Source organism: Notechis scutatus, chromosome 3 (assembly GCF_049901735.1).
Source record: "Notechis scutatus isolate UNSWTSFEM ecotype Mainland chromosome 3, rNotScu1.2, whole genome shotgun sequence".
In the NCBI taxonomy this organism is placed as follows: domain Eukaryota; kingdom Metazoa; phylum Chordata; class Lepidosauria; order Squamata; family Elapidae; genus Notechis; species Notechis scutatus.
This window is the reverse complement of record NC_142011.1, coordinates 108,009,446-108,297,803: the sequence shown is the minus strand read 5'-3', so window position 1 is coordinate 108,297,803 and position 288,358 is coordinate 108,009,446. Positions and strand designations below refer to the sequence as shown.

General features: G+C 37.3%; 12 protein-coding genes and 7 non-coding genes across 28 annotated transcripts; 5 read left to right on the top strand and 14 right to left on the bottom strand.

The window, feature by feature from the left end:
- Positions 1-22,797: 22,797 nt before the first annotated feature.
- Positions 22,798-43,805, bottom strand: LOC113413123 (regulator of G protein signaling 5). Its single transcript, XM_026669159.2, has 5 exons — positions 43,659-43,805; positions 37,769-37,870; positions 30,846-30,907; positions 26,592-26,758; positions 22,798-25,711 (listed from the first exon to the last, which is right to left on the bottom strand). Exons 1-5 carry the CDS (start codon positions 43,700-43,702, stop codon positions 25,550-25,552), a joined length of 537 nt encoding a protein of 178 aa, XP_026524944.2. The 5' UTR covers positions 43,703-43,805; the 3' UTR covers positions 22,798-25,549.
- A 1,968-nt stretch (positions 43,806-45,773) lies between these two features.
- TADA1 (transcriptional adaptor 1) lies at positions 45,774-68,488 on the bottom strand. Its single transcript, XM_026669161.2, has 9 exons — positions 67,886-68,488; positions 67,551-67,793; positions 63,155-63,246; positions 62,864-62,929; positions 54,748-54,845; positions 50,297-50,506; positions 48,896-49,047; positions 47,507-47,669; positions 45,774-46,447 (listed from the first exon to the last, which is right to left on the bottom strand). Exons 2-9 carry the CDS (start codon positions 67,622-67,624, stop codon positions 46,295-46,297), a joined length of 1,008 nt encoding a protein of 335 aa, XP_026524946.2. The 5' UTR covers positions 67,625-67,793; positions 67,886-68,488; the 3' UTR covers positions 45,774-46,294.
- Positions 68,489-68,606: 118 nt separating this feature from the next.
- PRDX6 (peroxiredoxin 6) lies at positions 68,607-83,176 on the top strand. The gene is made up of 5 exons (XM_026669166.2): positions 68,607-68,773; positions 73,806-73,962; positions 80,205-80,351; positions 81,119-81,265; positions 82,483-83,176. Exons 1-5 carry the CDS (start codon positions 68,682-68,684, stop codon positions 82,606-82,608), a joined length of 669 nt encoding a protein of 222 aa, XP_026524951.1. The 5' UTR covers positions 68,607-68,681; the 3' UTR covers positions 82,609-83,176.
- ANKRD45 (ankyrin repeat domain 45) lies at positions 74,895-99,410 on the bottom strand. Of its 2 annotated transcripts, none has more exons than XM_026669162.2 (7): positions 99,295-99,410; positions 98,691-99,002; positions 93,426-93,593; positions 87,334-87,428; positions 86,206-86,344; positions 77,315-77,358; positions 74,895-75,062 (listed from the first exon to the last, which is right to left on the bottom strand). In XM_026669162.2, exons 1-6 carry the CDS (start codon positions 99,404-99,406, stop codon positions 77,324-77,326), a joined length of 861 nt encoding a protein of 286 aa, XP_026524947.2. In that variant the 5' UTR covers positions 99,407-99,410; the 3' UTR covers positions 74,895-75,062; positions 77,315-77,323. The 2 variants fall into 2 exon arrangements, with proteins under 2 accessions (XP_026524947.2, XP_026524948.2); XM_026669163.2 differs by having other exon boundaries at positions 99,301-99,410.
- Positions 89,391-92,015, top strand: TEX50 (testis expressed 50). Its single transcript, XM_087958988.1, has 2 exons — positions 89,391-89,711; positions 91,601-92,015. Exons 1-2 carry the CDS (start codon positions 89,391-89,393, stop codon positions 91,859-91,861), a joined length of 582 nt encoding a protein of 193 aa, XP_087815114.1. The 3' UTR covers positions 91,862-92,015.
- Positions 99,411-99,506: 96 nt separating the features above from the next.
- On the top strand, positions 99,507-120,471 carry KLHL20 (kelch like family member 20). 4 transcript variants are annotated; one of them, XM_026669167.2, is made up of 13 exons: positions 99,507-99,724; positions 100,572-100,678; positions 101,041-101,099; positions 103,038-103,611; positions 106,408-106,566; positions 106,856-106,950; positions 107,365-107,480; positions 111,687-111,870; positions 113,571-113,714; positions 113,782-113,942; positions 114,500-114,708; positions 116,068-116,174; positions 118,714-120,471. In XM_026669167.2, exons 3-13 carry the CDS (start codon positions 101,077-101,079, stop codon positions 118,796-118,798), a joined length of 1,857 nt encoding a protein of 618 aa, XP_026524952.1. In that variant the 5' UTR covers positions 99,507-99,724; positions 100,572-100,678; positions 101,041-101,076; the 3' UTR covers positions 118,799-120,471. The 4 variants fall into 4 exon arrangements, with proteins under 4 accessions (XP_026524952.1, XP_026524953.1, XP_087817042.1 ...); XM_026669168.2 differs by having other exon boundaries at positions 99,517-99,724; positions 113,809-113,942; XM_087960916.1 differs by lacking the exon at positions 100,572-100,678 and having other exon boundaries at positions 99,529-99,724; positions 113,809-113,942.
- Positions 120,472-125,186: 4,715 nt separating this feature from the next.
- On the bottom strand, positions 125,187-134,906 carry CENPL (centromere protein L). Its single transcript, XM_026669170.2, has 5 exons — positions 134,757-134,906; positions 133,701-133,883; positions 130,870-131,118; positions 129,261-129,812; positions 125,187-126,255 (listed from the first exon to the last, which is right to left on the bottom strand). Exons 1-5 carry the CDS (start codon positions 134,796-134,798, stop codon positions 126,184-126,186), a joined length of 1,098 nt encoding a protein of 365 aa, XP_026524955.1. The 5' UTR covers positions 134,799-134,906; the 3' UTR covers positions 125,187-126,183.
- Positions 134,907-134,911: 5 nt separating this feature from the next.
- DARS2 (aspartyl-tRNA synthetase 2, mitochondrial) lies at positions 134,912-159,561 on the top strand. 3 transcript variants are annotated; one of them, XR_015748730.1, is made up of 18 exons: positions 134,978-135,312; positions 136,808-136,907; positions 138,852-138,918; positions 140,989-141,090; positions 142,038-142,133; positions 143,539-143,662; positions 143,752-143,798; positions 145,188-145,294; positions 146,771-146,840; positions 147,848-148,027; positions 149,693-149,800; positions 151,611-151,670; positions 152,650-152,802; positions 153,179-153,397; positions 153,750-153,860; positions 155,565-155,640; positions 157,475-157,817; positions 159,254-159,561. XR_015748730.1 is itself a non-coding variant. In XM_087960913.1 (17 exons), the coding sequence occupies exons 1-17, from the start codon at positions 135,189-135,191 to the stop codon at positions 157,660-157,662; spliced, it is 1,932 nt and encodes a 643-aa protein (XP_087817039.1). In that variant the 5' UTR covers positions 134,912-135,188; the 3' UTR covers positions 157,663-159,561. The 3 variants fall into 3 exon arrangements, 2 of the variants coding, with proteins under 2 accessions (XP_087817039.1, XP_087817040.1); XM_087960913.1 differs by having other exon boundaries at positions 134,912-135,312; positions 157,475-159,561; XM_087960914.1 differs by having other exon boundaries at positions 135,000-135,312; positions 143,539-143,650; positions 157,475-159,561.
- A 2,185-nt stretch (positions 159,562-161,746) lies between these two features.
- On the bottom strand, positions 161,747-171,804 carry LOC113413134 (uncharacterized). The gene is made up of 14 exons (XM_087960033.1): positions 171,702-171,804; positions 171,034-171,164; positions 169,355-169,387; positions 169,093-169,131; positions 168,631-168,719; positions 167,745-167,783; positions 167,265-167,355; positions 166,509-166,553; positions 165,305-165,350; positions 164,468-164,493; positions 163,961-163,993; positions 163,236-163,294; positions 162,160-162,190; positions 161,747-161,971 (listed from the first exon to the last, which is right to left on the bottom strand). The coding sequence occupies exons 1-5, from the start codon at positions 171,802-171,804 to the stop codon at positions 168,639-168,641; spliced, it is 387 nt and encodes a 128-aa protein (XP_087816159.1). The 3' UTR covers positions 161,747-161,971; positions 162,160-162,190; positions 163,236-163,294; positions 163,961-163,993; positions 164,468-164,493; positions 165,305-165,350; positions 166,509-166,553; positions 167,265-167,355; positions 167,745-167,783; positions 168,631-168,638.
- Positions 163,051-163,131, bottom strand: LOC113413213 (small nucleolar RNA SNORD79). The gene has a single exon (XR_003371033.1). It is a non-coding gene; the product is annotated as a small nucleolar RNA SNORD79 (small nucleolar RNA).
- Positions 163,429-163,490, bottom strand: LOC113413211 (small nucleolar RNA SNORD75). The gene has a single exon (XR_003371031.1). It is a non-coding gene; the product is annotated as a small nucleolar RNA SNORD75 (small nucleolar RNA).
- On the bottom strand, positions 164,326-164,403 carry LOC113413214 (small nucleolar RNA SNORD47). The gene has a single exon (XR_003371034.1). It is a non-coding gene; the product is annotated as a small nucleolar RNA SNORD47 (small nucleolar RNA).
- LOC113413208 (small nucleolar RNA SNORD44) lies at positions 165,424-165,490 on the bottom strand. Its single transcript, XR_003371028.1, has one exon. It is a non-coding gene; the product is annotated as a small nucleolar RNA SNORD44 (small nucleolar RNA).
- LOC113413209 (small nucleolar RNA snR60/Z15/Z230/Z193/J17) lies at positions 167,618-167,697 on the bottom strand. The gene has a single exon (XR_003371029.1). It is a non-coding gene; the product is annotated as a small nucleolar RNA snR60/Z15/Z230/Z193/J17 (small nucleolar RNA).
- On the bottom strand, positions 168,966-169,045 carry LOC113413210 (small nucleolar RNA snR60/Z15/Z230/Z193/J17). The gene has a single exon (XR_003371030.1). It is a non-coding gene; the product is annotated as a small nucleolar RNA snR60/Z15/Z230/Z193/J17 (small nucleolar RNA).
- LOC113413215 (small nucleolar RNA SNORD74) lies at positions 170,338-170,418 on the bottom strand. The gene has a single exon (XR_003371035.1). It is a non-coding gene; the product is annotated as a small nucleolar RNA SNORD74 (small nucleolar RNA).
- Positions 171,209-180,341, top strand: ZBTB37 (zinc finger and BTB domain containing 37). The gene is made up of 4 exons (XM_026669178.2): positions 171,209-171,455; positions 174,624-175,574; positions 178,088-178,187; positions 179,431-180,341. The coding sequence occupies exons 2-4, from the start codon at positions 174,652-174,654 to the stop codon at positions 179,917-179,919; spliced, it is 1,512 nt and encodes a 503-aa protein (XP_026524963.1). The 5' UTR covers positions 171,209-171,455; positions 174,624-174,651; the 3' UTR covers positions 179,920-180,341.
- Positions 180,342-198,209: 17,868 nt separating this feature from the next.
- On the bottom strand, positions 198,210-210,611 carry SERPINC1 (serpin family C member 1). 2 transcript variants are annotated; one of them, XM_026669177.2, is made up of 7 exons: positions 210,569-210,611; positions 208,636-209,002; positions 207,642-207,857; positions 204,347-204,484; positions 201,715-202,108; positions 200,520-200,584; positions 198,210-198,497 (listed from the first exon to the last, which is right to left on the bottom strand). In XM_026669177.2, the coding sequence occupies exons 2-7, from the start codon at positions 208,996-208,998 to the stop codon at positions 198,315-198,317; spliced, it is 1,359 nt and encodes a 452-aa protein (XP_026524962.1). In that variant the 5' UTR covers positions 208,999-209,002; positions 210,569-210,611; the 3' UTR covers positions 198,210-198,314. The 2 variants fall into 2 exon arrangements, with proteins under 2 accessions (XP_026524962.1, XP_026524961.1); XM_026669176.2 differs by having other exon boundaries at positions 210,443-210,591.
- Positions 210,612-215,438: 4,827 nt separating this feature from the next.
- On the bottom strand, positions 215,439-284,312 carry RC3H1 (ring finger and CCCH-type domains 1). 3 transcript variants are annotated; one of them, XM_026669174.2, is made up of 20 exons: positions 284,094-284,312; positions 263,198-263,562; positions 262,516-262,636; positions 261,804-262,043; positions 260,080-260,255; positions 259,669-259,869; positions 257,640-257,772; positions 256,446-256,564; positions 255,656-255,768; positions 251,036-251,317; positions 248,484-248,677; positions 247,510-247,904; positions 243,324-243,482; positions 241,842-241,994; positions 240,757-240,970; positions 238,035-238,125; positions 237,789-237,918; positions 226,745-226,915; positions 226,098-226,204; positions 215,439-222,811 (listed from the first exon to the last, which is right to left on the bottom strand). In XM_026669174.2, the coding sequence occupies exons 2-20, from the start codon at positions 263,426-263,428 to the stop codon at positions 222,661-222,663; spliced, it is 3,381 nt and encodes a 1,126-aa protein (XP_026524959.1). In that variant the 5' UTR covers positions 263,429-263,562; positions 284,094-284,312; the 3' UTR covers positions 215,439-222,660. The 3 variants fall into 3 exon arrangements, with proteins under 3 accessions (XP_026524959.1, XP_087817038.1, XP_087817037.1); XM_087960912.1 differs by having other exon boundaries at positions 257,640-257,766; positions 284,094-284,301; XM_087960911.1 differs by lacking the exon at positions 284,094-284,312 and adding an exon at positions 276,703-276,790.
- Positions 284,313-288,358: the final 4,046 nt, after the last annotated feature.

Below are 288,358 nucleotides of genomic sequence, written 5' to 3'. Positions count from 1 at the left end.
GAGAAAATAAATCTGCTACTCATACAAGAGTATGTCAGGAATCACTGCTATCTTATCACCTTAAACTTTTCATTTCCTACTCTATTTTTTAGGAGTAATAATGGTAGCAAAGCTACTGATTGTTGGGAAAGTATATTTGATACTGTTGTGAATCAATAAAAGTTGATATTCTAAATGCAAATCAGGGGTTGAAAACCTGCAGACTTGATTGGTCCTTGTACAACAACTTGGGATTGGGCCAGAACTAGACCCTGATTGGCCACTTTGGGAACACTTCTTATTGGTTAGTAGTTTGAACCTGTTGCAAGTTCATTGGTTAATAAGGTAGCAGCTAACCCTATAAAAGGGTTACTGCTGCCCATAGCTTTACTCTGTTCCATTCTGATTCCTGTTATTATTAAAGAGTTGAAGTCACTGGTCAGATGTCTGGTCTCCTTATTCTCCAAACTTAACACTGGCGACGAGGGTGGGATACGGAGACCGAAGAGCTGACTAAACCTACAGAGCAACCTACAGAGCATGTGGTCGAACACGCACCATCAACGGCAACATGGCCAGCGGTGCCGTACCACCCGCTCCATTCAACCCAGAAACTGAAGACTGGGAGGCCTACATGGATCGGTTCCAGATGTTTCTGGAGACCAACAATTTGAAAGATGCAACAACCGGCAAAAAAAGAGCTATCTTTCTAACTCACTGCGGGCCAACCGTGTTTAAGATGGCAAAATCACTTGCCAAGCCAGCAGAGGTAAAAGAAATGGACTGGGACGTCCTCGAGCCGCTACTAAGGGCTCACTACGCGCCTTCCGTGCCAACCCTAGTAAGAAGACACGAATATTACCAGAGGGACCAACGGAAGGGCGAAAGCCTTGCCAATTACATCGCGGACCTCCGGTACCTAGGAGGCCTCTGCGGATTTGCAGACCTAGAAGAAGCCCTCCGGGACCGCCTGGTTCTGGGCCTAGAAGACAGCACGATCCAGAGTAAAATTATGGCCAAGGGGGACATCAGCCTCACCGACGCCCTTAAGGAAGCCTCGGCAGCGGAGGCAACCAAGAAGTCGGCAGCCCAAATGCGCCGCACCAACGCTCCGCTACATAAACTCGCAAAGGATACCTCGCCTCGCTCGGAGAGACACCCGGTATCAACTCACCACGAAGACCTAGAGTCCCCGTCCGACAGCGATGAGGAAGAGGTCAACCGACTTCGAACAGAGAGAGACCAGTCCACACAACACTCATTTCGACCGTGCGCCGGCTGTGGAGCCAATCACCCATGAGCCGGCTGCAAATTCCTTGACGCACTCTGCCGCCATTGCGGGAGACGAGGTCACATCGCAAAGGTTTGCAGAAGCAAACAGAATTCCAAACCCCGACAGGCCGAATGCCAGTCTTCAGGATTCTTCGGCACACACCGAGAAAAAGTGAACCACTCCTACAGAAACAAACCGTCCACCACTTCCACCAGGCGCGAAGAAAACCGGCGGGAAGAGACCCACCAAACAATCACCATAGGCCACGCTACATCCCTTGATGCCGGGAAAATCCGAGTGAAGGTCGCCATCGAAAACAAACCTTGCGTGATGGAGGTAGACTCGGGATCTTCCCTCTCGATGGTGTCGTGGAAAACCCTTCAACAGCTCATTCCCGCGATCCGCCGCCAAGACCTTAACCCTCAAAGGGTTATAATCAAAGATTATCAGGGAAACAGAATTCCCGTTGTCGGGTCCCGCAGATTCCAGGTCTCATTCAAGGACCGCACCGTCGCACTACCACTGACTGTTGTGGATCGAGACATGCCTAGTCTTCTAGGCCTTCAATGGTTCGGGCCGCTCCGAATCACTGTAGCCGGAGTCCACAAGGCCGAAAGCGTCGATTGGGAGGAAGACCTCGTGCAAGAATTCCAAGACGTTTTCGCGAATGGACTAGGCAAGTATAAGGGGACCCCAATCTCGTTTAACTTGAACCCTGAGATAGCACCCATTCGCCTTAAACCGTGTCGGGTGCCGTTCGCCTTGAAGCCTAAAACCGACGAACAACTCGATAAGCTAATAGCGCAGGGCGTACTGGAACCCACCGACCACGCCCGTTGGGAAACCCCAATAGTGACGCCTATCAAGCCTGATGGGTCCTTAAGAATTTGCGGAGACTACCGGGCTACATTAAACCACGCACTACAGCAAAGTGCTTATCCAGTACCGGTAGTACAACATTTGCTCCATTCCCTGGGCGGCGGGAAAGTTTTCGCCAAACTAGATCTAGCCCAGGCGTATCAACAATTGACGGTAGACCCAACCACAGCTGAGGCACAAACGATCGTAACACATAGGGGCGCATTTAAATGCAACCGGCTCCAATTCGGGGTAAGCGTCGCCCCTGGAATCTTCCAGAGTTTAATAGAAAGGTTGTTACAGGGGATAAAAGGCGTTGTCCCATATTTCGACGATGTACTCATCACCGCCCCTAACAGAGACATTCTAGAAAAAAGACTCAGAGAGGTTTTACGAAGATTCCAGAATGCAGGCCTCAGAGTAAAAAAGGATAAATGCCAGTTATGTACCGAAAGAGTAGAATTTTGGGGATATCTCCTGGACAGCCAAGGAATTCATCCCACCGAAGACAAATTACGAGCAATTAAAAAGGCACCCACTCCAAGGAACAAGGCAGACCTACAGGCGTTCCTTGGACTTATCAATTTCTATAATGTTTTTTTACCCCACAAAGCAACAGTAGCTGAACCATTGCATAGACTATTAGACAAAAAAGCAACGTGGGTTTGGGGGCAACGGGAGCAACATGCTTTCCAACAAGTAAAGAAATTGCTAACTTCGGATTCAGTACTTATGCAGTACAACGAGACTCTGCCGCTCACTATCACGTGTGACGCGTCGCCTTTTGGGGTTGGGGCAATCCTGGCCCACGTGTTACCAAACGGAGTGGAAGCCCCCATCGCGTTTTTTTCACGAACCTTAGCTAAAGCTGAACGAAATTATAGTCAGCTGGACAAAGAAGCTTTAGCTATTGTTGCTGCAGTTAAAAGATTTCATGAATATGTTTATGGCCGTGCATTTACAATAATCACTGATCATAAACCACTACTGGGGATCATTGCGGGTAATAAACCAACCCCGTATATATTGTCCCCCAGAATGACCCGATGGTCCGAATTTTTGGCGGCCTACAACTACACCTTGCAACACCGCCCGGGGAAATCGATTCTCCACGCTGATGCATTGAGCAGAACACCGCTTCCAGACTCTGTTGTGGATCCAGCCCCAACCATCTCAACGCTCCAGATCGAAGCTCTACAGGCACCACCCTTGACGGCTAGAGACATTGCTTTTGAAACGAAACGCGACCCAGTTCTGTGACACATACTCCGCTGGGTTGAACGGGGGTGGCCGATGGACCAAATAGCACCTGAATGGGTGCCTTTCAAAGCCCGCCAAACCGAGCTGTTTTCCCAAAAAGGCTGTATCTTGTGGGGCGATCGAGTTGTAATCCCTGACAAATTGCAACATACTGTTTTGGCGGTATTGCATGAGGGACATCCGGGTATTGTGCGGATGAAATCACTCACACGCAGCTACGCTTGGTGGCCGGGAATCGACAAAAGAATTGAGGCTTGGGTTGCTACTTGCCAGCGTTGCCAGGACGTCAGCAACGCCCCACCTAAAGCAAGCCCAACCGAATGGGAAACGCCGAGGGGACCCTGGTCCCGTATTCATATTGACTTTGCGGGGCCTACCAAAGGGCACACTTTCCTGATTACTGTCGGCGCCTATTCTAACTGGCTCGAGATTCATCGAATGCACACAACTACAACAGACTCAGTTATTAATAAATTAAACAGACTATTTGCCACACACGGGTTTCCGGACGTGTTAGTCTCGGACAACGGCCCTCAGTTCACTACATTGCCCTTTGAGCAATATCTTGCCGATCGGGGCATCCGCCATGCGTTAACCTCGCCCGCGCACCCTGCAGCGAATGGACGTGCAGAACGCATGGTACAATTCGTAAAAAAGACCCTTCACAAAATGGAATTTGGCAACATCGACGAGAAAATCAATCGAATTCTCTTGTTGCAACACATCACGCCTCACAGCGTGACCAACAAAACGCCCGCTGAACTTCTTATGGGGAGGAAACTCCGATCGCACCTTGACCGGCTCCACCCCGCTTTCGCACCAGAAAAGCCTTTCGGTTCCAGCAGCAAATGCCGGGAATTTAAGGTAGGCGATTTAATCTTTGCCAAAAACTTTTCCAGTGACCCGCTATGGATACCCGCAACCGTTACCCACCTCACCGGGCCTAGATCGTACCGCCTGCTTACAGACGATGGGAGGGTGTGGAAACGCCACATAGACCAGCTCCGGTCGAGATTACCACCCAGCGGTCATGGGCCCCCCGGTTTCTCCAACTCAAGGGGAGGAAGCATCGAGGAGGGTGACTTTGATACAATTAATAGCGGGCCAACGGAGGCCCTACAGCCCAGCGAAACACCGGAGCGTGAAGCGGGAAGGGAGTTGACTTTTCCAGGGAACGTTAATACGGGGGAAACTGAACTGCTAAACCCCGAAGAAACACGGAGTAGCAGAGACAACCACAGCGAATGCAGCACGGAATCGCCGTGCAGCGAAATAGAAGTTAATAAAGGTCATCCAAACGCTCCACCGGAACCGGACATTAGACAAAACCCGGTGGAGCCTCGGAAATCATCCAGGCAGACCAAACGGCCTGCCTATCTTGAGGATTTTATTACAGCTCCCCTCAAACGGAACCCAAGGGGGAGGGGTGTTGTGAATCAATAAAAGTTGATATTCTAAATGCAAATCAGGGGTTGAAAACCTGCAGACTTGATTGGTCCTTGTACAACAACTTGGGATTGGGCCAGAACTAGACCCTGATTGGCCACTTTGGGAACACTTCTTATTGGTTAGTAGTTTGAACCTGTTGCAAGTTCATTGGTTAATAAGGTAGCAGCTAACCCTATAAAAGGGTTACTGCTGCCCATAGCTTTGCTCTGTTCCATTCTGATTCCTGTTATTATTAAAGAGTTGAAGTCACTGGTCAGATGTCTGGTCTCCTTATTCTCCAAACTTAACAGATACCGTGTATGTGGCACGAGATATTCCAGATAAAAGTACACCATTTTTCAGATACAGGTGTTCAGCAATCTTTAAGGAGGCTCTAATCCATGAGGAACTTCTTCTCAGTGAAAAAAGTAAAATATCTTTGTGAAGACTCTGGAGAACATCATGGACAGCCAAGAAACAGGCCAAGAGATCATCAAAGAAATCAGTCCAGAGTTCTCACTTGAGGCACAAATGATCAGGCTCAAATTGTCCTACTTTGGATACATTATGTGAAGATCCGTCTCTCTGCCAAAGACTCTACAGGGAAGGTGTAGGGAAAAAGAGGAAGAGGACAATCAGCAGCAAGGTGGACTGACTCAGCTGCAGTGGCAATGAGTACCTCACTGGGACACTTGAAAGAATAGGTTAGGGATAAATCATCATGAAGAAAACGTGGTCTATGTGGTCACCAGGAGTCCAAACTGACTTGATGGTACATAACCAATCAGGTTACTCTGAATCAGGACATCAGCAAGAGTTAATGTAAGGTTTTTTAAAGAGATTAGCTTTTTATTTTAGGGCAAGAGCTGCACTTGCCTTGACAGTATACCGAGGAATGCATACAGAAATAAAAATGGTTTTATTTAAATTGGCACTTAATTACATTGCATAAATAGTTCGCATGATTATTCTTCTTCTGCCACATTAAACAAAATTAACCAGCAACTTTTGAAAGGTTTAGGAAACCATACCCAAAATTTTGATGGACCATATACAGCCTTGCAGCTGTACCTTGTGTACTTAGAACATAAGGCAATATCTGCATATAATCTGTTGCAATTAAAAAAGAATGGTAATTGTTTAGGATATGAATGTGGCATATCAATCTGGGGTGTAGTTATTCCAGAACTGTATCTTGATGTAGAGGCACTCTGGGAAATTCAAAATAGAGAAAAAAAAGTGATCAGAAAAAAAAATACCAGTACATTTCACATGCACTAACAGTGTTAAATTCTAGGACCTAGAATCCCCCTAGGATTCTACGGGGGGAGGGGGAGGTGAAACAGCAAAAATGTCAGTGAGGTAGTATTTCTAAAGAATAATTTGGGGGGGAAAAGATGCTTAATGTTCTACTGTTTAGTCAGTTTCATTTTTCTTTTGGAAGCTCTTCCCAGTCCCTTTCTCTAGCTCTTTCAGGAAATATTTGCTGTCTATTTCTTTGAGTTGACAGACAGTAAAGGATTGATCTTTCTCGGAACTCCCCATGGAATTTCCCATATATATGTGCTATCTGTGCTCTTCCATTGAATCTCTTCTTTGCGTGACCTTGCAATGATCTCCCACGGAACCTCCTATATGTATCTTCATTCTTTTTAGATTGTTGATACATTTAGATAGCTTTGCTGATGCAAAATTTACATATGTAGCTTGTAGAATTCATATGTGGTTGATATGCAGTAAGCCATGCACAACACAATGTATGTCACATTGTACTTTGCAAATAAACCTGTGAATTATAAGAAATCAGGTCTGAGTTATCTATGAGATTGGACTTGAACACTCTTTTATAGCACTCTTCCTGAAGTGCAATATCAAAAAAATATTCTGAGGGGCATCTTGTTCCATTCTCTATTACAAGCCTATAGCGTCCTTCATGCTGTCTAATAGATACACATAATTGCTGGGATGGTTGATGCCCAAATCTTGTTTCCTTCCATCAAAATCAGAATTCAGGAAAGCCATACAAATTTTAAATCACTGTCTCATATTGGATGTGGATGAGTTGTGAAAGGCAAACAAAAGAATCCAGATAAGTCCAAGATGTTCCTGGTTCAACAAAGACACACACAATAGGGTTGCATCAATGATACGAAGCATGTTAAACACTTTTTGAAGATTCAGATTTGTGATCTGCTAAACTCAGCAATGTTTTCTGCTTCTCCTAGTTGATGATGGCCAAGTATGAAATTGCACAGCCGAAGGTAATGCGCCTCTCTTATTTAGTCTTATTTAAAGAAAGAAACAAATAAACAAACATACAAATCCTTATTTAGTTGATATATTTGCCCAGACTAGATTAGTTTCATCCTATTAATATTTATCAATTCCTAAAAGGGATGGGATCTGGATACTTGAGAGTCTGTCTATAGTGCCCTATGTTTTCTGAAAAAGTTATTTGGAGGGAACAAAACGTAATATTTTTAATAGCTGCTCTCTGGCTCTGAAAATTCCCAGCAATGCAAGTTAAGCAGATTCTTATCACATTTTTTTCAACTTTATGGGTTAGTTTTTTTGAGAACATGCTGGTCTAGCTATTCAACTGAATGAGACTGTATTTGTGTTTAATTTTTATATACAATTGTCCTTTTACTATTTTTTATATTTTATTCTTATAAGTAGGTGCATTTTGCACCATTATTTGGTTTTAAAAGCCAGGCAGACAATGAGGTGGGATGAAAATAGACAGGAAAAAATACAGGAAATTACATCAGCAAAGTGGGAATTAATTGCTTCTCATTTATGCTTACCATTAGATAGCAAAAAAACAAAATTCAACTGACTGGTTTTATGGATGTCCATTTTGTTATTTGTTTTGTTTTGTATTTGTGAGGTTTTTGATTGTCAAGAAGAGGCTGGTAAGGCAAACTTGGTTTACTCTTCTTTTATTACATTAACTGCTTTTTCTCTGAAGAACTAAATCAAAAGAGCCTAGCAAATGAGAGGTAATCTTATTAACAATGGTGTCTGCATTAATCTGACAAGCAGCAGGATTATGTGGGTAAATAAGCCAATGCATGAGTTGCTAATTTTATTTTACTTTATCTGAACTCCAGTGCCTAAGGAGACGTTCTGACTGAAATGCTTCTTTCAATATTCTAGAAGAGATTCATTATATTTTGCAGATGTAACTCTATGTAATTCACAAGTAATCCCAGTTGATCCATAAAAAAGATTTTTGTCACATGTAACATAACATTTTTAAATGCCATCGACTAAAGTACTATATATAGAGTACAGACTCCCTCTGTGAGGGAGATGGGCAGTTTTAAATTTTGATAAACAAATTTAAAAAATTAACTTGAAGCCATACATTCATCAGAACTTGCCAACATTCCAGAAAAGTCAGAGAAAAAGAGCAAGGTGGGAAAACTCCAGCTTCTGCTGCTCTTTTCCAGGAAGGTTATAGGCAGGAGGCAGGAGTTTTGGCCCAGGACAAGTAAGAAGGTAGAATAGGGATAGTTAATTTGGCTTTGTCCTATCATTTCCCTGTTTCTTACTGCCCATTTATGAGGCTGGATCTGACCAAAGGTGGAGGACAGAGTTTGATGGACCAAATCTAGTGGTTCTAGTTAAATATTTTTCCCAACAGGCTTAGCTCCTTTAACACTAGAGTTGGCTTCCTGGAAGCCATCACTATCAACATTATCACATTTTCTTCCTATCTAGGAGTAGGAAGATGAGTAGATCTCTTTAAAAACAGCAAATAAAGGATGTAGAGCATGAAAATGTTGTAAGAAGGCTTTCAGTTCACCTTTTACCAATTGGCAAAGGAACATAGCCCCTCAGCTTATGTTGGGCAGCTAGAAATTCCCCAGCATGAGCCTTCATCTTAGCATAGTAGAATGCTCTTGCTCCCTGATGGAAACCATTGAAGCATTGGGAGATTTCTCATCTTCCCAATACCCAGCAGCATGATGTCTTGGTAGTTGGGCCTCTGACTGTAATCACAGTGTAACCTAACATGTTGCTACATTTTGCAAAGCAGCTTGTAAATTTTGGCAGAAATTGACTGCTATTAAGAATGAAACAGATTCAGCATAACTCTCACGTATTGTATTATGTTTCTATTACGGTAAACCTTCTAGTCATCTTCTTTATTATTATAGATTACTAGTACAGAATAATACTCTATCATTTTAATATGCAGAGAACCAAAGCATCTGACTATTTTGCCTAGTAAATAAATGAACAATTCAATTTATCCGTTAAAGTCTATTGGACCTAAACCTAGATGGCTTTTTTATTCTCTCTCCCTCCCTCTCTCCCTCCCTCTTTCTCTCTCTCTCTCTCTCACACACACACACAGACACACACATAGATAGCATAGTTCTCCTTCTCAGTACAGTCCCCAGATACCTTCCAAATGGTTTCAAAATGAAAAAGAGAACAAAGGCATAAATAACAAGCAAAAATTTAAATTATAGGGGAAAAGAAGATGAGAAGGAGGGAAGACATTGGCAAGGAAGGAAAACACCGGTGTCTTGGAAATAATGGATAACACAACTTTCCTTCCATAAAATACATTTGAGATAAAGGTAGTCCTTGACTTATGATCACAATTGAGCCCAAATTTTTGGTTGTTAAGCAGTACAGTTGTTAAGTGAGTTTTGCCACATTTTATGAACCTTCTTGCCACAGTTAAGTGAATCACTTCATTGTTAAGAATCTGGCTGCAAAGTGAATCTGGTTTCCTGATTGGCTTTGCTTGTCAGAAGACCATTAAAGGTGATCACAAGAACACAGGACACTCCAGGCGTCATAAATATGAGTCAGTTGTCAAGTGTCTGAATGTGGATCATGTGACCAATGGGATGCTGCAATGATTATAAATGTGAAAAATGGTCATAAGTTTTCAGTGTCATCGTAACTTCGAATGGTCACTAAAGAAATGGCTGTAAGTTGAGGACTATCTCTAAAAATAATTTCCTTTGTCATTCATGCATTAAATTCCAGTGTCTTCATTATGAAGAAATCTAAAGAAAGCTTCTTATATTTGTCTTTAACAAAGATAAACTTTTCTCTGCTTTTTTGACAATGTGTCTGTTCAACATTCTTAGTACCAGAATCAGTATAGAGACAGGATTACCAGCCATGATATAGAGAAGATGATACAGTGGAAAAATCAAAGCTGTTGGCACTGAAAGAAAATGAATGATTTAGCAGGGTGGCTTTCAAGGATGAAACTGTAACAAACTCAAATGAAACAATGATGTTGAAAGGAATTCAATTAATAATGATCTGATGATGAAACCTTTGCCACTTTGAATAAGTCTGGAAATAGTGTACAGGATGCTAAGGACAAACATTAAACTGACAGAACATTCTCTAGAATATTAGAAGATTGCTCAGCTTAATTTTAAACCATTTTCTTGGAATACACAATAAATACAAGAATGTGAGAACATCGTGGTTCATCTCATAAGAGCTAAGCCTCATAGTCTTGAATGCTGCATTGGTGCATTGGTCATATTGAAATCCATAACTAAAAAAGAATTTCAACTGAATCAGAAAAAACAATACAGTATCATAGTGTCTCACTCAACAGTTTCCTAGATATCAGTATTCTTGGCATGACAAAATAAGACCATAGAACCAAGGATGCTGTAGAAACAAGAGTGCCAATAAGGTTTCAAAGAATTTAGTGAGTCTTCCAAGCTCCCAACCAGTTTCAAATGGAGATACACCAACCATCTTGAAACAAAAGAAAAACAGACATGTTCAATATAACATTAGAAGAAGCATGGCAATGGTACTATAGTAGGTTTCTTTAACTTTACACTATATAGCTGTAGAATAGTAACGACTTATTTATACACAATTCAAGCATCAGTGCATTTAACCAGTTAAGTAATTGGATACCAAAATACTGCTAACTCAAAAGAATAAAAAATCATATGTTATGCAATAATGAAATAATATAATATGATTGGTAGGAAAAAAATACTAATTTTCTATGGTTTTTCTTTTTTGTTTTTCTGTGAAATTCCGATTGCATATTTTTTCCAACAATGAAAAAAGCAGCCAACTGCATGTTAGAATAAACTCTACTTTCTTCTGAACGTCCTTTGTAATCCAGAGTCAGACATTTGTCTCCTTCACTTTTTCTATTTTGTGATGAAGAAATTAGACTGTGATCATCAAGGATCTGCCTAGTTCTCATCCCTTAATTGGAATGTTGAAAGGCTTTTGTCTTGAGGAAAGAAAATGAAATTAATTCTATAATAAAACAATATATGAATAAAGCAAATGTAAAACAAATGTTTCCTCATTAGGTTAGACTATTATCAGTGCATAGCAAAGTAAATGCTAGTTTTTATGGAATAAGACACGATTTAAAATCAAAGTGCTTCCCAGCAAAGGCCATGATATCATTAAATTTCAACAGAGCTACTGTACGTGAGGAAAGTCATAGAACAGTAACCATTATGCATAGCTCAAAAGAATTTGAAATCTCATCACTAATTATTTATCCTTTTTGCAAAGCCCAATTTTAATTGGCTATGCATAGTTTCATAACTAGAACAGCTGAGCTACACAGTTTAATCCAGCAGCTTTTTCAGTACTGTGTTATGTTTAGGTAAACAACCATTAAGCTAGTGTGATGGGGCATTGAATGGTAATGAGAATTGGGTCATTGTTTGTTTGTTTGTTTGTTTATTCATTCATTTTATTTTATTTCTTTTCCCTATTTCTAAACCACCCATCTCCCTCAGATACATTAGGAAGTTCTAGGTTTAGGTTTTTGGGTTTTTTAAATTGTTAAACAGATTAACAGGGAAAGTATAAATTCATGCAAAAATTTAACAATAAAACTCCAGAATTAATAACAATGATGATAAAAAGTGGGGAAAGGAAAATAAATTGTAGCAATTTTATGCTATTTTTTAAAAAACGTATTATATATGTTGCCAAACAACAGATATCAAAACTCTATTACTATAAATCAGGAGTAATTTTTTTCAGAGTAGTTTCATAGTCTCTAAATTTTAAAAATCCACAACTCTTTCTTTTTAAAAAATTATTAAACAGATTTATATAGCTTCCCAACTCACACACAGTGACTCCACAGGTAGTGCACACAACATTAAAACTCCACAGTTAAACATCTACAGTTTATCCCCACTCTAGCCACCTCTATTTCTATAGCCTGATAGGCTCCTATTCCTGGGGACTTTTAGTGTACAGCAATCAGTCAGAATCATAATGACAATTCTGTTGATGTCAAGCCAAAGGACAACAATAATTGTGGAGTCCTTGGTGTACTCTCATCTTGGTTTTTTTCTTGCAGACAAACAAGCTAACCATAAACAATAGTTTGATCAAGAAACCACCAAGAACATTCCCCCAACATTGACAGGGGAAGCCACTGGTATATACTAATTAGTATATATACTCCCTTCTAGCACTGATATTACCTAATTGGATAATGAAACATCTCCAAGAAAATAGCCAAGCTCAGAGAGCACCAAGAACCACACAGTTCAACCTAAGCTGAAAATATTCTCTTCTAGTACTAATAATAATTAAACAAGATACATAAATTAATATTCCAACTTATAAATCATGTCTCACACTGTATGATTGCAACCCACCCCAACTGTGGTTGTTGTGTTAATCTCATTTTAAGAACATAGGAAATTAATTCTGCCTTAATCAAAGGACATTCAATCCAATTAATCAAAAGATTGTGTTAATAACTAATATCAGCTTTATTTATTTCCTTTTTTAAAAAAAATGTTACTATTAGGAGCCACAGCAAGTCTTCAAAACTTCCACCCACTTTGGAAGAAGGCGGAGCCTCCTCGCCGACAGATGGTAGATCGCAACTCTCTGCAGCTATCGTCCGTGCTCTTTCATCGGAGAGCCCCAATCATTTTGATTAGGGGCTGAAACTGCCTTGGAGGGGCAGCGGAGTAAGAGGAAGCAGCAAGCCTGATTGTGGGGAGCCGCATCTCCCCCCCCGGGCTTGGTATTTTTTCCTCCTGAAGACGACTGCAGCGGTGGTCTAAAATGGCCACCCCAAAGAGGACGACTCAGCTGGACTAAGACTTGTGCAGGAGGGAAGAAAGAGGTGGATAACATCTGAACCGGGACAACTGGGCAATTTAACTAAACAAAAGTACCCCGGGACTAAGGTAACATAGAATTTTTAAGAAAAGAAAAGTGAGCGGCGAAATTACAAAGGGACAGAGAGAAAAAAAGAAAATATTTTTGACAGCTAAATAGGGCTTCGAATCGGGAAAGGAAGAAGCTGGAATCAAAGATTTAATAAAATTGGACTAAAATATTTTGGGAATAAACAAGTATAAAACTAAACCTGGACTTAAGATTGTCAAAGAATAATAATAACAAAGTTTACAAATTGGAGACTGGACTGTGCTGGAATATTGAGGTTCGAAAAACCTTAAATAAAAAAATAGGGGAAAAAGGTGAAGACTTTGTATAATGGAGAGTGTCACCTTTTGATAAAAATTTGGCTCAAATAAAAGGAAAAGCATCCTGTTTTTGAATGAACTGGTGTGGATATAACATTACAGAAATATTGAAACAAAGTAAGAATTTTAGAAAGTGAAAGCAGAACCAGAATAAAGGAAAAAGCAAGGAAAGACTGTTTGTGGGACTGATTGACGTTTTTGGTATAAACCCTGGACTGGAATAACTGAGAACCTTAAAAAACTGAAAGAGGAAAGAAGGAAAGTAAAAGTGGTTTCTTTTTGTGGACTTTAACGATCATGAAATATAAGAATAATGATATCTCTTCGGGAATTAAAAATGGAACTTAAAAATATGAGAGAATTACTATAGGAAAGTGGCGAATCACTTTGCTCTGTGCTAGAAAAAATGGAAATGGCGATTGAAGAACAAGAAGAAAGATTTTCAGAGGAGGAAGAATCGACTCAAGGAGAAGACATTTTAAATAGACAATCAACACAAAGAATGCTACAAAGAAGTGGGGAAAGAAGGAAGGTTAAAAAGTTGAGATTTAAGAAGGCAATTAAAAGAGGGAATACCTGTGAAGTCAGGAAAGGCAGGAAGACCCAGCAGAAAAGGGGAAAGGAAGATATTAAGAAAGAGAGGGATATAAACTGGAATGAGAAAAGATATGGGGAAAAGAGGGGAGGAGAAGCAGTAAGAAACAGGCATGTGAAAGAAAGAAAGTAGTAAAATGCTGAAAAGAAATTGTTTTTTCAGAGATAATGGTTGATGAATTAAAAAGGGGATTCTGCAGGGTGACAAGGGGTAATAAGAATATTTCTGCAATTAAAAATATTTAGAAAATAGGGTAATATAGATACTGATAACTCTTATTAAAGAGGGGGGGGGAAATATGCTGTGGAATCCAATTGAAAAGATGTAATGATTAATGGTTTATTGGGAATTAAGATGAGGGAATAAAGGTATATTCTAATCATTAAGGTGTCACACTCAAAATTGTAAAAGGGGGGAAACCTATATTTGTTCTTTTTTCTTTGTGTGTGTGTGTGTTAAAATTTGTATTAATTTAGAATTCATAAAAAATGTGTAATGGAAAGGGAATATGACAGACTAAAGAACAAGCTAAATTAATAAGTTTAATATAGACTATTAAAAGCAAGGAGAGACTTTGGTAACTTCATTATTACTATTATTAGGTAAATATATATTGTTTATTTTTATTTTTAAAATAAATATTAAAGGATTATATTTGAAATAATTGAAATGAAATAAAAAGATGTTTAGATTGAGATTAATGAAAGAATTTAGAATTAAACTTTATTATTATTATTATTAGGCAAACATATTGTTTATATTTATTTTCAAAAAATAAATATTAAAGGATTATATTTGAAATAATTGAAATGAAACAAAAAGATGTTTCGATTGAGATTAATAAAAGAGGCTAGAATTAATGTGTTTGTTTCTCTCCTTACTGAAAATTTGGAATGGAAAAGGTAATAATAGAATTAAGTATGCATATGTCAATGTATAATTGCTGTCATATTTGTATGTAAAGGTGATGACCCGGAAATATGTTGTCCACTAAAAAGAGATTTTTGTTTTTAATGTGAAAATCTGAATAAAGTTTGTTTAAAAAAAACAACAACTTCCACCCACTTTTAGACTCCAAAAATAGAAATAACGTCTGGAGCAGATATAAGCCAAGTCTTGTAAACGGACAGAATGCACTCTGTAATTAATCAAACCCATACTTCAATTCTGCGACAAATGTTTTTAAAATGGCTCCCTCATAACACAGCTGATCCAAAGTAATAATATTCTGAGAGGCTCAGCTTGTGCCCTCAGAACATCCATTTTAAAATAATGTTTTCTATAAAATTTGGTTTTCATGGATAAGTGGGTCAAAATTACATTGGTAACCCAATATTTTCAATATATTCCTTGTAATATTAAGTCCACATGTTGAAACAAATATGTGCAATCAACTTTTTGAACAAATATTTGCACCTCATATAATGAAAATCTTTGGAAAATAAATTTAATCAATGCCATAAAAAATTACTTAAAACAATTTGATGGAATATACATAGGGAAACCTCTTAGAATACAATAAATTTTGAAGCAAAAATCACTTTAATCATATTGATTTTACCCCAAATTCAAAGGGATTCTAAGTCATATATATATGTGTTGTGGCTCTGAGGTTTGAGCCTGCTTTATTAGAGGACGAAGTCTCGGACAGTGGGGAAGAGGAGGTTTTGGAAATGCCTTCCTCCCCAGGACCTTCCTCTTTGGCAATGCCTTCCTCCCTGATTGTGCCTCAGGTGTCGGCAGATAACCGGGAGGGAAGACCTGAGGCTAATCAAGAAAAGGAGGAGGGCGTATCAGAGTCTCTGACTGAGAATCCAGCAGAGGAATGCTGGCTTGATGCGAGGCAGCAGCGTAGGCAAAAGTGCAAGCTGCAATGCAGAAAGAAGGGACGAATCAGAGACTGAGATGAGGGACTGACACGCCCCACAGGGAATAAAAGTGGGTGTGTTCGCTCTGGGAACTTGTTCGGGACAACGTGTTACTTATGGAGAGAAGCTTCGGAGTATCCTGTGTGTGGTGACAGCTTGTATGATTTGTATTCCTCTTATCTGGTCAGACTTGGCAGACAGTGTGTGTGAGACTGCCAAGAACTTTATCGGCTCAAAGGAGTTAACTCCATAATTACTGGACTTGCTTGCTTGTTTGTATTTAGTTGGAAATTTGGACTTCTCACCTCGTTTGTACAGGTGAGACATAACATATATGTATGTGTTGTGGCTCCGAGTCCTGAGCCTGCATTCTTAGAGGAAGAGGATTCGGAAGATGAGGAGGAATTGGGAATGCCTTCCTCCCCAGGACCTTCCTCTTCGGCAATGCCTTCCTCCCTGATTGTGCCTCAGGTGTCGGCAGATAACCGAGAGGAACAGCCTGAGGCTAATCAGGAGAAGGAGGAGGGCATGTTGGAGCAGCCTTTGACAGGGGATCAAGCAGACGAATGCTGGCTTGATGCGAGGCAGCGTCGCAGGCAAAAGTGTGGGCTGCAGCGCAGGAGGCGTGGACGAATGAGAGAGTGAGCTGAATTAGTGACACGCCCCACAGGGAATAAAAGTGGGTGTGTTTGCTCTGGAATCTTCGTACGGGACAACGTGTGACTTATTCAGAGGAGCTTCGGAGTATTCTGTGTTGTGACAGCTTGTGTGATTTATATTCCTGTTTTCTTGTCGGACTTGGCAGACAGCGTGTGTGAGACTGCCAAGAACTTTATCGGCTCAAGGAATTAACTCTATAATTACTGGATTTGCTTGCCTGTTTGTATTCAGTTGGAGTTTGGACTTCTCACCTCCTTTGTAAAGGTGAGACTTAACATGTATGTATGTATGTATGAATGTATGTATATGTATGTGTATATATATATTCAGGAATCAAGCATTTCATATTTAGTCTGCCAGAGTACATTTTGAAGAGCTTTGCTCTAAAATTTTATTGATAAATTCAATTTTTCCCTTCAGAAATAACTAGTGTGTAATGTAAAGATTATTATTATTTTCAGACACACACAAATACAGCATACTCAAGGCCCTGTTGTCCTAAACCCCCTTTGAGACATTTTGCTCATTAAGCAGAATTTTTCTTTGTTTTCCCCCTCAAAATTATTCTCTAAATATCCTTTAATGGATTCCTGGAGAGAACTGTTTGCAAAGTTCGGAAACCACTCTGTTTTTTATTTGATGGATGAGCCAATAGAGCTGAATACAGGACAGGAGATATGTGGTCGGTTCTTTCATGAGATGTCATAGTTAATACATGTATGAGCATAAGTATGAAAACAATCGCTTATAAAACAACTTTAATCAGAAAAAAGTTAACTGCAACTGTCTACACAGATTTGGCTTCTAATATCAGGAATGGCTAAACCTAGGCCAGTGCATTCCAGATTCAGAATCTGTCCTCTTTTACACTGATGACTCTTCTACACTCTCTTTCTCTCTCCCCCTCTTTCCCTCCTCCCGCTCTCTCTCACACACACACAAAAGTGGTGGGATTCAACTTTTTTTACTACTGGCTCTGTGGGCGTGGCTTGGTGGGCGTGGCAAGGGAAGGATACTGTAAAATCTCCAGTCAGAGGTGGGATTTGCCGGTTTTCTGAACTACTCAAAATTTCCACTACTGGTTCTCCAGAACTGGTCAGAACCTGCTGAATACCACCTCTCTCTCTCTCTCTCTCTCTCTCTCTCTCTCTCTCTCTCTCTCTCTCTCTCACACACACACACACACACACACACACATATGAAGAAAAAAGGAACAATTCTTTTTCTCCCCCACCCCTCGCCAGATCACCATCTAGGCCACCATGAACAGTAGCATTTTGCAGCACTACTGCATAAGCGCACCAATGTGCCTACCGTCCCTGTCCTATTGTTTCTTTTATATATATATTTTATTTTTCTTATACGTATCCATGTATTCATAACTATGTTTTTACTTATACCTATTATCTTGTAAGCAATTGACAAATAAAATAAAATAAAATAAATAAATAAATAAATAAATAAATAAATAAATAAATAAATAAATAATACTAATTGATGGCCAAATATGGCTCCAGGTTTGTGCCTCAGTTTGCTGGACCTCAGTTTGCGGGATAGAAAGACCATTTAATTTACGATTTATGTGAAATGTTCCAAGATAAAAACAATTCCTTTATACAAGAGAGAGAACGCAAAAAAGAAAACACATCTTCCTCTTTATATTTAGCATAATTTAAAAAGTTTATTTTTTATTTATTTATAAAAGAACAGCATGATTGTCCCTGCAGCCCAGGATTTGCTGTGCATCACTTACCTTCAGGTGGTGCTTTCTCTCTCCATTGAGAGACTTCTGCAGCCTACCTGGGGCTGCTCTATGTTGCATGAAGCCTTTGCTTTTTTAACAGTTTTAGAGAATGCTCTTTGTGGCCTCTGCAACCTCTGAAAAACACCTAAAAGCACACCTTGTTTTTTGTCTGATTTTCATAGGCTCCACAGGCCATACAAAAGCACTTGTGTCTTGTGTGACCTACTGAGGGTTTCTCATGCAGCCTCTGCAGTTTCCAAAAACTTCATTAAGAACATTATTTTGAGAATAATTGTTGTTGGGTGTTGGAAAACAAGGCACGTTACCTAAGTGTGTTATAAGTTCACCATCACTGCTCCAGTTGGTTTTGCAGAAGCTTTATTTTTCAAGTTTCAAAAATTGAAATATGTGTCATTATCATTAGCAGCTTGGAGACACATTGAGCTTCTATGGGTGTGTTTCATAATAGAAGAGACACTACTGCTTTCAACGTTCTGCATGAACTAATTTGAACTCTCTATGAACCAGTCTTGACATACGAGAAGTTAAGGAGATTGTGGAACTATCAAGGTGGCATTAAAGGCCCTGTATTTGCTTTCCTCCAAGCCTTGCTTTCAATCTGTTTCCGCTTACCAAACTACCTGGCCTTACCTCTTAAGTCTACAGCTTCTTTGCCCTGATCAAAATAAAATGATAGAATATAGAGTAACCATCCAGAGGTTGACAGAGGATGAATGATAGACTGCTGTGGAAGAAGGAGGGTAAGGAGTGGAGGGACAAAGCTCTGATATACAGAACAGAGGCTTGTTTTTGTATTCATATGCCTTTGTTACGTTTCCTAAAGACAACATACTGCCTAACAGTATTGCACAAAACAACAAGCACCTTATGAAATGGTAAGATATGCTTTATTTAAGACTGAATGAAAAGCTAGTTAAATATTTTTAATCTGACATCCATCTGTGACTTGCACTTTTCAAATCACAAATTACTACATTCTAGCAAAAGTTATCATACAAATGTAGAAAAAAAGTTATTACATAGTTAAATCTACTGGAAAAGTTTTCTGCTCAGCCTGAATGCAATGAATAGAAGTGTCAGAAGAATACAGCTTGCTTACATTCTATTCATTCATGCAGTTTGTGCAGGAGAAGAATTTAGAAATCTTTGCCAATATTTATTACATATAAGCTTACAAACAATAATAAAAAGTAAGATGAATATAAATATATAATTGTGTTATTTAATAATCAAAATAGGATAAATATCAGTTATGACAAGACCACCCTCTTACTAGTAGGATGTAAAATAATTATAATAAAAATCTGCAATGCTCTCTTCTTCTCCCCACCCACCCCCCCGTCCCTCACACACAGTCTAACATGCATGGCCTTCAAAATTAAATATAATACAAACATGTTTTACAATTCTACTTTTATGGGAAAGATTGGAAGGTTATGTCCAGCAGAACATCTCTATTACCAAAAAGTAAACAGTAGTTTGGAACTACTGATATTGTTAAAATATGTCTCAAAGATCAGGAAATATTTCACATTTGTATTTGCTGTGGCAAACCAAAGAATGACACAATTTTGAATGGGATCTTTAAGTAAAACCCTTGCAAGAATAATGTGTAATTAATAATGTGTGTTAAAGTTGCAATTCTGATTTACCTGATTTTTCCCTGTTCACAATAAAGTTCTTATACCATGTGATGAATATTTTCCTTTCACTGCCTCCAGAATGGTGGGCACCACTAGATGAACTAAACCCTGCCACGTTTTAAGCATTGCACATATTGCATGCATGTACAAAGGTATGGGGTTTCACTTGCCCAGATGCACCTGCCAAGCTAAAGCCAGTGACCATTGCTATGGATACTTCTATCTGATAGACCAAATCAACATAATGGATGTCTGCTAATATGATAAGCAACATGTTCAAAAAAAAAATGAAGAAGGAAATGGGGTAGATTTTTTTTCCTGTCTCTATCTCCTTTCCATTCAGAAAATAGTCTCAATTAAAGAAAATCAGGGAATATCAAGAGAACTTATTATTAATGACATTTGGAGATTACTGGAGCCGTGGTGGCACAGTGGTTAGAATGCAGTACTTCAGGGTACTTCTGTTGACTGTCAGCTGCCTGCAGTTTGGCAGTTTGTGTCTCACTGGCTCAATACTGACTCAGCCTTCCATCTTTCCAAGGTCAGTAAAAGAGGACCCAGATTGTTGGGGGCAATATGCTGACTTTGTAAACCGCTTAGAGAGGGCTGTAAAGCACTGTGAAGTGGTATATAAGTCTAAGTACTATTGCTACTGAGAATCCATTGTTGCAGAACACAGCATCCTAAATTTCTTTGAAACTAATATCTTTCTTGGTATTTGACATCTTTTGGTCTTGGATAGCAATTCCAAATACCCTATAAATAATGTTTGAGAGTATTCCATTAGATTTATTAAGTGCTGCTCAGCTTTTAGTTGTTACAGTGGCTTTAAAGTGAGGAGCAGATTGTCCCTTGGAGTATTGCACTTTGGATGTTGAAATTTAGCCAGGGAATTTGTTGGACAGCCTTCAACACCTTCCTTTCGTTCAGCCTGATCTATCTCATAGGGTTGTTGTTATGAGAATAAAATATGAGGACCTCATACGTGCCATGCACCCAGGACTTAAACAAGAGGCAGGGTGAGCAAGAGAAAAGTATATTGAACTATCTGAACTTACATCCCATGCCGTATAAATTTACCTTGAGGAACACTAGGTAGTTCCAAACTACTAGGCCTGAAATGTGCTTCTATCAAGCTCACTGATGTCTCTAGTGCAGTTTCTAGCAACTGGTGCTCTAGGCCAGGGATCGCCAACCTTTTGGACCTCAGGGACCACCAAACTCATAATTTTAAATCCCACGGACTAGAGACCTTGGGAAAATCCCCAAAAAAGTCTGCAGGAAAATTCCCCACCCCGTTTTTCTACCGATTGATCATTCTTTATTTGGGATCACAGGATACCGTCTCCAGCTCCATTCTCAGGAGGGGGAAGAGAGGGAGAGAGGGAGGGTGGGAGGGAGGGAGGAAGGGAGAAAGAGAGAGAGAGACTTTTGGCTTCATGCAAGGAAAGCAGCAGAAGCAGCAGAAGACTTTCTTTCTCTCCCCCAAACTCCACCAGAAATGAGTCTTTGCCAGCACAGCCTCTTGGAGCAGGATGCCTTACAGGGCCCCAAAGACTCATTTCTGGTGGAGTTTGTTCGCAATGCAAGCGACGCAAGCCTTGTATTCCTGCAGGCCATGTGGGCAGCGCAACCTTGTGTTCCCCTGCAGCCTGGATTAATTGCTTTGGGGGGGGTGCTTTTGGGGTGACATTTCTCTGCAGACCACCAAAATTTTCTCACAGACCACCAGTGGTCTTTAGGCAGACCATGCAGTTGGTTCCCCACTCTCAAACCCTAAGGATAGATTTGATTTTTTTTCCCCCATGAAATTGAGCTCTCTATTTTACTTCACACTATATGGTGTATTGTCTCCATAGCCTGGATGGATGCGCCAACCCTGTGTACATTGTATCTTCTAGGAAATGACTGACAGACCCTGGACCTGATTGTCCATGATCCCATTCTACTGATATTATCACTGTTTTCTATTCGGATTGAAAAGACACAGACTTTATTTTGAAATTATTTGTTACAGCCAACATTTCTCGTCTTGCCTTCAATCAAAAGTCTGCTTTAAAACTGTGGTCTATAAATATACATATAGAGAATTAAAACAGGACAACTCCTAAAGGTAAACCTTTTGTACAGAATTCTCATAGCCACAACTAATTCAAATCTTGTACAATTATGATCACATGGCTTTCTATTCAGAATGAGACCGAACACACCACAGCCACTGAGAATAATATAATAATGAACTAGAGAAGTTTGTATAATTATCATGTTTTGACATAAATTGGAATCCCAACCCCATACCCACTTTAAGAGACAAAACATGCCTAAATATTTCCATTTTTAGATGCACGGGGAGAATTTAGCTCAATATATTCTGTGCAGTGAAGTTAGGAAAAATGATACATAACTTTTTAATTCTCATGATGTTGCTGAGATTTAACCCTAATCTTTAGCCGTGCATAATATATTTATCCTGTTAATGTGGAAGCTACATTGATAAGTTACGTTTTTACCACAGTTCTAACAAACGTATTGAACCTTCATTTCATTTCAAGTCAACAGGGATATCATAGAGCAGGGGTGTCCAACCTTGGTAACGTTAAGCCTGGAGGACTTCAAAGTTGAAGTCCTCCAGGCTTAACGTTACCAAGGTTGGACACCCCTGTCATAGAGCCATGTAAGGAGGCTGCTGGGTTAAACTTACTGACAAGCTCCTTCAGACTTCAGGATAGAGTAGCCTATGAAAAATCTCCCCTCCCCCAGATCTTAATGATTTGTTAGTAGGATGGATGAGCTCTCCAAAATGGACCCTGAAAATAATCACATCATCACCTCAGAATTTCACAAGGTTCAATCTCTCGTTTTGCAATCTTTTTTTTCCAGAGAAGAAGATAACTAAAGCATTGTAGAGTAGTTATTCTGTGGTATTTCCTTTCAACTTGACTTTTCTTAAAAGGCCAGACAGTTTGCTAATCCTTCTAGCTTAGGGGAACAGATGTTGTTTGTTGAGCAGTTCAAGAGAACTGGAAATGATGATCTGGCTTGTGAAATGTTCTGGCACATCTTTTTTGAACTTATTTAACAGGCCAAATCTACATTTGTTAAATTATTAAATCCTCATTCAATTGAGAGGATTCTAAGAAGAGAGATGCAAGATCCAGCGCTATTAAGATCTGGGTCACTATTGGTAGCTGGATTGGCTGCCTAAGTGTTAAAGGCTGGCACTTAGCCATTGGAAAATGGAATATTATGGGGAAGGAATGAGGCAATTGAGGCCTAATGAAATAAGAAGAGGATGCTGATGGTGTAGAAGGATAGAGTAAAAAAATAAATAAATAAGGGAAGCAAAGCACTTGGATCCCCTTCCTCCCTATTTTTCTTTTCTTTTGCTGCTCTGGATGCAGAGAAAAACTAAACCACATAAACAGTATTTGGGCCCAATTCTGTTTGACCATCTTTTGCATGAGCTCCACTACATTATATGAGGGGCATGGTAGTAATTATGGCCTGTCACCTCTTTTGATAAAAATAAAATATTACAACCATTTGCGTCTCTGAGGGGGAAAAACTCAGAAAAAAAATTACGTTAGACAGAAATTTAAATCAGCCTCTAGTTGGATGATGTTAGACAACTTGTCAACTTGAAGCTGACTTCTGTGCACATCCTGCCATGACATGAAATCGCCATGGCCATCAGGCACAACCACCACAGCCAATGGCAATGAGCAAACAGCATTGAAAGATTTAGTTACTCTCTCACTCAGAGGTGGGATTCAATTTTTTTAACAACCGGTTCTGTGGGCGTGGCTTAGTTGGTGGGCATGGCTTGGTGGTCATGTGACTGGCTGGGCGTGGCCAACTCAACATCACTCACATCAAGGCACGCATCTCCTTGCCTGGCCTCTCATGACTGTGGGGATGCTGCAACAGTCGTAAGTGTGAAAAATGGTCATAAATCACTTTTTTTAGTGCCATTGTAACTTTGAATGGTCACTCCACACAAGCAAAGTACCAGCAAAGGAAGGGAAAAAAAACTCCAGAGACATTCCTGAGACAGGAAGTCTAGTCCTGCCAAGAATGTAATAAGGGTTAACGGAGAGGCAGTTTCTGTAAGCAACACCAGAATGTTTCCTTCCTGCCTTCCTTACAGGATTAGGCCAGTAATTTCTTCTAACAACCGGTTCTCCAAACTGCTTAGAATGTTAACAACTGGTTCTAGCGAATAGGTGCAAACCGGTAGAATCCCATCCCTGCTCTCACCTATATTGAATGGTTGACTGGTATTTTTCAAAGTAGAGGTTTTGGCTGTAAACTGATTTTTAGACTAATACAATTGGTCTATTTTTTTTTTTAAATGCATTTTTTCAACTCTATCTGGATGCCTTTCCTATTCATGTCACTGCAGACTAAATACCTTGGCCTTATTAGTACATACATTACAAGAAGATTTAAATCTTGTGGTTAAAGTGTATGGTAAAATAATACTTTGGGAAGTGTGCTATACCGACAAAGGTTCTGCTTAAGGTTCAGCTTAAATATTTTAATCTTCATAAGAAGATTTCAGGGAGGTTATTTAAAGCTGTGCATGGGCACTGTGATTTGTGCAGGGCCATTATAAAAATATAACACTTATAAATTTAATACAGAAAAGAAATAGATAAGAGAGGTAACAAAAAGTCTGTGTTGTTAAACAAGCCATACTGTTTGGGCAGGTCCGCTGATTTATTCTCAGTCTTACTTACTTCCCTAAATATTTCAGTAACAGCCATTTAGCACAGGATCTGAATTTATGTTACATCCTTAGCACTGCAGAATGGATCCAAGAATGATTCTCTATTCTGTATATAATGATAGATAGAACTTTCACAACCTGAAATCCCCTAAACTGTGTATATTCCACAGGAAGCTTAAAATGTGATTTTACTGACTTATTAAATCTGCAAAAATAGAAGATTTAATCAAGCAATGGACAAATTTTAGTGGAATGCATTTAGTTTGATGGGTGTCAAATTGTCCAGATCTACATTTTTCAGCTTCTATGAAGAGACTTTTTATTTAAAAATGGATATTGTAACTGTTTCATTATTGTAGGATATCAATTGTCTGCTAGCTACACATAGAGGCTTGATTTTTCCTTCACTAATACATGTCGCATCCTCCTTTATTTTGTCGATGATACTGTGAAGTTACTGGTTAACTTGTGATTGCTAATCCATAGCAATAACATACATTTGTCACATGGATTGGAAACTATGTGCACATTGTGTATCTGATTACTAACTCGCCAACTGAACAATGTTTTTAGGCTACCCAGGTCTGAATTCTTGTTTTTAGGATAGGTGGTAAGATTCCTAAGATCTCAATATCTGAGTGATCCTTAACTCTACAAACTTGACATCAAAGGCAGACAGAAGGTCTTACAAACAATTTGGTCTTTTCCATAGAAATAGTTGGTGTCATACTCTTGGTTAGGGTATTATCTAAGCCAATTTCATGCCAGCCACATTGAGTAGTAGAGATAAAAAGAAAGATAAGGAAATAAAATAAAGACCAAAACAATACAGCATGGTTGCTATGTTTAACAACACAGACTTTGAGTTTTCAAAGCCTGGAATAAATACAAAGCAAAGCAACTATCCATATAAATAACACATATTGATAACTAGTATTTGGAGGAAGCAATGACCCTACGCTGGTGTACCAATGCCTTGCACAGCTCGCCACATTGCTATTTTACTAACTCTTCATATAAGTCAGATCGCACAAATCTGGGCAGGGAATCCTTCTCCATCAGCATGAAAATTCTCTTCTGGGCCAGGTCAAAAGTGCTTACAGATGGTTCCACCATGTTCTTCATGGTCACTGACTTGGTAAAATGGTCAATATTCACCTGACAAGAGGGAGAAAGAGTAGATAGCTATAGGAATCACATAGGACACATTATCTCACATAAATATAGCCAACAATATACTTTACATGGGGTATTTGCCAAAATGCCTCCCTGATGGGAAAAAAATGAAGCTAATAGCAATTCCATATGTGAAGCTAATAGCTAATAAATATCCCTAAATAAAGTACAGTTGAAATAAATATACATTTGATATTTATAACAAGAAGTCAAAAAAAGAAACATTTGATTCACATAAATAGATTTTTTATTAGAAATGTTAGAAATATGAAGCTAACTGTCATCAAATCAAGCTATAGGGATTATGATACACCCAACAGTGGTGCAAAATAATACCCTTCCTCCACTAATGCATAATGTCAGCACCAGTGCTTTGTGATAATAATCTATCAATTGTGTTTTAATCTTAAATTAGGAGATGCCACTTTAAAAATAGCACTCTACTGCCATTTTGTGTTTCAGTTCAGAGGACAATGTATAACCTCACTAATGAAGTTCTTGCCTTCCAGCACATGGACTCTCTTTGTAGAATGTGTTGGTGTGCCTTATATGAGGACTGGGTCACTTTTCAGTGCATTTGTCTATCTTCTAATTTTTAATGACCAATCTTCCATTGCACAACTTCCTTGTGTTTGTCTCTGATGTCTGTTTAGTAACATTCACAAATACAGTCTTTGTTCAGTATAGTGTAGAGCTGAGAGAAACCAGCAATTTCTTCTCTGATAAGGGAAGGGATATGTGTTTAGGTGTGCACCCAATGGAACCTAATCATGAGGTGTGTCCTGGCTTTAAGAAATTAATTTCCTAATTCTTAACAAAAGCCAGGATTTTATCTCCATTCAGCTAATGGCAAACAGCTAACCTCTTTAGGAGCCTCGCTTTGGATAAACTCTTCATAGATCTTTTTGGCCTTTTCAGCCATTTTGGTAGGCAGTTTGGTCTTCTTATAATCTTCACATGCAATCCAGAATTCAATGTTCTCTTCACTGAATTCAGATTGGAGGAAAGTCCGGAAACTGGCAAGGCCATCTGCACAGAGGGAAAAATGATTTTTTAAAATGTCAACTACAATTGTGGAATAGCACATTTTTTTGTCAAACTATACAGTAGTTTCCTAACTAATCCTTTATTGCGCCACAGTCCTTGGTAGCTTTTTCTTTGATCAAATACTTACAAGATTGTTTGTGGTACTGGAACAGTATCATTCCACCCTACTGATGTGACTGTCCCATCAGTTTTGTTAAACAAACTTTGGAAGAAGTATGGTTGGCAAATCATGTTAACTATGTCAACCTGCAAAACAACTTCAGCTGAAGCCATACTTACTTCTGCTTCATTTCTTGGTTGCCGTTCAAAGGAGAGAGGGGAGAACATGGGGGGTGGACTCAGGAATGTGGTGCCTCAGCCAGCAGCCCTAACATCTACCCGCTGGCGTGAGAACCAAATCAACATACACCTGTTGAAGTTAATGTGGACCGATTGGCCCATGTGAGAGACAAAGAGGGGTGGAGGGGTCTTATTCATTAAACTATCCCTTAGCACAGGAATAATTTAGAGCTAACATCATCTTTCTAAGTGCCGATATGATGTACTCAATAAAATATCTCTTGAACCTGAACAAAGTGTCAGAGTCTCTGACTTTCCTGAGTTCATTACTCGGAATGATGACAAACTGATTATAAGAATAGGGAAGGAAAGAATCCAAACATCCATAACTTCAACCATCTTTCTTTCATGTCATTTTTCTTCAAATTCTTGGCAAACTGTAGCTGTGAGACAAGGAATATAGTGAGGAATCAGCCTTGCCCCAACAATAACAGTCAAGAAAATGAAGGCCAAGTCATAATCCCACAAATATGCATTTCTAAAGAAGCTGAGGCAACTGGAGCAGAAAAGAACAATTTTTGCTTGCAAAAGCTCCTGAGCTGCCACTATTTCCCTATTTCCAGTTCCCAAGTACTGATGCAGTTGGTATTCTTGGAGCACCAAAAGCATGCCTTGCATTAGAGACACAGTGAAACTCAATAGCACTGTCTCTTTATTAACTCCAAATGAAAATTATAAAGATATTGAATGCATAGTTGTAAGGTGATTAAAAAGGTAGATAGTGCGCAGAAGAAGAAAAAGTGTGGGGGGGATATGTAATTGATATTTATAATGCAAGGTAATTCTAAACTGGAGATGCAAAGAACTCTTTCAGGACAATTAACATAAAATTCAATTCAATTCAAAAGATTGCTTGAAGATTATGAAAATGATGCTTTGGAAGATGTTGGATAGTCCTTTCTTTCAGTGTACTTAATTACAATCATTAACATTAAATTTAAACATTGAAATGAAATTTAATGTGGAGAAAAGCAAGGTTTTACACCTGGGCAGGAACAACCAAATACACATTGGGCAAAACCTAGCTCATAAACAGTAACTGTGAGAGGGACCTTGGAGTCCTAATGGATGATCACTTAAACATGAGCCAGCAGTGTGCGGCAGTATTCAAAGAAGCTAATACGATCCATGGTTGAATAAACAGAGGCATAGAATCAAAATCACATGAAGTATCAGTACCGCTTTATAAAGCCTTAGTATGGCCTGGAACCCCTCACACCTGAAACCCCTCACACCTGGAACCCCTCACACATGCACTCCCCCCATGCATGCACCCCACTCCCCATGCATGCGCCCAACCTGTGCATGTGCCCCACCCCTGTGCATGTGTGGCAGAGACCCAAAGGCCAGCTAGCTGGCGGGAGGCATGCGCGCATGCATGGTGGAGCTGAGCTAAAATGATGGCACATGTGCCCACAGAAAGGGCTCTGCATGCCACAGGTTCACCACCACTAAACTAGGGGGACATGATTGCAATGTTCCAGTATTTGAGAAACTGCCACAAAGAGGAGGTTATAGGTGCTTCATCACTGGAGGTTTTTTAGAATAGGCTTGTCTGAAATGGTGTAGGGTCTCCTGCCTGAGCAAGGGGTTGGACTAGAAGACCTCCAAGGTCCCTTCCAGCTCTATTCTGATTCTGGTTGTAATTCCTCCCTGTCAGTTATCTTATGAATTATGTTATCTTACAAAAGGGCTTAGTATCCTCTTTTCTCTGTAATCTTCAAAGCAGCCACATCACAAAACTGTTACTTAGCAAAGAGGAAAAAAAATACAAATTCAGAATAACAGAGTTGGAAGGGACCTTGGAGGTCTTCTAGTCGAATCCTCTTCTCAAGCAGGAAATCAAGGAAAATCCTAGCCATGATTTACCTGATGACCTTCTGAGTTCTATTGTTTTGACATTCTGGGTCTTGTGCTGTAATCTCCTGGGTCATTGGCTGTGTTGTAACATCCTGAGGTTTTGTGGTGTAACCTCCTGAGTTCCGTGATGTGATATCCTGAGCGGGTGGCTGTGATGTGGTGTTCCAGGTTTTGGTTTGGCTCCGAGTTTGAGGCCTGGCTATGTGTTCATGGTGTGTGTCAGTTTGCTTGGTTTGGGGGTTGGGGTATGTGGCAGCTGGTGATGCAGCCGTGGTTTGGTTTCTGAATAGTGGTTGCCTTTTGTCTATGGGGTGGGTTTGGGTTTGAGTCATCACACAGCCCATTACCCAGGTCATTACAACACAGGAGGCTGATAGACACACAGCCAATACCTCAGCCACAGATGTTCTTAAGAAAAAGCCAGCCAATCTGCAAACACCAACTCCATCAACCAATCAAGAAATGACAACACAGCCAACCTCCCCACCAGTATATATAGGGAGACGGCGGCTCCGATCACACTTTGCTCGCAGAAGCACGAAGCCAAAAGCACCAGCCTGAAGATGGTGAGTGGGACCTCATCAAAACATTGCCAAGATGCTCTCAATCTTACACAGGAAAAGACCTGAACACTCCAAGACCTGCATACCTGTACCCATGAAAATCTAAGAATATATATATATGGATCTTTGCTTATTTGGGTTTTCTCCCGCATAAAATTGGAAGTATTTTGGCGATGTTTCAATGAAATCTCATTCGTCATCTTCAGGCTTGTGTCTTCGGCTTTGTGCTTCTTGGAGTAATGTGAGCTTGCAGCTGTTTTTTCTTTTAACTGCCTGAAGATGATGAATGAGATTTCGTCGAAACGTCGCCAAAATACTTCCAATTTTACGCGGGAGAAAACCGAATAACCAAAGATCCACATACAAATACCCTCGAGAACCTCAGAAAACATATATATATATATATATATATATATATATATATATATATATATATATATATATATATATATATATATATATGCATTCCAACAATTCTTGGAATTGTTCTTTAATAAAACACTAATAAATTATACTGTATATCATAGAAAAAGCATTAGAGAAAGAATAATGTGATGTCACATGACCGGCTCCTTCATTAGTCAGCTGCCTTGAGGTATAGGGGAGGACATATCTTCAGGGTTGAAGAAAAATTGAACTGAACTCCTCCTGCATTTTGAACATGGAATGTGGAGGGTGGGAGGAGGAGGAAATGTGATTTTGTGGTCAATGTCAGAATATTGTCTTGGCCTGTCTCTTATCTGGGGAGACAGACTTTCTCAGTTCCTGCATTCACCCACATTCTCCCTACAGCCTTCAATGGAAACTGAATTTGCTTTATACTCATGGGACAAATTCATGTATGTGTAGCTACTTGAAACATAAATGGTTTCATTTTTTATTGTAGCCTTTTTTATATACAATTTGGTTCACACGATACACTTAGCATGCTTTTCTGGATACAATACATTAAACCAAATAGTCTAGATTAGCAAAACATTGTTAAGACACAAAAAAGAATAAACCAACAAAGGTTAACATATTGTATACATGCAGGTAATGAAACTGAGTTGGTTAGATATGTTGCACAAAGACATCCCAGGTGTACTCTGATCCTTCTGCTTCTGATCTGAGATATAATTTTATACTGGATATAAGACTCATGCAAATATATGAAGTGACAAAGATGACAATAAATTTGTATTGCAGTTGCAATCTTAGCACTCCTCCATAAATGACATAGCAATGCTTTACTCTAGTTTCTAATGGCCTACAAATATCTTATCATTCTTAGAATCAATAGGTTGAGATGTTTACAAAAATCTTACAAGGGTTTTGTAGGAGCTTTTCCAAGGAATTGCGCCACTGCCAAGCTTCTTCTGGGGAAGGCCTGAAAATATTAAAATGAAAATATATAAAATATATAAAAGCATATTCAACAAGATCAACAAGTCAGAAAAGGATTGGTACTGCCTGAACAGTCTTTTATTGAACAATTGCTCTATCTTATTTGTTATTTTACAACCACTTTATAATCTCTTTCACCAGTTCTGTAACTTTTCTTTGCTTTCTCTTATTTCAAACTAACTGTGGTAAAAATATGACCCAGCAACCTCCTTCCTATGTTATACAGTTATAATGTCTTTACAGCCTTAAAGTTGTCCTTAGGTGTTCTGCTTTTAAAATAGTATTCTTCCTTTGACGATAATATGATTTTGCTATACAAATTATTTTGCACACTACATTCCTAGAGGTCATATTAAGCTAGTGCAGAGATACTCCTTTCCCTCCAGTACCTACGCAGTGAACTTCAAAACTTTCGGTGGTATAAAAATCCTTTTTTTTCAAGCCATGTCCACCCTCTGTAGACACCAAGTCTCTGAGTCAATACTCAATTCAGAGACCTGAATAGCAATGGCAGTGGAAGAAGAGTCATGGGATGAAGTAGGAGTGAGTAAATAAGACATTTGTTATTTCACACTGCAACCCCCTTTTGTTTTATGGAAGGACATTAAACCATGACCAAAAGGAGCCCAATTATCAGCTAATATTAGTGAATAATCAGGTTTCCATCAAGTCTTTGAAAAATGGTTGTTAAAGTAGAATGAGTTTTGACAGAGTCGACTCTAAACCTTCGGTCCAGCTATCTATCAAGGTTTACTTTATCTTCTGTATAACCCTATTAAGGTTTTCCCACTTGCTGGTTGAGTTTGATGGAGAATTAGGATTCTCCATCAATTAGAAAGAATTATGGGAATTAGCCAGGGACTTCTCTAATCTCTACTATTTAAGTGCACTGTATTCTGTAAATAAGGACATGATGGTGACATGATGACGAGGGATGGATGAAGGTACCAAATTTTATGGTCATGTAGTTTTCTGATGGCTCAAGGACTGATGAACAACACCTTAACTTGATGATGAGGAAAAGCCTTATTTGGAAGGACTAAACATATATGCAGTTTACATCAGTGGTGGGATTCAATTTTTTTTACTACCGGTTCTGTGGGCGTGACTTGGTTGGGCCTGGCAGGGGAAGGATACTGTAAAATCTCCAGTCAGAGGTGGTATTTGCCAGTTCTCCGAACCACTCAAAATTTCTGCTACTGGTTCTCCAGAACTGGGTCAGAACCTGCTGAATACCACTCTGGTTTACACGGAACGGACGCCAATGACTTGCTAAATCCATCTAATAATGAATGTAAGTCTCATATATCTTTCCAGCTGTAAAAAGCAGTTAGATGATAGACTTTGGATTAGGACTAGACAAAACTAAGAACATATAGATTGCCTCAGGCAGAAGGTTCATGGTCCTATGGCCATTTCAGCAAAATGTACTTTCCTCTGCTGATCAATATGATCAGACATGTCTATTGATTTATTAATGAACAGAAAAACAGCCGGAGAATTGGTATGGCCGAGAAAATTGGTAAGGCCAAATATTAGTCTGCAAAATCTGACTATCTCTTTGAGGTAGTGGAACTTGAAGAAAAGATACAAGGAAATCAGACAGAATAACAAAGTTGGAAGGATCTTGAAAGTCTTCTAGTGCTCAAACAGGAGACCCTTATGGGACGTCTTATGGGGCAAGAGAGAAAGCAGTTTATAGAGGGCTAGAGTGATAGCACTATTTTCGGTTATTCTCCGATACTGAAAGATTTCATATACATTTAAAGTATCATTTGTCATATTCTCCCTTTAACATTTCAGCTTTTGTCAATCCTTTCATCTTTTTTATTTTCAACTCTGTGTTGTCCTACATAAAGCAGAATGGGGCTGAATGGAGGATAATTGCTCTCCACACAGAGAGTATTCTCTCCCCTGAGTATTCATTCTTTCATTTCATTTTTCAAAAACTGAAGTTTGACTTTTTTCCCTGCTTTGGCTGTGACTTTGGTATCTGGTTTTGTCTCTCCCACAGATTTATCATCAGTTCCCACGCTGCTCAAGAAAATGATTGCTTTTGTCTCAAGTGAGTATGCTATGGACTCCCATGACAAAATGGATACTAATTATCCGATATTACTCAGGCTGTAAGGATTAGAAATTAAAGTATTAAATTAAAAACAAAATAGCAACTACTATATAAGTCCATACAGACACCAACAAGCCTAGAAGAAAAAAGAGATAACTAGTAAGACATTGACTACTATGGTCCAAAAGACATAGAACTGGGTGTAGATCTGGGACATTCTAGAATCAGGAAACAGAAGTTTGAAGCTGTCATTTCTCTCACCGTAAATTCCATCAGAGTACTTTTATGAAGCACTTTTCATAAGGGATGCATATAAAAAGTAGAATGGGGGTGTGTACAGGGGTAGGATTCTACAGGTTCGCACCTATTTGCTAGAACCGGTTGATAACATTCTAAGCAGTTCGGAGAACCGGTTGTTAGAAGAAATTACTGGCCTAATCCTGTAAGGAAGGCAAGAAGGAAACATTCTGGTGTTGCTTACAGAAACTGCCTCTCCGTTAACCCTTATTACATTCTTGGCAGGACTAGACTTCCTATCTCAGGAATGTCTCTGGAGTTTTTTCCCCTTCCTTTGCTGGTATTTTGCTTGTGTGGAGTGACCATTCAAAGTTACAATGGCACTGAAAAAAGTGACTTATGACCATTTTTCACACTTATGACTGTTGCAGCATCCCCACAGTCATGAGAGGCTAGGCGAGGAGATGCGTGCCTCGATGATATTGAGTTGGCCACGCCCAGACAATAACATGACCATCAAGCCACGCCCACCAACTAAGCCACACCCACAGAACCGGTTGTTAAAAAAATTGAATCCCACCCCTGGATGTGTATAAATGAATAAAATTACAGGTCAATTGCTATAGAACTGCAGTCTCACTGGACTGACTGCATACACAAATTTTTCTGCATGATAATGAATAGAAGGTTGCTATTTAAAATCATCTATTCCAGGGGCGTCAAACTGGCAGCCCACGGACTGGATGCATTACGCACAAGCCACCCCCACTCCTGCTCTGCAAAGGGAAAAAATGTCACGATACATCACCTGATGGCAACCCATGATCTATTCTGTTAAAAAGAGGATAGAATGGGGAAAGTGGCATGCTATGACCTCAGAAGTTAGTGAATGGTTTGGAACATTGTTTTCGTATCACTTAATGAATGGGCTCATTCTCATGTCTCCTATCTACAGGACATAGATGTCCCACTAACCGTTTTTAGAGAGCATAATGTTATAACATCTCCTTCAGTCAGTGGCTTGGCTTGCCCTAATGTTATGGAGCAGATTAAATTCATATGTAGCTCTTCCAGTTTCAAAGTAGTGTTTTGCCTCTTCTCCTGACACACGTTTTTGCCATGTGAGCCATGTGCAATGCCTCGGTGATTATGTTGGTGATCATGAAGTCACAAACTGCCATCTGCCCAGCTCTTCTCTGCCTCATTAGATTGCAGCTGCCGTGCTCTTCCCCTCACATTGCTAGGCCTTGCCCTCCATGGCTTAGGTTGCCAGAGAGATCTCACACCTGGCTCCCACAATAGTATCTGCTCATATAATTACACCTAACTGCCATTTGGTAAGAGTGGTGAGGCATTACATATGCTTCTTTTTTATACCCTGGTTTAACAAGTCTTTGAAAGAACTATAGACCTGTTCACATTTGTTTACTGATTTTATTGTTTATCTCAGATAAATGCATTCCACATTTTTGTTGCTTCTTCTCACAAGGATTTTGAGGTGATGTTACTTTCTACTGTTTTATTTCTTACTTAACAGGAGCAGCACCATTTTTGCCTATTCCAATCCATGCTCTGCATCTAGGTGCTGCTAATATTGTCGCTCTCTTGCAGCAATTTTCTCTTTCCTACTTCACTTTATACTTGACTGACAAGTAGGGTATAATTGGCATAGGAGTGCAGAATAAATGAGGGAAGAACCCCCAGGAAATGCCTATAGGTTTCTGCGTATAGCACTTCACTGCACATTGTGAACTGTCAGTCAGACCATGGTTTTTGACCCAGATTTAGTGTTTTTCCCAAAACAGTGTTAGACCTGTGTTAGAAAGACCCTAAAGGGCTGGTCAATAATGGCAGGGAACTTCTCTCCCAGAAACCTCTAGTTGGGCAACTTTAAAAGTGCCCTTAGCCAAGCAAATCTCCTCACCTCATGATACTGAGTGATTAATTAATGTTTTTCTTACCAGCAACATATCCTTTTTTTAATAAACGTAATTGTTTGTTTAACCTCTTCCCTGTTTAATCAACCAGTTTATACTGGGATGAACTACTCTAAAGAAATCATTTCCATTTTACTGGATTAAGCTGGGGGGGGGGGGTTATCTTGTCAACAGACAAGATCATTTTTCCTGGCCTTAATCCAGAACTCGTAGGCCTCCCTCAGTTCTGTATAAGTGCAGGAAGTGGTCTGGGGCATGACATTTAAGTTCATGAGAATCAGCTTTCATCAAGTAAAAGTTTCTATCCACGTGGATAAGATCTGCTTAATAGTTCGAGGCAAAGGGCTCTTCAGGCCAAAGAAGGGGCAGAAAATGATCAGGGGAAGAAACCTCACTCTGTATCTTTTCACTCTGAGCAAAATCAGACCAGACCAAATTATGAAACATTTCTATTTTAAAAAAATAATTAGGCAAAAAAGGCTTATTTCTCAGATTGATGGACTAGAGCAGTCCTGGTCTTCCTTTTCCTGCCCAATGAGAAACCAAACACTTTCCTTCCTGAAGACCCATGGAGAACCCACCTCACCACATCTGTTTCCATTGCCATGACAAGGAAATTATGATGTTCAAAACAGCCCATAAACCAACAGCCTAATTTGTTCCAAATGGCTCTGAAAAGAGTGCACGATCTACCTAATTTGTCTGTAGTAGAGGTTAAAATAAAGCTGCTATCAACTGTGTCAGTCATCATACAATCTTTAGATCAGCCTGACTGCTGAGTTTTTTTTCTTTTTTTACAGCCTAATTGGAAACAGATTCAGTGACAATCAGCCATGAGAGGTTCCCCCTTGTGCATTAAGGCCACTTTTTCCCTTAATAGCATCAATGCTACTGGTGTTCATTTTGTTCCAGTTCCTGGAACTACTTTGTCTTTGGTACAAATGGGAGACTGCTTTCTCACAGATTAAAATGACAGTGATTAATGTTGGCAATTAGCCTTTGGCAGCGGCAGCAGCAACGGCAAGTTTCTTGAAGTCCACAGATAAACACAAATGGAGCCATTTTTTTCTAATGGTCTCATATCAATGTATCACTACCATTTAACACTGTTTTCATCCATATACCTCTTCCTAAATTTGCCTGCTTCCAATCTGGTCGAACAATAATGATATAAAACCTTCTAAAGGGACTAATTGTATCAGTTTGTTGTAGCAAAGAAAATAAATATATAAAAAAGACAAACAATCTGAGGGTCTTAACAGCACCTTAAATATTAACACATTAATTAACACACAGCAGGGATGGAAGATTTTAAAGCTTTCAACATCTGACAAGGAAACCCTCAGGAAAAAAAAAACCTTAGTATTTTCTATAATTAACTTACAAAGCAATTTTGCCTTTTTGTATGCCTTTCTCCTTTCTTCCCTTTATCTTTTCTGCACTCCCTACAAAGTAACTGTGATTGTATTCCAACTACTGATGAAACGAATGGATTTGGATCATAAGGAATCACAAGTTTCTTCATTAGTAAAGCCAATCTTCTTGATACCATTAGTTTCAAACATACTAGAATTATGAGACAAGCACAGAAATATTTTAAAGGCTGATCTGATTTCGCCTTTTCCAAAAGGAAAAATGTATCTTGTCCCATGTATCGTGGAAATAAATTCATTATCAAATGCTTGTTTAAAATCTCTGCTGAGTTTTGTCTAATTTATCCACCAGTGGAAGCAGTGAAATGTGATTTCCTTTTCTAAGGCATGGTGAATGTTGTAAGAATCAGTGGAATATAACAATTCCAGGTAGTCTTCCACTTACGGCCACAACTGAGCCCAAAACTTCTGTTGCTAAATGAATCAGCTGTTAAGTGAGTTGTGCCCCATTTTACAACCTGCCTTGCCACAGTTGTTAAGTGAATCACCACAGTTGTGAAGTTAGTAACACCGTTGTGAAGCAAATCCGGCTCCCCACGGACTTCGCTTGTCGCAAGGTCGCAAAAGGTAATCACAACCTCAGGATACTACAACTGTCATAAATATGAGTCGGTTGTCAAGTGCCCAAATTTTGATCATATGACCACAGAGATATTGCAACAGTTGTGTGAAAAATAGCCATATGTCACCTTTTTCAGTGTCATCGTAACTTTGAACGGTCACTGAATGAATTGTTGTAAGTCGAGGACTACCTATGCTTTGCATTTAAACAGTAGTCTTATAGAATTGGACATGTCAACACTTTTCCCATCTAGCTGCATGTCAGGAAACGTTCCACATGTTACATTTATGTCAGACTGCTGTGATGAGCGAAGCCAACAACAAGTGGGGCATTTGCACCCATTTCCTGTGAGAATCATCTGAGAATGTTGTGAATAAATATCCACAGTAAGGATATCTTACTTCCTTAACACCAGATCTCATACTGTAAGTTTGAAGAATCTAAGCCACCTTTGCCTTATCATATGTATTTTGCGATGGTAGTAAAATGTTGATTCTTCCACCAAGTTATAACTCTGAATGTACTGTAGTGAAAGGTGATTGGCTGACCTTCATAATCCAGAACCACAATAGACTGGTAAATAGACTAATGATAATTATATACCTACTTCTGAACCTTTGCCGGCTTCTCTGGGTAAGGGATAATCAGGTCAATAGATGAGTCTGGCTTCTGGAGGAGCGTGCCCAATTTTGTCTTGATTTCTTTGGCTCTGGAGAGAAAAATTATGAAAGGATACATAAGCATACAGTAGTTTCCACTAAATGCAAGATTGAAAAAGATGCTCCATTTGAACATCAGGGCATTCTACTGGAAAGCTATGAGATCCAAATATGTTATATTCTTTCTACATACTGAAAATAGCACAGGATGTTCAATTAAGACATCCTGATTAAACTTCAGATAACCTGGTATCTCTAGATGGTTTGACCACAGCCTCCTGTCATTCCCAGTCAGTAGAGTTACTGTCATCCTATTTCACTTAATTTCAGCTAGTCATTAATTATTAAAATAATATTTTTCCTACTTATCTCTCACTCATTTGGAATGAATGGCAGAAGAGTTAGAATACATTGTGCAATAATTCTCCGCCACAGAGGCTCTTATATTTTTTAAGGGGATGGCAGTTGGGTATTTGCTATTATAACTGTATGCTGGTTTTAATATTTATTTGCTTAATAAACAAATTTATATGGTTGCCCAACTCCACATGGTTACTCTGAGAGGCTTACAACAGCCACAGTACAACAACCCATACTATAAACCTGTTACCCACCCACTCTCAAGCAACCAACACAATAAAACCAATTACTTGACTGGCTCTGTATCAACTTGATATCCCCTAGACCACGACAAATCAAACTACCAAAGCCCAGGACTGCCTGAGCAGAGCTTGCAGGGCAAGAGACAGAACTGAGGAAGGCTTAGCCATCCCATCCTTGTTTGCCATCTTCAATTGCCCTATGAAGCTTGGAGGAATGGACAGGCCAGGAAATATAAAGAAACAGCAATCTTATAGGAGTCTCTTATGGTGGGCGATCTGTTAAGATTTTGCTTTTCTACTGTAGCAACAAGAAAAGAGGATTAATCTTCAACTATATCTCTTCCATGTTTGCAAAATATGATTAATAACTTGCAAAAGATATTATTTAGGCCAGAACAACCCCAGGAGAGTTTGAGGCTAGCTCTCTCTACCACTCCCTCCTATTGGTTTTTGGTGTTCACATGCCTTTTTTTTTACTTAAAAGTAAGTCAAAGCACTGAACACACAAAATAGTCCTTCCTCTTGTTATTTTCTTCACAACCATCAGCTCTACCTATTGTATCAACTAATGATTCAGTTAGTGTTAATGAAGCCTATTGATTATCAGGACAAAGCTTGATTGGTGACACATGAAATTAAATATATTTATCTGTTTGTACAATGTTCATGGAATACATAAAGTTATGATTTGCTTAACCATAGTTTGTAGACTAGGCCATAATTCTTTGACTTCATACAAAATGCTAAGTTGTAAGATTTGGATTGCCACTTGGAATCACAACCTTATATTAATATTAAGTAGAAAAAAATTAAGGTTATATTACAGCCTGAATTCAGTGCTGGCTTTAATGGAACCCAGCTTTACAATACGTCCAGAGAGACAATTACATCTATGTATTCTCTGGATTCTTTTTCCTCTACGATGGATCATCTCTGAGAAAAAAAAACTTATGGAAAATGTGATGGCGGAGAAGGCACAAGTACTGTAGGCATTTAAGGAAGCGTAAATCATTGTACATGGGTGCAAGATAATTCATGTCATTTGTGTGATGGCAACAGCTTACACCTGATGATGCCTGGCTAGGAGATCTCTAAAGTCTACTAACTCTATGCTTCTATGCCATTGTAACTTGTACCAGATATCTAGAATCTGAAACTCATAATATAGTATGAATAAGGTAGATACTAATCTTGCCAGGTATCTGTTATAAAATTGTCTTATAAATAGTCCTTATAAACCCCAAATCTGCCAGGGATCTGTTCTGCTCTTGTATGCCATGAACCAAATTAAGAGCCCTCCCTTTAAACAGCAGGTGTTTAAATTAAAAGCAAGCACAAAAATTATTCCCGTAAAATGCCTTGGTTGAGCTCTTTATTTCATCTCAAGTGTCATCCTCATTCACACCCTTTCATTATTTTGCATCCAAGGGCTGACAAAAGTGTCAGCTGTGCTGCTGAAAGGAGGCACAGCACCTCTGAACAAGGAAGCTCCTTAGAATCTTCTGGCAAGTTAGCAGCAGCGGAACCCAAAGCTTTGGTACTCAGTATGCAGTCTCAGGGAAATTTGTTCTCACGCCTAAAAAAAATTATTTTCATGCTAATTTAGTTGTTAGAACTCTTGCAAAGAAATTCTGAATCATTTGTTAGTTTACCCCTCATATTTCATAATGCTTTCAATTTTAAAGCTTAGTTGTAAAATACACAGTGGCTTTAAATGTAAAGAATAGTCCATCCAATAACATAAGTGAATCAATCAATCATACAGGCAACATGTTTTTTTTCTTCCTCAGGCATTTCAAAGATAAATCATCAAAGGATGTAACGTCTAATGGAGTCTTTGAAAGTCTCTTGACGTCATTAATTATCAGTCTTTTAAGTTGCTTTAATTTCTATTTCCATAGGCAGGAAATCTCAGAGCTTTTGAGATGTTATCCTTTTGACTGTTCTTCAGATCTTGAAATGAAAGCTTTACTCATCTATCTCTTTGGAGGATGTCAGCGCATACTAAGGCCATTTTCCTAATCAGTTGTTCCAAGAAATCTAAGAGCCTTCTTCATAGGCCAAAGGGTGGCTAAATCCCTATGCTCCTTGTTGACCGAAGGGTCTTTGTGAGTAATGACACTCTTCTTAAAACAGCACAGAGTGTATTCAATAGTAATTATACCTTATGTCTTGCACATACACATACCTGAAAATAATTAAGTTTACATGCTTTAGATATTCACAGATTTAAAAAAAAAAAAACAATTTTGTGCCCATTTTGGTTAGATGTTTTGGTAATACTGGGTCTCACCCCAGTTGGAGGTTCTAAAGATAATACAATTTTTAAAAAAATCTAATTTTATATATTAAAGAGGGTTAAAATAAGGCAATTACCTTTTTAGGTGCTAATTTCCCATTTATTCCTTATGGATAAAAGAATATAAACTCATATACATACAGATCAGGGCTGTCATTAGACATACTGAAATGATAACCTGAAAAGGCAAATATTGAGAGGATGGGGATGAATGGAACAGACTGGAGGAGGCTAGGAGTGGGGGGCATTCTGTGCCCAATAATTAGCCTTTTTAATCCTTATTCTGACTTCTGTAGAATTTTGTTATCCCTCTTAGCTTTGTGCCCTCAGCAAAGACATTGAAAAGTTCTCTCTCTCTCCCTCTCTCTCTGCCTCCCTCTCTCCCTCCATCTCTCCCTCTCCCTCTCTTCATCCTAAGTGCTTCCACTTGGGGTGGGGGGCTCTCCAGATTGATACAGATCCTTTAATGTATAACTGTTGAGTAGGCTGCTTAAACACTGAAGCATCTAGCAGGTTAGGGTTATTCTGTAAGGGAAGGACGTCATCAAATGCATTGCTGAAATCATTGTACACTTCACTATAAACTCTGGCAATGTGAGAACTAGTCTCCATATAGATTTATTTCTCATTTTGGATTTAAAAGCAATAGCAGTTTAACATTTAATGTTAAAAGTTTAACATTTTAATATAGTTGTCCCGTGTCAAAAGCATATGGATGGGAGAATTAGATTTCCTATCCCAATGGTACCAGTGTTCATTTCAAAAAAAGAAGTTCAGGTAATGTTAATAATGAAGCATTAATCGTATTCCTTATTACCGTCCTGAAATTGGTTTTAAGAAACCTACCCATGGGTGATCACCAAAGTCAAGATTCAAATAATGCAGATCCAAGTTCAGAAGGACAATACCACATATGCATTAATGGATATGAACATTGCATGTTCTATTTCTTTCTTCCTGGAACAGCAGATAGGGCAAACTTTTCATTGCAAAGCAACATTGCCCTGAGATTACCAAAGATGTGACAAAACATGTCATCAGACATTAAAAACTAAAAGATAAATAAAATAAAGCAACTGGCAAAAAATATAAGAGAACAATTAAATGACTTTGCTTTTCCACTATCAATCAATGGAATCTCGTTTTGTATCAGAATCCACTCAGAGAAGAATGTCTGCAAAAATTAACTGGCCATCACACAAACACTCACACTCAGAAATAAAAAGCTACTCTTAATCTAGGGAAGTTTGACATGTATATTTGCACCCTTTTGATTCCCAGATATACTTTCAGGAACCCTATATGGAATAATGCAAAAATAATTAGGATGGCTAAAAAAACTGCCTTCCTCCACATAACCTTCTATGAAAAAAAAAATTCCTGAATCCAAATTGCTCATAGACAGTAGTAACATCTTAGAAAGAGAAACACATACAGGAAGAAGATCCAGAATCTATAGATTCTAACAGCCTTAAAACAAAGTTATTCAAGTGCTTCCTTTACTCCCGCCTTATGCTGGGTCATTGGGATAAGTAACAGGCTACTGTCAAGTATTTATACCAGTTTTTGGTTCCTTTCAGGCTAATTAAAAGTGCTGGTAAAAAGTTTTTGAGGAGGGTGGACTCTTCATCATATATAATGTTTTATTCTTAAGATCCTGTTCTTTTTTATTTTATTCCATAATTTTATCATAGTGTTTATTTATCAGGTTCTAAGCTACCAATTTCTTTTCCTTTCTTATCTAATCACTAGAAATACAAAGAGATTGCACTTAAACCTGCTTTTCTTTTCTTTTAGTTTTAGTTCTTTAAGTGCATTAATGCAAAACAAGTTATGAAACTTAAAATTAGTAAACTCATTAACATTGGATGTGGGTTATATATTATTTCAAATTATAAACTGATTGTGATTTGCTGGAATATTTCCACAAATAAATAGATTAATCCCAATACCATGATAGAATTCTGCTATTTTATGATAGTTAGAAAATAAGTAGCGGCACTTGAAGACAATGTCCTTACCTGCATTTTAAATTTAAGTATAATTTTATCCTTCTTTATAATAGGTATAAGGGTTATAGACTGTTTAAATGAATGAGTTAAATGAGTGGGTCTGTGGGCGAGTGAATGAAAGCTCAAAAAATGATCTTGTTTTTTTCATTGTATTCAATAATGGATGGAAACATAAATCAGTGACTTATGATCCCTGAAAAACTTTTTGAACAATGGTAGAATGATGATGATTCAATTGTCATAAGACATTTATCTCGGTAGCCTTCTGCTTACATCTTGGGTTTTAACATGAAGCTGGGAAGAAAGTAATTAAAAGAATGAGAAAAAGCCAAACAAAAGATGACTAGAATTGTTCATGTAAGACTATCTGTCATCATATTCTTGTGAAATAGTGTCTCTGTGTGTGAGATAAAGAGTTTAAAAGTGCATCATATCTTTAACTGAGAATCAATCTTTCCCTTGTTCACAATTTTCTTTTCGAAAGCGTTTTTACATTTTCACTGAAGAAAAAAAGCCTTTTAATTATGCTAGTTTGGATGAGAAATTCATATTACTTAAACCATGCTCTGCAACACATCGTTCCACCACCCACAGTAGATTTAACAATATTTTGAGCGAAGTTGGCTCCTCATTCTTTAACTGTGTCTTAACATACCTAATCTTTTTTTAGGGCTATGTCCCCAAATGTAATTTACCTTTCTGATTTCAAGCCTAATGAGGAATCAAGGCCATCAGCTTGATCAGTCCACTTGCTTAATTCCTCCAAAACCAAATGAGAACAAAACTTCCCAACATTTCTTTTAAGCAGGCATATCTTCTGCAGGGATGGGCTAAGCTTTTATTCTGCCAGATTGCTGCAGTGCCTTTGCTCTCTCCATCACCCAAATCATTTTCCTCTTTGATAGGCATAAACTCTTTCTCTCACCTCTCCAGACATGTGTGGGGTAAGGCTGCTAATCCTTTGCACATCTTGCCGTGTGGTTATTGTGTCCTTGAAGACAACCAGTTGGTGTGGGAGCAGAAGAACTCGGCTGTCTGTAACACAGCCTGCCTTTTTTCAGAAAGATATAAAGCGGCTGCCTTGAATCCCAGCCAGCCCCTTTGGCCAATCACATTCAGTCTAGTGTTTCTGAGCGGAGGAGCAGAGATGAGAAAGTCACAGATCAATCACCAGGCAGAGAGATGGGACTTTTCCCTTCCCTCATTTAGTGTTCCGCAAATTCATTACTGCTCACTCAAAATCACTTAAAGCGGGCTTGCCCCCTCTTTCATCCTGTCAAGATTGTTTTCTTCTATTTGCGGAACAAAATTAATGGAATAAATGGAATTTGCCCCAAGGGGCTAATTGTGATCATAGTCATGGATATTGTAAATGCACATTTCTAACTGTGAAACGGTGGTGCTAGTGTAACTAGCTCAGGGCAATGTGCTATCTGCTTGGGGGCACCGAGAGAAGAAACAAACTCAAGTCATTTTCATATATAGCTATCTATATTAGGTGCCTAATAAAGTAACTATCAGGTTTTAGGACTAGAAAAAGTGCAAATGAAAAGTACTGCAAAAAGGACATTGCTGCAGATAAGTAAAGAATAGCTTCAGAAGTGCCTGCAGAATATAGTAAAAAAAAAAAAATGAGATGTCTTTTACACACATTATAAAAGTGGAGCTTTGATTGCAGTCATTCCCACCATCTTGACTATTAAACCAAATCTTATGGACATCTTATTTTATTGATGGTATCAGGTCAAAGGGGGTTAGCAGAATTACATCTGTGTAGAAATATAGCCATTTTGATATGATTGACAACTGAAGCCTCCCTAAGTGGTTGTAATGATTTAAAAGTTAACCGTTATTTATTTCCATGTAGCATATGGAAGATCAAGGACTTAAAACCACTGTGATATTTAATAGCTAAGATGGGATTTGAACTGGGCACTTCCACATTTTATTAGCCATGGATTTTATCAGGGTAAATGGACTTAGGCAAGACACAAACTTCCCACTTCAAATCCTTTTGCAATTGTAAATGTATACTTTGAATTAAGACATGCTGAGAAATATGAAACTTTATTTCTAAGTAAACATGCACAGGACTGGGCAGTAAGGCCTCAGGACGCATTTCCACTGACATCAACAGCAATTGTTTGGAAATGAACTTGTTTACCACAGTTCTGAAAGACGTATTTTTATGAGCAGTCTGATCTTTTGCTCCTGAAAGGGAATACTTCTGTTTCACTGATTGAAGAGAGGTTTGATGAACAATCTGTGCCGGGAGTTTCTTTTTAGCATCTGAGTAAGGAAGAATCATGCTTACAGGAATGAACCAACCATTAGGTTCATTTATTAGATATGTTTACACTCTCTTCCTTTAGAATGGACAACAAATCCCCTTCCTGGTATCTGTTCTAAGTCTCTTTTTAACATGGAACACATTCAAATTATTCTGTATGGCAGTAATTCCACCCTGAGTTAAAAAAAAATCAATAAATCCTATTCTCACTTTCACTGAAGAAAATGAGCAACAGATTGAAAATGAACGTTCTCCTGCTGTAATCTTCAGAGCTTTATAAAATCAAATAGCTTTTTTGATTTATTTCTATAATTTATTTGTTAGAAATAAGTGGGATTTTTTCTTTCCACTGGAGGCATCCTCTATAGAAAGATTTGCAGAACAAAAAATGTGCTTCCTATGGGTTTTGTGGAGTTATCATTTACAGCTAAGAAACTTTTCACCATTCTATTTGGCAAACTTTACTTAATTTAGATATATTGCAAAATACTGCTAAATCACAAATTAAAATATATATATATATTCTTTATTTCTGCTGTAAAACATGTAGGGAGGGTGAAGGAGATTCACTTTTAAAGAGTCATGAATCTACTGAAGGATAACTAAGCAAACAACTTGGTTATTTTTTACTTTCAAAGAGGCAAAATATACTTAAAAAGATAATCAGAGTGATAATTATATATTTGAAGATCTTTTCACAGATTTAAATATTGCTGTTTTAGTAAAGAAAAATAATTTTATAATAAAAACTGTCTTTCAATAAAGTTTATTTTAATGAACTAGGACTTCTCCAATGTGTAATAAACCCAAATTATACAAAAGAAATACCAACAAAACAAAGTTTTGTGTAGTATATTTACAATGTATATGTTTATAAAAACACTTCAAAGCAGTAGCTTAGATGGCCCAGATATCTGGTGACTGTAGGAACTCTATCTTTGTACTGCAGATATTGTCAGAGCATCAACAACATATTAAGGATGGAATGAAAACAAAAATGTGGTTTTTGCTGCAACAGAAAGATTTTCAGAATTAATGCTGTTCAGTTTGTTGAAAGTTATCAGCAAAGTAGTCGATATTCTAAGCAATCAGGGCTTCGTTTTACGCATATATGCTCTTCAGTTTGAGTCACATTTCCATGGGAAACATGTTCACACTTCTACTTGGAAGTGCTCTTAAAATAATGCAAATGTTGAGATTCTAAAGTCAAAATGCCAACTGGCACATTGAAGATATATTAGTCCAGCCTAAAGTCAGCACTGGAAACAGTCTTAGCACATTAGGAGGCCTTCCTTCGCAGCCAACCTCTGCCGATGGATTTTGTCTTGCTGAAGCTCCTCATGGTTTGGATGCCAGAGTTTCAGGATGATCCTTTCAATGTTGAGGGCATAGACAGTATGGGCAGGGACCACTTCCCGGTGGATCTGCAAGTACACAAGTGAAAATCTTACTGACCACAAATTATTATCTTAAATGTCCACATTCACAAATTGAAACTAGTGAAACACATGTTCACAGATATATATAATCTTGCAATAAACAGATGGGGGGGGGGGGAGAGAGAGACGAGCATTTTGGATATCTAACATTAACACAGAAACATTTCAAGCAAATCAATGATCCTTTCTCACATGCTTCCTCAGGCTCACCTGTTCTGAATGACATATTGGTTAACTGCCCAGAGGAACAAGAGGGAAATTATTTAAAGCACACAAAACAAGCATCAGAGGCTGCAGTGGAATAATTGTACAATTGATAGGCAATGATACAGGGGGAGATCAGTGCTAGAATTTTCCACCAGGACATACTAGCCTCAAATAATCATTTACTTTATTGGGCCAAACAATATACAGTATTAAACCAGTCTTTCAAGAAAGTTTTTTATTTGTACCTCTGGATACAAATGGAGTTCACTGGTACAGATATATATTTTACACCATTTTGAGGAGCAGAGTGTGGTGGATGCTCTCCACAGCATGACTTAATTTTGCAAGAAATGCATCCACATTTCTTTACAGTTCATAATTTGGATTTAACTGTAATACATTACTTATAGCATGCAGACATTATACAATATGAATATCAGTATAACTAGGTTTGAAAATTTCTCTTTCAATAAAACCTGAAATTAATAAAATAAAATAAAAAACTAGCTAAGTGAAGATATCAGAAGTATCTGGAGTATCAATTAGTTATAACTGTTTTTAAAGTGTGATTTACAAATTTTGAATTGAATTATGTTATTATTCAAATGGTTATGTTAATATTCAGACAATTCACTGTGTTATGTGCTTGTAAGGCACTATGAATCTAAAAGGCGTGGCAGCATACACATTTAAGAACAAATAGAAAACAAGCTATTTATTTTCTTTCTGGGTATTCTTTCCTTTCCGCCCATTACGTGGTAGTAAGTTCTTTGTGAAACAACATCTCCATTAGGAGAACAGCAACTGAAATTAAAATACGTGATCTGGGAACGTTACCTGCAGTGCCTCAAAGAGATCGTACATGTTCACTGGGGGCAGGGTTGCTGGTGAGGTGTCCCCGGAACAGGCCAAAAGGAGGGCTGCTTGTTGCTCTGCATCGTCAGGTGGTAGATGGCAAGCAAGGTTTTGACCAGGTGGGGGGGCCAAGCAGGTAGGAGGGCTAGGAAAAAGAACAAATTGGAGAAAAATGGGTTTGGCATCCTATTAGAGCAGGGGTCTCCAACCTTGGCAACTTTAAGCCTGGCGGACTTCAACTCCCAGAATTCCCCAGCCAGCAAAGCTGGCTGGGGAATTCTGGGAGTTGAAGTCCGCCAGGCTTAAAATTGCCAAGGTTGGAGACCCCTGTATTAGAGGAAAAGGAAGAGGAATTATAGTCAATGAATCTGCTGGCTCAGATTCTGTCCTGAATAACAAAAGTGTCAATTGACACAATAGCCCCCACCAGGCCACTTGAAGATCATGTGCAACCTCTGATATGAATAATGTTGTATAACATTAGGCTGCGTTTGGATAAAAATGAAACTGGCATTTAGTAGTAGCTTTTTTCAACAAAACTTAAAGCAAATATTATGCATACTATGAAAATATTTATTGATTTATTTGTTTGCTATCATTTATAGTTCATCCAGCTCCAGAGATTTCTGAGAGATACTAATACAATTATCAAAATGGTACAAAGATTATGAGATAATCCATGCTGTGGTTCTTTATCCATGCACAAAACCAAATCATCTAAAATAAACAATACAAAAATTAAAAGGTAGGAAATATAATACTGAACTCAGGAGGGAAACTTTTCTTCAAGATTATATAATTCAAAGGCAATAGCACCTAGACTTATGTACCATTTCACAGTGCTCTTACAGCTGTCTCTAAGTGGTTTACAGAGTCAGCATATTGCCCCCAACAATCTGGTTTCTCATTTTACCGACGTCGGAAGGATGGAAGGCTGAGTCAACCTTGAGCCTGATGAAATTCGAACTCCAGGCTGTAGGCAGAGTTATCCTGAAATACTATATTCTAACCACTGCGCCACCATGGCTCTTTATGATATGTAAAGTGTTATAATAGTTGGTCCAAGAGCACAGATGTGTGTGTGTGTGTGTGTGTGTGTGTGTGTGTGTGTGTGTGTGTAGTATATAAAAATACTGCAGCAGAATCAGATTTAAATTTATGGTTCATCTTTCATATTACTTGCATGACCATTTGTTTCTCAATAAATACAGTCCCAGAAATTTTGTTGTTTAGTAATGCCTAGATTGGCCAATTTCTCATTAAAAAAAAAAATCCTCTAAATATTAGGACATGTAGGCATTTCTGTTAACAAGTAAGTTTCATATTCTCAAATTCTCTCTTATGCTGCATTAGTATTAAGCAAATCCTTACCACTCAGTTAAGTTATTGTAAGCAATGACACTATTCTTCAGATACGGCTGTGGATTGACATTGCTTCCAAAGGCATATTTGAAGTGACCGTCCCTCACACGGTAAGCCTTTCTTCTTGATATTACAGAGGTAAGGATATCCTTAAGATGCTTCTACAGAGAAAGAAATGCCTGTTTATCGCTTGCAATAAAACCACACCCTGAAGTATCCAATGCTTGTACTATGAAGATTGCAATATAAAGACTACTGCCTGGATTCCCCCTTGCTTCTGGCCATCAGTCTATTCTGGAATCCTTGCCTATCCCCAGGTATACCTCCACTGTCAAACCCCTTCATTTGGCTGATGGCTTGCTTTCATTTAACTTCTGGCCACCCATCTTGTTCCCGTGGATCTATAAAGCCTAATTATAGTCAATGAAGTACTCAAGTTCACTCAAAAAGTTGATTCTAATTTCTGCATGCGAGGAGCTAATGGAAAAATGTTGCAAAGCACTAAATATACAAACAATATTTATGGATTAAATTTATCTGAATCCTGCAAACAAACAGACAAAAATCTGTGTTTTTGCAGATTTTACTCATCTGTGGGAAGCCTATATTGGCAAGGTAAATAATTTAGCAAGAGTATGTTATCAGAAATTCTAAGAGTCAGAATTACTAACTCCTGCAACCAGAAACAAGTGAGAATTGAGAATGGCCACATCTCTTTATTCCTATTTGTATGTTTCAAGAATAAAGGAAGAGGGATGACATCAAAAGGTGCTAAACCAGCAACACAGTCTGTCATCTCCTTAGCCTCCAGGCTCATTTCCAAAAATCCTTCAAGAATTTTTCTAGAATTATTTATGTTGATGAAAACATTAGATGGGCCCCTTCAAACTGTTCATTTCACATATATGAATATTCACAAAAGACATTTGTGAGCAACACAAATGATGGCATCATCACTAAAAATTTTCTGGATTCTGCAGAGACTTGTTATAAGAGGAAACAGAAAAGAAAGGAGCCATTGGGGACAAGAAGTTGTCCAATATTGATCTCAGTTAAACTTCAGATAAAGCATGAAGTATTAAAAAACAAAAGCTTTCTTTAAAAGCAAAAATAAAATTTCCCAAGAAAACAGACAGGCAAATCAAACTTATGTTAGTCCATACTTTTGTTCCTTAAATAGCACAATCTACATATTCTTACAACAAGAAAGTATTCAATCTTGGCCATATATGGAAAAACAATTCCCCAAATTAATATTAATAAGCAGACAAAATAGTTTTCATAGGTCTGTTTTCTTGTAATATGGATATCCTTTTTGCTCCTGTTTTCAGATAATCAATGCCGACCTTGACATCATACACAAGGTATCTGAGTATTCATGACTAAACTTGCCATTCTGTGTAACCTCACCTCCACGGCATAGACAACAACTGTAACTGCTTCTTCGGTGACATTATCCAAGCCATGCTCATAAGCAGTGACAATCATCCTTCCCTCGAGCTGGCCCCAAGTGGGAAGCATCATTGTGTGTGAACAAAGCTTCAGGTCATCATCTTCTTGGGGATCTTTCGCCACAAACTGCTGAGCTCCAGACAAGGGGTTCTGGGGTTGGAACCGATGCTATAAAAAAACAAAACAAAGGATGTTTATATTTTGTGGTTTGTTTTTTTTTTTTTTTTTTTTTGTTTGCAATTGTTTACAAGAAATAAGTATAAGGTATACTAGTGTGATACATGAAATGGGTACTTATAAGAAAAATAAAAGAATAAGAGAAACAATAGGACAGGGACGGTAGGCACGTTGGTTTAGACAACATTTAGAGCAGTAGTGGGATTCAAAAAATTTTTATTACCGGTTCTGTGGGTGTGGCTTGGTGGGCATGGCAGGGCAAGGATACTGTAAAATCTCTATTCCTATCCCACTCCAGGGGCAAGGTTACTGCAAAATCCCCATTCCCTCCCCACCTAATCTGCTTTCCAGCTCCGTTCTGTGCAGGTCAACAAAAGAAGAGCCAGCCAATCAGCTGGGACTCAGGAGGCAGAAAATAGTGGGCGGGGACAGTCAGAGGTAGTATTTGCCTGTTCTCTGAACTACTCAAAATTTCTGCTACCAGTTCTCCAGAACTGGTTAGAACCTGCTGAATACCACATCTGATTTAGAGTCAAAATGTTGTGACTTCCAGTGAAGATGGCCAACTGACAATACACACAGGGCGGGCTCTCTGGGGCTCCCTCTGGACTGTCACTTTTTCAACCTACTAACAGAAGGAACCAGCTTTCCTTTAGTTTGTATGCCTGTCCTGGGTTATGGAGAGTTGCAGAATCACCCCACAAGATCCTCCATACAGCAATGGTCTGAAAATAGCTTCAGGAGCTAAGCTTTGGAATGAGCCTGTGAGCATCTGGGGAGTGGGGCTGCAATCAATTTGTTGTTGAAAAAGCAGCCATTTTGGAATTTACTTTTCAAACAGACAATAAGTTGTGCCTTTCATTTCTTAATCACTTTTAGGAATTATTATCTTTCTTAAGCCAAAAGAGGGTCTCTTCAGTCACAGCTTGTTATTTCTTTTTGAAGATCTGAGCTATTTTGGGGACTTTTTGTTAAACGACAAGAAAGAGGGCTACTGAAGGCAAGCTAAAATAAGGAAGTATGGAGTATCTTTTTTAAAAACTTTGATGGAAAAAGTTGTGGCTTTTATTTTACTATTTTTAAGGAGTTTGTAGCTTGGCCTGCTTTGCTATGGGTGGCTAAAACTTGATTTTTATGAATTCTGATTGGCCAGCAATTCTTTTTGTGACAAAAAAAAATCTACTTTGACCACAAGAGGGAGCTAAGAAGATAGAGCATGGACTTGAGCAAGATATCAGAGGTGTATTTGAAAAAAATCTTAAATAAAACATCAGTTTATAGATCAACTATGTTCTAAGGATGTTATAAAAACTACTCAAACTGCTTCAGAGATGCAATTATGTGTAGAAAATTACCAAACCATTGAGCAATTACACAAGCAGCAGACAATGCAAAGCACTCAGTTGCAATTTTGGAATATAAACCTGACATCAATCTTTACTATGATGATTTAAATATAAACCTTCCAACACAACTGATAAAAGAATTCCAAGAAAATCTGCAACTTTTAAGAAGCCAAATTTGGGATTTTTTCTTCATGCACACTAATAAGGTTGAGAAATCCTGAAGAAAAAGAGAAGCTTATAATTACTTGATAGACATACCAGACAAGAAAAAGATTTTATTCTATGAAGATAAGCTGGAAGGAGTGACTTAAACTTAATGAGTTAATTGGAATTAGGAGGGATTTTTATCAGTCCAATATATGTAATTTGAAAGAAAAATTTAATGTGAAGTGGGTTTGAAAATGTGTTTTTCTTTATATATAATGCTTAAGTAATTCCTAAAGCTTTTAAAATATTATTGAAAGTGTATTTGAAATAATTTATGTTAACAGAAAGTTTAAAAAGGTATATTAGAATTTATTGATTTTATAAATATTCTTAAAGAAAAGTTTAGAGTTGGGAGTGACTTAAACTTAGTGAGTTAATTGGAATTAGTTAGATTTTTATTGGTTGGATCTATGTAATCAGAAGAAATCGTTAATGTACTTTTGTGTTTTGTTATAAAGAGGACTTGAAAATGGTTTCTTTCATATATAATTGTTTATTTTTAAAGCTTGTAAAATATTACCGAAAGTGAATTTTAAAGTACGTATAATAAAAGAAAGTTTTAAAATGACATACTGGAACTTATTGATTGTAAAATGTTTGAAAGAAAAGTTTAGTGTTTTAAAGTAGATGTAAAAAAGGTGTTCTTTCCTTTAAGGTTAAAGATTCTGAAAGAATATAGTAAATTTTGTTAGTATAAATGATGATAGTTTATAAAGATTAATCGGTTCAATCAGATAGATAGATATATTATTTCCACAGCAAGGAAGAAAAAGCAGAGATGGTTCAATTGATTGCTTTATTTGAAAAAGAAAATATAACTAATTATATTTCTATTTGGAAATCATTTCTGGATTTTGTGCTTGTGATGGAAAAAAGTAAAATGTTGGTTTTGGTTTTGACGATTGGAAAGATTAGTTGCTGTAGAAATGGCTACTATATACTAATATGTAAAAGTAAAAAGCTGGGGCTGTAATGTTGCTATTTTTTACTGTGCTAAAGAGAGTCGGAAGTCAACACCTTTTCTTTCTTTTTCGCCTTCTACCTCACATTTTCTCTTCCCTTTACTTTTTTTTCTTCCCCTATTTTTCCATTATGTTTATTTTCCTAATTATATTTTATATTTTGATAAACTAATAATAAACAGGAAAATGTTATGTCATTTTTATGTACTGATTATCACTCAGCTATGGCTTAAGGTTAAAAAAATAACAGTTTTTATATTAGATTTCATTTAGTAGTCTTCTAAAGACAATATCCCCCATGATGCTAATCTATTTGATTGACAGTTGTCAATCAAAAAAATAAAAAGGTCTGGATAGTGGATGTTGCAGTATTTGGAGGCAGCAGAATAGAAGAGGAAGGATGGAGAAAATCACAGACTACAAAGATGTGCAACCAAGAGTAGAACGACTGTGGTAAAAGAAAGCAAAGATAGCATCAACAATAGTAGGCACCTTGGGTGCAATCCCAAAATATCTGGAGCACCACTGCTGAATACTGTTGGCATTGACAAAATCACCAACAGTCCATTGCAAAGGCAGCTTTACTTGGAACAGCTTACATCCAGTAATGTGCTTGTGCTGCTCTCACCAAAATGAAAGGTCACTGTGCTTTTTTAATAACATAAGGTTATTGTCTAAGTTAGACAATAAGCAGTTCTCAAGTGGATCAACGTGATTAGACAACGTCTCTAGCCCTAAACAACAAACAAACAAAAAAGGAGGGCAGGAAAGGAATAAAAGTTTCCTGTCCACTATGCTCTGTGATGGCAGAATCCAACAAACCTAGTCTGCCCTGAGAAGGCAAAGGCAAGCCACATCCATATTATTGCCACTGCCCAATGGACAAGTCTACGCAGTCAACTAAGCTTGACTCGAGAGAGCCATTTTTTTCTTACTTGCCCACTTAGAGACAGAAGGTCTCCCCTGCTGCAGACCTCAGCAGCCCCAAAGTTAAAATCACAATGTCTTAATTTCTATCTATCAATCCTAGCCTAGATCTGAAAAAATTAAGGGAGTTCATTCAAGTCTACTCTAAATTCTGGAAGATATCATTCATAGACTAATCAATATAAATCGTGATGGGGGAAAACTGGAGTAAGAATGTTCTGGAATTCCCTTCCCAAAATTACCATCTAGTTCTCATCAAATTTAAAAACATTTTCAAGTTTTACTTAGAATTCACTTTATTCTTTGCAAATGTTAGTGATTGTTAGATTACTCTATTTGTTTCCATTATAGTTACAAATTTTGTTAATTTTATTGCTATCCATTTAATTTATATGCTGTCATGAGCATTTGCATGGGATAAAACAAGCCTTAGTTTTAATACCATCTTCCTTTCTTAGCTTTTTTCATTACCATTCAGATCCTTGTAAAAGCCTTTCACATTTCTTGGAAAGTCTTCTTTCAGTGATTTACATTAAAAAAAGAGAAATAGAGGCAGGAAAATATTTTGGTTGTGTTACAATCTAGGACCACACTGTATATGTGGCTGTTGCCCAAATTAGAAACAGTGTACTGAATTACCCATGCTTTCCCATACTTTACTCTGTACTGGCAAAGGGGGAAAATTGCAAAGTGTAATGAATGCTTCTGGTACACCAGGTATTCTGGTGGGGTAACAAGGACTTTGAAATGGAACTCCTGTGTGTTTCCAATTCTCATAAGAGAAACTTACATCAAACTTCTGCCGAACCGAAGAAAACTTTTTCTTCCCTTTAGGCTTGCCAGGTTTTGGTGCAGAACCTCCTGTCCAAGGCAGAGAGCCAGCACCTTCTGAAAATAGGAAACAAACAAAAAATTTTTATAATTAGTACATTAGCAAATTGTGCCGTCCCCAATTTAAGTATATCTTAGCTGTTTTTCCATTTCACAAGCCATCTCTCTTAATCATCATCTACCTATTTCTTTTCTTATCTTACTTACTGTAAGTTAGATATTCCCATTTTCATTCCAGACTCAACAATGACATTTTAAACTATATTTAACATGATGTTTTCTGCCAAACAGAATTAATGACCAAGTACAATTAAAAACTTAGCAGCATAGGTTTCTCTCTGAACTACAGTCATTTTAGATTGCATGTATTTTAGACTGGATTCTTCAGTTAAGCTTTTAAAATATATCGTATTGCTTATATTAGGGGGACTAGTAACTGATTATAATGCCTGTAATCAAAATAGCAATTGTAAAACAGCTTTTCTTTATTTGATCCACTGGGGAGGGCCAAGTTCTAGTTCATCCTCAGTCACTGAAGCTCACTGGGTGACTTTGGGCCAGTCACTCTCTCTGCCCAGCCTGCTTACAGGGATGTTGATGGCTGCCTTGAGCTATATATGTCACTTTGATCTGCTGAACAAAAAAGCAGGCTATAAAACAATTTAGCTAACTAACAATTAATTAAATGCAGTAAGGGAATGTACAGATATGTAACATTACAAAGAAGAGCAGATTCAGATTATCTAATGGAAAACTTGAAAATAATCACCGTAATTAAAAACCATCCTCCTTCCTCTTTCAATGTAATTCTGCTGATAATGTACATTAAGCAATTACTCTGCACTATGGTTAAGGCACTAGAAACTAGGGGACTGTGAGTTTTAGTCCCAGTCTAGTCTAGCCCTGAAAGCCAACTGGATGATGTCAGGCCAGTCCCATTCACTGCACCCAACTCAACGCATTTATTCTACAGGGTGTACTCAATTACTTTTATGTTTTCATTTATCCTTGTCTAATCATCTTCAATGTTAAGGGCTTTCCACACAATTTATGCAACCTGTCCATCATTTTTATACTCATATTAAACAGAGATGAATAAGCAAATGATTAAAATGTAATGGTGGGTAAAGGGAACATCGGTCAATGGGGATATTTAAGGATTAAATAAAAAGAAGGAAGAAAAGGGACAATGCAGACTGTGAATTATATCTGAAGTATTATTGATACTTCACTTTTTCTAAGTATAAGGTTTTGAGATGGGTCTCTAAAAGACGTATGGCTTTATGTTAATAACTGGTATGCCACAGAATTCACATAGAGAAGAATTTGGCCTGGTTAGAACTTCTACAGGAATTCCTGCATGTCAGAAATTTAAACTAGTCTGGAAAGATGAGAAACATCTCAGATGAAGGCACTGGCAAATCTTCATACTGTTGCCATGCAAAATAGATTGATATGTCATGATATAATCTTGGAGTTGAGCTAGACTTGAGATCTTATTAATTCATTAGAGTTATATCCTGTCTCAAAAGCTCACAAGAAGCCATACATCTTGGTGAATCTGCCATGATAGTAGCCCACACAACCAAACTCTTTGTTCTACTAAGCCCATCAGAAGATTTTCCCATAGGAGAGAGAAAGAGGGGATGCCAAGCTATCAAAGGGAAAGCAGCATTTTGGAAAACAAATCTCTGGGAAGAAAGAATACTTCTATAGAAACAGCCAGCAACCTGTGATCTAGATAGCATTAGCCTTTGAAGACATTGCTGTTATAAGTACTGAACAATGTTGGTTGGTGTACTTCGGATTGGCTGGCTTCAGGTTTGAGGATAGACCAGGATCATTCTTGAAGTGATCATTAGTAGGAGGAGCTGAAGACCTCCTGAGCAAATGGAGACCAGCATGAGACTATTTGGAGGAGGGGAGCCAGAAAACAGAGGAAAACTGTTCTACCTGCCCCCCCAAAAAAATACTACCATAAGCCTCAAAAAGAAAGGAAACAAGCATATCTATCTTATTTTTCAATACATAGTAGGTAGAGGATTCTGAAGTAGAACAGTAGGGTGCAACATTACATGCATATATACAGAGAAAATGCATTAAGAAATATTCTGCTATGTTTTTCAAGAAAACACAGAATGAGAACACACAGAATGTACATGGCATTCAGGAATTCAAAGTAGTGTAAATAAATCTCCCTCCCCCTATTTTCCCCAATTACACTCTTGTGAGGCGGGATGGTCTAATACCAGTCTTCCAGCAACCTCCTACTCTTATCTGATTGGGACCTTTAGAGATCATTATGCCTTACTATATGTTACTATTTATTTATCACATTGATACATTACTTAGTTTTTGTCTGATGGCTCAAGATCCCATATATTGGTGTATCACCCCTTTTCATCCCCAGAAAAATGCTAAGAATTAAGTTGATAAGACAGGTTGCCCAGAGTCACCCAATAAACTCTGTAGGCAAGTGAAAACTGGAACATCAAGTCCCCTGATCTAAATCTGAATTATGATTATTTTGTTTAACTTGGCACAATGATTCAGTGAAATCTTTTGTGTTATGTATGTTAAAGTTTATTTCCAATTCTTGCACAAATGAAAAATGAAATAGATGTTCTAGAATTCTAATCAGTACCTGGGTCAAGATAATTACAGTTAAAATAAATTTAATGTAATATGATTAATATTTTAAAAGGCCTTCTTTTTTTAATTTCTTCACAGTTAAGTGGATCAACATGTTTTTTAGCAATTTCTTTGGCCAGGTTATCTTTTGATATTTTCATTGCTACATTGTAATTGCCTGTTGGGAAAGGACATTTTAATGTTCTACACTTTTCAAGTTATCAAAGGAAATTTAGTTTGGCTTCAATTATATGTTGTTATAAGGACTTACAGAATGCAGCTCTTAGGCTTTTATTTCACCTCAATGAAATCTTGGCAGATACGTGGTTTCTTGTTTATTCAATATTTGTCCTCATAGATATATCATCATCATCATCATCAGAGTTGGAAGAGACCTTGGAGATCTTCTAGTCCTTTTCAAGCAGGAAACTCTATACCATTTCAGACAAATGGATATCCACTCTTTTCTTAAAATCCTCCAGTGATGGAGTACCCACAACCCTTGAAGGCAAGCCATTCCACTGGTTGATTGTTCTCACTGTCAGGAAATTTCTCCTTAGTCTAGGTTGCTTCTGTACTTGATTAGTTTCCATCCATCACTTTTTGTTTTATTTCTGGTGCTTTGGAAAATAAGTTGACTCCCCTCTTCTTTGTAGCAGCCCCTCAAATATTGGAACACTTCTATCATGTGACCCTAATTCTTCTTTTCACTAGACTAGACATACCTAATTCTTGCAATCGTTCTTCATATATTTTAGCCCCTAGTCCCCTATTTGTCTTAATTGCTCTTCTTGGCACTATTCCAGAGTGCCAATATCTTTATATCATGCTGAGCAAACTTGGATGCAGTATTCCCAGTGTGGTCTTACCAAAATATTATAAAGTGGTACTAAGACTTCATGTGATCTTGATTCTCTGTTGATGCAGCCTAGGATTGCATTGGGTTTTTTGGCGACTGCGGCACACTGCTGGCTCATATTTAAGTAACTGTCTGCTAGAACTCCAAGATCCCTCTTGTAGTTACTGCTATTGAGCCATGTTTCATCTAATCTGTATCCGTATATTTGGTTTTTCTTCCCTAAATGTAAAATCTTGCTTTTCTCTACATTTAATTTTATTTTGTTAGATGGGGCCCATTGTTCAAGTCTGTCAAGATCCATCTGGATTTTGAGCCTATCTTCTGGGATGTTGGCAATTCCTGCCAACTTGGTGTCGTCTGCGAATTTGATCAATTCTCCTTCTATTCCCTCATCTAAATCATTTATGAAGATATTGAAAAGTATATCTGTATACAATTCAATCATAGAGATAATTGTATAGTTTTGACTCTTTTACCCACTAAGGTTTGTATTGTGAAACTTAGTATCTCATAATGTTATAGTATCTACAATTAGAATAAATCTACTGATTCAGCTTTAGAATTTATTAGCATTTCTTTGCTACTGTTACCACCAATATTCTGTATTCATTAGCCTTGGGAAAATTAAGTGCCCTTCCATCAGCATGTTAGTCTCTAGAAATATCATAATGAAGTTAATTTAGAACCAGAAGGCTAAGAAAAGAAAGCACAGCCATGAGATTTGTTTCCAAATTGAGCAATTACGAAATCAGCAATCATTATTTTACGTAACAATATACTCCCTATTTGCTAATTCAGTTAGTCAGTGAGTCCACAAATATCTAAATAGTCTTTATCATTTTTCCTTGGGAAAGGCAACAATCTGTACAGAGACAGTTTTGGAACAGATATTTAAAATAAACTAAGTATCTTCGAAGGTCCAGAAGTACTCATCTATTGTTTGCTTAACTAAATTTTATAGTCCATGATTGCAGTAATAAATTTGAAAAGATAGCAGCAACATCACTGAAAGTCTCAGTAAGATGCTGTGAACTGCAATGACCTCATACTAAATAGCCTTCAAATATTTACACTGTAGGTTGCCATTTTTATTGATGGTGGCAGAAGGTCTCAAGATGCCTGAGTTTCCAGGGGTGGGGGTGGGATGGTAGCAATGGGGAAGTTCCACATGCAAAGCAGGTATTAAACCACAACACTGCTTTCTCTTCCAGTATCTAATGAAAAAATATTACAATTTGGCTGCATAAAAACATCATTTATTCCAGATGAATACAACTGAGCCATAATTAAAGGGTTCATCTGTATTTCTAGGGCAAAATAGTGCTATTCATACTCCAAAACCATATTCACACTCTCAGATCCAATAACTTTTCATTTTTGAAAAATAATGCATCAATTTCTTTGTGGGTCGTTCCCCCACACACACACACACATTTAAGGCTGAAGTATACTATCTGTTCGTATTTAAGTCTATTCCTTATAAATTGTATCAAGTTTTCATACTGGATTTCTAATGAACTGTCCATTGAGAACTATATTGGTACAAAAACTCCACACTGCCAAGGGGTAACTGGAAAATTAAGTTTTGTTCTGTGAGACTGTATTGCAAATTTTCTTGCCAAACATTTCTTCAAAACAGCTTCTCCTGCTCCTAAATGCTGTGAGGTTCCTATGGATCTCCTGCATAGTATTTGTTCACCTTACACAGACATTAAGATGAATACATTGGCAATTATATGAACATTATCTGTATTAAATCATTAGCACCACACTGAAAATCTTTCTATGGGAATCATATCATCTCAAAGATCTACACGGAAATTTTTGACCCTGGGTTACACATGCTTGTGATAAGAGAGGTACAATATCCTAATACAGAAACCTCTTTGTGTACTAAAGAAGGTGTAGCATGGTTTGGGCAATATCAATTTGGTATAGTACGTCCACGGTTATCTTCCACCTAGAACTATATTGGGTGTGTCAGTTGCACAAGTAGCTAGCTGACAAAGCAATTTCAAGGGACTAGCTGATAGTGCTATTATGCGGAAACTATGCAAGTACGGCTTCCTTTTTTCTACACATTCTCATATGAGAGTCTTGTGCTTTTTTTAAAAAAATACTTTTGGTTTCATGCTAGAGGCCTCAAGACCACCTACGCTTAAGTGGGAGCTTATACTGTATAGAGTCATGTGAACAAGTACGTTCAACCCATTAAAGTTTGTTTCTTTTTCACTTATGTGGCCTTATAAGTATTTTATCTTTATTTAAGCAGCATATAACTAACTGATCAGAAAGTATGAAAATTGACTTTCAATTATTTATTGAACAAAAATGATCAGATATTCTATTTTCCTCTGTAGAAAAAAGAAGTACACCCTTGGCTCTAATAACCGGTTTTGTCCCCTTTGGCAAGAGCAACCTCAAGACCTTTCTTTATAATGATCTACCAGTCTCTGACATTGACTGGAATTTTTTCCCTCTACTTCATGCAGAATTTTTTTCAATTCTGTGATATCTCAGGAGTCTCTTTTATGCACAACAACTTAATGGGATTTAGATCCAGACTTCAACTTAACCATTCCAGAACCCTTTGTTTCTTTCCCCCCCAGTCATTCCTTGATGGATTTAACAGAATGTTAAATGAGGTCAACATCATGTTGCAAGGACCACTTTCCATTGAGCTTCAACCTTCTATCAGAAAGTGTTACATTATCTTCAAACACCCTTTGGTACAATGAAAAATTCGTAACAGATTCTTTGATAGCGAACTGCCAAGACCATGATGTAGCAAAGCAGCCTCAAACCATAACATTTCCACCACCATGTTGTTAACAGGTTTTTCTGGTCTTTGGTTTTTGTCAAACATGTCTTCAGAAATTACTGGTAAATAACTCTAATTTTGCCTCATCATTGTTCAGAAGTCAAGTCTTTGTCTGGATCTACAGCAAACTTTATACTTGCCCTGATATTCTTTCTGGACAGCAAAGGTTTCTTCCTGGTACACCCCACTATGTAGATCTAATTTACACTTCTTTCCAATGGTAAACTCATGTTCTTTGACATCAATAGTAAAGAGAGCTACCTATAGATGTTGCAATGAAATTCTGGAGTTCTTAGATATTTCTTTTTGCCCGAGCAAGTTGGCAGTTGTTTGAAATCTTTCACACCTGGAGTTGATCTTTTGGACAGTGGAATGATTGGTGACTAATTTTTGGCAATCTTTTTAAACCCCTTCCCAGATTCTGGGGGCTTCAGAGAGCTCTTTTCAATTTAGGCATGGTGATACCACACTCTCCAAAAACAAAGAGCAAATCAAACTAAATGTCTGGGGTTTCAATAAAACAGGTTCCTCCCAGATCTTCTTCAACCATGTTCTAATCATTTGCCCTGACCTGATTCTAATTTCTGGTATTTGAGGTAATGATAAACGTAGGGGTATAAATACTCTTTTTCCACATGCAAAATTTGCATTTATGTTTATTCAAATTACATAACAGAGTACAAAAATGTAGTCCATTGAAATTTCACATTTCCAAACAATCTATCTCCCTCAAAGAGGGAAATAAAGTTCAACAACTCTATATTCAAAAAGCGGTATGTTGAAATGTATTGAAAAAGTCAAAAATTTCAATGGGATGTACTTTTTCACATGATTGTAACTTTAGATATGATGCTATTATGTTTCTATATGTTTATTCAGCTTTTCACTTTGTTTTTGAGAGATCAAAGGAAACAAGACCGTTATAATCACCTTGTCAAACTTACTAATCAGCTTGTTCACCGCATCAAGCAGGACACATGAATAACCTCTATGGTTACAATAGTAGAGGGGGTGTGCATAAGTGCACTAACATGCCTATTGTCCCTGTCATTGTATTTTTATTGTTTTATTCTTGTTCTCATTTTTGTTTGACAAAGTCTAATAAATAAATAAGTAAATCTCCTTGTTCAAGTTCAGTTATTTTGTTTTAACATCAGTTCAAGCCACTAATTTGAAGATAGTAATTGCAGCGGATGTGTCATATGTAGCGCTAAGTGATTGTGCTCACAAGATCTATACTCTTACTGTAGAAATAATCAAACTGGAAAAAGTAGGGGGCTGCAACTCAGTTTCTTCATAAGCCAGGGGGCCAACAAAAGGCTTTCCAATGACATGCTCATGTTACTAGAAGAGACAACCAGATTTGTATGGCCCATCTTTATACTTTGGGGGGACTGAGATTGGAAATCAAATCTCCCGATATCTAGAATGGAAACTGCTTCAATTCTCACCCTGAGCCGAGTCCAAACCTGAAAAAAATATCCTGAAATTTCTGTTTTAAAATAATGATGGGTACGTGGGTAGAATTTAACAATGAGAGCATTGTTTCCATCTTAAAATCCAAAATGTGGAAAAACAACACTGACACTGGCCAGTTTCTGAAAAGTGAAAAAGCAGTATAAAGCTAAATATCATAAAATGATACAGATGAATTTCTTAAAATGTGGCCCCATACAGCATGAAATGAACATTAGAATTCCCCAAAATTAAACACACTACAGGTCTCTCAATCTATATGCAAAAGAGACTTTTTCAGTGACTTACCTGGTGCAGAAACCAAGATTTGACATCGCGTAAGAATAGCTAGCAAGAAGTCATTGTGAAAATGGACTGCCAAAAATAAAAGACATGGTTTGCATTACAATATTAAATATTATCAGGCATGATAAACTCTTCAAGGCTAAAAAAAATATCTCATTGTTCCCACAACGCACTTTTTAGTAACTAAATATAATTGAGATGCTATATATTTCAAAGCATTATAATTAATCCCTAGACATTTGAAACTGAAGAATTCAGAAAACTAGGTGAGCAATTCAGAGTTTATTTTTATACCATTGTCTTGAGTGAGGAGCCTCCGAGCTTCCAGATCAAACTCTTCTTTGCTGATCTTTTGCTTAAACCATAGTTTCAAATTAGCCCAATACCTGTGTAAGAGATCAATAATTATCAATAATGGATTTATCCTTTTAAGAGTTACCTTTTTCCTCTTTAGTTGCTTTATGAGACAGTATCATAGTTTCACAGAATTCTTATAATTGCAAGAAAATATTCAATGATCAGAATCTCAATGTCAACCAATCGATTTCAGGTTGTGTGTGGCTCTAAGACAGGGATGGGTAACCTTTTGATGGCCAAGAGTGTAGGGAGGCCTAAGTAACAATATGTGTGGGGCCACATTAAATATTGTAAAGTTATGTTTAGAGCTATTGGGATTTTTTTATAGTGATACATCTATGTTAGGGCCCACACTATACTTTTTACCTGTTTCCCACCTTCAGTTAGCCAGAGAGGACTATAAAAACTTAGCCAGAGAAGACAGTATAAAGGTAATTTGTAGAGTGCAGTTTGCCCCACCTATCTTAAGTAAACAAAGTACTATCACACAACTTATTCCAGTTATAGTACTTAAAAATTATTAGAGTTTACTTCACAAAAAGGCTTTTTTCACTGGGACAAAATGCAGATTATGTTCTTTTACCCTTGGCAGTAAATATCTTGTTGTCTATTTCAAACATGGAAAAAAGTCAGGTATTAACTGAGCATGCACAACTTGGAATTTTTCAGAATCTTAGCTCTACATTTCTAGAGCTTGTAGAGAAAGGTATTGTGTGCATATTCATTGTAAAATAAATGAGAGCAAGCCTGATTCAGAATGTGGAAGATCATATTTGTATTTGTTTTCCTTATCATTGGCCCTAAAAGCAACAGGTTGCTTTTAACTGTCACTGAACATTAATTCAGGATAAGGATGAGTTTATTGGACAAGACAAACAGGTGAGGAAAATCATAAAGGTTTTCAAGCAACTGTAGAACTAGTAAGAAAAAATAGGAAGAAGATGGACGATGTTTTATGATTACAAATCCTCTGTACTGTTAGCAGGATTTAAAAAGCAGAGGTGAAAAGGAAAGTTAAAAGGAAGGTCATCCAATGTGAAGACATTCATGGGCTGGGAATTTTGAGGATCAGAATTCCTTATTCTGTATTAGGGAGCTTCTTTTTCCCCTATCTTAATTTTTGCTCCAAACATTAAACTGTTCTCCAGTGACAGTCCAATTTTTCATTGAAGAAGGTAGGGGTTATGATAATTAAGCCAGTTAAGATTTGTAATGCACTAAATGCAGACCAGTCTTTCAAACAATGGTTAAAAGACTATCTAGTTGCCCAGCAAGTATTTCCATGCCTGCTGGCAGTAACTATCTAATACTCCTTCTCCTACATAGTTTTCTTCACTCCCGTTTTTATAATAGTTAAAGGTCAGGAATCTGACATCAATTGTTCCAACTCTTTCATCACTAGAGACTAACACAGCTTTACTCTTATAAAATTTAAAAATTATATATTTAAAATAATAGTTAATTGTATTGTGATATATCACTACAATACTGAATAGCAAAACACAGCAAAATAATACAGTGGAACTAGTAATTAAGTTACCAAGACAGTCACTACAAAGCAGCGATAGGAAACAACAAATAAATATCCCAAAAAGAAAGATTCCATAGTGTCTCTGGGCAGCGTACAGCGAATGGTTGTAACATAAGTAGAACTATAATTTAAAAATTATCTTCTATGATTCAGTCTAAAATTTAATTTACCTTTTTTGCAGCTATATTACAACTTTCATCAGTTTTCAATCAAATTCTATTGCAAGATTTTTTCCCCAAAAGTATTATTAAAACAGGGATTGTATATTCTATACTACATAGAATGTTACTTCTGAAATGAAGGAGTTTCACTGTTTTTGTTGAATGTTACTCTTTTACCCATTTCTCTAACTTGTCAGGATTGTTCAAAATTATTCCTTCTTCAAGGATATTCAAATATTTAATTCCATTTTATGTTAATTGCAAATCTAATAAGCATTCCACCCATCTATCAGCCCCCTCACTATCCACCACCAAATCATTAAAAAAATGTTGAAGTCTATGGAATTTAGGACTGAATGTACAGCAAGATACCTGATACCTCAGATCAATGTGATGAGAATGCATAGTGTATGATTTCTGAGCCAGTTATATAGCCATTGTATTGTCATGTTATGCAGCCTACATTAAACTAGCATTCTCATTTTTTTATTAAATGCTGTGTTAAAATTCAGCGTATAACAATTGGGACCAGATTTTCTGTTGCTAAGCAGGGAAGTCGTAAAATATATCATGTGACTCCATCTCTTAGCAACAGCAATCCTGGAGTCCCAGTTTCTTTTGTAATCTGAGTACCATTCGGGTCATTAAGCAGGAAAAGGCAGGAGTCACAGGCAAGCAGACCAGCAGCTGCATGGGTGTGCCATGGACAGGGGCTCTGGAGCATGAGCAGATGCACAGATGCCATAGACGGTTCCATGGTCCAGTGCCATGGGTCCAGCATAGGCAGGTGAAAAAGAAGCAGGAGCCGTTGATTTTGCTTGTGAGAGGCAATGATTGCAGCTCGCTGTGATGTAATAATACAAGTCAAGCACTGAATATCTGGATTGCAGGGATGCTGCGACAAGCACAACTCTGTGGACTGGTCTTAAATCCCCCACTTTCAGTGTTATTGTTACTTTGAATAGTCATAACTTTAGGACTACCCCTACACATTGCACACATGGTATTCCCACAATCTACCAAGGAAATCACTGAATTAAAATATGAGATAACCTTTTAAAATGTGTTTTGATAAATCTACACTGCTACAGTTTTCAAGTTTACATCTCAATTGCTTTAGAATCCACATTAGAATCGTCCCAGGTATCTATGATTGCTATGTAGCTTTTAGATCCTTTTCTCCTTTTCTGAATCTAGGAATTCTTTCATTTCTCAAGGTTGACATACAAAAGCCCAGACTTTCTATCTACTTATCCCATATTGGTTTTCCCAGGTGCCCATTTCCCTAGTACTGGTTGTGGGCAAATAAAGATGATGGCTAAGAGTGGTATTCCCATTGTGGCCTTTGATAAATATAAATTTAAAAAAATTAATATATATTATTTTTGTCTGAATTGTACCTCTGGTACAATTTTTACACAATTATAATGGTGAAAAAAGGATATTATATTATGTGGGACTTTATAAATAAACAGAAATTCATTAAGTGAATTAATATTGCTAAACAGTGATAGATGAAATTAAACCAATATTTTAATTCCTGTATATTATTTCTAGAGTTATTTTGGTGTAGTGGTTAAGCCCCAGGGTAGAAATTGTGAATTCTAATTTTACCTTAGTCATAAAGTAAGCTGAGTGACCTTAGGCCAGTCACTTGCTCTCAGCCCTAGGAAGGAGGCAATGACAAAACATTTCTGAAATCTTGCCCAGAAAATCTCAGGGACAAGTCTAGGCAGTCGTAGGAGTTAACACTACCTCAAAGGCACACATACAAAACACAAATCTTTGTTTCTGTAGAGTTCTCCAGGTATTTCCAATATTTAATTTAAATTACACATTAAAAACCAATGTTTTAAAAAGTGGAGGATTAATATTTTCTTACTACAAATAGCTGGCTTGGTTATTTTTGTATATGCACTTAGCCATAGTGCTTTATTTGGGTCTGGCCTCTAAAAATCAAGTTGCATTAATTTATTAGAGACTTGTGTTATTTTAAAGAGACCTACATATGTCTACTCAGAAATAAGCTGCTGAATTACTTCTACAGTATATAGAATTGCTGCTTAACAAAATTAGGTAGATATTTTGGTGAATACGGGGGCAGTAATTTTTAGGCAGTGATTCTACATACATTTGATATAAAACTTTTAAATTAATGTGCACATGATTGTATATCAGTCTCCAAGGTGCACAAAATCACCTTTGAGAATTTGTGAAGCCCTTGAGAGCGTCTACAAAAATCCTACTTAAAATTATGATTGTGATGTCTTGAATAACTGAAAGCCTAAAGAGTTGGATGCTGCTCCTTAATTTCTACCACCTATGAGCAGCAGGATCTTTCATCCTCCCTAATCAACATTTCATGGAGGGGGGAGCGATATTTGTATTGCTAAGCGGTTGAAATAAGGTTCTGCCTATTAGGTTCTGAAGAAAAATGCAAATATTAATTATTATGAAAATATTATTCAGAAAGGTCAATGGGATTGGGCATCCACTTAAGCTCGACCTTATAAAACACCCGGTGCAGGAGAAAATCGAGATGGATGCCAACTAGGCCTCTGTTGCAAAATACGGCCAACGGCTTAACGAAGTAATGACCGGGGAATGGGAGGGGGGAGAAAGCCTCTTGATGATCACTTACTGCTTCACATTTTCGCCCAAAGCTTCGCTCAGGTTTTTCTTGGCCACCTCCAGCTCACTCACGTAAGTCGCCATGACAAGCTCTTGGCAGCATCCGCCCGTCCGCTCTCATTTTACTGCCCCGCGAGGCCGCGTCAACCTCAACAGCAATTCTCACCGCTTAATTTGATTCTTTGTTTCGCAACTCCTGGCCGTATGGCAGCGTAACTGGAAGGAGACTTTTGTCTCTGATTTCAAAGTGACTCTAAAACGAGTTAAAATTAGATCATGCACTAGATCCTATTAGATGCTAACTTGAAAAAAGCATTTCATTCGGGAAGCCATTCAGTATCTTACCAATCGGGTTGCATTGCAGCCATAAACTTGCTTTTCAAGAGCAGAGAACCAGCAGGCCAATGGGACTAAATCCAGGGAAAGTGTTCGCGAGTAAGACTTTCTAACAAGCGGCTTCACGTTGCTCGTCCATCTTAACGCTTGCAATTCATTCAAGAGTTCCTTTTAACAAAGGGGGAAGCCATGCCATCCCACCTCCCCCTTCTCTGGCGTGACGCGACGGCGCTAGTCCCTTTCAGGGTTCATTTATTTGTGGACCGAAAGGAAGTTTAGTTCAAAACCATTCGAATTAACAGCGATTTTAATTGCAGTCCTAAACACTCGATTCAAGTTCTTTGGTCAGACCTCCGACTGAACATATACTCGATTAGGCTGCTTTATAAACTCAATGTTTACTTGCGCTCTCGCCAGTCTTTAACATTTCCCAGGCGTCGATTGTTTCTGCACCCTCGCCCCATTACTTGACTTTTTAGCCTTTCTGCCCAATTATGCCTGCAATTATATGAATGTTACGAAGAAGCCCCGTCGTGGAACATAGAAAATCTAGATTCAAACACAGCCGTAAATTTCCCTTCATCTGCACCTTCTCTAAAAGGGGCGTTCTGCAGCTAGACTCAGAGTAACCCTACACAGCGGAAGGTTTACGGCGGCCCCGTCCTCTGGGTCCGCCCCTTAAAAGCCGCGCCTCCTCGCTAGGCTCTGTGGGTCCCACTGTTCCTTCCCTCCTTCCACTTTGCCTTTCGGATCTTCGGACGCAGCTGAGCTTCCCTGCCGCTCTTCCAGCAAACGTTAGAGGACCATGCCGGGCCTGCTGCTAGGAGACGAGGCGCCTAATTTCCAGGCTGACACCACGCACGGTCCCATCCGCTTCCACGAATTTCTGGGAGACTCGTGAGTACGAGTACGCGGTCGCTGGCTGAGGGCTGCACGTAGTAGGGTTCCTCTAATCCAGGGCTCTTCAAACTTGGTAAGTTTAAGACTTGTAGACTTCAACTCCCAGACTTCTTGAGCTAACATGACTGGAGGAGGAATTCTGGGAGTTGAAGTCCACAAGTCTTAAAGCTGTCAAGTTTGAAGACCCCTGTCGGTGGTCCTCCCTTGGTAGAACTGCTTTACCCTAGAGTGCCATAGACACTTTGCTCCTTTCATTGGTGGGAGAATTGGCTAGAGCGGCTACCACAGGTGGAAAAAGAGCCTACCAAGGTAATCAATGGCACTAGAGCAATTAAAAGGGCTGCAGCATCTTCGTGGAAACAGTCTTGGGTGGAGGAAGGAGTTATCTCTCCTTAACTAATTAACTCCAAGGAGAGGAAAAGGAGAGAAAATTTTGATTCTGTTCCTCCTTCCTTCTGCCAAAAAGAATTGTTGTGCCTTTAACCATCTATCTTCTGTATGGCTTATAACCTACTATGAAAGGTGGAATATAAATAGTTCTAACAATGAAAGAATAAATTGGTTATTGAAATATGTACAATGTGAAAGAAGTGGATATTCTTTCTTCCTAAGGTTGGAATACAGAGTCCCATTTAAACTGGTGGGCAGAAAGTTCAAAGAGAAAATCATTCATGCATTGCACAGTTTGTTTATTGTACAGTATTTATTGTCACAAAATGTGGCTTTCAAAAGAATTAATATATCAACTAGCTATAAATTCTCAGAAACCTTTAAGTAAATTACTGAGAATATATGCTCAGAAATTATATTGTTCACATCCTTTTGAATTTTCTAAAACGCTTTGTCCACAAAAATGAACTGAATGGTGGATCAGATAGTCCTTGGCAAAGTTTTCCTGTGCTACGCTTTTGGTAAGCGGGTACAGTGGTCTTAATTTGGGATCTTCAGAGTTTCTTAATTTAACCTTTATTCTTCAATCCTTCTAATTAAATGTATTCCATAGCATGAAGTGCAGCTACTGTACATGCTGTGCTTAGTCACATTTAGGGTGTAACTGTTGACTCAAAGTAGCCAATCTCTTTGAATTATTAGAGACACATTTGGAATTTTGAGAATGTTGAAATACCTCTTACATAATGGTTGCTGTACTGAGGAAATGCCTCTTCAATAAGTAGTTACTATGGTAAATGTGTTCAGTTGCAGAACAGCCGTTTATTAGAATGCAAACTAGTAAGATTATTCCCAGCCACTTCCTTGTCTACAAAATGTTCTCTATTGCCCTATCTTAATTTTTTTTCTTGTTCTTTTTTCTTGAGTGAATTGATAGATTTCCAGGAAAGCACTGGGCAAACATGTTCCTTATTTTTATTTTCTAACAAAAGTCTCAGAGCCCTATTCTTGTAAATAACAATGATACTTGGAAAAAGAGGCTTTGTCAGCTTCCCTCTTTTTAACTTAAAAGAGTTTAAAAAAAAACACCATGGGACAAGGAAGGATTGAGGTATTATCTATTTTTGTGGTTAGAGATGGGCAGTTTTTCTTTGGAATCTGGGGAAAAATCTTAGAATACTGTACTAGGTATATTGATTTTGTAGGTCCCAATTAGGTCTCAATTGGTTTCTTTTATTGTATGAGCTTAATGAATGTATTAAGTTTTGGATCATAATCTTTCATTAGATGCACACATTATCCACTTGAGAAGGTAGTGTTACATATACATTAGGCAGTGCTTCAGATTCAGTTTCAAAAGAGGGGAAGGAGAACATAACTATTACTATAACTTTTTAAAAGTAGAGTATCTTTTCTTTGGATTTATCCATGCATCCCAGGAAAAGGTGTAGATACTTTAAAAAATGCTGCCATTTTGCTCCTCACTTCCTAGTCAAAGTAATGAATGTTATAAGTTTACTGTATAATCTGATGGCCATTTGGGATTTATTTTAAAAAATCACAATTTAATCTGTGACAAGCTTTGATTATAGAGCACACACAGTCCTATCAAGCCTTGTAATCATCATTTTTTGGTTTGCCTGGCCCAGAAACCTGGTTATAATTTTTGATGAATTGGTTTTTTCAAAGCTGCTAACCACAGTTTGAGCAAAATGATGACTTTTAATTTGATTGCTTAGAACAGGGCTATCAAACTTTCTGGCCACGGGCCGGATGTGTCACGTGCTGGCCACACCCATGCCCAATTTAGCGAAGGGGAAAAGTCAGGATACGTGCCATGACGACATGAGTTCGACACCCCTGGCTTAGAAGATAGACTAGAGGCTTAAAAGAAATGCTGGTACATATATCTGGTAATAAGCGAAATTCAAATTGATCAGTTTCCCTATATTAAAGGCATACCACAATGAATTCATTGAAATTACTCAATTTGTGCCAATAGCAAGCCTGTAAGGATTAGGAGCTGGAACTGTCTTTTTTTACACTAGTGTTAGAACATTCTAACTTAGACCCATACATTTCTATGGGTATATTCTTTTGATTATTGAAAACTGAAGTCATTTTCAAGGTTGTATTAATCATTAGACTAAGAAATATATAATGATAGATTTTGGAATAGTTAGTTTTATAACTAGATTTATAAAAAATATATGCTTCATTATAATAAGGTAATTACTCTGGAAATACATAAAATACAACATTTGTTCATTATAGTGGTAATGCAAAACTCTTTAAATCAGTGATATAATCACTTAGGTTAACTATTATATTGCAACTCTGAGACAAGTCATTTCATTCTCAGAAGTACAGACAAAAGAGCAAAGGGTAGATTCCTGTTGCTCAATTTTGTTTTCCTTTGCAGCAGCTGCTTGACTAGAGTCCAATTTGGCAACTTCAAGACTACTAGGTATTCAGCAGTTCTTAGCCAATGTGAGAAGGGTATGGTGGATGAGAGTTTCAGAACTTGAAGTTTGATATATATGGACAATGCCAAATTGGAAAAAACTAAAATAAAAATGGACCTTTGCAATAGGCCAAGGCTATACGATAGAATATTATATATTAAATTCAGGAATATTGAAAGATGAATATGGATATTCACCTGCTAGGCAAGTTCGCATGGAAATCCATGTTATACAGAAAAGAGCAACAAAGATGATTAGGGGACTAAATCTAGAAGCTAAAACATGAACAATTGCAGGAATTGGATATGTGTAGTTTAATGAAAAGAAGGACTAGTGGTGACATAATAGCAGTGTTCCAATATCTAAGGGGCTGCCACAAAGAGAACTAAGTCAAGCTATTCTCCAAAGCACCTGAAGGCAGAACAAGAAGCAATGGATGGAAACTTGTCAAGGAGAGAAGCAACCTAGAACCAAGCAGAAATTTCCTGACAGTGGGAACAATTGAAGCAATTTGCCTCCAGAAATTGTGGGTGCTCCAACACTGGAGGTTTTAAAGAAAAGATTGGACAACCATTTGTCTGAAATGGTATAAGATTTCCTGCTTGAGCATGGGGTTGAACCTGAAGACCTCCAAGGTCCCTTCAACTCTGTTGTTCTGTTGTGATTGCAAGAGGCTTCCTATATTTGCTGGCATAAATTCTGTATGTGAATGTAATTTACATCTTCATCTGACTATCATGTTTGATGATAGTATTAAAGCAACTATTAGCAGTTGCTTTACGGTGTTGTAGTATGCATCCAGAAACAAACAATGATCTATTAAGAGTTTCCAAATTTGTCCTAACATTGCTACTTTTCTGCTTGAGCCTCCAAATTGCATTAGTACTATCTGCAACATTTATGGTATTACAGCAGCTTTTGTCGCCCACGCAGCCATAGATATTTGTAACAAACCAAAGTAATCTCAAAATGATGACAAATGTACAGAATGGAAATTATATTATATTAGCTTTTTCAACAGTTACTCTTTAGTTTAACAAAATCCTTGATAACGTGTGTGACCTCTGTGTAACTTTAAATTGAGTTCATGTACTGAATAAGTCATAATCAGATGATCTTCATTTGAATTACTATTTGCTAAACCATTTGCTAATTCATATAATTTTATAAATCATATTTTTCACTTGAGATTGTTTCACACATCAGAGTAAGCCGAAATACATTTTTTCTCATATGGATTATATAACAATGTGTAGAATTTTCAACATTTTGTTTCAAATGACCCCACAGCTCTTAGAAGAGAAGATTATTTCATGAACATTTTTGATTCCATTATGCTTAATTTCTAAAAAATCACAAAAGCAGGACAGTTAGTTTGCAACTATAGCATATATATAACTGTGCAATCTCCACTTTTATTGAAACTGACTGCTCTATTCAAATTTGACTTAACCATTGTTCATACATTGCCAAACAAAAGCTGGATCTTGCACAAAGGATTTTGGGAATATTGTTCTATTGTGACAAATGTCTGGGTATGTTGTACATGTGTATTTCCACCAAGAGAGCTTGAAATGCAGGCAGACCAGATTAGAGAGGTGGGGTGTAGCATTAGCTATTAACAAAAGTATGAAGGCCTGCCAAGGTTATAATCTCTTTGGCTTTGGGCAATGCTTCAATTGAGAAGGTATTGAAATGCTGGGAGTTGCATAATGGGGCTGGTTAGTACAACGTAAGTGGAAAGAACAAAGATAACTCTGAGAAAAAAAGATATGCTAAAATTATTAAAGTAACCTAAGCTTTCTAGCTCTCCAGAATTCTGCTGTGGGATGGCCTAGCCTTCTCCAATCAGGTGTCCTCTAGATAAATTTGATTTTAGATCTCATAAACCCTAGCAAACAAAGGATTGGGTTTATTCAGGATATGGGGTTTAAACCCCTTCTTATCTGGTGCATTGAACTATAGAGCTCAAAAATCAGAAAAAGGAAAAAAGGAGTAAAATTAAGAAGAATCATTTAAATATTTCAAGCTATATACTTTCTAGATGCTATTCAGTGTCGATTCCTCTCAGCCTTCCAGATCACAGTTGTAAACAAACTTTGAAAGAACATTTTAAATCTGTTCTGACTTAGTAGGCTTCAATGCTATCTGCCATGTGATTCTTTTTCTTTCAGATGGGGTATCCTCTTCTCTCATCCAAGGGACTTTACTCCAGTGTGTACCACAGAACTTGGTCGAGCAGCAAAATTAGCACCAGAATTTGCCAAGCGAAAAGTTAAATTAATAGCCCTCTCTATTGATGATGTCAGTGACCATCTCGCTTGGTGCAAGGTATTGTGGAAGAAAAAAACAATGACAAGAAGAAAGAGGCAGGATAAAAATTGGAATGTTATTTTCAACCAGACATGGAAAACATTTTGATAGTCTGCATTTAATGTTTTGAGGGATTGCTGATATGGGCAGAATTAATCATGTATGCAGGTTGGGAAGTGATTTTCAGATTTTCTTTTTAAAAGAAAAGGTGAGGCTATTTTAGAGTACTGTTTTCTATCTCAATGTGGTAAGAATGTACACTAGTAAATTTGACAACCTCATGCCAAGTTATGACAGTGCATTTAGAGAAGGCTTTTAAGGGCACAAAAAAGGGATTGAGGACCACAGATTGATAATCCTTACATTTGGCCTTAAGTCTCTTCTGATGCTCTTCTGTAGTTCTATTATGAAAACATTGAAAACTTCAACATTAGTTTTACATTCTTCATAATCTTTACAAATAAAAAATTAACTGAGTAAATTGTGGGTAATTGAAGTAAGCTAATTCCAGAAACCATGATTTCAAAGATTATTTAATATATATGCTGCAATAGGAATCATAATGAATGCCAGATAATTGTCTGTAGACAGACCAATGTTCATAGGTATCCCTATAGAATTATTTCACTGTTCTGTCCCATGTACAAATGGGGGTGGGAGTGGGAGAACAAAACTGTTTTTGAGGTTTCAGGCCCCAAAATTTAGGATTATATTTCCTTTAAATATAATGGACTATAATTCCTACCATCCTTGTATTATAATTCAGGTGTGAAAACATTAATTGGCTTAACAGGTTTAAGCATGTTTATCAATAAAGCAATTTTTTTAAAAGTGTAAGAAGAGAAAATATAAAACAAAACAAAAACAGTAACTACGGTAATTTGTGCATATCAAATATATTTTGGATTTTTAAAAAAATAAAAAGCATTAAGACTGTTTTGATAGCTATGCTCTTTTCAAAATAGTGGGTTTATTTCATGCTGATATATTCATATTTGACATCAGTTTTCACAACTGGTACAACAATAAATCTCAGTTATCCTGACTTTGAAGCCAGTGTTCAGAAACTAGATTACAGGAGGAGTTTGCAGGCACAATATCCTTGATGAGTTGATTTCCTGCAGACAAGATAAAAGCCATTAAAAAAAATCTGCCTACTGCAGAATAGAGAGAGATTGAACACTGCAGAAAAGTTGGTATTAGGGTTTAAATTCCAGGGCTTTTGAGTGAACAAAAATTTGATCATTCTCTTCTCACTTCAAAGATTGGGAGACACCTACTTAATATTTATATAACAGGGTTGTTGTATCCAACCTGAAAATGTGGCTTCCTGCCTCACCATTCAGTCATACTGACATCTATTTTGCAGGCAGTAATATAGGTTTATTATAAGAAAAGTGTCAAAATAAATGAACTTCATGAGGAAGTTCATGAAGTTTCCTTTCCTGTGATTAAAAAAAGTTAGCTTGGATATGACTATACTAGCAAATGAAAAAAAAGCATAGCAAAACTGTCACATGTGCTATTTAAACATGGTGCTAAATAATTTGTAGTACCACCATGATAGGACAGTTGTTGCATTAAAAACACATAGAAAGTACAGGCTCTTTAGAATATAAACACATAGCTTACTTATCATGAAGTTGTATTTTTGTCAGTGTTAGTACCTGCTAAACATTTCATGCAGAGGTGCACTTTTTAATACTTTCAAAACTCTTTAAACTTGAAGCGCAGACCAAATTCAACCTAAGAATGCATTTTGTTATGCATATTTAATTACTCCATTATTCTTTATTTATAACAAGTTATATAATCTTGTACATACTGTTATCTTTCTTTAAAAATGCAAATAAGTGCTTCTACAGAAACAATAACTAAATTTGTATATACGAAATAATAACCGAAGAGCAGCAGTGTAAAACTTTTAGTAGATCTATTGAAAATATTATTTAGTAACATCAGATTATACTACTGTTATGCTGCTGCTGTTTACAGATTTTTTAAAATTATTGTTCAGCTGTTTTTCCAGATAGTTGAAAAACAATTCCCTTTTAGAGAGCACATTGCCTATGCACTGCTTGAAACAATTCATGAAACTTACTAAAATAAAAAGTCCACTCTGATTTCTAAGAAAGGAAAATAAAAATTGCTTGTCTTTTTTTAATACGTAGTGGGTAAGTGAGTAGGTTGACTGTTCAAAGGAATCTCACAATGTTCCCTGTGTTGGGTGGAGTAACTTAATTATTTGTATATAGGATTTTTTTAAAGAGATGCTAAAATTTAGAAATCATTGTTTCATATGCACAAAATACTAGCATGCAAATTTGACTTTATAAAGCTGTAGCTGCAGATCAATAAATTATACATGTAAATTGGACTTTCAGTTAAAATCATGCATAAAAAGCCACATTCAAAAAGCTGATGTTATTTAATTAAAATCTTAGAATTTATAAAGTTTAGACAAATTATTAAATGAGAAAACACAACAATGTTCAGTAGCACCATCCATGATAACTGGTTTTGTTTGTTTCCCTTCCCCAAAACACATAAAAGTATACTTATTTTGTCATATCTGCTACTGCCTACTGTACCTTTTTTATTTGAATTACTTTGTGCACATCTGCTTAGTACATTTAGAAGGTAATTAAAATAATATCTGATTCTTCATATTGTGCTCCAGCCATTGGATTCAACCTTGCACTCTAGATAATGGGACATTTGAGAAGAATTCATGGAAGTATGTAAAGTAACTTCTTGGATTGAGTTTGGTTCCTGCTGATTATAGGGAGCCCATGTACTCATACTCCTTTGATTTGAAATCATTTAGCTACTTTTCAAAGTTACAATGGACCTCCTAAAAGATACTTATGACCAAGTTTTGATGGCCAGCCCCTCCTCATATGATCACATGATCACATTTTGGACACTTGGCAGTCTGCCCACATTCATGGTCATTTCCAGGACCCCTTAGTCATGTAACCATAATTTACAACTTTGCTGAAAACCCATGTTTGCATCCAGTTTTCAGCAAAATGCCCCATAGAGAACTATTGTTTCACTTCATGACATATGCTTAACAACTGTAGATTCACGTAACCATTGTGATTTGTTTAATGACCATTGCAAAAAAATGGTCATAAAATTGGGCCAGTTAGTTGACAATCCACTATATGGTCATTACAACTTCTGATTGTAATAAGAAACCTCTGTTAAATTTGTAAGTTGAGGACTACCTATAACAATATAGAAATTTGACATTACCTTTTCCCGGGAAGTATTTCTGCCCAGAGGTTTCCTGATTGTCTCATCCTTTTTTTTAATTTGGCCAGATGTACTTTATAACCTACATATAGATCAAAATTTCACTTACCAAAATCATTCAGGTTTTTTTGCTGACAACAGGGTCTTGTCCACCTGTATTAATCATAAATTATATATAGATTAATTATAAAATACGCCAGCATTGTCTCCAGACTGATGGAAAATATTTCTAATTTATTTTTGTCTCTGGCTCTTAATCTTCCTTCTGCTGGCAGTATGTTACCACTACCTAGTTGCCTAACTAAAACTGTGGCCCTAGGGCCCTAAATTTTCCACTTCTCTGCTTTACATCTTGTGCAAAAAAAAACTAGGCATGCCATTGCAGTAAGGAAGCTAACGGTTGACTTCTTGTATGAGCAAGTTACTTCTGTGGTGAGCCAGTACTTCACAGAAGAAATTGCTAGTTTCAAATGGATGTACAGTTGCAAATCTTAGTTTCCCTGTTTTGAGTGTGACTTTTCATATTTTTTCCATCAGTACCAAAATCTATATAAATAGAATATGTTTCAAACAGTAGGCTGCCTCTTTGCAGCATTTTGCTTTTTAAAAAATTAAACTGTTTTGTTTATTTGGATTACTCTGGCTGAAACAGTTTTGAGTGTTTTGATCATTTTTTAAATCATAATGGAAGGTTTCTAATATCAAAGGTTTTTTTTTAACAAATTTTATTCAGTTTTTCACATTAAAAACAAAAATCTCTTTTTAGTGGACAACATATTTCCGGGTCATCACCTTTACATACAAATATGACAGCAATTATACATTCATATATGCATACTTAATTCTATTATTACCTTTTCCATTCCAAATTTTCAGTAAGGAGAGAAACAAACACATTAATTCTAGCCTCTTTCATTAATCTCAATCAAAACATCTTTTTGTTTCATTTCAATTATTTCAAATATAATCCTTTAATATTTATTTTAAAAATAAAGATAAACAATATGTATTTGCCTAATAATAATGATAATAATAAAAAGGTTACCAATGTCTCTCCTTGCTTTTAATAGTCTATATTAATTTATTAATTTAGTTGGTTCTTTAGTCTGTCATATTCCCTTTCCATTACACATTCTTTTTATAAATTCTACATTAATACAAATTTTAACACTAAAGAAAAAAAAACAAGTATAGGTTTCCCCTTTTACTGCTTTGAGTATGATACCTCAATGATTAAAATATACCTTTATTCCCTCATCTTGATTCCCAATAAACCATTATTTTTAAGAAGTTACAATAATAATCATTACATCTTTTCATTTGGATTCCACAGCATATTTTTCCCCCTTAATTTTTAATAAAACTTATCAGTATCTATATTACCCTATTTTCTAAATATTTGAATTGCAGAAATATTCTTATTACCCCTTGTCACCCTGCAGAATCCCCTTTTTAATTCATCAACCATTATCTCTGAAAAAACAATTTCTTTTCAACGTTTTATTATTTCTGTATTTCTTTATTTCATGCACCTGTTTCTTACTGCTTCTCCTCCCCCTCTTTTCCCCATCTTTTCGCATTCCAGTTTATATCCCTCTCTTAATATCTTCCTTTCCCCTTTTCTGCTGGTCTTTCTGCCTTTCCCGACTTCACAGGTATTCCCCCTTTTGATTGCCTTCTTAAATCTCAACTTTTTAACCTTCCTTTTTCCCCACTTCTTTGTAGTGTTCTTTGTGTTAGTTGTCTATTTAAAATGTCTTCTCCTTGAATCGACTCCTCCTCCTCTGAAGCTCTTTCTTCTTCTTAAATCACCATTTCCATTTTTTCTAACACAGAGCAAAGTGATTCGCCTCTTTCCTGTCATAATTCTCTCATATTTTTAAGTTCCATTTTTAATTCCTGAAGAGGAATTACACACTCTTGTATTTTATGATCGTTAAAGTCCACACAAAAAAAAAAAACACTTTTCCTTTCCTTCTTTCTTCTTTCAATTTTCTAAAGTTCTCAATTATTCCAGCCCAGGGTCTATACCAAAAACATCAATCAATCCCACAGTCAGTCTTTCCTTGCTTTTTTCTTTAGTCTGGTTCTGCTTTCACTTTCTAAGATTCTTACTTTGTTTCAGTATTTCTTTAATGTTATATCAACACAAGTTCATTCAGAAACAGGATGCTTTCCCTTTTATTTGAGCTCAAATTTTTGTCAAAAGGTGGCACTCTCCATTATACAAAGTCTTCACCTTTTCCCCCTATATTTGTTTAGGGTTTTTCGAACCTCAATATTCCAGCACAGTCCAGTCTCCAATTTGTAAATTTTATTATTATTATTTTTTGATAATCTAAAATCCAGCTTTATTTTATCCCTGTTTATTGACAAAATATTTTAGTCCAATTTAGTTAAATCTTTAGTTCCGGCTTCTTCCTTTCCCGGTTCAAAGCCCCGCTTAGCTGTCAAAAATATTTTCTTAATTTTTTTCCTGTCCCTTTGTAATTTCGCCGCTCACTTTTCTTTTCTTAAAAATTCCATGTTACCTTAATCCCGGGGTACTTTTGTTTAGTTGTATTGCCCAGTTGTCCCAGTTCAGATGTTATCCACCTCTTTCTTCCCTCCTGCACAAAGCTTAATCCAGCTGAGTCCTCCTCTTCGGGGTGGCCATTTTAAACTACCACTGCAGTCGTCTTTGGGGGGAAAAAGACCAAGCCCGGGGGGGGGGAGATGCGGCTCCCCTCAACCTGGCTTGCGGCTTCCCCTTACTCCGCCACCCCTCCAAGGCAGCTTCAGACCCTAATCGTAATGATTGGGGCTCTCCAACGAAAGAGCACGGACCATAGCTGCAGAGAGTCGCGATCTACGGTCCGTCAGTGAGGAGGCTCTGCCTTCTTAATAACAAAGTTTTTTTAACGAAATGAAACAGCACTATGTTTTTGTTCAGAGTTGACTTCATACTAATTGTAATTGAACAAATTTGCAATACAACATTAAATGTTCCCCTTTTGCAGGACATCAACGCCTACAACAGTGACAAGCCTATTGATAAACTCCCTTTTCCAATAATTGCTGATTTAAAACGGGAACTTTCAGTCCAACTTGGCATGCTGGATCCAGATGAGATAGGCAAAGATGGAATGCCTTTGACTGCTCGTGTGGTAAATATCTATACATTGCCCTTTTAACATTGCTTTTTTGCAGGCTGCAACTTTCTCAGTTGCTTATGTACTATTTATTGCCTTATTTCTGTTTAATCTGTTATTATTTAACCAAATGAGAAGCCTGTGGTCCGTCAGGTCTCTCCATGTGGCCAATAAGCATGTCTGCAAGAAAGAAAATTGCTGACATATCTAATCAGAATGGAATGGGTTATGAAATAATAAAATTAGACTAACACGTAATATTATTTAGTAACTCAATTCTATAAAATAGATTCCAGGAACTGAGAAGAGTAATAAATCATAGTTGTCGACCTCCATTTGTGACTAACTCAAAATATGTTGACAGGTAGATTCTCCTCTAATCTTTCAATTGTTATGATATTTAGTTGCACAGAAAAGTTCTCAAATTTCTTTTGTACACAACAGTTGTAATCTCATATAAATATTTCCCATTTTAATGATAAAACTTATTACAATTGTGCCAGTTTCAGGATTACAAATACTCAATAAATGATTTTGGATAAGAACTTAGCCTTAAAGGCTATGTGGGAAATTCCTATCCAAGAATTACATTTTATTAAATACATTGCCCCACCCCCCCCATGCACTGGCTATTTGTCATAGGACAAATGTAACACTAAATAGTTGGAGAATTATATAATTCCACAAAAGATTGGCAAGAAATGGATGATTTATAGAACAGTGATGTGATAATATGTGATAATTTGTTTTATTTACAACTTTGTTGTAACTTTGCCCTATAGGTATTCATTTTTGGCCCAGATAAGAAACTGAAACTCTCTATCCTCTACCCAGCAACCACTGGCAGAAACTTTGATGAGATTTTAAGAGTTGTTGACTCCTTGCAATTAACAGCAGTTAAGAAAGTTGCTACACCTGTTGACTGGAAGGTAGATGTTTACTTATATAAATCCATTTTATCTAAAGTTTTATTCAGATACAGTGAAAATTATTGAAGAAACAGATTTTCCTATATATTGCTAAATACAACAATATTCAAATAGATTGCATAATGACCTTCATGAAGTTATCAGAGAAATATCTCTTGAAAGTACAATTTAGTGTTGTACTAAATTTAGTGTTGTAAATTGTTACGCTCCTTCCTAAATGGAAGGGTTCCTGGTCCTGAAGGTATTTTTAAAAATTACAGATATATTTATGACAGCCCTATAATCAATTGTTTGGGCTCTCCAGTCATAATCTCTTATAAACTATCTTCAATTTCTTACAAGTATATTCCAGTATAGGTTCAGAATTTTTTATCAGCATTTACATTAATATTTTCTATTGCACATTAAAACATTTGGGGTAGATTTATGAATTAGGGAAAGCTGAATTTGCCGCATTGATAAATTTATTTTTTTCAAACCTACTTAAAAGCTGAAATATGGATTTCATAATGCAGGTTCTATAATGCCCATAAGTTCATCAGCTGAAAATGCCTTTTTCAGAGGGGAAGGAGAAAAAATGTTCAAGAAAGCTTGTGAAATCTTGATACATTTTATTTCTGTTTGGAAAATTCCATGAAAAGTGTTTTGAATATTTGTGGAAGAATATTCCAGTTTGGCAATATGGTTCATGGGGGGTGGGAATGTTCCCTATGTTGTCTGTTTCTTTGTACATGCAGAGCACTTACTTTGTAAATTATTTTAAATATCATAAAGTAATATGAGACAAAATAAGTAGCCTTTATTTAGCTAGAGATTGTTTTTATAGAAGATCGTAGCAACAGCTCTTTGGCAGGCACTTTTTAACTTTGTATTTCCAGTACAGATAGTTTTAACACAATGCTTGAAATGTTTCTCTTGCTTTGAATTGAGGTGATATGAAGAGGTACAAAACTAAATTCTAGTCTTAGATGTATGCATAATCACTATTTTGTCAACATGAAGGATATTAGATATTTCAGCTGTAGAAATGTTTATCATAATTTGAAATGCAGAACATACAAGTAACATATACAATCCAGCTTCAGTAATATATGTCTAGGAAGATGGTAGTATGTGTTTCATATATGCAGTCTGATTCATTGATTGGAGATTCTAGGCTATTCAAATAAGAGTAATTAGTAAAATTATTACTAATTTTCTTTTCCTTTCCTTGTGAGTCTGGAGACCAGGTCATGGTTGTTCCAAGCGTATCAGATGAAGAAGCCAAAAAGCTGTTTCCAGGAGGGATTTGCACTAAGCAACTTCCATCGGGCAAGAATTACCTTCGTTATACCTCTCCATAGCAATTGTGAAGAGAAATCATATGAACAGAATGCTATCACTGGGACTTTGCAGGACTGGTTGATTTAAATGTGTGGAAATGTACCTTGAGAGGCTGTTGCAAAAGGGAAGCAAAGTATTAATTTCTTTTAATCCAGTGACTGGTGTGGTTTACAGCTTCAGCTAATCAGTTTAGGCTTGGTTTGTTCAAATGTAATCAGTTTTCCTCTTAACCTTCTTCTTGGAATTGAATCTATCATTTTTAAAACAGTAGATTTTTCTTTAATGTATTTTCTATTCTCCAGCCACATAAAGACGTAATTCATGAACAGATTAATATTTTTTCATTAATGGGAATCAATTTCTGTCATGTAAAAAAAATTCACCTTGCCTTATCAGAAATGAAGGTTCTTGGATTCATTTTACAAAATAAATTGAATAAACTATTACTTGTATTTAGGACTTTCATTTTAATCCATTGTATTAATTAAAAGCTTAATTTGTTTTGTGAATGATTAAGGTGGAGGTACGGAATAGGTTTAACAAAGATGACTTATTTAGCTGGTTCAGAAAATAAATCAAGTTAAAATATTTGTGTTACTCATTCTTAAATATGTCAACACTGTAATTTATGCAGGATATCATTCAAATTCTTTCTAAAAAAGGTTTTGCCTTCCACATCTAGAAAAAGCATAGAGTATTCTACCTCAATGCTAATGACTTGGTTATTTTAATCCTTATGGGAAAATGTTTAGTTCATTTGGGCCCTGGTGATACTTCATTTTTGTAGGGAAGCAGAATTTCAGATTTAAATTGCTGAGGGCCCTCACTTCTGTTCTTGATGTTCATGGGATTTGACAGCATTATCTCAAAATTAAGCAGTGTGTCATTTTTGATTTATAGAGATATAACAGTAAAGTTTCTCGCATGATAATGAAACCTTTGTAGTAGACCCTTCAGATTAAGTAGACTCTTAGCTGTGAAAGCCAGCTGGGTGACTTTGGGCCAATCACTCTCTCTCTCTCTTAGCCCAATTCACCTCACAGTATTGTTTTTGTGGGGACAGAAGGAGGAGGAAGGTGTGTTGGATATGTTTGTTGCCTTGAGTTATTTAAAAATAATAAAGATGGGATACAAATAAATAGCCTCCCTATTTTAATATTCATTCCATCTCATATCACTTGCTAGACAATGTTCTGCCATTGGGTGGTTGAATATATTCCATCCCAAAATTGCCCATGTTTCTGTTGAGATGGATGAGACAGCATTGTACTATTGTATCCTCTGTTTTGTTCCAAAATTGCCAGCAGGCATGGAGTGCATGTGGGTTGAAAGAGACTGCAGCTGTATGACCAACTCAAAATAATGCAATGATGAACTCTTGGTGGATATTGCTGATGAGGCAAGCAGTCTATAGTGGCAGTGACTGGATTAATGTTTCAGGAGCATTAGTGATGAAGATTTGTGCTTGCTGGCTTGGAGGAGATTGTGGGCAGTAAAAGCTAAGTATGGCTTGGTGACAAGTAGTGGAACATTGAACTGAGACCAATGCCTGGTGGGGTTGTTTATTGCATTGCTGTATTTCTTACCAAGTGGAGAAGAGGGTATAGTATTTTGTAATTTTAAGAATTCCACATAAATAAAACAAATTTCTGACACATGAGGGAAAATGCACACATTTACCACAACCAGCTGTGCAATATACACATGTATATTTAAAAGATGCATTTATTACAATCCTGATTCTTGGGGGGAATTTGAAAATAGTGGAATATATAGAGTTGGAAACTGCTTGTAAATCTATGTAATTATGCTGAAACAAAACCTAGAGGGACAGAAATAATTTTGCCTTACTTCGAAGTACAGAACTCTTTTTATGAGTAGAAATCTAATGCATGACATTTCAATTAGTGATCAAAGATATTTTGTGTAGAATAAGTGAAATAACTTTGATTCACAGAAATCAATTTGAACTCCCCTATTTAGATTGAAAATTTCCCCTTAAGAAATACAACAAAGTTCTCCATATTCAAACCTTCAAGTGCTAAAGAGCCATAGTGGCACAATGGTTAGAATGCAGTACTGCAGGCTAATTCACTGCTCACTCCAGGAATTTGATTCTGACCAACTCAAAGTTGACTCAGCTTTCTATTCTTCTGAGGTTGATAAAATGAGAACCCAGATTGTTGGGGGCAATATGCTAATTCTTAGCGCTGTAAAGCTCTATGAAGCGGTATATAAGTCTTAAGTGCTATTGCTATTGAAACCTCAAACATGTTTTGCTCTTTGTTGTTGAAAGGGTATGGTATCACCATACCTAAACTGAAAAGAGCTCTCTGAGACCTTCCAAATCTGGGAAGGGATTTAAAAGATTGCCAAACAATTAATAATCATTCCACTGTTTAGAAAATCAACTGCCAAGTGTGAAAGATTTCAAACAACTGCCAACTTGGCCAGGCTAAAAGAAGTCTGTAAGAACTCCAGAATTTCATCGCAAGATCTGCAGGTGGATCTCGTTACTATTGATGTCAAAGTCCATGAGTCTACCATTGGAAAGAAGTGGTGTAAATTGGATCTACATGGCGGGGGGGTGTACCAGGAAGAAACCATTGCTGTCCAGAAATAATATCAGGACAAGTATAAAGTTTGCTGTAGATCTAGACAAAGACCAGACTTCTAAACAATGATGAGGTAAAATTAGAGTTATTTGCCAATAATTTCTGAAGACATGTTTGTCAAAAACCAAAGACCAGAAAAACCTGTTAACAGGCCTGTTTAGCAACTGTTTGAAGTACTTTGGCACTGGCAAAATAACTTTATGGCCATTCCTTGCACTTATGACAACTGTACCATCTCAGCTATCATGTGATCGAAATTTGGATGCTTTCCAACAAGCAAATGGAAAGTGAAATGACAAGATATGGTCACATTATGTCTCGTTTAATGACCTGCAGTAATCAGTGGGAGAAACAAGTCCAACAGTCCAACATGGTCACATAATGTTTTGCTTAGTGACAGAGTGACTGGATCCAGTTGTGGTTGGTACGCAAGGACCACCATAGATTTGTTATTTGATGGGGCATTGGAAAACCTAGAACAGTGTTGGCGAACCTTTTCGGCACTGAGTGCCAAAATGGAAGGGCATGCGTGTGTACGGGGAATGCCGGAAACCGGAAGAGCAGCTCCCGGCATGCATGTGCGCACTGTGAAGCTGAGCTTCCGGTTTCTGGCAGGCATGCACGCGCACAGATCAACTAGCCAGCTTGCATGCACACACCGGAAACTGGAAGCTCAGCTTCCTGGCATGCATGCTAGCCAGCACACATATGCGCACCAGAACCCGGAAGAGCAACAGGCGATGGCTGGCATGCCCAGAGAGATGGCTCTGCTTGCCACTTCCCCCATCATGGACCTAGAATGAATTGGAAGGAGTGAAGTTTTCAGTAAACTTAATTAACTTAGAAGATACAGTAGAAGTAAATCTCTTAAAAAAATTTATTCTGGATTATGCAAAGATTCAACACCTAGCATAGGACAGCAGAAAACACCTCCTGAAAAATGAAATAGTAACTAAAAATGTGAGAATTCTTTTATCCAAAAATAAGCTTTAAAATACTCACGTGGTGTAGCCAATTTAGTGAAGATAGGAAGCATTATGTCCTCCAACTGCTGCTTCTGATCAATAAAGTCTTGTGTATTAGGCTCTTTTGTATTTTCAAGCCAGTCCAACTTGGCCTGACAGGCCTTGATGGAGGTTGTCTACACAAAGAATAAACAAGAGTATAGGCAAAAAACAGCATTTTAGCAACCAGCACTAGAGGTAATCTAGCCAAAATGTAGACATGTAAGGTATAGTAACTTTTGAATGATTTCAGAGAATGGAAATTATTTTACATCTTAAAATATTTATTTATACATATTAGGCTTCATGAGAAATTTCAAACAAAAACAGTGTAATAAAAGTGTGACATTGTTAGCATATTTGTTCTGCCACTCTTTTGGCAGACAAGTAGCAAGTAAGTAGGATATATGATGTATTTGAAAGAAACATTTGGGAAATAGTTAATAGTTACAAAATTGTATTAAATATGTTTCTAAATTTCCATGCATAAATTCAGATACAAAACTTGGTACAAAAACTTGGTAGTCAAATACTGAACTTCCTAGAGATATTCCAATATAAAGAAGTATTTGTTCATATATTCACTTTTAAATATCTATGAAATTAATATATGAAACTATAATCAATTAGTTCCAGGCTATTTATTTGTGTGAAACAATGTGGATAATATTTTTACTACAATTTGTTCTTTTTTATTGTATCTTAAAAGCCATGTGTGGTTTACGAAAATGCTATATATAACAATTAATTGTTCAGAATATATGTTACCTATAGTCACCAATAAATCTTGATTTAAAAAGATTTGGAAATGGCAATGTTAGCTAAAGGTCCCCTATATCATGTGACATTTCTTCTTACTTAGTCCTTGCAAAAGACTGAAGAAGTAGTTTGACATTTGAAATAAAACTTCTGATGACCCTATAATACTTTTATAGGGTCATCAATAGGATCATCAGAAGTTATCAGTAGCCATGAGTCAGTAACTATCAAATATGTTTTGGCATTAAACATGTATTTTTAATTATACCAAACATACCACTCATTTGGATCAGCCTTAGATTATACTAGCCAAATTGAAACCATAACATAAAGAAAACCTATAATTAAGTATTATTAAATAATATACCTTATCTTCTTTATTTAGTTTTCCCTGAACTTTCTCAGGATCAGTGATTGTTGCCTGAATTTGGGAAATTAAATTGCGTAAATTCTGCTTGGCCTCTGAAAAGAAAGAGAATAAAGAAACATAAGAATATCCAAGAAATGCTGCCATACTGTATGACAGCAAGTCTATCACAGCTGAAGCTGAACTAGATTTTGTGCATCATCTTGATTTTTCATTTTTTCCCGTTGTTCCTAGTGAGCAATCCATTTTAGAGTAAATTATATGAGATGTTTCTAGGAAAAAAGCAATTGTTGGAGGGTATATTTTGATTGGGAACACAGCCAAAAGTGAAAGATTAAACTGCCTTCACTCTGCAGTAATCTTGATGAAAACTGTCTCTACCATTTAATATTGATTTTTTTAAAAAGGAGCTGACAAGAATGCACATGCATCTATTGCTGCTTGCCTGCCTTTCTCCTGTTGAATTGTCTCTAATTGTATTTGCAATGTCAACCAATGTCTTTCCTGCTGTTTTTTTTTTTTACTTCTGCATAACTTCAAAATGGTAAATTTCCTTTTGCTGTAATCTCATTATCTATGTTTCCTTGTAGACATTATAACATAGGCAATCAATCAGAATGTGTAAATAATCTACTTCCCTTAAGGTCTCAGGACGGAGAGTTACAAATGTTATATTATGTCATGACCCCATTTATGGATTTTTCTTTTATGCTTCCATACATCCTTCCCTTCCTTTATAAGTCCAAATGTCCATGACTTCAATGAATGCATGAATCCCATCAAATGTCTGGTTATTTATACCTGATATATACCAAGTAGAAGGAAATTGGTCATGTAAACTGGCCACTTCCTGGTAGTTAGTATAATGAGCAAGAAGTATAGGATAGCAAAGATACTATAGAATTTAATTTCTATTCTTCACCCCCTCTCTTTCCTTTATATATACCCCAAGGTATGTATAAATCATGGGAGGTGTGTCTTCTCCCTTCACCATCTAACCAATATAATGCAAGGGTATCATCTGAGCAGCAAAATTAATAAAACCTCAAGTGATGTTTATACTGCTTTGGGGAAGATAATTAGCATAATCATTTAAAGAATTTCTATAACATCTTTCTATATTAAAATTTTATCGAATTTAATTTTTTCTATTACAATTAAAGTAGCTTACACTCAAAACAATTTATTACACTCAGAAAATAACAACTTATTATTAATAAAATGACATTTATCAATGATTTTTAGTAAATATTCACTCTAGGATATGATTTTTAGAAATGCCTTATTCAGAATTAGGAAATGCATTGTGTATGTTTAAACATGGGAATTTTTAGTACAAAATATAGTAAGGTTTTCAAATATCTCTATATTACTATTAATTTTCTCATTATTTCAGATGCAGGCTGAGGTTTTTTTCATAGCATCTGGATGCATTTTCATTAAATAACACACCTTACCTTCTTCCCTCGGGAATGGCATTGATTAGCCAGATTTTTCAAGTTGACAGTGCTATTTATCTGATATCAACTGTAAAAATGGCATTTTTAAATGAACAAGTATGACAGGTCTATTCCCAACATGGATAAGGAAATGCAAGAATCAACAGGAAAAAGGATATATAAATAATTATATGATATGCATTTTGTGTTGATAATGGTACTGGAACGAGGGACAAGACATGTCTACAGCTAATAATTTGATAAATGTACATTTAAGAGTAGGAAGATATTTCCAATTTTAGACATTTTGTATTCTTTGCCTTACATTTCTTTACTATGAAACAATTTCCTTCAGTTCTTATTGACTTCATAGACACTTTCCTATAAGATCTGGAGCTCCTTTATGACATCACAGAATCTTCTTACACCTGATGGGCTAATATTACCACATTCAAATCTCTCTAATGCCCAGGCAGGAAGCTTGGTTATCATGGAAGGATTTATTTGACTAAGATTCTTTTGTGGCAGTCCATAATGAATCTCAAAGGCCAGTTGCTGCAACTCCTACACAAGGAACATCCATTACATAGAGACATTTTTGCCTGAAAATAGCATAAAATGTTTCTGCGTCATTCTTGCCAGATTTTCCTTTTGTGGACTATCTTCTTGATGCAAGATGTTCTTGGTTTTTGTGAACGACCAGCCTGGACAAGGGTTGCTTGGGAAATGACTCCACAGGATCTGGAATTGGTGACTAAAGAGCAATCTATCCTTTTTCATAACTCAATATGTCGCATATACCAGTGTTTTACTGGCATAGGACTATCTAAAGGGTGCCTAGAAGTATTATATGCTAGTTACAAAGTGGCACTTGTCATAGCTATAGCTTTAGCTGTACACTTCCTTTTACCCAAACTGAAACTGACAAAAAGCATAAAGGTAAGATTTGGATACCAGTTGTGCAATGAAGAGGATGCTTCATCCTTTCCCAATTATACCATTGCCCGACCTCTAACTTTCATTCCCTATCCCTAACTCAGAATCCTATCAAATAAAAATAATGCAGTCTGCTGATGATGTAATTATTTCATCTGGTTCACATCCCCAATATCTGTCCTCCAATTATCTGAAGCAGATTTAGTGGGAATGCTATTGGGATTGGTCTTCGCATATCTGGTTCTCCACAATATATGTACAGTGTATGTATATGTGTGTGTATATATATATATATATATATATATATGTGTGTGTGTGTGTGTGTGTGTGTGTGTGTGTGTGTGTATGTATGTATGTGTATATATATATATATATATATATATATATATATATATATATATTCATTCTGCATAATATATAATTGTCAATTCATTGCAGCTCACAGAATTCTCTGCTTCTACATGGACTTCTAAGAGTTAAAATCCTAATTCATCTGGAGGGAACTTAAACTTGAAGTCTTAGCCTTCAAAGAATTGTAATTTCAATAGTTGTTTGAATAGTTAAAATCTAATATAATCTAGTCCATATATGATTTATATTGTTGAACATTTAATTTTTTTTATCAATATCCGCAATCCGCAAGAGACTCTAAGGCATGGCTCTGCCAGTTAGCCAAAAGATGAAATGAGGGAGTTCCACACTGGAGGTGACTCCTAGAGTGATGGCAGACACCTGTTCCTCTTTACACACTTTTTAATTTTTCTTCCTTTTTATTATTGTAAGCCACCTAAAATAACCCCATGGCTAGACAAGTGGCAAATAAAATTTAAAAATAATAATAATGCGATGAACCATAATAATATCATAATAACAATACCAACTGTTATTCTAAGTTCAATACAGTGCCCAATCTGAGGTAAGAAGCTCCAAGACAGATGGTGTACATTTTCAATAAAAGTTTTAATTCACAGTACGTAAGTAAAAATATCTAACTCTGTTGGAAAGTTCAGCTAAAAACTAAAAAAAGTTCAGTTTATAAAAGCTAAGACAAATGGGACTAAAGACAAGGAACAGATATTTTTATGTCAGAAAATCAAAACAATTCAAGACAATGAGAAGCATATTGGAGAGGGGGAACCTTGGTGATTAGGCAAAAATCCAAAGCAAAGATAATATCTAAGGAAGGAGTAACAAGCAAAATATACCAATAGTAATGAAAGTCTGCCACCAGAATGTAATATTATATAGAGAGATTACAGTACAGCTTTATGCGAAATAATTTTAAATAACAGTATTTTTCATGCAGAGAAGAAATGTAATAAATTACATAAATTTCTCCATGGCTGAAGCAAGGCTAAAAGTATTTAACTGTCTGAATATAGGAATGTTGGATATAATCGGTGTCTACTTATCTAGCTCCAAGGTAAACAGTGATTTCCAAAGTTTAAAATATGGAGATCTCTGTATAAGGTTAATAGTCTTATTACTAGCCTTGATCATATACATTTAATAACAATTTGAATTTCAATACTTACAAAATTGAATGAGGAAACCTTTCTTGGCACTTTTATTTTTATGATGAGAAAAGCATCCATTACTTCTTATTTACATATCAATCTCTTGTTCAAAGCCATCTGCTATTTAACTTTTTAAAAAACAAAAAACAAAACCCTGTATTTTCAAAACAGAGATCTGATAAATAGACAGGTAATTACTGAACTTATAAAATTAATGCTCAGTATAGCAATAAAAGATACCAGAATACACTGAACTACTTTCCTGATATAAAAATGAAGCTTTTTTTTTACTTTAATGCTAATATCTCCACTATATTATCATGTGTAAGTTTAAAACAACATTAACATGCTTGGAATTTTTTTTTTACTTGACAGCCAGAGAACCCGACAACAGCAGTATCGGTTGTCACAGAAGTGAATGACGACTACAGCCACGACACGAACAAAATGCTCTACAAGTTAGTGACTAACACTTCCAAGATGATGAAATACATGAAGCGTGTCACCCATCATCACAAAAAAGAAATCAAGTACCGTAAATTAAACAAAAAGAGAAGAAATGATGAATATGATGAAGATGAACAGCTTTTCCCAGTTTGTCTGCACAACCATAGCTCCAGTGCAGACAGCATATAATATATACGCCCAAAAATTCTTCCTTCCTATATTCAGCCCTTACTGAATATTTGGCGTGTTGCACCTAATCCAATAAGATGGCAAAAGAGTTAGATTCTGTGCAGAATACTATGGATTGCACTAAAGAAGACACAAAGGGGCTATTAAATGTTGTTTTAAAGTCAAACCAAAGTAATTTGCATCTACAGTATGAATAATTAAAGACTGTATTTGGTAGATAATGCAGTGAGTCTTCAATATGATCTTACCTTTGTTATATAAAACTGGGACGGAACTTTAATAAAAGGCTCCCTTTTCACAGGAAGCAAAGTGCTGTTTCAGCAGATCAGCATTCTTTATGCTGGCTGGATTTCAGATATAGTTAATTCTATGTGACAGAAAAAAAAGATGGAAAAAAATCCTTTCTTCCCAACTTTCTCTTGACATGATTTCTGCTCAGGGAAAACAGGCAAGCAAAGAACAGACAAAAGGCAAGTGATCCTAAAAGAATTAGAAGATGGCTGAGTGGTTCAGTAGCTAAAAGTCAAGCTTATGTAAGTTGCCCAAATATCAAAAGAAAAGATGCCTTTGTTTTACTCTTTAGCCTCTGAACCCGTTCCTCTGATCATCCTCAAGACAGTTTTACCTGCTTTGTTTTAATGCTCTTATATGGTCATCAGTTACATTTCTGGCTCTGAAGACCACTTGATAAGAAATGATCCTTTCTTTGAGTTCTGAACAGGTACAGACACTTCTCACAAAATGACAAAATCATCAAGAATTAGAAAAGAATCACTACAGGAAGTCCTTGACTTGACTTACAACCGGTCACTTAGTGATGTTTAAAGTTCTGAGTGATGTCTAAAGTTCACCCTAAAAGATCCCCAAATATGACCCATATGGTCACATGTTCATCTTTTGGTTGATCAAAGCCAGAATTATGGTTCTGCTGTGACCAGAGATGGCGCAATGGTTGTAAGTGAAAAAACTGGTTATGTCATTTTTTTTCAGTGCTGTTGTAACTTTGAACGGTCACTAAACAAAGGGTTGTAAGTCCAGGACTGCCCGTAGTGAAAGACAGTATAGGGATTCCTTTTGCTAAGAGCTTTTACTTTCCTTCCTTGACTTTATTTTGCATGTATTGTAAAGGATGTTTCGGTTCCTGCTTTTTCCTTTCTGTCTCTCTCCTATGAAATTTGAATAGATGGCTCTATGTGGTCTAGCAAACTATTGGTATATGAGTTTTCATTTGTAGAATACAGCTATTTAGCCTTTCTACCTACAGTAAATGCAATGTCCTAATACACTTTTTCTGATTTTTAAAACAGCCTCATGTGAATTGACCTATCATTAATGTCTTGCAGCACAAATTAACTATTTGGGGAAATTGTCTTAAAAACAACAACAACAACAATATACTAGATAGAAAACAGCTTCTCCATAAATTGCTCCATGAAAATAACTGTTATTATATAATTGATATACTACAAATATTTGATATTTGTACTTGTTCAGAATTCAGTTGATCTGAGTACTGTAAAGCTAAATCCATATCTCAAAGAAGCTTAACAGTTATTAATATTACCTGCCCAATCCAAGAATTCAGCACACTCTGTTTGTTTATATCGATTTGCAATGTCTCTAGCATTTTCACCCCGGAATGTAGTTGCATAAATATCAGCTTCCAGCTCTACCAGAGTTTTCAGTGTGTTTAACTGACCCCAGGCTGCAGCACAATGAAGAAGTGTATAACCTGAGAGAACAAACCAAATCAATATACATGACTGTGCACAGAATATCTGTATGCAATACTTTTTACATAATGTATTCCTTTATATACAAGAAAATTCAACTGCCCATTAGCAAACAATCAGATTAATGCTAGATGGTCAATCAATTTTCAGAATGCCATTCTGATTCAATGCTTAAATAATGTAGAACATACATGCAAAGCACAGAAAAGGAATAAGAAATAATATGCTAAATGAGGTATAAAGGTACCTTCATATGTATAGTGTCAAACAAACATATATTGAGTATCTTCACAAGCATTCCTTATACATTTACCATTAACATATTAAATAAAGCTGCCTTCATAATCTTATTCTCTGTTCCCTGTTAAACCATTTAATAAGCATTTATTTTATTCTCATGCATGTTTAACTGTCATATTACTGAATTTTGTAATGAACCTTCAACTCAGTATTTTTAAATATTCTCTAATCCAAGATTATCATAAACTTTCACCTAATCATATGTATCTCAACAATATATATCCACAGAATTGCCAACTATTTTCTGTAAAAACTCCGATGCCTGTGAATTCAGTCTTTAGAATCAAAAGATTAATACATTACCTCTTTAAGCTAATGTTTCTCAATCTTGACATCCTCCATCATGCTGGCTGGAAAATTCTGGGAGTTGAAATTCAAGCATATTAAAGTTGTCAAGATGGAGAAACATTGCTTTAAACCAGGGGTCTTCCAACGTCACAGTTTTAAGACTTGTGGACTTCAACTCCCATAATTCCTCCTCCAGTCATGTTAGCTCAGGAATTCTGGGAGTTGAAGTCCACAAGTCTTAAACTTGCCAAGTTTGAAGACCCCTGCTTTAAACTATCAGCTTATTTTTAACTATCTATTCTTGTTCATATGTTTTTACAAAAATGCATATATGCATTTGATTGATAGAGAAATAAAATTTTCAGAATGGTACATAGACTTTAATAAAGTGAAGAAACGTGGTTTGAAGGGCTTCAGCGACAGACAGGAATCCGCGATCGTGTGCGGTTTCTGCCTGGGCTCGCCGCTGGAGTGCCCCGAGCCGGCTGGTTTCGGGGCTAAGCCACCCCGTAGAGGTGGTGAAGAGGGGGGAGACCACCAGCAGGGTCGAGGAGAGCCGCATCTCTCCTCCTCAGCTGGCCATTACTCCCTTTCCTGAAGGTGGTAGGAGCGGTGGTCAGAAATAGCCACCTCAAAGAAGAACTCAACCGGAAAAGAACATGCAGGAGGAAGATAAGAAATGAAAGTTTTGGCTGACCGGGCTAAGTTGAAAAAGCAATAACTAAGGTACCCTGGAATTTAAATTTTATAAGAAATAACATCGCTCCCAAAGAAGAGTCGGAAGCAGCGAAAGAAAGTGAAAAGGGAAAGGTTTGGCTTTTTTTTTTCTTCTCTCTCCTTCCTTATATTGACAACTAAGAGACCTAAATAAGAAATTGGAAAAATCCGCTTTGGCATCAATAGGCAATTAAGCTGAAAATATAACTAAATGCCAAAGGGACAATAAAGATTTCTGGACATTAAAAACTTTTTCTTCTATAAGCAGGAAGGGAGAGAAAAAGAATAAGGGCAGGATCTGGAAGAGGGAGGAGACTGTCTGGACTTTAAAAGAATCCAAAGTAAAATTTCAATAAGACTTCTAAAAGATACATTTTAACTGAAACTTTACAACTAAATAGTAACCCCAGGAAGAGAAAGTGGGAAAAAAAAGAAAGAGCAAAAAAGAAACAGCTTGCGTGTATTTGGATTACTTGGTGACTTTTGGATTTTTGGTTATTATATTTGAATGACTAAAATCAATCGGGTGGTTGTCTAAAAATTTCTACAATGGCATCACTTTTGGATGAATTGAAAATGGAACTTAAAAAGTACAAAGAAGATGCAGAAGAAGGGAAGGGTTCTTTTGGCTTCGTTTTTCAATTCTTAGAAATGGAGATCTGGAACTATGAGAAACAACAAGAAAAGACTGCAAAACAAGACTGGGACAAAGAAGAAGCCATCTTTAATGAACAAGTAACTCTATGTGGGGAAGAAAAAGGAAAGGGGGGAAAGAGGATGGAGAATTTAAGACTTAAAAAAACAACCAAAGAAAAGAAAAATAATTCAAAAAATAAGTATAATACATAAGTATAAAAATAATACATAAGTATAAAAGCAACAGAAAAGGGGAATACAGAAGAGGGAAATAGAGGTAGAGAGACAAAGGGGTAAAAAGGGGAGAGAGAAGAAGAGAGGGAAGAAGGAAAGGAAAAGAAGTTACAAAGGTCTGGAGCAAGATATAAAGAAACAGGACCTATTTAGAGATAATGGGTGAAAATCTAACTGAAAAAGGGATTCTGTAAAGGTACATAAGATTGTATTGTTATATTTGTAATAGAAATAATTTTAGAAAATTGGAAACAACATATGATTAGAATGAGGGATAAAAGTTAGTGTAATTTAGTGAAATGTTTGTGAATAAAGTAAATGAAATAAAATAAATGAGAAAATTGAATTAGGAAGGAACGGGAACATTTTAATTAGTCAATGTTTTATAAAATATAAGTGAAGACGGGGGGGGGGGATTTAACTATGGAAAGTTTATAATTGTTTCCATAGAAGTATGATATTTAATTGAAAAGTAATGTGAAAAATGTTAAGACTTTAATGAATATTAATATTAATGATAGAATTGAATTGGAATGGAATGTTGTTCTAATTATATACATTTATAAAAAAAAAAATCAAGAATACTGTGTATAGTTTAAGAATGTACCAGGCAGAATCCGAATAGAAGTTATGTATTATATTGAGTGTTATAACTTTAGGGGAAAGATATAAAGGCGTCATACTCCAATCAGTAACTACAGGAGAAATTTTGTTTAATGAGAAAAGATAATAGACAATTGAAACAGGACAGACAAAAAATATAAATATAATGATTTGAATTGAGATGAAATAAATAAAATAAAATTGAGAAAATTAAAAGAGGGGAGAAGCCATGTAGAAAATGTAAAATAGTAATAAGATATGGAATAGAATATAAAAATGAGCATGAACCTGAATTTGCGTCTGTACAAAGAAATGTAACCCGGGATTATGCTGCTTTCAAAAAAGATGTTTTATTTGTATTTCTTTCTTTTTGTGAAAACTCAAATAAAATTTATAAAAAAATAATAATAAAGTGAAGAAACAAGTATTTTAGACAGAAAAATTAGGTTGAAGAAGTTGCTCAGTGGAAACATTATAGGGGAGCTAATGAATTAATGGACTGTGGAGAGAAAGAAGCCAAGCAAATGCTGGCTGGGAATTCTGGCAGTTTCTAGGAGGATCATGGAGCTACAGAAATGGTATATTCAGACTTCCAGTGAAGACTCACCAGTCTGGAATGCTCCTTCTGGACTGAAGCTTTTTCAATTTACAGACAAGGGCACCAAGTTCCCTAACTTTATATGACTCTTCTGAGTTAGAGAAAGTCCCAGAATCACCCCATACATCCTTCATGCATCAGCAGTTCGAAAAGAAACTGGAGCAGCACACCCAGGTAGCCAGGTGAGAAGTCCATAAGCTAAAAGGTGGGTCAAAATCACTTTGTTGATGAAAAAGCTGCCATTTTGGTATTTGTTTTACAGACAAGGAGTCATGCTTTTCATTTCTTAAACACTTTTTTATTATTATTAAAAGTAAAAGCAGGCTCTTTTCAGAAACAGCTTGTTACTCCTTTTTGAAGAGCTAACCATTTGGGGGATATCATTATTGTTGATGTTGAATGGCAAGGAGGGTTGCCAGAGGTGAGCTAAAATAAGGAAGTACTTTTTTCTTGGAGAAACATAAAAAATTTAAACTTTAAACTTTAAAAAATTATGGTCTTATGTCATCATTTTTATGAATTTGCCACTTTATTTGACATTGAAATTTATAATTTACATTTTTGGACTGCTTGTTGGGGAGGCTGAAATCTTCCAGTCTTAATGAATTGGCCAAGAGATACCAGTTGACCTACAAAAAGCTTCTTTTTAAAAAAAATATTCTTTGATCACAAAAGAAAGGTAAAGAACAGAAGGAAGCAACATAGGAGGTAATTATGCCAGACAGAGACTACAAACCATCTCCTCTCCACAAAACTACATAAAATTGATTTTAGTTATAAATATAAATATATCTCATAACTACTGTAAATATTGATATTTATATCTAAATATAAGATATTTAAAGAAACGTTTATAGTCTTAAAATGAATAAAATGATTTTTCCTTTAAGGTTAAAGACTTCCATTATATTTTATACTGTAATAAACCTTAATAAAACTTTATATATACAAAAAAAAAAAAAAGAAATGGTAGAGTCAAAGCCAAGGAAAGAAAAAGAGAGTTAGCATTTCCCAAACCAGGAATTAAAGATGACTACATGCAAATTCTGTGGTGAAGGTTTGAGAATCTATGTGGGAGAAAAAAGTACAACACAAGTGAAAATTGTGGTTAAGCTGGAATTACCAGTAGATAAAAATAGAGAATGAAAGAGAGCCAATCTGGTTAAAGCATAAGGTTAGAAACTGGGAAACTGTAAGTTCTAGTCCCACCTTAGGCACAAAGCCAATTGGGTGAATTGTGCTATAAATAGTCCTTGACTTACAACCATAATTGTTACTAGAATGTACAAAATCATAAATACGTGTCGGTTGCCAAGAACCTGAATTTTGAACACACGACCATGGGGATGTCAAAAGTCACTTTTGTCAGCACCATCCTAATTTTTAAGGGTTGTCAAGAACTACCTGTAGTCCGTTTCTCTCAGTCCTAGGAAGAAGGCAATGGCAAAACAATTTTTAAAAAAGCGTTGCCAACAAAACTGCAGGGACTGATCCAGGCAGTCTCCCAGAATTAGACATGAGTGAATAAAAGGGGGGAAAAAGGAGGAGGAAAGAAGAATGAGTTGAATAAAGGCTTAGTTCAGAAAGCTCTAACTGAAAAGATAACTATAAGCACTAAGTCAGTTTTCAAATTCAAAATATAAACTGACATAATTCTTAAAAGGATCTTTTCCTAGAATCTTAGTGATGCTTAATTCAAAATATCTAGACCATTATGTACCTCTGACTGTCTTATCCTTCAGGTCAACTCCATATTTTGCCAGGGATTGGATAATGTCATTCTGACCAACCATACAAGTTGCAAATAGTAAGTTTCTCCCTAGAAGATCCTTTTCCATTAAAAACTTATTTGCTTTTTCATGATCAGGATCCTCCAAGTCCTCAAAAATCTGTTGTACTTCTTCCATATCACCCCTTAAAGCAGCCCTCAGGAGAGGATTTGCTGGTTCTTCTTGCGGTCCCAAATCCCCATTCTCATTTGTTGTTGTTGAAGCCACTATTTCTTCCAAGGGTTCCATCTTCACAAGATTAGCTTAATTTTTTTTTTAAAAAAAGAAAGAAATATTTTAAAGAACAGAATGGAGTGTGGTTTGTACAGATTCAAAGTATCATTTCCATCTACAAAAAAACGTCATCTTTTTATCCAAAACATTTCCAGAACAGTTAGATCAGTATACTCTTCACCGGATTGTTTTGTTTTTTTCTAGTCAACATTATTTTCAACCGTATTTTTGAAATTATAGAGTACAGAATCATTATATATACAGTACACTCATCAGTGAAACAAAAACTGGATCAAAAACGATGGCGTGAATGGACATGACCTTTACCAACATTAGAATCTGAACCTCGCTGAGGTTCCCGAGTCCCCCGATACTTCCGGGCTGCTGAACAGGGCACCAAAAAAAAAAAAAAAAGCAATAACCCCGTTGCCATAGAAACCCCTCAGCGTGATTGTGGCCGGAACGCTTAAACCGACACTTGAAGTACTTACACGGAACACTAAGGCTGTAGGATTACTTCCGGCGGGTGAAATCTGGTGGGGTGGAGTGCTGCCTAGAGACAGTTTCCGGCACCAGTGAGAACTGTGGGAATGATTGCGGCTGTGGTGGTCGGGAAGGTCCTGCGTTCCTCCCACCCACTACAAAAGATACTGTGCGGAGTCCCTGCCGATACATGGCATTTCCTTGCAACGGCTTCTGGGCTTGCTGGCGCTGGAATTCAGAATAAGCTCCATTATCTTCCACCCGGGAGGTCAGTTTCCAGGGTTGGCCGTGCTTGTGCTTTGGGGAGGCTGTAAAAGAATCATTGGGGAGAAAAGATGGGGCGAGACCCTGGGCTGAAGGGCATGCTGAAATTTAACATTAGAAACACCCAGCAAAAATAAATCAGATCCACGTCATGTACAGTTGTTTTCCCCCGGATAGCTGCCTTTTTTCAAGGTACCTCAAGCAGGATCAGGAGATCTCCGGGATAGTGGTGTTTAAATTTATTAAATAAATCGTGTAGTAGTTGATCACTTTCCGGGGAAACAGTATTGGTTGCATACCACTTTGAAAAGGAAATCTCTGCTTCGCTCCTGTAATTTATTAGCTATCATCAGTAGAGCTCCATACTTACGCCTTCGCCAACCATGTGAAGATAATGGCCACGCCCCATATCTTTTTAAAGGTCTTGTTGAGGGGATGGAAAAAGTTAAGTGAATGAACTTCCAATGAAATACAAGAAGGAATACTGGACAAGTGCCTAACTTGCTGGGGAAGGATTGTGGGGGAGGGAATGAATGTAATTGCATGAACAATATCTGGCAGAGAGACTCCCAACTGTCAAAACAGATCTTTTGGATCAAAAGCAGGCTTTAAGAAGCATTCATTTTGAGTTGGTAAATACATCTGCCTTTTTTATCCAGTGTCCAGTCTGTTATATTCACTGATTTAGATAGCCCTTGTATGTGCTTTGCTCTCTGAAACTAATCTTTTGGAAGTGTTATGTGGTATCTAAACTATTCCAGGTGAACAAATATTTATTTCAATGCGGATGACAAGAACAATGATGGGTTTTTTAGAGGAACCATTTCACATTCTTTGCAATTTATTTATAGGCATCTGGATGATAAAGTCATCAAACTTGCTGTTTTCAGTGGATAAAATGAGTTGAAGGCAAGGATTATTTATTATTAGGCTTCTGTTGTACCTGTTTTATCACAGGGTGAGTGATTAATCTTGCTTTTTAATTTCAGATTTATCCATATAATGACAACTGAACAAATATTTGTTTTATATGTTGGAATAAGTATACATTTTTATTTTAGAATACAGTGCTAAAGCCCAGTTGTTTATGCACAGTCCAGTGTCTGTTCATCAGATTAAATTATGCTTATATAAGATAAAGCTAGAATTAAATAGATTTAGTATGGTTGCAGTAGTGGCAGAATCAGTTGCGAAAAAATACGAATAGGTGGAAATTGTTAATACTTATTTTAGAATTTAAATCTGATCAGTTCTTAAATACATAACAAACTATTTTAGTTGTCTTTTTGTTACATAGTTTTGTTTTTATTCTTTGCCCAGGGTCAGCAATAATTTAAAGACTTCTCTTTGCAGTGCATGGACACAAAACCAATGCGCAGGTAATTAAAATAGATTGAATTGTGACATCATACTAAATTATGTTTTATAATCAATGTACAGAATCTAGATCAGGGTTGGACTAGATGACCTACAATGTACCTTCCAATTCTGTTAATCTGTATCTATTAGACAACAGTACTTTAAAGCTTTTCATTTGTCCTCTTTTCCTCTGAGAACAGTGGTCTACTACAGTTGCCACTGCATTTTGGAAAGACAGAATGATGCAGAAATGAGTGATCTACAACTAACTTCTCATGGCTTTTGAATCACAGCTGTCAGTATCTTTCACAGTTGGTCATGACTTTTGAGACTGCAGAAGCATTATTAAGTTGCCTATCCCCATTTAAATGCTTCTGTGCATCCTCTAAATTTAAATTTTGCATCTGTGTCATTTAATAATTGGCAGCATTTGGTCAATCTTGTTTGGTCTTGGAACCTATTAAGTTAGGCCTGGTTAGTACTCGGATGGGAGATCATCTGGGAATTCCTGGACTGTAAACTAGATTGGGAACTAAAATGCTGGAAGAATACAATGAGAAATTATACTGGGAAATATCCATGAGGTTTGCTTTAAAGGTTGGTCTTTACTAATTCTTACCTATGTATCTGCATAATAATTGGTTTAACTTAACAGCTATTTACATGCCTTCATGTACAATAATCACCATCATTTAATTAGTAATCTGATCTAAGTTACTGAGATTAAAACTTGAATATGCAACAGCTATCTAAAATAGGATAATGGATAAGATATAGTAAACATTTAAATAAAGCTCACCTGATTTACCTTCTGGGTGGCTGATTCAACAATATTTGACTTAAAAGAACTTTGACTTCTGGTATCAGAAATACCAAGTGTCAGGGTCACACATTGAACAAAGCTGCAATATATTTGGCTTTCGGATGCCTGTAAACATTGCCACTATGTATTGTTAAATAAACCATGGATACATCTTGACTTCTTTTCCCTTACCCATGTCTTTTTGTACTGTGATTTATATAGGGCGTTCAGGAAAAATTTACTTCTCTTTTTACAGAAAATTTAGAGAGCCCATTAAAACTGTGTCACTTTCCTTTTTGAGGAAGGATGCTCATTGTACTAGTTTCTTTTTTTGACCATTTTATAAATTGCAAACATCCCATGGATCCACTTTGGTTTTATATTGTTTCTTATTCTTTTTCTAACTTGAGATGTTATGAATAGATTTTTTAAAATCAAATTCTATTTTTTCAAATTATAAACAAACAAGTCAGAAAACAAATATTTTAATTGAAATCTAAGCATCCATCAAACAGCAGTTTATCGTCTGCTCAATTTGATGATGACAACTCAAGCACTTTCTGACATGTTAAGATATAGTACATAAAGTTGAACAATATTATATCCTATTAATATCAGTGTATCGTATTTTCAAGTAATTCTACAAGTATTGGAAATAATGTGAAGTAACTATAAAACAGTCCCCAGATTCCCTCCCATTGCATTGGATTCTATGTTAAAAATCAAGGAAATTGGATAATTAAAATATACATCTCATCCTAATTATAAATATATTTTTTGAAGTTTGAATGTCTTGAAAAAAACTAGAAGCTTTTTTAAAAAGAAAGAACTCTGATAGCCCAAATTGTTCATAGTTTCTGTTTGGCTTTTTAATGTTTTCACATAGCTTTGGCTCTTTGGATTCTACAAGAAAATCTGGTATTACATCCATTTTGTTTCCAGCTACAATAGGTCCACTTTCCCTTTTAATAAAGAGGTCTATAAATAGCTACATTACTGTTTTTTCATTGTTGAATTACTTCTATCAAAAACATGTCAGGATGAAGTTTCTTATGACACTTTCCTTTCCTTTATAATTTAATAAATTCTTGTCCACTTCATGTTTTTGGTGTAATGTTTTCTATCCAGTGGTCTCACTGCTTTGTTACTTTATTAGGTGTACAAGTAATCGAGCAGGTGAAACCGGAATGGATGTAACAAGCCGTTGCACTCTTGGAGATCCCAACAAACTACCAGAAGGAGTGCCACAACCTGCTCGCATGCCTTACATCTCAGACAAGCACCCTCGCCAAACATTGGAGGTTATCAATTTGTTGCGTAAGCACCGGGAGCTGTGTGATGTGGTGCTGGTTGTGGGGGCCAAAAAAATCTATGCCCATCGAGTCATCCTATCAGCCTGCAGCCCCTACTTCCGAGCAATGTTCACAGGAGAACTTGCAGAAAGCCGGCAGACTGAGGTGGTGATCAGAGACATTGATGAAAGGGCCATGGAACTACTTATTGACTTTGCATATACTTCCCAAATTACAGTAGAAGAGGGCAATGTTCAGACCTTACTGCCAGCTGCTTGCCTTCTCCAACTAGCTGAGATCCAAGAAGCCTGCTGTGAGTTTCTGAAAAGACAGTTGGATCCTTCCAATTGCCTTGGCATTCGAGCATTTGCTGATACTCATTCTTGCCGTGAACTTCTTAGAATTGCTGATAAATTCACTCAGCATAATTTTCAAGAGGTGAGTAACCCTATAGTTAAAATCTGTTCAATATATGCATTGAAAGTAAGTGGCAACATGAACTGTACCGAAGTAGGTGAAGGTTCATTGTTTTTTGAACAGTCTTCAGCATTAGAAGAAAACAAAGCAAAACCAACTTCTCTTCAATTACAAGTTTCATCTAGCAAAAATAGACATGAGCTAAAAAAATCTTTATTCCGCATACTGTTAGCAAAGGTTTTTCATGTAGGGATTCTGTGGATTCCTTTATTTTTTCCTTATGTTCTTTATTTTTAGCTACTTAATCTGTAATACAGTTGTATTATTTTATTATGGGTGAACACTGAAATTTGTTTTCCTCATTTATTTCAAAACATTTCGCTGTATTTTATTTGTTGAATCTAATGTTTGAACTTTTTTTACTTTAATTGAAAGAAAATGTGATAATTACTCAAAATGAGTGTGACATAATAGGGGTAGATGACTTTGTATCGTAATTTTTTCTTAATTTAAATTGTATATACTATTTTGCATAGACCAATCCTTAAAACTACATGCATCTTGCAAGTCTAAAAATTTTAAACATTCTCATATTATGGTAACCTGTTTTTCTTTTTGATATTGCTCACTATAAATATCATAAATATTTTGGAGCAGAACAAATGTATCTTGACTGAGAACAATTATAGATTTTTCATTTGGGGGACTTCCTCAATTTTTATTAACTTGAGAAAGAGAGTTATGTAGAATTGGTTGATAGAGTGCTACACTGAGTACAGAAAAAACACTTGCTATAATATTGTATTTTGATGGAAATTAATACTACTACTACTAAGTGAAAATAATATTCTTTGAACAATAATTTTACAACCATAAAGGAAACAACCCAGAACATTGGTCTGGGGCCATATGTAGCTGAATTTCAGCATTGGTAATTGTTATTTTATGATTTTTTTAATAAAAAATTTTATTTTATACTATTTTATAATTCTAAAAGAATTTATGTTAATTATTAATAATCATTTGTTATTAATAAATAAATTAATTGAGCATGGATTACTTTTCACAGTGCATTTCCTATACATAGTTAAATGCAGCTTGATATGTGGTGATCTATGAAGTGAATAATGGAAATATCCATAATCTTTATAAAATAATTTATCTTCTTGTTTAGATTAGCTCATTGGGAAAAGATTATATCCATGTATAAAATACAGGTATAACTGGGACCCCGTCAGCCAAATGTAATTGTGACCCTGCAAGTACTGATGAATGGGCAGGGACACTACTTTTACAAGTCATATGGTGTTCAAATAAAAAATTATTTTTGTTTCAACTCTGATGTATTTATTATATGAGAAAAAGAGATACTTGAAAAAAATGTTAACAAAAGTCTTAAACTGATTTGAAATCTATAATATGCTTAGTAAACAATAGAACTTTATAAAAGGAATTGAATCATAGAATGTAAAGGAAGGGATATTGGAAATAATCTTGTCCAGAAGTTGCGATCCTGGCATTCCCAACAATTGATTGTCCAGCCTCTATTAAAACAACTCCAATGAATGATACTTTGCAGCCACAGTTGCAGAAAAAGCTATCTACTCGAATGTTTTATTATTTATTTAGGTTGTTTACATATTACCCTTCACCAAGAAATCCTAAAATGTTCACAATTACAATTAGAACATAATTAGAATACAATGTATTATTTGGTTTTAAAAAACCCTATGGAATTTCTGTGTTATAAGGTCAGCTGGATCTTTTAAAAAGATAAAGTAAGGACTTCCCCATTTGCTAAATGCATTCAGCTTATGGAAGAGAGCAAGGCAATCTCGATCTTCTCCTCAGTAAAACTCTAGAGATGGTTTTATTTTTAAAACTATTATAGTTCTTATGTTAAGTGATTTTATCCTACCTGCCTGGGGGCCTGGGGATTAGAGGGTGTAAAGTTTTGTACAATTGTTATATTTTGTACTGCTCTTTCTGAAAAGCAGACCAAAAAAGAGATTTCAGAAAGTTCCTTCAATTGACCTGATTCCAGTGGGGCAAAATAATATATTTTTCTTCGTTCTGTATATAATAGAAATGTTATGGATTCTCTTCTATCTTTGGAAAAAGTTGTTTTCCACTGAGGGCCTAGAGAGGGAATGCATTTGTACATGTTTGCAGTTTGTCAGAAGCTTGTATTTTGCACCACTTTAGTGCTTGGCAGCTTTTGCAGTCTGAATCCCTCTGAGGTACACAGCTCCTGTGTGTATATTTAGAGAAAGCAAATGAAAAGGAGGTGGGATAAAGTGAGTCTGTCTTGTAACCCTGAGGCACTCTGACAGAAGCTTTTTTTTACACCTTCCTACAGTACATTGGGTAATTTAATTTTGTTTTAGGCTCTCTGTACTTTTTTTGTCCATATTACAAATATAACTGCTTTATTGAAATGATTTATTCTCTCAATAGCATTTTGGGTTGCCATTATTTCCTGATTACAAATGGAGAAATCAAGACCTATAAGGACAACTCTGCAAAGGCCACTCTTAACACATAGTTGGCAAACATCTTAATTAATGCTTCTGGAATCAAAGCAAATGATTCTGCTTAATGACCCATACTGATTTTGAACTTAGATAATTTATATTGATGGCTTAATTAATGTAAATAATATTTGTTATATAAAATTTATTGTATGTAAAATGGTGCTTTAGATATATTATGAAATGCTTAAGATGAAATATGCAAAAGCAAAAGGTGTCGAAATATTTTTTCAACAGAACTTCTCCATTTTGAAATGGCTCTGCTTATTTTAAAATCTTATTATAGGTGATGGAAAGTGAAGAATTCATGCTGCTTCCAGCCAATCAGCTTATTGACATCATTTCCAGTGATGAACTCAATGTCCGGAGCGAAGAACAAGTCTTCAACGCAGTCATGGCTTGGGTCAAATACAGCATTCAAGAAAGGCGCCCGCAGCTTCCTCAAGTACATCCCAAATACATTTCTTACATGATTGCACATATGCAAATGTGCTATTTTGCAGGATATACATTTCTTTATTACTTATTTACAGTGTTGTTTGTTAATATGAACAAAAAAAAGAGTAGTTTGTTTGATAATGTAGCAGAATGTGAAATAGCAATTCATTCAGCCTTATTCTCTATGAGGCGATACCCAAAGCTCTGAGTCCACACTTAATTTGATCATTGGAGCTTGCTAAGTCTGCCCGAGTAGGAGAGCATCAAATTTTTAATCCATTGTTGTTGATTGACAGGTTTTGCAACATGTCCGCTTGCCACTGCTTAGTCCAAAGTTTTTGGTGGGCACAGTTGGTTCTGATCCCCTCATTAAAAGTGATGAAGAATGTAGGTAAGTCTTTACTAACAAATATCCTAATATAAAATTGTGAAGTTGTTCTGTTAAAAATTACTATGAGTCTATAGCACTTTTTAATGTTTTCTTTCTTAAGACTTGCTTATTAGAAAAACATCTTTGACATCTTTTCTATCAACAAATACTGTACATATGTAGACCAAAGTATGCATTTCTTGTACACTGAGAAGATCAGTAAAAACTGGCATGGTGTTTCTTCAAGAAAACTAACATTTTCAGACAGTAAATGTAAAAAGGAAAACTTTTCAGAATGTAAAGCTTGAAAAATACTCAGCTGGCAAAGTGCTGTGCTCCATCTTTCAATATAAAGCAATACCATCAATATTAATAATTATATTTCAGATTAGCTGTACTAATTTTTCCTTGGGTTGTGTTTTAATTTATTTGTAGGGATTTAGTAGATGAAGCTAAGAACTACCTGCTGTTGCCCCAAGAACGACCACTGATGCAGGGTCCTAGAACTCGACCACGCAAACCCATCCGTTGTGGAGAGGTGCTCTTTGCAGGTATGCATACATGTCTTTAGTTCTCAGCATTTTTGTCAGTTGTGAAGAGCCTTTGCTTTCTTCCTAAATCCCAAGAAATCCCTTGTGTTTTTCTTACTTGAGAAAAAATATAAGACTATGGTGTGTTGCAAAATTCACAATGTGTCTTACAAAATGCAGGTTCCTCAATCAGAAATTTGAAAGTAGGATAAAAAAGAGGAAAAGCTTAGCCAAAAGAGTTATAGTAACAAAAGTAAAAGTGATCTGGCTGTGTTACCTTGAAATCCTGCAATAAAAGAAAATATAAAAGGCAGAATAGTAGATAGAACTAATACATTTTGGAGTACACATTATTTGCTGCATGTGGTTTCCTGCACTGTGGTTGATGTGCCTTTTTAATTTTCTCACTTAAACTCGTGCATATAACTTCTTATAGCCCTACAGAGACGAGAATCTTTTTTTTGTGTTTCATAATGCAGAGGTCACAGGGGAATCCCTCTAGTTCCATAAGTGAGGGTGGATGGAAGGGAGAACCACCTGGTCCTGGTATACAGGCAGGAATTTATCAGTGGACAGAAACATACCAGTCAATGCAGTTAGGACAGTAGATAAAAACTGCTACCCTTTTGTCCCCCTGGTCACTGCTACACTTATATCTAAAATATAGTAGAACCTCTGGTCATGAATGCTTCTGATCATGATCAAATTGGGTTCCAACCAAAAAAATCACTTTCTTTTTTCACGGCTGATTTCCCCTTTTGCACCATTTTTTTTTTTTGTAAGCGCCAAATTTCCAAAATTGGGTTCAGGTCACAACCAAATCGGGTTGCGACCAAAGTTATGGAACGAATTATGGTCATGATCAGAGGTTCTACTGTATGTTGGCTCACTCACGAGTCCTCACTGCCCTTTACGTGTTCCTTTTTTTTTTTTTTTTGAACAAATTTTATTAATTTTTAAAGACATACAAAACATGAAACATAAGAACATAAAACCTCTTTTCTGAAAGTTATTTGTAAATTTTAACAAAACAAATAAAACATTTTATACACCATTGGCACATCTCCTTATAAACACATACATATCCTTTCAAGTTTCTCATTATTTCTCCCTTTACTTTTATTCAATTATATTTCTTTTCTATATTTATCTATTTTATATGTTTTTATTCACTATACCTATTTTTCCTTCTGACTTGCTTTATTCTCTTCTATCTTTTATTCTCAGTTGTCCTCTTCTAACATTCCTCCAAGGTTTTATTAGCTCAATCAAACATAAACACACAAAAACACAAAACATAAAAACATAAAAAACATCTTTTCTGAAAGTTGCTTAGTCCCGGGTTACAATTCTTCGTACAGACACAAATTCAAATTCATATTCATTTTGTATACCATTCCATATCTTATTACCATTTTCAATTTTCTATATAGCTTCTCATCTCTTTTAAATTTTCTTAGTTTTATTTTATTTATCTCATCTCAATTCAAATCATAATATTTATTATTCTTTGTCTGTTCTGTTTTATCCATTTATCTTTCTTCTTTAAACAAAACTTCTCCTGTACACTAATTGGAGTATGACGCCTTTGTCTCTTTCCCCTACATTTATAATACTTAATATAAAATACATAACTTACATTGGGATTCTGTTTGGTACATTCTAAAATTATACAATATTACAATGCCAATACAAATCTATTCATTAGTATTAATATTCATTTATATCTTAAACACTTAACACATTACTTTTCAATTGAATATCATACTTTTATGAGGACCAATTTTCCATAGTTATTTCCCCCCCACATCACATATTTTAAATCATTATTTCATTAGAATGTTCCCCCTTCTCCTACTTCAAATCTCTCATTTCACAAAAAATTTCACTGGGATAACACCATCTAATCATTAATCTTCTTAAACATTTTACCCATTTCAATTAAATATAATGCCTTTATGGGAACACTCATGCTTTCCATAGTTATTTCCCCCCACATCACATATTTTATATCATTGTTTCGTTAAAATGTTCCCCCTTCTCCTAGTACAATTCTCCCATTTATTTACTAAACATTTTATCAGATTTTAAATTACTTATTATTTCCAATTTTCTAAGATTATTTCTAAGTACAGATATAAAAATACAATCTTATGTACCTTTCCAGAATCCCTTTTTCAATAAAGTTTACCCATTATCTCTAAAAGACTTTTGTTTCTTTGCATCTTGCTCCCCACCATTGAGGCTTCTCGTTCTCCCTTGCTTATTCTTCTCCTTGCCCTCTTTACCCTTGTGTTTCTCCACCTCCCTTTTGTTCTGCTTTCCTCCTTTCTGTTATTTTCTAACATAGTATCCACTTTTCACCTTATTCTTCTCTTTTTTGGTTGTTTTTCCAAATCTTAAAGTCCTCTTTTCCTTTTTTCTCTTTCTCCTTTTCTTCCCCAACTAAAGTCACTTGTTCATCAAAAATGGCTTCTTCTTTATCCCAGTCATCCTGTTGCGCAGTCAGCTTTTCATAAGTACAAACCGTCATTTCTAGAAATTGAAAAAGAGTGCCAAGAGAATCCTTCCCTTCTTGCTCTTCCTTTTTATATTTTTGGTATTCAAGTTTCAATCCATCCACAAGTGATGCCATTATAGAGAGAAAAGGTTTTTCCAAACAACCACCCAAGTGCTTTTAATCAAAGATAGTTCAGAAGCTCCAAAATCACCAAGCAATCCAAATAAGCTGTTTCTTTTAAGTACTTTCTCCTTCTTCACTTTCTCTTTCTGGGGTTAATGTTTAGTCACAAAGTTTCATTTAAAATGTATCTTTTAGAAGTCTTATTGATGTTTAATAACTCTTTAAAATACTAGGCAATCTTCTCCTTATTTTCAAACTTTGCTCCAATTTTTTTTCCTCTCCCTTCCCACTCACAGCAAAAAGATTTTTTTTAAAAGAAACGTTCAGAAATCCTTATCCCTTCAGCATTTAATTACCTCCAATGCAGGTTTTCTGATTTCTCTTATAGTTCCATCCGCTGTCACGTTAGGAAGGAGAATGAAAAGAAAGAAAAGAAAAAAACTTTCCCTTTTAGAATTCCATTCGCCGCTTGTAACTCTCTCTGGAAACAATTTATCTTTGGCAGCTTTCAAATTCCAGGGTACTTTCTTTTACTTTATCCCGGTCAAAAACCACTTTCACAGCTCTTCCGACTTTCTTCCTCCTGCACAATCTTGTCCGGCTGCAGGTTTCTTCGTGGCGGCCATTACTGACCGCCACTCCTCCGCCTTGGGAAAAGGGGGTTTTGCCGGCTGGGGAGGGGGTCTGCGACACCCCCAAACCCCTATCCGGATCCCCCCTGTCTTCAGCTGCCCCTATGGGGCAGCTATATCCCCCAAATCCAAGCGGATCGGGGGAACCTTGGCAGCGAGTGCAGCAGGGATCGTGCAGTATCGCGAATCCCTGCCGCTGCCGAAGGCTTGCAAACCGGAAGTCCCCCTTTACGTGTTCCTGTATAGTCAGAATGAGGAGATCCACAACCACCATTCAGAATCATAACTTAGATTCTTACCTACAGAATCCTGGACTTGCTTCTGTTGAGTCCTCAAGAGGATAAAGGGCAAAGGCAGAGACATGTCAGGGGTATGCCAAATGCAGATTCTCTACTTTCCTGACCTTCCGATCCTGTCGACTATGCCAGGCTGTTGTGGGAAACATGCCCACTTAAGTAAGGAATCAAAGCTTTTGCAGCTAGGTGCAACTAAATATCTATATCCACCTTTATTTTTACAAATAAGCTATGGACATATCTGACACACGTTACCCCCTTTTCCCACAATTCTGAGGTGGGTTGGGCTGAGTGACTGGCCCAAAGTCACCTAGGTGGCTTTCATGGCTAAGGCAGAACTTGAACTCGTGGTCTCCTACTTTCTCTGTATTTTGTTTTTTCTAAGGAGCCTTCAGGCCTGCCTTTTCATCTGATACTTTACTAGCTCCCTCTAAATTGTATCCCTATTTTGCTCATCAAGGGAAAGATAACAATCTTGTTTCCGTTACCTGTTTTTCTCTCCTCTAGGGTCATCAGACGTTGCCTTCTGGGTATAATATGCACTTTAGAGGCATGTGTGTATGCATTTGTGTGTTTATGCATGTGTATATATATGTATACAAAATATCTTACTCCCACACTCCATATGTCTAATTATAGTCTGCCATTTTACTCTCTCCCAATTTGATTTTCTCAGTGGGTGGCTGGTGTAGTGGAGATGCAATTTCCAGTGTTGAGCGCTATGATCCTCAAACAAATGAGTGGCGGATGGTGGCTTCCATGAGCAAAAGACGATGTGGTGTTGGAGTTAGTGTCTTGGATGATCTTCTTTATGCAGTAGGAGGACATGATGGTTCTTCCTATCTAAATAGTGTAGAAAGGTAAGTTCTAGGTTTATCACACAAAGCATAAGCTCTTCAGTGTGTGCTTGCTAACGTTATAGCAATGATTGATTGATTTAAGGGATAAATAAATAATGTATTTAATGGAAAAGCAAGATATATATCATAAGTCATAGTATCTGAGACTTGGGAACAGTGACAGTGTGTTGTGGTTTTATTCCTTTACCCAGAAGAAGTTTCAGTTAGTGGTGGAAGGGAGATAAACTCCAAGCTCCTGTTTTGTGGGGGTCCTCGAGACTCAACTCTCTCATCTTTTCTATTTAACATCTATATGAAGCCATTGGGTGAGTTTATGTAGTGGCATGGGATTGGCTATCACCATTATGTGGATAATACCAGTTGTATATCACAACCCCAGGCCAAACAAGTGAAGTCTATGTCGTGGCATCTGGAGACTGTTAAAGTCTGGATAAAAGGTTCAGTCTCAGCCATTAGGAACACTTTTTAAGATCATCATGCTAATTACTAATTATATTCCAATATACTACTTAATAGATATGATGTAGAAATTATCTTCACATGGCTTTTGTATTATTAAAATGACTCAGGATTTTTCTTTCCTTTCAAAAAATAAAAAAATTAAAATACAGGTAGTCAACGCATGACCACAATTGAGCCCAAAATTTCTATTGCTAAGTGAGACAGTTGTTCAGTCAATTTTGCCCCATTTTAGTACTTTCTTTTGCCACAATCGTTAAGTGAATCATTGCAGTTAAGTTAGTAACATGGTTGTTAAGTGAATCCGGCTTCCCCTTTAACTTGGCTTGGCAGAAGGTCGCAAATGATGATCACCTGACTCTGCAACCATCATAAACAAGAAACAATTGCTAACTATCTAAATGGTGATCATGTGACCATGGGGATGCTGCAATGGTCATAAGCATGAAAAATGGTCATAAATCACTTTTTTCGGTGCCATTGTAACTTTGAACGGTCACTAAATGAACGAGGGGTATCTGTATAGGGATTTTAGATTGCTTTGAAAATAGTAATAGGGAGTCTATGCCCTGTTTTCAGACTAAAAACAAGCTGTGCATTTTCGTCTCACCGTACAAAACCCTTAATGTAATCCCAGAAGTTTGCTTTGTAAAACAGTAGAGAAACAAGCCAAAGAAACAAATCCAGATCTTGCCACACTAGCCTGAAAAAGTAAAATCAGAAAATGGTAACTTGGATCATGTGGGTGACAAGAGCCTGCCAATTTGGCAACATCTTTCCTCCATCCCCGCCCCCACATATAAATACAGCTCTTAGTTAACAGATTTCTCCACTCTATGGCTTACATTGATACAATATTCAGTTTAAAAATATAAGCAATCTTAGGATCAATGACAAATTAGCATTAAAAGCAACAGTTTAAATTCAACTCATAAGCAGGACCATATATTAAAAATCATGAATAATCCAGCGAGAATTATATATGTATCAGGGAATGAAGGTTTTCAAAAGAAAGAAAAAGAATTTCACCTCTGTCCTCTCTTCTCCCTCTTCTGGACTGAATCAGAAATACTACTCTGAACAAAGTTTTGCTTTTAGTCCAGTATTCTCAGCCCAGGTGAACTCTTAACAATATGGATGAAAAACACAAGTTTCAAGTGAAGAAAATACAGAACTCATAAGAAAAGGAGAACTTACAAGATGATTACCATGAAGACCTGAAATATATCTTTCTTTTCCAGATATGATCCAAAAACCAATCAGTGGAGCAGCGATGTGGCACCTACCAGCACCTGCAGAACCAGTGTTGGAGTGGCAGTACTTGGTGGATATCTGTATGCTGTAGGTGGTCAGGATGGTGTTTCCTGTCTTAACATCGTTGAAAGGTATTTTAAAAATCAACTTGGAAACAGAGTTCCTTAAGGAAGATAGCAGAATTACTTTTACTGGCAGTGAGATGTTTCCTTCTTTTTGTTTCAGATATGATCCAAAAGAAAACAAATGGACTCGTGTAGCTTCCATGAGTACTAGGCGACTTGGGGTGGCTGTGGCTGTATTAGGGGGTTTCCTGTATGCTGTTGGAGGCTCTGATGGGACATCACCTCTGAACACAGGTATTTCCCATAGAAGCTCAATTTACTTACATACCTTTGTTGTTCAGGGTCATTGAACAATGAAACAATTGTTATCAGTGTTATTGAGAAAAAATGAACCTATAACACAGCAGGAAAGATTAATTTTTTTACCAAGTTGTTATACCTCATTTATTCTTTAGTAAGTAGATTGGTTGTCTCTATCTGATAGACAGATTTTCCAGATAATTCAGTTGAGAGTTTTGAATAAGAGTGATTAAGTTCCTCAGGATTAAAAAGCTTGTGTAGGATAGGATAATTAAATAGAACTAATTTTTAGTTAGTATATATCCAGATTTGAGAAATATGTACAAGCTACTTTTTTAACACTCTTCTGTGTTGCTTGAAACATCTGATGGGCTACCAATATAAACTGAATATTGAATTAGATTATAGTTTGATAATTATCAATATCTCATCTGTTCTTCTGATTATTCTTTTGCTACAATTTGTTGATATGGGGGAGGTGGATTTAGATTGTGTTTTGCTATTGTCAGATGTCTTTATTGTTTGACCAGTATCATAAAAACCATCCACAGTGGAACGCTACAATCCCCAGGAGAATCGCTGGCATACAATTGCACCTATGGGAACTCGACGTAAGCACCTAGGGTGTGCCGTGTATCAAGATATGATCTATGCTGTGGGAGGCAGAGATGATACTACTGAACTTAGCAGTGCTGAGCGATATAATCCCAGAACTAACCAGTGGTCTCCTGTGGTAGCGATGACATCACGCCGTAGTGGGGTAAGGCCTTTGGTTGGTTGACTGCGATTTCTCCATATCATGATTAGACTGCCCAGTATTGAGACCCAGTAGTAAGAGGAGTGCAAAAGTTGCAATTAAAAAGTTAGAATTTGGAAAAGGAAAAGGTAGCACAGTATTGAACTTAGAACCCTGCTCCATGTTGATATGCACTATAATAATTATTTATAAAGTATCAGATTACACAGTATAAGATCATTTTTAATGGGAGATCTTTGGATACTGTATGTTACAGTATAAATGAAACTTAAGCAATAACATGAACTGTGCAAAGTTACTATTCCAACTGTTTTAAGTGTGCATGAAAATAATTACAGCTAGTCCTTGACCTATGACCATTGGGTCAGCGACCATTCAAGGTTATAATAGCACTGGATGAATGGTGGTTATAACCACTTCATTGAGATCTGGCCATCCCAGCATCCCTGCGGTCATGTGAATGCAGTGTAGGCACTTGACACCTTTTGTACTTTTGAATGGTTGCCAGGTGCCCTACAATCAGGCATCACTGTTTGCAATCTTCCCTGCCATCCTCTCCAGAAAGTAAATGAGAAAGCCAGCAGGGAAGGTTACAAGTCATTGGGGTAAGTCTCCCCAACCTGTCTTTCTGCATCTGTGCCATGTCAACCATTTGAGCATCTTTGTGGATCCTCCACAACTCTTGCTGCACCTCCTTCACACCATTGCACACCCAACCTGCACCTATTTTCTGATTGTTCCTTGCACACTTCCCCAATCTGTGCTGTCTCATGTAGTCTTGCACCTTCTTCAACCATGCCTCTTACGCATCCCTTTGCACTTTAACCAATCAGTGTTCATTGTGCTCCTCCTTGAGCTGCACACCTCTTGCACATCCCCTTATGTAGACTGCTTGACCTGCACCACGCCCCTCATGCATCCTAGTACCCTCTCATTTCCTCTTGCACACAGCAACGACTGATCTACTAACCTGCCAACCTGGAACTTGCAACTTCCTGTCTGCTTTTCCATTGACTTTGGTTGTGGGAAGCCAGCAAGTTGCCTTGTCTAATGACCGTAGGATTCAGTTAATAATGGCAATGGGACTGCAGGAACTGCCATCACTACACTTGCAATTTAGAACACTGAACATCAAAAATTTGTACTGTAGCATTCTTGCTTATGTAATTAACAGAAATATTTTTATTTATCTACATCCTACCTTTATTATTTTGATAAATAATTCAAGGCACCAAATGTTACTAATATTTCTTCCTCCTCCCATTTCCCCCACTACAACTCATGAGGTGAGTTGGACTGAGAGTGATTAACCTAACCATTACATCAAACTTAACCACTAGACCAGACTTAATTATCTCTTAGGTTGGACTTGCTGTAGTGAATGGACAACTAATGGCCGTGGGAGGCTTTGATGGCACAACATATTTGAAGACTATTGAGGTGTTTGATCCCGATGCCAACACATGGAGGTAAACCAGATTTTGAACAGTGATAAGCAGGGCATAAGTCACACTGTATTTATTTCACCTTGTTATCTCTCTGATATATAATCAGCCCCTGAAAATAATGGGTTAGTTCACAAACAAACTATAATCTATGGCAGGGACCTCCAACTGTTCCAGCTTTGTAGACCGATGGGGTGGGGGGGAGGGGAGAGAGATGGTTCCGCAGAAGCAGTTGGCGTGCGTAAGCTCCATTTACACAAGTACATGCACCCACTGCTCAGAGAAATGGAGTTTCACACGTGAGTGCCCACCAGTCATGCAAATGTAGATTCCTGTACAAGCACACTTGCCCACCACTTGTGCAGTTCAGAACCGGGCCATGGCCCAGGGGTTGAGAACTCCTGATCTAGAGAGTACAAGATACTCTGATTGATTTCACACATTATACTAAACCAGTGGTGGCTAACCTTTTTCGGCTCCTGTGCCAAAAATTGCGTGCCATAGGTTCGCCATCACAGTACTAAACTACAGATGACCAATTCTAAACATGATGGTGCCAAAATATAAAACATATTGTAACATCACAACACAAGCCCTGCCATTTTATACTTGCATACAAGTAATTAAGAGTCAAAATTTGCATCATGATCACATTTGCATCATCTACATACACACACACACACACACACACACACACCCAACTCCTTATGCATTTAACCAAAGCCAAGTAAAACAAATTTCTGGTGTGGCATAATGTCTGTACAAAGCACCCACTGTGGGTTTATGGGCAGGAGCAATACACTCTCAGAATTCATGATCTATGATTTCTGAAATGGAAGTGTGTTTGATTAAAGTAGTGCCAATGTATACAGTTAATACCAGAGGAACTCCACAAAGGTAACACGTATTATCTTCCAAAGTCATTTATTCTTACATGAAATAAATTATTATAAGAGAATTATATCGGTTGTGAAATCCAGCTTTTCTTAATGCCCAAACTGAGCTATTCTGGAATTCTAATTTCTTTGAAGGCATAATTGGGTTAAATAGATCCCTTTGGGGGGAAAAATTCCAAATAGAACATGCAGGACATTTAAGAAGAGATGTTTGATTGACTTGTGCACGTTGGATAATAGTTCTCTTTTCAAAGAATCTACTGTAGAAAAAGTAGTTTCCAATATTTCTTTCCCAAACCCCAAAAACTTTAACCTTAGACTGTCTACTGTTGACCTCACTCCTTTCCTAAGAGGTCTGTAGGGGGCGTGCATAAGCGCACCAACTGTCCTTGTCCTATTGTTTCTTTTATTTTTCTTATATGTATCCATGTATTCATCACTATGTTTATACTTATACCTATTATCTTGTAAGCAATTGACAAATCAAATCAAATAAAAATAAATAAAATAAAAATATGAAATTAGGTTTAGATTAGAGGATCTACATTAATTCAAAACAGTACCAGGTTTTAGAGTAACTGGTCATAAAGAATGAGTTCTATTCATATCAAGTTAATAGATAAATGGGTAAAATAATTTCCCGGGGCAAGAATTAACATTCTTTTATCACTTATACCTGTTAACTGTGTTCTTAGAAAATCAATACAGACTAGTTGGCAGCATAACAAAATTAACAGATGTAAAAAAGTTAAAACTGAAGTGTAGACCAGAAAATTAAAAAACTAAAAAGACATTGTTAAGTCATTTGTCTTATTGCTGATAGACATTCGCAGATATTGAAGATTTTACCTTAAATAAAATGTGCAGAAATATCTCAGACACAGATACCTTTAACTTGGTATATGCAAGGTATATTCAAAGTTTAAAAATATTCTGCTAATCAAATTGTATGAGGAAAATCTGAGAACATGCAAGAGATGTTATTAGTTTACCAACTGCATTGTAGCATATATGAGTATGTTACTTTTTTCTTAACTTATTCCCAACTTTTTAGCTTTGCCCAAACTTTTAACTAATTCATAGACGAATGCAAGAAAATAACTTCTTAAAAAAGGAAAGCGAACCTTCAATTTATCAAACATATTGACACCTTAAGTTTGTTCAATAAACCTTGATTACTCATGGCTTAACATGTGTTCTAATCACAGTGTAAAGGAAAAATCATGTATGCTTTGATTAATTAATAAGGTATAATCAATAACTGATCTTCTAAAATAATTTAAAATTTGCCTGGAAAAACCAACGTTTTTGCTAAAAAATTTCTTATTCAGTATGGCATTTCATCTGGTTTTATGATTTTAATACATTTTTATTATTGCAATTTATTTCATCCAGATTTTAATTTTATTCATCATAGTAAGTAAATAAAATTAGAATTAAAAGTGTAACATTTATGAGGATATGATGAAAAACCTCATGAACTTCTTACACAAGCTCGTTGACTTATAAGCATCATGTAAATTTCCATGCATCTAATATAAATTGACTGTATCTCATTTTCTAATTTAATTATTTTTAGAATCCTCAGTTTTAGACTTTTCAGCAGTCTTATCTCTGATTCATATACATTTTGTTATAGAAGAATAAGCATACCATTTCTTCTGCAGGCTGTATGGAGGAATGAACTATCGTCGACTTGGAGGTGGTGTGGGGGTTATCAAAATGACACACTGCGAATCCCATATATGGTAAAAAGCCAAAGGGAAAATTTTGCTTGTTTCTTCATTCCAACTGAAACATTTGTGTTAGGTAACTTAAGAACCTTTCAAGACTCTAGTAAAATGAGATCACTTATGTTCTTGCTGTGCCTCTTCCTTTGGAACTGCAGTGGATATTCAAACGTTTGCTCTCTTCTCTGCTACAATTAAGGAAGAACATGCTACCCAACTGCAGAAAACTCCCTGGAACAGTAATTTCCTTGTATTTATCTTCCTATCCTAATATAATCTTTCTGTTGGAACTGGAATCCACTGTTACGTCAAGCATTGTCTAAGATCCCAGATACATGTGAGTTCTTTCAAAGAGGTGAACCTGTGTGAAGAAGTGACAAGCTGTAAGAGCAATGTTTCTATAAACATCATTTGCCTTGATCAGAAAGTATGTAATAAAGCCAGATGGTCTTCTGCATCTGCCTTGTTGTAAAGAAAATGGCATACAACCTAACCCTAACCCTACTCATTTCAGCAGGATGAGTGATAGATTTTAAAACACATTGTACTGATAATATTGAACAGTTTTCTTAAATCTGAGACTTACTCCATTTAATTCATTACACATACACACACACACAAGCACACAAGCTGTTAAATAAGGGTATAAGTGTTACTTAGAAAATTGCAACAAGTACAAAGTATTGCAAATTCATGATCTAGTTATTGGAACAAGAAATAGGAATATGGAACTTTTAGCACAATTTATTAGTTGGTTTCCACAAAACTAAACAGAAGCAATTCAGGAATCCAGATCTACTTTTATTTAGTGCCATTAATTTTACTGAAATGAGTGTGACTCTTAGATGCATTTCACTGTTGGCATAGTGGGAACATTTCTCTAATACCCAAACGCAAATCTGGACAGTAATCTTGCAGTATGGGTTAAAGAAAGGGGGGAAAGTATCCTTAATAATTAATAGGAAATAAAATAAATTCCCACTTTAGCCTCAGGTACTATGCTTATTCTGCTTTAAATGCCTGAATTTCTGGATTCTAAAGTATAAGAAGGCCAGCCTTACTATGCTTCTGAAAGAAGTGATTAGAACATTAGGACTTTCAGTTTAGCTTTTCATATTTATCCTTAAGATGTAGTTTTATTCTGTTGGGAGGGAGGGGGTTAGGACAGTTTATGAAAATTGGATTGTAAAAATATATTTATTACAACTGTGCCAGCATTGCAGCTGAATCAGATGCAGGATATCTATGTACAGCTTATATCTGAATTGGGTGACAACAATTCTTAATTTGATACATCCCACAACACTAGCCAGTTCTTGTAATTCCAAAAGCTAAAAAAGAATGGATGAACTGCTTTGATCTTGGTGGATTATAACCACTGGGAAAAACCAAGTGACACTGAAGTGTCCTGTTTCACCTTTATAAGAAACAACTTTGTTTATAAACTCAAGCATCTTCAATGTCTATTATATCTATTCATAAATTGGGATGGGGTAGAGAATCACAAATCAAATTTGGGGAGGCATTACTTGAGATAAAACCTTTTACCCTAAAGGTTGGCATTCTTGTGTTTACATATTAAACATTTGCACCTTTATGAAGAAAAAGTATTCTGTAAACAATTGTTTACATATCATGCTTTTTCTAGCATGTTAACTTGTATAGTGTTATTAAATAAAATCTGTGTGAGTATTATGTTCTCTCATGATTCCTGTATTTGCCAAATTTATATTGTAATACTCAAAGAATTTTGTTTATTCTAGATATGAATTTTTACATAGGTCAGTCAATATATGTACTCTCAGTAAACTTTTCTTTTGTATATTTTCTTTTTTCATCAGTAGTGTTATGCTATTGTAATAGACAAGAATTGCAGGAAACCTAAAAAGGATTGAAAACTAAGTTGTCCCCAGTTATTTAAGAAAATTTATATGGTCTTACTTTCAATTACTCCAGACAACTTACAACAATAAAAAAACAACATATAAAATCAATCACAACAGTCCCACCCCACCCTGGTGGCAACAACAATCAAACAAGCCATTTGATGGGCTCCATCCTGCTCTGGGCTTGCTGGACCCATTGGCAAAACCAGGTCTTCAGGGCATTATGAAAGAGTGTCAAAGTGGAGTTGAATCTTATCTGTGTAGGTATGATGTTCCATAGGGAGGGAGCCACCATGGAGAAAGCCCCTTCTTCTTGGTCCCACTAGATGGACCTCCTTAGGAGAAAGGACCCATTGCATTCCCTGCCTCTCCAGAAAAAGATAGCCTTTGAAATAACTTCACCCCAAGCCGTGTAGGGCTCTAAAGGTGACAACCAGCACCTTGAATTGGATCTGGAAGCAAATTGGCAATCAAGGCAGCTCCCACAGAAGAGATGACGTGCACATTTAAGCCTGCACAAAACCATATGGGTCACTGCATTTTGAACCAATTGAAGCTTCCGGATACTTTAAAAGGGCGGCCCCATTTAGAGCATGTTGCAATAGTCAAGATTATGCTTTCCTGTGTTGGGAAAAAGTTATAGCAAGATTAACTATTCAAACTTGTAATCTATATTCTTTTATTCAGTTTTTATGTCACCAGTCTAAAGACACTCAGTAATTACAATGTAACAAAAAGAATAGTTAAACGAAACAGAAATCAGGAACAAAATTCAAGAACAAGTGATGCAAATGGTGTAAAATAATGAAAAGCTATTTGAAAAAGCTGCTATGAATGACTTTCAGTTTGATCTCTATTTAATAGAGTGATCATTCCATAGCACCAGTACTATAACAAAGAAGCGACACCTTTTACCTTCACTAGGAATGTGGAACAAGACAGGTGCATTTTTCTTCATGATCTAACAGATTGGGTTGAATCTGGTTGGGGGAAAGCAATCCTCTAGGTGGCCAAATGTCAAGCCATGAAAGACTCTACAGTACTTTAAATTGTAGTTAGACCTGAACTGGTAACAGACTGGTAATATGCTCCAAATGTAGGAAGCCAGTTAAGACATGGGCCACAAAGGGACTCTCGTGTAAAGCATACTGCATTTGTGAAAATGGGTTGTAATGAGAGCATATAGGCATGTCAGTTGTCATCATTATATAGCTGCAGTTGATACACCAGCCAAAGTTGGGCAAAAGCCCACCAGCCACATCGTTCACCTGTTGTTAAAGGAGACATGAGTTTCAAAAGATACCCAAACCACAAATCTGCTCCAGAAGTGGCTAACATCTGTTTATGCAAGGATAACAGCAACTCTACCTCACTTGGGTTCAGTCAATGTGTAGCCTAGTTGGGCAACGATACTTACAACAACTTGACTAGCCTTGTTGGGCATAGTAACCCGAATAGCCTTGTTGGCATAGCTTATTGTAGTAAGATAACTTTGAAATTAGTTATCTTGAAATTAGACAAGTATATGTACAAATATAAAGGAGCTAATTAAGCTTAGTTGCATACTTCCTTTGCTTTTCGTACAAATAACACAACAATAAATGTTGGAAAACACTATTTTAATTATGGTTCATTGCAGTCAGCCAGATGTTTAGACTTTGTTTGGCATTTTATCCACCCATCAAGTCCTCAAGGACCTGCAGTTGCAGTAGTAAGCTGCTCTTTTTGCAATTTGACCATAGTGATTTTGTCAATGATAATGGTGTTCAAGTGATACTCCATTGTTCTGGAATTGCACCCAAGGCTATTATCAGTATTGGTACTCTTTTTTTCTTTTGCCAGTTATTCTATTTTTAGGTCTTTGTATTTTGTAATTTTCTCCATTTTTGTTATCTTTTATCCTATCTTCAGGTACTACTATGTTCACTATCCAGACTTTTTTTTTAATCTTTCTTACTGACAATTGTTAAGTTTGGGATGTTATGTGGCAGGTGCCTGTCTGTTTGAATACTTAATGTCTCAAAGCACTCTAGCTTTGTTTTCTATTACTTTGTCTATTTTGTGATCCTACCAGTTTGTGCTTGGAGGCAAATGCTATTTGTTGTGGATCTTCCAAAGTACTATTGTTGCTGCTTTGTTATGCTCTTGTTTATATAGCCTTCTTGCAGCAGTTTGTATATTTCAATTGGGTAAAATGATGTATCATAAGGCAACAATTATTGAACCAACATACCTCAAAAGAGCTAACTTAAAGAATGCATCCAAAATGCAGGATCCATGACTCCCGTGGGACTGAAATTGGCAAAGTTGAGATCACTTCAGTGTGACTTTGACATTGCACTACCATTATTAGCAGCAGTCACATAATCATAATTTCCAACGCTCCCTGTCAGCATCCTACAAGGAAAGTGATTGGGGAAGCTGGCAGGAAGTGTAAATTCAATTGGGATTGCCTATGACCCCTGCCAACTTCCCAGAAGCAAAGTATTTGCTGTGGGAAATTGGCAGGGAGTGTCAGCAACGGGGAAGCCAGCAGGGAAGGTTGCAAGTTATTCAGATAAGTCTCCCACTGGCTCAAACTCCCCAACCTTTTTGTACATTCCCATTCATACTTCCTGTCCCATACAACACCACTTGCATGTCCTTCTCAATCCATACCACCACCTCCCAAAGAGCACAGCACTTCTGCCACTCTGCACATCCTTCCCAATCTGTGCCATACTCAGACACAATTTCCCCAATTCATGCAGCACCTCTTACACCCCTTCATAAGACCCAGAACTTGTTTGGCTAACGTTGAGAAATGTCTTGCAGGAATTTACCTAAAAGATGACCTAACAGCTCACAGATTTTCTAGTACCAAATAGTATTTATTGTGTGGTCTTAATTAAACTTTTATTTTCAGGTTGTTGTTTTTTAGTTTTCATGTATTTCTTTCCAGTACTTTGGGAGATTTTAGATAACTGCCACAGATAATAAAAATATTTTTAAGGTTGTATTGGAAATGCCATAAGTATTGGAAATCCCAATATTACTATAAGTATTTTCAAGAATGCTAAGAAAAACAAAAGAATTTTTATTTCTCACAAATGCACTGAGACTCAAGCAAAGCAAATGCAGGTAGAAGATTCTATTTACTTAGGAAGTTTTTTGGGAAATGAAAAAAGTAATGACCATATTTCTTTTAACGCAATACTACTAGGATACAACTTACACCATTCCATTTGACTAGGTCTTTCATTCCTAAACAGCCAAAAAGTAACTTCTATGTCCAACCAGAGAATCAAGCAGCCATATTGGCTAGCCATTCAGCTGGGATAGGACATTCATTTTTACTTACAATAACCAAAAATCTTTAAAATCAAAGTATCCAAACCCTCCCCTATTCAAGCAACCCCTCACAAATGACTGGGTGGCAATATGTCACCTCCAAACTAGGTCACAAAATAGTCAGGGCCACAAAGTCCCCTAACCTATCTTCTACCAAGTTAATTCCCAATGATGACGACAATCCAGGCCAACATAAACCTGCAGGGAGTAAAAAGATCTCTGCCCTATTGCACTTCCAGAACCAAAACCTGACAGACCTATAAACCTCCCAAACAGGCTTGTGTCAGCAGTCTCTACTCTCAGCTTTTCTTTGCCCTCCATTGACAGTAATGACTGACCAAGTAGAACAAACTGGTTACACTTTAGAAAATGGTTAACCTGCTGCTTCCTGATTGTGAGAATGAAGAATACCAGTCCTATTTTTGAGTAGTCCACAACCACCAGATCACCACAATTAAAAAGAACTTCCTGGAGTTTATAGCTAGGATGGCAGCACCTCATAAGTTTGCTCCTTAACTTGGGTCAGGACTCCAGTAGCACCTTTTCCAACAAAGGTATAAGCTTTTCTGGCCTTCATCCTTCTCATTTTGTGATATCACGTGCTGCATTCCATCTCTGGCAATTGTCCAGACAAGCCCAACAATACAGATGTTGTGAGCAATGGAGCTCCCAAATCTCCATCATTCATTCCACTGCTCAAGGAACACATCACCAAAAGCAAATGCCAACAAACTGACATAGGCAGGGAATGTACCAAAGACCTTATCTGATGCCACCTTTTAAAAAAAGTGTCTTTATTGCTTTCCACTCTTTGTATTTGTCCATAAACTGTATTTATCTGACTTCTCACAGAAATGTTACTAATTAAATCTGACTCAATCAGTAATTTCCAATACAGCTAGCTATAAAGGTATCTTTATACTATTCATACTATTATGAATCCTTCCACATAATCTGTTTCAAATGAATCCACAAATTTCTGTCCTGCTGTGATTGATTAGGATAACTACAGCAATGCCTTTGGACAGCTTTTGCTTTAAAAAAGCACAACAGGCATTTTCCACTTTGTAGAATTCCATTAACTACCTAATGATTCACTTTAAAAATATAGAAAATTTTCACATTCTTCCACTGTCTTTCCTCCTAAAGAAAAAATTTAAGAGACTTAGTTCAACTCCATAACTAATGACTGCCCAGATTCTGATTAATATTTGGCACCCTAAAGGAAATCCAATTTGAGGCAATCTACAGTACTGCATTGCCAAGCAGTTGTCACTGTCAAGAAGTTTTTTCAAATGTCGCAAATGATGTGCCCTACTTGAAGCAATTCCCATCCCTTGTATAGATAGTAAAATAAAGATGGTGCTCATCATATATTATTCGTCTTGAACCCAACCCAATCCAGGTCAGATGATACATGAAGTCATGTCTGAAGTAAGTAATCCATTATGGATACAGGTTTTGTATAAAACATGCCATCAGAACCCCAATTTAATCCCTGATCTAGGGGCAATGCTGTAGGATGTTACACAAGGAAATTAAAAATTATTTTAAAGCTCTTAAGTTTTATAATCTTCCCAAAACCTCAGTGAGGACTAAACACAGAACACTGACCAAATGGAGAGAAAAGGAATGTGAGTGATATTATCTTGCACAAAGACCAAATGCCCAGAATCATTAAGAATAAGCAGGTCCTGGTCTTTATGATTCATAATTATAGGCCTCACATAGATGAAATATGTTCCAGTTACACTTTCACTGTTTTTCTTTGTTTTACTATATGAATTAGTATAGCATTTCTATAATCACTTAAAATTTAGGGAAGAGCCAATGATATAGGTAAATTGGATACCATCTCCATGGGGTTTTTTTTTCTGAAAAGCTCACCTGAAGTTAAAATCTAAAAATTCTAAAATTCTCCCACTTAGTTGGTTAGATTTTCTGAGCAAAAGTTCAATATGTAGACAGTTGTAAACATTATACTGTACTTTTGAGTAATATATTTCTTTTAATAATCCATATAAATATGAAAAAATGTAACTATATAGCTCTTAATACTATATACAACACATTTAACCTACCTTCTATTTAAGTACAACAAGAGCAGAGTAGACAAAAACAATTCTACAATCTGCTATACTAAATAATTTTCTGTAATTAACTTTATGAGATATAACACAGTAAATACTTGTCACATTATTTTTGAAAGTGCCAGTTCTGTGAGCAGTGACAGGACTCCCATCAGATATTGGGTATGGTGAATCTGATAAAAAAGAGAGAGGGAGAGAGAGAGAAAGAGATACCCATTAGATCCATGGAAACAACAAGGAAACAGAAAATCAACAAAAGTTCTCATTTTGGCCTTACTTTTAATCTAGTCTTCAATATCTCAAACATTAAAGAAAGCTAACTTTATTTATTAAACTAGTATGCCACCTATCTCACCAAAGGCAATTCTAGGTGGCTTAGACGTTGAATAAAATAATAGTTGAAAACATTAAAACAATAAAGATCTTAAATTTAATAATTCAATTAAAATAAAAACTTAAGCAGGATGGAGAGTGAGGGAGCAAAGTGTACATAAAGAGATGGGGTGTTCTCTACTCCATTTAGCCACCTCTAACTACACCCCTATTGGGGCCCTGGGCAAATTGGCACAGCCAAGGCTTTTCAAAAGGGTGGAAGCGGATCTGACTTTGGGGAGCAAGATGTTCCAGAGGGCAGGAGCCATGACAGAAAAGACTTTCTGGACCCAGCGGCCAAAATTCTTTGACTGATGGGGTCCACAGCTTAAAACAGGAAGGAACCCCAAGAACTGGACAAAATACTGTTAGGAACAGATGAAAAATTAATACAGAAAATGTATAATTATCTATTGAATTTAAAAATGGAAGAATATGTAAAAGAAATGATGATTGTATAGGCAAAAAAAAATTGGTGTACACTATAGAATTAGATAATTGGCAAAATTGTGGGGGATAAAATTATAAATTAACATTGTCAACAGTGTACAAAGAAAACCTATACAAAATGTTTTATAGATGGTACTTGCCACCAGCAAGATTGGCAAAAATGTTTCCAAACATGTCACCAGAACGTTGGAAGTGCAAACAGAGGTTGAGATCCTACTACCACATGTGGTGGACCTTCTCCGGCGGCAAAAAAATATTGGTCTAAGATAAAGAATTGGCTAGAAGAGATGACGGAACAACAAATAGATCTGAAACCAGAACTATTCCTATTAGGGATAACATTGGGGAAACATAATAAAATATTAACATATTTAATCATACACATAATAACTGCAGCTAGAATCATATATGCACAAAATTGGAAAATTGGAAAAGTACACCTACAGATAATTTAAAAAATATTAGAATGTGCGGAACTGGACAGACTTACAAAGGGACAAAAAAGGAAACAGAATACTGTATATACTGAGAGTATAAGCCTAGTTTTTCAGCCCATTTTTGTGCTGAAAAATCCCTCGGCTTATACTCGAGTCAGATCCCCTCTGAAAAAAATGGTGTGGAGTCGCGGCCTCCGGCGGCAGCGACTCCCAACAGCCCAGCTGGGAAGGGAAAGGAAAAAGCGCTTTGCCTTTCCTTCCCGAGGCGGCGGGACTGGGGCCGCGCCGGCGGTAGTGACTCCTGACTCAGGGGCCTCCGAGGGAGGGGAAGAGAGTGACTCCTGCCTCCCGCTGTCATCATCATCTTCTTCTTTGGGTTAGTGAATCAATTAAACCTTTCATGATAGTGAGATCGCTTTCCCAAATTAATTATTTTTATTTTTGAAATTTACCAGTAGCTGCTGCATTTCCCACCTCGCTTATACTCGAGTCAATAAGTTTTCCCAGTTTTTTGTGTAAAATTAGGTGCCTCGGCTTATATTCGGTCGACTTATACTCGAGTATATACGGTACTACCTAACATGGGATGTATTGTACAATTGGATAAATAATAGAGATTAGTATTTACTAAATGAAAGATTAACAAAATCAAAATACAGATATATTGAAATATGTAAGAATAAACAATGTACCACTATTGGATTGTATGTGAATATAGTATTAAATGCACAAAATGATAAATTTAATAGCGTATTATGGTATAATTAAGAAAATAATAGTTATAATCATGATGTATAACATTATGTAGTCAAAAGAGATTATATTGTATGATAGTTTCAATTAGGATGCATACTATGATGTAAAAAAAAGGACTTAATATAACCAGTACACAATGACGATGTAAAATTGGAACTCTGATGAATATTAAGGAAAAATGTACAATAAAAATATTTTTTAAAGCTTAAAACAAAATATTATGTACTTAATGCTATGTACTTTAATACCATGTTTCCCTTTTATAGGTAGTCCTCAAGTTACAACCAAGTGAGGCCAAAATTTATGTTGCTAAATGAAACATTTATTGAGTTTTGCCCCATTTTATGACTTTTCTTATAACAGCTGTTAAGTGAATCACTGCAATTGTTAAGTTAGTAACATTGTTGTTAAACGAATCTGGCTTCCCCATTGACTTTGCTTGTCAGAAAATTGCAAAAGGGAATCACATGAACCCAGAGACAATGCAATGTCATAAATATGAGTCAGTTGCCGAGCATTCGAAGTTTGATCCCATGACCAAGGGGATGCTGCAATGGTCGTGTGAAAAACGATCATTCGTCACTTTTTTCAGTGACTAATGTAACTTTGAATGATCACTAAATGAACTGTTCTAAGTTGAGAACTATCTGTATAAGACTATCGCAGAAATAAAAGTGCTCCATATTCTGGAGTAAGGTTAAAAAATATGAAAATTTGAAGACATTTTTAAAAGCCTCAACTTCCTCTTTCAGATACTTTGATACAGATATTTTGAAACTCTCTGTACTATTGCATCCAACATATTTTGGTTTGTAGTGGGATGAAAACCTCCACGAGTCTTTCAGCCTGATCAAGGTTGCCACAGTTGCTTCCTAGCAGTCCATTCTGCAGGAACAAAGCAGCAGCAGCGGTAGCAATCTTGCCTTGATTCTGAAGATAGAGCAAAAAGGGATAGTGCTTTTTAATAGCTCCATTTTTTGGTCATTCAGACATACAGTATATACCCACTACTCTTCCTTAAACTATTTGTAGACGATATTGCTGGCTGGAAAACTTCTGCATATGATCAGAGGTGCCTAATGCCATTACAGTATTCTTTCCAAATATTTCATTTTAAAGTAAATTCATATCATTATTATTGATCAAAAAAGCAAGTTGCATACCTTTATTTTTCCCAATGAATGAACAGAGGCTACAGATGTAGAAACTTTCACTAGTTGTGTAGATGATAAATGTATCTTGAAGTGCCTATGGAAGTGCTTGTAAAGGGAGTTCATGAATAATTCCACTTCTTCCTGTTTCACTTCTCCCTGGATACTGTGTATTGAATCCCAGAGAGCTTTTGCATCTTCAGAATGGATAGCATAAGAAATATCCAAAGGATAAGGTAGACGTGGCACAGAGAAAGTCAGTTCTGTTGAATGCGTGCGATGGTCCACACTGCATCCAGACCATATTGCAGCCATCCATGCAAGATGGATAGGATTGATGTGTAATGGGCTGAAATAACAATCAAAAGTTTGCTGAAGCCAAGTTTCAACAATATTTGAGAAACCCTGCGCACCGTGTACAAGGAATAAAGGCAAACAAGTAAAATCCTCTGGGAGAGTCTCAACAAAATCACTTGTACAAGCATAACAGAGACAACCCATCCATACCACCTTGTTTTCTTCTTCTTCATCATCATCATCTACCATTAGAGGTTTCTGCATAATCTAAAGACAATTATAAATACATATATTCATGAATACATTTATTACAATTCTATGAAATTGAGTTAATTTCTGAACTTATGATAAACACATTAATAAAAGTTATTCTTACTGAATTTCAGACCATACTGTATGCTACAGATTCACAATGATCAGATTAATTTCTGAATATATATTTTGCAGGGATTCTATCAGATTCATGTGAAAGTACACACTCCAAAGGAACTCAGTATTACAGTCCTAAAGAATGATTTTCAAAACAAATAATTGGAATTCTCCCCCCCCACCTTTCAAGTGTCCAATTGTGGGATACTCTCTAGACGAATTCCTGCAGTTCTCTTGGAAAGATTTTTCAGAAGTAATTTGCCATTGCCTCCTTCCAAGAAATGAAAGAAAGTCACTAGCCCAAGTTCATCTAGCTGGCTTCTGCCTAAGGCAGAATTAGAATTCATAGTCTCTCAGGTTGTAGCCTGCTACTTTAACCACACAAACTGGCTCATTGATAACTATGGGAAGGAACCTACAGATTCAAAAGCAGCATATTGCAAAATACCATACCAGGGCCAAATTGGTCCCCTTAGAACTGTTCATAGTTGCATAAGTATGTAGCTATTAAAAAGCAAGAGGATATTTGGAGCAGTTTTTTTGGTCTGATTCTACTGGATTTGTTTCATGCTACTTTACCAACAGAAACCTGAATTTTGTAACCTTCCAACCCATAAAGCTTGATCAAAGGAGTTTGCTGCTTTGTGTGTGTTTGTGTATGTGTGTGTGTATGCAAATATATATTCTTTCTTTCATCTTCCTTAATGGATACAATAAGCTTTCAAGAAAAAAATATTTTAGATTACCTACATTTGAATCATCTGGTGAAGAAACACCAGGAGTTAATTATAAAACTTTAGTACAGATATATATAGCAGCAGTAGATGGATAAACAAAATTATCTAGAATGAAGTTATTTTATAGCCTATCCACTGTAATATATTTCAAAAGTATCAATACAAAGCCATCGTTAGTAAAAGATTGGCTTAGTTACCTATTATATAAGACTACTTACCTTAATAAGAACTGCTGTTTGTTTTTTTCCTTTGGTTTTCAAAACAGAAAATGAAGAAAACGTCGCTTGAAACATTAAATCAGTTTCACCATCCAGTATGAATCTCTTCTCCTTTTGTGCAGTAATAACATTACTTAGTTGTTTAGAATATTCCCACAATTTTCCATAAGAGAATTTATGCAGAGGAGTGACGCTGTATAAGGTCCACTGCTTAGTTAAAATGAATTGTATCTGATAACTAGCTTCCTCCTGCAACAAAAAGAAATTTTTAAAATGCAAAAAAAATGACTAAAATCTATATTTTCCTGTCATAGTTTACAAAGCAGAGGAAACATTACAAAGAATTTACATGACACTGTGTCATTTTTTTGTTCCTTTCTATCTTATGTTGTCTAAAACCAATATTTATTATTTTATGGCTCCGAAGATAGCAAAAACTGTTGAGAAAAATGCAAAAGGAAAAAATATACCCTTTTCCTTTATTAACAGAACTAATAAATGAATCTGTATTATACAATCTAATTGACTAGCTCAATATCCGTGCTTCGCTACGAAACTATGTGGTTGAATTTATTTTGGGGGGAGGAAAATAAGGGGAGAAAAAAAATGCTGCCTCTGCCTACCAGCACCCATCGGTATTCATCTGGCTAGCATCCTGTCAATGTGTGAGAGAATTGAGGGCTGTCTGGAAACTGAAACAGTATTTGCTGTGTGAGCAAGGAGACAGCAAGGAGCCTAGGCGTGGCTTAGCTCAACTGTTTTGTACTAAAGCTGCTTGGTGCTGTGAAACTAAAACTGAAACTCCTCTCCTCTGCTTGTGTTTTGCATTTGGAACAGATTTTCTTTCAGGTGGGTGGGAGTAGAACTCCTTAGCATCAGAGAGTGTTAATATACGAAATACTAATGCTCTGATGGTCATTTTGAAAAATGAGCACCTAGAAGCCAAGAGGAACATACGTGCCAAATTTAAAGTTTGTAGGCTTTACGGCTCTGGAAATTTTGTGATGATGCATGAGTGGTATTTTGCTTTTATATAGAGTTATAAAATAATATCAAAAGCAGGTAGTATATTTGTACATATACATAAATATTTTTGCAAATATGTTTACACATCAAGTACATATTACACTACTAATATTTTAGTGAACATTTTACATATATAGACTGGATTTACATAGCATTCTAAGTCACAATTTTTAAAATTTGCACACTGTAAATTATGATTCACCATTCCTTTTCTAGAAAGCAATGTTAAAGGAAGCCCAAAAAGAGCAATACAATTACTTAAACCAAAGAAGCTAAAGACCTGAGATGAGAAAAAAAGAAAAGGAGCAGTTAAAAGTAGCTTACATCAATACAATATTTTTGCATGCCTTTTTAATCTTGCAAACCATCCTTGCTTCCATGTCATTCAATCACCTCATACATTGCCTATTGTACTTCCAATATTTTCTTGAGGGTTCATCAACTTCATCTAAGCACAATTTCCTCAAGCATTCTCTTCCTCTCAGCCTATTTCCCACTTTCTTCAGTTGTTATGTTATTCAGTTGTCATTAATTTTCTCCATATAATCTAAGTAACATCAGCCCTTTTAACTAACCCGAACCCTAATATCTATATTCAACCCACATTCAGTTGATTGACTGCTTGCCTTCAAGTCAGTTTTGGACTGTGGATGACTGCCTAGACAAGTCCCTGTAGTTTTCTTGCCAGGCTTTTCAGATGGGTTTGCCACTGACTCTTACCTACAGCTGAGGACTGGCTCAATGTCCTCATTTGTGTCTAAACAGGATCAGAATTCAGTGTTCCACTTTCTAGCTTGGTGCCTTAACCACTTACACCAAACTGGCTTACAATGAGTATCTTTTTTATTATTAATGTGTCTTTTTGTTTAAATACACAGGTAATTCTTAAGAACCTCAGTCTCACCTCCTTTCCTTTTTTCCCAACATACCCAATTTTCACTTCCAAATAGCAAAATGGGCAGAAGCACAATTATAAAATCAGTTTATCTACTTTTAATTGACATTTTAACTCACTAGTAGTGGGTGTGGGTAGTGAGTTAAAATGTCAATCAAAAGTATATCTTAAAATTTGTGTGTCCTTTTCTCCACCTTCAATAAAAAAATTAACTTGCTTTAATTTTTCACAATTTATATACAGAGGTGATTAAAAGTTTGTGAACCCAGCTTTTTAATATTTGAAGATCATATTCATTAATAAATGAACAAGTATAATGTTTGTGATTTGTTGGTATAATTGGGTTCTTTATCTAGATTTTAGAGTTGAGTGAAGAACAGTTGATATGAGTACTTTTAGGTCATTAATTATGCAGAAATATTGAAAGTTCAAAAGGATTCAAAAACTTTAAATGAATATCTTGTCACTTCATCTTTCTACACAACTATCCTCATGTTTGATATATTAATTTTATTTGTTGCATCATCAATATAATTTGCTGCACATCATTCAGGCTCTCAGCCAACTGCATATATATTCATATCACTAGAATTATTTCCTACACATTTATATTTATGTAAATCAACCAACCAGGCATTATGCATTTTTGTCATATTCTCTTTGCTCTGTCAAATTATGTACTAAACATTTTTATTTATTATTTTTATGTCCATACTTGTTTTACTTTTATCATATCACGTTCAGCAGCCAACCCTTCAACTCCAGGGAATACTTGTCCTGATGAGTAAATTTGTAGATGCCTGCCCTTTAAATTTAAATAATTTAAATTGCTTAGTTTTTAAAAGCTGCTTCCTCTTCAAACATGTTGCCAGTTACACTATACTCAGTTACACGCTTCATTGTTCCTTACCTGAAGATCTGGATCCTGTGAAATCTTTATCTTAGCTGGAGTCTGACCAAATAACTTTCTTTCCTTGATGGATAGCACACCTCTTGAAAGACAGGCAGTATTTGTAAGGTTTGCTTCATAGTTTGTAATTGTTCTTCCAACAGTTTTCATTCTCCTATAATTAGAAGTGCTACCGGTAGCATCCTGTAAACAGATTATCATTAGACAAACATATGTTACACAAAATAAGAAAATCTCATCTCGTAGTGTACCAACATAACATATGAATCAGAAAATAGCGAACTATCTTTTAGCATACAGTAGTGTATTGTACAAATCTGGTCAGTTTCTTGTATACCTTCATAATCACTATATGTAACTTTGGTGATTATGATCGTAAAGCTTCTTTTATCTGTTAAAGGGGGTGAGAATGAAGTTCTTCAAAATAATATGGAGCATGTAAGCCAAAAAGATGTTCCTTTTTAAAATATCGTTAGAAAAGAACATCACACTTCTTAAAAGATAGGCCGTGGTGGTGCAGTAGTCAGAATGCAGGCTAACTCACTGTTCATTGCAAGGAGTTCGAATGTGACCAGGCTCAAGCCTTCCGAGGTCGGTAAAATGGGAGCCCAGGTTGTTGGTGGGCAATAAACCACTTTGAGAGGGCTGTACAAGCACTGTGAAGTGGTATATACATCTAAATGCTATTGCTATCAAGTGAAGAATAAATCCATCTGAATTATCTAAGGGAATTTTGTTGAATCATCCATTAAAAATGCTGAAAATAAAGAATCATAGCTGTTTCTGGAGAACCACCTTTATTGGACTGGAGAAATGAGTTGTCAAACAGGCGGCAGCTTTATTATGGCCAAAAGACCAGCATAAATATAAAAAACACAAGGCACACCCCTGTTTCATCATGTCGTGGGAAGCCAAAAAATTGGGTGGCTTAACCATTCTTACGACGGTCACGTGGAGGACCCCAAGTTTGGGTAAGGACTTCCCGCAGTTACCCCTCAAAAGATTCCTATCGGCGGCGTCTTAGAAAACCGTGACACCCGCAGGCTTTGTTCTTACCCTTCGGCGGTCGCGGGACGTCGACAACCGCCGGGAAGACATCGCTCCCTAATCTTTGAGAGAAAAAGAAGCCAGCAACACTTAAAACCGAGGCGGGCGATTTCTTTTTGAAAAAAAGAAAAAAAAAACTGTCTCCCGACAGCCAGTTCGGCGACGGGGATTGTTGTGCGCATGCTTTGGAGTGCGGGTTAGCGGTTTACGGTGCGAGCTCGAGGTTCAGTCCTCTGATTTGCTGCCATATTTGATTCGGGCGTGGAACCGAGGAAGTGCCCCGCGCCCAAAGTAATGCTTGCCGCTGAAGTGACCGCGGGAGCTCGGTTCGTATGACGGAGGAACTGCGTCTCTGAAGCGGGGCTTGTGGGCTGAAGCCTGGTCGTTTCTTCCCTTCTTGTCTTATATATTGGCCGGTGTCTCGATTTACTGGCCAAGACCATGCGTCGGCTACATGTCCTTTATCGTCCCCTGAAGCTATTATTCCCCGGAGGAAGAGCGAAGCCGTGGGGCAGGCTTGCTTCTTGCAGATGGGCGTCGTTCAGAACGGGCGCGACCCTCCCAGGTCTGTGACATCCTGGGGTAGCAGGGAAGGGGAAGAAAAGCTGCTTTCTTAATGTCCGACTGGCCTGAACGAAACCAAGGGACGCTCTCCCTCCCTCCCTAAATAGAACATCATGACTCCTCTGCTGGAATTACGTTGCTGGTTTGGATGTGTTTCCAATCCCCAACCGATCCTAAATCTATAGATTGGGAAGTAACACACAAATCTCAGGAGATGGCGGTAGCCGACCACTGCAGTATAGTGACTGTTGAAAACTATGGTATTGGTATGAAGTTGTTCATAATCTCTGGTTTTTTGATGAGATGATCAATATTTCAACATCATTTTTTGGTTACTGCTCTTCGAAATTTTATAAGCTCGTGCTTGTGCCATCAACAATAATATATAAGCCCCTGGTTCTTTTCTCTCTCTCTTTTTAAATTGCCTTCCATTTTTTCCATCATTTCACTTGCTTGTATGTTATGAGTCTGCAACATTTAAAGTTTGGTTTCATTACCAATTTCCAGTGAGGAGCCTGGTTCTATTGGTTATTTTTGTCTTGCAAAAATAATACCCATAACCTTTTTCTCCAGCACAGTAATTCAAAAGCAAGTTATTTTTATTTCATTCAGCTCTTTGGATAATCTGGCTTTCACAGCTATGTTATAACTGGGAAAAGTATATCTTGACATTTTCCTTCATTTCACTGTGTTGTCTCAGTGCTTTAATATTTTTATTAGATTTGTCATAGCCTTTATTCTAAAAAGGTCTTTATTTCATAACTACAGTCATCTTTCCTGTGAATTTCTGAGTACTTCAACTCTTTCTGCACCTATTTGCGATGCCTTAACCTTGCTTGTTGACATAATATTTAGTCAGTTGTTTTAATATTGATCAGTAGACTGGCTTTTGCACTCTTCTTTCATTTCGGTCAAAGGTATCTTAAATCTTCTTCATTTCCAGCCAACAAAGCAGTATCATCATTTGATTCCGGTGATATTGATGTTACTCCCAAAACTTTTAATTCATATTTCTATTTTTCCTCATCCTCATTTATCATGATATTTTCTGCATATTAGTTTAACAAGCCTTGTTCATGTTCTTGTCAATTCTGAAACATTCTAATTGTTGCTTCCTGGTCAGTATACAAATTGTTCCATAGGCAAATGAAGTAGCCCATTACAGGGCTAGCTGCAAAGTGTTTTGAACTACATAGTCAAAAACCTTAACATAATCAAGAATGAAAACATGTACTACTTTTTGGAACTTCTTTGTTTTTCATATCATTTCCAATAGGGGCGAGCTTTCAACCTCTGCCACACCTCTCATTCCCTCATGCCTGTCTCCCTGACTTACACTGCATTTCTCATGCACCATCCCTAATTATGATATAAATCTGTTGAATGAAGCTTTGATATATTTATTGATAACTCATAACTTTATTACTTGTCCTAATAATTTTGTTGGATTGAATAAAAATTGTACATTTTATGAATTAACAAAATTTTATCCCAAGATGTCAATAGCTTTGTTGCCCGGTCCAAAACCTGCGGGGAGTTGCGATCAGCTCATGTAGGTCAAGAGGTCACTCTGTGTGGATGGATTCAATATAAGAGGTAAATTGAAAATTGCTGATGCTAAAGAAAAGATTAAAATAATGGTTTGCCTTACTACATCAGGGTCTGGGATATACAAATATAGTCTGGTGTCTTATTTCTGTTTCCACAGAACACATAGAGGTAGTGCTAAACTTACAAACATGTTAACCTACAGTGGTCAACTGTTCCAAGTTATGACAGTGCTGAACAAATGGTGGTTACATTTGGTCTTCAGTGTTCCAGACATCCCCATACTGCTGCAGTCACATGGTTGCAGTCTAGGTGCTTGACAACCTATTTGCACCTACAACAGATTGCCAAGTGCCCTGTGATCATGTGATTGCCATTTACAACTTTCTCTGCTGGCTTCCCTAGAAGGTCAGTGGGGAAAGCAGAGAGGGTCACAAGTCCCTAGGATAAGTTTCCCCCACTTACACACTCTCCCCCAGCCCTTCTTCCCTTGCATGGCAACAACTGCTTGCACACCCCCATGCACCCTTCCCAACCAGCACCAGGCCCTTCTGACCACGTGTCACTTCTCATGCACCCTTTCTGACTGGCGCTACGCTGCTCATGCACCTTTTCCAACTGGCACTCCACCTCTTGCACACCTCAGTGCACTCTTCTCAGCTTGCAACACACTTTTTGTGCACCTGCTCACACCCTCCTCAACATCTTTTACACACACCCTTTGGACACCTTCATTGGCCTGCATCTCTCATGCACTCGCCCTGATCATGCCACACATCTCTGTACATCCTCCCTGATCTGCAGGGTGCCTTTTGTGCACTCTCCTTAAAGCACCGTGGTGGAAATGTTATGGTTTGGGGCTGTTTTGGATAGCACACCATCATAGAAATTACTACAAATTCTTCATTGTACCAAAGGATACTGAAGTGTAATGTGAAAAGTTTGAAGCTCATTGGACAATGGGCTTTGCAACATGACAATGACCCCAACATTCTGGTAAATCCACCAAGGATTGGTTTGAAGCTCATTGGACAATGGGCTCATTGGACAATGTGCTTTTGTGACCAAAAATACGACAATGACCCCAACATTCTGGTAAATCCACCAAGGTTGGTTAAAAAAGAAAATGGAGGGTTCTGAAATGGTCAAGTCAAAAGATCTACATAAATTCCATCAAGATGTTGTGAGTTGATTCCAGTCAATGTCAGAGACTGGTAGATAGCTATGAGAAAGGCCTACATGTGCTTGTTTCTGCCAAGGGACAAAACCAGTTATTAGAATTAAGGGTGTACTTATTTTTTTCCATAGAAGGAAATGACAAATCTGTTTGTTTTTGTTGGATAAATGATTGAAAGTCAACTTATATTTTTTGTTCAATTTCATCATCTTTATGTGACCATTTGAATGAAAATAAAATACTGGTATGTCCGCAAATGTATCAAAAGAAAAAACTTTCAAAGTGTATATACTTCCATGTGACATGTATGTCTGATTGTACAAGAATATATTGCTCCATTTTTGCTATGTGCATAGAAAATGGAACTGCCATGTCAATGTGCAATGATCTATTCTTAAGAAATAGTTTTCTTTATACTAATTCTTATGCCTATAGAAAAATCTGTAAGGGTGGTTGATGATTAAGAAATTTGAAATACACACACACACACAGAGAGAGAGAGAGAGGGAGGAAGAGAGAAAGAGAACGAAAGAACTTAAATGAATTTAGGACCAGGGTCAAATTCTTAAGTTAAAAGTAATGTTCAGATACTACATCTTTGAATGTTCGTACTATCAAAGTCTTCTTGCATGTGAAACACTTATGTGTCACGTAAAAGTGTCTAGTTGAGCTGTCCCCAGGCTCAAAGCTGTTCCGTGACTAGGCATTGTTTACAGTAGATGTTCTTGGAGAATTCTGCACTGCATATTCATGAGTTCCATGCTGAATCTGAAGTGTTATTGACATGTCTACACATCTGTGTCTCCCATCATTAGACATGAACAGTTTGTGGTTTTGAGAGATTTCCAAGGACTTACACAGATACTCATACCTCAGGTTGAGGTAAGTACTATTGAAAACTGCTTTTGTAGCTTTTTGCTAGGAAGCCAACGAACATTGCATCGAAACAAATATATAGGTAGTCCTTGGCTTACAACCGTTTAATCAGCAACCATTCAAAAGTAGACAGCACTGATACAAATGATAGCTACATCTACTCCTCAATCAGAATTCCAGCAATCTGGGCACTTGGCAATCGGCTCACGCTTATAAGCGTCCTGAGTTCACATGAATCAGAAAGTTAGTGGGGAAGCTGGCAGGGAAAATCACAAGTTGCTGGGATTAGTCTCCCGAACCTGCGCACCCGCCCCAAACCTCAAATGTGCCTCCCTCATACATCCTCCCTGAGCTTCATTGCATCTCTAGTACACCCTTTCTGAACCTCGTTCTGCTTCCTCTTGCTGTGCTTCTCGCACAGCCTCCCCAACTCTTGCTGTGCCTCCTACACACCTCTTACTGCACCACCTCTGCACTCTCCCGGACCCTTCCCAACCTTTTTCCCCTACCCTTGTCTCTCAGGTAACTCCTCACTTGGTTGTGGGAAGTCAACATGAAGTTGCCTCACCTGATGACTGGGATTCAGCTAACACCACAATTAGGATTGTAGGGATTGCTGTTGCTAAGTGTTGTAATTGCGCTTTACAACTTCATCACTGAGCAATGGAAGTTCTGGTTTTGGTTTCTGTTATATGTTGAGGATCATCTGTAATGTTCAAGCCACACTGATTTGGAGTACTAATAAGTAGACTTCCTGGATTACTGCTAAATTTTTAATTTTCATAGCTGAACTCTCAGATTATTCCTAACTCAAAAGGTTGCTAGAGTTAGTTTTATAATCTCTAATTTGCTGGTTCAAAACATGTAATATTTTAATAATTTTAATTGAGTGAATATCTTTTCTAAAGATGTGTAAATTTTAGTAGATAAAGAACTCAGTCTCTCTAGAACACTCTGATAGACTTTCAGTGCACATGAAGATTTCTTTAATTTTTATATTTAGGTAAATATTAAAATGGGGAACTGGGTGTTATTTGATCAGATATTGAAGAAAATGGAAAATTGCTTTATATAGAACTTAAGTTACTGGAATTTTTATTTTGCTCTTTTTTAAGTTACAGTTCATATATAATTCATTTAGGTAAGCATACTTTTATACTGAAATTAAATTAAGACAGGCTCTTGAATGAAATTTTATTATTTAGAAAAGAGTTGTGACGTTTCAGTGCACACTCCTTATTGTAACAGATAATATTATAAATATCCATACCTGTATGCACAGCTTATAGTTTTTCATAACATATTTTAAAGTTCAGTCCTATAATCTACAAGGAAATAAAGAATATTCCAAAGCATATCTGAAGTATCTTTCTCCATCAAAAGAACTTAATTTCCACATTAGCATTTCAATTTTATTCTTACCAACTGCTACTTAATGTAATCATTTTGTAAAGAATTTTGGGTGAGATAGAATTCGTTCTGATCCAGAAAAGTTCATTGGAATTAATGTTTCAAACAAAAAAGATTTCTATCTCACCTTTTATTTAGAGCTTATATCACTTTTTTTTCCTCACTAACAACCTGGTGAGATAGATTGAGCTGAAAGAGAATTGGTTTCTACAGCTAAGATTAGACTTGAACCTGGTTCTCTCTGCTCCTGGTCTGACACCTTAACTTCTGCAATATTTTGGTTATCTCAATAAACACTTTAACAGCTGGGGGGGTGGTTGGGGGGGGGGGCCGGCGGGGGTTGTTGGTTACGGGGGCCCAAGGGGGTGGGGATCCCTGCTTTAACAGATAACATTTATTATTTACTTATCACATTTTGGAACCACCCATCTCCTTCACAGAGAGAGACTGGGTGGTGGCCAATAAAATATTAAATATAAAAACAATACATAAAAGTTACAATTTAAAAAGAGGCAAGGTGTTTAAAAAAATGATAAAACGAATTAAAAGACAAAGTGAGGACTTTCAGGTGCCATTTAATTGCCAGACTTGAAGTTGGCTGATAACCACCAGGCATAATGTATTTTAATAATGCATATTCTGATTTGTCTATTTCTTGCACTGCAGGCTGCTTCCCGTTTGAGGAAGCTCTTTTCTGATGCTCCAGTTGAGTCTGTTGTGCGAGTGACTGGGATTGTTATTCCCCGGCCTCCTGGACAGGCAAATCCTGTAAGTATTTTAAGGAGGAGTCCCCTGCTTTTAAGTAAGTTCAGTTTATTGCTTTTGGCTACCAAAATGATTTTCTAATACCTACTGAGAATAAATTTGCACATTTTCATTTGCTGTGTAAGTGTCCTAGAGGTGTCCAGCTGTTAATTACCATGGTAGCTGCAGAATGATCCTTTTCTTCTTGGTTTGGAAGTATCTTTCTTCAGCTCAGCCCTGTAAAAGTCCTCTGCCCTCTCAAAAGACTACACAGTTTCTGGCTTAATGTCTTCTGTGCTTGGAATTTCCAGGCAATACAGCTGCACGATGCATCACTTTTTATGCTTTCTTCACATCTCTCCTCAAATCCCACTCTTTCCATGCACTCTCATTTCCCAGATAGGTTGATTTCTATGCTTTGCAACAGGCAGATCTGTGTATATATGGAGTCTTTCTAATCTGCAGGAAAGCAACTTGTTTTACAACAGTAAGCCCTTGAAGTTTCTGTTCTTGTCTATAGGATTGAAATTTTCAAAAAATAAAGATTGATAGCTGTGCCTGGCTGGTAATCTGACAAATCTATCTTCAGGGCAGAGATCTTTTCTTGTTGTTCTCTGCAAAGTCCTGACAATACTGCAAAAATTGTTATGATAATTAGCTATTCAGACAAACCAGGAAGACCATGCTTTTTTTCCTTTCCCCAAGCCTGCTCTTGCCTGGCCCATTAAGTTGTGAGTTGAAATGGGTAAACAGTGAGATGTTGACTTGAGATTCAGGAGCTCTTGGACTATGAACCTGGTCCCTCAAACTCCAAGTTTGTGAAGGGGAAGTGGAAATAAAATTTTGCCAAGCAAAATTATCTTATCACCACACCATCTGGTTAAAAAACCCTGCAATGAATCTATTTTCTGGGCACAATCAATAGAGCTGTTATTTTTTTTAATTAAAGTGATCACTTTCAATTTATTTAGAGGATGCAAACTGGAGATATTGAAGTAAAAGCAGAAACTGCAGAGGTTCTGAACTACTGTAAGAAACTACCATTTGAAATAAAAGATTTCACCAAGGTATACCTTTCTTATTTCTGTTTAGTGTGCTATTTCTGCCTAATAGAATATTTGGGACAGCATACTTTGGGAATTCTTGCACATCTGTTCTTTTTAACCCTTCTATTTCCTCTCTATAGAAAAGAATGGGGATGCACGCAAAATGGAAAATGTATTTTGCTTCAAATCCAAAACAAACCACCACATTCTGGAAATTCTGCAGAACTAGCTGCTGTTCAGCACAAACAAAACCCAGAATGTTTGGATTGTTCAGGGTTTCAGATGAAATAACATCCAGAGAGATTCCAAAGTGATTTGGATCTAGGAGGGATGAAATTTGCCACGTTTGATAGAATATGGTGCAAAAGTTTAAATTGCTATCCTTGAAAACTGACCCTTTAGTAAAAGTGCCCATGCATTTTTATTATGAATCAGAATGAGGTGAACTTTGTAGTAATACAAAACAACAGAAGAATACAATAAATATAACACAATACAAATATAATACAGAATAGTAATGGGGATCTTTAACTATTCTGACATCACCTAGGAGACAAAATGCAGCTAGTGGGAGATCAAACAGGTTCCTAATGAACTTAGCAAACAATTTTGACTCCCAAAAGGTAGAAAGAAAAAGGAACTGCTAGAATGTAGGGAAAGAAAGGAAATGTCAGCTACATTTGACTTAATTCTCTCTGGCAGAGATTAAATGATAGAGGTTGTTGAACTTACGGGAATGTTGGGGAAGAGTGAGTATGGATAATTGGAAGCCAACATAATGCCGGCACAAGTAATAGAACAAAGTCAGACTAATGTCTTAAACTTTAAGAGAGTGATTTCAACAAACTTTGGAGCTTGGGAAGAATTTCATGAACGAAAATCTTTAAGGGGAAAACAACTCAAGAAGCTTAGGAAACTCTATAAAATGAGATTATCGAAGTCTAGCTAAACACACTATCACTGAAAAATAAAAATAAAAGATCCTAGAAGAATCTGAGCCAGGTTGTATAAAGAACTCCCTGATAAACTGGAAAACAAAAAAGATAGGTATAAGATAACACCTATCCACTCTAGACAAGTTTAAATCACCAAACCAAATGGATTACATCCCAGAGTTCTAAAATCCTGGCAGATGTGATTTTGGAATCACTGGATCATATCTTTCAAAAATCCTGGAGCGCAAGGGAACTCAGAGGACTAGAAAAGAGTTGATATGGTTTCCATCTTCAAAAATAGGGGGGAAATGGATCTAGGAAACAATAGTAGATAAAATATGAATTGGAAGAAGTGAGTGAAAAATAATGGTTTGGTATAAAAACTTGCTTATGTTTTTAATTTAGGTAACAATATTTTGTGCTTCGTGTTCATTATAGGATATATAATTGCTGTTTTTTCTTTATAAAAAACATTCTTTTCCTCCTCTCAGAAAACTGAAGCACTGCGAATGCAGTATCGCTATTTGGACTTAAGAAGCATTCAGATGCAGTATAATCTCCGGCTGAGATCCCAGGTGGTGATGAGAATGCGAGAGTATCTCTGTAATTGTTATGGTTAGAGAAACAAAATTGTTAACAGTTAACTTTTTTTTTCTCCTTTCACTTACTGTGGTGCTGACAAAATTTATCAAATCTTATTTTAGATTTTGTGGATGTAGAAACTCCAACACTATTTAAGAAAACACCAGGAGTAAGTATGCAAAGGCATCTTTTCTGTACTTATATTGTTATAAAATTATCAAGTATCAGAAAGTATCAGAAAGTAATTACATCATGTAGCCCAAACATCTAAAAGAAGACTTCTTCTTTTCTAAGGCAGCAGCATTGGATGTGGGGGAGATATTTCGTGTCCTGGATGAATTCAGCATTCATATTGAATTCACCAGCTCAGAACTTTATAACTGCCATGGCTACTTCAAGGATTTTTCTGGCCCAATGCATTACGAATAGGAAGCTTATGATTTGAAATTGGATGGCAATTGTCTCAGTCAGCCTTTGTTTAGACTGACAGTGGTATTTCCCTTTGCACTAAAGGTTACTTAGAGAACAAAAGAATCTAGACAACTTTGGAGATTTTGCTTGGCATACTCAGAATTTTAGTTTTGTTATGAAATTATGTGAGGGAGAATATTTTTTATATTAAATAACTCTTATTAAAAAATTTTAAAAGGAAGATAAAAAGTAATACAAACTAATATAAAGAAAGCAAGAAAAAGCTAAAAATGCAAGGGAAGGAAAACATAGAAAAGAAACAAAAAAGATACAAAGAAATTTCTTTAAAGCTTCTTTGACAAAGAGTTGTTAACATAATGGTTGCTAAGCATTATTTTCTGAAACCAAAACCTTCATTAATACATTAGTTACTGATTAGATAGATAGATAGATAGATAGATAGATAGATAGATAGATAGATAGATAGATATCCAAAATCAGATATATCTATGTGTATAAATTTGTGCCTCTGTGTGTGTATACAGTATATGTACTATATATGTGTACTGTATGTTTGTATGTACATGTATAGGGGAGAAGACATTGGAATTTCATTTTAATGTGTGTCATTGTACGCATAGAAAAGTGATAATAAAGGTTATCTTGAAAAGCAGTAACCTAGGTCTTACTATTGCTTCAAGAACTTTTGTTAATTTCTCACATGAGAACTGAGTAGAAGTGTGCATGATCATGTAAATCAGGGGTCCCCAACCCCTGGACCATGGACCAGTACCGGCCCACCACCTGCTGGCCCACAAGCAGTGAGCGAGTGCACAAAGCTTCATTTATGCATGGGTGGGAGCTAGGTTGCACATGCAAAACCATTCCCTCTCCACTTGCCACTGCTGCTGCTGATCCATGGAGCCAGAAATGTTGGGGGTGTAAATAAAATACAGTGTAGGCTATATATTTTGGGAAATGGTGCATTATTGCACTTTCTGATTAAAGGCAATGGGTAATGGATTAATTTTTTCAAGAGAGGTTTGGCTGAAATAGTTTGTACTCAAACTAGAAGTTTCTTCATTTTGGTTTTCATCTAAAGGCAATGTAATTCCAGCTTTAAATTACATTCTCCCTTTACTACCAGGGGGCAAAAGAATTTGTGGTGCCTTCCCGGGAGGCTGGAAAGTTCTACTCACTTCCTCAGAGCCCTCAGCAGTTTAAACAGCTCCTAATGGTAGGAGGTCTGGACAGGTGAGCTTCTTGGGGCCCCACCAGCACAATAATGTTTTCAAGGTAGCACTAAAACTCTGATTTGCAGTCTGTGGTGAAAGGATAATGGATAGATTGAGTTAAAGTTTGTCACACAAACTGATCATTTGCCAATTAATCAAGTTCCATGCTAAGAATGACTCTCTCTATGTCTGCCTAGAAGATTCACATGCTTGAAATCTTCTTGCAAAGATTTTCTGTACTGTGCCGTCTGTGACCACAATCTTATTTATGAGATGGAGAACCAGGTTGCTGAATCATGGCATATATAAAACATGTAAGGATTGAGAGTTGGCACCATTTTATGGTGATTCTGCTTCTACTTGAATGGATGGTTCCAGTCAATAGTCGATATGCATGTGAGAGAAACAGCACTCACTCCCTTGGTTGCTCCAGTATCAGTTTCCCCTCATATTATTTAAAGTCACTTGCACATTTCCACCTTAGACTGAGCTGGAGATGCAGTAGAAAGTCTAAACCAGGCTGTCAAGGTTTGGATGAGGCAGAACAAGGCTAAATCTTACTAAGATGCAGTTACTATTTGTAAATAAACATCCAGTAATATTGTTCCTAATAATTACTGTAGATGAGGTGATTTCTCTAAAGGGATTGGTTTGTGATGTAAGGGTGCTCATAGCCCTTGCTTACATGGCAGGTGGAAACTTGGGCAGGGGCCAGATCACTGGTGGTCTTGCAAGCCTAATTTATAATGCTGTTTACCACCTTTATAATCTTACATGGGGTGGTCCCAGATTTTATATCAAGAAACACCTGACCAAATTGGAATCTGCACATGTCTTCTCATCACCTCGAACATTCCACCACAGAAAATATATAGGTTTATATATGAGGTATAATATAGGCTGGAGAGCAGGCCTTTTTTGTAATGCCCTCTACTCTAAAACACATTTCCGCTGGAGATAAATTTATCCGCAGTCATACTAGCATTTTGTATGGGTATTAAAAACACTTACGCCTTTGCCTCAAAATGATTATGAGTGCTCATTTAGTGATTAATTCATTCCTTATAAATTATTTTTTCTTTTTGTTTTGTTGGGCGCTATCCAGATTCTCACAAGCTTGGATGGTTTGCAGTTATTGTGAAAGAAAGAAATGTGTATGAAAAAAAATCAGATTTAGCAAGAATAAAGTCTCTTCTGACTGTCCCTTTTCTGGCAGTGCAGATAATGTTTTGTCCACTCATAGCCAATTCAAAGTGTGCAGAAGGTCTTTCAGTATGTCAAGCTTATAAACTTTTTCTTTGCAGTTCCCCACACAGCTTCTTTTCTGTGCCTATAGCATTAACCAATTCCTAAATATGGAACAAATGTTTATTCTGTTTTAAATTCAAATAATAGCAATTTTTTCAGATTATATTCTTTCCAACCCCCCTGTTTTGAGAGATCATGCTACTTGAGAAAGATACCCTGCAACCAGAATGTAATTTTCTAATGGCAGGTATTTCCAAGTTGCCCGCTGTTACAGAGATGAAGGTTCAAAGCCAGACAGACAGCCTGAATTCACTCAGGTAATTTATTTTTATTTGGAATAAGATTAAAAAAAAATTAAATGGGCATTGTTTTTACTTGTAACTACAAGGATTACCATCCATTTAGAAGTTGGGGGTTTAGTGGCTTTGGAAGAGGAAAATCTGAGTATGTAATAACAATGCAAAATAATTGGGAACTGAATACTTGTCATCTCACTGTTGTTACTTGCAGCACTGACCAAATACTGTTCTGTGATTCAGTTTTATCGTTCTGTATACAAAGCAAATAACATTGAGTAGTGATGGAAAATGGAGAAGTGTCATTTGTTCCACTGTTGAGAGATATTTCTGTTTTGACATTACAGTGAACACATTATTTCATTTCTGTGATCTAGTACTGACAACCATTTTTGCAAATGGAATGCCAAATTCCCCAAAGTGGCATGCAGTGTGCTTACTTATTAGATTTATATGCTGCCCTTGTGACCTATGTAAATGAAATCTGACTTTATGGAATATGTTGTGTGTATCAATAAATTACTAAGAATTAAAAAATAAAATGCGTCAAAATCTCCACCAAGAGCACTAAAAATATAATTTAAAAATATATGGATATTAGTAATTATTTTATAAATGGGGTTGATGGGAGGATATGGCAAAGAGTTGCTCGAAGATACTTTATGTGTTTTAAAACTAATCTACATTTGCAAAATTGCTAGGACTAGTTTGTGTGCAATAGAATTCATTTCATCTAATAACATTATCTGCAGTATATCTTCTGTAATAAATAGTAACTAGACAAAGAAATCAGACTAAAAAACAATGAAACTAACATACAGCTCCAGAATCTGAGCATGTACAAATGAAATGGGTGCTGTAAGCCTTATTCTCCGACTGTTCTCTAGAATTGTAGCCCTTCTAAAATGCATTTTCAAAGAAATACATCTTTTGCAAAAATGTTAAGTAGAATAATTGTGATATTTATATGCCTTATTTTTTAAAAAAATCTCTTGCTTATTTTCCCCCACCCCCCACCCCCCCCAAAGATAGATATTGAAATGTCATTCGTGGACCAAGATGGAATTCTGGCTTTAATTGAGGGCATGCTGCAGTATTCCTGGCCTAAGGAAAAGGGGCTTATCAAAATACCCTTCCCTTCAATCACCTATGATGAGGCGCTATCCACTTATGGGACTGATAAACCTGATACTCGTTTTGGAATGAAGGCATGTTCATTTACAAAAATTAAACATTTGCTTGACTGCCATACCCCCACTGCTATGTTGAAGGCCTGTTAACTGTAATGGAATTTGTGGATATTTTGATAAATTTTGTTTATCAAAGTATCTTTTAATTTGTGTGAATGAGCCCAGAAAATATGGTGATCTCTGCTATGTTTTAAAGCAGTACCGTATTTGCCGGCGTATAAGACGACTTTTTTGCCCTGAAAAACATGCCTCCAAGTGGGGGGGTCGTCTTATACGCCGGGTCGTCTTATACGCCGGCAAATAGTAATTGGGAAGCACTGTGGCTGCCAGCGGCCGAGGCACTTTTGCGCACCATGGAAAGCGAATCCCGTGAAGCCGAAAGGAGCAGCCAGCCTTCAGGCCGATGTGGCGGGCCTCCTTCTCCCAGCTCCCAGGAAGCAGGCGCTCAGCGGCCGCGCTCGCAGCTCGGCCTCCGCTCGCACCGCCCGGCCTCCGCTCAGGTATCCGGCTGGGGCTGTCAGGAGTTGTTACCGCTGGCGCGGCTCCACGTGGCTCCAGTCCCGCATTGCCTCGGGAAGGGAAAGGCAAAACCAGGAGCCGCTGCTGCCGTTGCAAAGCGCCGCCGTGGCTCTTCCTTTTTGCCTTTCCCGAGGCAACGCGGGACTGGAGCCACATGGAGCCGCGCCAGTGGTAACAACTCCTGACAGCCCCAGCCGGATACCTGAGCGGAGCCGGCGGTGCGGCGGAGCCCGGAGGCCGCGGAGCGCGCCTTGTTTCCTTGGGAGCTGGGAGAAGGAGGCCCGCCACATCGGCCTGAAGGCTGGCTGCTCCTTTCGGCTTCACGGGATTCATTTCCACGGTGCACAAAAGTGCCTCAAAAAAAAAAAAAAGTGCAAAAGTGGAAGGTGTGCGGAAGAGGGGGTAGTCTTATACGGCGAGTATATAACAAACTATATTTTGAGTGGAAATGTTGGGGGGGTCGTCTTATACGCCCAGTCGTCTTATACGCTGGCAAATACGGTAATTTTCATAGTTCTTATTGCACTACACTTGCCACATTTGATAATAGTGGTATCTCAGTATTCATTGTTAATTGGTTCTGGGATGCATGATGAGTACCAAACAGATTTTTCCTATAAGGAATAATGTAGTGAGTCACAAGGCAGCTAACACCCAAGGCATTCCAGCTTGTGCATTGAGCAAACAATGATGAGTACTAGGACAAAATTTTCATGTCAAAATGTGCTGGGTAACAAATTTGATGAGTTTCACAGAATTTGAGTACCAAGGTACCAATGTATTGAGTTACAAAAACTTGCATCAATCACAACTGTTTTCTTTAAGATACCCCAAATGTTCCTTGCACTGCAGACTGTGTTTTTGTTAAATTGGAAAAGGGGGGGGGGGAATCCACCTTTCCTGAAATTAAAGCACTGTTTTATTGGCTACCATAAATTAACACAGCCATGCTATGAGAATTCAGCCCAAAGCTCTGTTCCATTCACAACGGGTTGTAGTGGCAGCTGTCCCAATGTCTTGAGCAAAATTCAACAGCTGATGAATATAGAATGTAAAACTGAGCCCTTTCCCAGTTGCGTTTGAAACTTTCCCTTCCCCTAATTCTTTTCCAGTCATTTTCTGTTGTCACAATTACGATATTTATATCTTTTCTTCCAATGTCAGATCATTGATGTAAGTCACATTCTTAGGAATGTAGATGTTGGCTTTTTGCAGAACTCTCTCAGTGAGCCCCATGGTACAGTGAAAGCCATTTGCATTCCCCAGGGAGCGGTGAGTGAGGCTATTTGTGGAAATGTTCTTTATCTTGGATGCTGTCATTTATCAAGCTGTTATTTCTATGATGAGCCCTACAAATATGATCTCTCTCTCTTGCATATAAGTAGATGATTAAAAAAGCAAACTTTTATCTTTTTAGGAGAAGTCAAACTGGTTTCTGTAAGATCTATTTCTTAAAAATAGGAATACATTAATACATTGCTTTGTACCTTGAAATTAAAATAATACTGAATAAAACAAAGCAAGCTTATGGAGATTTGGCAAACTCAGTAGTTAGTGTATAGGAAGAATGGTGATGTGTGAGATAGATGTCCTTGTAGAAAGAAGTAAAAAGGTAAAGGTTTTCCTGTCAGTCACGCCCTTTTGGAGGGTATGGTTTCTTGGCCAAGGGAGCCAGTATTGTCCGAAGACAATTTTCATGTTCATGTGTCTGCATGGCTATACAACAAAGGTACACGGAATGTTGTTACATTCCCACTGGGGGTGGTACCTATTCATCTATTCACATTTGCATGCTTTCAATCTGCTTGGTGAGCAAGAACTGTGGCAAGTAACTGGAGCTTACCCTTTTGTGTGGAAGTTCAAGTCTCAAACCTGGGCTGTCAGTTCTCTAGCTCAGTGTTTTTAACCAATGAGCCACAGCACCCCAGTGGTAAAAAGAAGTACTGAAAGAAAAAAAAATCTTTAACTTTCAATCTATGGGTCAAAATGAAGGAGTTGTGCAAAATATAGAAGCCAGTCCAGATTTCTAGAGAGAAAAAAGGATGTGGGAAGAAGGCCAAGGAAAGGCTGCATCTTATTTTATCAATGCAGTTTTTCTTTCCTACTTCTTCCACACACACTATAAGACCATATACAAAAGTGAGTGCTGGTGTAATTCCAAATTTTGTTCTTCAGTCAAATACTAAAAAGTAAAAGGGATACATTTATTGAAGGTGTATCCCACTTATGATCTGTCAGCCACATTTGGTGAGTCTTTTAAGTTCAGCCTTTCATCCTTTGATTTATTAAGAATGCTTACATTCTGTGCACTTGTTATTATTTACATTGTTCTCTCAATATGAAATCATTTACAACAACTGTGAAGTAGATTAAAAGTGAGAAATAATGATTATATCAAAGCATTAATTTGAGTTCAGGTATTCAACATTGGGTTGAGTTTAGATTCTTAATTCACTGTTGCCCTATTAGTTCACAAATTGAATGCCAAATGTGGAGGAGTTGCAGGCAAACAGAGACTTGTCAATGGATGCTTTTGCCAGCTGATGCTACAGTTAGGAAACAGGAAAACTGTGTTTTTCCTTACTGTGGAATTTAATGTCAATCCTGAATTTGTAATTGTAGAGGTACTAAAATAGTGATTAAAATGCAAGTTTATAGCGCATCAAAATTGTTTCCTTTTATCTCATGACGATAATTAGCAAGAATCGAATCTGACCATCACTGTTTTATTTATGTTTATTAATAGAATCTTAGTAGCTGTTTAGAGATTATTTTTAATTGCATCATTGAGAATGATAGAAAACAAAGAAATCAAACTTAATTTGTTTTAAGTTTATTTTCCTTGGATTTTTATATCTTTTGGGAGGGAGTTTTTCTCTATATATCATTGTTGTAATTAATTCATTTTTGTTCATGATTCCTTTCTAGAACTGAAAATATAATCTGAAAGCATTTTTTTAATTTAAGCTTGATTCTGAAACAAAAGATTTGATGTTAAAATAATGAGGAAATATATAGCAGTATCAGTTAGAATATAATAAACTTAATCCATTTATTAGTGTTTATATATCTTTGTCTCTAGAAATTACAGTTTAAAGATTTGGAGTCCTTAAATGAATTGTCAAAATCTCAATTTAACCAGGTATGGCAAAAATAGTTACAAACAAGAAGTATTTTCTTTTGGGAATTTATGTTGGGCTACATAAAATTTAAACCTGCACATTACATATCAGTTGAAGAGGCTGGGACAGGGAGAATTTCTAGTTCTTTTAAATTAGTTTAATTTGGATTAAAATAAAAGGAGAAAGCTGGCCCGCTGTGTGAAGAAGATTTTGGTCAAGATAGACTTTTAATTGGATCCAATAAGTTTTGTTTTATAGTCCCTCTTACATTATACAAACCAACTTTACTGATATTAAAGAATGAAAGAGCTTAAATCTTTTTTGAAAGTATATTTCTTAGCCACAAAAGTGAGCAGCTTAAATTGCATACTCTCTACCAGAGCCACTATGAATATTTGCATGAGGTGGGGGAATGCTGTACATGATACAGAGCTCTTTTTTGCCTATTCAAAAAAAAAAGTGTGTGTGTGCGCTCGCACAAAACTGAAATCTATAGCTCATGGGAGGGATTCTTATAGTTCCAAAATCAGCAGAGACTCTTTGCTGGCCTGTCTTTTCTGCAGCATTACTGTACTTGGAGAAATCTTAGAGTGCTTGACTTCATGCTTATATCACTGCTTTTTCTCGTTGTTCTTTCTCACAGAAGGATAAGAAGTGGCTTTGTATTCAGACTATTGGTCTATCTTAGTATTTTCAACACCAGCAAATTTCTAGGTTCAAGTTGAGTTTTTCCAGCTCTTTCTGTGTGGAAAAGTTGATACCTAACACTAGACAAGGGTCCTTCATACTCAAGCTATTGTCAGTGGATATAATGGTGTTCTTTTCCCTCCCAGAAAGTTCTTGGGTTTAGTTAGTTTTATTCGTTACCTATTGTTTCATGGGATTTTAAAATTGTTGCCATGTATTGAAGAACAATTAAAGCAATTAAACATCTTTGGTTTCATTTGAATTCTTTTCAAGAAGTGCTGAGCTGTTTATTTACTTTTCTATCCTGTATAGTTTATATCATATTTGATTTTGAAACCTGATGGCACCATGAAGTCCCCACTTGGAAAATTCCTTAATGAAGAGCAAAAATCAGAGCTTATCAGAACAGTTGAGGCCAATATGGAGGATGTGGTGTTGCTTGCTGCCGGCCAACACAAAAAGGTGGTAAGTAGAAAATTGATGCCCTTAGTCTTTGTTTAGGCACCAGCAAAAATAAATCTAAATTCATTTATTTGTTTAAATTTAAATTAAATCTTGACCAGCAAGAAATCACCTATATGTACTTGATGTTTGCACTGATGAGCTGTTCCTTTTTTACTAAACTGAACATTAATTCATCCTTGAATAAATTACCTTCTAGCAAGTAACTAATAATCACTACATTTTCAATCAGTATTAAAAAAAATATTCAAAAAAACCTGGTCCTGACAATTACAAGTTGATAATAATACACTGCTTGGAGTTATAGGTGCAAGTGTTGGGTCTTTCTAAGAGGCCTCGTAGAAAGTTTTCTCTCTCTTCTGTTCTCATTTGTTTTCAGTGCTCTGCATTAGGAAAGCTACGCTTGAAGAGTGCTGAACTTCTGGAAGCAAAAGGCCTGTTATTTCGTGATCCTTCTGCCTTTCACTTCCTCTGGGTGGTAGAATTCCCACTTTTCCTCCCAAAAGAAGAAAATCCTGTAGAATTGGAAGCTGCTCATCATCCTTTCACTGCTCCCCATCCTTTGGACGAACATCTTCTCTACTCAGATCCCAGTCAGGTGCCTTTATGTTTTTTAATATACAAAGCACAGGACACTGCAGACAAAGAATTGGGAAGATGGTAAAAGCAAAATTATTTCTGTATTATTTCTTAGGACAAGAAGTCTACCTTATCTGAAGAAGATATACTACAAAATCAGACCCAGAGAAAAATAGGATTATACATATTATGGTTTTCTTGGCCTCTTAATTTACTTGTTCAAAAATATTTATTCTATTTTTGTCAATTTCAGATGTGTAGTTCCCATTAGTTGCAAAAGCACCATTGGGTGGGATTTGCTGTTTCACAAGGATTTTGGCAGATATACATAACAATGCAAATTACTTTGTTTTCTTCTTTTTGCTCACCAGGTTAGAGGTCAGCATTATGATCTGGTATTGAATGGTAATGAGATTGGAGGTGGCTCTATTCGAATCCATAATGCAAAGCAGCAGCGTTTCATACTTGAGACAGTTTTGAAGGTAATTATTTGTACTAAAATAGTCTTGCATATTTAATTTGAAATCGGCAAATTTCACCACATATAGCAATAGCACTTGGACTTACGTACTGCCACATACTCCTTTGTAGCACTCTCTGGATAGTTTACAAATGTCAGCATATTGATCTCAACAATCTGGGTCCTCATTTTACTGACCTCAGAAGGTTGGAAGGCTGAATCAACCTTGAGCTGGTTGGGATCGAATTCCAGACAGTGGGCAGAGTTTGCCTGCAATATGCATTCTAACCACTGTGCCACTAGGGTTCCCTAACCATAGTTTCAACTGGGAAATTAAGAGCATCCTAGACGAGCGGTCGCCAATTGGTGGGCTGCGAGAAAATTTTGGTGGGCCGCAGAGTAATCTCATCCCCAGAGCACCCCCACAAAGCAATTAATCCAGGCTGTGCAGAAACACAAGGCTGCGCCACCCATATGGCCTGCAGGAACCCTCCCCACCCATTCACTCCTTACCTGGCAAACTTGCCTGCTAAATTGCTATTTTTCCTTTTTTTTTTTCCCCTGACCATCATCTGTTCTGCTGTACTGGGAGATTTAGATTAGCTAGAAAGCAGGAAATGGTTGGATTTCTTGCTTTCTAGCTAGTCTTTAGATCTTCGTCTCTGTTTTTAAGTACAGCCGAATCTTCCTTAGGACTGAAGGTTCTATTATTCAGTGCAGACTCACAGCAAGCAAATTTTATGTGACAGACTCAGGTAGCCGATGGCAGATAGATAGATCACTGAATGATTCTGTGAGCAACTCAATCTGCCTCCCTGCTTTGCTTGATTTTGGGTAAAAGTTGCTCTTTTTTATAAAAAATTCAATATTTACATAGATGGTGTGTTGTGAGTTAATTTTGTGAGTTTGCTTGCAAGCAAATTTTATGTGACAGACTGAGCTAGCCAATGGCAGATAGATAGATCTCTGAATGAATCTGTGATTCTGTGAGCAACTCAATCTGCCTGCCTGCTTTGCCTGATTTTGGGTAAAAGTTGCTCTTTTATAAAAAATTCAATATTTATATAAATATTTATAATATTTACATATAAGCCATGCCCAGCCAGTCACATGACCACCAAGCCACGCCCACAAATTAGGCCACGCACACAGAACCGGTTAGTGGTCCCTGGGATTTAAAATTATGAGTTTGGTGGTCCCTGACGTCCAAAAGGTTGGCAACCCCTGTCCTAGACAAAGCTAAGTCCAAAAACACTAGAGAATTCCTGAAAGCCTGGCACTCAGACAAATCAGCCATCATCAGGTACATAGAAATAAACATTATTTACATGTTGTTCAAAAGTGACCATCAAAAAGCTAAAAAGCAAACAAAATGTATAAAACATTTCTTCAACAGCAATTAACACCCAGATGAGCAGAGATTTAAGATTAGACCAAAGATCAAGAAGCAAACAATACCCAAGTTGGTTTTCCATGACTTCAATGACTATCAATTGTAATAGCTATTTTATTCTTATGTCAGAAGGAACATGCAGTGTCTCAATGCAATTTTATTTTGTATTACCTTTAACCATTGTTAAAAATTTTAATATTTTTTTTTAAAAGAAGGAATATACAGGAAAGCTACATTTGCACTCTGGCCCTTGCTAGGAATTTCCCTAAGTAACTGTTGGTCACTCTGTGAACAAAAATCCTGTTTTGATCTACTTACTTTTTACATTCTTAGGAGGACACTGAGCTGCTTTTTCACCTCCTTGAAGCTCTTGAGTCTGGTGCACCCCCACATGGAGGAATTGCACTAGGTCAGTATCTTTTTTTAAAATTTGGATTTTTCCACATATGGGAAATTAGACAACCTTACTTTTATAGCCCCTTCCAGCTGTATGATTCTATGAATAAATAGTACCCACAATGATTATCAATGTGAGATAGAAAGATCATAAAAGTCAGTTGATTTTTTCCTGAATGAAATTATTCCTACATAGAAAACTGTTATGTCTCCCCTTTAATTGCAGGCGAGCAAAACAAAAAGCAGCCGTTTCAGAATTAATTCAAATCAAAAACAAACCCCCACAAGAGAACGGCTGGAGTAAATTCCAATACACAGCAATAAATCCACACTCTGTCCGGCAATCCTGGCGTGGCAGTAAATCACAAGCCTCAGAGAGTTTGCTGCATGTCTTCACTCCCAATTAGTCACTTTGCTTCTGGCGAATTCCACCAGCCCAGCCGTGTCCTTTTATTCACTTATGGAGCGTGCTAATTTCCCTAATTAATTACTAGCTCAACGCTTCCTTTCTAACTGAGTTTGTCGTCTCAGCCTCCTTCTGTTTCTGACGTCTAGCCATAAGTTCTCCAAATTTTCATCTCCACTGGAAAACTCTCTCATGCCTTCCCTGTCAGCCATTCCCGGCTGCTGATCAGATAAAGAACCAGAGGAGGTCAAAGGTCCTGACAACTCTATTAATTCAGGTCTATCTTACCTTGTTACATCCATCTCCTCATCCTGGTTACTATCCAAATCACTAAGCAATGCCGGCTCATATTTTGCTGCCATATCTTCATCACTTGAACTCATATCTGCCACAGGAGCAGAATCCAAACCCGGAGCCACAACAGAAAACAACACATTTTTCTAAGTAAAAATCTGTTTCAGGGTTATTGTTGTTTTCTCTTGTAGTCTGAAGTGTTCTTCTGATGAGCAATTTGTGCTCTCACAAATAAAATACTTTCCAGTTGTTTCTCCAAACTAATTGTGCATATTATAAAAACTGGTACTTTGGTGAAATAGAGCAAAGATAATTCATGCTTATCTCTAGGGGATAAAAGTGCAAACATTTCCCAATATTAAAAAAATATTTTGAAATATAGCTAAGCCAGAGAAAAGTTTGCTTTGCAAATCCTTTGACTCATTAAACAAAACTAGTATGTAATACTGTATTCTTCATTTATCAATCACCTTCATTCTTTATTCTGACTTATTTTTTATCTCAGTGTAGCTAGGAACAAAACAGTAACGGTTTGTATTTCAAAATTGGTTATTTTTGAAAGGAGAAACAGAAGCTTTTCTCTCTATTTGGGGATCTTTGTTCCCAGTCATTAAAAAGGCAACATACTCAATAAAACAGTTATATAGCTTTATTGATTCAGCACTTGAATACTTATCCCTCTTGATATATTTCTCAATTGTAGCACAGTTAATTAAAGGCATGTTGCTCACCAACACAGTTTTTCCAACTGACATAAGCAGAGAGGTTATCTAAATTAATGAAAGATATAATTCCTTCATTCCAGAAAAATTCCCAGCATGGAAAAAATAGCAAGAGAAGTAACAAGTAAAAAGCAATGAGTGAATTAGCAAGTGCATAGAATAAGAAGCTCTTACATTCTACTGTACAAGCATATTGTTTCATCCTTCTCAGATTCTTTATCCATTTTACAGTCTAAAAGTGTTAGACAAAGTACCTACAGCTTTTTCCTGAAATGAACCTTATATTTATTTTACCTGTACAATATATTTTATTAATGGAGAGATACTGGTATACTTTTTATTGCTTCATTGACAGCTGTAGGATCTTTTTTGCAAAACTTATTTAACTTTAGAGCACTATTAATATCTAATGCATTTTTTTTCAGGGCTTGACAGACTGATTTGCCTTCTAGTTGGAGGTTCGAGTATTCGAGATGTCATTGCTTTCCCTAAATCTTTCAAGGGAAGAGATTTGATGAGCAATGCTCCAGATTATGTTGACCCACAAGAACTTGAGCCATATCATGTGCAGGTTACATGGCCCTTGACAGAAGCTAAAGCAAGGACTAACTGAAAATTATATATTCTCAAGAAATCGTAGCAAAGAGACTAAATTTGTCACTAGTGAACAGATTATCCATATTTGTGGGGAAAGTGAACTGTTGAAAGAATCAAGGGCATCCTTCATTATACCATGGACATTTATTTTCTGTCACCTTTGTTCTAACGGTAAGTATGGAATCACAAATATGAGGCTTTATATATTTGTATATCTGAAGTACAATAATGTTATGTTCAGAAGACAGCATGTCCTATTACTATTGTTATATAGTGATATAGACAGATGCAGTTTTGACATTTTGTTGTGTTGTCTTTATGTATGGAGGATCTTCGAAGTATATATAGATTTTTGCAGAGGTAATTAGTCGATATCCAGTACAATTTGGCCATAGTGGGAGGTATTGCAACTACTCTACAGATTTTTGATGTGAAAATCAGAACTGTTATAGAAGTGCTGTAAGTATTACTTTTTTTGTTTTTGTTTTTCTTTAATTGGTTTGACATTATGTATGAACAATGTGACTATCCTGTACCAAGTAGCTCAAAGGAATCTATAATCTGTCAGGGAATTGTTTTTAAAAATTAACTGAACCAAATTATGAAAGTTTGCTTTAATCCTGGTATTAGCTTTGATCAAAAACTCTCCAATGAAACAATGTCTCCCAATGTAGCAGTTTGAGAGTAGTATGTTTAAAGTTGTAGTAGAGGGTGCACCCCACTGCCTGTAAATTTGCATAAATAATCAAATTTTATCTAGTGGTTTAGAGCAACATTCATATGTAGTTATATTGGATTATTTCCAAATTTTGGTCTCTAGAAATATAATCCTCGCAAAATACCATTGTGTTAACTATGTATGGCATAACATGGAAACACAAGATAGAATGAGCTGAATAAGAAACAAGAATTCCAAATTAATTTTGGATCATGAAGGTAATCAAAAAGCCTCACAATGTAATAGAAATATAAATTAATTGTGTTATCCTAATTACTCAAAGCTAAGTACTAAGGTTGGCTTCAGTACTCAAAACTATTGATGGTTCTGGGAGACCATTCAGTTTTATTTTAAAAACTGGTTATTTGAAACCAAACTGGGGGGTTGTTCTTCAGGGTTTTAAGATAGAAATACAGTATAGCCAGTTAGGAGGCATTTTCCCCAATTCATTAAACTTGATCAGATAGCAAAAATGGCAAATTTCTCTAATACAGAGGTCTCCAAACTTAGCAACTTTAAGTCTCGTGGACTTCAATTCCCAGAATTCCTGGAAGTTGAAAGTCCACAAGTCTCAAAGTTGCCAAGTTTGGAGACCCCTGCTCTAATACAAGTCAGTATAAAAAAGGGTGGTGGGGGGAGAATCATTTCAACTTACATAGTTTGGCTTTCGATTTTTTTTTACCTAAATAAAACTCTCAATTATTTCCAGCCATAATATAGAAGCTGTTATTTCAGATTGTTAGGTTTGCTTGTGTTACATATTTTTCAAAAATTCACATTTGAACAGTTGAACTTCTGCAGTAAACATTTGTGCTTTCCACTGCATTACTCCATCTCTTCCTAACTGCCAAGTTGCCAAATAAAACTATTGCTTTTCTGTTCCTGCAAGACCCTTAGTTCCAACAGGCCTTACACTGAACGAACGGTTCCTGGGAGGACCTCTAGAAAATGTGAAAGCTGCTGCAACTAAGAGAGACAATGAGATTTTACCTCCCTAATGTTGGTTACGCTCCCCTCACATCAGAACAGTGTGTCTATGTGTTTGTGTATACGTCTCTTTAGGACAGGGGCATCTCTATTTTTATAACTATGACCTGTGTATCTCTGGAAGAGATTACTCAACTCTGCCTTACTGTACAAAATACATTTGCAGCTACAACTTATTATACAATAAAATTTAATAAGGAACCAATTAAACTGGACAATTTTTTTTAAAGTTGTGCTTCCCAAAAAACTTTTGGCAATTACATAGATCACTTCAAATTGGACACAAATGTATTTTCTGACTGGTTGTATCATGTAGGAATCTTGAGAAATATGAAATAAAATTATATTTAATCATATTTCCTATATTCTTCTGAGGACTGCAAGAGTTTTGCTGCTGAATTTCATTTGTACTCAGTGTCCAATGCATTTTTCTATAATGTCCAGCAAGTCAGCCAGCATTTATGGATCTCAACTTCCCTGATAGTTTTTCCATTGTGGCAATGTCCTGGTGAAATCATTTGTTTTTTGTAATAGTTTTATTAATTATAACATACAGAGAATATAAAAGCAAATATTAGGGAAATTAGGGAATGAAAAAGGGAAGAGAATAGTGTGGGGGGGAGGCAGACTTCCGACTCCTTTGATGCAGCTGAATAAGACATTAAGATCTACACTCAACTTTTTACTTTTCCATAATAATAGAAACTAGCCATTTCTCAATATTCCTTTTGCTATTATATTGGTGAAAACCTTATAGATGACTGAAAGGCTTACTGGGCAATAGTTAGCCTTGTAGATAGCATTTTTTCTTCAGAGGCATCTAGACTATAGTTTTGCTAGAGTATAATATAGAGTACAGTATTTTTATTAAGCTTAGTCATCCAAGTACTGCTGCGAGTCAGCTAAAACAAGCTCATACAATTGTGAATCAAAAGCAGACAATAGTGGTGCAAAGGTGGATCCTAATTTGCATGGAATAAGCAGAGATCTAAAACTATATCCAGAGGGAGTATGTGTGAAGCAAGTACTGCTCTCCCAGGAAGCATTGGTGAAAAGACAAGTAAATATCAATTACAGCAAAACCAAATCATTCTACATATTCAAATAAATAAAGTGGGGATCCAGAAATGTGGCTATTTTCTTTCAGTCACCTATACTGCACAAAGTAATTAGTTGATTTGAAAGTCAAATGCTAGAGATGCTAAATGAATTCTTCATTCAAAAATCTTGTTGCCAAGTGTTCAAAATGTGTTGGTTTTTTTTGAAGCATGAGGTCTTCCCATTGTTAAGTTTCAGAGAGGGAGGTAGCTCATCTTGGCAATGAGTGCTTCCATTTTATGTATGAAGGGTTCTCCAAGGACCTATCATTGTCCGAGTGCACCTGAATAAACAACCCGTTTCTCAAGAACATTTAGACAAACCTGATGAGTATTATAAAAAGGCTTAACAATCTGAAGGATTAGCTCACTTTATAGCTGCCGAATCTAATATAGCTGGTCATTGGGATAGTTTCCACCTTACACTCCCTAATAAAATATCACCATACAAGAAATTAACGAGATATTGAGGTTGATAGATAAGATGGAGCCCGAATCTTTTGAGTTACTAACCAGGGGTGGTCTTGGAGTAGGACTGAGTTACAAGTCATCTTTAGTTCAATGCTTCTAAAAATAGAAACAAGCCCAAATGGGCTAAGCTCAGGTAAAAACCTGAAGCCAAGAGAATCATTTCAAAATAAGCTCTCCTGGATTTTGATACTGGTTGCCAACCTGCACCCAAATTGCTGTGTACCTCAACGCTCACTCAAGCTTTTACACAGCAAGGCACATTTTAAAGCAGTGGTTTTCCTGACACTGAAATTTTGGATTAACATCACTTTTGTTGAAAGGAAAAAAAAAATCGTTTCAACCCAAAATTCCAATGCCTTCCCAATCATGCCTGCCAATATTAAGTACAAGAACTAGATGCCTAATAACTCGCCCCCAATTACCTCTTGTTCCCCTACAGCAGGGCTGTCAAAACTCCTGGCCCATAGGCCGGATGAGTCACGCGCTGGCATGCCCACATCCAGTTTAGCGAAGGGGGAAAATGTCCTGATGTGTCACATGATGCCACTGTGATGTTTGACATCCCTCTTCCCCTAGAGTATTCATTGATAATCATTTCCAAGTTCTTTAATGTGATTGTTTCAAAGCATAGCATTGTCGGTGTTTGTGTAATTTACATAAGGAAATTATCGAACAAAATGAGCAGTCATGCATGTGAGCTGCTTTTAATAGTCTTTCCAGGTAGCATCTATTCAGCCTGAGCATGCCAAGGCATGTCCAAATTCCACAAATGCTATGAAATATCCCAAGTGCATCTTATAACACAAACGAAAATTAGTAAACTTAAATATATAAACAAAATTGCAAAATAGATTTATTTTAAATGGTATGTCATAGATTACATTAGTTTATTTTCATCATTAGTAACCAAAAATCTGTAAGATACACTCAAAAATGTTCAGGAAGTAAAATCTTTATTGTCCAGTGTTTATCTTTTTAATCTAATGACATTTAGATTCCAAAATATCTTCCAATGTATTTGAGAATAGTAATTTCTGGACAGGTTCTCAGATCTGGAAAGAGAAAAATGAAAAGGAATCAAGCCAATACATTCCCCATGTAGAGATACAAAACAATGTAAAATGTGAATGGGTCAGATCTTAGATCTTGCATCACTTATTCAGAAAGAGAGTTCAAGATTGGGGTAACATCATTTCACCATTCTCAAGAAAATAAGCATGTTAATGTAGAGTATACATACCTTGAAAGCCAAATGTCAGTTCATCAACTACCTAGGGAATCAGACAGACATTAATTTTCAACTTCTATTGTGCAAAATTGACTTTTCACGTGCATTATTTCTTTCATGTGTGGTTGAACTGTGGCCACTAACAAATTTATAATAGCTCCACAAAACTTCATTGTTTTGCTAAAAACAAGGAGCAACCCTGTTTGAAAAGCTAAACAAAGCCTCTACTGTTAATTAGAAATTCAGCAAGGTATGTTTATTTTCATCCAAATATCACATCATTTAAGTTCCTGTGAAACTGAAGTTGTTTCAATAGGCCAGCTTCCACCTCAAAGCATTGTAGATTCAGATTCAAAGTTTCAGAACACTTGAAAATTCAATTTTGCACTCACTATAGGCCAGGGGTGTCAAAGTCGCAACAACACGTGACATATTGCAACTTTACCCTCCTTTGCATGGGCATGGCCATCTGGCCTGTGGGCCTTGAGTTTGACACTCCTGCAATAGGGCACTCTGCAAATGTTCATTTAACACCAAAACTATTTTGCATGTCCCCAAAACTCCATTCTCTTAAAATTTATCACTTATGGCAGCAGAGATGAAATTGAATTCAGCTACCTTGAGCTACATCAGACAGGAACAAATTATGGCATTTGCTGTAAAACTTATAAATTCTCTGCCTCTTAAGTACTTTGTTTTTGCTAGACAGCTCAGTTCCTAATAATTTAAAATACATTTATGCATCATGTAAAGCCAGGATCACACGTGGTGATGCTTGGTGCTTTTTAAAAAGACTTTCAAACTGGAACATACAGATTTACTACAAGAACCAGCCAATTTTAATGCTGATTTTATATATTATAATGTAACACTACATAATAATTATGTAGTTCACATCATTTGTACTGTTTCAGTAAAATTGTATCATCACTGCTTTTCAGAGAGATTCCCATTGTCTTTTTCACAATTTCATCATTAACAGTACAAAGGAAACATGTTTATTTTAACATGAAACAAGATCAAAGAACACACACTGCTTCATTTGGAAATCTAATGCCCCCTTACAAACCTTTAAAATATGAGCTTACCATTATAATAGGAAGTCAAAACTATTCTATCCATCAGATGCCACTGTTTTTAAACTAATCTGAAATAAAAAAATATTGTAACCCATCAGTTTATGTAGTTGTACAAAACAGCTACTATTCCACTAGCAATTCATTTGATCTCAGGTTTTTAAATTATGGTACCTTGACATATCACTAAGTATCAGCAACATAAAGCCTCAGTGTTTTCAGTTCTCAGAAAACTTTCTGTCCACTACTCTTAAAACATCATTGGCTTTTCCAACAAAATCAATCTAATTTTGGTTGGTATGTTTTCTTTCAGAAGTCAGGGAACAAAACAGGCAGCAATAACACCTCCCCCCCCCCAACTGCATTTTGAAAACATCCTTTTTGCCCGTGTTGAGGTAATCTCTTTACAAGATTATCTTTGAAGAACTGAGCGGAGGTCCAGTTAATACCATCCACACAGACAGGACTATTTCTGGTGCAAGAATATTTCATATTTCAGTGAGGTTTTTGGGAAGAGGGGATTATGCAAAAATGAAAGCATCACATCTAGTGTTAGTCCATTTTCATTCCACCTTTAATATTTTTGTCATGAATCTGACATGGTGAAATTCATTGGGAAGATATTAGAGGTATAAAAGGAGCACTTAGCCTGCAAGTCATTCACCCATAATTTTATCAATTTTGAAGACTAAATAATTTATAAAAATAAATTACATTTATAAAAATAATATACTGACCTTGTTCAAGAGATCCCATAGAACAGTAAATGCCTAACAGTTTTGGGGAAATTAAAAAACATTTATTATAAAACTGCAAAAAAAGACAAAAACTATTTCCAGTTAATTTATTTCTAATTTTTGCTCCAGCATTTGGTAAGGAAGCCTACTGCTTGGTAGAAAATAACCAAATTTAAAACATACTGACTAGAACAGTACATTGCTATAACTGCAGAATTAACACAAAATAACCCATTTGCAATCTTATGTGCTTGAGGAAGATGAAGAAGGTACTTATACTTTTAAATATACATCAGTAAGTTCAAGTGACAACTTGGGAAAGCAATTATTTTCTCTGAATGCCTAATCATAGGACTGATCAATGTAACCTCAGTAAAAAGTGGAACGGATTGATGCTAATATCATGAATATTCATTTGGCAGAATCTAATCTCATCACTGGTTACAAGTTGATAAAAAGCTTTGAACAAACCATTAAATATGGAATAAATGAAAACTGAACTCTTACCTCAAACTATATTCCATCCTCAAAACCTAATTAATATAAAAAAAAAAGTCCACTTATATATGCAAACACAAAACTCTGGAAGTTTAGTATTACAAAAACAAAAATTGCAGTGTTTTTTCACCCACATTCCAATTTCAGACGTAGCTCCACAGCAATTCTATGGACCTAATGTCTCTAGACCTTCAATAAAACTTTCTGACTGGACTAGATAGCCAAACAATAACTAAAAAGAGTAAAGGATATTGTCATCCATCCCATTCAGTTAGTAAAAAAAGGAAGACCCCCTGGACCATTCTTTTGACCAAGAGTATACTTTCCTGAGGCAAAAGTTGTTACGGAAGTAGCAAAACAGAATCTGCTGAATTGGTGCACAAACAATACACGTCTCTTTTTTCCTTGGGACACCCCCCCCCCCAATCAGTCTTTGACCAATTGAAATTTCAGGTTGTTTGGATAACTGTGTGCACACCTGCTTCACCTCCATTCTTTTAGGGCTGGATTGGCACCTTCTTGGGCCGGCACTGCTTGACTTCCCAGACCCTCTTGTCCTCCCCGCATTCGATTCTCCTCCCTCCCCCACTGCAAAAATGTTAAGAAGCGGGATGCAAAGCGATGCTAACAGAATGGTGACTATAACAGATATGCTGTTGGAGGATTTCAGAGCTCTATGGAGAATAATCTTCTGAACTAGTTTTTAGGATATCTAGTCAAACAGGCATTTTTATTAATATAGCATTATTAAAGATTGTATTATTTTAAGGACATCCTGTTTGCAAAACACTATGCAATTTTTTACAGTAAGTCCACATGGTTAAGCTGATAGAAGTAGTTGCTTACCACTGTCAGTAGTTTTGCTCTTAAACTACTCATGTTACTCCAAGACCTAAAGAGAAAAGAAGGTTGATGATAGCCAAGAAAATGAATTTTTTAATCATGGAAGATCCAGGTAGGTGCCCAGTCAGGTAGAGCTAATCACAGACCTCCATCTTTAAAGTCAGTTTTTTTAGCTTCTCATCATGCAGGCTGACAGCATTAAATGCTTAAAAAATATCAAGTATGTTTTAATTAACACATAAGAACATTCTGCCACATGTATGTGAGAAATACTGTTCAAATTTTTCCCAGGAGACTTGGGAAATTCCTTATAGATTTCCAGCAATTTGCAATGTTCAATTTGCCACAGATAGGATCAGAATGGACAAATGGTTGTGTTACTTGTCAACTCATCACAATTTATGTTGGTATCCATCGTTTTTATGGTTACTAATAAAGATTATAAAAACAGCAATTAAAATTAAACCTACAGGTGTTTATGACTTTTAATAGAGCTAGTCCAAATGGCTTAGGCGGGATCTATCAAAGGAACAGTTTCTCTCCTTACAAACCTTCACATGGCAGATGCTCTTTGGAAGGCCTCTTTCAAAAAAGGTGGGAGATGACATCCTCAATTGCTTCAGGACAATGGGATGTTTGATTCTACTCAATGTTGTATAAAAATGCACTTTTTTGCCAGGCTTTTCTTAGATGACTTTTGTATTTATTTTATACTGAAATTTAATCTCTATATGTACCTTATACATATGTAATATATACTCTACATATATGTGTGTGTGTGTGTGCCTTATATAGAGGTACATATAGAGGTACCTCTATATGTACCTCTCGCTGACATACATATCTTGGTGCTTTGTTCCCCACCTTCATTAGCCACTTGCCCCCGAATTTGTGTATCTGGCAGGCAATCTGCTTAAATTCACAGGATACCCCCAACATGCTTGCCTGCCCCTCTTCAGTCTTCCCTAAGAGCCCTTTTAGAAGAAATGCTGGCTGCAACTGCCTGCTTTAGTTTTATGCAGTACAGTAGAATTCCTTCCTTACAGGCATACATAGAATTAACAGGATGGATTTTTGACATAAATTTAGAGAAAAACAGTTTCTCATCCTTGAACTAAAATGCCAAATATACCCAAGTCCTAAAAAAGAATATCCTTAAGGTTTTATAATATTGCTCAGGGAATCAACTTTCTGTATTTCAACTTACCTTTTTTTGAGGTTCTTCAGAAACACAGCTCAATCACATTAAGACCTATATAAAGAGAATTATTTTCTTAGCCACACATCTTTTTTTTTTTCACAAAGCATTTTTTCTTCCAAATCTTGGTCTTCTACTGTATCAGTGTATATTCAAATTATCCTCATATGTATCAGCGACCTGATTCAGCATCATATACAGTAGATCAATTTTGTCCTTTTCCCTCCCAATCCAATTTCTTTAAACATTAGCTATTGCAGATAAATCAAAGATGAAGGGACGTAATTAAAATGCTTGCATCAGCAAATTTCCTTTACATTTCTAAGCAACACAACTGAAGTGTTGTAACTGCAGAACAGCAAAACAAATTAGCAAATAAAATCTAATACAACTGTTAAGAGGCAGAAGATGCAATATGCATAAATCACAGCCAGTCACAGAAAACAATCAGAACCCAAGCATGAAAAAAAATCATTCAACTTAGAACCATGGTTCAATTTGTTTTTCCATTTGTTTGGCAAGTTGAATGAATTCCAACTCAACATGTAATAACCACAGAAACACCAGTAGAAAAAAAGGGAACAAGTGGCCCCCATCTTGATAGCATTGTAAATAAAGAACCACTATTAAGTAAGAACTCCTAATAAAGGACTGCGCAATTTAAGAAAACCCAAGAATCTTCCTGGTAACATTGAAACTGTTCATAAAGTACTGCCCAGTAATGCACAAAAAGCCTACAATAGATATATTTCCTTTACAACTTACATGTTTGATCATCTGAAGCTGATCCATATTAGAGAAGCCGAAGGCCAGCACATCAATGGGTAGAGAGTTCCCATACTTGCAAATACATAATCTGTAAGAGATGTTAAGTTCGGTTGCTAGGATATACAACAAGAACGTAACATTGTGGGAGGGACATATAATTTATTTTAAATTCAGATATAGGTAAGTGAATACAATGAAATGACAAAATTTTCATGTTTATCAGCAGAAATCTAAAAATGCCATTCAGCTACCAAGTTACTGTTGAGGTCAGAGGGGTTTTTAACAAACAATTACTTAAAGTAGGCCTGTCTGTATCAGGAACAATCCAAGAGCAGACTAGCTTTAAATAGAGGATGCATCAGATAGGAGCGAAAGACAAAGAGTTCATCACAGATTATCTGCTGAACTATGTTTTCATCACACACATCCTTCCTTGGACAAAATAACCTAACAGACTATTTAAATCTTATAACTTACCAATCCTTGTTCCATGATCACAGAATCATTTGTGAAACCCTGTAAAGAAAACAGCAAATGTTTTAATGTCTGTTTCAAATTACAAAAGGGACGAAAAGCCTTTTTAAGAGAGTAATAATGAATTTTATTACATTCACAGACCAGCAATAGACAAAATTATCGCTGTTTACAATGTCAAAAATCATTACTAATAAGTAATAACATCCATAATAAATACATGGTATGAAACAGTATGGCTCTTGTCCTTGGTTACATGATGGGAGAGCGGGTAAGTATGCGTGTGAATATAGATTCTCTATAAAAATTGTTAGAGATATCTACAAGAAATTGGTGCAGTAAATATCTTTAATTCTGAATCAGATTTTCCTTCTGGTCATTGTAGCTTGCACAGAATTTTGCTACTGCACGTTGGAATAGTCTACAAATTGTCTGCCCTCCCTGGTAATCTAATAAGGGGAGAATATGCATTAACCTAAAAACTCTGCATAACTCAGTGTAATAAAACATTTGTGATCTTCAACTTCTCCTTTACCACATATACACACTCATTTTGCTATTGGGGTCTTGTTATACTTGGCATAACAATGTCAGCCCCTGATGCCTTATTAGCCTTAAGGGATTTGATCAGCCAGGATACCTCTTCTGGTGTGCCAGGGGGCCAGTAAGGAGTTTGGTTCTAACTAATTTGGCTCTCACTGGATTCATAGTCGGGGGTTTCCCAGGCATTAATTGGTACCTGATTAGATGGAGGTTAAGGGGATTTTCTCAATTCTCTAGTGTAAATAAAGAATACCCAAGAATCTTCCTGGTAACATTGAAACTGTTCATAAAGTACTGCCGGGTAATGCACAAAAAGCCTACAATAGATTTTTTTTTTACAACTTACATGTTTGATCATCTGAAGCTGATCCATATTAGAGAAGCCGAAGGCCAGCACATCAATGGGTAGCGTTCCCATATTTGCAAACACAGAATCTGTAAGAGATGTTCAGTTCAGTTGAGATATACAATAAGAACATAACATTGTGGGAGGAACATATTTATTTTAAATTCCAATATAGTTAAGTGAATACAATGAAATGATAAAATTTTCATGTTTATCAGCAGAAATCTAAAAAATGTTAATCATTTTTACTGTTACTGTTGAGGTCAGAAGGGTTTTTAACAATTACTTAAATATCTGTATCAGGAACAATCCAAGAGCAGACCAGCTTTAAATAGAGGATGCATCAGATAGGAGCGAAAGACAAAGAGTTCATCACAGATTATCTGCTGAACTATGTTTTCATCACACACATCCTTCCTTGGACAAAATAACCTAACAGACTATTTAAATCTTACAACTTACCAATCCTTGTTCCATGATCACAGAATCATTTGTGAAACCCTGTAGAGAAAACAGCAAATGTTTTAATGTCTGTTTTAAATTACAAAAGATTCTTTTTAAGAGCATAGATTGTGCCTCAGTTTGAAACAAAGGTGGGTTAAGTGTTCTCATCATTATTTTCTCAAGAGTAGCAAATAAGTATCATCATTATGGCACAAAGGCACAACTAAAGGTACTATTTTTATTTACTTAGCGTTCTGTAAGTACAAGAACAGAAACTTACCTTTACAGACAGCATTGGCTTGAGATTGTGTATCTACAAAGGAAATAGGCATTTATCAGACAAGAGCTATTTTAAAAACAAAATAGACCTAATTTAGTGTTGGCAGTATTCTGACTAGGAATATTTAGAAATCCAGACTCCCTTTCGACCTGCAGCCTTAACACTGATTTTACTGCCAACAATAAGGACTCTTACTTCTTCTTTTAGGAGGGAAGGACTGTTTTATAAATCTTTCTCAGCTTAGCCTCCAACTTTCAAGCAAAAACAGCAAGTTCCTTTTACTTTCAGTTAAATTGGATGTATTAGAGGGATGGATGCTTCAAATATCACTGCGCTTTATTCCTTGCCACAGCTCGATTTTTTACTTGCACTATCAGTGCAAATTATATCAGGACAAAAATGAGTCCTCTCACCATCACTTCCAAAGGACAAAGATGAAATGATTCAAAATTTGCAGTTGTTTGAGTATCAAGTGTTTCACACTAATAAGCCTTTCAATAAACAGGAGCCTCAATGTGCAGTTATTGGGTGAGTCATAATGATTCAGATCAGATATATAAGTTGCTTTTGTTATAAATTATGAAATATGAAATTGGAATAGTTTTCCCTCATCTATTTTTTTTATCCATGCTTTCCCTCTGCCAACTGATCAACATTTGATGCTATTTAAGCAACCTGCCATACATTCTCTTTATTGCTGTAGCCATTTCTAAAGTGGACACCTGACACAAATCATTAGAATTAGATGAAGACAACCATTAGGGAAGATTCCATTTGAATAAAGCTTAATCTAACTGAAAAATAAAATTCTCCTCCCTACAATTTCTTAACTAATGTTTAAGAAAGGCTGGTATTATATTCAAAGTAGCTGGAGTTTTGATGCTTTCCCTTACTAAAAAAACCCTCAATGTTTTGGGGAACCAGAACATAAAATTTCAGGCGATTGAAAATGAGTAATCCTTGCCACACCTAAATTAAGGTCCTAATCCTGCTCAGAAATTGTTGGCATTCATCACAATCTCAGATGTCCCTACCAACGTAATTTATCATCATTTGCAGGTACAAAAAATGTTTCTTTCAGTATATTAATCCGAAAGACCCTCTCAAGTTTTTTTTGCAATGCCATTAAATCCAAATTTTGCAGTAAATAGCCGCCAATCGTTTAATCTTTTTTTAAAATATGAAAAGCTTTAAATAGTTTATCAGGGATCGCTCCCGGGCATCGCGCACTTCGGATCTATCCGAAGATCTACGCCAAGAGAAGTTGGAGCTCGCCATCTCAGTACATGAAGTTTCATCCTTTTTATGAGTTTTACTCTCTGGCCTAAGAAATCCAAACTTAACGCAAAAGTTTACACGCCGTTCTAATAAGGGGAGCTATTATTATTCCCGTGCGGGATTCATTTTCAACGTTTTAGAAGATCAGTTTTCTACCTTCTTCAGCCACGAGGCCTATCTGGAAAGGTTATTGCAGCGCCATCTATGCTCAACGGCCAGCAGAACAAAATATGGGGGGGGACGGAAAGCTATAATCCAACGCCATCCGTGCCTCCCCAAGGTCATCCACGATCAATATTACATTTTAAAGACCCAACTCCTCTATAGAAATTAGCAGTGCAACACTTATTGCGGGGGAGGGGGGGGGGAGAGAGAGAATACCCACAATACTTACACAGCACCACAGCCAAGGGCAGATTCCAAAAGAGAAAGCGCAGGCCGCAACCACCCGTTTTATAGACTCTGTGTCGCTCTAGGGGGGTCACGTGACGGGCACGCTTCTTTGCATAGCTCCTCCTCCTGGTATCACGCCCTAGGAAAAAAAAAGATTCCTATGCACGGCAGTCCCCCTCCGCCTCCCCCCTCCCCGCGCTTCAGCGCCACAAGGACCCAGGCAGCCCGCCAGGCGCAGGTTCCACCCTCTCCGTGGTGGGCTCATTCCTGTGGGTGTGGCTACCTGACGCGAAGATTGTTTCAGTGGGGCTGGGGGGAAAGCAAGTCAATCAAGAAAGGCGAAAGGGGGGATATGTGCTTCCGGGGCGTTTCTCTTCTGGGGGGTTCGCTTCCGGAAGGGTGTTCGGGCTCGTCCCACCCCCCCTTGGAGGTACGTAGGCGATGTATTTCGGTCCCCTCGGGAAAGGGAAGGAGCTCGGGAGAGTTGTCCTCTCTCTCTCTCTCTCTCTCTCCTTTTCTTCCCACCCTCGGGCGCCCTCGAGGACAGCCATTCTGGGGTGCCTCCCCAAAGGACGGTGTTGTGGATTCTGCATGCCCCCCGAATTTCTAGCCTCACTTCTCCCCTTCTGTATCTTAGCAACGGAGTTTGCTCCTCCTAAAAGATATTTCTCTGTACGAGGTTGCCAGTCCTCCTCTTCCTTGATCTTTTGCACCTTCTCCCCAAATCCGCCGAAATCTGTCAATTTGCAGCCACTGTACTTGCCTTTTGAGTCACCCATACATTCCTCCCTCAGTTTTGTTGTTTTAATTAGCTGTCTTCTTTAGGTACTTTTTGTTATAAGAGCAGAGTGTTTTTGTTTCGTTGCAATTTGCTCAGGTTTTTGGAGTATTTGGGTCTAAGAAAGGGCTACTGCGGAGAGAAGGATTTAGAAAGTTGGAAGGAGGATTAAATGCTGACTTGTAGTCTACTCTCGCCTGCATGCCTCTTTGGAAATACTCCAAAATGAATCCAGCAGTTTACTCTTTAAGTCTGCATGTACTGTTATTTCTGCAAAGAGTTGTTATAGATTATAGAACTTCACTAAAATTATGTGTGGTGTGGAGAAATCAGATTTCTTTTGAAAAAACTGGAAAAAAAGTTTTTATCTCTAATTGTTTGTAATGTTGGGAATTATTTTTTCCTGTTTAATTTAACAGAGTGCCAAACAAAGTTCCAGATTAGCAGTAGTGTTAGGACAAGCCATAATAATACTTCTGCATGTGGATAAAATAAATTAATACCTGCAATTAATTGCTTACAATAACTTAAATGGATTTATAAGAAGACTGCTCATAGAGAAACAACAATTTTAACAAATGTTGAAATAGTGTATATGCTGTTGAATAATGACTGTGAAGCATCAGCCTTATTGCCTTCATAGAAAATATTTGATCAGCCACAGTTGAAGCTGGACTGCATGGAATTCCGTTGTTTCACTTGGGCTTGTCTTATTGTTGGACATCTGAACATAGATCTGGTCTGGAATCAGGATATGGGAGCAGGTCTATATGAGGAAGAGGAAGATTTGATAAAAAAGATGTTAAATTTCATTTTTTTAAAATTTGAATTTTGAATTGTAATATATTTAAACTAGTTTCCCAAAATTAGAAAGCCACATAATTAATGTGGCTTCACTTATTTCATGATAAACTATTTTTTGAAAGTCTGTGGCTTCATAGATTATATACACAGAACAACATGGAAAAGCTATTCTGTACATTTTGAGAATCTTTGCTCAGAAGAATCTACACAACACCTACTGTATTCCTACAATGGATTCATGAGGTTTTTACGCATCTTGTTAATTTTCATTGTGTTTTTATAATTTGTGCATAAAGGTTTGCATATAATTATTTCTGATATCTATCTGCCTTTTAGATTGAAGTTTTTTGTTTTATACTTTATTATTAGTAATTCTAAATGTGTTCACTATTGTGTCCCTGCAATACCGTAGTAGACTAATGCAATAAAATACAGCTAATGGATGTTCCTTTTTGTAATACAATAGAAATAAAGAATTCTAAAGCATCTATCGGGCTCTGTTAATTCTGTGTAAGTCTAAAAGTCCATTTTCAAAGCTCATAAAACTAATCTCAAATTACAGAATACTTTACCATAATTTTTAACCTTACAGTAAGGAAACATAATTAAAAGTGAATACTGAGTGTCCTGTGTCACTCCAATAAGAGATTTGGATTTAGAAATGGATACCAATCCAAGATTAATGTTGCCATACATTAAATAAATAAACAAGGTTAATGGTTCCTCAATGTACCACAATCATCTTTTTTCTTTCATAAAAGATGGAAAAGAACTACTGAAAAAATAAACGCAGATGGAAAATACTACTAAATAATAATACACAAAATAAATAAAGTACAACATGCTGCTTTTTGTGTTGAAGTTGGCAAATAAGAGTTCTTACCTAACCCCTCAATTTTCAAGATTTATTCTTATATGGTGCTACATTCATAATGTTTTCTTAGCATAAGCTGTTTTCATATCCATACATCCTTGCAGTATTCTTAAAGAAACCTATTCTGATGTCTTCTGATATATTTTTTTCTGAATTAGTACAAATACCAAGAATCCATTACCTGGATAGAAACTAAAGAATTTATTTGCATATGGAAGATACAGTTTTTATTGATAATGTTACTATGTGAGTTTGAAAAATACTGAGTACATGCACACATGCAGTATACCATTTTTGCATCACCTTGACTATTATATACACTGACTACAGTGATTACTGCGAAGGAGATTTTTACTGTTCATCAATATAAAATAAACCTAGTTTTATTTTCAATGAATTTCTATTAATATCAATTCTATGTGTATTAGCAAGTGAAAGATATGTTGCCATGATTGGCCACAATGACATAATGAGAAATAGTAGTCTGCTATATCTCTGCTTAGATGCCTCAAAGCACTGCATAGGTTGAGAGGTCCCTTTATTAACATTATAAACCAAATTGTTTACATTTGCCCTAAACCTTTGATGGAATTTCTATCTTAATTTGAGTTTTTTATTATCAAGAGGAATGGCAGAAGTCAGGTCCTATGTATAAAGTGTTGAAAAAGACGAAACTGTTTTTGTTGAACATGTTATAAGATAGGCCAGAGGATTTGCATAATTTTATTGCTCTGCCCTTCAGAAGGCTATTAAAACATTTATTCATATCTTCCCACTAATTACTAAAAGACTAGATGAAAATCCTAGTGCAATTCATGAAATAAGTAACATCTTATATATAACATTACCTATCTCCTTTATTGGTAACATTGTTAATTAGCATAATTGCACTTGGAATGTTGAGCAATGTCAATATTGCTAAGAGAAACAGTTGAGAAAAAAGCATTTACTACTCAATTGTCAACATTGTGTTTTTTCTACATGACTGTTTAACAAGAAAATAGCATTTTATGTGTTTTATTCACACACATCTCATGCAAGTTGATATAAAACGTGTTTTTTTTTTTGAATGTCATGCATTACAAAACATGTAGAAATGGAGAAGCTCTTTCTAATTCAGCGGTGTATTTTTCCATCATTAGGGTCGCTCCACCTGCAACTGGAGCCGTCATGGAGAAAAGTGGAAACATACAGTTGGAGATTCCTGATTTCAGCAATTCGGTTTTGAGCCATCTTAACCAGCTTCGAATGCAGGGCCGGCTGTGTGACATTGTGGTTAATGTGCAAGGCCAAGCCTTTAGGGCGCACAAGGTAGTGCTGGCTGCTAGCTCACCTTATTTTCGAGATCATATGTCACTCAACGAAATGAGCACAGTCTCCATCTCTGTTATCAAGAATCCCACCGTGTTTGAGCAGCTCCTTTCTTTTTGCTACACTGGGAGAATATGCCTCCAGCTTGCTGATATAATAAGTTACCTGACAGCAGCTAGTTTTCTACAAATGCAACATATTATAGACAAATGTACACAAATCCTGGAGGGAATTCATTTCAAAATTAATGTGGCTGAAGTTGAAATGGAATTGAGCCAAACAAGAACAAAGCATCAAGAAAGGCCCCCAGAATCTCATCGAGCTTCCCCATCTCTAAATCGTTCTCTGAGTCCTCATCATAGCACTCCAAAAGGCAGCCGTATGGGCCAGGTTAGCACAGTTCTGGACATTCGGGAACTGAGTCCTCCTGAGGAGTCTACAAGTCCTCAAATAATTGAACAGAGTTCAGATGTGGAAAGTCGGGAACCCATACTGAGGATTAATAGGGCAGGCCAATGGTATGTAGAGACGGGAATGGCAGATCATTGTGGGCAAGGTGATGATGATGTTAAAGTCCTTGGAGCAGTGCGAATCAAAACAGAAAACTTGGAGGAGTGGCTGGGGACAGAGAATCAGCCATCTGGAGAAGATGGGAGCAGTGCTGAGGAGGTCACTGCCATGGTGATTGATACAACAGGACATGGATCAGTGGGCCAGGAAAGTTACAGTTTGGGCTCATCAGGAGCAAAAGTGGCCAGGCCGACCAGCACTGAAATGGACAGGTAAGACTGAATGTTATTGGTATTGCTTTTTACTACTAATACACCTCATGTTATGTCAAAGGTACTGTAAAAAATGTTAGAATACTTCAGGTTTAATTCCTGCAGTGTAAAACTCATAAACTAAAAATACTGAAGTGGAACAAAACACATTTAAAAAGCTGATTGGATGCAGTCTGCAGAGTAACTTCAGAAGGTGAAGAAGTGGTGAAGTGGACAAAGAGCCAATTAGGAGTATGATAGTGAGAGTTAAACTTCTAAAAAGAAAATGTATATAACTTTTTAAGCAAGACTTAATTTGCCTCTGGCCAAACTTTATTTAATCTGAATTAATCTGTTTTGTTTGGAGAATGTTATTTCTTAACTTTACCGATAATAGGTAATATTGAAGAATATTGTGTAGGAGGTGGCATCTGGTTTGAGTATCAGATATAATCTGCATTTGTTACATTTCTTATGCTAATTTTTTGTTTAACATTTTATGCAACAGCTTTTGGAGGTTAAGAGTGCATCAGCAGATTTGGTAGTCTGTAAAAACTCTAACAATTACCGTATTTGCCGGCGTATAAGACGACTGGGCGTATAAGACGACCCCCAACATTTCCACTCAAAATATAGAGTTTGTTATATACTCGCCGTATAAGACTACCCCTCTTCCACACACCTTCCACTTTTGCACTTTTTTTTTTTTTTGACGCACTTTTCTGCTTTGGACAATTTTGAAATGAGCTAATCCAATTTTGAACCAAGAATATGCAAATAGCTATGGAGTTTAGAAATGAGTTTTAAAAATATTTTTCATTGCTTACCATTAAGCGTAAAATATGTTGTAAATAAAATGAGAACACAGGAAACGTTCTCTTCTCAATACAGCTGATCTCTCTCTCTCTCTCTCTCTCTCTCTCTCACACACACACACACACACACCAAAAACCCGGACACTGAAAAGGCTGCCAAGGAACAGTATATTCAATGCCTTCTCTTTAATCAAGAAACAAGGAATTCCTTAGAATCTTTTTTTTTCCCAAAGTGGCCCTCTTTAAAAAAAAAAAAATGGAGGTAACACTTTCATTCAAAAAGTCTTCCAGTATCTGGAGTCGCTCAGACATATTGAAGTGAGGCAGGAGAGTAAGTGAAATTTGAAATGATCCAGCTACCGTTTTCTTCCCCTCCCGCCCGAAGGCCATTATCTCCACGTCAAAACGAACGAGGGGAGGCAAAGAAGCCAAACACGCTAAAAAGGATCTCTTTATTTTCCTACACAAGGTCACACCTACTTTTCCGCATTCAAAGGACAACCTCTCCTCACCACCACCACACACACACACACACCCCAATACCCGCAAACAATGTTCTGGGCATTAATCACCATTGCTACATTAACCTGGTAAATTTATACCCTGCCTCCCCCAGTGTTGCTTTGACGGCAGGATTTCACACAGCGGGCGCCGCTCGCTCTCTTCTCCGCTCTCCCACCATTTGCACATGTTGGAAGCACCGTAAAACCTGATAACCCACCCGGGGCTCCCCATCCTTAACCTACAGCCGCCCGCATGCAAAACCTGCGTGCAAAAAGAAAAAGAAAAGTACGCCGCACGTGAGGATCTTGAATCCTCTCCTCCCCACACCGCTAAGGAAGGAAGAGGGGGAAAGGTTGCGCAGCGCGTGGCGAGTGACACCCGCCACACACACACACACACACACACACACCGCTCCCCCAGCCTCCCTCCCGGCTGCAACTCAAGCTCGAAGTGGGAGTCGAGTCCTCCCGGCGTATAAGACGACCCCCCACTTGGAGGCATGTTTTTCAAGGCAAAAAGTCGTCTTATACGCCGGCAAATACGGTAAAATTTTCTTAGTACTTCAAATGCAGACAGTGTACAAATAATAAATCCCATGTTTCTGTTTTGACAAATTAGTCTCCAACTACTAATTTATTTCCTGACGATAAATTAAATTGCTTCATAAATCTTCAAGCTACCATTTATAGTTTTAGGGTTTTCTTAATTTATTTATGTTTGCTTTATGTTTTATCCAACCCCTGTTCTCCCTGTTATCAGTTATTGATGAAGCAGAATCACTAAATATTTACATACAAGTCATGCCCAGCCAGTCACATGACTACCAAACCACAGCCACAAATTAGACCACGCCCACAGAACCAGTTGTTAGGAAATTTGAATCCTACCCCTAGCTCTGTGTGTGTGTGTGTGTGTGTGTGTGTTGCCAACTTTTTGCACCTCAGGGACCACCACACTCATAATTTTAAATCCCGGGGACCACTAATATGAATTTTGACTGACGGTGGCTTGCTGATGTTGGTGAGAGAGAGAGAGAGAGAGAGAGACTCTCCCACCAACGTCAGCAAGCTACCGTCAGTCAAAATTCATATTAGTGGTCCCCGGGATTTAAAATTATGAGTTTGGTGGTCCCTGAGGTGCAAAAGTTTGGCAACCCCTGCTTCAGAGCATTTGTGTATTACACAAACAGGTTTTAATCTCATTTTCCATCTGCAGATTTAGCCCTTCGGGTAGTGTGGTTACTGTAAATGATCGGTACAGGTCAAAAAGTGAATCTCCATGGCGGATGGATGAACCTAAGCAGCCCAGTTCCCAGGTAGATATCTCTTGTTGAGCTCTGAAATCATGATGCTGATATTTTATAAGAATAGTTATAGAGGTGAAGCACTTGGTAGTTAGTGTGTTTGTTTATGTGTTATGGGGGGGTGGAGTGTGTGTGGGGGGGGTGAAGAGGGATAGAGCAAATATTAGGGTGCTGTGCTAAGAATGGGAAGATCCAGATTCTTACATATGGAAGCCCAATTGAGGGACTTGGTCAGTCATTTTCTCAGTCCTAGACAGGGAAGTAAAAAGTCACTATTTACTAATCTGTAGATTACTGCAATGTGTGCATAATTGACACAAACACACATAGACACACTGCTACTGTGTTATATGGTGGATTAGTGATGAATTAGACATGCTGTATTATTAATTATAAATGGGTATGAGTACTTCAGAAAATAGGTCAAATTAATTTTGGGAAGGAATCTGAAGAAACTGATTATTATATTATTATTCAGTGAACTAATAAGCAGACTTCTACTAATGTATCTGGAAGCAATAAACCTTTATGTTTCAGAAATTTATCTTGTTTCCTAACCCTGTCTGCTCAGGATACACACAGAAACACATTAAAAGCAAAACTGTAACATACATATTGCTTTTTAGAAATTTAACCTTAGTCATCCCACCGTCATAAGAAAACCCTCTGCATTTGGATACAGAAAATGTTTTTATTTCATCTTAGGGATTTGGATGATAAGCACAGGACAGTTTAGTGAAACATGGCAGTCCCACATTCTTATGAATCAAACTAAACATTTTTAATTTTGTCCAGCTGATGAATATGCAAGGCTCTTATAGACTTTAAAGTACTTCTCCCTCTGTGCTAAAAAAATTGCTGGGGTTGTTTAATTTGCTTAAGTGGAAGACTTCAAGGACAATCCTACACAAAGCATAGTCAAATTTTTTTAAAAATTGGTGTATGTATTTTTAAACTACATGTAGAATATTAAAAATTAAAATTTTCCATGGTACGTTGACATTCATGTCAATCAAACCATTTAGTTCTACAAGTATATCTTGTTTTTTGCAGTGATCACCGTATGATTCCAGGAAGTTTCAGGCAAGGCATAAACATAACAGTCTTTGTTGTTTTGTCTTAGTCTTTAATACTCTGAGAAATAATGCTTCTAAATCTGAATATTGCTGATCAACCATAAAGATGTCTAAGCCTTCTTGTTAATGTACATTGTCATATTTAGCCAACTTTTGTTTTCATAATGTTTCTGTTCTAGGTGGAGGAGTCAGCTATTGTTGGAGTAAGTGGCTATGTGGAATATCTCCGTGAACAGGAAGTATCTGAGAGGTGGTTTCGTTACAACCCACGTCTGACTTGCATCTACTGTGCCAAATCCTTCAACCAGAAGGGTAGTCTGGATCGGCACATGCGGCTTCATATGGGCATCACACCTTTTGTTTGCCGGATGTGTGGCAAAAAGTATACCCGCAAGGATCAGTTGGAATATCATATCCGGAAACATACAGGCAACAAGCCCTTTCACTGCCATGTCTGTGGGAAGAGCTTCCCCTTCCAGGCTATCCTCAACCAGCACTTTCGTAAGAATCACCCTGGCTGTATGCCACTGGAGGGATCGCACAGCATCTCTCCAGAGACCACGGTCACCTCCAGAGGGCAAGCTGAGGAAGAGTCTCCTCTTCGGGAAGAAGCTGGTCTGGCTGGGGAAACGGCACAGGGATCTGTATCAACTACTGGGCCAGATTGAGACCAGATGTCCAGGGGATCAGGGGATCTTCTGTAGGATAAGCAAATCCCACCGGGATGGTGAGCTCCTGTAGTTGGTTGTGCAATGTTGCCACTGGACGAAGACACTCCTGAGAGGTTGCCAAAACAGAAAAGATACAGTACTGTAACTAAAGTGCTTATGGTTTCCCTTATTTTTCTCCATCTCCTTGGAAAGGAGAAAACAAAAACTGGGTCAACTAACCTCTGATTCAGGGATTAACAACTTCGGAGGGGTGGGCTTTTTTTTTTTTTTTTTAGTATTCAGTAGCGAACAAGGAGAAATAGATTTTTCTCATTTCTTGGCAACACATCCTGTGGTCCTATGGGCTGCAGAAATCTAGCTATATGTATGCAGAGCATCAGCATCTGTATTGATAAAAATCATTATACCTCCATAAGATACACGGGATCAGGAATTGGTTTTTGTTGTTTTGTGCCCCTCTCTTATTTCCCAGGTAATTCTTTTTTGAGAACGATGGCTGTTGTACTATAACCAACCATACCTTAAGTGTATTTTATCTCATTTTCATTTCATGTATCTTTTTAAAAATTGACCCATTACCTAAGGGCTCTTCTTAGGGGGAGGGGGCTTGCCATTTCAACATGTGTGGCCTTGCCTGTTTGTTATAAGGCTAACAATTTTTTGAGCAGTATTTTAAAGATTACACAATATTTAAGTAATTAAGCTACTGAAAAAGAAGGCAGTAACTACAGTATGAGGTTCTGCCATTGTTTGAATGATATTTTCAGTTGTGAAATATGGGTAGTGCAGAACACGTTACAATTCTTGCTTATTACTATGTGTGCTGCAAAAACTGAAAAGTAGATTTCTAGTTATGATGAATTTTTAAAACAGTGGCTTTTTTCCAAAGGTCATCCTTTGCCTCCCATGCACTTGGTCTAACGAAACAGCAATATTTGTATATCAAAATAGATGGATCTCAGTGGGAGAAGAAATCCTGGTTTGTCTTCGTTTCCCTCTTTGATACTTTTATATGAAAAACATGCAAAAAAACATGCTCCTACAATTCAGTAGGGTAAAAGCTCCTATTTCCTGTAAGCAATGAAAACTTTTCCTTTACACCTCTATAATATTTCACATATGAAGTTGGAGAGATCTCTCTCTTTCTCTCTCTGCCAAATCCAACAAATACTCGTCTTATGTTTCTTAATGTTCTGTTTATAGCTAAAAGGATACATGTGCAGGAGAGCAAATATTTCAAATAAGTGTCTTACATTTGCAAAATAAGTTCTGTGTTGGTATTCAGTAGCAATGCTGTCGAATATAGGCGAAGAATTGGCATAATGCTAATATTATAGATTATATGGAGCTAAAATGGCTGGAGCAAAACTTATAGGAGAAAGCTTGAGATGTGGGGGAGCTACAAAATAGACAGAGAGAGGAATTATAATGTTAGGATAAAGGAAGAAACAGCTTCTTGGTGAACATGCTTAGATTTATATAGTATTAATATTTTGTCAATCTTGCCTTCTTACTCCACACATTTCTTCCTTCTAAAAATGAAACTCATTTGATTATGCTCGCAGGAAGAATGAAAATTGTTTGATGCTCTCCCCTTTCCTCCCTATGTGCGCATTCCTTTTATATGTTAACTGAGGATTTTGTTCCATTCCCCAATTCATGATGAAGCAAGCAGTGGTTTTTCTTTGTGATCACAAAGATACAGATTCAAAACTAATTGAAAAGATTAACTCATACTTGTTTAAGAGTTTGACAAAGCCACATGAACACTTTTCTTCTGGATGAAGTAGGGAGGATAATAGATGTGAATATATCTATCTATATGCTGCTTTAATCATAACTTTCAAATCTACCAAAAAGAGACAATTTACATTAAAAAGAATTGGAAAATATTTCTAGTTAGTTTATAACAAAGTTTTTAAGCATTTAAGAATAGAATTTTAAAAAATGTTACCAAACTTGTAAGGCATACATTTATTTATCTACAAGTATGATATAAATATATAAATATATATAAATATATAATTATTATGGGAATATTTCTTTGCTGAGTTGATGACAGTGTAGCATTTTTATATAAGAGTTTCCTCCAAAGCAGAATGCAGCAAAAATCCATACATATTAAGGGGGCAAAGAGTTGTAATGGATTGTTGAATGTGGCATTTACAGAGCTGTGAGTTCTTTTTGGACTGATACTGTGAACAGAGGAGTGACCAAGTAATCCAGGATTGTTTTCATCGGTCATTACCTGCTTGCTGGTAGACTTCTCTTTATTTAGCCTGGCCAGAATCATTGAGCATTTCTTGCCTCGTAGCCCAGGCTTTCTTTTAAAAGAAAAATAAAGCTTGTGAAATGTGCTTTTTAGTTGCAGCCATTGAAAGATGTCATTTTTACTTGCATGCAAATGAGCCAATATTCTTGCCCATTCTTTTTTTGAACTGGGTTTATAGCTTTAGTTATCCAGTCAGCTTATTCATACAGAAGGCTACATTATGAGAAAAAGCCGGTAAGAGGCTTGTGCCAGCAATCTTCCCAGTCCCTTCTTTCAATATGCCTGGAGGAATTGGGAAACTTTTATTTCCTTTTATAAGCAACACCGTTTATTTTGAAAGCTGGACCCAGACAAATGTGAACCTTAGGTATGATTCATTCATTGAAGCAGATAAATTCAAATCACAGCTTGTGAAGGTTGATTTATTTCAACAGACCATAATTACAGTTAACTATGGGGTTTATGTTCAGGTAATATTACCTCTGGATGCAATCATAGCGTCCAATGAGACCAGGATTCAATATTTTGTTCGTGTGTCTGTATGAAGGTGCATGTGTGTGTACATGCAGGTAATGATCTTGATCTGTGGCTTCACAAAATATAAGAGCTGCCAAAATATCCTGAGCTTTGTGGCTTTATTCAGAGAGTACATGTATAGTGTAATCAAGAAATCCTCGTAAATATGTGTTACTGGAGACGCTAGAATGAAGGGTGGGTTTTCTTGTGTTCTCAAAGAGTCTGACACTCTTTAAAGAGTTAGAAGCTTTGCAGGAATACGTGCAGGTTGTTACGATTTGTATAATCCCAATCGTGCCAAATATTTAGGCATCGGGCAACTGTTTTTCTGTCCCTGCCAGGTGGTGGAATATAATTGCTAGAACGGGCAGTGGGCCACTTAGAAAAGAATCTAAGTTCATTTGACCATTTATGTGGAAACCCCTGGTGTTGGTGTGGCTGGAGCTGAAAGAGAACTCTGTTGAACTGCGTGATTCTGTTTTGAGATCTTATTTTTCCCACAGGTTCTACCTTGAGTGCATGTTTTGTTTAGTTATTCTAAACAATGTGGTATTTATACAAATCAGTTATGAGCTGATAGCGCATAAATTCACAAAGCCTGTTTCAATACTTAAACTTGTTTCAGGCTATTATGCGTTGTGTAGCAAAATGGAAAGTATTCATTTTCATAAATGATAGTAGTGTTTGAACGAAAGTGGCAAATAAAAGTGTTTGCATTAGAATTGAAGCAAACCTGTGGTGATGCTTACTTTTTTGTTCTGCAATGAAACATTCACTTGTGCTGGAATTTTTGTATTCAGTGCTTTAAATCTTAAAGGCAAGTCTGGAAATGAGCTTCAGGACATTATTGTTGGAGATATTAGGCACTAGCTATATTATAGCCACCCAAGCTCAAAGGATTATTCTCTAGACTCTGTAGTGTAGATGTGTTGGTAACTTATTTTTTTTATTCAGTGCATCTGGACATTTTTCATCTGTGCTAAATTGATTCCTAATGTGATTCAAAAGGGAAGTGAAGTAAAACTTTTTAATATTATACCTCATTACCTAATGCCTAATGTCGAAAAAATTGTCTGTAGTGAGTAATTTATCTCATTTTTTAAATGAGACTTGGTAGGTTGGACTTACATTTACCTCTTCTCTTTCAAAGAATGACAGAGCATTAAAAGGGAAGGATAATTTCATTGCCCTGCACTTTGCAGAATGAATCTTCAATGTGAAATTTTGCCATTATCTTCCTGCGTCTGCTGCTATGCATTAGTCTTATCAAAAGCAATAGATTAAAATTAATATAATTCTTAACACACATCATTGCACTGCATGTCTGAATTGTCTGATTTGCTTTAAAATAGCTAGTGTAGACAAACATAGAACAAAAAAGAGGAAAAAGAATCTAAACAATTGTATTGCTTTTTTCCTTGAGAATGAGAGATGCTTTTTCCAAATATTTGTGAGACTCCAACTTATATTTAGAGATCCACATGAACTCAGGATACAATTTTGTCATGTCTTCGGTGTCTGAAAAGGTGATCAGTAAGCTGTTATTTTTAAGAACACAAGATTTTTTTGTCAGAAGAGAGCTTAATCTCTGAATTTGAAAATATTTCTTACCGATAATTTTAGGTTTATGAGTTTTACTTCTGATGTATTCAATTTCTAATGTCCTGTTAGAAGAACAAGTAAAGCTTATGGAATATACAACTCACTTCAATTTAGAAGATGTGGGTTGTATATTCCATAAGCTTTACTTGTTCTTTAATTTTGTTTTTAAAAAAACCTTCTCTATGATTTGACATAGAATTGCTCTAGAAAATCTTCTTTTGATGCTTAATGGCACAGTTTAAAAATATATATTACAATGAGCCTGAAAAGTGGAATTTGGAAATATGATTATAATTGGAAACAACATAAAGGTGTCATTTTTATTAGTATTAGTCAACTTTTATTAGTAAAAGATTCATCTACTTATTAACAGATTTGTAAATATATCAGACTTTTATATATTAGCAGAAAATATCTGAAATAAATTGAATACAAATGAATTAAATTCTACTCCTATTGGAAATTGCTACTTATGCCACATTTTTTGAATGAATCTTATAAATTGTTTTCTGGAGTTTTGCAGTCCTGAATTATTAAAGGATCAGATGCTGTATATTGAACCATAGCTGATGCCTGTTGGAGGAGACCCAGGATTCAGACCTATAGGATTCTGTTCTGGTTGAAAGGATGAGATCTTGCCAATAAGTTATTTGCAGATTAGGTAAATCTATTTTCTAAGATAATGTTTATAACATTATTTTCTAAAAAAACAGATTATTTGTCAATCACTTGCAATACATTGGCCTTTGAGAGGAGGAGTTAAAATTAAATATAGCATTTTTAAAAATTCATTCTGATTGTAACTTCTGTGCTCCAAAAATTTTGAAGGGTATATTTTCTTTGATATAAATATTTTGAATGCTTATACTTCTTTTTCCTTGGGCAATGGATTTTTTTTGTAGGGGACAAGTTCACTAAAGATGGCTAAAGATGCTTAGTTGGAGGTGGACAGGTACAATATATGTGGAAGTCAATTTTGGAATTGCAAATTGAATACTGAAGATCAACTTTTGCAGGTATATAAATGTGAACCATTGTTGGATCAGGCAAAAAAAATTGAGAATTCAGCATGTTGTTTCTTGCAATAGAAAGCTGGTGTTTTAGAGAATGTCCTTTTTAGCACTTCTGATTTAAAGGTGTGCTGCTTCTGTGTATGCAGGTCATGTTTCATTGAGACGCATCGCAAATTGGTTCTGTATTGGCAGTTATATTCCTTTTCATTTGTCTAATCCTTTTAAATAAGTCTGTTAATGTCTGTCTCTGCATCTTGTGATGTGGAATTCTATATATCAACTATAGGAAAAGTTACTACATAAAACAGATTGCTGGGTTGGACTTAGAACCTTGTATAATGTCACAACCAGGGAACAAAAATATGCTCAATATTCTAAGATTATGTGTCATACTAGTATATTCTGTAGGCATGTCCTTATGGAAAACCTGTTTACTTATGCCATTATTTCCCATGTAAATCATGTTTTCCATATACAGGTAGTCTCATACATTTAGTAACCATTCAAAGTTACAATGGCCTTGATTGAATGATGGCTATGACCAGGCCTCGGTGTTCCTGCCATTCTAACACCCTCCCCAGTCACATGATCCTGATCTGGACACTTGGCAGCTGGCTTGCATTTATGACTGGTTGCAGTGCTCCACGATCACATGATCACCATTTGCTATATTCCCTGCTGGTTTCCCCAGAAAGTCAATGGGAAAACTGGCAGGGAATATCACAAATCATTCCCCACCCATGCATCTTTCCACCCCCCACCCCCCAATTCTTGCATATCTTCACTGAACCTCATCACATTTCCCATCACTACTGTGTACCCTTGCACTCCCTCCCCAAGTCTCACTGTGCAATGCACATCCCTCATGCCCTCTCCCATCAGCAGCAGCCACTTATTTACCTGTTGACTTGCTTGAAAGCCATCTGGGACTTGTAAGTTCCTGTCAGTTTCCCCACTGATCTGATCGTGGGAAGCCAGCAGGAAGTTTCCTTGCCCATGGACTGTGAAATTTGATTTACAATAGCAACGTTCCAGTTGCAGGGATTATTGTCACTAAGAGATATGGTGGTATTTTATGACCTTGTGGCTTAGTGACAGAAATTCTGAAACCCATTTCTGTCATAAATCAAGGGCCACCTGTATATTTTTACACAAATTGTTAGAAAGCAACTAGAATTGCAAGAAGTAATACAAAAAAGAAAATTCATTAAAATTTATTTTGCCTGAAGTCCAAATTTTCATTTAATTTTGTCAAGCAAGATACATCCCAGCATAAAGCACTAAGACAATTATCATGATTAAACCAGGGATTCATTTTGCTGGCGAAGAGCTGGAGGAGATGGACATTATATGTGCAGGGAAAATGGAGTGTGCCATCAGAATTTGCCCCTGCTTGTCTGGGGAAGCCAGCAGCTATGTTACCCCGATAAAGGATAAATGCAAAGCCTCATCTGAGTTTTGATAGTGCACTATTTTGCCTGGCAAGTTTGATCAGTTCTTGTTTTTTTAATGGGCCATCTGGATTTTTGTAATCCAATTCTGGTATACCTGCATTTACAGATATATTTCTGAGCATTTGTTGGTCCTTATAAAGGTTTTGTAAGTCTCAAGGTTGTTTAAAACTTTTAACTGGTGCCTTCCACTTTCTCTTTCCTCTCCTCTCCTGTGAAGCCATTTCTTCAGCACTTGCAAATTGTGATGGGTATGTTTTTATCTCTTCTGCAGGTGCTTTTCTTTCTAAAATCAAAATCTGTATGGGCCCATAATATCTGATGTCTTTTTGCTCCTGGAATATAAGGCTTGCTATGTCTCGATCTGACATGCTGATTGACCGACCCCATTCTTGCCTCACATGGCATTGGTTTCTTAATAGTTCATGACTTTTTTCATTTGTTTGGATGTTTTGTTCTGAGAATGAAAAGTACTAGTAGACCTCCAAGCTTTATGGCCTTTCTATGGCTTAAACCACTAGCAGAGTTTGAAAATACCTTTTGCCTTACTGTACGAACTAATCTTGACTGGAATGAACTTGGGGTCCTGCTGAAAAGAAAGTAAGCTCAGATTTGCAAGTGAATGTGAACCAGAGCCTATGGAATTAGTTTATTCCCAATATGCAACTTTTTTTGGTTTGTCAGAGATTAATATCTTCCCCATTTGATACCACTGGTCATCACATGCCATAAAATCTACAGCCAGTTAGAGTGATTCTGGAATCAGACTTTGACCTTCCCCTGTTCTTTGTCAAATAAGTCTGGTAGCATTTTATTGCCAAATATCCAGAAATTGCCAAGTCACATCAGTACTGCTATTTAAAAATAGGTTCAGATGTTTTAATACTATTTCCATATAATCTGTATGCAGAATTTTGTATACAGTTTTAAAATATTGCCATTTATGTCTAAGGCTAGGTATTTTTCATACAAAAACTTCCTCCGATTACAAAAATTTAGTTTATTTTTCTCTTAAACATTAATGAGCTTTACTCTTCAAGGGCCCCATTGGGTCAACTGTCTCTATAAAAAGAAGTTCTTCAAGGCCAATTTCTGCATAGCTTCCTAAATCCTGATTCTGTATATATTCTCTCTCTCTATATATATATCCTTTTTATATTATACCAACCAGATAGAACTGAGATTCCATTTAGTAAGTAACTCCTTCTTGTATTTATTTATTTTTATTTATTTATTTTATTTACTATATAACTCCCCAGCCCTCCTTTGTAAAGAGGCTGAGTAAGTAAATAGTTATGGGTTCTTTCAGTGAGAGTCACTAAGTTCTTCTCTAGGTAGCACTGGAAGAATTAAAAGAAATTGCTTCTTTTTGCCTCTACCGCTGCAAATAGTTCCTTATTGAAATTGGTACAAAAAATACTGAATGTGGCACTTATCAAACTGTTTCAACATTAGCAGAATGTTACAGCTGGATATGAAAAAAGCTATTGCTTGGATAAAATGAGTTGCTTAATGCATATTTAACCTACTTGGGTTTTCTGCATGTATTTTTCATTTTAACTGAATCTTCTATTCCAGTGATATAAGCTATGTTTGCTACGTACCCTGAGAGATGAATCCATTTTTCATTTTGTTGTAGAACAGTTTGCACCAATATATTCACCTAGGCATACATCTAACTCTGCTGTTTAGAAATCTGCAGTGAATTTTTAGATCTATCACTCCTGCATTTATGCTGATTGGACAGTGTTAAATGTTTCTGTTTAAAGGGAAACAGAAGATGTAATCCTTCACTTACCACGTAAAGGAACTTTAGTTCAGTGACTGAAGTGCTAACCCCATTTGTTTGGTAGGTATAAGCTTTTTGCAGAAATCAAAGTTCAGGTAACTACCAATACAGTTTTAATCTACAAGAACTCCTGGAAGGCAGTAATCTAAGAGGTTTTTTGTCTGACTGGTAGTAAATTATTGCTGTGAATGGTTGCTTAAATGAGAGAATTAGTGCTGGTTACGGAGTCTTTAGTGACCTTGTCTCTTCCCAAGAATTAATGTAATGTAATGCTGCCAAATGATTGCTGGGGCGGAAATTTACTATTTTCTAACTATTGATGAAAAGCTGAGACATTTGAACGAAGCATTTAAAATTGCCGTGTATTTTTTATAAAACATTATTTTTCCATTTGTGCTTCCTTAAGTAATCTACCCTTGATTCCACAGTTTAATAGTTTAAGGTAGAAGATACTGTATAATTTGGAAACTGGACACAATGGGCCTGATACAATAGCATGTGTACTGATGAATTTGCAATGCTCCACGTTTTTCAGTATGAAAAATAAATAAATTTCTGACAAGAAAGTGTATTTCCGTTGCAGAAAACAAATATATGAAATAAGATCCTTTGAGTTGAAATGTAGATACTTTTTGTGTTTTCGTCTTTCTTTTTAAAAGTAAACACACAATTGCTTCAGGAATATTAAAAGCACACTGAAATTCTTTCCCTTCTGTAGATGCTACAATTTTTTTAATGCAGAAGGGAACTGGTTCATTTTGTCACAATTATGCCTACTATTCCTGTAAGAATCTTGTATCTTATGATATCAAGTTCATATTTCAGAAATGCTTTGCTTACAGTCAGTCTCCAACAGAAAAACTTACTAAATGACCTGTACTTAAGAACATGGAGAATCGCTTTACTAGGCAACGTGGACCAGCTGACTTAGCATAGGATTGGTTCTTATGTTCCCAGTTACTCTAGGCATTTGAACATCAGTACCTGATCCCCATCCATTCTTATATTCACATTTATTGGAAGCAAAAGCAAACTTGTCAAGACAAATGCATGCTGAATACAGGTGTGCCTTTTGTTCCCTTTGCTGTGGCATTGATAGGGGCTTTTCTAATATTGAAATACAGATGGCAATACCTATTTTTTAATCATACTCTTTATATGCACTTACAGATTTTCTCTCAAATGGACATTCCTCATGTTTTAATTAGTTGCCAAATTCTATAAAGGCAAAAGACTGGAAACCATGGAGAAATATAGTCTGAATCTTAGTTCCGGGAAGGAACCTTTCTCCTGTTGTGCTCCCAGTCTGGATCTCTATGGTTTTCATGAGGGAAGCTCCAAATTGGCGTCAAAAGGGATCCTTGAGGGAAAAGAAAACTTGAAAACCACCATTTTAAGGGTCTTTACAATACGATGTTATGCTTCTTGCACTTGTGTATCGGCTGAATGAGCCAACATTGGCTATAATATCAAATAGCTGCCTTGCCCTTATTCATTGCATTAACATTCAATAGAGAAAAGTGGAGAAACTAAATGTGAATTATCATGTTCATCAGAAGCTCCCAGCCTTTTGGATTAATTGAGGCTAGGAAAACATGATTTAATTGATGAACAAGCTCTATAGAGTTCCTTTTCTTACGCTGTATTTGAATGCAATTGTGTGATTGGAGAGTCAAAATAATATGACAGATCTGTTCAAATAGGAAATAGAAAAGGATGTGTTATCTTATTGTGCTAGGAAATTAGGCTGAGGAAGGAGTTCCCTTTTTATTTTGCTCCTGTTGGCTTCCTCTCATCAAATTAAACACGGCAGAAATTGCATTCCTTTTGTCTGAACTGAGCTTGTGAATGGATTTACTGGCAACAATGTTGTTTCTTTATTGAAAGACATCAAATGCAATTCTTTTTATTATCAGCACCTCTCAGCCTGCGGCAGTACTTGGTAGATGTTGAAAAAACCAAGCAGGATCAGTTTTGAAAGAGATCCAATTAGTGCTTGGATGGGAGATTATCAGGATTCCTACAGCTGTGGACCATACTGGAAAGAAGGCAATGGCAAACTACTTCTATATTGATGCCAAGGGAATTATAGAGGCATGCTTGTAGGGAAATAGAACTCAAAGGAGATTGTGTAGTTTTTACTTTATTATTAGAAAAATATTAAGTATCTCAAGAATGACGATTCAAATCTACATGTATTAGAACAAACTACAGCACGTAGTGATGTTGTTTTCTGTGCGGTAATGGAAACAAATAATTATTTTCTACATTAATAGAACTACATTTTAGAATGAAACTTGGAGATGGCATTCTGTTTGCTAAATCAATAATAATCACAACTGACAATCAAGATAAAACAATGAGAACGTCTTCAAAGGAAATAGAGAAGCACAGGGTAGCTGAGTGGAAAGTTTTCCTATAGAAGCCCCAAAGAAATAGATAAATGAGAACTACTTATGACTACTTATACTATATGGAGATCATAAAAAAGGTATTTTCTGATACTCTCTGTGTGCGTGTGTGTTGATGATTTATAACTCATCCTGTTCCCATTAGACCAGTGACTTCTAGTTAGTCTTGTCCCATAATAATGGAATATACTTTCTTTTTCTCTACATTATACATGGAGTCACCTTTTAATAGCAGTGACACATGGGAGAGACTGTTATAGAGGAAGGCGAAATTGATCTATTCAACTGGGGAGCAGTGGTAGTACTGGTTTATGTGTCAGTGGTCTATTTTGAATAACCTCCTACCCTCAGGAAATGTCACGTGAAAGAACATTTAAATTAGTGTAGTTCCTCTTTCAGCCACTGGGTATTGGAATTGTAGTCTGCTCAGGAAGAGAATGCTGTGCAATTTCAGCAAAACTTTCTGTGCCTCTTTCTCTGGTGCTATTTATTTTTAGCACTTGGTTTTTATATAACTAACTAACATTCTTGTTTATAGCTCTTGACCACATATATCTAATGTAGATTTTCAAAGACTATGCTTTTTTTACTACTTTGATGGCAAATCACTGTATGTTGAATTATTTACAAGTATCTTGGTATTTTATGAATTTTATATACAGTATAAAATGCACCACGAAGAGCTTGTCAGTGCTTTGGGGAGAGGGCATGTTTTTACAATATTTGAGAATGAATTTTTGGCTCCCCCTCCCTTGTGGCTCTTGACAAATACCATTTCTTCCCATGCCCAGGCTTTCCAGGATGAGGGTGCTCGTATGAGGCTTCCGACTGTAAACTATGTAATTAGTCTGAACAGTTTGAGAAAGATCACTGCAGCAAGTATGTATAAGAAGCATGCTCAGTGAGCAAGGCCAGATGCTACATGGGTGAAACTTGCAATCCCTGATCTCACTGTGAACCCGAACTCCCAAGATGTCTGGGGGGCTTGCTAGGAGCTTAGCACATGCATAATATACAAAGAGAAAGAAAGCATTGTACACTTTACTTGTGTGACAGCAGCATGTCTGCATTATTTCAAGAATCCATTTCATTACTACACTTTTTTGCTATTATTTCTTGCAAGCCAGCTTTTAAAATGTAGCATGGCACTTTAAGTATGTTATTTTAACTTCTCCTTTTCCCTTCTTTTTCCCACAAGCACTTTAAATTCTATGGATATTGTTAGGTATTATATACAGGAGGATTGTCTTAGATGGAAAATAGGTAGCACTGATTACCATGGTGCAGAGATTAGAAGATTTTTTTTTTTTTTTTTGCAGCCCTGATTAGTACAAAGGAGAACCTCTCCGCTCCTTGGATGTTTGAGCAGCTCTGCATCTCTTGTAAGACAATCCCCAGCTGTCTCTGTGTTTGTGAGCATATCAACCACTTCACTGGGAGTCCCAACAAAGTGTTGCTTGTTGTGCATATTTCTGCATGGGTAGACAAGTGGGAACAGCTTTCAAAAGAGGAGTATAATTTGCACATACGTGCATGTTGAAAACAGTTTATAACACTTTGGACTGCCCTAGTAGCTTCTGCAGGAGGTGAGAGTATTATATGCACTCACTTTTCTTTATCGGCACTTCTGCACTCCTCAAGACTATGAAAGCAAAATGCTATGTTTGCATCCCACATTTTAATTCAGATATATAATATTTGGACGGTTGACATGCAAGGTTGCTTGTGAAATAGGATAGTTTTTGCTTATTGAAATGGGCTGTGTTTTTGCATCAAATCAAGTTTTTAGAAAGCTACAGAGCCATAAGAAAATGCAATTGATGCTACTAAGGTTTGTAACATATACAGAACTGCAGCAATAAAATGGGCTGGACTTTCATCAGATCAAATTGTATTGAAATAATGTCAGTTTTAGATTTTCTTGTAAATATCTCTGCCTCAAATAAATTCACCTTGTACTGGAGTGGGAGAGTGGGGCTTTCATGGTGGTAGAGTAAAAGCTGGGCCTGTATTGGGTAGTTTGAGTTCAGTTGCCCTGCTAGCTTGACTGCCTGCATTGTAGAGATATTCTGTCTTTTGGCCACATCAAATGGAAATGAACATGGAATGTTTGAATTGCAGAGATACTAGGTAATTTTAATAAAGGAAGCAATTAGGGCTGTGGCCCTGGTGAGAAAAGAGTGGTTCAAGTCTATTTGGGGGTTGGGAGCTATTGTCACCTATCACTCTTAACATTACAATATATTTTCCTTCTCTCTGCTAGGTGGGTTTTGTTTCTGCTTTCCTTTTTAAAACAAAACCATTCCCCATATGATACACTCTATGAATCTGAAATAGATGGATAATATTTCCTTTTTTGTTGGAGTATTGAAACTTCTTGCTGTATATTCTTTTGGGTTGATTTTCATTGCTTTGAATTATCAAGATTATTTTGATAATATTATTATTATCAAATTATTGTATTATTTTGCAGCAGGCTGAAAGGGGATCCAGCTGTTTGCAAATGATTGGTAGCAGAACTGCCCAATTTTATTTGTAATCCTCATTTTCCAAGCCCATGCAACCTCTTATTGTCCCGCTGATCCTTAAGCACATGGAGGGAGAATAAAAGGGGAGCTAGATGGTAATGACTTTGTAGGTATTCCTTTTGGTGTAGGTAGAAGAAGAAAAATATAATAGTGAAGATAAAGGCTTGCATAAAACTCCTTTTAAAGCAGTTTAGCAACAAAAAAAGCTCTTATCAAACAGCTTTAAAATGTGAATGAGAAGTTAGCAACTTGGTTAGAATTCTGAAAAAAATCTATAAGTGTATACTTGAACTTCTGTTTGTATTTTAAAACAAATGCAGTTTTCATCTTTAACACTGTATAAAAGAAATGTTATGCATGTGAGTGGTTTGAGAATTAAATGATTTAATACTCAAAGGTGGAGTATTTTTATTTCCCCGCAGTTTTACACCCTGTCTTTTAATAGAGAATATTCACCTTGAAGATTCTGCTAAAGATGTATTTTTGTTCATGGAAATTCCCCTACTGCTTTTTTTCCCAGGCAATAAATCTTGTGGCCTGTTTCTATCCTCCTTTTATAGTCAGAAGACGGTAATGCCTTATACTCTATATACAGTAACTCATCAAGATAAGCTACATGTAATACAAACTATTCAAAAGAAATAGACCTAACAAAAGAGGAGGTGGAGTTGCACTGAAAAAAAATTACATTGCTATAGGCATATACTACAGGCCACCCAACCAAGTAGAAGAAATAGATGAACTTTTTGCTAATCAATTAATAAATGTACATAGGAAACATACCACAGTAAAGGGAGACTTTAATTTCCCTGATATCAACTGGGAAACAAACTCTGCAGCAAGTGGAAGATAGAACAGTTTCCTAACCAATTTAGCTGACAACTTTGTCATCCAAAAGGTAGAGGAGGGATTTAGAGAAAGAAATATATTGGACCTACTTCTTACTAATAGAGAAGACAAGATACAGGGAGTTGAAGTTGCTGGAACCTTGGTTGAGAGTGACCACATCATACTGAAATGCAATATAATGCAAACAAAAGCAATAGAATATAATCCAACCAGCATCTTAAACTTTAAAAGAGCTGATTTTAACAAACTTGGAGAGAGCCTAAGCAAAATTTCATGGATAAAAATCCTAAAGGGGAAAACAACCCAAGAAGCATGGGAAAAACTGAAAAATATAATCATAAAAGCCCAGTCCAACACAATACCACTGAAAAAGAAAAACAAGAAATCCAAGAAGAAACCAGCATGGTTGCACAAAGATCTTTCTGATAAACTGAAAGAAAAAAAGGATAAAAAATGGAAAGAGGGACACTTAACTAAGGCAGAATATCAGCAGATAGTCTGAATTTGCAAGGACAAAGTCAGGAAAGCAAAGGCTTAGAATTAACAAAGATTTGCAACAAAAGTCAAAGATAATAAGGAAAAGTGTGTGGTAGCAGCCAAAAAAAACCTAATACAATCCTTGTTGTATATACAGAGGCATAAAATCAAAATCACATGAAGTATTTGTACCACTTTATAAATCCTTAGACCACACCTGGAGCAACCAGTATTGATCACCACATTACAAAAAAGATGTTGAGACTTTGGGGGGGAAAGTGCAAAAAAGAGCAACTAAGATGATTAAAGGCCTGGGGGATTAAAACATGAAGAATGATTGCAGGATTTGGGATTCACTAGTCTAGAGAAAAGAAGGACTAGGGGGTGACAGGATAGCAGCATTTCAGTATTTGAGAGGCTGCCCCAAAGAGGGGGGCAATTTATTTTCCAAAGCACCAGAGGGCAAGAGAATAAATGATGGAAACTAATCAAGGAGGATTAAGGAGAAACTTCCTAACAGTGAGACAACCAATAGAACAAGTTAACTTCAGAAGTTGTGGGTGCTTCATCACTGTAGGTTTTAAAGAAAAGACTGGACAGTCACTTATCTGAAATGGTATAGGGTCTCCTGCTTTAGCAGGGGGCTGGAATAGGAACTTCCAAGATCTTTTCTAGCTCTATTCTGGTTGATATGTAACTTAGAACCATATTTTCTGATGCTTGACTATCAGAATAGGAAGAGTAACCCCACATAGCTGCTGAGGTATGTCTACCTTCCTCAGAAGTTGCATATGTCTGCTCTTCTAGATTGTGCAGTTATCAGAGTAGTTGTTCAGTTTCCCTTGGAACATGATAAATGATAAAGGACCCTTGTGGTAGCAGCTTCCATCCTTTTCTTCAGCAATACAATAGCTTTTGATAGTTATAGTATTTCCCCAAAGCTGTGTCACTTAGAAAAAAGCAAATGCATTGAGCAAAATGTGAATTTCTTTGCCATTCACTCCACATTTATTTAGGTAATCTCAACCCCAGTGTCATGCCCCTGGTGCAGTCAGAGGAGGACCCAGGCCCATCCCCTATCCATCCTAGGGCATGCAGGGAGGAGAGGATCAGGGTAAAAATGTGGTCTACTCAGGAGGAGAGTGATCCTCTTCATGGGTTGCAGGTGTGAGATCTGCATAAGAGTTTGGACCTGCCTGCTAACAGAGGCTGGAGACAATTTAGTGTTTTATTCCGAAAGAAGGTTTATCTTGGTTGGCGTTCTTCCAACTGACTGTACCTGATTATCTTCCTGAAGTTGGCAATTATCTATCCTGGTCTGTCATGGAACTTTATTCAGTGCAGTTTGTTTTTGGTTTTTGCTTCGTTATCGGCTCTTTGAATTTGAACTGTGTTTCTTTCTGTTGAAATGTTATTTTGAAAATAGTTTACTTCTCCACTGTGAAGCCAAGTTGAAGGCATTAAAGGACTTTTAGTTACGTTTTGGTTTTTGTTATATTTCTGATATACTCTGGGTCATCACACCCAGCCCTCAAAAGGGTATGAGAAGAGTATTGCATATCCATAGAAACACACACAAGAAGCTTCGTCCCGTTTCCCTTAGTACAGATAGTAGATACTCAAATAGAGTACTATCTCTTGGGAAATCTTCCAATATATTACTGCACTTCTGGCAATTCTCTAATCAGCTGACTGGCAAAGTACCCCCAGCACTGTACATTTGGGCAGCAATTGATTAAGCAGACTGTATGTCTCCAGGAAATAGAATCCTTCAAGAGAAGGAAAAAAAATTATGCTGGATCCAACATAAAATTGGGAAGAGATTTACACATCTTAAGATCAACACAGGGCATTCGACGGACAAGAAACTACCCTCATCATCTCCAAGGAAGGAACACTTCAATTGACCCATCTGACACTTCACATCAGAGTCCATTATTACTATAAGCACAATCATTCTCAAGGTTCTAGCTTTGTCTGCTGAATTGTACATTTTGATTTGCTGTCGAATAATCTCTACCTCCACTTCAAGCAGGTGCCCTCACAGTTCATTTACCATGGAAGAGACCAGAATTAGTACAAATATAATCGCTGGTTGGAATCATAAGAAATTATTTCTTCCTTTTAAGTCTTCAGCTGTACACTGAAAATAAGGGGGCATATTCATTGCAAAACATTTTACAATAATATTATAAATAATAGCATATATAGATAATCCTCAACTTATGACCACAATTGAGCCCAACATTTCTGTTTAAGTGACTTTTGCACTATTTTACAACATTTTTTGTTACAGTTAAGTGAATCACTGCAGTTGTGAAGTTAGTAACACAGTTGTGGATCTGGCTTCCCCATTGATTTTGTTTGTCAGAAGATCACAAGAGGAGAACATATGATCCTGGGACACTGTAACCATCTTAAATATGAGTCAGTTGCCAAGTGTCTGAATTTTTAATCACCATGGGGATGCTACAACAGTCATAAGTGAACAAAACAATCATAAGTCACTTTTTTCAGTGCCATTGTAACTTCAAACAGTCATTAAATGAATGGTTGTAAGTTGACTATCTGTATATCTGTATTGATTCAGCCCTCAGAATGGGCCTGGGAAGTCTTAAATGTGCAAGTAGTCTTGGTGTACAATCATAATTTTGTTGCTAAGCAAGGCAGGTGAGTTTTGCCCAATTTTAAGTTCTTTTTTTGCCACACTTATTAAGCAAATCACTGTAGTTGTTAAGTGAATCATGTGGTCGTTAAACAGATCTGGCTTTCCCCTTTCCTTGACTTTGCTTGTCGAAAGCTGGCTGAGAAGATTACAAATGGTAATCCGAAGACCTTGGGACAGTGCAACTGTAATGAATACACGCCAGTTGCCAATGGCCCGAATTTTGATCATGTGACCATGGGAATGCTCCAATGGTCGTGTGAAAATTGGTAACAAGTAACTTTTTAAATGCAGTTGTAACTTCAAATGGTCACCAAATGAATGGCTGTGAAGTTGAAGACTACCTGTATTAGCATCTTAACATTTCATTTAGAATGTCAATCATATATTTGTTATAATTCCATCATTTCTAATGCTACATGTTCTCCTAAATATCTACCATCTCAAATAAGAACTCTTGAGACTGTGATTTATTGAGAAAGTGCTCTGGAGTCTGTGCTTCTTGTATGTAGATACATTTCTGGACATGTATGTGTGTGTATATTGAATAATATTATAAAAGGGAAAACCATAAAGAATAGAAGCACAGATGGTGACCTTGTTTGCAAGTGAAAGCTGGATTTTGCTGAATCAACCACTTCCCAGGGTCCTCCTATTGGAGCAAGTCTGGACTGTAGGACAGGCCCATTAAAGTAAGTCACAAAACAGGGAGGCTCTCTTTGAAAGATTACTTTTATTTAGCTGCATGCACCGAGTGGTTATAATGCAACAGAAACACAGAGGTGGGTGTTAGTTTAAGAAGACAAAGAGCATCATAAATCAGAGATTTGAGGAACAGGGATCAGCCACTTTGCCCAAGAAAAGGAGGGCATTTATAGCCACTTCCCTAATGAGTACTATAAAAGGTCTGTTGGCATTGAAGACAATTTTGTTCAAAGTTAATGAGCGACCAGAAATTACAATGGTGGTGGAAGCGGCTGCTTCACTGCCTTCTTCATTTACCTGATGAAATAAAATGTACATGCTGAATTAGGAACATTCGTCAGAGACCAAACAGAAATAGTTGTGGGGATTTCCCCCCCTTTGACAATGTTTTCCCCCCCAAGGGCATTCATTAGGGTTGCACAGTTTGAATCAATGACTACAGGTATCCCCGGTTTATTGTGCCACAGACATACATACATCAAAGCTGTAGACATTTCCTTTTTACCCATAGAATAGGAAGGCTTCTTCCCTAAAATGCTACTGCAATATATGCTTGCAGGGCCTAAAAATATGTTTTTTGTTACAGAATGTATCTTTTAACCTTATGCTACTTTAAGCAAGCTTGACTGATTGAACTAATGAAATCAGTCATGCAACAAAATCATTTGATTGGTTTATATTTCATATTCAGCCATGTAGTCCTACCCCACCACTTTTGTTTGTTTGTTGTTGGAGCCATACAGTTTTGGAAAGGGAAGAGAGGGGTGAGGAATTTACTGCCAAATTAGGATAAACTAGACAAAGATGTGGAAAATGGGACAGAATATTTGTGTTTATATTGTTTTCTGATTTGTTATATGAAGCAATGCTCTTCACCTATCTTAACATAGCACTGATCTTCTCAACTGGTGTTTGAGACTATGCCTGGGATAGTTACTTCTTATCAAACGGTTCAGAGATAATAACTTTGTCACTCCATCTAATAAGGTTCTTTTGCTATCCTGTTCTAAAGCAGAAGAGCTAAATTAGGTTTGCCAAACAGCTAAGATTTTTTTAAAAATTTCTCCAGAAGAATTCATATGCAACAAGTCATTTGATCTTTTAAAAAATGTCTTCCAATTATCAGTTTAAAAGTCTCCACGACGATGTTAAAATGACAAAATATGCATCACAACATCACAACCCAAGTGGCATCCTTTTATCTTTGTGTTACAATGTCCAATGCAAATATAAAAGCAGTGGAATTGGATTGCAAGTTATAATATAGACAGTAATGCCATTTCTTCCCCTTGCTGCCCATTCCCCAAAGATGCCTCTTTTAAATCATTTAATTCACACAAGTAGACATTAATTCCATTTCAAAATGTTTCTACTAAGAAATCAGTGAGGTAGCGAGGGATCTATCTCTTCTTTCCTTTCATTCAGCAGAGCATGATATTCATCATTTTATCTTGTTCTTTTTAAGTACTGTGTGGCTTCAGAACTTTCAGTCAAACAGGAAGAATGTAGAAGAGGTCAGCCCAGTGGTTTGTGAAGCCCCCCCAGGGACCCATCCTCTCTCGCCTCATCTTTAATATTTGTATGAAGCTGCTAAATGAGGGTAGCTGATATTTTGAGGCATAATCTCAGGGTGTGGATGGAACCAAGAGGCTGAAGCTGGACACTAACAAGTTTGTCCACCAAGATTTTCCATCCATCTAAACAAGTGGCAACTGTTAGATGAGCAGGCTTTGTTTGTTTGTTTGTTTCCTGCCTTTGTTATTTTTACAAATAACTCAAGGCAGCAAACATACCCAACATACCTTCCTCTTATTTTCCCCACAAAACAACACTGTGAGTTTGGCTGAGATAGAGTGACTGGCCCAAGGACTGCCAGCTGGCTTTCATGGCTAAGGCAGGACTAGAACTCATGGTTTTCAACTATTAGCCTGGTGCCTTAACCACTAAACCAAATTGGCTCTTGGTATCCCCGAAGGAGCAGACTTGGAGATCTTTCATATGAATAAAATGATCTGGATTTAAATGCAACTCAATCATGAAACCCACCCCAAATCACTATCTCTGCCCAGCATTCCTCACAGGGTTGCATAAAGAAAAACAATGTGAACTGCTTAAAAGGATCGCATTTATAAAATAATTTCCTTTCAAATATTTTGCTTCCTTGAAATAGGTCCTGCCTGTACCAATTTCTACCATGGTGCAATGGTGATCCAGAATGATTTGCCTTTTAGGATCACTAGCAATAGATTTATTCAACAACAAGCTTAATTTTGGAAAGAGAACAAAGTAGAATGGAAACAAAGAAGACACCTGACTCACCTCAAGGAAGGCTTTGTGAAATGCTTCAGAAACATAGAGGCCTGCTTCAGGATCTTCAACTATGCCTGAAAAAAGACAATAGCATAAAGGAAAAAAAGTGAATTTTATTGTGGGAGAAACCAACAGTGATCCAGGGGTCTAAAACTGATGCTCTGCAGAAAACGGTCATCTTATTTGGAATAAAAGACTGGAAATATTTTTAGATATTCTGTCCCACCCAAGGTCAGGAGTCCAGAGTTAAACCATTCTGGGGGTGCTGCATAGCAAATTCACCTTCTCTGTGCTTGCCTCTGGTGGGAGAGAGCTCTAGGTGCTGTGAGGCTTCATGATTAAATGGTAGACATTCCTTTTTCTATATTTGCTTCAGTATTGTTTAGTTGTGAAGAATTTGTGGAAGGTAATCAGGAAAATCATTTTACAAGAGAAGAGGCTTGCAGTTCATACCACTAGTTAATAGCTAACAGCAGGAGATCTTTGGGTTTTTTTGTGTGTTTTTTTGTTTTTAGAAATTGCTGAATTACAATTCTAAACAGCATCAACCAGCTGATGTACAGTAAGGAACACTGGGAGTTATAATTCAACAATATCTGGAGATCCACATTTCTCACCTTTCATCTAAAACCAGAAAATAGGTGTATGCTAAAATAATAGTTAAAATCTGAGGGACAAATGTGTGTATGTTTGTGTGGTATTTTTAAAAATAACCATCAGTTCAGAGTTCCTTGTGTTTATGCAAGAAAAAGGAACTAAACACATTGCTAATCATGGGTCTTACTTCAACCATCCAAAACATTTTTTTTCCATCCAGAGTCTTCTTCAAGATATTAAACAAAATAGCATGAAGATTGTGAACTATCTGGAGTAATAAATTAGGAATCTAGTAGCACATTTTCCGACTAGCACATAAAAAGGCATAGAGTTTCATTCCTTAGACTTCAAGTGAGCTATAGATCATGCACATTTTCAATAAAACAGGTTAATCAGAAAACGTGTTACCAGATTCTCTGGCATGGGCTATAGTGCCATTTCAAAAAGGTTATTTGAACTAAAATGAAAACCACCTTTTTTCCACAATGCATGTGATAGTATCTTGAGGAGGGAATTCTGGTCGGTAGATGAGAGGGACTGCATTATAATTTTTGACTAAATTCATCAAAATAATGGTTGTTCCCCACTAAAGCACATCCCAACTGACCTGGCAGGCTGGCCCGTTCAGGGCTGAAAAGGTCTCTTAATCCCATCTCTTGGAGTTTCTCCTTCAGGCCGAAGCTGCTTTCTATCTTGAAACGAGGCAAATGCACCGAGAGGGAGACCTCTTTCAAGGCACGGAACCAGCTTTCCAGTTTCTCTGCGGTCAGCTGCTGCTCTACTTGGGCCAAAGGTGTGTTCAGATAAGGTAGGATAAAAACCATTGTAATATCATCCCCTTGGTAAGGAAGCTCCAACACCTGGACTTTGGCACTTGCGATGGAAGCATAACGGAATGTCATTTCCTGATACATTGTGGGCACCACGCAAGGCTCAGCAGTGGCTCTAAAAAAGGGCTCCACCCTTGTGTTTTCAAGAGGGAATTTGGATTTCCAGTGACCCTAGATCAACACAGTGACAGAAAACAGAAATTGAATGGACTAGGGCAGTATGCCAACCCGCCCCCAAACTAACCTTCAAATGTTAGTTGAACAAATATTATCTGAACAAATATTCTATACAATTGTGCATTTGTTTTCTTATAATGGATCCAGATTTCCACAAAATCAATTGAAAGTTTATAAGGAAAATCTATTCTAGCATGAGGATAGGAAAGTGGAATACACAACCCAATCCATGTTAGACACATTGAGTACACATCTTTAGAAAATGTTCACAACATAAACAAGATTTAAATACTATTAGGAATCTGTTCACCAATTAGTTGGGTTGGCAATATATAAACCAACAATGTAAGTTTGTAGCTTCAAGACAAAATCACTGTATAGATTTATACTATATTCCGATTGGTTGATTATATTGCAAATTACCATAAGAGGGAGCTAGAGATCATAGCTTGCTCTCTCTGATATTCTGTCTCTCTCTACATTCTGTTGCTATCTAAGGTTGTCTGTTGTATTTATGCTGTGCTTATATTTTGATATTTTTGTTTACTGTAAATGACAAAGGCAACCGGGAAGAAGACTTTGTAATTGGATATTCTTTGGACTGTTAAACATATATGACCTGGACCGTTTATTGGACTGTGCTATTTCTTAAAGTAAAGTTTAACTCAATTTAGTGTATCTGTGTGTGGCTGGATAATTATTCATAACTACTCTCATAAACGTTTCCATGTGCATATCCTTGTTACTCAAGGGTTATTCTGTACATATCATAACAAATACACAAATTCTTCTATAAACTTGGACACTGGAGAAGAGGAGAAGCAGAAACAGATCCACGTCCTTTCACTACCTGGAGCCAATCTCCTTTCTTGACAAACAGTAAAAGAGGGAAAGAGGAAAGCCTCAAGGAGAAGCCTAGAAGCAGGATCTAAGTAGGCACAGTTTATTGGCATCTGGGAGATAGAAGTTTAGTAGGTTGCAAATATTTTGACATGGAAAGGGGGAAAGGCTAACTTTAAATTTGAAGCTATGCTTTGAGAATACTGGTGCCAGCTTGTTTCCCTGCGCAATATAAAATCTTGCAATATTTGCTGGAACCAGAGATGGTATTCAGCCGGTTCTGACCAGTTCTGGAGAACTGATAGTGGAAATTTTGAGTAGTTCGGAGAACCGGCAAATACCACCCCTGACTGGCCCCACCCCCATCTATTTTCTGCCTCCCAAGCTGATCGACTGGGTCTTCTTTTGTTGCCCTGCACAGGAGAACAGAGCTGGAAAGCAGGTTAGTGGATTGGGGATGGAATGGGGATTTTGCAGTAACCTTCCCTTGGAGTGGGGTGGGAACGGAAATTTTACAGTATTTTTCCCCTGCCATGCTCACCAAGCCATGCTCACAGAACCAGTAGTAACAAAATTTGATTCCCACCACTGGCTGGAACCAATAGGAAATTCTATTAATATGTTCTGATATTCTATCATCAGCTGTTGGCCAGGCACCCCTGAAAAACTGAAAGCGTTTGAGGATGTTCTAAAACCTGTAGACTGAGAAGCAGACATGATTGTGCTTCCTTCACTAACATGCTGCCTTAAGACTGAGTTTTCTTAAATTCCTCCAGATTCAGAAAAAGCCCTATATAAGAAGCAAAATACTGTAATTGCACAGGTGTTAGGCTTGTGGTCATCAGAGGTCCTTGACCTGATGATGGTTATAACAGGATTTTAGAGAGGAGGTTTTTGGCAGCCTGACCTGGAACACTTCCATCTTATCACACTCTGAAGAGAGGATAATAAAAGAAGAATCTGATGTAAAATGTAATTGTGATAAATTTAGAATTTAAAATTAAGCAATGGAAGAATTTACTACATTCTATAAAAAATATTGCGCCAAAAGGCATTCAGTCATCTGTACATAGTCATTATAAATATGTGTCAACTCCTGCAAGATTTGGTTAAAAATACAACTCAGGAATAAGGAATTTAAACAAAGGCATTTAAATAAATCGAAGGCCTCAGTCAAGCTTCCTCCTTTTTTTCATTAACAGCAAGGCCTATTGTTGAAGGAGGAACGCCTGTCAGAAATTTGTAAAATGGTTTGAAGATTGTGCTTATCAAATTAGGTAATCTTCATTCTTCTTGCCTGTCTTAACTTGAAAAAATGCAGGTTGCATTGAAGTCTTAGTTAGCCAAATTACTTTAAGTGCAAGTTTCAGTTTTAAGGTTTATTTTCCATACCTTGAAGTAAATTGTGTTGATTAATATCATAACAGTGAATTCATCAATGACTCCTTCTGGGATCACGTTTGTTATACGTTTCTCAGTTTTATTTGCCACCCAATCATTGATGATTGCTCTAGATAATTCTGGCTTCTCCTGAAAGGGATAACAGGGAAAAAGGTAATTTTTTTGTTTTATATATTGTATATCCTTTTGGATACACCCTATTCCAGTGATTCTAGGCAAATTACAGCATATAAAACTAAAATGTAAATGAAATATTTATAAAAATAAGAACAGAATAGAACAAAACAGAATAGAACAGAATATAATTCTTTATTGGCCAAGTATGACTGGACACACAAGAAATACAATGTATACAAGATACAATGAAAGTCATTAAATGTTATTAATATAAAATATTGTGACCATTTGGAGAATCTCCCCTCTCAAATGACTTCCCCGTGTTATTATTAGCTCATTCCTTACAACACAAGGTTCCTCAACCTGGGGTTTTGGAAACTATAGGATACATGGTAAACCCCACTGGGAAAATTGGGGGGGGGGGGGGGGGGGGGGGGGGGGGTAGGGAGGGGGGGGGGGGGGGGAAAGGGGGGGGGGTGGGGGGGGGGGGGGGGGGGGGGGGGGGGGGGGAAGGGGGGGGACCAGATCCCTGAATTCCCTCGCGAGAATGACAGCTGGGGAATCCTTGTGTGTATGTGTGTGGATGTTTTATATATATATATATATATATATATATATATATATATATATATATATATATATATATATATATATATATATATATATATATATATTATTATATATTATATATTATATATTATATATTTATTATATATATTATATATTTATTATATATATTATATATTATATATTATATTTTATTTTTCTTAATATGCATAAAAACTATATATCTCTGAGCAATGTATTGTTTGGGTGTAATTTATTTTGAGTAAGAATACAACAATAATTATAACGGTATTTATGTACATAGAATTAATAATCACATAATCACATAGCAGTAATACAATTAGCTCATCCAAATTTAAAAAAATTCTCTGTATAATTAATTATCTTTTTAATTTTTTTAGTTTCTAACCTCTGTTTCTATTAACCATTGGTAGTCTAACAAGTCCCATGTTAGGAAGTATTGTTTCTTCCTTTTCTTTTTCTTTTAAGTGTTAGTCTATCCATCTCTGCACATTCTAATATTTTTTTTCACAACACTTTCATATGCAGGGATCTCTTCATTTTTCCATTGCTGTGCAAACACAGTTCTTGCTGTGTCAGCACATGTAAAATTAGATATGTATTTCCTTTATTATACGGTTCTGGTAAGATACCCAACAAGAATATTTCTGGTTTAAAATCTATATGTTGCTTTATCATTTTTTCTCACCATGTATGTTAGAACAGTATTTTAGACCAGTATTTATTTGCCTTTGAACATGTCCACCACATATGATAATACAAACCTGGTATCTGATTACATTTCCAACATTTAGTTGACAAATTTTCAAACATCTTTGCTAGTCTCACTGGTGGTAAGTGCCATCAGCTGGGGAATTTTAGGAGTTGAGATTCACACATCCTAAAGATTCCAAGGATGGGAAATGCTGCCTTATATGATAATAAAGATTGAATTAAACTATTTTAAACTTGTAGATAATTCAGATCAAAGCTACCTCAACTTTAATTCCACCTCATGACTGACCTTGCAAATTAAAAAGCAGAAGTTCATAGTGCAGTAAACTAAGCGACAAAACTATACTTGGATGCCAGGATCAGTGGGATTACAGCAAGAACAACTGCCCCATTGAATGGAGTAGGACAGTGTCAAAACTGGTTGAACTAGCTCTTTTATTTTCTTTCTTACTTTTTTTCTCAAATAGTCCAGGAATTGCAACAATTAATTCCCCTGGCAACCTGGAACAGATTTGTCCCACTCCAAATTCTGTTCTCCTCTTAAAGCAAATAAACTCAGAATTAGAAAAGATTATTGGAGTGCCAGTCCACCTGTAAGACAGGATGGTGTAGCATTTACGTTGTTGGATCATCACTGGAGAAATCTCAAATATTACTGGATGATTTTTGGCAAGTCAAGGGGTTCTTCTTGTGAAAAACTGGAGGAAGTAATGTCATACATGCCACACTGGTTATAACTTTAATATATTTATTAGTGTTAACATTTGAAGAAATGTGTATTCAAGAAGCATACAATATGTGGATTCAGTGGTGGTATTCAGCCGGTTCGCACCAGATCAAGCGAACCAGTAGCAAGAATTTGGCGTGGGTCGCCGAACCGGTAGTAAGTTCTGGCTGGCCACGCCCCCCACCCGGTCGCCCTCCTGCCCGATGCTCGCTCACCCCACCTGCCTGCCTGACATTCGCCTAAGGTATTTCTTTCTTTTTTTCCCCCTCCCGACGATCAGCTGTAGATAAGATCAGCTGTTCCGGGATTCCCCTTGCTGAGGCCCAGGAAGGCAAAAAATGGAGGGAGGAACTCAGGCTTCCCCCTCCATTTTTTGCCTTCCAGAGCCCCAGAGGAACAAAAACTCCCCCCCCACCCCGAAGGCTCTTTTGAGGCTAGGAAGCTCCCAAAACGGAGCTTGGAGGGGTGCTGCACGCCCCTCCCATGCTCAGTTCCTTTTCTTCCAGAGCCCCAGAGGAGCCTTAGGGGAGCAAAAATGCCCCCACCCAGAGGCTCCTCTGTGGGTAAGAAGTTCCCAAAAACATGTGGGGGCTGCAAAAAAGCCACGCCCACCCAGTCACATGGCCACACCCACCAAGCCACGCCCACAGAACCGGTAGTAAAAGTTTTTGAATCCCACCACTGTATGGATTGGGGGAAAGGTGATAAAATTAGCCATGCTGACTATACAAAAATTTGCACACACAAAGGCAATATCTTTGTTGGAACAACAAAAATATCACAACGATGTGTATAAAGGTTTGAATTCTTTGGAACCTTTTTTTCTGGCTGGGTGATAAACTAAGGAGAACCCAAGTAGAGTGTGGGGTAACATAAAGGCAGGGAAATCAACAGTATTCAAAGGCTGAGGCCTTACCAGGCCAAAAGCCAAAGTACAACAGAAATGGTAACTTTGCATTCACCCACAGCAGCACTGAGTCAGCAATCAAGGGTGCTTTGGATAGGAATGTCCAACTTTCAAAAAGTCACAGAGCCACAGCAAGGTTTTCAGAGGCATACAGGATCCTAAGATTTGCAGATGATATTCAACTACTTGCAAATAGAGCAACATTACCCCATTATACTGTATGCATAGCTCACCTTGAAGTTCAAAGGCCAAAGTTTAGCTCCGTAAACCACCTCGCTAATGTTCTGGTAGGTTTCATTGAATTTGAGAGATTTTTCCCCAAAAAGGCGATTGGCTGATACCAACTCAGAGGATTTGTTGACTTTCTTGTACAGTCGACAGTTCAGTTTGGCAAAGAAGAAGTGGATTTGATCAGATGTTTTTTCTGAAATGGTATCAAACTGAAAAACCTTTAAAAAGAGACCAAGGAGAAAGGAATTGGAAAACAGTTAAAGCTAGTGGAAGAAGTGGCCCTGCCTAGAAATGCCACTTGGTGGGTGGCCTGTCCAATTTCAGTTGGGATAATGGAATTGCAAAGACTGTGATGCCAGATTACCATGGCACACTTGAGGCATATTTGAAGGACAGAGAAAACTTAACATTGTAATGATTTCAGGTATATAGGAAAATTTACTAAGCCTCAGAAGTCATTGACACGTTATTTTAGAAGCCTAGAAAATTGTGCAAAGAATGATCACATTTATGCTAAATAACCATTTTTCATTTGACCTTGAAATCTCAGTCCCTCAAAATATTTGAATGTATGGAGGGCACCCTCGTTCACAGACGTTTTCAGTGCAAAGTACGTAGAAAACATGGCTTTTTCAGACTTCAAAATTTAGTATGCCAGGCTGATCCACAGCAATGAAGGAAGAAGCTGCCTTCATTTTGAACAATTAAAGGTTTTTAATTCAGATTTTTAGAATCTGAGTGTGTACATGCATGTATACCATTTAGTGCATAACAATTTTAACATCCATGGATTTTAAGATGATAGATTGCAAGAAAGTCTCTTATATACACTGCTCTGTAATATGCTTCCCTGATAATGACATCTATTTTTCTTTTAAAAAATGTTAAGGCTGTGCATATAAAATGAGAGAAGAATGATCTTTGCTAATATGGTAGCAAGAGTAGCTAAATCCAACCTAATCACCAAGGAACCTGATGATGGTTCCTGACATTTACCGTCATTAGCTGCTGAAGAGTTCTGCCACAAGCACCCAACTTGGTCATGGCAAAGGCGGTGGAAATACTGATTGGTGACATAAAGAAGTTTTCATTTTCATCCCTGGCATTGGTTAAATTCTTGTATAAGAGAACAGCAAAACGGGAATTAGCCTTGGACAACTCCCAGACACGAGGGTTGGTAGAAGTTGGGGTTTTCTCATGATCCGCCTCCTCTTGCAACTTTTTCTCAGGGTTACGATAAATACAGACTGGATTTACTGGGATATCCTTTGGCTTGGCTGTACATATATCTTGTACTGAGTGGGCCTTTGTGGTGCCAGTAGACCACAAACAGAAGAAACACAGTATCAGGAACTGCATCTTCCTGTAATCAAGAGAAAGGGACTGTGTGTTACAACACTTTTCTTTTTCAAATCAAGGCCATTTTACATCCCAGTGTGGTGTGAACCATTTGGAGGAGTGGTTTGAATGGTTGACACAAAGCTAACGCCACTCTTCATTGAAGCACCCCAAAGTCAAGAGACATATGCATATATTCCTGAGTGGCATTTGATTTTCCTAGGGATTGCTTTGAGAAATAGGATGGGTAGCTTTCTAAGTGCAGTTACTATAGATACACAGACATTTCTTTTTTACTTTGAGTTGGGTAAGTGGAGTCACAGCCCACAGTCTTGACCAAGTACGTCAATCTCTTCATATAAATGGACTTTTGCTTGTCTACTTTGAAATAGAAAAAGAAAACACAAAAAAACCTCGGCGAGCAGATCCAAAAGGAAAATAATAAATTCACATCAATTAGCTTATATCCCATACATGATTTTAACCTGCAATTTAAGAATGGAATTTTCACATAAAATGGGAAATTCGCTTTTTATAGGATGTTCAAGAGAATATTTTGGGGTGAGATGCATTTATTAGATATTTGGTTAGCTATATAACAAGCAACCAAAAACAGTAGCCATCTTCTGCCATTGTTTCTTCAGCAACTTGTAGTCTATATTGTTGTGACTATCAAGGATTAAGAGCCTAATTTCCATATATTTATCTAATCCTCCTTGAAAAACCATTCAAGTTGTTGCCTATGAAGAAAGACATTGATTTGACTATCTTGTTATTTACCGTATCAAATTCCATTAAACTGCCTTGAGTTCTAGAACTAAGAAAATCTTAAATTTACCCCTTTTTTACCCTGCCTCTATTAATTTAAGTAACTCAGTAAATTAATTTGAATTAAGTAATGAACATACTTAATACTCCTTCCTCCTCCTATTTTCCTGCAACAACCACCATGTGAGCTGGGTTGAGATGAGAGAGGGGGACTTTCATGCCTAAGGTGGCACTAGAACTCACCACCTCTTGGATTCTAGGCTAGCACCTTTACCTCCCAATATCAATCTTGCTGTATCTTACATAAATTTTAATGATTATGTGTAGTTTTTATTTTAGCCACTCTACTTCATCCCTTCTTTTTAAAAATGGCCCTAAAGGCTGAGCATTTCAATGAAATATGTAATACTAAGCTAGATAATTGACCGCTCATAGCCATTTAAACTTTCCCTAAAACCTGTTACCCAAGAAGGTTACTACCTCACTCAGGATTGGTTCCACATAGGATACTGAGATTCTAATTGAAAACCTTTAATGCTGGATGAAACACAATAAACTTTGTAAAAGAATATGGAAAATTATATTCTTTCCCCCCATTCTGTTTACCACATCCCTATTTTTCCAGTGAAAGTAATCACATACTTCTACCATTGTTTTTTATGTTTTCTTTGCGTAATAAATATCTGAAATTTCTTACCTCTTTCTTGCGTTATTCTCTCCAGTAGTGTAGGATGTTCAAAGAGTTAATTTGTTAATTTAGGCAAAAAACCACTCCAATCTGTAAGAATATTCCTGATGGAGCTTATTGCCCAGTTGTACTCACCTCAACCAGCTCCAAAACAAGAGAAGGAGAGAAGAAGAAAGGGAGTGGGAAGGTCAAAGGCCAGTGATCTCAAAAAGCAAGTTAAACAAATAATGGAGCAAAGCAATGTTTATTCTGAGAGCAGCTTTAATGTTCAACCCGAGGACACATGCCTCACATACGGCAGAGACCCAACCCAGTGAGAAAACAGTCATTGAAAGTTACCTTCGTTGCTGCACGCAATCTTCATTTGGCAAATGAGAGAGATTTTAAGACTTGTTGCTGTGTGATCAGAGAGAATTCTTTGGGGAGAAAGCAAACAATGGAGCTTTCCAAAGGCTTCCTTTTGAAGAGTGCTGGAGTTAGAATTCCAGCCCTTTGCCAGAAGCAGTGATTAAAGTACACCTTGGTGAGGTCAGAGCCTACAAATAACAAATAGTGGAGAGAACAGTGGGGAAGTGTGAGTGGGTTAGGAGCAGAAGGTATACTTCAGTACAGGGTTCCATTGCATCTTTCAAGGATTTTAACAATGGTAGTTCCACAAAAGGATAATGTACTAGGTTGACAGAAATTCTGAATGCCCCCCCCCCCCATTTTCTCTCTGCAGTGTACTGAAACCTCCAAGATGCTTATTGCTACTAGAAATCTAACATATTGCTACCATCTATTGGTTGTCAGGATTGTTGCAGCTCAGATCTGGTACTCCAAGCACAGCTAAATCTTCCTTTTACAAAATACTGAGCTTCTGAGCCGTTTCCCACCAGCTTTCCACTGTCTCATGAAGAACAGCAGCCATGACTATTTCTTCATACCCGCTACAGTTTGGAATGCATCTTTGGGGAACTTCCCTCTTAAGGTTCTTCAGCAAGAAAAACCAACCCATACCTACACCAAGTAGCTTTCTGGCTCTTCTATTTGACTCTTGAGGAAAAGAAAAAGGTCCCCAGCCAGACCTCTGGTCAATTTCACCCTACTCTGCTTGGTGGCTGTATCCAGAAGAGTTGCCAGAATCTGCAAGCCAAGAAAAGCCTCTGGCTGCCTCTCCCACTCTGCCTTTCCAGCCACAAACAGCTGTGGTTACAGATGAACATAAACAAAACACCTGGTAGGTAAAGGTTTCACAGCTGAGCAGAAAATACAGTCCCTTGAGTGTCTTTGTTTTCTATGTATAGCTAGATATTATTCTTGTCCCTAAAGTAAGCAGGCTAAAACTCAAAACTGTTAAATTGAAATCCAGTGGGGGTTTTTCCTGTTTTTTGGGGTGGGGGGTGGGGGGGATACTTGTCCCACAGAAATTATTAAATATCCATGAAATGGGGGCTTGTCGGTGAGAGGCATTTATTAGGGACTTATCTACAATTTGCTGATTTTAATGACCACTTAAGGACCTTGCTTCAAGTTCTTTGGTGGAATAGAGCAACAGTGAAAACATGGTAGAAGAAAAAGAGGAAAGGTAGTTTTACTGAAGACCTATTTGTGATTTTTATTATCAGGTATTTCCCCTCAAAGGGGGCCTTTACAACAGCCTGAGTACCACCAGCTGCCACCAGCTGTGTATTCTGTCAAGTGCATCTTTCCTTGTATGACTACAAACCAACATAATTTTTGTATATGCTGCATCAAATACAAGAGTGCATCTTTGTAGAATAGTGGTTGTCAACCTTCCTAACGGCACAACCCTTTAATACAGTTCATGTTGTGGTGACCCCCACCCATAAAATTATGGCTCTGTTCCTAAGACCATCAAAATATGTGTTTTCCGATGGTCTTAGGCGACCCCTGTGAAAGGGTCATTCGACCCCCAAAGGGGTCGTGACCCACAGGTTGAGAACCACTGCTGTAGAATGTTTGAATTAGATAGTAGTTAAGACCCTCAAGAAAGGCTCATGTATGCAATTTCCCTTGCTTAAAGTCCACTACATTACTGGCAGATCCTGATTTCTAGCTCCCAGAATAACACTGCTTTGCACAAAACACATGACATCTCAGGACATTCTCCCTGTTATGTCTTTGGAATTGCCAGAGCTCTTGGCCAACTTAAAGTGTCCCTCTTGCAACCATCTTTGATGTTTTCTACATCCTTCTATCTCTTGGCATAACTATCACATAATGCTGCTCAGTGAAGGATACACTACATTCCTGGGAAGCTTCAGGATGATACAGGTAACTATTAAAAGGAGAGAGACATACAGGAGAACCCCAATCACTGCATATCCTCCCCTCCTCTTTCTCATAGTTACCTTACCAATTACCGGAAAATGGGAAGAGGAACATCTGAAATTGGTTTTCACAAACTTTTGCATTGGAAAGAACTGCATGAGGAAAGCAACTATGATGATGCTTCAAACCATAGTCAAGGTTAAGGGATATTTCAGGAAACGGTATAGAAGCCCTTCCATGACATTTTGGAATGTTGCTCTCCTACTGTTGGACTGTTCACAAGCTCTTGGGATATCATCACAGGGCCAATGCTGAGGAGTTCCCAAGGCTTCTGCTTTTAGATTATGTAATCTCCATGTCATGTGAGAAGGTAAACATGGGCAATGTTGGTCACAACACACAGGTGGACATATGTTGAATCTGTGCTTATAATGAGAGAGGATGTGGATTTATTTAGCCTACAAAAGTAGTAATAGGAAATAGAAAAGCAATTTTACAATATGTGAAGGGTTGTCACACCAAAAAGGGAGTGGATTTTTATTTAAGGTTCAAGAGTGTTTTAACAGGTACAGGATCAGTTGGTTAAAACTCCAAGGAAATGGGTTTAGGTTTGACTTGTACCAATTGTAGGCCAGCTATCACACCATGTGTTGTTAGACTCTTCAAAAGCTGCATGGTAGTTTCTCAAAGATGCTGTGGATCCTGCACTAAATAGAGGGTTGAACAAGATGGCCTCTAAGGTCCATTCCAATGCAATGATTCTATGTAGTTCCACTTCAACCCAGTAAGCAGTTTTGATTAGTACTCATAGGAAAATGTTCCCAACATGAGATATTGTACTGCTCGATACTCTCATGTTATTTAGTACCTATATGGAGCTTCCGGATGAGATTATTCATTGGTCTGAGGGAAGGACCTCAAGTACAGTAATCATACACAAAGTTGCACCAACACCCAGGCTGAGCTGGAGAAGTTATGGACTGCCTGAAAATGTATAGAGGCTGTTAGTATCTGGATGGATAAAATAGGCTCAAATGAAATACTTCCAAGATCAAGTTGTTTTTAAGTCAATAAACATCAGGGCTCTCCAAAAATAAAAGCTGTGCTATTCCCCAAATGTCATCTGCAACTTGCTTAAACAGGTAGAAGCCATAGCCAGAAAACTTTTTGTCCAGCATTAACTGGCATGCCAATTGTCCTACCTGAATCAGGAGGCCCTGATGACAGCAACCCATCTGCTTAGCACAGGGGTGTCAAACATCATGTGATGTATCACAACTTTTTTCCCCTTCACTAAACTGGGGGTAGGGGTGACCAGTATGTGACACATCCGGCCCGTGGGTCATGAGTTTGACACCCCTGGCTTAGTACATGGTTGAACTACTGGAGGGTGCTCTATGAGGGGCAGCCTTTGGAGAATAATTGGAAGTTTCAATTAATCCAGAATTTGAGTGCCAGACTGTCTGGCCCATCACTGTTTACCATACAGGCTTCACATTACCATGAATTATTATAGGTAATACTTTGCCACAGTAAACTCTGGGCAGAATATCTTCTTGCACAGCTCATGGGACTTTGACAAAACTGCCAGCCTTTCCTACAGGATTACCTATATTATGGAATGATATCCAGAGTCTCAGAAAACACTCAGAAAAGACTCTATAAAGATTTGTTTCTATGAGCTTTTGGTTCCAGCTTGACTGGCATGTGGGGCTTTTCCAAGCATGTTTTTATCTTTTTAAATTATTGTTATTGTGTATTTTGGTTTGTTTTTACCCTGTTGTACATTGCCCAAAGTCTAACCCTATTCAACTTCTATCTGTTGGTTATCTACAGTCAATCTAAAATCAATACCAAAAAGTGAAAGATTAGAATTGTTTTTCTTTTGTATACCCACAGTTCATATGAGCTTTGAAACTACATATAGCGGCTAAGAGCCCGAGGCAGTTCCAAAAAACATTTTATCATCGATCACAGTAACTGTTTTAAAGTCAAATTTTGCTCTCCTTTCCCCTTAGTTGTTCTTTCCTGCTTTAAAACTCGTAGTAGTGGCTCTCAACCTAACAATATTGGTTACACTAAGTGTAAAACAAGTAAAAAGCTATAAAACCTATTATTTTTACCTGTTCTAGTGAAAAACCTGTTTTTTTCAGGAAAGGAGTGTAAGTAGAACTACTCACTCAGCAACATTCAAAGTTTGATGGTGCGAAATAAGTGGTACGGTGCTTTAAATTCTGACTGGCTCAGTACCCCTATGGTCATGAGATTGCAATCTGGTTCTTGGTAAATGGCTTGAATTTACAATGGCTGCAGTGCCTGTGGTCATGTAATCATTATTTGCAACCTTTTCTGCCAGTTTCCCATAAGCAAACTCAGCAGGGAAGCTGGCAAGGAAGGTTCCAAGTCGCTTCTCAAAGTTGCTTCTGCCACTTTTTCCTCTGAGAAGTCCAGCTGGGAAGTAAAAGATCTCAGGGATCCTGTATGCTGTAGCATGTTCCACACCAGCACTTCCCTGCCTGCACTCTCTACGGCACATTTGCCCAGCCATGCTCATACCACATGAGCGCACCTTTCCGAATCTGGAACAGCCATTGCACACATATACTGAGAGCAACATTAAATACCAAGCAGAAGGAAGGCAAAGGTCAGAGAAAAGGAACAAACATTTTGTAATACCAAGTAACAGATACATGTAAGCAAATTCAAAAAAATCACCCACACCTTTTACTTAGTATCTTGGAATCTTTATTATCATCAGCATCACCCTAGACTAATTCTTTTTTTCTTTTATTTATTTTTTTGTTAAATATACCTCCGCAGGGCACAATCACATACAATCAATACGATTGGTAAATTACATGAGCTCTATCCCAAGCATAAATGCACCAAAATGTCAAAAAAGTTATTAAAAAAAATGAACTCCACCCAAAAAGGTGATAATGACTTAAGAATGTCTCGGGGAGACTGGTACAATCCTAAAAAGACCAAAGGAAACTTGGCTTAACACCCCCCCCCCCAAACCATAAGAATGCACATAGAGAGAGAGAAATCCCACAACTGGAAATGACCAGGAGGTTTTGAAGGAGGGAGAATAATGTATGTCAAGTTGGCTGAATAAAAATAAGGAGCAAAATCCAGATTGCTGACTGCCAATCCTTGAAAACTAATTTAAAAAAACAAAAAAACTAAAGTTGCCTTCAAGGAAAAGGGTTCATGGTTAGCAACAAGGCTGCTTACATAGCAAGCAGAGACTGCAAGGCAATTGTAAACTCACAACAGAGGAACCCTTTAGTGGGTTGTGCAGGATTAGAACTGAGGGCTGCCAAGACAGCTGGCCAAACAGACAATTTCCATTAGGTCTGCCCTCCTGCTCTCCACCTCTGTCCCTCCCTTTGAATGGCTAACTTGGAAAGAGTGCCTTATGCAAATCCAGCTGTGGGATTCTGATCCAGTTACACAATCTGGTTTTGGATGCCAAAGACTTGTGAGTATTGTCTGCTACAACAAACTAACATTAACAACAAGAGAGCACAGAGGTGGTCTTCTTGCACACATCCCACTCTTTTGGAGGGTTTTGTGTGGAAGACATTCCCACTACAATTGTGCCTGAAGTCACTTTTAACATACACAAAAGCAAACAAATTTTGTTTACAGCAAACACCAATATGCCACAGGATTTTGTTTTTATAAAATTTATATATATGTATACATTTAACATTAGCATACCTAGTACTTTTAATTTTCAGAGAGAAGGATGCACTTTGGTGTGTTCTTTTAGATTCCTCCCTTCAGTATGTTATGTCTTCAGACAAGATACTTTTTTATATGTGAAAAAAGCATCAGGCAGCCATATGTAACATGCAGGCAAGTAATATTTGATACCAGAATAGAAGCTCTGCAGCCACTGAATGGTAACTATAGCTATTCAAGACACTATCAACACAATGAAGGATCACTGTTCCAAATTTTAAATTTCATACAGATGTCAAAATGTAATTGTCTCGGCTATAACATTTCATTTTGGGTATTCATTACTGTATCCAACACAACATAGAAATCTTACTGCAAATTTTATAATAGGAGAATGGCACTTCTTGGTGTTATGCTGAGCCTACCTACATAGCCTTATCAATTTACTCTTGTGACACAGATACCAATCTCTGGGCTGTTTTGATGAAAAACAGACACTTTCTAATATCTGAATTTTGCACAACAGTTCTTAGAAAATATGGAGCTACTGTTTTGTGTGCAAAAAACTTCAAATGGCACTTAATCAAGACTGTTATAATTTTGGGGTGATATTTGTTCTGTAGCAAAAAAAAAAAAATCATGCTTCACAAAAAGATGTAAGTACTTCTTATTCATGTCACATAATTGCATCATAATTATTTCATGAAACAGGAAGAGGTGTAGGCTAAGGCAATCTGCACCCTTATAACTGCTGTTTTTTATTGTATTATGATGAAACAATTATGTGTTATTTACTTGTGATATGTACCACACTGAAATAGGGGGTCTGGACAAGAGAACTCCAGTGAAACCATGATTTAGTGCTATGAGAATGAACTTCAACTGTGTTTTCATTAAATGCCTTTCATTTCTTTTCTGGGCATGAAATATGATTACTTCTGCATTTGATTCACCATATTGTCTGATTAGGTGGTTAAGTGGTTAAACCATGCTTCATCTTAACCACTGTTTGAAACAAATCAACTATATGAATTATTTTGAAATTAATACAAACATTTTATCTAGATTTAGATGACATAGTAATTTGTACTAAATCTAAAAAAAAATATTGTGAACTTTTAGCTAATCTAGGGGAAACATAAATGCTCAGTGTTCACAGTGGCTCATTCTAGTCACAAATTACAGCTTAGGGTTATTTTTTTGGTCAAATATTGATGGCATCTTCAAGTGCTTCCCTGTTTGTCCTTTCCAGCCAAATCAGTTCAGAGACTGGATATGTAGTATGAATCCATGTTACTGACAATAGTATTAGTGAGAATTTTTAAAGAAAATCTATTAAAATTCTCACTCATACTAGTAAATGATGTCACAAGGTGATAGCAAAACACACAAAGTAAATAGCTTATCTGGATATAGGATTTGTCATAATCTGAAGAGGTTTCTGCCCATCCTTCTTAGTATTTTGAGATGGATAAGAAGTAGGCAACTGCATGACTTCCAACTCAGTTTTTCAACTGGAAACAGGAAGTATAACTGGAGGAGGCTCTTTCTGGGACTATTTGCTTTAATAAAGTTTATGCTTACTAAGTGGACAGAATTAGGAAACAAGAATGCTTTTTGATTACATTATGTTGCTGAGATGGTGGATGTGTTTTGTGATTCCTATCCAGGGAGATTTCTGTGTAGGTTTGGAAAAGCAGACAATAGGTTACTATTTGTTGTGTTTTCAACCAACAGTGAAACTTATTTTCCACAGTCAAATGTAAAGAAACAATTTACTTAACTTGACTATGCAAACATATTAGACTGATGGTACTGTTTCAGAATCTCTCTCCAGTTTCTTTCAAGTTTCCGCATACTTACTTCTAGTACAGTTCAACAGAAAATTTCAAGCAGGAACAGTGAAAATAAACAATGTTTCTTCTAAAAAGACTTTTTGTACATTATAAATCTAAGTGTGTTTGGGATAACATTCACACATCTTTTTAAAAGGTAATTAAGGTGTAATGACTGCAAATGTAATGATGCTTAACATAGCACTTCTGAATTGAGCTAATAAGTCATCACCATAGAATGCATTTTGTAAGACTTGACAGTCAAGAATTTTTATATCTATTTACCATTGTTAAGGTTTGAAAACATAAAAGATTTGCAATCCAAACAGGCTATTGTAGTAAAATGGTTAGAAGAAAATAGAAAGAAAGAAAAAACAACAACAATCAAACCAAGAGTAAAGCACAAGTCTTTGGCTCTCCTTAAGTGAATAGGGTATTTTCCATATTTATACAGACCCCTCATTTGCCTACAAGTAGGGGCAATACCACATTTATGCATCACTGAGTAATAACACCATAAGGAAATGCAACTTCATAGAAGTTATGGGTACTCAAATTCATCTGAATGCTCTATTTTGAGGCAACATGCTGTTACCTGGTGCATGAAAAAGGGATGATGATGGGAACATACAAAGGAGAGATGTAAAGACAAGAAGCAGAAATTGAAAAAGCAATGTTCAAATGGATCTTGCAGGTCCTAATTAGCCAAACACATTTAATCTGTAAATCTGAGTTGCATGCACTGAATTAAGTATTACTGAATTGATATTCCGAAACCTGGGCTTTTGCTTTATTTAAAAACAATGACTTAAATCCTTCATAAAACTTGCTTGAGGCTAAATATTTTAGTATCTTTCAAATACTTTTTAAAAAATTTAAGTACACAATACAAGTTTTGCTTATGATGCCATAGCATCCTAATATAAAGAACAATCTATTTCATACAATTCAGTGTATTCCAGCCAAGTTTAAATTAAAATATGTTTTAAAAAATAACATACTGCTCTTTATTATGTACAGCACAGCTGGATGACAGTGATATTGATATTCTGTAGAAAAAAGATTGATCATAACCATGAATCTCATTCAACAATTATCAGAAAAATGTATTTTAGCTCCACAAGCAGTCTAAATGAAGAGTGGAGGATATTTAAGAGTTCAGCTATGATCATAACACAGCCATGCATATGTATTTGGCTTGTTTCCTCTTTTCTAATGGACAGAAGGCAAATATTTTTCTGGCCTGCAAAAAATCAAAATCTAGAATGTGAAGCTAAGGTTCATGTGGATGACTATATAAGCCCAAAGTGTCATTGTTTCCACATCAACCTGAATTCTGCTCCCTAATAGAAATTTTATGGGGTTTTAACACATGGACTTAAAAAAGCTAGCTTTTTAAAAAAAGACACCTGAGAATACAGTATTATAGATTGTTCTGTATGAAAGCCAGACAGTTCTTTACATGCTCATCACTTCAAGTTATCCTCTAGATCCTAAAAAAGAAAACAGCAAACTAAGCCAAGATCAAAGTGCTCTGCAAAGGTTAAACAGAAACTATTTGCTTATGTATAAAGGGCATTAACCTAGATAGGGCACTGTGCACAAAGTACAACTACAGGAAAATAATGAGAGGTTAGCTTAGATTCAAAGCATTTAGCAGAGATTTCTCAATGATAACTTCTTCCACACACTTCTTTGCCTAGTGCTTTATGAACATATGTACATGTACATATGTAAAATAATCATATGTACAACATGAAGAATATGCACGTGTACAAAATATGGGCCTATGCATATACAATATCTAGAGGCACAGACGTGCTATAAATGGTCTAAAGAATGGATTAATGTTAAGAGGAGATGGTTTTGTCATTACAATCCCAACTCTTCCATACTTATATCTGATATATATATAGTTAAATGCATGAAAAATGTTCAGTCTTCCCTCTCTTTAGCTAGAAAACGTCCTATAGGAAACAAGTCTGCTTGGCATATCTAGATGGAAGCCAATTTTTCTGTTATTCCAAGTTGGATTTTTTTTGGAAGAGAAAACATTTAAGAATGGCCTTATATTGGGAATAGTGAGCCTGGTTCACTAAAAAGTCTTCTTATATTGTAGACATGGCAAGAAAAATAATTTATATAAGCAAACTTTCTTTAATTATGCCATGACATTAGTTTACTTAAGAAAGAAAGACAGGAAAGATATAACAAAGTACATAAAGAACATTAAGTGAGAACCTAAAGAAAAGCAAAGTTTTTCTTCCACTTTCTTCTAAGTGAAAGACTGAGTTGTAGTATGAAAAGAAGAGAAAGTTCTGTATGATATCAAGAGTGATTTTTGATACAGAATTAAATAAATCAAAGAAAAGAGAATTAAAATATCTTTTAAAAAAGAGAGGGTGAGTGTGTATGTGTGTGTGTTTGTACGTATATGAACACATATACATACACATACATACATACACAAAGACACACCACACAGAACGCTTCCAAGTCCTGGATGCTATAAAATAGCAGTAAATGTGAGGAAATATCCTTAAATATCATATGTACACAGACACAAACATGAATGTGTATACACACATGTACATATTTTAGTTTTTTATTTAAATGAATGCTCAAATCCCAAGGCAATATGGACATTAATTTTTTGGCCAGCCAGATTGTGAAATAATGTAAAAATGCAACACCTTGACTAGGTAACTATATTAAATAATCAGTACTTGCAAATGTCTCTATTTTGACTCTTCCTACTGGTAGGCAACAGGGGGCCTGTATGCTCACAACATATTTTGTTTAAGAATAAAATGGATATAAAAGGATGTTTTAACCTCAATGGATTTTAAGGGAAGAAAAGTAATCTAGAACAAGGTTAATAAACATTTGCTTTTACCCAACCAAAGCAATTTATTACATAGCCAGTGCATTTTGAAATGTAAAAATGTAATTTACAGAGAAAGGATGCAAGAATTTTCTTCCAGATTTTTCACATATGCACCTTACTTAATGCAAGTAAAATGGAGAGAGGAGGACAAAAGTCAATTTTACACGCAGTGTGTATATGAACACTTCTGTGCATTTTAAGAAATGTGATAACTGAACTAATACTGCAGAGCTAGGAAGTCTTTTCATTTCATCCATACATGAAAGGTTGCTGCTTCTGTAATGGACTTGCTGAAATTAACATGATTTAATTTTTTCAGAATCATTGTTTTGTTAAACTCAAAACTCTTGAGTTTCAAAGATTCAGTTTTGCCATGAAAGATAATGCTGACCAATCATGGTATTACTAGCTTTGGATGCAAAATAAGCAGGAAGGAGAATATTGTTACATCCAATTTTTTGTTTCCCATCATGTATAAAATAGAATTTATCATCTTGCATCTCAGGCAGACTCCAAAATTATCTTGCATCAGAAAATCATCCATGTACCTGCCTCCCTCAAGGATATAGGATGATACAGAAATTGTAGTTCAAAGGAAGAAAAGAAGCTGAAGACTCATACACTAATAATACACTAATCTTTGCACCTTTATCTCATCTGAAGTCATTTTATACTAGTTTCTAGATTCTGCTTTAATCCAGTTCTGAGGCAGGTTTATTAAGCTTACTTATGCAAATGAAATAATTTTGCTCTATGTTACAAATGCCATGATCAATGCTTCTTAGCCAGTTTATTATCAATGCAGGGCAGCACATTTCCATTTAGTTTTAAAATGGAATAACTATTGCTACTCCTTGAAGCTTTCAGTGTCCAATAAAATGTTTGATTTCTAATGCAATGGAAAATCCTTCAAAATCTTAAATTAACAAAAAGTTATGATAGTATCTGTAAGAGAGGTACAGATTTGGGACAATTTATAGAGTTTTCTCCTCCATCTCAACTCCTTTTATTTTTAAAAACCACAAAAAGAAATGGTGAATGAGCTTATTCTTGGGGAGGGGGGGGAAATGAACAACATTTAGAAAAGTTAATGATACACTGGGTATGTAACAATACCAAAATAAAACAGAAAGCCTATCCCATTAGATCATACAATTAATCAAACAAAGTACGTATGTCTCTGTGTGTAAAATGTGTGTCTGTGTCTGTGTGTCTCTGTGTGTGTGTACATATATATATATATATATAATATCTGTTTTTTTAAAGCCCTGGCATTCAAGGCATCCAAAGTTATTAAAATAAAGTTCATTCACAGAACAAAAACAAATTTAATTTGAGTTGTTTGCAGATACTGCTAATTTTCATTTTTTTAATTAAAAAATGTGTTAATGTGAACTATGTGCAGGGTTTGTTCCTAGTAGTGGTGTTGTGCACATTGTCTCAGACTTGCTATTGTTGAAGACTTTTGCTTAGCGTCTTTCATCAATCCAAGGATGGGAAAAGGTGACCCCCGACAGAAGTGGAGGGATAGCCTTATTCTTTCAAGGAGCAGAGGTGGGCGTTGCTCCGGTTCTCTGGGTATCTTGGTCACCTGCTCCTACGTCGGTGTCCTCTGACAAGTTCAGAGCTGTAGTTTTGTTTGACAGAAGGCCTATAATTTCTTGAGTTGGGGCAGATCCATTTGGAAGATCACTGTTGAGTAATAAGTGTCAAAAAAAGAAAAGAAAAAATGAAGGGATGGAGGAAAAAAAAGAGAAAAGGTTAACATTGAGAAAAGACATTGGATATAATTAAGCTATTTCAGATGGCCCTCTGAATTAGTATGTAGCAGAATCAGTATGACACTAAATCCTAAACAAAAATTACTCTCTATCAGTGCTATTTTTAAAAAAATTACGTTATTTCTTCATTCTGCCAGGAATAATCTAATGCTCATAATACCTGCCTATGATTTATTCACTCAGTCTATTATCTCCATCTTCAGATTAATTCTAAACTGCTAATCTCCAATTTCTAATTTTTCCTCCAGGCCTGGTTAGAATAGAATAGAATTCTTTATTGGCCAAGTGTGATTGGACACACAAGGAATTTGTCTTGGTGCAAATGTTTAAGTGGACATAAAAGAAAAAATACATTCGTCAAGAATCATAAGGTACAACACTTAATGTCACAGGGTACAATAAGTAATCAAATCATACTAGGAAAGTCAATATAAATTGTAAGGATACAAGCAACAAAGTTAGAGTCATACAGTCACAAGTGGGAGGGGATGGGTGATAAGGAGTAATGAGAAGATTAATAGTAATAGAAACGCAGACTTTGTAAATAGTTAAGTGTTGAGGGAATTATCTGTTTAGCAGCGATGGTATTCGGGGAAAAAACTCTCCTTGTGTCTAGTTGTTCTGGTGTGCGGTGCTCTGTAGCATCCTTTTGAGGGTAGGAATTGAAACAGTTTATGTCCAGGATGTGATGGATCTGTAAACATTTTCACAACCCTCTTTTTGACTCGTGCAGTATACAGGTCCTCAATGGAAGACAGATTGGCGGTAATTGTTTTTTTCTGCAGTCCTAATTACTCTCTGAAGTCTGTGTCTATCCTATTGGGTTGCAGAACCAAGCCAGACAGTTAAAAGAGGTGCAGATGACAGACTTAATACTCTGTAGAACTGAATCAGCAGCTCCTTGGGCGGTTTGAGCTTTCTGAATTGGTGCAGAAAGAACATTCTTTGTTGTGTTTTTTTGATGACGTTTTTGATGTTAGGTGTCCATTTTAGGTCTTGTGATATGATAGAACCTAGAAAATTGAAGGTCTCTACTGTTGATACAGTGTTGTCTAGTACTGTAAGAGGTGATAGTATGGGAGGGTTTCTCCTAAAATCTACCACCATTTCTACTGTTTTGAGTGTGTTCAGTTCCAGACTGTTCCAGTCACACCACGAGGCAAGTTGTACAACTTCCCATCTGTATGCAGATTTGTTGTTTTCTCAAATGAGAACTATCACTGTTGTATCATCTGCAAACTTCAGTATTTTAACAGATGGATCATTTGAGATGCAGTCATTGGTATATAAGGAGAAGTGGAGAAAGCACACAGCCTTGGGGTGTGTGTGTGTGCTAATTGTACAGGTATCAGATGTGATTCTGCCTAGCTTCACCTGCTGTTTCCTGTCTGTTAGGAAGCTTATGATCTACTTACAAGTGTGTTCAGGTTCCGCTAGCTGGTTTAGTTTAGTTAGAAGCAGGGGTGGGATTCTACCGGTTTGGCCCGGTTCTATAGAACTGGTAGCTCCGAAGAGCAGCTGACACCTAACCGGTTCGGTCCAAAGATCTTCTTTTCTTCAGTTGGAGCCACTCACCCACCTGGGCTCTAGGCTGTCCTTTATTCCCTGCTAAAGCAACCTTAGTTACTTTGCGCAGCACAGCTGAGTGCCGCATGTCAGCAGGAGAAGGTTATTGCTTGCAGAAGTTGATTTACAAGTACTGTGCACCTGCGCACAGCGTGCACTCGCTGGACCGGTTGTTATGCCGGTAGGATCCCACCCCTGGTTAGAAGAATGTCTGGAATGATGGTATTGAATGCTGAACTGAAGTGTAGAAAGAGGATTGGTTGTTTGGACCCTGAAATAATCTGTCTGGAGAATAATAAACCATCAAAACTGAGTTGATCTATAGGTAGAAGATATATTTTTAAAGGGATCTGCTTGCAGTTTGTGGGTTTCCTTGTTTAAATTCACATTCATTAACCACAGAAAGTTGCACCTACAGTACTTGGACATTCCTATCACCATTTGGGCCATTCCACAAGTATAAGTAGGATAATTTATTAGAACCCTGTCTCTAGCACATTATGCTAATAAGCATGAACAGAAGCAATAATTGGGAAAGGTAATCTAATATATATATATATCTTTGACCGATGGGGTATGAGTGTGCACTTAGTGCACTTAAACAACCTATTAAAGATCTGGAAATCCAACAAGATCTGACTGCTCTTTCCAAGAATGTTTTCTGAGCAGTCAAACTGCCCTATTTAAAGCAGTTAGATATTTATATCAAATAACCATCCCAAAAACCTGAATGCCATTAACCTTAGCATGCTGTAATGTGCTTCCCATAGCAGTTTTGGAGGTCTGATACAAAAAACTATCATATGAGCTGAGACTCTGCCCCTGGGGACAATGGGCCATTCAAACTATAACTCACATCCTGCTATACTGCATCTTTTATAAAAACTCACAGGCTAAATTTATAAAATCTTACCTGATAATATATCTAGGAAATGCTGATTTTTTTTCAGGCAAATACTGTTATCAGATCAGTATGAAGTAGTTTATCTGAATGTAGCCAAATTCTGCTGTGCTATATGTAAAATTGGACAAACTAATTGCTCATTGTTAATCCACAACCAATCACAATATATTATTCTGCTTGCCATTTATTTTTATTTTTTCCTATTATTGTTTTCATGCTTTTATTTGCTGGAGTGTGACTGAAATAAAGATTGACTGATTGATATATCTTTGACACATTGTTACCTTAAGAAATTCTTTTTTAAAGTTGCCTTCCCACCATTACAATAGCAGAGTTTATCAAACTTGGCACAATGAGCATGTTCTGCTGTGTATCAAGTTATTTTGGCTCAATCTAGAAATTCTGTGAAGGTTAAGCCAGTTCTAGATGATTGCACTGTCAAAAGTACTAAAGACAGTAATATTCTAAGGTTGCTGTGCTGGTTAACTACCAGCACCAATTTGGAGAATGTCTTTGGAAGAAACCAGCACTATCACTGAAAGAAACGCCTATTGAGAAATGTCAGGCATGCGCTGTATATCCTGACTACTGCCATTTGGAAAACACTGAAAGAATTTTAAACACTGGCTGATAAAATAAAACAATGTCAATACATAAAATTAAAATAGCTGTACCCAATGTAATACTTAAGTTTGAATTAAATTACCAATAAAAATAATACTATTACCTGAATGCTAGAGAAAGATCTTCAGGTGGTATTTTGCCTTGCTGTCCATTTTCAGTCTGTTTACTAGCATTTGCTTTGTTTTTCACATCCAATGAAGACTGGGTCTCCTTGGGAAAGGAAAGACAAATCCATGGTTCACAATGTACTTGTAAGTTTGCTTTATGAGTGGGAAGAAATTGTGAAGCAACAAGCCAAGCTCTACATCCATACTCACACGAAAGCTACAAACAAAGGAACATAATCCTAGACCAAGCTGTTTTATTTTATTAGACTAGAAAGCTTTCCAACACATGTGCAAGCAGCAGAGACCAAGGAAGTCTATCACCATGGGCTGGAAAAACCAGTGTCCCCTTTTCAAATGCCATTTCAAAAGTATTGTGTACAGATTGTAACATAGTGTGCTTCAGATGCTTAAGAGGATTGATTATTTGCTGTAAATTTGAGTGTGTGCCAACATTCAACTATGGTAGCTTGCAAAATTAAATTTGTAGAAAAACAAAAAAATTATAAGCTACCAGCTCCGAATATTCAAAATAAATGACTCTTGTTCAGAAACTGTGAGAGCAGTTAACACCGCAACTCACCAAACAGCAGGAGCAGCAGCAGCAGCAGCAGCAGCTTCTCTGCCCAGCTTACAAAACACTCACCATGCTTAGTTCCCGGGTTCTCTTCCCGATTTCCCTCTCCACCTGGTGCAGCTCCAAGCTCAGCTGTTCACTTGAGATCATTCCAGGCCACTTAGGAGGTGGTGGTGGGGGCTGTGGTTGGCCTGCCAAAGGGGTCGCTTCCCTCTGCAACAGCAGCCTGTTACTAACTGCCTAAATGCACAAAGCCAAGCACAACTGAGCACACAAAATATACCATGCAGACATGGGAATCAGGCCAAAATGCAGGAATATTGCTTGGCTTCTAGTGCTCAACATTCTTCTTTATAAAAAAAAAGAGGCTGATTTATTTATACTTTCTATACTGCTCTTATAGACATGCTCATAATTATAACACATAAGACAGCTTAAATCGGTGGGTAAAGTATGCACACTTCTAAGTTTTATAAAACCATACTTTGTATTTTAGGGGAATTTCCTGATGAATTTTGGAATTCTTTTGAAGTTTATGAATTCATCAATGATATATTAGAATAATTGAGCTTCCATTAAAGACAACAATTTTCTCTGCTTTGCAACATGGAATTAAAGTTTATCTTCTGACTTCGTGTGGCGGTGCAGAGGGAAAAAGACGATCTCCATCCTTAAACTCTGATTTCTTCATGATTAGGGACCCTTTGAAGGCACGGAGAGCCCGGATAGCTCCGCGAAACAGAGGGGAGGGACAGCGAGGTGGAATGCGACCATCCACCGCAACTAAAGGATCCCTCTTTAACCCGGTGTGAAAAGCGTCCTGTCATGTCATTCTGACACGGCGGACTCGAGGCCGTGACAAGCCACAGCAGACGAGGAAAAAAAGATTCTATCAACAGACAATGACATTCTAACTGGCGAGAAATTCCCAGATTTTCAGTGTGTGGAACAGTCAAAGTGAGTAAATCACAGAAGATTTGGTAAATAAGGAAGCTCCGGGGGAGGCGGGGGTGTAACCCCGAAAATCCTAGTGGCGATTCAAAGGAAAGAGCTGTGATTTATAGAAGTAAAAACCGAAAGAGCGGAAGAAAATTGAAGTTTAGAGTGACAGAGAGAAGTGCAATGAAGCTGGAGGGGAAGAGTGTGAAAGCGAGAGTGGGAGAATGGAAGGCACCAGACCAAAAAGAGGCAAAAGGAGAAACCTGTGATCTGATACTTGCCAAAAGTAACAGAGTAATGGCAGGTCGATCCGAGCCTGAAGAAGAATGGAGGGATCCGGGACAGATTGAGAGAGGATCGGAGGAGGCATCAAGACAGTGAAAGAGGTGGTGAGGGTGGCGTGTGGTGGGGAAAACCTGTGGGGAGTGGCGGAGAGAAAGGCGGGTGTTTTCGTCAGCCCTGAGATTAACGAGAGAAGTGAAAAGGACAGAAAGAGAGTGTGAGAGAGTGGAGAAGTTAAACTTAGAAGGAGTATGGACTATACGAGACTCATAGGTAACAACGAACAAATAATCAGAAATACCAGCAGAGACGGAGTTGGCAGTGAATGCAATACTATCATGGGACTGTGGATAAATCTGATCCTAAGACTATTTGAGGAGTGGTATAGAATTAACTTGATTATTATAGTGATTGCTTTGATTATTTTGTTCATATTACTTATAGTATACAGACTCTACTGATTGAATTATATTTAAGGTACAGTTAAAGTATATTTAATATTTATAGCATTTATATTAACAATTATATCAATTATATCATACTATATTTATTATAACTAATTTAGATGAATTATAATTATTCATTATTTTACAGAAAGTAATAATATTGACTATATAGTTCATAGAAATAGAAATAGAATAGTTTGCCTAAAATAGTGAATATCATATTATGGACGAATAAAAGGGTAATTAGAGGTAATTGATTTACGTTCCAATCTAATTCAACCTAATTTAAGATATTAAGACACAGAAAAAATAAGGTAGAACGATAAAAAGTTATCACTATTAGCAATAAAACTGTTGGATGGTAATTTGGGAAACTATCTATAGAATCTTAAGAGAACAGAACAAAATATTGAAGGAAATGATCACTATCACAACGACAACCCTGAGGGCAGGAAAAAAAACTACATCGAATCCAACGGTGGCAATGGCATCTCCATCAAACCAGCGGTCAATAGAAGGGATGTTAACCACAGAGAAATCAAGTTCTACACTGAATACACAAACAATGCAATCCACGTTGTTAATGATTCAAGAAACCATGGTAAAACTCCAAGACAATGTTGAGACACCATAGTGAAATTAAAACTGATATTCAGAAATTGGACTACAAAGTGGATTCAATACAAGAGGCGATACAAAAAAACCGAACAGAAAATAAAAACGGTGGAAATAAAAACAGAACAGAGAAAAAACTGAAATAGGTAGATCAATGAATGATGGCGTTGAATAAGGATCTAGAAGACTCCCTGATACATCTAGAAATGGATCGAGCCTCTTGTTTTTTTAAGATTATAGAACATGACTGAAGCTTGTTTTTCTGGATGCCCAAAAAGCATTTGATAACTTAAATTGGCAACTTATGATTCGAGAAATTAAGGAGATGAAATTTAGAGATAAATTTGAAAAAATGATAGAACCAGTATATACCTCCCAAAAGGCTAGTGTAATAATAAACGGGGACACTACAAAAATATTTAGAATAATGAAAGGAGTTCGTCAGGGATGTCCACTGTCACCTCTGGTCTTCATTCTGACATTAGAGACATTATTAATAAAAATTAGAACAAACCCAAAAATAAAAGGAACCAAAATTAAAAAGGAAGAGTATAAAGTATTTTTTATTGAGAAACCACTGGAGTCCGGAGCAACTTTGATATAAGAAATAGAGAAAGATGGAGAAGTTTCAGGTCTTAAAATTAATAGAGTTAAAACTAAAATGCTAGTGAAAAACGTAACATTAAATACAAAAGAGAATTAGAAAATGCAATCAGATTACAAATTATAAAAAAGATTAAATATTTAGGAATTTGGGTAACAGCAAGTGTGCTCCTCAATAAAAGAAGACAATTATGTGAAATTATTCCATCAAGTCAAAAAAATTTTGGAAAGATGGGGGACTCTACAATTATCTTTATTAGGACGAATAGCTACCATCAAAATGAATACTTTACCTAAACTACTTTACCTATTCCAAAAAATTCTTATAAAATTAGACAAGAATTTTTTTATAGATCTAAATAGAATAACCATAAAATTAGTTGGTCATGTAAGAAGGCACAGATAAAATTAAAGAGATTTACAGGACAGCATAAGCAGAGGTGGCTTTGGACTCCCGGATTGGGAACTCTATTATAAGGCGGCAACATTAGTATGGGTGCGAGATTGGATTAATTTAAGGAACAGAAGAATACTAACACTTGAAGGGCATGATCTACATAGGGAAAAAAAGTCACATCTATATTTTTATAGACATAAAATAAGGAATGCTGAGGGAAATTTTAAAAAAAGCATTATATAAAAATCCCAGGTTGGCTATCCATCATGGAAGCAATGATCCACCCCAACACAACGGATGTAGACAAAATGGCCAGATACAAGGAAATCTTGGATAACCAAAGGAAATTAAAAAATAGGAATTGAAGGATCAGGAAATATCTATAAACTGATGGCCTTACTTGCAACTACAATCAAAATACAAAAAAGATAGTGAGGAATATGGAATTGACACTGAGCCACAAAAACTAGATAAACTTTTGACTGGCCCAGAAGAGAAATTGTTATCAAAATAAATATAATTACCTATTAGAATTTGACAAAGCAGTGGAGATAGTGAAGGGATCAATGATAGTATGGGCCAAAAATCTCAGGTACAATATTGAGCTAGAGGAGTGGGAAAAAATTTGGAATATAAATTACAAGATAACAAAATCGGCGGCTTACAAAGAAAACCAATACAAAATGTTTTATTGCTGGCATTTGGCACCCACAAGGCTGGCTAAGATTTATCCAAACTCAAATCCAAACAGTTGGAAATGCAGACAAAAACAGGTACCTTCTATCATATATGGTGGTTATGCCCTGAAGTGAAAAAATATTGGAAGAAAATACAAAAGTGGTTACAGGAAATAACAGGAAGTCAAATAGAATTTGCTCTGGAATTATTTCTCCTAGAGATAATTAAAGGGAAACCCAATAACAGGAAAAATATATGGTGTTACATGTAATAACAGCAGTAAGGATAGCCTTTGCGCAGTGTTGGAAGACTGCATACCATCCGAAGGTCTAGTAATTTTTAAAAAATTGAGTGCGCGGAAATGGATAAATTGACTATAGAATTAAAAGGAAAAGAAGATTCTGAATATTATGCAATATGGGAGAAATGGTACAACTGAATAGATAATAGAAATAAGAAAAGGAAATGTATACAATAGATATAGAAGGTATAGAAATAGAATGTATAGATTGTATTGGACATGAAACGTAGTTGTATAAAAATGTCACAGTACTCTTTAATATGTGATTGAGATATATAAAAAGGAAAAATCCATTAAAAATATTTTTTAAAAGTAAAGTTTCTCTTTTGTAGTATATTCAGTCTTAAGCAGGCCAATGAAAAGACCCAATAACTTGGCCAGTGCTCACTGCAAACTGACTGCATCCTAGTATGTGCTTCTTGATCTGATTAAGAGTTCTACTAGAGTCCAAACTGTGAAAACACTGATATAACTGATTTATATAGTAGTGTAAAGATTTATCTTGTCCATATAGCCATAGCAGTTTGAGCAGTCCCAGTAGCCATCAATAAGCAAGGACCTATGTGAACATAACTAGTGACTTCCTGCCAGCTTCCTCATTTACTTTGCTTGTCGGAAACTGGCAAGAAAGGGGACTTCCGGCTGATGTCATGATGCTGTTGGACATGAGGAGCAGGTCTCCGCACTGCCACGCTGAGTTCTCTCTGTTGGAGGGCTCTGAAAGGAGCTAAACCCACCGTGTAGGGGTGGTGAAGAAAAGAGAGACGCCCTGCAGTTCGCGGAGAGCAGGAACTCTCCTGCTGGACTCAGGGCTTCTTTTTTCTCCTTTCACGAGAAGAGGCAGCCATCATGGCTGCAATGAAGCTGGGACAGCCAAGAACTGTGCAGGAGCGGTACAGATGAACAGTGATTGGAGCTGGGTGAGAAGATTCCTTTTTATTTAGACATTAACTTTAAAGGAAAATAATCCAGAAAAAGAGAACTATTTTTCAAAGCGGCTAACAACCACAGAGAGAAAAATCCTAGACCTGAAAGAGGAACTAAGCAGGGAGAAGCTAAAGACTGTTTCAAACATAGAAAATTGGATTCTTAAATTGGATAGACGTTTTAGAAAGGCATTATAAAATGCTGGACTATCCACTCGAATCTATTTAAACAGCTGACTTTGCTTCAATAAATTGAATTAAATTTCAATTAATTAAATCGTTAAGATTTGAAACAATGCTGAAACCTAAGCTGAGGGCGCCATCTACAGGATGAATGGAATATACCAGACCCCTACAATTTTAGAAAAAAAAACTTTTTTTGATGTGAAAAATAAACAACATTCATCTGGAGGACTGTGGTGACATTGACTGTTCTATAACTAGTTACTTTATGATCACTGGAGACTCTAATTATGGAAGATATTTAAGTAAAGCAAAGTGATTTTTGATTTGTGGAAGCTTCCTGGAATTTTAAATGGAATTGATTAATAATCCTGAAATGTAAAGAACTATGATTATTGAACTTTCTGAGAACTAACATTGTACTGGAATATATTGTTTTTGGACTTAAGTAAGAGCAGGACTTATTTGATTAAGACAAGACAATGGAGAAAGGAGTGAGATTTCAAGAGAAATGGTGTTGATGTTCCAAAGCATTAGAGGTATTATGGAAAACAATCAGAGAGAGGTAAAGTACTTAATGCAAGCCATATATGGGAAAATGGAAAATATGTTACAACTGATGAATGAAGATTAGAAAGAGTACAGGAAAGAGAGGAGATAGCAGAAAGAACAGAAGAAAAGGCTGAACAGACGAACCAGAATATAAAGCAGGAAGATGGGAAGGAGAAAGCGACAAAGACAATAATGGCTGATGAAATAAACCAAGGGTAAAGCGCTTTAAGAGATTTAAAAAGGGAATTGGATAACCTGGAAGATATTGTCATGCCCCTGGTGGAGACTGACTCTGAGGAAGAGGAGGAACAGCCAACAGGGAGCGGGAGTGTGGCTCCAGAGGTGGTGGAGGAGGCTGGGGAAGGGCAGAGGCCGGCTGAGCAGTCAGAGGAGGATCCAGGCCCATCCCCTATCCATCCTAGGTCACGCAGGGAGGAGAGGATCAGGGAAAAGTGAGGTCTACTCAAGAGGAGATTACCATGATCCTCCTCGTGGCTTGCAGGTGGGAGCTATGTGTATAAGTTTGCAACTGCGCAATTAGAATTTGCAGGAGTCAATTTAGTGTTCACCTTGAAAGAGGTTTATCTTTGCTGGTGTTCTTCCCATGGACTCTCCTCAATTATTTTCCTGGAGTTTATGATTAGTTATCTTGGCTTGCTTCGGAACTCTCGTCAATGCGGTTTGTTTGGTTTTCTTTTTGCCTCATTATTTACTTTTGTGACTTTAAACTGTGCCTAATAAAACAGTGAAGTTAAGTTGAAGGCCTTACGGACTTTAATGTATGTTTTGGGTTTTGAGAGACTACGGGTCATCACAGATATTTCTGTCAGGGAGATAGGGGTTTGGGTGGACACTCTGGAGACTTGACAGCTTAGGAGGAAAGAGATGGGAGAAATATTCAGTCTTAATGGTGAAGATACAGATGTTGATAGAGATAAAGATCCAAGAGAGGAGTATGGGAGACAAGCCAAAAAACGAATAAGAATTGAAATATTAAAATGGAAAAGAGATGGATAGAACGGAATTACTAATATCTATCTATCTATCTATCTATCTATCTATCTATCTATCTATCTATCTATCTATCTATCTATCTATCTATCTACCTACCTACCTATACCTACCTACCTACCATATTTTTTGGATATAAGACGCTCCAAAGTATAAGACACACCTAGCTTTTGGGAGGAAAACAGGAAAAATAGTCTGCCTCTGCCTCCCAGCAATTTGCCTCCTTGCAGCAAACAGCCTGGTCAGCTTCAGAACAGCCTAATTAGCACATGTAGTTGATTGTTGGTTGGATCGGTCTCCCAACAACCAGTTGTTTTAGGCTGTACGGATTGCCATTGCCTATTGCTGCCTTCGCACGCCTCATTTTTGGCCTCCATATCCTGCTTTCAGCCTTTGCATGTCCCATTTTTGGCCTCTGCGTGCCCCATTTCAGTTCCGGGCGGTGGGGATCAGAATGGGCGGAAAATGGGGCATGTGGAGGCAAAAAATGGAATGCGCAGAGGCCTGATTAGAAATTTGAATAGAGGTAGAAATAAGAATACACACCTTTATATGAATCAATAGTTAGATGGAAAGATTGGACATTGAAAGAGGGTATTATAAGGTATGTTTAAATAATAGGAAGACTGGTACTTGAATGGCATATTGTGACTTCAAACAACCAAATAATGAAGGGCTATGCCTTATGTAAATATGTGTATTAATATTAGGATTAGCAAGAGTGACCTGACTAGAAGTTAGAATAGAGCTAGAAATAAGAAATAGGGGGATTATTAGCAGATATTATCTTTATACAATAGAATATAAGTAATCATCTGATAGAAAATATTAGAGGTTGAAAGATGGTATTATCATGTATGCTTATCATTGACATTAAAATAATATTGAATAACTACTTTAAAAAAACATGTATATTAATACTAGGATTACTTAAATTAGATTAACATAACAACCACTTATGAATATCATTATTGATGTTTGTATCAAAATGAATTATACCCAGAGGCCACACTGTTCATGTAGTGATATTGATGTTTATTTAAAAATAAAAACCTAATAAATCTTGAAAAGAAAAGAAACTGGGAAGAAAGATCACAAATTGTGAACAAATAACTGGGGGATGCTGCAACATCATAATCCAAGCCTGCCCTGAGCACCCAGATCATAATCATATGATTGAAGGGGCATTGCGACAAATGACACTGACCAAGTGGTAGTTATAACTATAACTCATACTTATAGTACGAGTTATAGTTATAACTACCATTTGTTCAATGCCATTTTAAGTTCAAATGGTTGAGAAATGAGTGGTATGAAGACAACCTATATATAGTATCACTGTATAAATGAAAAATAGTTTAAATATTTTGTTTTTAAAATCCTGTTAGCACTGAAGGTTTTACATAAATAATTATAATATGGGGTACCCAACTGCCGGGCTGTGGCCCACTATTGGGCCATGAGCTATTTGCAACTGGGCTGTAGAAAAGGCAACCAAGTGCACATGCATCCTGACTTGCTTGAGCAGCAGGTGAGCATGTGCATGTGCGCTCCACTGGTGTGAGCGGCATGCGCACGTACATGCCATTCACGCAAATGGAGCTGTGCATGTAGTACGGCCGCTCGTGCGGAACCATCCTCTCTACACCCCCACCCCCAGCCAGTCTGCAACGGCAGAAAGGTTGGGAAACTGATATAATATATAATTTTAAAATGTCTGTGTCTAGAAAATCTGACCTGGCAGACAGCATAGTACTATCTAATACATAGATACTATTCATGTCCAATGGATAATAATTACTATACAGTAAATTATACTAGTGTACATCATCCTAATTTAAATGCCATTAACATGGTAAATTGAGAATCCAAAAATAAAAATAGCCAGGTAATGCTTTTATTAGAGAACCTATGTAGATTAATTTTTAAAATATTTATAAATATTGTTAGAAAATGGTACATTACATTAAATATTCTAGAATATAGGGAGGAAATGATTAAGAAGTCTTCAATCCAGGGGAAAACCATTTTGTTTTAATATGTTACTGTTAATTAATTCACTGATTTTATTCTTAATAAAAATTAACTGCAATAGTTGGGATAATAAGATGATAATATATACTTTCTAATGATTAAAAATATCAATACTCTAATATAGTATTTCTATCAACTCTAGAACGAGCTACAAAATTTTATCCTTTTCTATATTTGAACAAAATGTTTAGTGTTGATAATCCTGATTACACTACTGTTAGGAAATCTGACTTGCATATAGTACTCCTTGCTCAATGACTGGTCATTTAGCAACCATTCAAAATTACGACAGACTGCCTCAGAACTACTTAGTTCTAAAGCCACCCTCATGATTACTTAATTGCATTTTGGGCACTTGGCCACCTGTTTGCATTTATACCATTTGCAGCGTCTTGCAGTCATCTGGCCAGAATTTTTGGTTTTCCGCCAGTTTTTAGCAAAAAAATGTCCATTGTGGAAAACAGATTCAGTTAATGACTGCTACTATAAAATCGGTCATGGTCGTGTGTGACTCACACAGCAACTGCCATGACTTATGACTACAATACCAGGCTCAATTATGGTTGTAAGTTTAGGAATACCTATATTCAAGTTTTTGTATTTATAGGTTGCAATGGACAAGACAGAGGTCAGGGTTAATCAACCAATCATAATGATAAACAAAGTCTATTATAACAAATGACAGGAGAAAGAAACTGAAGACAAGCCTTGGGGCTTATGTCTTTCCTTGACTTTGCATGACAGCATAAAGTTCTTAGAGAAAGAACAATTGCAGTAACCTAGAGATGCCAAAATGTTTAATTGAGGAAGATGGGCGATTAAGAAATAGGAAATATAATAATTAATGCTCTTATAACAAATAAATTGATAAAAACTTAACAGCTTAACTATATTTGAGGGACTACTACAAAGAAAAGGGGGTCAAATTATTCTCCAAAGCACCAGAGGGCAGGACAAGAAACAATGATTGGAAATTAATCAAAATAAAAGCAACCTGAAATTAAGGAGAAACTTCCTAACAGTGAGGACAATTAACCAGTGGAACAGCTGGCCTTCAGAAATCGCGGGCGCTCCATCACTGGAGGTTTTTAAGAAGACAGTTATCTGAAATGGTATAGGGTCTCCTGCTTGAGCAGGGAATTGGACTAGAAGACCTCCAAGGTCCCTTCCAGCTCATTGTATTCTATTCTGTATGATATGAATGCATATATAAGATTAATTTTGATTAGTACATTATAGTTATAATATTGTTGATGTTTTACTCTCTCCTTTTTTATAAGATGAATTAAAATATATTTTAAAAAGAAAAAGTTTAATGATAATAAAGGAGATTATCAATGTGGATATTTTCAAGCCATCCAATATTCCTCCATTAAGCACCAGCAAACACAGCATGCACAAATTAAGCAGAACTTGTGTTGCCTTCAACAGCAACACAAGAATTGAAGATCTCCAGTGGTCACTTGTGACCTAGACACTTCGTAAGTAAATGACTGCAATGCATTCTACACAGGGCTGCCCTTGAAGACCACCCAGAAACTACAGTTGGTTCAGAATGCAGCAACCTGAGCAATAATGGATATGTTGCAGGTACAATTCAAGGTGCACATTAGTAAAGTAATTCACCATAAGCCACCTCATGTTGTCTTTTTGCAAAAACACAGATATTCTGGGTGATAGTCAACACTCCTGTCCATTATGCTATCATAAATTTAATTTTTCAACCCAAGAAATAAATTTTCTACATAGGTTCTCAATAAATTATGTATAGCTATCATCCTGTCTGCTATTTAGGGGAAAAAAGAACACTATAAAAGTAAAGAGAAGTAAAACAGCAATAATACTGATTTCCATTACATAAGATTTATGGATTTCAAGTTTGTGAATGTGTGTGGGAGGACAGGGAGAACAAATATTATATGCAAATGAATACAGAACTCAATGGTACCAGCCATTTCTTCCTTAATACTGACATTTTAAAATCACATTCAAAATGACTGAATAGTGGTGAGTTGAGTTTTTCATTCTGAAATTCTATGACATTATTTGAACGCAATATAAAAATCTACTTACAGTGCTCTGTCTCCCTCTCTTTTTCATTTCTCTAGTTCTTTCTAAGGAAAAGTACAGAGCTAAGAATACATACCTCAAGTCCTCGTGTCTGCTGACTTATCTGATGGTTTAACTGCTGCAGTTCAAGACGAAGCTGCTGTTCTCTCTCAGACGATGGCAAAGATTTCCCATGATTAGCAATGTCTGTCATAGACAATCTCTCCCTTTTTGGATAAATAATAGTTTGGAAGGGGAAAAATTTTTTTTTGTTGTTGTTGCTTCTCAGTTTAATTGAGAAAACTTAAAACATATATAGCATGTGTAAGCTCAAATCTCCTACCTGTCACCAAGCCGTCCCTGAGAAGGTACATTTTGATGGGGTGAGTATGGTGAACTTCCCCATGCACTGTGTGTTCCATATGGGCTGTAATCTATTAAGAACAGAAAAATCCTATATAAAAATTATTCATTACAATTATTGTAATAGAAACCTAGTAATTAACTCAATTTACAAATCAACCTTCTGTGCAATCTTGTAAAGAATGCATTTACAACAGATCACTATGAGTCACCATTTACTTTTATACATATTATCACTCTTTTTAATATATATTGATTCTATGTAAAACAAACAGGGTTTTTTAATGTTTGCCACAATTTTAATAGCCTTAGGTCACATTTTCTTCCTTTCTTAAACAGCTATAGTTCACAGCAAATAGATCTGAACATGCATATCTTAAAGCTGCATGGCCCAATCTGTGACTGCCCACTCTATGAGGAATCAAGCCATCTTGGCTGACTTTTCCATCAATTTTCCTTAGCAACATTACAAGGTAGCAACATGATCTTTAGTTTCTAACTTTTATCTTTTCTCTATGTAATTCGAAATTTAATTGGTGATCTCAGCCGAAATTTCCTTTGGAAAAGAATCCTGCAAGTTTTGTGCATTATTTGTAAGCCTACAGTAGTAGGAGTAGTGGCTCCATCCCTACTACGATTGTTCTGGTAAGCTCCATAAAAGAATACTCCCAGCTTTTCAATATTCTATTGAAAACTAAAAATTTGAATGATCTGAAAATAACCTTTTCTATCAAAATAATAAAAAAGAACACAAATCTGTCTTATACCCAGAGACTCGGGACTAAGACTGTGAGGTGATGGCCCCTCCCATAAGGGATAAAAGCCAGCCCTCAGAGGTTGGGTTCTTTGCAGGAAGCAAAGAAGTTCTTTCAACTCCAAGTTCTTGTGGAAGTCTTGTCTATTCTGGTTTGTTTTCAGAGACTTTTGTTTTTGGATATTTCCCTGCAATTAACCTTGTGTTCTTGGCAGCCTTTCGCAACCTTGAAAGGGCTTGCTCCTATCTGGGACAATTAGTTTTAATGAATCTTTGCTTTGAATGAACAAAATTAACAGAGATGCATTAAAAAGGTTTGCTTTCATATGTACTTTGTGTTTATTTGATTTGAACGAGGCTTGGGTCAGAACAATGTTAGAGCAGGTAGCACATACTGATTGAAAACTTTTCTCTTCAGGCATAGGAGGTTGTTCTTGAAAATTACACTTAGCTTGCTGAATGCCTGCCAACCACATTTAATATGCCGTTCAATTTCCTTTATTGTATCACCTTCCATTGAGATCCATTGGCCAAGGTATAAGTAGTGGTCTCCTACATCTAGTTCTTCTCCAGATATAACTTTTTTTCTTTCTTTGGTGAATTTATTAAACATCACCTGGCTCTTTTTCAGGGTTATTTTTAAGCCAAATGGTTCTCCTGCTTTGTGCAGTTCTTGTATATATCTTTGTAGCTCTTCTGGGTGTTGTGAGAAGAGAAAATCATCATCTGCAAATCTTAAGTGATTTAAATAGGTGCCACTGATTATTATTCCATCTTTTGCCCAGTTTAGTTTGTGAAATACTTCTTCAAGGCAGGCTGAGAAAAGGATAGGTGATATTGTATCACCTTGTTGTACACCTTGTTCTATGTTGATTTCCACCAATTTATGAGTACTAGCATTAATTTTAGTTAAATATATATAAACTGTGTTCATACAGTAGAGCTACGAGAAGAAATCAAAAGTCCATAGATAGTCCTCAGCTTACAATCATAACCGGGACCAGAATCTTGGTCATTGAGTGAAAACAGTTACTAAGCAAGATACCCACATGATCGCTTCACTCAACAATCACAATTCTGGCTTTCCCAGTTGTGGTTGTTAAAAGTGATTTTTGGGGGGTCATTAAATGGAGTGCCAGGGAGAGGGCACTTTCCCTATCTCATCACATCTGGAACGTCTTGGGATTCCCTCCCCCCATACCTGGGTCCACTTACTTTTACCTTTTCCTGCAGTTGTAGGCACAACCAGCCAATCCAAAGGCACAGCCATCCTTCTGAGGCCACCTCTTGCATCCTGCAAGTGGGCCCCCTTATTGCAATAATGGGAAGGTTCTTTCTCCAAAATGCACAATTTTTCCAAATGACTGCAAGAATGATCGTGTTTTCTACCCTTCCTGGCTTAGGGTAGAAAACTAGCAAGTGCCATTGTCCTGATGGTTAGAAATCTTTCTGGCCTTCAGAATGACAGTGTTTGCTAGCTTTTCTAGCCCTAGGAAGACAGCAAACCTTCAAGATTTGAGGTCTATTCTTGAAGCCCACCAATGAATTTCCCTTCTCATCTGTGTGAGGACGGGAAATCCCTCAGTGCACTGAAGGAATAAAGATCTATGGTCCATTCTTGAAGCCTGCTGAGGTATTTCTCCTCTGCTTACAAATTTCACTGCCAGCTTCCCCATTGAAAGGAGGGGTCATGTGACTGGGGGGGAGGGCAGAGTTGACCTTTCATGGATGGCCGGAATTGCTTTGAGTAATCATTAAACAATCTGTTATAGGTTCAGGACTTACTTGTATACCGCTATTCATGGGGAGTATTATTTCAGCTTTCTTTAGATTTTGCCAACCTATGCCTAGACCTGTTTCCATAATCAAGCCACAGTACTGATTCAAAGGTACTACTACCCCCCCACCCCCCAAAAAAAGAAAACATCAAGAAAATAAAGCTTTTTACCTGAAACACTGACTGGTTTTGCAGAAGCCCCTTGAACTGCCATGGCTTGCATGGGGCCTGGATTCTGGTACATTGCTTTGGAGGTACGTGAGATGGCACCAAACCTTGATACTGTAGGCCTATCTCCAAAGGGAATAAGATCGTCATCACCAGTCTCGGCTGCTCTCCTTTGTAAATCCAAACGTTGATCTCGCATTCCCTTGCTGTCCACATTCTGGAGTAACAGATTAAATTATCAGAATTACAAGCAAGCTTCTCTTTTTTAACTGACATATTTCTCAGATGTTTCCATATCACAATTATGGTTGGGAGGGGGCCTGATTGGAGAAAGAAACTTGTACAACAGTAATTGTTTAAAGGTGTAAGCAAATAATATTAACAGCATTGCGACTATTCTTTGCTGGCTAAATATTTAGTAGTATGAATGAACAAATCAAGCAAAGGCATTTGGAAGTAGATACAATAAAATAATTGCTTTATCTATGGAACATTATTCCTTTCTCTCAAAAAAATACAATATTACCAGACCATTTTGGACTTTGGGGAAAATTTATAATGTATTAACTTTAAATAAGGAGCACAGCTGGAGAAAAAAATTATCCATACTTCAAAAGTTCTCTCACCAATTTTACTTTATATATATGAAATTATAAACAGGGAGAGGGAAGAAATAAATTCTAACTCAGCTACAGACAGACAAGTAGGAGAAAGACTGGAACAAGCAAAGTCAATGGGGAAGCCAGCCAGCAGGAAGTTGGAAGTCTCAGTCATTTGAGGTCCTTGCCACACAATCCTTGTTTAACAATGGCAACTGGGACTGCCAGAACTACGATCACCAGTGTTGCAATCATATGACTTTTTGACTTATGATCATGTTCTTTCATGGCTTGAGATTCCAGTCCCAATTAGCATTGTTAAATGAGGACGACCTGTACAGTGTTAGTACTGATCCTTAAGCTTGTCAGCTGTTGCCATATCAGCTGCAAATATCTGGAGAATCTCATTGGAAATCTTTCTATAATCAGGTCATCTGGCAATTTACCAATTACCAAGAGTATCTCACTGGTGTTTTTCAGCATGCTTACCACCATCTCCACAAGACCCACTGCCACAATGTCTTTGGGTTTTGCATCTTTGGTTCCAATGTAGGAGCCAATAGTGTCACACGACCAGGGAGAGTACTGGCTATAATCATTTCCTTTATATTTTCCTGCTACCTTCAGGTCTTCATCCAAATACTGCATAAAAACAAAGCCCACTCATGTCAGAGAAAGAAAGGAAGCACTATGCTGTCATTTGGAATTGTCTAGACTAATTGCAGGTAAGAACATTTATTAAACATTTGAGACAATCTATGAGGTTTGGAATTTCTCAAACTTTTAAAACTAATTCCTAATCTATTTTTCTCCACCATGAGGAGAAAAACAGCAGGGAAGACTTACCTGAACAACATGCAACCTTCCCTGCCAGCTTTCCTATTAACAGTAGTTGTGGGAAGCTGGCAAGGAAGTTCCTAAATGGCGATCATACAACTGTATCTCATTGCAAAGTCATAATCATGAACCAGTCATTAAGATGCCTAGATCACAATTATGTGATCACAGGGACGTTGTGATGGTTGCAACTTCTTGGATAGGTCGTAAGTCCCCCTTGTTGAGCATATTTGTAACTTTGAATGGCTGTTGAATGAGGGGTTGTAACCAAAGGACTATTTGAATCTGTAATTCTAGAGTACTGTGACCTTCAAAATGGTCTACACACCACACTATACTACAGTTCACTACCCTGACATCCTGTTTAAAGAAAGAGATACTATGGTTAAACAAAATATATTTTATTGCCATTATTTCATGATTAGGATTAGGATTTTTGTTAGAATCTCCTTATTTCTACATTATCTTTTTTCATTTGAACTGATGAGTCCAAAGTCTTTGGCAGTTGGGTTTGAAGCCCTTACCAGGTTTGTGAACACTGATACTTCTTTTTCTGAGGTCTGCAGAAATCTGTTTTGAATGGGACATGATTCATTTCCACAACAATCGATCATGAAATGAAGACTGATGGTGCCCACCAACAATATTTTAATGGGAAGAACCCCTCAAACTCAGTGTCTAATTATCATCCCAGTGATTGGGACACCTGATTCAACTTTTCCCTTAAGATAGTTGGTTAATCTAGATCTTCATATATATTTTCCAATAAACAAAGTGATTTCTACTCATTATGTCTGCAGGATTATGGATTCTTCTAAAAACTTCCACAAAATTTTCTTAGCACTATATATATTTAAGTTTAATAAGCATGAGTTCATCATTGGGGTATTCTAAGGATGCTAGTTGAGATACTATTCATATTCTGACTGTGGCCATCTGATGAGATACACAGATATTGTGAACTGGATAGACTAGACCAGCCTCTTTCCTTTACATGGTATGATGGGACTTACATCATGGCACAATATTCTTCAAACAGGTTATTTACATTTCTCTCTTTAGGACAAATTTCCCATATTTTTTTAAAGCACATGTGTCATATTCTCTACTAAATTGTTTTAAACACATGCTTACCTCATCAGTATGTAAAGAATGAGGCAGGGTTGGTGATGATGCAAATGGTGGTGGGGAGATGACCTTCCTTTCTTCCAGCTGAGCCATAATCTCCTTTCGCCTTCGATGCAATTCATCTAAACTAGGATGTGGCTGAGGGGGAGCCCGACTATACGGCTCCTGAAGGTTTAAAAAAACATACAGATATGAAGATTCCTGTATTCTACAAATGAACTTAAGTCTACAGTCCCAAAGTTGTAAGATACTCTAGCAAAGCAGCAAAATTATTTCAATACAATATAAGTTTCTCAGTAATCCTCCCTTCTTAGATTAATTAATTTCTGTTAAGGCATTATCAATTTCATAAGGCGAAGGGCAAAACTATTCTGCTCAACAGAATTTTAGAGAAAATTAGGAATGCTACCTTAAATTTCCATAAAATTAATGTAAGATTTTAATATCACATTTTATATTTAAGTTTTGATTTTTTTAAAAATGTAAACATAGCAAATTAATCACCTTTTTGGTGACTGAAGGAACGGAAAGCTATTACAATCCAAATTATACACTGCTCAAAAAAATAAAGGGAATACAAAAATAAGATATCCTAGATCTGAAAGAATGAAATATTCTTATTAAATACTTTGTTCATTACATGTGCTGACAACAAAATCACACAAAAATTATTAATGTAAATCAAATTTAGCAACCCATGGAGGTCTGGATTTGGAGTTACACTCAAAATTAAAGTGGAAAGAAACACTACAGTCTGATCCAACTTTGATGTAATGTCCTTAAAACAAGTCAAAATGAGGCTCAGTAGTGTGTGTGGCCTCCACGTGCCTGTATGACCTCCCTACAACGCCTGGGCATGTTCCTGATGAGGTGGCGGATGGTCTCCTGAGGGATCTCCTCCCACACCTGGACTAAAGCATCCCTCAACTCCTGGACAGTCTGTGGTGCAACGTGGCATTGGTGGATGGAGCGAGACTTGATATCCCAGATGTGCTCAATTGGATTCAGGTCTGGGGAACGGGCGGGCCAGTCCATAGCATCAATGCCTTTGTCTTGCAGGAACTACTGACACACTCCAGCCACATGAGATCTAGCATTGTCGTGCAATGCTAGAAGGAACCCAGGGCCAACTGCACCAGCATATGGTCTCACAAGGGGCCTGAGGATCTCATCTCGGTACCTAATGGCAGTCAGGCTACCTCTGGAGAGCACATGGCGGGCTATGTGGCCCCCTAAAGAAATGCCACCCCACACCATTACTGACCCACTGCCAAACTGGTCATGCTGGAGGATGTTGCAGGCAGCAGAACGTTCTCCACGGCGTGTCCAGACCCTGTTACGTCTGTCACATGTGCTCAGTGTGAACTTGCTTTCATCTGTGAAGAGCACAGGGCGCCAGTGGCAAATTTGCCAATCTTGGTGTTCTCTGGGAAATGCCAAACGTCCTGCACAGTGTTGGGCTGTAAGCACAACCCCCACCTGTGGACGTCGGGCCCTCATACCACACTCATGGAGTCTGTTTCTGACCGTTTGAGAAGCCACATGCACATTTGTGGCCCGCTGGAGGTCATTTTGCAGGGCTCTGGCAGTGCTCCTCTTGTTGCTCCTTGCACAAAGGAAGAGGCAGCGGTCCTGATGCTGGGTTGTTGCCCTCCTACGGCCTCCTCCACGTCTCCTGATGTACTGGCCTGTCTCCTGGTAGCGCCTCCATGCTCTGGACACTACGCTGACAGACACAGCAAACCACCTTGCCACAGCTCGCATTGATGTGCCATCCTGGATGAGCTGCACTACCTGAGCCACTTGCGTGGGTTGTAGACTCCGTCTCATGCTACCGCTAGAGTGAAAGCACTGCCAGCATTCAAAAGTGACCAAACCATCAGCCAGAAAGCATAGGAACTGAGAAGTGGTCTGTGGTCACCATCTGCAGAACCACTCCTTTATTGGGGATGTCTTGCTAACTGCCTATGCTTTCCACCTGTTGTCTATTCCATTTGCACAACAGCATGTGAAATTGATTGTAAGTCAACGTTGCTACCTAAGTGGACAGTTTGATTTCACAGAAGTGTGATTGACTTGGAGTTCCATTGTGTTGTTTAAGTGTTCCCTTTATTTTTTTGAGCAGTGTACATTTCCAGGTTTGGAATCTAATAATCTGTTAGTTATTATGCTAAATGTATTAATGTACTTTCTAATCACTGATACTAGTTTTCCATGAACATTTGACTATAGTCTTTACCTAATTATACTTAGTGAACAAAAGGAAGATCACCAAAGCAGGGGTGGGATTCTACCAGTTTGGACCGGTTCTATAGAACTGGTTGTTACGATTCTGCGCAGTTCAGAGAACCGGCAAATCCCACAACTGGCTGGCCCTTCCCCTCCCCACCCGCCCCATCACTCCTTATCTCGCATGTGTGCCATCCAACTTGCCTGTGTTATGCCTTCGCCTATTTTTTTAAGTTGCAGTTTTTCCTTTTCCCCCCCGATAATCAACCGTTCCGACTATCAGCTGTGCCAGGTGATTTATATTAGCTAGAAAGCAGGAAATCATTGAATTTCTTGTTTTCTAGCTAATCAAAATCTCTGTTGTACTGCTTTGCCTTTGCCCAGGAGCCTTCCCTGAGTCAGGGGTGGTATTCAGGGGATAGGGTGGGGGGAGAAGTGGCCTGAGAGCAGAGCTGAACCTTCCTTAGGACTGAAGCTTCTACTTTTCAGTGCAGACTCAGGCAGCAGATTGCAGAAAGGTAGATCTGTGAGTGAATCTTTGATTCTGCAAGCAACTCAATCTGCCTGCCTGCTTTGCCTGATTTTGGGTAAGTTGCTCTTTTTTTTATAAAAAAATATCAGTATTTACATAAATATTTACATACAAGCCACACCCATCCAGTGACACAACCACTAAACCATGCCCAGTCAAGCCAGGCCCACCCAGTCACATGACCACCAAGCCACACCTACAAATTAGGCCACGCCCACAGAACCAGTTAAGAAATTTGAATCCTACCCCTGCACCAAAGCCACATATATAAGAAGCAATCTTGTTTCATTAAGACTTACACAATCAGAAGCATACATATGAATAATATAAAATACTGTAGATGTTTATAATCTGCTCACCGTGGCTTTGAAGAAGGTAGGAGACCACAGAAGTTATCAGTTCATTGTCTGTAGACATTGGAACACAGTAACCTGGGCTGCAATTTATCCTGCCATTTATCGGCTATCCAGATATTTAAAACCCACATTGGCCTCTTAAGAGATACTCAGTTATTTTGCCTCTCTAAACTCTGGAATGTACCGAAACAACATATGCCAACCACTCTATAGTTGTCCTGATTCTTTGCTACACACCAGAAATACTATCTATCTGTCTGGTTTGTGTATCTGTGAATGAATGGCTTCAGCAAAGCTAAGCTTAAAAAAACCCTCTAAAAAATAAAAGACAGAAGTACTTACTTAGGCTATTCCTCAGGCCAGGGTTCTCCAACCTGTGGGCCATGGCCCACTATTGGGCCAGGCCTATTTGCAACCAGGCTGTGTGAGCAGTAGGCTGGCACGCACATATGCATGCAATCTGACTGATGCGATCAGTGGGCACTGGCACTTGCAGCCCCACTTGCATGAGCGGCAAGTGCCAGTAGGCAAGCGCCTGTTGCTCACACAAATGAAACTATGTAAGTGCACAGACTTGCCCCTCAAACAAAACCATTTCCTCTCCTCACACCCCATGCTGGGCCACTAATCTGGAAAGATTGAAGAACACTGACTTAGGTCATTAAGAATAAATTGTGGTCTTCCTGCAAACTGGAGTTCTGTTCTGGAATTTGATGGGGAAGAAATGCAATTCTATCCCATTTCATGATTTACAACAATCAATTATAGGTTTTCAATGCCTTAAACCTTCCTCATTCCTTTCAGAAGCAAAATTAATTATAAAAAACAAAAATAAATTTAAATTTAATTTGAGATATGTGCACAACTTGGCTGTTCTTCCAATATTGTATTTTGATAGATTTTTAAATCTAAACTCAGAATATACATTGCCCTGAGTTAACTGGCTTGATTAGTTTAGGGACCTTAATGAAGCTACCTACCCATAAAATGAGAGAGCACACAATTGTTGCAAGAATTAAAACTAAAAATGATGCATTGCTATTACCATGATCATTAAATTAAAAATGTAACATACTCTATGATATGAAGGTCTAATCTGATTCATGTGTGGTCCAACCGGATAGTAGCCCTCCACTTGTTGATATCTGTCTCTTGTTTCAGGTACATACGATGATACAGCAGGTGGAGAAATTTCAATTGGAACAGGACTTCCTCGGATAATATCTTCCCGTTGGTATGGCTGAGCAGCAGGATACACACGCCTGCTGTCATAATGGGGGGGATATACAGGTTGACTCATGGGAGGGTATTGCTGTGGCTGTGTGCTGTATTGCGAGTTCATGATGCGATCTTGGAGATAGGGTGCATAATGTTGTTCTACAAAAGGAGGACCAGGTTCAGGAATAGATGATGGAGGTCGGACAAATCGAGACATGCACTGCAGTGATTGAGCTGGAGGATAATATACACCTAAGTATATGAAACGAGATTTAGAATAATATTTAGTCCACTGTTTTAACTACTTCGGAGAATCAGAGTTTGCATGAAACAAAATGTTGGTTAATTTTTTTTTCCCATTCACATCTGAGGACATCCATTTATTTTTGCAAACTACATCTGTCATAAAAGATGATAGAAAGCATCATATTCTGATGATAGAATTTAATCAATATTTTCTATGCAACCACTACTGTATAGCGCAGGGGTCTTCAAACTTGACAGCTTCAAGACTTGTGGACTTCAACTCCCAGAATTCCTCCTCCAGTCATGTTTGCTCAGGAATTCTGGGAGTTGAAGCCCACAAGTCTTAAACTTGCCAAGTTTGAAGACCCTTGGTATAGTGCAATATTAATGCAAAATCAGGAGTTTTCAATTTAATTGTATAGAATGTGAAGGATGTGTGTTTGTGTTTTATTTTTATAGTTATAATGTATGCTGAAGATAGCATTTAATTTTGTTGTACAGGGTGCAACGACAATAAAGTAAACTAAAAAAAAGGGAAAAAAATAACATTTTATTAAGACTAAATTTCATATAGATGGGATTTACCTGCTTGATAGGGTGGAGGTTCAAATGGGGGAGCTGTTCCTCGAGGATCTGGATAGAACACATCAGTTTGCTGAGCTGGGTACAACTGGGAACCTCGGGGAACTATTTGGAGCTGCTTGCCTACTGAAATTGGAGGCAACTCTGTAGGTCCTCGGGGGGGCACTGGGTGAGAGCTCTTGGAAACAGGTTCCAGCCTAGATGACACAAACACAACGTTGGAACAATTACAACTTAGTATAGATACAGCAGTGTTTTATTGTTGCTATGTGCTCCCATTTACTTGTGGGAAATTTAGAAGGATTTCTCTCTCAAGTATTGCTAACGGTGATTGACAGTGATAAGCAGCAGTTTTCAATGATCTGAGAGAGGATTCCTCATACCCCTACATCTGGGAAATGACCTTTGGATCACCTGATTCCAAGCACATGCTCTTCTGTTATATTCTGCCACTAATCTAAGTACTCCATCCTTATGTTTCACATTGCAGGAAACCCCAAGCACTTTTTCTAATTTAGACCAATATCAGATGGCTTTTATAAGAATCCCTCTTCCGTTTTATTTATTTGATTATGTCCCACCTTTATTATTTTTACCAAATAATGTTGCAAACATATCCAACACATATTTCTCCTCCTCTTTTCCCCACATAATCTGACATTATGGAAGACATCCAAAGAAAGCGACTTTTAAATGCCAGGATCTATGACTGAACGTATAGTGTGGACTTAAGGAGAATCTTCCTGGACTATCTAAATGGAACTGACTAACTGTGGGACATAAAGAACTATATCTATTGTATTCCCCGAGGAGCAAAGCTAGGACTGTGTAAACAGTTTCTAAGCTGGCTTTCTGAGGTCATAGACAATTGAGACTGTGGGGCGATGATAAAACACTGACAAGACTATTGAGCAATACTTGGACCTATCAAAATAATAAGATGTTGCACCAGGGGGAGATGAGTGAATTTCAAAGAGAAATGGTGTTGATGTTCCAAAGTACTTATGATATGTTGACAAGGAACCACAAGGAGATAAAAGACATACATGACATACATGGGGAATTAGAAAATGTTCAACAAGGGACAATGAATAAAGATCATAAAGCACAGGAAATAGAGGAGATAATAGAAAGACCAGAGGAAAAGATAGAACAGATAAATCAACAAATAAAAGAAGAAAAGGAGAAGACAATGAAGACTTATGAATTAAATCAGGAAAAATATATATTAAGAAACTAAAAAATGATATTGGATAAACAGAAAAATATTTTTGAAGAGAAGATAGGGGCTTGGGCAGATCCTTGGGAGGTACGGCAGCAAAAGATAGTAGAAATGGATGAAATATTTGGATTAAACAGGAAAAAGGTAGATAGAGATAAAGACCCAAGGGAGGAATGCGGGAGGCAAGTCAAAAAATGAATAAGAATCGAAATACTAAAACAGACAAGAGATGATGTTATAAAGGAAATGCTTTTTAATACAAGATTGGCTTTATTAAGAGCTAGAATAGAGGTAGAAACAAGATAAAGGGGGAATATTATTATACATATTTTTATATAATATACTAAAAGCAATAGCTAGATGTAAAGATTAGATGTTGAAAGATGCTGTCACTATGTATGTTTAAATAATATTGTGACTGTTATTAGAATGGCACACTAAAACATTGAACAACTAAATAATGAAGGAACACACTCTAATATAAATATGTGTTACAATTACGTAAGTATGATTAAAGTAACAAACATTAATATTACTATTATTACTTGTATCTAAATGAATGATACCCAAACACCTCACTGTTCATACAATGATATTGATGTATATTAAAAAATATTAAAAAGAAACATTAAAACAACCCTGTGAGGTGGATTGGGCTGAGAGAACTGGCTCAAGGTCACCCAGCTGGCTTTCATGGCTAAGGTAGGATTTGAACTCATGGCTTCTTGCTTTCTAGCCTTGCACCTTAACTATTACAGCAGCAACCTTACAAAATTACGGTTTGCTTTCTTATTCAATGTAAGCAGAAAATCTCAATAGTGGCAGTCCTTGACTGTGACTAAGTTGGAAACTTAAGGAAGGCTGGCACAGTCAATTCTTGGATGGAAAATTTCAAAGAAATATTATGGTGGTTGGTCAATTTGGGAAGTTTTTAAAAAGTATTTTGAAAGAAAATGATTGCAAATTACTTCCACATTATTGGCAGGATATGAACATGAACAGCAAACAAATTCAAGTTTAAGGAGCTCTTATACTTTGAATACAGGGCGAGGGGTCCCCAACCTCTCGGCCGCGGCCCACTATTGGGCTGTGAGCTCTTTGCAACCAGGCCACAGAAACGACAGGCAAACGGGCACCCACGCTCCATTTGCATGAGTGGTGTGCACATTTGCCAGCCACTTGCAGGGAATGATCCTCACCCCCACCAGCAGTCCACAAAGCTATATATATATGTCATTTTTTCCGGAATACAATTTTTGCATATGGAAGCATGTGTGGATTACTCTTTTGCAAAGCTTATTTATTCTAAAAGATAAACAATATAGAAGCATACAAATCAGGAGGTGATCCAGGGGCACTGCTACTGTGGTGGTCCATCTTCCCAGGTTTCATGACTGAGTCATAACTGGAGTCGGTCCCACGAGAGATAAGTTGTGTCACTGTACTGCCTGGTGAAACAATCCCATTTGGCAAGGTAGAGGGTTTTCTACTGGGTAAGTCCACTGTTGCTTCATCTGAGATAATAGCTGCTGCTGGCAGGCCCACTTCATTTAGTTGACCCAAAGAGGCACTCAAAGGTCTTCGAGGAACTAGACGTTTGTTCATCTTGCGAAACCTTCAAGAAAAAAAATATGGCAATTAATCAACAAAACAAAATAGAAGTATTATAGCTGCAGCAGGATACATTTTAAATCAGGCCCAATATTAACAAATATGATAAATACGTGCGGACTTCATACAGCTAGATAATACAAATAGCCCTTGAATTACAATGGTAATTCTCAAAGATCCATCTCATCCTGAGCACTCTTTTTTGAACTATTACCATCTGGCAGAGAGTACAGGATAATAAAACAAGGACAAATAGGCTGAAAAACAGCTTCTATCCCAGGGCAGTAACTCTGTTGAATTCTACTGTATACTGCAATATTAATGCAATATCAGGGGTTTTCAATTCAATGTATAGAACATGAAGGATGTGTGTTTGTGTTTATTTTCAGTCATAATGTACACTGAAGATGGTATTTAATTTTGTTGTATGAGGTGCAATGACAATAAAGTAAACTAAACTAAACTAACTGGGATTGGAATTTATATTGCTATACAATGTGGTTGTAAAACATGGCATCACATGGCTGCTGTCAACTCATAAAGTGTTCCTATGCCTGTTTTAGAGTTGCCATAAACAAGGGGGGGGGGGGAGGAAATCTGAAGGAGCAGTGTAGCAGTTTAAAGCCAGAAGTACATTCCAACACTTATCTTACAAAGATTGTAGTTAAGCTACCGGATCTTCTGCCCATGAAAATCCTTAATTGGAGAACATGATTGATGACACCCAGCCTGTGAAAGTGCTTCAGTGGAGAATCTGATTTATGACACACCCAGGGGGAAAACAGGGTCACAGGTAAATTACGTATGCCAGAGTTGGCTTCATACAGGTTAATGTTAGACATGTTGCTCCTAATAAATCTTTTAGTTTCTTTTGAAGCTTGATTTGAGGCTCATGATTTAATTAGGGCAATTGCCAGAACCCTGACAACTGTATCACTTAACAACAGCAAACTCAGCACTCCTCATGCCCATGATTAATTGAACTCTGCAAGTTGATAACTGAGGATCCATCCTAAGTCAAGCCATTCTGAGTTTGATCCCTCCCAGTCCCAAGCCTTGGTTCTTCTAAGGTAAGGGCCTGCCTCCTCCCAACTTCCCCCCCTCGCCATCTGCATCTTTGGCTGCTCTACAACCTGCCTCGAGGGAAGTAGCCTCAAAACTGTAGGCTTCTGGGGCTGCTTGTCACACTGTGGCTCAGAGACTTCTTGGTACACTGCGGCTCTGGGACTGCAAGAAGCCCTGAACCTCAGTACACTGCAAAGCCACCCTGGAAGCCTCAGGTGCTCCAGCAGTATGGCATGGTATGAAGCCCAAGCCACCCCAAGAAGCCCCAGAACATCAGTGCAATGCAAAGTCACAGGTATCCTAGGAAGCCTAAACCACTCCAACCTAGTCCCAGTCATCCTCACTATTCTTCTACCCAGGGTCCTGCAATCCTGCACTGCCACGCCAGCTGACCTTCATCGTCCTCTTGCTTCTACTGACAAGATATGTCTTCCTTGGCCCTTCATAAGGCATCTGCTATCTTCCCCATGTCTGTGCTGTGTGCGACCTTAGGCAGAAAGCCTTGTATAGCCAGCAGCTGACTCATGAAGGGCCAAGCTGGGCATGCTTGGTCAGCTGTGGAAGCAAGAAGATACCAAACATCACATATGGCTTAGGGGAAGGTAGAATGCAGGGCGCCAAAAGGACAGAGATTGTGAGGAGATAGGCAGATAGGAGTTAAAGCACCCCTGCAGTTGTAAGTGCAAACAGGTTGCCAAGTGTCCAAATTTTAATCACATGATTGTGGGGAACTGCAATACCCATAATTTTGGGGAGTGATTGGAAGTCCCTTCGTTCAGTGCTGCCATAACTCTGGCAGTAGTCACTGAACAATGATTGAAACTGAAGACTATCCTGTAGTCCATCTGTGGCAATCCTTTTCACCCCAAAGGCTGTAAAAGTTGCTGATCTCGAAAGCTGCAAACATATCTACTCTCACTTATCCACCACCTACAGGCTTGATACTCAGCAACCAAAACATTCACTTCTTCACTTGGCCCTCTCTCCTTCCCTTTGTAGTTTCTAGACAAGTAATTTCCAAGTATGAATTTTGATGATTCCATGTTCTGTTTCTTTTTTACCACAAAAGGAAAGTAAAACTTCAAGCATTTGTACAGTGAAATCCTCGGACAATGGCCCTTACTATTCATGTCTTTCTCTGTGAAATCCTTTGAAGCAACAGCTACATGTTTCATGGTGCTTCTGCTTGTCTCAGTAACTCCCATTTATATTCCTATGTTGCAGGAACCACTGGTGATTGCACTCAGTTGAGCAGCAAAATGGATGAGAGAATATGCATGTATTGTATGGAGATTATAGATAATGATGGAACAAAAGCAAGGAAAAAACATTAGGTTCCAATATTAACAGGGGTAAGATGAAGATGATTTTGTATATGTTTCTGAAAGGACTAAGAGAGAGATGAATTACAAAAACTAAAAGGATATGAATGCTAGCAGATGGGCTAGCAGCTAATTGATGGTTATCTCTGACCTTGAGTTCAGAGTAAAAAACAGTACTGTAACACAAAATTTCCCACATGTCAACTGCACATCTTTTAACTCAGCCTTCAAGTATGGCCATATCACAACCTATTTGCAGTAATTGTTTCCCAATGATCCAGTAGCTCAGTTACCCAACCCTTCCAGCTTTGCAGTCCAGTGGTGGTGGGGAGGGAAGGTTCCGCACGAACGGCCAGTAAGCGTGCACACGCAGCTCCATTCGTGAGTGGCAGGCATGTGCCCCCACTTCTTGCGCACATGGAGTGCACACATTTGCCTGCCACTTCTGAGGCCCGGTTTCTAATGGCTTACAGCCCAGTAATGGGCCACGGCCTGGGGGACCCCTGGACTAGGTTTTTTTTTTTTCCACTGAGCTGTTTACCAGGATTCCAAACTCTTGGGTTATTAATTATTGCCAATTGTTTTCAATTGCATTACTTCTAAATAGGAAGTCTTGTGATAAATGAAGATGAAACACATCTTCAGACCTCAACTCATCTTGTATTTTTTAAAATTATCAACAAATACAATCAGAGTCATGTCATAAGATAAAACATTACAAACGGAGATAGGAAATAAAATAATATGTTCACAAATTGTAAAACCACAAGAAGATTAATTAAAAATCCAAACCTGATTAAAGTAGGCAAGAAGATAATTTTTTGTAGCTGCTTTTAAGGGAGACTACACTTGCTCAAAAACATCTCTTCCCAACTCACATTTCTATGATGTTCATCTTCAAATGTAAAGATGCTGAATATTTCATTGCTCAGCCCAAGTGAAATAAATTAAGGATCCTGTCCTTGGCTTCCTAAATAGCTGAGGAAATGAGTGAAGCCTGGAAAATGGGGCCCTTTCAGTAAATAGAAGTGCTGATTTACTGCCAGCTTCTCAAGTTCTTAGGAGCTGAGGACTTGGAAGTACAAGGAAACAACAGCCAACAACTTAATAGCCAGCCATCAACGCCCCAATCAACAACTAAAATGTCACACACAACCAGACACCCCATAAATATTATGCATAGAATAACCTAAAGCACACATTCTAATGAGAGAGAAGTTTCTTGGATCCAGGATCCAGCACAAGTCCAAAAACTTGGAAGATTAAAACTCTGGTCCTGGTAACAGACTCAGAATGGATCCTGCAACATTATCCTGGGACCCAAAGGTGCTTTTTTTTCAAGAGGCAACTGGACTTTCTGGTTTTTCTTTGAAGACGTTTCGCTTCTCATCCAAGAAGCTGAAGTTTCATCCAAGTTTCGCTTCTCATCCAAGAGCTGAAGAAGTCTTCAAAGAAAAACCAGGAAGTCCAGTTGACTCTTTTTTTAAAAAAAAAGCACCTTTGGGACAACCATGACATGGATGACTGAGAATCTCCATAGACATTCTCATGGGACACATATATTTGCCTTCATTCATGAAATAATTTCTTCTTTAATAATATTTTAATAATTAAAACAGAAGTTCAATTAAACATTTTTATAATTTCTTAAATGTCTTCTAAAAAAATACAACCATAGTAGTACTTATCAATTTCTCGTGTTTGAAGGTCGATTTTAAAAATTAACTTTTTTGCTTATAATATCAGCAATCCCTAATTAGAATTTTTAAAAAATCTCTGAGGTTGATGCATTCAGACGAATATATTATTAATAAAATGCTGCTGTATGACTTATAAACTTATAAATCAAAGGTTTTACTATTCTGTTCCTCTGAGGCTGACTCAAACTGAACTGAATGATTCTGACTTTGAGCTCGTATATAATATTTAAGGTAGAACAATGACATGGAACTTACTTTTCTAGTTCTTCCTGTGAGTGTGCAAATGTGCAGCTGGCCCCACGGGGGCATTCTCTTCTCTGCTTCATATCTCGACACATATATGTCTTGTACTTGCTGTGCTGAGGTGGCTAAATTGGGTAAAAGAACACAAAAGATTATTTGGAAAATAATTCTCCAAAATAAATAGAAAAAAAAAATCTCAAGAAAAAATATGGAAAGATATCTTTGTTAAAAATGACATGAGTGACTATGTTTGATTATTGTAATTGATCATCAAAATCATAGCATATAGATAATACCAGTCTGTTCATATAAAGATGTGTATGATCATCCTTTATGTAGATACAATAGATTATTTAAAAAAGAACACTTAATCATATCATTTAATAGCGTTGATAGGGATAAGTAATAATATAGTACACTAACCTCACAGAAAACTAAGTAGTTGACTGATCTTGGCTTCAAAGAAAGTCAAAAATCTATTATCTCTTGTGGCAATTTGTTATCTTACATACAATGTGAAAGAATAAACAACTGTTTTATTTCAGAAAGGAACCCCTCATCTGAGTATACTTTTCCCAAGCTCTGCACTATATACTAGCGGTCTCCAACCTTTCTTGTCTGGTGTGCTCACCCATGGTGGTCGTGGGGAAGGGGATGGTTTCGCATCACTTTCACAAATGCAGCTTCGTGTGCGCCCACACACTATGCTTACCCATCACTTCCATGGCCTGGTTCCAAACAGGCTGCAGCCCAACACCAGGACTGCAGACGAGGAGTTGGGGAGCCCTGCTATACACTATACCTGTTGCTGATCTGCTCCCTTTTTGCTGTGATTCTGGATGTAATCAACCAGTCCATGTACCACAGTCCGTACAGCAACTAATCCATTCTCAAGCTGTTCCCACGTGGGTGGTGGAGCATCTATGTTGTTTAGAAGAAGAAAAAGCTTACTTTTTCTCAGCAATGGGAAATTTTATGGAACAAAAAACTCTTTCAATATAAAAACCATTCAGCTTTTTTATAACATGGAAAATATAAGACATTTACAAGGAACTAATGATATGCAAGAATTAAGATTTGATTTTGAAAAGCAAATTAGTTTATTTCATGACAAGAACAGGATCCTCTGGCCATTTATTTACTTCTTTCCTCTTTAAAATAAACTTAGCTGGTTTTACATGGTAATTTACGTTAGAATGTTCCTGTTATATTTTTGCACTGGACTTTTCTGGCAAGAATACAGAAATAAAATAAATATATTATAAAATAACATGAACTTTGAAATTATCATAAGATTATGTTTATGTGGTTTTTGAGGTTAGAGTATCATCTCCAGGAAGTAGAAATTTTGTATAAAACAGAATGTGCAGTCAGCACTAACTTCTGATTTATACATAGATCCAGGGGTGGGCTTTAAAAATTTCAGCAGCCAGTTCTCTGCCTGGTTACTGGCTGGGTGTGGCATGGTGGGCATGGTCTAGTCAGCCTCCTGCACCACGGGGGCGGGGGGCGTTTTCACCTTCCCCAGGCTCCGGAGGCTCTCCAGAGGCCGGAAACGAGCCTGTTTCCGGACTTCCAGAGCCTCTGGGAGACCCATTTTCCCCCTCCCCAAGCCTCCATGCAGGCCCTGCACTTACCTCATACCCAAAACGTGTCGTGTGGAGACTCCTGGGAGGAGTGGGGCAGGTTGGGAGGGGTGGGGTAGGTGGGGCCAGCCAGGGGTGGGATTTGTCAGTTCACTGAACCGGCCATAACATTAGCTACAGGTTCGCCCAAACCCGGGTGAACCCGTAGCAGCCCACTGCTGCGTAGATTTCTAAAAATTGTAGTCCACATACAGGAAAAATTTGGAATTGCTGGTCAAAAAATATAGTTTCATAAAATTGATGAAACTGGCTCTAGTGCACAGAAGCTTATGCCCTAATAAATATATTAGTTTTAAGATAATATAAAAACTGTTGTCTGCCTGTCTGCCTGCCCATCCATACAAGTTTACCTGGACTAGGATCAATATTTGCAAGAAGTTCAAGATGAGGTCGAAGCCGGGTCAAATTAGCTGGATCACCAGTCCTCTGGAGAGCAATTGTTAATTCCTGAACACTCTGTGCAAAAGAGGCTGGGGTCTGCAACTTAACACATTCACATATTAATCATCAGAAATGCTTTCTGTCCACATGGACACCCCAATCAAACCCCATGGAAAAATATATGTAACATTATCTTATTATTTGTGACTTAATATAAAGCACTTTGTCTTCAAAAATTTGATGTCTTCTCCAGAAATACTGCACTAATTCCTAATTATAGCAGAAAAGAATATACAAAGACACTAAAATAAGTTTTTAATCAAGAAAAATGCTATTGTAAGAAGACAAAAGTGAAAAAAAAATTAACTTCTGGCATCTTTTGCACTCATCCTTCCATTTCAACAGTATCATTATTAGTTATGTATAAACAAAGATCTGGTTTCTTTTGCACTGCATACACATGAGTTCCCTCATAGACTCTAGTTCTCTCCATTGGCTCTATTTACTTAGTACACAGGAGTAAATGCATGTTAAAGTGGATGAAAACTTCTACATCCCGAGTATCAAATCCTGAAAAACCAATTAAGATTTGCTTTATCAAGATTAAATGCTGCAAGGAAAAACAGCATGCAGAAAACTCTTGAACTTTATTTATTGAAATAAATCTATAGGTTCACAACAGAGTAGCATGGAAAAACTGCAATGCTTTTTCCATCTTTTGCTACAACCTTCTAGGGCAAGACTGAGTCGTGAACTGGGGAGAGTGACAGTTGATGAAGGGCGTGGCAAAAACAGTTGGACTCAGTCTCCGGGCAGAAAGACACGTGTCAACCCATCCATGGATTCTCCAATCGTCGTGCTGGAGAAAAACTGCAATACTTTTTCCAGTTGGACTGCAAGAAACTGCTTCCGCATTATGGTGTCATACAAGCCCAGGCTTCCAAAGTTATCGACTAAAGCTAAAAATTACTCCTGAAATTGTACTATGCTTCCAAATGTTTTTAAGTACTTGCCTCATGCAGCCTTATATAAATGTGCTTTAGTCTTTTTTTTCAAACGTAAGTACCTTCCAAAGTACTGCTTAGAGCAACGATTATATCTTAGCTCTAAGCTTAAGAAATGGTCTAGGGCTGTTTTTATTTTTATTCAAGGAGTTAATAACGTTCAGGAACATTACTACTGCTAGAAATAAGTGTATTTTATACTAGTTCCTACATAAAGCCCTCTCAAAGTGATTTACAAAATAAAAAATATACAATAAAATAATAAAACAGTTTTAAAGTATATAAGAATAATAAAAGCAGAAGTAAAAAGCATTCAACTGGAATTCACAAATAAATACTAAAGTGAAAATAGGTAAAAAAACACGCTTTCTAGTTTAGAGGCCCATGATAGCCTTATGTCTATAATGGTGAAGAAGGTTCCCAGGTATTTTGGACCAAAGCTAAAGTTTACAAGTAAAAGGGATATTCCGTTCCCACGACAGGTAGTTCTCAACTTACAACCACAATTGAGCCCCAAATTTCTATTGCTAAGCAAGGCAGTTGTTAAGTGAGTTTTACCCCATTTTACGATCTTTCTTCCTAAGTTGTTAAATCAATCACTGCAGATGTTAAGTTAGTAACATGGATGTTAAATGAATCTGGCATTCCCAATGACTTAGCTTGATAAAAGGTTACAAGAGGTGATCACATGACCCTGGGACACTGCAACCCTCATACATGCCAATTGTCAAATGCAGGAATTTTGATCATGTGACCATAGGTATGCTGCAATACTAGTGTGAAAAAGATTCACTGGTTACTTTTTTCAGTGCTGTTGTAACTGCAATCATTAAATGACTGGTTGTTAAGTCGAGAAATACCTGTACAAAATCAGAATGAAAACAATTGGAATTGGTGCATTTCGCATATAAATATGAATTTCTCTTTACAATTTTATCAGCATTTTAAAAATTGATTTGAGAAACAAAAGGGTAATGATTTAAAGAGATACTACCTTGTCAATAATGGACTGCATGTGGGATTTGTGAGACTGGTCTCCATACAATAACGAAGACCACTGATCTGGAGCTATCCGCAAACCAGCTTCCATAGCAATTTGTACAATTTGGGAATCATGTTCTCGTCTCAGCGCTTCATATGTTCTGAATTCCTCCTTCAGCTGCATTAGGGAGGAATCCTCATCACGTTTAGTCACCTGGTTGAGGCAAAATTATTAAAGTACGATAAAGTAATAAACCTAAGGAATAAGTGTGCCTAATCAAGTTTCTCTCTTGCAAATGATAATTCTGTGGAACTTTTTGCATCATGCCATTTGTGCAAAAGAAGTTCACATACACACACACATTTATGAATGGACATAACTACTGGATAAAGAAGATCCATAAGCATTTAAGTTCTTTTGTACCTTGAAACAGGAGGCTCTGTAAAGAAGCTGGACAACATGCCCAATGCTGGTTTTAGAAGCCTGAGGAAATCGTGGCTCCAACCTCTGTACCACAAAGAGAACCAAGACTTTTCGAGATAAAGCAGATCCATCTTCTAAAGCTAAAAGAACTAACTTCAGGGCTTCCTCCTGCATTGCTGGAAAATCAAGAGGACCACACACAGGATTAACATTGGATTTTTGTAAAAATATTACAAATTAGCAATTATATTAGAAGTTATAGAAATCTCCAGGTTACATCAGGATTGTGCTAGAAAATATGCCATTCCCTTAGAGCAGGGGTTCCCAACCAATAGTGCTCGCACCCCTTGGGGGTAGGAGACAATATTCCAGGGGGTGCAAAAACTTGGGTTTAGAAGTTTCAAAATTATAGTGTATACGCATAATAATATGCATATAGTTATTTTTGTAAGGGGTGCAAGAATATATCAGAAGTGTTCCAGGGGTGTAGGGTATAGAAAAGGTTGGGGCCCCCTGCCGTAGAGCATAATTTACCTGCATTAGAAGGAACCAGACAACTTTCACTTTCATATCAATTACTAGTCTGTTTATGACATGGTTTCAAAAATAGGAATGACTGAGTGCAAAGACAAACCTACCAAAAAAAAATAAATGCTAAAACCCCCAAGTATATTCTTTACTGCAAATAGTTCATCATAGGATTAATTATGCCACTGATTATTTCAGTCCAATACTATTGCAATATTTAATACAGGCAATCCTCAACTTACAACCATTCATTTAATGACTTTTCAAAGTCACAATGGAATTGAAAAAAGTGACATGACCAATTTTCACACTTGCAGCATCCCCACAGTCATGTGATCAAACTGTGGGTGCTTAGCAACTGGTGTGTATTTATGATGGTTGCATCATCCTGAAGTCTTGAGATTCTCATTTACAACCTTCCTAGGGAGCTTATGAAAAGCACAATCAGTGGGGGAAGCCAGATTCACTTAACAACCACATGATTCACTTAACAACTGCAGTGATCGCTTAACAACTATGGCAAAAAAGTCATAAAATTAGGCACAACTGACTCAAAAACTGCCTTGCTTAGCAGTGGAATTTTGGGATTAATTGTAAGTTGAGGATTCCCTGTAATGAATGAATAAATCAGTGTAAGTAGTTGATCGTGTTACTCCTTGCAACTAAGACGTGGTCCTTGAGTGCTATTTTGTGTCCCCTAAGGCAGAACCCACCAATTGCTGGATGGGCATTCTGAAATTGAAGTTTACATGTCTGAAAGATACCCAGGCTAGGGAAGGCTGCTAGGAGAGCTTTGGGTAACAACTAACTCCAAAAATTTAAATGCTGAATTTTTACAACTAAAGTAGTGGAAACTTATTAAATATTATTTTATATTTTTCTTGAAGTCTGAACTTTTGTTAGTTTTTATTTGCGAGACCTTTTCCTTAATACTCTGGTACTGCTGGAGCCTGTACTGAATCTTTAAACAATTTAATAAAACACCATCCTACTGTATAGCTGAACATTTTGTAAAACTGTAGTAAAATCTGTCAAATCTGTTCAATGTAAAGTAGAAATAAGCCATGCTATCATTAAAAAGAAATTGGTTTTTTAAATGCTTTCAATTGTTCAAATATAGAAAATATGTAAAGCAATTTTGCTCATATAACAGCTAATCTTCTCAGTGATAGAAAGCCATTTTCCCTGATATATACCTGGTCCAAGGAACTGACAGCCTCTAGCCCTCACTGCAGCCCAAAGGTTTGAAGATAATTGCTGGGGATTCTGGTGCTGAAGAATAAGCTCAGTAACAGTTCTTTCACCTAGAGATCGGGCTGCACGCATAGCTCGGATCCGCCCTTCTTCTTCTACCAGCTGGCAATGAACTAATGTCACAAGCTTCCTTTGCATGGGCCGACTAAGCACACTCTGAGTTGTGCTGTTCAATCCTACACCTTTAACGAAGAGAAAAATGTTGGGGGTTATTTCAGAATTTCTTGAGGGTAATGCAAAACTTATTTACAATCTATTGGGGGCCAATTATTCAAATAGTATGCAAGGGTTAAAATTTTGTGGTATTTAGATCTGCTGAGGAAAACTTTTATCTGTACATTATTCTTCAGAATTTCTTCAAGGCACAATTTCTTCTGCCTTGAAATTTTGTTCATGTTCATATTAACTGCTGTGAAACAATAATACAATTCCCTCCAGTTGGAAGTAAACTGGTTCCTTTCAGGACACCAAGTGCCATAAATACCACATAATACCATAAAAGGTGAAGGGAGGTGGGAAAAAAAGCATGGTAGGGTGTTTTTTTTAAACATTTTTTTCAAGACTACTTGCTTTGGCACTTGTTTTCTTAATTCGACATTCTTTACACATGTTGTTATATTAAAACATGACAAAAGGATGACAAGCATGATTCACCTCTTGCACTGCTGAGTGGTTTAAGGTATAATGCTAGTTCTTCCACACATTTCCTGGCTTCCTCATAATGTTTAGTATCTTCAGCACCACTGCGTAGAGTTATTGGTTGCTGTTCTGGCATCTGTAGAAAATGTAAGAATATTACAAATATGTTAAGAAATGGCTACTTTTATGTTTTTGTTGCTCCCACCTATTTCTACCAAATTTATGTGCAGTTCCTCACTTTTCATTAACTGTCCATTCCTAGCCTGAAGAAGTAGGTATTCTAACATAAAGAAAAAATATGTGATTCCATACTATTTATACACAAATACATTCAAGGGAGAACACATTGTTTTCAAAACTACAAAACAAGCTTGCTGGATGCCCAACAGCAGATTGGTTAATGATGTACAATTTAAACAAATCTTTTTCATATGGATTTCACATTATTTCACATGGTAAAACTATTAATTGCTTGCCTAGGCACCCTACAATGAAACTTTGGGACTTTAGGAAACTCTTTCCATAGCCTGGTGATGGTTTATATATTTGAAAATGTTACGGTTTGTTACATTTGTTCATTTCATTATTTGCTTTTTCTGAGTTTTTTTTTTAAAAATACAGTTGCTTATTTGATGAAAAAAATGTCAACTAGTTAAAAAAAAATCTAAAGCAGGAGACTAAGGAAACATTCCCTTACTTGAGCACCCACAAGCTGCAGCAAAGCTGAGTTCACAGGAAGATGTTCTATGTCTGTATTGATAGTGGTCTGGTCGAAAGGACATGCTTTCCGATGGAGCTTGTTCAGGCACATCTTGCAGACTGTGTGGCCACAACCTAGACTGATGGGTTTCCGGATCGTTTCGTCGAATGTTTGTGTGCAAATAGGGCAGGAGAGAAAATCCGTCCATTGTGGAGCTTGTACAGGCATTGCTTCAGGAGTTACTTCACAAGACAAAATCTAAAGCAGATTCCACTGGAATCAAATTTATTTTGAAAAAAAAAAAACTGTTTTTAAATAGTTTCTGTAAGTACAGACAGTCAGCACATAGTGTGAAATATAACCTAAAAAGTAAACAGAAAAAAATAAAATTAGCTGTTGGAGAGTTTATGTGAAATATTACTGAAAAATAATTCATCTATTTTATACCTGACAGAATAAGTGGTGTACACAGTACAATGAGTTTTATTGCTTTCTCATGATTAATAAAAAAATTATGTGCTGAGGAAAGTATAATGATTACTTACTTTACATTGCTCAATCTTTTTACAAGAAAACTATCCCATTAGCTTTTTTTTTATAAAAGAAAATAGTTATAAATTTGCCTCCCTGATTTTTATTAAGCCACACTAAAATGTATGCAAACTACATGCTATGTCAGATAATGGTTTATTTTCTAATAAAATTTTATTAGAAATTTTCTAATTCTAAGATATGACAGCACTAAGCTGTATTCATGGTCAGTCCTTGAAGTTATGGCTGCTGCGGTGCCCCTTTGGTCACATTATCAACATTTGGGTACTTGTCAGCCCACCCGCATTTATGACCAGGGTGCCCTTCAACTCCTCACACCTCTTATCTCCCCCCCCCCCCACCCAATCTCTGCCCTATCTCCTTCTACTCTGCAACCTCCAACTGACTTTGCTTGACTTCTTCCTCCCAGTGCTGAATAGGCGTGCCTAGCCTGGTCCTTTGCAAGGCAGCTACTGATCATGCAAGGCCTTCTTCCTGATGTCGCCTATGGTTAGTAACTGCTTCCCAAAAGGCAAGGCCTTTTGTGTGCCTTGTCTGCAGCAGCAGAAGACTGCGAAGGTCAGCTGTGGATGACACGGGGCAGCAAAGTACAGTGCAACCTTGTTTAACAACTGCATCGTTTAGTGACCATTTGCAGTTATGACGGTAATGAAAATATAACTCTATGACCAATTCTCACATTTACAACTTTTGGAGGTCTGTAAAGCATGGAAAACTGAGCACAGTTGTGGTTCCACCTAGCAACTTCTTTGCTTAACAAATGAGTTGCTGGTCCCAAACAAGAACAACTTGTAATATAATTTACTCAAGTTGCAGAATTCACATTTTTCAGAGTACAATTTAGTAATAAAATTTCATTTTTAAAGTGCATTGACAATACTTAAAAAGTGGTACTTTCATTCTAATAAACAATGCAATTATGTTGGAACTAAATAATACTTAAAGTGAACTTTTAGTCATTAATTAATAAATGACATATTGTTACTCTTTTTATATTTCAAAACCACTCTTTATTCAATGCGTTGGGTTCTTTAAATTTCTCAATCTTACCTCATCTAACCTCTAATTTGTTTGACTTTCACCTTCCTCTACATATATTCACTCTTTTTTTATATATATTTATTTTGTGTACAATATGATCAAACCATGTCAATATACTTCTTTCATATTGGTCACCCACTTTTGCTTTCAGTCTATATTCATTTAGTCCACATTCATTCTTGGTCCTATAAATTATTTTACTGCACCACCTTATCCCACTGCACTCAACTTTTTTCCATACAGGTAGTCCTATTGGGACCAGAATTTCCTTTGCTAAGTGATGCAGTCGTAAAACACACGATGTCATGTGACTGCAATATTATGTGGCAGTAATTCTGGCAATCCCAGTTGCTGTCATAACTCTACATGCAAGGAGCTTTAAGTGGGAAGCAGAGCAAGTTCTAGGTTAGGAGTGTCAAATCACTTTTATTAGACATCATTTTCCATAACTTTCTAACTGATGTAATTGTTTCCAGAGATAGTAGTTTTAGTATGTATAGATCTTAATGCTATCCATCCAGCCAAAAGTGATATATATATTCAAAAATTGCACAAATTGGAAAATTAAGACAATTGCTGGCTTCCAGAACGTAATAACTGACAATAGGTAAGTGTGATGATGTAGTTCTAGATCTGGAAAAACAAATCTTTCCTCATTAATTGATGGTTGCTTTTTGGGTAAAGATATTCTTAGAAACAAAGAATACCATAGAAATGTTCTAAACAAAAAATTTATTTTCTGAAAATATTTTCCAGATATATAACTAGAATTCATCTCAGAATGCAAATTAATCTGGGAATAATATGCATTTTGAGGGGGTTACCTTTCCCCAAAGGTTTAATAATTCCCATCTATCAATATCTGAATAAACTGCTCAAAATTTTATTTATATTACAGTATATTATTGAGAAATATACTTTGGTATATACATACCTAAATATTGGATGGATTTGATTCAAATACAGAATTAATATTCCAATGGATGGGTAATCCAATTTTTACCTATTAGCATCAATTCTGATTTGGGCGAGAATATTCTCCTATTTTGCTAATTTTGCTCATTAGCATCAACACTGGGATAATAGTGTGAAGTTTAGAAATAAACGAAAGAACATTAAACAAAACCAATCTGTTCAACTGATTTATGTACTTCTCCTCAGACCTTTCTATGTTGTCTAATAGCACAAACCAAAGGTTTCACTCAGATATTAAAAAGCAAGAGTGAAAGCGGATATTCTTGTCTTGTTCTTCTAAATAATAAAAAGTAGGAGAAACCACCCCACATAACATACCACACAACACTGCTAGACAAACATTCAGAATATGACATCACCTTATACTTTTCTCTGTATACGTACAAATGGATACCATCTACAAATCCATTCATCTATCTCAAAACACTGAAACCTTTTTTCTAGCTAAATGCTCAGTTATCACTCTCATTCTTCAAATAGACCAATTGTTTGTAGTCTTATATGTAGCTGCCATGTTGCTAACATTTTCTCCCTAGACCACAATCATAGAGAATGTCCAGCAAAACTCATGTGGTTCTTTCATTATTACCATTTTAGTCGTTAAAAAAATAAATATAGGTAAGTTAAAAGCTTTTTAAAATGGGATGAATGACTACCACATAGTCATACTATAGATAGTGTAGCGATGTGGAGGTCTCACTGCCAACTTCGATAATAAAATATGAGATGTTTCTTTTTTGCGGAGTTCTGCACGCAATGCTTACAATTAGAAGGAAAAAGAATGTTTCATTTCAGGCTGGTTAGTTGAACAAACCAAGTAGAAGAGGAAGGCAAATAAGAGGAAAACCTTACAAATTACAAAATAAAATGTACTTTGCAAAAAACACTTCAAATTTGTTTGCTATATCTATTATTTCCTTTGTTTGTCATAAAAAAATGAAACAATAGAAAAAGTAATTCTTAAGATCATATGCAAATACACTATGCTATTCCCAAATGTACATATCACATAGAATGGCAAATATAATCACTTACATTCTAGCTTTTTAAGGGGTTAATGTGACTGCCTATCAATGTTTCATGGCCAACCTATTTCCATCTAGGAATACAGACATAGTATAATTCTTCAGCTAATTCTTCAGGAAAATATAACCCTATCCATATCAAAATCTCTACTTCAAGTTTCACAAGATTCTGAAGATTGAGCTTTTTCAGAGAACCCAATTTGACCTGTTGCTACCATCTTTTATTCTGTTTTGGTAATGTTGTTGAATTTACAATATGCCCCACACATGGGAAGGGGAAAACCTTCAGCAGGCCACAGCAGCTTGCAAGCTTCCCTGCCAGCTTCCCCACTGACTTTCTTGGGAAGCTGCCAGAGAATATTGTAAATGTGATCAGGGCACTTGACAACTGATCCTAAGTGTGAACAAGTTGCCAAGCTGGGGGCAATATGCTGGCTCTGTAAACCACTTAGAGAGGGCTGTAAAGCACTATAAAGCATTATAAAAGTGCTATTGATCATGAGACTATGGGGGAAGGAAGGGTGGCACGATGGCAGGAAGAGTTTTACAGACTATAAAATATCCTTTCCAAGCTGTCAACTTCAATTAGTCGTTAAAAGACTAGCCATAAGTTAGGACTTATTGTACATAAAAATCCCGAATAACGTGCATGGTTTTTAAATTTGCATGTATTTAGAACAGTAGGATCATTTAGTTAAGACACAGGTAAGAAATGATATGTAATGTAACAATACCATAGAATGCCATTGCTAAAGGATACAGTCATAAAGCATCACATCTCTGTATGACTTAGTGACAACAATTCCAAAAGTCCCAGTTGCTGTCATAACCTACAATGTATTGGTCATTAAGTGGGAAGTGGTGGAAGTTCAAGATAAGGAATGCAGGATTACTGCAAAGGGGTGAGAAACGCCAGGGGAAGCTCTGGGAAGGCTGGGGATGGCAGTGCATGATTTTGGAAAAAGCATAGGAGGCCTGGTGCTGACTGCATGAGAGCAGAGGCTGGATGGATGATGTGATGCAGCAGAAGCACAGGAAAGCCAAGGACCAATGGGAGTAAAGAAAGACTAGGGGGATTTACAAGACTGACTTGCAACCTTCTTCCCATTACTACTTGTGGAAAGTTGGCAGGGAAGGTTGCAAATGGTGATTATGTGACTGTGGGATGCTTAACAATCGTTAAGTGCAAACTGGTTGCCAGGTGCATGATTCATGATCATGTGGGTGCATGGGCATTGAGACAGCTGGAATTTTGGGAATCAGTCGTTAAGTACCAGTCATTCAGCACCATCACAACATAAAGATTATTCCAAGTTTGTTTTTCACCATATGCTTTTAGATGTCTTGTTTTGCTCTCCATTGTCTCTCATGGCTACTGATTTCCTGAATCTCAGAAGCAGCTATTTTGAAAGCTTACCTGCTTCTACCACTTCTAGTGAAATATATGCTTCCACGTATTTCTCAAACAATCTGGTTCATTATAACAATGGGTTATTTTTTTAAAACAATGTTTCAATTTATAATTAACTTATCAGGCAATTTCAAAGTTCTACTTTCAATTGTTCCTTTTCCTTATAATTTCACCTCTCCAGTCTTTCTCAGCTCCTCAGGTCTATTTGCTTTTTTCTCTCAACTACTGACACCCAAAGGGCTAAGACGAAACTTTTGTACTCTTTTTTACAGTATTTTGTGCTTTGAAGGATGAGAAATAAACAAAAGATGGTACATACTGCAGAAAAGGGTAAAATACTTAAGAATAAACCTTTTAGGGACAAAGTGAAACTCTTTATAATCTGTTTTGGAGTACTACTTTGAGACAAACCAAAATATTTTTTAGATCTCAAATCAGATACTTTTGAATCTATAATTTATAAATTTTAAAATATTAATATCAAATTTTCACATATGACACCTAAAAAAATAATTTGCTTAGCACACATGAAGCATTCAAATTGTAAATGCTTCAAATTCAAAACCATATATCTGCAGTGGTTTTGTCTCATGGAAGATATGGTGGGAAAGCTGGAGAAGGGACAAACGCTTCAAATATAACATTTATCATCTGATCAATATTTAAAATATATTTGCTGAATAAATGTATCAATCTGAACATGTACTTGGATAAAAGTCTCTCAAACAGAATGGCATAAAAGCATCTTTTCTACCACATTTAAAAAAAACAATCAAAACTATAGTAATAGATAAATTTAACAGCAAAATGACATACAGTATATTGCATTCTATAAATTCTACAAAGACAGCAGTCATAGACAATTTCAACTTAGTGATTTCATTCAGAACACTGCCAGAGATCAAAGTTATAAGTTCTGGAGACTGAATGATATGCAAACACAGCCTGACAAACATGTCATCATTACCCCAATATAAAAGACACATACTAAGATGTATTATCCTGCACAAATCCTGTTTTATTGAAAAAGGGAATAGATCTCCCTTCAGGGTACATCTCACATGCTCCATAAGGCTGATCAGAGTCCTTGGTATTCCACAACTTTTGGAAGTAATCTTCCTCTGACAATGGGAAGTTATCTCTCTAATTCAGCACAACAGCATTACGATAATCAACTTGCTAGATTGTGTTTATCCTTGAATTCATTACTAGCAATGATGTTGATCTAGTAATAAAAGGTAGGTGACAGGATTGCTTGGAAATTTGAATGTACTGTTTTTTTCAGGCAGGCAAAGCATTCGATTTTATCTCAGACTGGTGATTTCCCCCCTTCCTTTTTATTCCTTCATTTCTAAGTCTATTATAGGAGAGAAAAGAGATTATTTTCTAATGGCAGTTGCACGACATGGAGGATACAGACTTTCTGTCATACTTCTTTGGCATGATTTTTTTCAGGGCATTTCTTACATCTGAGACAGTAATAGAGACATGACGCTTCTTCTTTCTCAATCGCTCAGCTGCCAAGGACACCTTCTTGTAGAGGTCATGCACACAAAAATGCAGAATATTTTGTGCCTCATTGGTCATTCGGACACTGTCAAGCTTCATCTTCTGCAATTTCCTGGGAGGTTTTCTAGAGATTTTCTTTCCATAGCCACGTTTTACATGTCTTGCATTTCTTTTTTCCACCCTAGGCTTTCTCTGTCTATACTGAGCCCTGTTTCTTTGCCTCCGGTATATCTGTCTCTTTTTCCTGCTTCTCCAGGTGGTAGCAGCCATTGCTTGAATTTAAGCTCATACACCCAAACTCCCTGCCTGCCTGCCTGAAAATGCCAATGTCCTGTCCCTTGATGTATTCTTATATAGGGCTGGCTATTCAAATAAGTACCACATACAAGTCAGAAGATTGGCCAATAAGAACAAAGCCCAACATAACTGCCTCATAATGACTTAACTATGATCCATTACTGCTATATGCAATGGACATAAACAGAAACATTAACAATGTGTTGCAAGGTATGTTGGATTGACATTTTATCAATTATGGTAAGCTATCATCTACATGATTCTAACAGATTCTTATTCTTAGATCATGCATACACAAAATAAAAATAACCTTTCCCTGCAACCTTTTGTGTATAGTTATTTGCATTTTTTTATTTAATGTCTTTACTATTCCCTCTCAAAGTGAGGTATGTAAGGCATACTATATAATTGTGAATGTAAAGCATTTTGAAAAAAGACATTTTAAAAAATAAGACACCAAGTTGTATTTCTGCCTTTCTAAAACAATCCCACAGGAGCGGTTTTTGAATTATGTGTGGGCTAAAGGTTCAAGAAGTGAGATCATAATAATATATTTGGATCCAGTTTCTAAGTGAGCTTGAGCAAGTCACTGTTTAGTCTCCTTAATTTTCACTGTTCCATGGGTATAATGGGAAACAAATCTTGTACAGTATATTTCTTTGCTCCATAAATGAAAATTCATATAAGAAACAAGTCCATGACTATGAACCAAGTTTAATATAAAGCTCACAGCAACGTATCAGTAAGTTTATATGTGCAGCAGATGCATACTGATTACCAGAGTTTTAATTGTTCTTCATATAAAATCAGTTTAGCTCCCAAAACTGCATTTACCGTTTAGAAATTGATTAGGCTTCATTTTCTTAGACAGCATACCATATCTAGAAATGTTAGCATTCTGATACAAAAATAAGCAAAAATTACAGCCATTTATAAATTTCCAGGCTTGCATGCTTTAGCTTTTTGAATCTTGCTTCTGACTTGAATCCCAAATCAAATCAGATACCCTCATGAAATGAGTAGATGTTTCAGTTTGTGGTGTTAGATGGAAGAGAGACTAAGACCTACAGTTTTATGTATTTATTTTATACTGTTTTAACACAGATTGTCATATTTGGGCTGAAGAATCCAGATGGCACTAGGTAGTAGCAAAATGATAATACTGTTGTACAAAGGAGCGTTGTGGCTCTGAGGCTGCAAGAAGCCGCTGAACCACAGGGCATGAGAAGCCCAGTCCCAGTGTGGACCAGCAGCACAGTGCAAAGGGCCCCCCCATGAAGACCTATCCCAGCCGCCCTCACACCCTGAACATCAGGATGCTTGCTGCCCTGCTCTCTGTCACTCCAGCTGGCCTTTGCTGTTTTCTTGCTCCCGCTGCTGATGAGGTGGACCCACCCTGGCCCTTTACGAGGCAGCTGCTGCAAATGTGAAACCATCTTCCCCAGGTCTCGTAAGAAAACCAGCGTGTGCAATCTGGGGGGAAAAGCCTGGTATAGCCAGCAGCTGCCTAGCAAAAGGCCAGGCTGCGCATGCTTGGTCAAAAGCAGGAGAAAAAAGATGGTGTACCTCAGCTGGGGCATCAGGAAACAGAGTGCAGGGAGTCAAAAGGGCATAGATGGGGAAGATACGTGGGTAGGAGGAGCTGAAGTGCCCCTACAGTCATAAATGCAGATGGACTGCCAAGTGCCCAAATTTTGATCACATGACTGCAGGGACACTGTAATGGTCGTAACTTCAGTCTCTTTGCTAAGCTATGAACAGTCACTGAATAAATTGTTCTAAATTGAGGACTACCTATACATATTATATACAGCACATTTTAATCCTTAAATTTAAGGTTTTCATTTTAAATGTTTCATATGCCATCCTATAAGAACATTTGTCCTGAAAGGTAACATACGGTTTTTTTAAAAAAAAGTAAATATATTTAAATCCTTTGAATCAGTCCTCTTAGTTTATAATATATACAGATCCTATTGAAATATTGTATATAGAGTAGTACTTGTGATTTGCAGTCCCGTTTCTACATAAATGCTACCTAAAATGGATCTGTTCACACAAATCCCAAACTAAAAGGAAATGAATTAAATATGAGCCATTGAAGAAAATGATGCAAAGCTATCAGTTCATTTGAAAGGGAAGAGAGCCAGTTGTTCCAATCAATAGAATGATAATCAGTTTTAAGTGTGGGAGGTCCAGCCTCATTTAAAGAATAGAATTTGGGGTATTTACTATCAAAGTCTGAGCTTTACAACACAGGCTTATGGAAACTTGTCATGGCTGGACTAAAAAAATGGTTATTGATGTTTTTGATACTTTACTATACTGGAAAAGGTTACAAAACTATTTCCAAAATGTTTGGACTGTCAGGCAAATGGCAATTCAACACCATTGTTTACCTTTTTCGGTTCTTGTGTATTGGTGAATAACCATCTTGCTTGCAACAGTTGTGAAATCTCACTTTCTAATCACTTCAGGAAATTACCTATTAATCATTTTAAAGCTATTAGAGACCTTTGAAATGACAGGTTTGAAAAATCTTCATCCAGTGAGTTTACCTTCAATTCTGAATGAAAGGAAAAATAATTATAAGGTTAAGGATTTGCTATGAGATCTAAAATAAAGAATGGGTGAAAATGCAAATGATGTATGAGCTACAGTAATGAAAGTCAGAGCACAGTGAAATAATGGGATTAAAATTTTAACCTGAAGAAGACCAAACCAATGACAACAGGTACAACAACCAGCTTTAGCACTAATAATAAAAATATTGAAGTGGTAGATAGTGATTTAGGATCAATTATCAGGAGAAAAGAATCCTGAAATCAAGAAATATACCATAGACCTGTGATGGCGAACCTGCAGAACTATTTGTGCTAGCATGCAAGCCACAGGCAAGCTTACCTCACTGGGCATGGGCATGTGTGTGCCTCACAGCTGATTTTTTTCGGTTAGTTCAAGGCCTTTTTCAGCCTCCCAGAGGCTTGGAAAAAGCCCCTGCAAGGCTTCTCAGGCCGAATTATAGGCCCGTTTTGTCACTTCCGGAATTACAGGATTATGAGATTACAGGAATTACAGATTATGAGAATCCTTGCTTAGGGTTTTTCCAAGCCTCTGGGAGGCTGAAAAAGACCTCAAACCAGCTGAAAAATCAGCTGTGACGCGCATTGCAGGTAATGGGGTGGGGGTGGGGATTGTGCGCACATGCGCATGGGGTGTGGGGTGCATACTGCATGCTGGGTGCTGGCACGCGTGCCAGTGCGCTCGCAATTTTTGGCACAGGAACCCAAAAAGGTTAGCCACCACTGCCACAGACTATCAATCGCATTAAGTCTTTGGAAAGAGTATTCAGATGCCAGAAACTATGTATATCAACAAAGATCAGAAAATGAAACTTTATTGTACATTTATTGATATAGAGAAATTCTATATTAATATGAATAGGACTTGAATAAGTAAATATGGAGGTGAAGGTAGTTTCCAAAGAGGGTAAGAATGGTATATGAAGAAAGTAAATCATATGTAACAAATTTAGTGGTTTGTTATAGAGCACAGAGTTCAGTATTGAGAAGAACATCTGATTTTCCTTTGGTTGTTTAATATATTTACTGTATGAATAAATTTATAAGGAATGCTTTCAACATTAGAAGTGTATAGCAATTATAAAGTGTTCGTACTTTTTTGTGCAGTTGATACTGTTCTTAGGCTGAAAATCTGTATAACTTGCAGCAAATTAAGCTTCTATAATGCAACAAAGAACATTGGTCCTACCTCCATGATCTTTGTTGGATGTAACATGGAAAATACAGTGAACAGTTTTAAACAACTGGCAAAATCTAGTGCAAGTAGATAAATTAGTTTACTTTTATTTATTGTTTACCAAAGATGAGAAAATAGATGGAGAATGTCAAAATTTAGAAATGTTCATAGAATAGATAACATTTCAGGGAACTAAAGTTGAAAAGGGTACAAGGAAGTAAGAGTTGGTATGTTGATATGTTAAAAGGAACATGGAAATTTGAGTTGGTATGGTAAATATGTTAAGAAAAAAATAAATTGCATGCTATGAGAATGGGTCATTGAGGATGGATATTATATTAAGGCAATGTCAACTCTTTAATAACCACGTAGATTTATTTCCTAAAATGATATGTTCTGAATCTGATCCTTCAGATATTCCAATAATGCACCTATTGCCACTGTAATTGAATTGATATACCTTGCTGATTGTCCTTTCTCTCTTTCCTTCCACCTTTCTCAGCATTGTAATTTGTAAAATTCTCCAGAGCACTAAGTCTTCTCATAATGTACATGAAGTATAATAACTTGAACCTGCTAATTTGTGCCTTGAGTGATTTGTTTGATTACCATTGTTATTTGTTATATTTGCTTCCGAAAATATTCATGGAATATTTTCCGCTCCAAAGATCAAAGGCATCAATACAATTTTTGCTTCCATTCTCACAGATTTCTCAAATATCTAGTAAAGAAGGTGACTTGATCTATGCACCCCATAAACTGCATAAAACTATACAGCACTTCAAAAGTTTTGTTCACTGAAAAGATTAAGAATCAGAACTCTGCCATATGCCTTCCCAAGGAGAATTAATCAATGATCTCCTTAGCTTTTTAAAACATTCTCAGAGTATTTATGGTTTTTTATTATTTTTCCTTGGATACTACATTTTAATATTTGTTTCAAGTTCATTTTTCAATGCATCAACATAATCCAATAATTGCATGTCCCAACAATGCAACTAAGTTTATTGGAAGCTTTTGGTTAGACTTTTTCACTTCTAAAACAATACAGGCAGCCCTCAACTTACAACCATAATTGAGCCCAAAACTTCTGTTGCCAAGCAAAACATTTTAAAGCAACTTTTGCCCCATTTTATGACCTTTCTTGCCACAGTTGTAAAGTGAATCACTGCAATTGTTAGTAACATGGTTGTTAAGTGAATATGGCTTTCCCATTGATTTTGCTTGTCAGAAGGTCGCAAAAAGGATCACATGAACCTGAGACACCACAGCTGTCATAAATAGGAGTCAGGTGCCAATCTTCTGAATTTTGATCACCTGACCATGAGGATGTTGCAACAGTCATAGGTGTGAAAAATGGTCATAAGTAACTTTTTTCAGGGTATTGTAACTTCAGTCACTAAATGAACTGTTTTAAGTTGAGGACCACCTGTATTCCATTTCCATTAAAATTATTTGGCATTTTTTCTTCCTCTTTAAATTTTTATTGCTCTTTGATTACATTCTCTGCAACTTTTAAATCCATCAATCCATCCTTTTATATATTTATAAAAGCGAAATACCACTCACGCAACATCACAAAATCTCCAGAACCGTAAAGCCTACAAACTTGAAATTTGGCACGTATGTTCCTCTTGGCTTCTAGGTGCTCACTAAGAAAGGATTTTTTCAAAATGACCATCAGATCATTAGTATTTCTTAATGCAGTAATTAACACACTCTGATGCTAAGGAGTTCTACTCCCTCTCCCCACGTGAAAAAAACTCTGTTCCAACTGCCAGCTGCCTCACATTCTGTTACCTTAGTAACTCCACAGCCATTTGCACCACTCAGGTGACCCGAGGACACAGACAAATCTTCATGTTGCCTCAACGACTCTCTAAAAGGATGCAAACTACGTTTCCAAACAGTCAGAGCTGAAGAAGCTCCTTGGAGAGAAGCAAAACATTTTCAATGAAAAACCAGAAAGTCCAGTTGCCTTCTGGAAAAAAAAACACCTTTGGGACAACAGTTGGAGGCTTGTATCTTACAACACTTTAGATAGATAGATAGATAGATAGATAGATAGGTAGATAGGTAGGTAGGTAGATAGATAGATAGATAGATAGATAGATAGATAGGTAGATTAGACAGACAGATGATGGCTAATTAAAAGGAATGGAAAGGGGAAAGGAAAGGAAGGGAAAGGAAAGGAGGAAGGGAAGGGAAAGGAGAAAAGGAAAGGAAGGGAAAGGAGGAAGGAAAGGGAAAGTAGGAAAGGAATAAAGAAGGAAAGGACAGGAAAGGAGGAAAGGAAAGAAAAAGAAAGAAAATGAGTAAAGGAAAAGAGGAAAGAAATAAAGGATGAAGGGAAGGGAAAGGAGGAAAGGACGGATAAGGAACCGTTCCTAACCGACAACCTCTTTATCACACCAGCCAGTAGCATCTATCTTTTTTTCCCATTTCTTTACTTTATGTACTTTTCCAAACCTACAACCTCTTTATCACACCAGAGGCATCTTCATTTTTATGTCCTACTATGTAACTTCAAATGCTAAAATGGCATTTTGTAATTTGATTATTTTTAGTTAGTTCCAAACAATTTCCATGTTTTCTTTCTTTATATTCACATCTCATTATGTCTGACATGACTCTTCAAACAGATGCACAATATTTCATACAGGAGCATTATTTTCTTGTTTTTAAAATCTCATTTCTATCACATTTTTCTGTTTTATTCCCCATCAGTATTTTTCATTGTAACTATAGCAACAATAAAATATTGGTCTATTCTACATTCAGAAACTCATTTTGTTTGTATCTTTATTAATTTTTTCCCAATTTTCATCACAATCAGACCAATGATGCTTTTTGATTAATTCCTTTTCCATAACAGATTTATATTTAAACTATGTATTTGAAAGTAATAGGTATTTTTCTAAGTAGATACTTACCAGTCACTATTCCCATTCATGTTGGGTCAAGCAGCCCAATTACTTTTCTTATCTGATATCATTCATCTAACAGAATTTTTTTTTTCTTCTGGGAAAAAAGCACAATTTTCACAAAACTCATAGCTGATTCTTTCATTTGCTCTGTCGTTCATAGTACCGTATTTGCCGGCGTATAAGACGACTGGGCGTATAAGACGAGCCCCCAACATTTCCACTCAAAATATAGTTTGTTATATACTCGCCGTATAAGACGACCCCCCAAACTTACAAAATCGCACGTGCAGCATCCCATTCCTGGGAGAAAAACAAAAAAACTAAAAACACGAACTCTTCCCTAAGCGCAAAAGCAAGGATGGCGCTTTCTCAGCTTTGAGCGGCATCGCTGCTCTCCCACCCCCTCCACTCGTCCCCACGTGTGGCGAAGTTTCTGCCACTGGGGGGGGGGTGGAAGGAGGTGAGGGATGGGGGCAAAGCCTGGAGCCTGCCGGTCCGCTCACACGAGCGGAGTGGGTGGGTGGGTGGGAAGGGAAAGGAGAGGCCGCGCTGCTGCCTGCAAGTGAAAGTGACGCGCCTGCCCCCTCTCGCCCGGGGGAAAGTGAAAGGCCTCCTCCCTTAAACAGCCCCCGCGTGCGCGCCATCGGGACTCCAAGGGTGGGGGATGGACAGCTGCCAACTCTCTCTCTCTCTCTGTGTGTGTGTGTGTGTGTGTGTGTGTGGTGTGGAGGGTAATTCCGGCTATCTCTGGCCTCCGCTCGGTTTTAAAGTCGCTTGGCCGGTTCCCAAGTCGCAAGCGTGCGCTGGCCGGAGACGCGGCACTGGGTGGCAGCTCGGTGCCGGGAGGCGGATCTTTCTCTCTTAAGCGGGGAGGGAGGAGGGGACAAGAGGAGGGACGGGACGGGACAGGGGCGGGAGGAGGTCCCTCGCCTTCTTCCACCGCCCACGGACCCTTTTCTTCCCAAGGGGACCCTGGAAAGCAGCTTGGGAGCTGGGTGGCCCTGCCCAGCGGGGTCCCATCAGGAACTTCCCGAGGATACCCCCCGCCCCAAGCACAGCCCTCCCGGTCTTTCAAAGAGGGAAGGAGAAGCGGGAGGAGCAAATTGCCGGCCCCGCCCCGCTGCCCAGAAGGAGGGGCGCCACAGTCCACCCCCACCACCTTCTCCCCCCCACTCCCCAGGCCATTACGCGGCTCGGGGCTGGCTGGGCGAAGCGGGCCCGCCAGAGACCCTCCCGCTCCACCCCTGCCCCACCTCCAGATTGGCCTCCGCAAGCGGCCCGAGCCGGGCGGAGGGTGGGTGGGGGGGAGGAGGAGGAAGAGAGACTCCGGCTGGGCTTGAAGGGGCTTCGCAAGTTGCGGAGCTCCGCCCCCGTCGCTCTTGCACCGAGTGACAACAACGTATTTGCCGGCGTATAAGACCCCCCCACTTGGAGGCATGTTTTTCAGGGCAAAAAAGTCATCTTATACGCCGGCAAATACGGTACCTCTAAACCCAGTATGTCTATTTTTTTCCTTGAATTTTATTTGTTAATTTACAGTCTTCACAATTTTCTCCTCCCACATTTCAAGTAATGATCTTCCATGGGCCAAGGCAATCACCAGAGCGGCCAATAGATACAAATCTGTTTGCCATCATTATTATATCCCATTATTTGAAATAATGCTTTTTAATTTACATAATTCTTAGTTTTAGTAAAGTAGACAATCTTATTAGCCATAGTCATACCCATGTAACATGTAGTTTTCCCTGATAAAGATAAGAAAAGCAATGGGCAATTTGTCACATCTTGGCCAATTTGCAAAAAGAGCAATCAAAACCTAGTTTTATCAGAATCAGGCTAATGCTGCCCTACATTAAACTAGGAAACTTAATCCTAAAGACAATTTTGCAAGTAAAGAAATAGTTGCCCATATCTATCAATTAGGAGGAACATGCAGTGTACTGACAAATGCTCCCCAAATAAACCAGAATAGTGACTTAGAAGGCCTGGCAAATTGAGGAGGAATGAATCAAAGGCCTGTATTAAATTATGGGAGTAAGGTTCTATTCAAACAAGTTAAAGCCATTTACAGAGAAAGAGCCATAGGCTCAAAGTACTTATTTAGAACCAGAATAATCTAAACCAGGGGTGTCAAACTCGATTTCATTGCGGGCTGCATCAGGGTTGTGTTTGACCTCAGGGGGCGGCATGGCCAGGGTAGGTGTGGCCAGCTCAACATTACTCATGTTGGGGTGTTTGTGGTGTCCAAAGCGCTCTGCCAGTGAAAACGGGCTCCGAAGCTCCATTTTTGGCTGTGACGGCCTCCTGCAACCCTCTGCCAACAAAAATTAGCTTAATTTTTGCTGGCAGAGGCATCATCGGCTGGTCCTTCACTGTTTCCAGGGCAGCCCCGCAGGCCAGATCTAAGCACCCTGTGAGCTGGATTTGGGCCCCAAGCCTTGAGTTTGACACCCTTGATCTAAACAATCTGGTTTACACATGGATGTAACCACCATTACAACAGAGCTTCACAGGAAACGGACCAGGAATTTATTTTTTTTAAGAAAAATGTAACATTGCTAATTATTTTGATACTTGAGATCATGTCAAGCTGCATTAGAATTACATTGAGTTGTGCATAAAATTTAAGAATCATATTGTTAAATACCTTTTTAGAGAACTTGAAGTTAAGCCATGTTCTCCATCAGGTAGATTAACGTTTTATGTAAATTGAAAAGCAAAGATATACAAGTAGAGCATTGACCATCTAGTTGTAAAATGTAAGTATCTGTGAGACGTAAACAGTAATTATAATAATAATTAAAAAACCCAGGTGGATCAGTGACTATTTTTCCCCAATGTCAAACTTAATAGACAGGCATTCAACATAGCCCCCATGACACTTTTATATGGTATCCATTGACCCTCATAATTAAGTAAAGAGATATTGTTTAAAAATTTGTATCATGGCCAAAGGAGTCTTATGTTCAGTTCTCAAAATAAAATATTTCCTGCCTATAACACAAGCATATCAAGCTGAGGCTACTTCTATCTGGAGCAATTCCCTCAGCCAAATCATATAACTCTTTTTAAGTTAGAAAGATGAGTAAAAATAAGATCATTTAAATAAACAACTGATAGGGAAAGAATTGATGAAAACAAACTTTCCTCACTGTAAATTGCCTATTCAGCCATCTTGTGTTTTGTTCTTGGTGGTAAAATGGATGTTTTTTTTTTCTTTATAGAATCTTTAGTAGGAAATTCAGAAGCTCACAGGAAGTTCAAAAGATCAGTGCATGAATCTAAAGAAATTACTAAGTGGAAGAAAGCTAGTCATTATGATAATTATAAACTCAGTAATATCACATTTTATTGGGGAGACTGAAAAGACAATGAGAAGCAAAACTAAATGTAAAAATGTTTTTAAAATGTTGCATTAAATAGCAAAAAAAAAAAAAATCCTGGCAAAGTATGGTTCAGATTTTGCTAGCTCTTACAGTACACTTAAATCAGCAAATACTGTATAACTACAGATAACATATTCTTAAAATTACAACATCTATAGTGTCTTAGAACAGAGTGAAAACTTCAAGTTTATACAGAAATAGAGTCAAAAGATTCAAAGTTTCAACTGAATATTTCTGAGATAAAATGTGTGTCAAGGTGGTTACCTTGCTGATGGCCCCCCTACCTCTCTTTAACTCAGCGGTCGCCAACCAGTGGGCCGTGAGAAAATTTTGGTGGGCTGCAGAGAAATCTCACCCCCAGAGCATCCCCCCAGGCAATTAATCCAGGCTGCGCAGAAACACAAGGCTGCGCCACCCACATGGCCCGCAGGAACGCTCCCCGCCCACTCACTCCTTACCTGGCAAAAATTGCCTGCTAAATTGCTATTTTTCCTTTTTTTTTCCCCCCTGACCATCATCTGTTCTGCTGTGCCGGGAGATTTAGATTAGCTATGAAGCAGGAAATGGTTGGATTTCTTGCTTTCTAGCTAGTCTTTAGATCTTCGGCTCTGCTTTTAAGCACAGCTGAACCTCTCTTAGGACTGTAGCTTCTATTATTCAGTGCAGACTCATGGCAAGCAAATTTGAGAGACTGAGGTAGCCGATGGCAGATAGATAGATCACTGAATGATTCTGTGAGCAACTCAATCTGCCTGCCTGCTTTGCCTGATTTTGGGTAAAAGTTGTTCGTTTTTAATAAAAAAATTCAATATTTACATACATGGTGTGTTGTGAGTTAATTTTGTGAGTTTGCTTGCAAGCAAATTTTATGTGACAGACTGAGCTTGCCAATGGCAGATAGATTTCTGAATGAATCTGTGATTCTGTGAGCAACTCAATCTGCCTGCCTGCTTTTGGGTAAAAGTTGCTCTTTTTTAATAAAAAAAATCAATATTTATATAAATATTTACAGTATTTACATACAAGCCATGCCCAGCCAATCCCATGACCACCAACCCACACCCACAAATTAGGCCATGACCACAGAACCGGTTAGTGGTCCCTGGGATTTAAAATTATGAGTTTGGTGTCCCTGACGTCCAAAAGGTTGGTGACCCCTACTTTAACTCATTTTAAAATGATTTTGTGCCGTCAGGTCATTGTTTATTCCTGGCAACTGCCTGGAATGGTCCTACAGTTTTCCTGACATGATTTCAGAAATGGTATGCCTTTGTCTTCTTGCTAGGGCTAAGCGAGCTAACTGACCCAATGTCACTCAGCTGGCTTCATGGCCAAGATGGAACTAGTACCCATGGTTTCCCGATTTTTAACGTGTGTCAAATTATTCCAACCATGTTTGGATTTTATTAACGTCTATAAAATTTATTTCCTTAAACTAAAATCTCCCTTGACCTAAGGTCAAGTTAGTAAGTTACCTTGTACTGTACAATGGCAGACTAAAGTTATGTACTGATCTGTATAAAATGATACACTATTATACAATAGATTTGTGGAGTTTTCTTTATAATTGGAAGCTAAAATGTTGAAAAGTGCTTTGAGCAGTGTTTTTTGATAGAACCCAAAAACGTGCTTGAGAACATACATGTCAAGACCACCTTCCTTTCTTGAGACCATTCTTTGTAGTAAGTAGTGGTGTAGTATCTGGTGTAAACTTTACTGGCTATAGGACTGTGATGTGACCTATGACTATGATGTGACCTATGACTGTGACCCATGACTATGTGATGTGACCTATGACTATGATGTGACCTATGACTGTGACCTATGGCACGTGTGCTGGAAGTGCAGAGCCACGTTTGCCGGCACGCAAGAGGTCGCCCGGAAAAGCTCCACTGTGCATGCGCGTGCGCACTGCCGACCAATAGCTGATTGTCGGGTATTTGGCGTGCATGTGCAGGGGTGCACAGGAGACACACGCACATGTGCAGAGATGCGTAGCGCCCATGGGGGAGGCGCGTGCATGTGCAGAGGCATGGGGGGGCAGTATGCATTGCCTTTTGGGTGCTGGCATGCGAGCGCGCACACATATTTTTCAGCACCGGAGCCGAAAAAGGTTAGCCACTACTGCTATAGAAGATACTTCTTTCCATCAATGTTAGTCTGCCTTTCAAATTAAAATTCTAGTATATTTATTTATATAATGTATATACAATTACAGTTAGCATACCTCCAACCTAAGATGTTAGAAAGGATCTTATAGCATCTTAATGTTTAGATTATATAAATAATAATAATTAGCTGTTAAGGCATCAGGCTAGAAAGTTGGAATTTTCATGTCCCCCCTTACCCATGAAACCCAGCTGGGTGACTTTGGGCCATTCATTCTCTCTCAACCCAACTCACCTCAAATGGTGGTGGTTGTGCAGAAAATTGGAGGAAAGTGTGTTGAATGTGTTCACTGCCTTGAGTTATTTGTAAAAATAATAAAAGGCAGAATACAAATAAATATTCAGGAATTATACCAGATGTAGTCCTGAAACTTTTGTACATTGAAACGTCCCACAAAAAAACACCTTAAAGTAATCATTAATAATTAAATTAAATTGTTAATGTAATCAGAAATGTGACTTCTTTTTCCACTCTATTATTATATCATTAATGGCTGTTTGTGCATTATAACCTATTTCAATGACATACTGATAGATTACATTTTATTTGACAGCCAATGTCATAAGAGTCACTTCATATGAGGCAGCCAATAAATGTTGACAAAAAATAAGTCACATTTTAAAAATGGGGAAAAATTAAGAGCAAAACAAATTTTATAGACCTGTAGATATTTATAGTACAAATATACTTATGTACAAAATAGTACGGACTATTCTCAATATGTCATTTCCTGCTACTCTCCCAGTTTTTTAAAAAACATTGTTTTTGCTACATATAAAGGCAGTAGGCTATTTAAATCTGTATTCCTCATTTCCAGTCAAATAAATTTTTGCTGTATTTTCTTAACCACAACACATATTTGGTAAATTCAAAGAAGCAGAACTTCTCCAAAGATTTAAAATTCCAGTTCACTTTTATTCATCACTTATTTTTCTGGTTACACAAACTCAATCTACCTGAGAGTGTCTTCAAAATATGTGGGGAAGAAAACAGAATTCAGTAAACTGCAAAACTGATTTTAAAAAACTGTTTCAGATCTTAGGAAAAGCAGAAAATGGACCAACATTAATCTTTAAAATATACAGTGGTGAATTCATATTCTTCCTTGTATGCACTAAACAAAATTGGAAAATACGATTGATGGAGGAACGAATCAACTCATAGCAATGTACACAAAACGACAAGTTGTACAGGTATAAAATCCCAGCCCTTTACACTAAAGAAATTCTGACTCTTGGAAAAGGGCTGGGAAAAGGGGCTACTCCTAATTCCAAGCACGGAACTCGACACATGCAGGGAGATCCTATGTTCAAGTTTTAGTTAGGCTTTCAACCTAGCACGTATATCCTAGGAATAGGAAGGCAAGGAACTGATTTATGGCACCAGCACTTCTCACTTAGGTCCATGAGGTGAACGCCCAGGGAAACTTGGCCAGGATTATCAATTTAATAATACAACAAATATAGTACTCTACTAAAGAACCCGTTTCTTTCATCCTCCGGCCCAGAACACAGAGGAAGCACGCAAAGACATTCCCCTCCCAAGGCTTCCAACACCGGACAGTTTCCCCTGCTCGGTTTCGAAGGCACCAGAGCGGCGAGCGGCAGAAATCGAGAACGGCGGAAGCCTGAGGCCTACAGAACCAGATAAAGGACAGAAAAAATGGAGGAGGGGAGACGTAGAACAGAGAAATAGATATCGTCTCTCAGGCGCATTAGAAAGCCGAGTTTCCTTCACAGAAAAACAGGCGCCGCCGTTTCTCTTTCTTTCCTCCTTCCTTGAGAAAAAAGGAGGAGGCCGCAGCCTCCGCCCTATTGTCTCCCGATCCGAGGAGCTCACCTCACGACGGCGGCAGCAGCTCCTCTCAGCTGCGGACTACGGCCATGGCCGTCGCGCCTACCTCCTCCTTCAACAGCATCGAGAGTCGGCCGACCGCGGCCTCCTGCCCCAGCCTTTGGCCCTCTGCTGCTGCTGCTGCCACGGCTGCTCCTGCAGCAGAGGCCATCTTGGGTGCCTCTTTGCTTGCTTCAGCAGCAAAGCCTTCCTCACTGCTAATGCAATTGCTCCCTGGGCCTCCCCTTCCTGCTCCTGGAGGGGTGGAGCAGTCCTAGACTCATCCTCCCGGCTCGCTTCTGGCGTTTCCTTCCTTCCTTCCTTCCTTCCCAAAAGGGGAAGCGGAGGAAATTAGACTGGAAAGCTCACTTCTTTATGCCCTAAACGAAGTAGGAGGCTGAACAGAAAAAACGCCTGCCATTTCCCGCATTTTGAAACGATGTACAATCGACAATGTTTTAAGAGCGTCGTCTCCTGTATACCTACTAGAGCGCAAAACCTGTTGAATGTAAGGTGCTTCCTCCCGGAGAAGAAGGGGACTTCTTGAATAAATCCGCGCAGAATTCGGTTGTCATTTTGTTAAGCTATTCGCTGCATTCTCAGTGCAGCCTTCATAGAGCCAGAAACTGCAGCAAATGGTGAACTTCTATCTCTGCATAACCACAGAATATAGCAAATGTGATCGGCGTAAGCAATACGCCTTCGGATGTTTCCATCAGGCAGGCGTAGAAAAATAATATAAATAACAGAAACTAGCTCTATCATAATCAGATGATGCATCTGGTTTGTTAAAATCCTGGCGACCGCTATGATTAGCATTAAAGGGTTTCCTAATTCTTCGGTGCTATCTGGCATTTTGCAATTCAGATATTTAAGCCTTCCTGCTGATGGCATCTTGTAATGTAGTTAGTTAATGCACAATGCTAATCATCAGGTGTTATACACAACAGGAATAATGATAGTAAGTCAAAGACATTAAGGCTGTAAGAAACAAAAAGCAAAACCAACTTTACACCATTGCTATTCAATATACATTTTAGTACCTTTCAATTCTGTCCCATTTATCTGAGGATTTCACCACTCCACCCAACCATAAATTTTTCACTCTTCTTTTTTCTTCATATATTTGTTTTTTGTTTTTTAATTTATTTCTCATAGATTATAATGACCAAACCACTTCACTTTGTTTCATTATGGCCATTCACTTTGTATTCAACTCATTCAGCATCTTTTCAATCTTGATCGTATTTCCTCTAGTAGCCCATTCCCACTAACACAACCAACTCTTCCACATACTGAAGTGGGTTGAAAAGATGATTTAATATGTGTTTCTACCATTTCCATGATGTAGAAAAGATGTTGAGACTCTAGAATGCAGAGAAGAGCAGCAAAGATTATTGGGGACTGGAGGCTAAAACATGAATGATTGCAGGAACTGGTATGTCTAATTTGATGAAAAGAAGGACTAGGGGTGACATGATAGCAGGGTTCCAATATCTCGGACTGCCACAAAGAAGAGGGAGTCAAGCTATTCTCCAAAGCACCTGAGGGTAGGACAAGGAGCAATGGGTGGAAATTAATCAAGGAGAGAAGCAACTTAGAACTAAGGAGACATTTCATGTCAGAAAAATTAATCAGTGGAACAACTTGCCTCCAGAAGTTGTAAATGCTCCAACACCTCAAGTTTTAAAGAGATTGGATAACCATTTGCCTGAAGTGGTGTAGGGCTTCCTGCCTAAGCAGGAGGTTGGACTAGAAGATCTCCTAGATCTCTTCCAAGTCTGTTACTCTGTTCTGTTTGGAAACTGCACCTGCTTCAAATGGCCTGTAAGGAGGTCAAGGAGCTTTCCTTTCACAATGCCATTTCCAGGGCTTTCAGAAGAAGAACTACAGTGAAAAATAAGTGATCAATCAGTGACGGGATGTGGGGAAGACTGGGTGGGATCCAGTGGAGTACGAAGCAGACCTGGCATAGTGAGTTAGGGAGAGAGGAGTGATACAACATCCTTGTGGTTAGTTATAAGGGTGAGTGGATTGCCAGGAGTGAATTTTATTCACATGACTATGCGGGCATTGTAGCAGTCATAATTTTAAAACTGGGTTGTAAGCTTTTGGGGGGTCCATCATAACTCCAAAACAGTTGCTGAGCAATTGGACATATGTTGAGGACTACCTGTATACCAGGGGTGTCAAACTCGATTTAAGCCACATCAGGATTGTGTTTGACCTTGGAGGGCTGGGGTGGTGGTGGGGCATGATTGGGGTGGGCGTGGGTCATGGTGGGCATTTGACACAGACTCAATATGCATTTTTTCCTTTTGCATTCAAAACAGCTATTCCAGACAATGGGAGATTTACTTTCTGGTACAGTCTCAATTCCATAATGTAGAGACATGAAGACATGTAGAGTCCCCAACTGCTATGGGGCTTGAATCTTTTGTACAGAAGCAGAGCATAAATGAACTGACAATTTATCCAGATGTCTCTAAAAACTGTTTGTCCAACAGTCCATCAATCTTTGCTACTACCTCTGACACAGCCCTAGAAGAGGACTTAATATTAGTAATATACAAAATTGATATACTACCCAATTCCCAATGATTCTGGATGACTCACAACAATCAAAAAATTTACAATTAAATCAATCACAGGCAAAAGATTAAGATAAAAGACGACAAACTCAGTGATAGTAGGGGGCTCACTCTCATCAAAGACCTGGGCGAAGAGCCAGATGTTTTTGGTTCTTTTGAACAATAGCCATTCAGATCTTGGAGGGTACCTAGATCTAACTGATGCTGCTAAAGACAAGGTGAAGAAGGTGCTGCCTGCTGCAGCACTCTGTCAGCCAAAATGGGCCACGGAAATTGATGTATCTTCTATGAGCTTCTATTTAGAAAATGATTTGAAAGATGATATATAGACACCTTGCTGTACTGGGGCCTAGTCAGTTTTGGCACAACTGTATTTACCGTATTTGCCGGCGTATAAGACGACTTTTTGCCCTGAAAAACATGCCTCCAAGTGGGGGGTCGTCTTATACGGCGAGTATATAACAAAGGTCGTCTTATACGCCGGCAAAACGTTGTTGTCACTCGGTGCAAGAGCGACGGGGCGGAGCTCCGCAACTGCGAAGCCCCTTCAAGCCCAGCCGGAGTCTCTCTTCCTCCTCCTCCCCCCACCCACCCACCCACCCACTCCGCTCGTGCGAGCGGACAGGCAGGCTCCAGGCTTTGCCCCCATCCCTCACCTCCTTCCATCCCCTCCACCCCCCACCCCCAGTGGCAGAAACTTCGCCGCACGTGGGGATGAGTGGAGGGGTGGGGAGCAGCGACGCAGCTCAAAGCTGAGAAAGCGCCATCCTTGCTTTTGTGCTTCGGGAAGAGTTCGTGTTTTTTGTTTTTGTTTTTCTCCCAGGAATGGGATGCTGCTCGTGCGATTTTCTTTGGGAAGTTTTCTCTCCCGGTTTCAGCCTTTGCTCGAATCCTCCCCCGATTCACTTCTGGAAAGGATGCTTGTGTAACTCTTTTCCTAAGCGTTGCTGGGGTGGAGGGGGGCAGTGTGCAGCGTGAGCGAGAGGCTCTTTTCCTTTCTCCCTGAGCGCAAAACCGTCTGCCTTCTTCTCTCTTGGACGGACCGAGCAAGGCTAATAAGATAATAATAAGATAATAAGATAAGATCCTAAGCGCGTTGTGGAAACAGATCTGGATCTCATTGGAGAAAGGTAGCAAATGAATGAACTGGACTTTTGGCAAGTCTCGGGTAGGAACTCGACGCTTTCTGGAAAGTTAGTGAGCAGGAAAATAGACATCCTTTCCGCTTTCTCCCAGCGTGGGTATTTCATTATCCCTCCCTGTAAGAAGTAACAACCACAAAGCCAAGGGAAAAAAGCGATGCGCAGGAAAAAGCCACAGTAGGAAGCAAAGATTTCTCCCCCCACCCTCTCTCTCTGAAATAATTAATGTCGCAATCAGTGTGGTGCACCCTTGGAGACAAATTGGTTGGGGAGGTGGAAAGATATTAAGAAACAACTCGACTGTTTTTCGTCCAGTTTTATTTTTATTTATTTATTTTCCCCTGAAAAAGCAGATCGCTCAACGGTGTCACAAAGAAAGGGAGAGGAATTGAGTGCCAGCCTGAGAAAGGCGAAGCTGCCTCTCTAAAGAACTTTGGTGGCTTTGTAAGTTTGGGGGAAAGGGGCGGGGTGTCAATCAAGAATTATATCCAGAATACCCCAAGTGTTACAACTTACCGTATTTGCCGGCGTATGACTT

Bases quoted from the DNA above. Each gene is read 5' to 3' on its own strand.
- LOC113413123 (XM_026669159.2), bottom strand. From the start codon at position 43,702: ATGTGCAAAGGATTAGCAGCCTTACCCCACACATGTCTGGAGAG. The intron at 37,871-43,658 runs GTGAGAGAAAGA...TTTTCTCTCCAG, and splicing joins CCCCACACATGTCTGGAGAG to AGCCAAAGAAATCAAGACAA. The intron at 30,908-37,768 runs GTAGGTATATAA...TAATATTTTCAG, and splicing joins AAGCCGGCAAAGGTTCAGAA to GCCTTCCCCAGAAGAAGCTT.
- TADA1 (XM_026669161.2), bottom strand. From the start codon at position 67,624: ATGGCGACTTACGTGAGTGAGCTGGAGGTGGCCAAGAAAAACCTGAGC. The intron at 63,247-67,550 runs GTAAGTGATCAT...TCTCTTACACAG, and splicing joins TTGGGCGAAAATGTGAAGCA to GTATTGGGCTAATTTGAAAC. The intron at 54,846-62,863 runs GTAAGTCACTGA...TCCTATTTTCAG, and splicing joins AATCTTGGTTTCTGCACCAG to AAGGTGCTGGCTCTCTGCCT.
- PRDX6 (XM_026669166.2), top strand. From the start codon at position 68,682: ATGCCGGGCCTGCTGCTAGGAGACGAGGCGCCTAATTTCCAGGCTGAC. The intron at 73,963-80,204 runs GTATTGTGGAAG...CCCCTTTTGCAG, and splicing joins ACCATCTCGCTTGGTGCAAG to GACATCAACGCCTACAACAG. The intron at 81,266-82,482 runs GTAGATGTTTAC...TTTCCTTGTGAG, and splicing joins CTACACCTGTTGACTGGAAG to TCTGGAGACCAGGTCATGGT.
- TEX50 (XM_087958988.1), top strand. From the start codon at position 89,391: ATGTTTCTGCGTCATTCTTGCCAGATTTTCCTTTTGTGGACTATCTTC. The intron at 89,712-91,600 runs GTAAGATTTGGA...TTTACTTGACAG, and splicing joins AACTGACAAAAAGCATAAAG to CCAGAGAACCCGACAACAGC.
- ANKRD45 (XM_026669162.2), bottom strand. From the start codon at position 99,406: ATGGCAACGGGGTTATTGCTTTTTTTTTTTTTTTTGGTGCCCTGTTCA. The intron at 99,003-99,294 runs GTCATGTCCATT...AAAAAAATTAAG, and splicing joins AGATTCTAATGTTGGTAAAG to CTAATCTTGTGAAGATGGAA. The intron at 86,345-87,333 runs GTATATTATTTA...TTCTTTGTGTAG, and splicing joins AACTAAATAAAGAAGATAAG to ACAACCTCCATCAAGGCCTG.
- KLHL20 (XM_026669167.2), top strand. From the start codon at position 101,077: ATGGACACAAAACCAATGCGCAG. The intron at 101,100-103,037 runs GTAATTAAAATA...TTACTTTATTAG, and splicing joins GACACAAAACCAATGCGCAG to GTGTACAAGTAATCGAGCAG. The intron at 103,612-106,407 runs GTGAGTAACCCT...ATCTTATTATAG, and splicing joins CTCAGCATAATTTTCAAGAG to GTGATGGAAAGTGAAGAATT.
- CENPL (XM_026669170.2), bottom strand. From the start codon at position 134,798: ATGTCTTCCCGGCGGTTGTCGACGTCCCGCGACCGCCGAAGG. The intron at 133,884-134,756 runs GTAAGAACAAAG...ATCTGTTTACAG, and splicing joins CGTCCCGCGACCGCCGAAGG to GATGCTACCGGTAGCACTTC. The intron at 126,256-129,260 runs GTATGCAACTTG...CTTTTTTATCAG, and splicing joins ATTCATTGGGAAAAATAAAG to ATTCACCATACCCAATATCT.
- DARS2 (XM_087960913.1), top strand. From the start codon at position 135,189: ATGCGTCGGCTACATGTCCTTTATCGTCCCCTGAAGCTATTATTCCCC. The intron at 148,028-149,692 runs GCATGTTCATTT...TTCCAATGTCAG, and splicing joins ATACTCGTTTTGGAATGAAG to ATCATTGATGTAAGTCACAT. The intron at 152,803-153,178 runs GTAAGTAGAAAA...ATTTGTTTTCAG, and splicing joins CCGGCCAACACAAAAAGGTG to TGCTCTGCATTAGGAAAGCT.
- LOC113413134 (XM_087960033.1), bottom strand. From the start codon at position 171,804: ATGGGTGACTCAAAAGGCAAGTACAGTGGCTGCAAATTGACAGATTTC. The intron at 171,165-171,701 runs GTACAGAGAAAT...TTTTTTTCCTAG, and splicing joins AGAGGAGGACTGGCAACCTC to GGCGTGATACCAGGAGGAGG. The intron at 169,388-171,033 runs GTGCTGTGTAAG...TTTCCTTTGTAG, and splicing joins GGAATCTGCCCTTGGCTGTG to ATACACAATCTCAAGCCAAT.
- ZBTB37 (XM_026669178.2), top strand. From the start codon at position 174,652: ATGGAGAAAAGTGGAAACATACAGTTGGAGATTCCTGATTTCAGCAAT. The intron at 175,575-178,087 runs GTAAGACTGAAT...TTCCATCTGCAG, and splicing joins ACCAGCACTGAAATGGACAG to ATTTAGCCCTTCGGGTAGTG. The intron at 178,188-179,430 runs GTAGATATCTCT...TTTCTGTTCTAG, and splicing joins CTAAGCAGCCCAGTTCCCAG to GTGGAGGAGTCAGCTATTGT.
- SERPINC1 (XM_026669177.2), bottom strand. From the start codon at position 208,998: ATGCAGTTCCTGATACTGTGTTTCTTCTGTTTGTGGTCTACTGGCACC. The intron at 202,109-204,346 runs GTATGGAAAATA...GTGTTGATCTAG, and splicing joins TCAACACAATTTACTTCAAG to GGTCACTGGAAATCCAAATT. The intron at 198,498-200,519 runs GTGAGTCAGGTG...TTATTTCATCAG, and splicing joins TTCACAAAGCCTTCCTTGAG to GTAAATGAAGAAGGCAGTGA.
- RC3H1 (XM_026669174.2), bottom strand. From the start codon at position 263,428: ATGCCTGTACAAGCTCCACAATGGACGGATTTTCTCTCCTGCCCTATT. The intron at 259,870-260,079 runs GTACAAAAGAAC...TGCCTCAACCAG, and splicing joins ACAGAGCCTCCTGTTTCAAG to GTGACTAAACGTGATGAGGA. The intron at 256,565-257,639 runs GTAAACTTGTAT...TAAACAACATAG, and splicing joins AAATATTGATCCTAGTCCAG to ATGCTCCACCACCCACGTGG.